The sequence below is a fragment of the Spermophilus citellus genome (assembly GCF_964194105.1).
Source record: "Spermophilus citellus genome assembly, chromosome: 6".
In the NCBI taxonomy this organism is placed as follows: Eukaryota; Metazoa; Chordata; class Mammalia; order Rodentia; family Sciuridae; genus Spermophilus; species Spermophilus citellus.
This window is the reverse complement of record NC_138187.1, coordinates 84,100,831-84,389,188: the sequence shown is the minus strand read 5'-3', so window position 1 is coordinate 84,389,188 and position 288,358 is coordinate 84,100,831. Positions and strand designations below refer to the sequence as shown.

The following is a 288,358-nucleotide window of genomic DNA, read 5'->3' as shown; positions in this document are numbered from 1 at the left end:
ATTTTTCCAAATTTCCTATTATTTTTAAGTACTGATAAATCTTTTTAAAAATCATTGGTCTGCTTTTGTTTCTATTGTTAAGCTTTGATATCCTTTCATGCATTAATCCCGTTCTAATAGAGAAAGTACGAATATTTAATTACTACCAAATAACATTAAAAATTTTAGGGTAGTACATAAGAAAGAAATTGGTCATCTAAACTTGTATACTTCCCATCCTGGTAGGAAATCAAGTTCAAAGGCCCCAGACACTTCCTTAAATTAGAATGACCAGCCTCAATGGTTTTCCCCATACTAAAGTTGCAGTTATAAAATCCTCCAGCAGAGGGAGGTAGTTATTTAGCGCTAGACAGAAATCCTAGCTGCTTCTGGTTACTCTGGGGAAATCACGCGTGCTTTTTAATCCCTAAACTAAAAGTAACTAATTCAGAAGGTTATACAGAAAGTTCGGTTAGATGTCAGTTTGGCTGAGGCAATAGAGAGGGATAAGCTCATTAGTGTAATTGTTTGCTTATCTTTATTTTAAATAATAGAACTGACTGACCTTGTAGTGTACTATAAATTTATCTCTGATTTTCACTTCTGGGATGAGTGGAAGGAAGGCTTCAGAGCGGGCTTCTCACCCTCGAGGCTATGGCCCTCCTTAGAATGCGGAACAGCAGTCCTGGCTCTACCCACTGATGCCAGCCACACTCTGCACCCCCAGTTGTGTCAAGAAAAAATGTCCCCAGACTTTGGAAAATGTCCCCTGGGAGAGGGAGGCAAAATCACCCACTCTTGAGAATCACTGCCCTCCGTAATCATCAGGCCGCTGAATTAATGGAACCTTCTATAGGTGGCGCGAGTGACCCCGAAGCGAAGCGTGCTTTACCCTGCCTTGGGCGGTCAATACTCCAAGGGGATGCTCACTGCGGCCAGGAGCTCCCCCGCCCACTGCAGGCCACGCCCACCTCAGGGCAGAACTCAGACCCTGGAAGCTGTGCACAGAGGAGGTCCTGCTCACAAAGCTTCAAAGCACCAGAGAGCAGAGACAAAACCTCACAATAAAGCTGTGCCCCAGGGCTATTCCGTGCATAAGGGTCCCCTAAAGGCCCCTGTGTTGAAGACTTGGATCCCAGTTGTCACTGCAGAGACGTGGTGGAACTTTTAGGAGGTTGGGCCCCTAGAAGGAAGTTAGGTCACTGCGGGGGGCAGGGGAGGGGGGGGATCCCTTGAAGGGGATATTGGAATCCTGCCCCTTCCCCTGCCTCTCTTTGCTTACTGGACACCATGAGGTTGAGCAGCTTCCCCCACCACGATGGTGCCTCCACAGACCCAAAAGCAATAGGCCAACAGACCGTGGACTGAAGCCTCCAAAATCATGAGCTAAAATAAACCCTTCCTCTTCGCGAGCAGATGACCTCAGGTATTTGTAACAACTAACACATTTGGATATCTCTGTTCCTGACTTCCACGTTCCTTTACCAGGCCTCCAGCCTCTGGAGGACAAAGATGGTCTCTTTTGTTTCAGTTCCAGCTCACCCTGCACCACTCATGAGACAGCTTATTGCTCCAGCACCCCTCAGCCTAAGGAGCTGATCAGAGCATCCCCCCAATCAAACACCTTTTTTGCTAATGAGGAAGATGTGTCTCCATTTTATCTGGCTACATTCATCTCTGGGTTTTGTTTGGTTTGGCTTTGTGGTACTAGGGATTGAACCCACGACCTCACACATGTTCAGCATGCACTGAGCTACAGCTACAGCCCTTTTTTATTTTGAGACAGGGTCTCACCAAGTTGCCCAGGCTGGCCTGGAACTTGTGATTCTCTTGCCTCAGCCTTCCCAAGTAGCTGGGATTACAGGTGTGCACTACTGCACCTGACCCATCTTGTCCTTATAGACAAGAACACTAAATGACTGTCCTCAAATCTCATAGCCAGTAAGTAATGGAAGTAGGACCCAGGCTCCAGAGAGTGACCCCTGTCAGAAGGACCTGTTCATTATGCTGAGGGCTGAAACAGTGTTAAGGGCTCATGATATTTTAACGGTCTCAAAATGTTTCAATGTCTATTTCTTTTAAAATCATAAGAAAACTGTCATTAAAAAATATAATTTTTGAGAGCTGGGTGTGGTGGCACACACCTGTAATCTCAGCTACTCGGGAGGCAGAGGCAGGAGGATCACAAGTTCAAAAACAGCCTCAGCACTTTAACAAGGACCTAAGCATTTAGCAAGATCCTGTCTCAAAATAAAAAAAGCTGGGGATGTAGCAGAGTGGCTAAGCACCCCTGGGTTCAATCCCCAGGGTTGGGGGATGGAGATACATACACACACACACACACACACACACACACACGTATAATTTTTAATTTAAATTTTTAGCTAACACATAAAAACAAATTTGCTACATGTTAATGGAGTACTGTGTGATGTTCCAATACATGTATACATTGTATGTTTAAATAAGTATATCTATCTTCTCAAACATATATTCTTTCTTCTATTTTTTTAGAACTTTTTTTAGTTGTATATTAACACAATATATTTATTTATTCATATGGTGTTGAGGATCAAACCCAGTGCCTCACACCTGCTAGGCAAGTGCTCTACCACTGAGCCCCAGCCCCACATATTCTTTCTTATGGGAAAAAAAAAATTCAAATTCTTCCAGCTCTTTGAAATGTGTATTTATTTATTTATTTATTTGGTACTGTGAATTGAACCCAGGGGTGCTTAACCACTGAGTCCACATCCCCAGCCCTTTTATATATATATATATATATATATATATATACACACACACACACACACACACACACACACACACACACACAGAGACTGGCTTTGAACTCACAATTCTCCTGTCTTAGCCTCTTGAGCTGCTGGGGTTACAGGCATGTGCCACCGCGCCCAGCTAAAATGTGTATTCTTATTCCCTGTGGTCATCCAACTGTACAACAGCACACCTATCTTCTTGCTCCTATCTAACTGCAACTTGGTCCCATTAATCAATCTTTCCCCCTCCCCCTCCCCTATACTGTCGACATCTATGAGATCAACTTTTTTAGACTCCACATATGAGTAAGATCACACAGTACTTGTCTTTCTGTACCTGGCTTATTTCACTTGACATTATGATTTCATGTTACATCCACATTGTCAAACAAGATTCCATTCTATTTTGCAGATGAATAGTACAAAAACTAATTTAAAAAAAAAATAAATGGAGGAAGGAGTTCCTTAAAGCAATGATCCCTAGGGTTCATTCACTAAAGTCACCCTTTGTCCCTGATAATTGTGTTATGATATCTTTTTTGGTAAGGGTATAACTGATACACACCCACTTGATATAGTCCCAGTCTTAGATAAATAAAAAGCTAACCTCAGTAACAAGAGGGAAAATCTTAAAGTACAGGTCTTGTCTATTAAGGGTCAATAGTATAATTTTCACATATTTACTCAATAAATATTTCAAATGGCCTGGTATAAATTAAAGCAACAAACATTAAGATAAATTGGCCAAACTTCTGGTTTAACAAGACTTTAATTCCAAATCATGAAAAATGTAGTTTCTTTTTTTCTTTAACCCTACCTACCCTTTGAGCCACCTTGATCCATTAGCTATCCATTGCCAACGTTTATGGGGGCAGTGAGGGGATCAAGCTTTCCTCATTTAACTTTGCACACTCTGTGCCACTTAGAGGTAAGGTGGTGTCCTAGTCAGTAGGACTGCCATAACAAAATACCCTTAGTCGTGTGACTTCAAGAGTGGGTGTCTAAGGTGCCTTCAAGGGTATGTTCAGCTGAGAGCTCACATCCTCATGGGCCATCTTGTGTCTGCATATGGTGGAGAGATCTGTGGGGTCTCTTCCTCTTATAAGAACAGCAGTTCTGTAGGATCAGGGCTCCACTCTTAGGACCCACTTAATCTTAATTACCGGCTAAAGGCCCCATTTCCAGAAGAGTCACATGGGGATTTAGGGCACATAGGAATCTAAGGAGCAAAATTCAGTCCATAGCAGGTGAGTCGGTCAAACAATTTATAGCTGTTATATTTTTGGTATTTAACTAAATCTTATCTAAACAATCAAGGGGGAAGGGTGGAGTTCTTTGAGAATTCTTTCCAAAACCTCACCTCTTCTCTAATCTTTTGCTCCAATTAATGCAGAATATAATGACCTCATGTCCTGATGGCAATCTCCTCTCTGACTGCTGGAACTGGTGAGTAATAGAGGTTATTTCTGTTTGAGGTGAGGTGGATATCTTGAATTTGGTTTTCTCTGTCTCCCCCTTTCCCTGCTTCTCCTCCTCTTCTTTGTCCTCTTCCTCCTTCTTCCTTTCCTACCCTGAGAATTGGAAGACATAGGATTCTTGCCTAGGAAGGGTGGAAAACTAATTGCACAGGGAAGAAATTCAATCAGGACTGACTATTCCATTAAGCTGCTTCACATGTCTCAGTTGTCTCTGTTTGCTGCTGATCTGTATTTCTTCACCATTGACTCTGACCTTGAATATCCATCTTATAGAGATATGCATAATAGAAATAAGTAGTTCTGAAAACATTTGATAGAAGCACAAAGTTATCATGCTAATTATACTTTGTTTGGTCTGATCTTAAATTTGTATTCCCTGAACATATTCACCCTTGCTTAAATGCTCCCTGCTTCTGATGTTGGCATTAATTTTTTTTTTTTAATTTCAGAGCTCAGATATTTCACCAGAGACAGTCCTTCCCTAGTCACCCAATCTAAAGTCATGTGGTCACTCCATGCCATCATCTTATCTGAATTCTCTTCGTAGAACCTACAACTCTAGTTTAATTTCCTTTCTCCTTTTCTTTTTCTTTTTCTTTTCTCCCTCCCTCTCTTCCTTTCGAATAGAAGCTGCATGAGAACAGAGACCTTGTCTGTCTCGTTCATCTCTGTATGTAAGGACATGGCCTGTGGAAGGAAGGAAGGAAAGATGGACGGAAGGGCTCTCTGTAAGTAGGAGCATTTTTAATCTTGGTTTAGCTACTTCAGTCTTTGCATGGAGAGCTCTTGAATCAAGACCAATGAGAAAGAGTTGTTAGTGGTATTGGAAAGAGAATGATGGAACAAATAAGTAAGGAGGAAGCGTGGGAATTCAAGATCCTTCCTTAGCAAAACTTTCTCCAGTAGCAGCTTTATATGGATGTGGCAAGATGTACCATATATATTTTTTAACCAAATTTGTGTCACATCATATACATCCTACCTATGATCACACATATATGTGATCCTGTATGATATATATGACATCTCATATCTATGTCATATGTACGGCATGAAAGGAGGGAAGAGAACATGTGTTGTTCAGAAAGCACTACACTTAGGAAAGATCAAGTTTCTTTCTCACCAAGGTGAGAGCCCAGAACTACTCTGTATCTGTGTGTGTGTGTGTGTGTGTGTGTGTGTGTGTGCGTGCGTGCACGCGCGTGCGTGCGCTACTGCACACCTGTCATCCCAGCAGCTCGGGAGGTTGAGGTGGGAGGATCATGAGTTCAAAGCTAGCCTCAGCAAAAGCAAGGTGCTAAGCAACTCAGTGAGACCCTATCTCTAAATAAAATACAAAATAGGGCTGGGGATGTGGCTCAGTGGTTAAGTACCCCTGAGGTTCAATACCCAGTAAACCAAAAAAAAAAAAAAAAAAAAAAAAAAAGGTCCACCCATCAATCCAGGCTATTGCCCTAATCAAGCCTCACACCCTGTCACAGAGCCTGCGCCAGAGAAAAGAACACCATGTGCCCAGGGACTCTGCTTGGAGGTGGTCAGGTCTGTGACACCCAGGTGTTCCTGTGCACAGGGGCCAGCAAAAGTCTTGGAGATGGAGGACCTACGATGAGAGGAAGCCAGGGGGGAGAAGGTGCAAAGCAAAGAGAGGTCCAGACTGGAGAGAACAGGAACTGTGAGGCAGGAGTGTGAGCTGGCCTCCTTTCCCAGGGGGGACCAGGGCTTATTACCAGGAAGTCAGTGATTTCCTGCAACTTTGAGTTTGGCCTACAGAGTGTGGTACCAGCAATGGCCCAGTCTGGGCTGGCCTGCTCTGAGGGATGGCAGAGCTGCCCTGATGGGTTGAAGTCTGAGCAGGTAGGGACCTGAAGGGAACATGCTGAAGAATGATGACAGGAGATTCCCCTAGAATAGTCAAAAATGAGCAAATGATTTTACTCATATTCGAGTATCACAGGGATGTGTGGATCTGAGACTCCTCAAGTAAGGAAACATTTCAGAAAGAAAAATCTGAACCAGATACGGTTGGGATTACCTGTAATCCCAGCTGCTCAGGAGGCTGAGGCAGGAGGCTCGAAAGTCCAAGGCCAACCTTGGTGACTTACTGAGATCCTGACTCAAAATAAAAATGGCTGGGGATATAATAATGCTCCTGAATTCAATCCCTACTTTGTTTTTATCGGAGAACTATTGTGTATTCACTTCATAAAATTTTATGAAGAGAAGTTGCAGAAAATAAAAGCAAGCTTGTGTACCCCCGTTTCCAAGGGTGGATTTAAATCCCTGGGCTGTCTTCTGTCCTTATTCGGTAGCTCAGGTGTTTGTTCTCAGTGCTTGCCAAAATTTCCCTTCAGGACTATTCACATTAGATCACTTCAAATGTTTCACACCAGACCTACTGCAGCAGACTCTCTGGATTTGGAGGAAGGTAGGAATTTATCCTCTTGACATGTTACTGGGTTAATTCTTACTATATGAGCACTAAGGGAATATATATATATATATATATATATATATATATATATATATATATATATATATATATATAATATGTGCTCTCAATTTGCTCTGTGTCCTTTCATGAAGTGACCAAGGTTTAAAAAAAAAAACCTTCTGCAGTACAAATTCGCTGAATAATCCTCCTCTGGTTTCGAGTTTGTTTTGTCTAGTCCTAAAGTTGCTTATAATAAGGGAGTCATAAGTCTCATCCATTATGCTTATTTGTTTGTTTTCCAGATGTCATTTTGATTTTACAGCCGGGCTCAGTTTATATTGCCCTTGGCATCCTCCCAGAGGATGTTAGTGCCAATCAGAAAAGTTGGGCTTTTGCTGCTCTCCTTACTTTACCCTTGGGCTCTTTGATCTTGCTGATGTCCCGGGGTGTCCTCAAGTGTAGACATCTACAATTCAGAGCTGCATAGAGATGCCTGAGTTCAGACTCTGCAGAGCTAGACTTCAAGGGCAACAACAAGAAGACATCAAAAGAAAGACTGTAAGAAAAGACGACTTTCCCAGGAGGCTGCAAAAGTCAATTTCAATAACAAGGAACAACTACTTGATCTTTCTAAGTGTTGTTCAAACTGTCTGGTTTTATGGCTATTGGTGGGAGAGGGAGGGACACTACCTCCTAGCTCAAGCTTCCAGAGAGAAAGGGATTTGCAATGAGAATCTTGGAAGATATAGAAATGGTTGATTTTGAGGTCTACTCTTATAATGAGTTGCATCAAGCACCCAAAATAAAATACATCTATAATGCCTCATTCGTAAAAATAGTAGCTTAAATTCTATTGAATTTCAATAAGACACAGTTGTGATGACCTATTAACCAATCAAACACACACAGCGCCCACCTGCCCCCAGAGGGAAAGTGGTAGCACTAGTCCAACTCCAGCCCTGCAGGTAGTGCCACCTCTGCCTGCTCTACTCTGAGGGTCGCGAACACCACCAAACCAGCTCTACTGCCTCTGCTTTCCTCTGGGCTTCCACATGTGGTCTCCATGGCCAACAATACCCAGCTGCTTTAAATTTTCTTTTAAATGTTCGAAAGCCATTATATACAATGCTCCCTAAAGCAAATTAACTTGAAGAAAGAGGACGTCCTGGGCTGGGTATTAGCTCCATTCATAGAGTGCTTGCCTGGCATGCACAAGGCCCTGGGTTCAATCCCCAGCACCACAAAAAAAAAAAAAAAAAAAAAAAAAAAAAAAAAAAAAAAAAAGAGTATGTCCTGCCCCAGAGTCAAATAATTCATCGATTGCAGATGTAGGACATGTTAGCTTCCTATCACTGTGATAAGTAATTATCACAAACTTAGTGGCTTAAATGAAGTTCATTATCTTATAGTTCTGGGGGCCAGAAATCCAAAATGGGTTTCAGTGGGTTAAAATCAAGGTGGAGGCTGGGGCTCAGAGGAAGAGCGCTTGCCTACCATGAGATATCCTCTTGGATATCTCAGAGTTCAAAGTCATATCGGAGGAGCAGATTCAGCACCACATAAAAATAAAATAAAGATATTGTGTAAAAAAAAAAAATCAAGGGGTAGGCAGGGCTGCATGCCTTCTGGAAGCTCTTAGGGAATGTCTTTCCTTACCTCTTCCTGCCTCCTTTGGCCTCCTTTGGCTCCCATCTCCAGCTAGCAATCACATTACTCCAGCTTTCCTTCCTCGCTTCCTACTCTGATTCTGACTTCCTCCTGCCTTTGGTGAAGAGCCTGTGGTTTCATTGAGCCCACCTGGATCGCTGTCTTTCACTTAATCAGGTGTGTAATGAACACGCCCTCGCTGGTTTGGCGAATTAGCACAGGAATTGTAGGGAGTTCTCTTGGGGAGTTATCATTCTGCCTACCACATAGGACCAGAACCCAAATTTTTCTACAGCTCTCAGGTCCTCACTGCCTCACCATCCTCTTGGACATCTCAGAGTTCAAAGTAATCTCGGAGGAGCAGATTCAGCAAAGGAGGATTTCCTCTTGAAATGCTCATTTACCCCATGATAGGGATACCCCAGTTACTTTCACAGTCCCTCCTGCCATATTCCAACTCCTCAGGAGGAAGGAGGTTGCCTCTTACGGTCAGGATGAATCTTGTGATTCACTGAACTGGCTTAGGGGGAAGACTTGTTATCCTTATCTTTTGGGAACCTGGGTGTGGTGAGATGAAGCATCCTCACATCTAAGAGGTCCTGGGTACAACCCATGGGCTGGTACGAATGCCTATCGCTCAGGTTGATCAGAAACCAGCAGACAGAGGAGCCAGGATGAGCAGATGGAAGAGGGAGACAAGCTGAGCTGATGGTGTCAGTGGGCGTGTCTGAGCCAGGACCAGGGAGGCAGCTCACCAAGAGGAAAGAGCAGGCGCACCTGGCACTGCCAGCAGCTGATCCGTCCCACCCCCCTTCACAGTCCACTAAAGCTGGAAGGACGGATGAGGGGAGAAACACAAGGGGACTCTGACCAAGGACACACTTTCCAGGAATTCCTAGCCAGCCATTCTGTTTCCCTGGGTCATTCTACCACTTTTCTGCTGCAGCCAGCTGGACCTAGGAAGTTGGTCAGCCTCAGCAAAGAGGAGCCAGGTAGGATAAGCCATGACAGAGGGGTATTTCCTACAAAGGCTGCACCAAACTCTACCTGCACATCCCCAGCTCTGGGCAAACTAACAAAAGTGACTGTGGAACCAAAGGTCAATTTTCCTGAGAGCTCAAGGAATCCTTTTGAGAAGGCCAGCTGAGAAAAGTCTCCATGATAAGGAGAGAGGAATGATGGGAGATCCTTCTAGCAAAGACAAAGGAGTTGCCTACGAAAGGTGTGATAATTAATCCAGGGAGGTGCTCTTCAGTCTTGTCCCCAGAGTGACACTGACAGGTTCAGAGGGCCAGCTTCACGGAGGTGACCTGCCCAATCAGAGGGCCTCACACTTGGTTTAATGCTCCTCTGTCACCATCCTGAACTTCAAAATCATTTATTAACAAGAGGCCCTGCATTTCCATTTTTCACTGGGCCCTGCAAATTATACAGCCGGTCCTACAAGTATATCATACAAGTGTTTGTGTAGGACTAAGGGTTAAGAAGATAATAAAATGCCCGGTCTCTCAACTTACAAGTACCTATCTACTGTGTTCATTAGTCAGATAAAACCCAGCAGGCAGATAATTCCCTCCCACTCCCTCACCCCCACATCCCCATTCACACACATAACATGCCCAGGATGATCATGCCAGACTGCAGCTTGATGATGACATGTAGGTGGGGCCAGGCTACGATTGAGAGGTGCTGGTGGGCCTTCAGTGGCACTGTAGGGAAATAATGTGGCACTCAGCTGATGGGCTCATGTGCATTTCTACCATCTCTCAGTGAACTCAAGAGAAGAGGGAGAACTTCAAAAGTAGTTTGAAATCTTGAGTTCTTTACCAGATTCAGCCACAGCCATCAGAACACCATTTCAAAACAAAGAGGAATGAAGACAACACTATAAACAAAGAGAAGAGCCCTTGCCTACCATGTGCAAGACCCTTGTTTGGATTCTTAGCACTGCAAAAAGAAAACAAAGATGATAAGAATAATTTCCCCATAGGGTGATGGTGAGATTTAAATGAGGTTTCATTAAAGGGGACTTGGTGGACAGTACCTCTATGTGGGGATGTAGAGAGCTGTGGCAGCTCTTCTGTGGTTCTGCCATTCCAAGGGTTTCCATGAGATTTATGGTCAGCCCCTTGCTGACCCCAACCAGGACACATCCTTGGGCCAGAGCAGTGTGGGTTTCCTACTGAGTTTCTTTCCTGGAGTTCTCTCTAGTTTACTGTCAACACTGTAGAGTTTCACTCTCTCCCCCAAATTGATTGGTGCCTTTTGACAGCAAAACTGATTTATTTTTCTGGCCAGTACCTTGAAAAACAAAAAACCCTGCTGCTCAAACGGAGAGACGGCAGAGACAGAAGCAGACCAGACAAGAAGGCCATAGAACCCTTGCCCTGGCCTGGTATTCTAGCTGTTTTTCTCAAATGTTTTTTCGAGTTGTTGTCTGCCTTTGGCCAATTTCAGAGCCCTGAAATGGTTGTTTTGGGCCGTTTCCCCCCAGTTTTCATAACAGACTTGGAGAGAGAGGATACGCTGATATTTTTATGTCACCATAGCTAGAAACTTGCTTCTTAATTTCTACTGCCTGTCTGGCCCCAGAAGGCTTTGGAGCTCATGAGCATGGTCCACAGGATGGCACTTAGACATTGTCCTAAAAGCATAATGGAATCCATAAGTAGAGCTAGCCCTTCCACAAACATCTGCCTCATTCAAAGGCCTTTGTGCCAGATCCTCTCAGATGGAACAGCCACGAGGACATGGTCCTTGTCTTCAAGGACTCCCTCACCCTAGGAGATGAGCAGGGACACAAGCACTAACTCAAGATGCACCATCTGGGGTGTGACTTAGGCACAGAAATGCTCTCTGTGGGCTGGGAAGGACCAAAAATGAGTTCTCAAGTTGCATATAAACACTTTAAATGGTTTGGTTTTTCAACTGCTAACTCTCAATTAGAAACTTTTACTTAGTTGAAATTACTTCAGTTGGAATAAGTTAATGCATCTGAAAAAGAGAATTGGGGATGCTGAGTGTGATGGAATGCCCTGTGTCACCTTGCTGTTGGTCAAAGGTAAAGAGTAAAAATATGGAACCCAGAACCAAGACCTGGGTTCCAGGCCTCGCTCTGCAACTGCCTAATCATGTGACTCTGGCAAGCCATCCACCAACAGGAGAATCAGTTTCTCCATGAGTAGAATGGGAAGAGACAGAGATAGGGCATCATTGTTAGTTTCAGTGCTCTGTGGTTCTCAGGGAGGAGGAGGTAACTGTTTGCCCTTATTTAAGTCTCCAGGAGGTAGTATGGTCTTGGATATGACCCCGTGTGGTGAGAGACCACACAAAGATCCCAAAGCAACTAACCCTCAAAATGATTCAGCAGGATTTCTTAATGTTTTAAATTTTACTTTAGTATAATGTTTTGAAAACCTGAAGAACGATAGGACATTTTATCTGGTGAAAGAAAAGCACATATTCCCATGCAAATAAAATGTTGCATAGAACCTCAGAGAATTGGATGCACCCTGGGGAACTAGGTTGAGAAAACAATGAAGAAGAAACCACAAAGAACTTCCAATGCTAGGCTGCAGCTCTGATTGTAGGCTTCTTTTCTTTTAGAGCAGCCAAAGAAATAAAGACAAAGGTTGACACTAAACACCAGACCTATAAAAAAAAATAAAAAAAAACAGTCCATTATAAAAAAAAAAAATGAACTTTGTTCATCACTGAGAAAGGCAAACTGGAGAACAAGAAAACCTCGCTCTTAACAGCAGCCCAGGCCCAAAGGAGAAGCAGCAAATTAAAGGCATTAATATTTATCACAACTGAGAAGGAAAACTGCAGGAGATGATTAGCAAGGCTGAAACAGCAATTATAACCGGACAGGAACCGGAACCAGGAGGTTTATCACATTAGTTAATAATTTGAATGCAAAAGCACAGGAGGACATTTCTCTGCATTTCTCAGAGAACCTAATCCCTCATTAGGAAGAGTCCTGGGAGACATCTGAGGAGGAGAGGCGCTCTCTCTGTACCCCTTCCTTTTGCCCTCCTCCTTTGGGAAAGTGGAGAAGAAATTCAGCTATGATGAGAGAGTGCTTTTATTTGTGCTCTTGGAACTTTGGTGTAAATCTTGCAATTAGATTCATTCTGCAGATGATAGAGAAGCACCCAAGGGCTGAGATGTAAATGTGTCACACACACACACCCAGGCAGAGAACAGCAAGGCAGAGTCCAGGGGCCAATGTGGCCGCTGGTGAAGTGCTCATTGCTGCTCAAGCTCCAGGGAGCCGAGGGTAGAGGGCAGGCTGACCCCACACCCCACCCGGGGTGCGGCTCTCATTCCATGGTCAGAGACTGTCATTATCTGCTCCCAGAACAACAGCTGGGCTCGTGGGTGCCCAAGCCACTTAGGAGGGGAATGGATCAGATGCAGAGAGCATAATCTACTTCTTTCAGACAAGCAGACAAAATGCAGCAGCCCTGTGTGTCCTTGTGCACTGTTGGCAAGGTCACAGAAGCCCGCAGGAGGGACTCTCAGCTTGAACAGCTTGTCTTAGCACACAGGGAGCCCTTCTCAGAGTGTCCATGGCACCCATTTTCTGTGCCCCGACAGCAGGCTTTCCTGATTAAATACAGGGATTTGGCCACTGTAGGTGGCTCCTTGTGGAATTCTAGAATCACTGCACCTTGGACATTGCAGGGAAGACCCTGGATGTTCCTAAAGTTTTCGTCCATTTTCTTCCCTGCTTTTTTCTTTTCCACCAGTCTCTGAAAGGACACTCACAGGCAAGACAGCTACTCCAGACACGGCCACATCCCCAGCATTCAGCAGCTATTCACCCAGCAGCCCACTGCCGCTCCACTGAGGTCTAGGCAGGCTTCACACACTCAGCACGTCCACCCTCTCCCTGAGACCTGCTCCTCCTCCTGAGCACGCAAGCAAAGAACCACCCTTGATTCCTCTTGGCACCTTCCACACCTGATCCATAACCCCTGACAAGTTCTGGGTTTGACCTTCAGGGCCTGCCCATCTCTCACTACATCACTGCCACACCCTGGTCCATCCTCTTCCTGGAATCACTCAAAAGCTTCCTACCTGGTTCCCCCTGACCACTCTTATTTTCCACATACAGTAATCCTAACAATCCCTGTTCAAAATCCTTGAACATTCCCCATCTCTGTGAATTTCATCCTCCGTCCTTACTATCTCATGTGAGACTTTGTTCCTGGTTGCCTCTCTGATACTCCCTCCCTTGCTCCCTGCCCTCCAGCCTCTATGCTGTTTCTCAACTACACCAACTTGATCCCACCTCAGGACCTTGGCACGCACTAATCCACCTACCTGGAGGATCTTCCAGACCCCTACCCCATATCTGCAAGACTCATTCCCACATGTCCTTCAATCCTCTGTTTAAACATCACTTCATCAGATAGGTCTTGCCTTGCTGTCTAAAATGACACAGATTTCCCTTTAATTCCATATAAAGAGGGTCTTTTAAGAGCCAAGCATAAAGGCACATGCCTGTAATCCCAGCAATTCAGGAGGCTGAAGCAGGAGGATCACAGGTTGAGGCCAGCCTGAGTGACTTGGTGAGACCCTGTCCCAAAGTAAAAAGGGCTGGGGATGTAGCCCAGTGGTAAAGCACCCCTAGGTTCAATCCTCAGTACTGAAGAAAGAAAAAAACAGTAAATTGAGATCATTAGATGGATTCTAATCCAATAGGACTGGTGTCCTCCCGAGGCACAAACACACGAGGAAGAACATGTGAAGAAACGGAGAAGGTGGCCATGAACGAGCCAGGGAGAAAGGAAAGGCCTCAGGAACAAACAAGCAGCCAACACCTTGATCTTGATTTCTAGCTTCCATAATTATAAACAATAAATTTCTGCTATTTAAGCCCCGTAGCCTATGGTGCTTCATCCAGCAGCCCAAGTAGAGCTACCCACCTCCCTCCAGCAGTAGAGGAGAGTTGGAATCTCCCTACATGCCAATCAAGTGACTCAGTTTCCCCTAATTGGAGGGTGGGAAAAGGTATCTCGTTGTTTCACAGTGCGTTTCCCTGGTTATAGATGAAATTGATCCCATTTTCCTCAGAGACTCATGTTTCTTCTGTGAAATGACTGCTTGTGTCTTTCATGTTTTTTTTTTTTTTTCTGATGGATCCTTTGGAACTTCTGTGCTATTTTTTAGGAGTTCTCCATGTACACACTAACCCCTGATGGTTATATGTATTGCAAATATCTTTCAAGTTCATGGCTAGGTTTTTCATCATATTTTGATGAACGGAAGTTCTTAAAGTCACATTGTGCTGGCCTTGGGGATATATCTCAGTTGGTAGAGTGCTTGCCTTGCATGCACAAGGCCCTGGGTTCAATCCCCAGCATCACCCCCCCACCCCAAAACACACAACAGTCAAGTTGTGCTTTTCTGTCTTGAGGAAATCCTCCTTTATTGGCAGGGCTGAGGAAGTCAAATCCAGACCCTTGCACATGAAGAAATCATTTCTTACCTGAAATTATAAAAATATTTTCCTGTTTTTTTTTAAGATTTGTCATGTTTTGCCTTTAAAACAAATAGTCATTGACGTATCTGGAATTGATTCTTTGTTTAAGTCATGTGAGGTTGGGATCCATTTCTTCATATGGATGGATAAGCCAGGTGCTCTGGGATAGTACAGTTTCCTTATATGTATATATCTGCCCCAGGACCTTTGATTCTGTTGTGTTGGTGTATTTGTGCCAATTGCACCCTGCAAGTCTTGTTTTCTGGAGCATATTCCTCTGCCTGATTCTTCTCCTTTAAGGCAAGAGAGATCTAGATTATTCTTTACATTTCTCCTTTCTATTTTAAAATTTAAATTCTTCTTGTCGGGCTGGGGATGTGGCTCAAGCGGTAGCGCGCTCGCCTGGCATGCGTGCGGCCCGGGTTCGATCCTCAGCACCACATACAAAAACAAAGATGTTGTGTCCGCCGCCGATAACTAAAATAAATAAATAAATAAATTTAAAAAAAAAAATAAATTCTTCTTGTCCAATCTCAGAAAAACATCCTGTTAAAACTTCAAAGGACATTACATTAAATCTATAGGTCAGTTTGATAACTGACCTTTTTATGATATTCCATTCTTGATTTTTTTTTTTTAAAAGAGAGATTAATATTTATTTATTATTATTATTTTTCAGTTCTCGGCGGACACAACATCTTTGTTGGTATGTGGTGCTGAGGATCGAACCCGGGCCGCACACATGCCAGGCGAGCGCGCTACCGCTTGAGCCACATCCCAGCCCCCCCATTCTTGATTTTTATAAGTACATCTATTTATTCAAGATTTCTTTAATGTCCTTAAATGAATTTTGTAATTTTTTCCATAAAAGTCCTTTAAAAAGACTTAAAAACAGCATTCTACAGGGACACAGCCTCATCAATGTTTATAGCAGCACAATTCACAATAGCCAAACTCTGGAGCCTACCTAGATGCCCTTCAGTAGATGAATGGATTAAAAAAATGTGGCATATGTACACAATGGAATATTACTCAGCAATAAAAGAATAAAAACATGGCATTTGCAGGTAAATGGATGGAGTTAGAGAAGATAATGCTAAGTGAAGTTAGCCAATCCCAAAAAACCTATGCCAAATGTTTTCTCTGATATAAGGAGGCTGATTCATAGTGGGGTTGGGAGGGGGAGCATGGGAGAAATAGATAAACTCTAGATAGGGTAGAGGGGTTGGAGGGGAAGGGAGAGGGGTATGTGGTTAGTAATGATGGAGGAATGTGATGGATATCATTACCCTAAGGACATATATGAGAACATGAATGGTGTGGCTCTACATTTTATACAACCAGAGACATGAAAAGCAGTGCTATATATGTATAATATGAATTGTAATGCATTCCGTTGTCATATATAACAAATTAGTATAAAATGTTTTTTAAATCCTCTACATATATATTCTTAGGTACCTTATTGCCTTTTAAATCTCACCTTTTTAAAAGAAATGCAATTGATGTTGTATATTGATCCCATATCCAGGAAACTTTTCTTGTTCTGAGTTATTTTTGTATTTTCCATGTAGACGATCATATCACCTATGAGATATTAACATTTTCTATGAGAATATTTAGTATGTACATTCAGATGGTTTATTTCATGTCTGCGATGTTATACTACTTGAAGATTTTCTTCTCTACAACCAACGCCTTCTAAGTATCCTGCAGAGAACACTTTACCATCTATAGGACTGATCATGATTCACTGGTATTCTCCACTGCTCAAAATAAAACAACCAAACACAAAATAAATAAATATACTATTTATAAACATTTCCACTCCCCATTATGTGAAAATATCTCATTATGTGAAAATGATTAAAAAAGAAAAAATAAAGCAGTGGGGGTGGGAGGTGGAGACCAAATGTGTAAGTGACGGGCGCGAGAATCCGTGGAGGGCCTTCCACACTATCAGCAGCAGAGATTGTGCGTGATCATCAGTTCGCCTTCTCTTTCCAGAAAGAAAAGAGAGGTAGGGGACTCCTCTTGATTCCGTGGTTAGGTGAGGTCACCAAACCACTGATGTCACCAAAAGACTATTTTTGTTCCTTTGTCCATTCTTCCTCCCTATAGATGGCTCTCTAACAGTGGCAAGAAGACTGCCAGTCCATCCGTGCCATCTCCCAGCCCAGAGAAAGAGCGTGTCTCTTTATCACAGCATTGTGAGCTAGAGATGCTGAGAGCGCTCTGATTGGACAGCTTGGGTCTGTTTCTCACCTCTGCACCAATCGCATGCCTAGGGGATTGAAGGTGCTGATTGGCTGAGACAGCTCAAGCCCTGCATCCTTGAAACCAAGGTAGAAACACAGCGGGAGTCAGGGACTGACAGGGAGTAGAGCCTTCTGGGGAGGCCTTCACGAATCTCTGCTGCCTTCGTTTGGTTTGCTATAACAGAATAACATACAGTGGGTGGCAGAGACCACAGACATGTATTTCTCACAGGAAATACATGTGGTGCTGGTAGATCCAAAGTGGTGAGAGCTCTCTTCCTGGCTTGCAGATGCCTGTCTTCTTGCTGTGTCCACACATGGTTGAGAGCCAGGAAAGGAAGAAAGTTCTCAGGCCTCTTCTTATAAGGGCACTAATCCATCCAGGAGGGCTCCACCCTCAGGACCTAAACACTTGCTCAAGTCCCCACTCCTAAGACCATCACATTGGAGGTTAGAACTTCAACACGTGAATTTTGGAGGGACACAAACATTTAGTCCCTAATATCCACTGTACCTTTTTTTATTATTTTTTTTTTAACCAAAGAGCTCCTAACTCCTATAATTAAGAACCCATCTTACCTAGTTGTAGACACATGCTAACAAGTTTGGTGTCTGGTCTCCCAGCCCACAGCAAGCTGGAGAGCCCTTGAAGCAGATTGATCTGCAAAAATTGGCAATGGCACAAAGTAAACACAGGTTCCAAAATACATGATCATTAAGCCACAAGGCCAAAAAGACCAACACAGAGGCTTCTTGATGATATCACGAATGACACCAGTACAAAGTAATGTTATGATCACCCTGAGAACAAAAACATTTAAGCTGTATTCTGTGGATGATGTTTAGGAAGAAATAAAAATATACTTAATGAACTTTGAAGGAAAAATATTTTATGTATGTATTTATTTATTTTTGGTGTTGGGGATTTAACCTAGGGTCACTTTACTACTGAGCTACAACCCCAGCCCATTTTATTGTTTTAGATAGGGGCTTGCTAAATTGCCCAGGCTTGCCTTGAACTTAAGATCCTCTTGCCTCAGCCTCCTGAGTCTCTGGGATTACAGGCATGCACCATTGTTCCAGCAAGACTTTGAAGAAAATTTTATCAAAACATGAAATATTAAACCATGACAATAGCTATCAAAATACTATCAAAAATATAAGTTTGGGCTGTCTCTAAAGATGCCAACTAAATGAGCGGCTGTTAGCTGTGATTATCATGATGAGAATTAAATGAGAAGCCATTCTTTCCAAGGTTTTAGGGAATTTCTACCCATTATAGACCTATTATTAGAGATATTATAGCAATTTAATGGGCAAAATGAGTGTCCTTTTCATTAAAAAAGCAAATAGTAATTTCCAAGTCAAAAGTTAAAACAGAACTGAAATCTCAGGTCACTATATTTCGCACTCGGGCTAGAGTTAGCAAACTAGCTGATATTGAGAACCCAAACATTTTTTTTAACTTGATTATTCCTGATAGCATTTTTAAAATTTTTTAATTTATATATGATAGCAGAATATATTACAATTCTTATTACGCATATAGAGCACAATTTTTCATATCTCTGGTTGTATACACAGTATATTCACACCAATTCATGACTTCACACATGTACTTAGGATAATGATGATCATCACATTCCACCATCATTTCTAACTCCATGCCGCCTCCCTTCCCCTCCAACCCCTCTGCCCTATCTAGAGTTGTCTATTCCTCCCATGCTCTTGCCCCCATCCCACTATGAATCAGCCTCCTTATAACTGATAGCATTTTTAAAAAAAATATTTTTAGTTGTAATTAGACATAATAGCTTATTCATCTATTTATTTTTTATGTGGTGCTGAGAATTGAACTCAGTGCCTCATTACTGGGCAAGAGCTCTACCACTAAGCCACAACCCCGGTCCCCCTAGCCATAACATTTTGAGCAAGGAAACAGTGGGTGGCATGAACCCCAATTCCATATGCGGAGAAATCAAGATACAAACTTGTGACATAACTCACTTATGGGAGGATTAAGTCCACTCAACACTAGGTCTTCCAACACGGGCCCGCCATTAAGTTGCATTGGGCTGTTGATTGTTTTAAAATTCCAAAAACAAAAAACGGAGAGAATCGAGATCAGAGACAAAGTCAGGCATAGGACTCCGGGTGGCATGAGCACATTTTGGAGGGTCTTGTTCAATTTCATGATGGCGCATGCCTATAATCTCAGCGCCTGGGGAGACAGAGACAGGAAGATGGGGAACTCAGTATCATGTAACTTTTTTTTTTTTCAGTTCTGTCAATCTTTCAACTCTTCAGTCAAGGCGGCTGAGCAGTAGAAATAGCAGGCAGTCCCCAAGAGATATAATCTGAAGGCCATTAGGAAACACCTCTAACCTAAATCCTCCCTCTGCCCCTTTCATGAGGTGCCATCAGTGGGGATCGCTGGAGGAGGAACAGGCACTTAGCCCTCTTTGGCCATGCTCCACCAAGTCACCTGTATTCCTGAAACACATAAGATGATCCTGACAGTCAAGTCCCTAACTGATGAGGAACAAATCGGGGAGCTATGAAAAAATGGAGATGGGAGTGCAGGGTAGAGGACGCATCAGGGAGAGAGAAGAGTTAGACTAGCTCAGTACTTTCATTCCTTTTTTTTTTTTTTTTTTGGCAGGGGATTGGTACCAGGGATTGTACCCAGGGATGCTCAACCACTGAGCTACAACCCCAGCCCTTTTTATTTTTTATTTTGAGACAGGTTCTCGCTAAGTTGCTTATGGGCTCACAAAGTTGCTGAGGCTGGCTTTGAACTCACCATCATCCTTCCTCAGCCTCCCAGCTCACTGGGATTACAGGCGTGCACCACAAGTACTCTTTCCTGAATCCAGCCTTCTTTACAATTATCTTTTTTATTTCTCTCCCCTTTGAAGTCTTTTTTCCCTAATTCAAAATTGTCCACTTACTCTTCTGCCTTGTCTAAGAATTCCTGCACCTCAGATCTTTGCTCCCTGTCTTGGGCTTCTCTAACAGGTGTGCCTCAACCTACCTGCATTAGTCTGCTCCGGTGCATAACAATGTACCACAGACTGGGAGATCTCAACAACACACGTTCATTTTCTTACCACTCTCAGGCTGGAGGTCCAAGATCAAGGTGTCAGCGGGCAGGCTCCTTCTGAGGCCTCTCTCCTTGCTTTGCAGATGGCTGCCTTCTGTCTCTGTCTTGGAATGTGCTTCTGCCTGGCATTTCTATACCCTCCTCTTCCTATAAAGACATCAGTCCTATAGGATTAGGAACCTCTTAATGACCTCATTTAAACTTAACTTTATCTTTAAAAAATCTCTCTCCAAAGACAGTCACACTGGGGTGCTTGGGATTAGGACACCCTCATAGGAGTTGGGGGGGACACAATCCAGCCCATCACGATACCTTACTTTGAAGGAGCCCCTCCTTAAGGGAGGCCCTTGATTCCTCTCTGGAAATGCTGCTTCTAAATCCATTTCTCATTTATCCTATTCAGAGACCAGTTTTGCTGAGGCAGGATTTTCTACTGGAAGTCCTCCTAGATAATGTTAGGCTGGACACCATGGATTTAAACTTGGAGGCTTGCACTCCTGGAATCCAGCAGCTTGAGAGGCTGAGGCAGGAGGATTGAAAGTTCAAAGCCAATCTCAGCAATTTAGTGAGGCTCTAAGCAACTGAGTGAGACCCTGTCTCTAAATAAACAATAAAAAGGGCTGAGGATGTGGCTCAGTGGTTACTCGCCCTGGTTCCATCCCTGGTACAAAAACAGAACAAAACACACTCGGAGGCTCTTCCCTCAGGCTACAGTGGGTTTATCTGTTTTCTCAGCATTATAACTGGGTTCCTTGTGGGGTACTTCAAATTGCCCACTGGACTGGATAACTCAGTCTGAATCGGGACTCTTGGGTGATGGGCACGCTGTGACTTTCTGAGGAGATCCAGATCCAGGTGAACCGCCTCGCATCAGCAGCTGCCCAACAGCGTGGCTGTCTATAAATTAAAACAGTTTCTTTTCTTTTTTTTTTTTATTAGTTACACATGACAGTACAATGATCTTGACAGAAAACAGTTTCTAATATAAGGGGGAAGCTGGGCATGGTGGCCCATGCCTGTAATCCCAGCACCTGGGGAGACTGAGGCAGGAGGATGGTGAATTCAAAGCCAGCCTCAGCAAGACCCAAAGCAACTCAGCAAGATGTGATTCAGCAATCTGTATACGGGGTAAAAATGGGAGTTCATAACCCACTTGAATCAAACTGTGAAATATGATATATCAAGAACTATGTAATGTTTTGAACGACCAACAATAAAAAAAAAAAAAGACTCTGTCTCTAAAAAAATATATTAAAAAAGGGCTGGGGATGTGGCTCAGTGGTTAAGTGCCTTGGAGTTCAATCCCCAGTACCCCACCACCCCAAAAAAATAATAATTCATGGGGAAAAATTGGTACCTCTACAGAAATCAAAAGTCCTTGTTTCTTCTGCTGGCTGAATGCTGGGGATCACAGAAACCCAACGCTGGCAGCCCAAGCTGGAGTCTGAGGCGATCCTTGATACTGCTCTGCAGGTGTCGTCACCTGGTTGCATACCTGTCCAAAAGAATGGCCATTTGTCAGGGTCTGTGCTGAGTTATCCTGGCTCCATCCTCCCACACAGTGCAGGCATTCATGTTATTGCCCACTCGGGGCCCCACTCTGAGCAACAGCACAAGGTCTTTCAGCCTGTCCTTTCCCACCTATGTGACCTACACCCTGGTCCTGGTACACAGAGTTCAGTAACCCATGCTACAAAGGGAGGCTTCTCATCCCCCTGCACCCCACCCACTCCTCACCTTCCACTCCACGCCAGGCTCCTCTCAGAGTCCAGAAAGCACAAGCAAATTCTCTGCTCAGCAGCTGCAGCAGCCTGAAATATGCCTTTACTGCAGAATCAGGGCTGGGCACCCTCCTTGAATCGGGGCCTTCCCCACCCAGTTTCTGGTGAGCTATAATATGTCCTAGAAATTATTATCATTATTATTATTAATTTGGGGGGGTACTGGGGATTGAACCCAGAGGCTCTTAATCATTGAGCTACATCCCCAGCTCTCTTTCTTTTTTTCCCCAGTCCTTTTTCATATTTTATTTTGAGACAGGGTCTTGCTGAGTTGCTTAGGGCCTCACTAAGTTGCTGAGGCTGGCTTTGAACCCGCCATCCACCTGCCTCAGACTCCCAGACCTCTGGGATTACAGGTGTGCACCATCGTGCCTGGCTCCTAGAAATGATCTTTACTGACCCAACATGGAAATACTCTGATGCTCTCTCCCTTTCCCCAGGACAGAGAGGAGAAAGGTTTCCTTTTCTGGAAATCCTTAACAATAGGCAAAAGACTCATCTATTTGGACTGGAGGATATCAGATGCCCCTGAGAAACACCTCCTTGGGCCTCTGACAATTGTTCCTCCATGGAGTGGTGTGAGAAGAACTGGTCATCTCAATAGGGATCCCTGAAAGGACCATGAACTGGTAATCATTATTATATTTTTTTTAAAGAGAGAGAGAAAGAGAGAGAGAGAGAGAGAGAGAGAGAGAGAGAGAGAGAATTTTTTATTTATTTATTTTTTTAGTTTTCGGTGGACACAACATCTTTGTTTGTATGTGGTGCTGAGGATCGAACCCCGGCCGCACGCATGCCAGGCGAGCGCGCTACCGCTTGAGCCACATCCCCAGCACTGGTAATCATTATTAATCACCCAGAATGCCTTGATCTTTTCCCTCTCCTCAGAACCAGCTAAAATTATCATTGAGCTGTTCCAGGAATAGGGACTGCCCAAGGTTCCAGGATCAGAAACTTAATACCCAAATTAATATGTTAGCCTTTGAGAGGTAACTAGGATTCCATAAGGTCATGGGAGGGGCCCATAGTGGCATTAGTGGCTTTATAAGAAGAGGAAGAGAGACCTGAGCTAGCCGGTTTGCTCTCTCACCATGCAATGCCCTCTACCATGTTAAGGTACAGTAAGAAGGCCCTCACTGGAGGCCCAACAAATGCCTCTACTGTTCTTTTGGATTTAGCTAAATAATCCTCTTTCTTTATAAATTACCCAGACTGTGGTATCCAGTTATAGCATTACAAAACAGAGAAAGGCATGGACCATGTTCTTTCTTTGCAGTCACCATTTGTTGTTGTCTTCTCTGAGATGCCAATGAACTGGGCCTTTTGGAGTGTTCCTTGAGTTCCTGTGGGCCCTCTTAAGGAACAGCACTGTTGTACATCAATGACTCAGAATCGATCATTTCTGTCTTCAAAATCTTCCCTTGAGTCCTTGCTGGAAGGTTCCTTCCCCAATCATGACTCTTTTTAAACGGTCACCTTCCTACTCATTTCCTGCTTTTCACCACCAACTTTCTGCCTCCCTTTCTCAACCCCAACAGGAGAGAAAAGATTTCTTTCCTCATTCATTGCAAGGTTTATGGCCAAGACCCCTATAACAGAAGACAGATTAGTAAGAGGAAAGTATAGAGCCAGGCACGATGGCGCGTGCCTGTAATCCCAGCGCTCAGGAGGCTGAGACAGGAGGTTCACGAGTTCAAAGCCAGCCTTAGCAATGGCGGGGCAGTAAGCAACTCAACTCAATAAAATACAAAACAGGGCTGGGGATGTGGCTCAGTGGTCAAGTGCCCTTGAGTTCAGTCCTCGGTCCAAAAAAAAAGAGGAAAATATATCCAAATTTCCTTAATATAAGTTCTGTGTGATGCAGGGGCCTTCAGGAATAGGGGCAAAAAACAGGGCTTCTGCATTTTTAGGGACAGTCATGCAGAAGTACAATGGAGGACCAAAGGGTCTGATCTCTGGGGCATTTAACAAGGCCTGTTTATTCAGATTCTTTTTGGTGTCCCTGTGTGACATTCCTTCCCTCTGAGTACACAGCAGGACACCTGTGACATGAAGGTCTTCTGAAGGAGAAAGGAGGGAGATTATGTGACCCACTGGAGTGGAGAAAGGAAAGGTGAGAGCAGCCTTCCTGCTTCAGTTGTTTTCTGAAATGCCACAGTGCCATTTTGGTGGGGGGTAGCATGTCTTGAACCCTTTCAGTTCTTCTGTACCCCCTTCAATTTGGTTTTCATCTATAGCCATTCAACTTCATTAGGGAAAGGAGTTCCTGGCTCCGGCTTCATCTCCATCACAGAGCTTCTGAACCCCTGGGGGTACAGACTAAGATGGATGTAGGAACAGCCACACTGCCGGCTAGAACACTGCAGGTGTGCATGTGTGTGGCTGTCCCGTGTGCAATGATGTGCAAGCTGAGCTTCAAAGACCAGCAAGACTTTTACCAGGGCAGGATGAGAACAGCCTGAGCAAAGGCTCGGAGCAGGCAAACACAGGAAGAGTTCAGGAAACAGTGGTCGCAAATGTCTGAGCATGAGGAGAAGCAAGGGATCAGAGTGAAGCAGAAATCTAGAGAGCAGACAGAGGAAGGCAGATGGACAGGGGCCAGGCCATGTTTGGTGAAACTTCAGGAGTTTCTGAGTAGAACTTAACTGTGAGAATTCATCAGACATCAGGAAACATCTTCAAAATGAAGGCTCACTTTCAACTTTTTCATTTATTAGTAACAAAGAAACTGAGTTGTTGTTATCATCATCATCATCATCATTAATTATTTTGCTACTGTGGAGTGAATCCAGGGACGCTTAACCACTGAGCCACATTCCCAGCCCTTATTTCTATATTTTATTTAAAGACAGGGTCTCTCATGCTCGCTTCGGCAGCACAAACACTAAAATTGGAACAATACAGAAAAGATTATCATCCCTGCGCAAGGATGACACACAAATTCATGAAGTATTCTGTATTTTTTGTGGAACCAACCTAGATGCCCTTCAATAGATGAATTGATAAAAAAGTGGCATATATACACAATGGAATATTACTCAGCAATAAGAGAAAATAAAATCATGGCATTTGCAAGTAAATGGATAGAGTTGGAGAAGACAATGCTAAGTGAAGTTAGCCAATGCCCAAAAAACAAATGCCAAATGTTTTCTCTGATATAAGGAAGCTGATTCATAGTGGGATAGGAAGTGGGAGCATGGGAGGAATAGACGAACTCTAGATAGAGCAGAGGGGTTATTAATAATAGTGGAATGTGGGCTGGGGATGTGGCTCAAGCGGTAGTGCGCTCGCCTGGCATGCGTGCAACCCGGGTTCGATCCTCAGCACCACATACCAACAAAGATGTTGTGTCCGCCGAGAACTAAAAAAAAAAATAAAAATAAATAAATAAAAAAGTTCTAACCTTAGCCCTGTTTATTTAAAAAAAAAAATAATAGTGGAATGTGATCATCATTATTATCCAAAGTACAGGTATGAAGACACGAATTGGTGTGAATATACTATGTATAAACCAGAGATACGAAAAATTGTGCTCTATATGTGTAATAAGAATTGTAATGCATTCTGCTGTCATATATAAATTTTAAAAAAGAAAAAGAAAAAAAGACAGGGTCTCACTGAGTTTCTTACATTACAGCCTCACTAAGTTGCTGAGGCTGGCTTTGAACTCCCGATCCTCCTGCTTCAGCCTCCTGAGCCGCTGGGATTACAGATGTGCACCACCACTCCCAGCCTGAATTATTACTACAAAGTGCAACATATCCCCCAATTCTTTGATAGCTTCGTAGTCCTTTTCCACTAGTGAATAAAAAGGGAGGGGGGATAGTTCACGGCCTCATAACTAGGAATTGACTTCAGTGTCTTCGTATGAACAGCATCAAAAGTTTCCATGCTGAGCCTCTCATGAACAAAGAAACAGCCTGATTTTCTTTATTTTTATTTTTAAAATTAATTAGTTATTTAGTGATGGTTCAGATTGAAACTGGCACCTCACACATGTGAAGTAAGCACTCTAACAACTAGTTAAAACTCCTAACCTTTTTAAAATTTTTTGACATAGTGTTGAGAGCCACAGCCAAAGGGGCCCCAGCAAACTTCCAGCTGCCAGCAAACTTCCAGCTGCCGGCTGATGATTGGCTCACAGCAGCCCCAGCAACATCTAGCTGATTGGCTCCTCCACGGAGATGCTCATTGGGGGACTTCTTTGGCTCCGCCCACACGACCCAGCCAATCGGCTTCAAGAACAGGAGGATTGTGGGAGGTGGTGAGGGTTGTGTGGGGGTGAGGGGCTTGTGGGAAGCCGGTGGTGGCAGTTGGGCTCTGAGGGTTTTTTCCTGAGGAGCTGTTTTGTTTGGCGTTTGTAGTTCTAAAAATAAAGTTAGTTTCTTTTGACAAGTGGCTCCTGAATTGTGCCCAGCCAGACTGCGGCATTTGGTGGCTTGCACGGGGAGCGACTGAGGGTAAGTAAACTGCTCGCCCCTGAGGGCAGGGCGAGAGGATGGGTAGCCATTCTAAGATTCCTCTTTTGTTTTGCTTCATTTTTGTTTTAAGTTGCCTGTCCCTGGAGATGAGTGAGATGGAAGAAAAACCGCTCACATCTGAGGAAAAACTATTTGCGTCTGAGGAACAGATAGGGAGAAAGGACGGATGGACATTTCAGGAGGATAGAAAGGCTGATATAATGATTTTGTGTTGTTCCATTTTTATTTCATTCTGTCTCGGTTTTGTTTGGCGTCATCTTGTTGGGTTGTATTATAGCAGAAATACGGGATCAGCAATTAGTAAAAAACAAACCGAAAGTTAAGTAAATTATTAGAGGAAGGAGGCATCTCAGTAAAATCAAGAGCAGTCAGGGCATACGTTGATACAATACAACAATGTAGCCCATGGCTTTTTAAGGAGGAGTTGTTAGATATATCACAATGGAACCATCATGGTGAAGATTTAAAAAGAATAGAAAAGAACAACCCAGGGACTCTGCCAGTTGGCACATTGCCATTGTGGACACTCGTATCTGGTTTGCTTAGTCCAAAGCCTTCAATTCAGACAAAGGTAAAGGAAGGAGAAGACATATTGATTCAAGTAAAAGAGAAGGTCTCTCAAGTTAGTCAGAAAGAGGAAAAGATTCAAATAAAAGAGAAGGTCTTTCAAGCTAGTGAGACAGAGGAAGGAAGTTTAGAGCAGAAAAAGCCATCAGGGGAAAAGTTACAACAGGAGACTGCTAATAACACCTTTCTATCAGAGAGCGTAAGTGTCCAACCAACAGCACCACCTCTACAGGAGACTGCTACTAACAGCATTCTATCACCAGAAGGCATAAGTGTCCAATCAACAGCACCACCTCCATATGCTAGGAGGCTCCCAACCCCCGCAGTTGATAGTTGGGATCCTGAGACAGGATCTCAAGTATGCCCTGTATTTGAGGTAGGAGGGCAGCGAATTTACCAGGGTTTAAATTTCAAAACAGTGAAGGAGCTAAAAGAGGCTGTAACAACCTATGGTCCCCAAGCACCCTTCACTGTAAGCTTGGTCGAATCCATTACCAACTTAAACATGACGCCAGCAGATTGGGCTAATATTTGTAAAGCTGTGCTAAATGGAGGACAATACCTGTTATGGAAGGTTGCCAATGAGGAATTTTGCAAGGAGACGGCTAGGCAAAATGCAGCAGCTGGTTATTCTCAGAGAAATCTAGATATGTTGTTAGGAAAGGGACCTTATGAGGATCGGCAGCAACAAATTGCATATGATCCTGGCGTATACTCACAAATTGCTGTAGATGCAGTTTAGGCATGGAAGACTTTACAAGGACATGGAGGTTTACAAGGTCAATTATCTAAGATAATACAAGGAGCTAATGAACCTTACGCTGAATTTGTAGATAGGCTTATTCAAACAGCTACCAGAGTTTTTGGGAATACAGAACAAGCAATGCCATTAATAAAACAACTGGCTTATGACCAAGCGAATCGTTGGTGCAGAGATATCATTAGACCATGGAAACAGGAAGATTTAAACACATATATTAAATTATGTAGAGACATTAATGAACAAGAGCAAGTCATGGCAGCTGCAGTAAAACAGCCTTTAGATGCCAGAGACATTAATGAACAAGGGCAAATTGTGGCAGCTGCAGTAAAACAGGCTTTATATACCAGGCCAAGAACATGCTACAATTGTCAACAAACAGGACATTTTAAAAGGAATTGCCCCATAGGAGGAGGGTTTAACAAAACTAGGTATCAAAGGAGTAGAATACCGGGTATTTGCCCAAGATGCCGTAGAGGGAGACATTGGGCTAATGAACGCCGTTCTCAAACCACCATAGAGGGTACTCCATTACATTGGGCTAATGAATGCTGTTCTCAAACCACCATAGAGGGTACTCCATTATCAAAAAACGAACAAGAACAAGGTGTTTATCCACAATATCGTGGACAAAGGCATCGGGCTCCGTTGCCAAAAAATGGACAGGGGGCCCCAATGCTCCGGGGCCCCAAACCACAAATATACGGAGCACTGGAGGAACCCAGCAACCCCATCAGGGTAGTGACCAGGACACATTGTCCATCAGATCCCTCTTCAGACAAACCAGAGGGAGCGCAGGGTTGGACATCTGCGCCTCCGCCAGATCAGTACTAACTCCAGAGATGGGAGTTCAAATCATTCCCACAGGGGTAAAAGGACCTCTTCCCAGAGGAACAGTAGGCTTATTATTGGGACGCAGCTCTTCCACTCTAAAAGGACTTTTGATAAGTCCTGGGGTAATTGATCCCGATTATGAAGGTGAAATAAAAATTATAGCCAGTTCTCCAAAGGGTATATCAGTAATTTCACCGAGAGATAGAATAGCACAGTTACTAATAATACCAAGCCTACATGATAAATTTTCCAGTCATGCTGTAGAAAGAGGTTCCAAGGGATTAGGCTCCACAGGTGTAGATTGGGCTATGCTTTCTTTAAATTTAGATTCTCGCCCCATGCTAAAACTAAATATTCAAGGACATGAATTTAATGGGCTACTGGATACAGGTGCAGACCTTAGCATCATCTCTCGTCAAGAATGGCCAAAACATTGGCCATTACAACAAGCCACTCAAACGCTTCGAGGCCTAGGAGTGGCGACTAATCCCGATAGAAGCGCAATGGTATTAGATTGGAAGGATCCTGAAGGATGTGAAGGAACTATACAGCCATATGTATTGGATCATCTTCCCGTAAATTTATGGGGACGAGATGTCTTAGATCAATTAGGTTTGACATTAACAAATAACATCAATCAAAATGCACCCACTATTATGGCTAGACAAGGTTTTAGGAAAGGAAAAAGATTAGAAAAACAAGAACAAGGTATAGCAGCACCAATACAAATAGATCAAGGAACAGACAGACATGGGTTGGATTTTCACAAAGGGCCACTGAGACAATAAAAATTACATGGAAATCAGAAAGACCAGTATGGGTTCCTCAGTGGCCCTTGACTAAAGAAAAGATACAAGTAGCCCATGATCTGGTCAAAGAACAATTAGCGGAAGGACATATACAACCTTCTGTATCTCCCCATAATACTCCCATTTTTGTCATCAAAAAGAAATCTGGTAAATGGAGATTATTGCAAGACTTAAGAGCCATTAGTAATGAAATGGTCATTATGGGACCTGCTCAATCGGGGATTCCTCAATTGTCTGCTTTGCCAAAAACTTGGTATGTTTTAGTTATAGATATTAAAGATTGTTTTTTTTCAATTCCAATTCATCCTGAGGATAGTCCACGTTTTGCATTTACTATCCCTGCACTAAATCATGAAGGTCCTGATCAGAGATATGAATGGAAAGTACTCCCTCAAGGAATGGCTAACAGCCCAACTATGTGTCAAATTTATGTTAACAAAGTAATCCAGCCACTTAGAAATCAAAATCCTGAACTACAAATATTTCACTATATGGATGATGTATTATTAGCACACAAAGCTAAAAACACATTGCTAGAATGTTATGCCACACTTACAAATTTATTAAAAAATTATAATCTAGAGATAGCAATAGATAAAGTACAATTAAATTTTCCAATTAATTATTTAGGAGTTCTATTATCCTCAACCATGGTCCGTCCACCAAAAATTCAAATACAAGTAGATCAACTCAAATCACTGCAGCAACATAGGATCTTGTAAAGTTGACCAGACTGGCCTTGAACTTGGGATCCTCCTGCTTCAGCCTCCTGCGTAGTTGGGATTACAGCTGCACCAGGTCCCCAGCTGCCTTCTTTCCTTTTTTAAGTGGAAACAGACTTTGGGGTGAGGGTCAGGTCATTTCCCCATTCCTCTCCCTGCCCTCTGGGATGCAGGAGCTCCCTCCCAGCACCCAAGGACCCCTGGGCTGCCCACCTTAGCTCTCATCCCCTGTTCTCTCAGTGTGACTTTTAAGAGAACGGGGTCATCATGTAGCAATCAGGAAGAGGCTGCCAAGAAGGCTCCTTCCAGGAGCTCAGTACTTGCTGATCCTGGAAGGCAAGCCCGGGTGAAATGGAAGGACTTTGAGATAGCAAACAATGCCATCAGGGGATAGTGATCCCCAGAAAAGGTGGTCAGCCACAGGAGAGTGCTGAAATGTCACACTGCCTTGGCACATTCCAGTCCTCCTGTTTCAGTTACAAGATACTTTTTCACTTATTTAAAGACATCCACAAGGCCACCCCATGCACATCTCTTCGAAGCCTATATATTTAAAATATATGTTTAAATGTCCTTTTTTCCCCAAAATCTATTGTGCATGACTTTTTTTTTCAATTATCTGAAAATTATCTAGCCAAAAATAATCCATTGCATATTATTCTCTTACTGCCTCATCCTAAAAATACACTGTCTTCCCAGCAACCCCACCTGCCAGGCAGTGTCCCCAGAATGGAAAGGGCTTGTACCAAACAAAGCCACACACTGGGGGCCAGGAAACGCCCCCCTTCTCCTAGTTCTCCTGGGTCCTCAGTTTCTCCTTCTGCAAGTGGGATATATAGTGTCATCTAGATAATGAGGTAGGTCTGAAAAATATTTTAGACCCAGGCATGAAAACGGTTCTAGGTCCAGAGTTAGGTGTATCTCATCTTAATAGAAAGAGGAGTCCTTTCAAAGCTGTGTGAAAGCTGAATGTTTTTTTCTCTTTTCTTCCTTTCCTTTCTTCTCCTTCTTTTTTATTTTCTAACTCCCCATCCCACCCCCAGTGCAGGGGATGGAATCCAGGACTCCTGACATCCTAGGCAAGAGCTCCATCACTGAGCTATACCCAGCCGCCCCTCAATTTTTTCAAAGCACCAAAGGATTTCACACTTTACCTTTCAGTGAATGCCCTTATGAATTTAAAATCTGTTTTGCCCTTGTAGACATGTTTCAAATATTTGGATTTTCTGAAAACAACTTTTAACACAATGTAAGCTAGCAATGTCCTATTCTTTATTCTGTCATCCCGCTCATTAAATTAGATGACTCCTTCTTGCTGGTCTATCAGATTGGGCTCTGGAGTCAGATGGTAATTGCTTAACCTCTTCGACTTATGAACCTAACCAGGCCTCTTTGGAGCTCATCAGCATTTCTTCCCAGGAGAGGAAGGAGAAGAGAAAGTCAATGAAAATTAAATGAGTTCATTTTGCTATTTTTAGTAAACATAAGAAGTGGACCGATGAGAGACGAAGCTCAAACCAATATGGAATTATGTTTGCTTGCAATTATCCCTGCTAGCCTCAGAGGGTGGCTTGGAAATGGCCACATGTAAATACCCCACTGAGAATAAAGATCCTCCTGCCATAAAACACAGTTTACAAGGGTGGCTCATTGGCTCCATCTCAGAGCCAGAGAGCAGAGCAGCCTGGGTTCAGGGCCCAGCTCTGCCCCTAACCAGCAAAGTGATGGATGACGTCCATATTGTAGGAATTCTGACTCCAGAGCCTACAGCCTTGGCCCTGTGCCTCGCTGCCTGTCCCTAGCAGGAATCTCAGAGCATGAGTTCTTTGCTGCCTGTGGTTCTGGTTGAATGAAAGGCTTTAGTCTGTCTTGGGAAGAGATGAGGCTTAGCCTATGTTAGTTTCACTCATGCAATTAATCCATTTTGATTTCTTTACTGTATGGAAGCTCAGTCTTGTCATAGCATGTAACAGTACTTTGTCTTTGGCAGTTAGTCTTCTTTGTCAAACACTTTTGAAAACTGTTTCAATGCTTTCTGTCAAAATCGGAATGGATTTTCATGTGATTCTCCACCTTTAGCTGGAAGCCGCAGCTCCTGTTTTTTGTAATCCCCTCAGCCCTCCCTCTTAGTATCTCCCCAGCTGCCTCAGACTGGGATGAATATTTAATAAGGTGAGATTTCCACATTTCTAATGAGATTTCCACATTTCTAATGGTTATTAGTATTCCTTCAATTCTCATAAAGGTTGTGCTTTCCCCCAGTACTCATTTAATAAACTTGAAAACAGTCAACAATGTGAGTACAAATCCCTTAATTGGCTTTATAGAGAAAAAAAAATGCATGAAAAACGTACTGCTATACCAGATCACGACAAAACCGTGAAGGGCAGCTCTAGCAGAAAGCAAGAGCAGCAGCCTTAGGATGACAGCCTGCCACTACCACATGAGTGAGTCTGAGCCTTAGTTTCCTCATCTGCAAAACAGGAATCATTAACACTTTCCAAGATTGTTCTGAGAATTAAACTTGTGAATGAGATTTGTAAACTATTAAATGATATAAAGATATTAGCTGAGATCTGAGAATGAGGGTCCCTAGGTTTTTTAAAGGAACCTAAGGAAGAAGGTCAGGAGGGTCTGAGACAGAAGACAGTGAGCCCAAGAGGAAGGTGGGATCAAGCACTTAAGGGTGGTAAACACAACCTGCCCCCATGAGATGTGAAGTCTAGCCACCTAATGCCACCTCTCCCATCCTGAGCATTCCAAAGAAAGAACCTTTGGCAACCAAATAGGGGTGATGGATGGATTAATGAATTTAATGTATGCAATACCCAGAGGACAGTTTAAAAAAAGCTTCCCCAGCAGAACCAGGGTAGGCACGCAGCTTGTTACATGACACAGATAATGTCCACCAGTGGAGATTTTTCAGGTCCTCAGAGAGGCAATATTTGAGACCAGGGTGATGAATTCTTTTGCCCAAGGAGAGGTTTCTGGACTCTGCTATGCAGGAGATTCAACTTTGGGGAAAACACTCCCATTTAACAGATGATCCAAACTGCCAGATGAATGAAAACTAGGATGAGAACTAAGAAAATAGAGCCTTAGAAGAGTTGTGGGAATAGAACCCAGACATCAAGTGTAGGAAATAAATGAGAGCTGAATTGGTAAAGGCAATAAATATATTGGCCTGTTTCACTCTCTTATGAACCATTTTCAAAGTTAGTAAAGCATTTTAAGAAAATGTCAAGGGAAAAAAATTCCCTTAGATGACTTTATTCTTGCAAACGGTTTATTCAGGACTCTCAACTTATTGGGGCTATAAACATCTAATGGTTTTATTGCTGTCAACGTCTGTCTGCAACTATTTTCTGGGCAATTCCCATTTCTCACCGGTAGCAAGACATCTGTGAGAAGACTGCCAGAGTGAACGAGTTTCCTAATGTTTTTGATTATTAGACCAGTCTCATTTTTTTTTTTTTTGTATTGAAGATTCAGTTCTTTGCAAAAAAGGAAAATAACAAAATGCCAGCAAGGACATGGAGAAGTTGGGATCTTCATATCTTGCTGGTGGGAATGTGGGATAGAACAACTAATGTAGGTGCTTCCTCAAAAAGTGAAATAGAAAATAACCATATGATTCAGCAATTCCCCTTCTGGGAAAAGACCCAAAGCCATCAAAAGCAGGGACTTGAACAGATATTTGATCACCCATGTTTATAATAGCATTATTCACAATAGCCAAAATGTGGAAACAACCCAAATGTCCATCAGCAGATGAATGGGTAAACAAAATATGATCTGCACAGTTCAGATGTGTTAAAATTGGTAAGCCCTGAGGCCACGTGGTTAGCCCCTGGGGACTTTTTTGGGGGGCCAGGGGGAGCAATGTAGGGATCAAAGCCAGCACTTGTGCAAATTCTCTACACTGAGCTACAATCCCAGCCGTTCTGGTGACTTCTTGAACTTGGAACGAAAGAGATGGTAACCACTGAGCATTGGCCCTTAGGTTTGGTACTCTGTAGCAACTTTAGGACAACAGGAAAATCCCACTTAACATTTTATTCCTCACAGTGAATGGGAGCATTTCGTGCGATTTCCCCTTTCTTTTCCTGTTGTGATTCTTTGTAGGAAGGGTTTCTTTGTTTTAATCCTATTGACCAATTTAGAAATTGAAATTAAGTATTAAAAAGAAGAAGTCCTCACCAGATGCCAGTACCTTGAGCTTGGACAATTCAGCCTCCAGATCTGTGAGGACATACATTTCTGTTTGTTATAAATTACCTGTTCTCAGGTATTTTGTTAAAGCAGCACAAATGAACAAAGACTACATGTAACGTGTTTAATGTTGCCTGTACATACTTTCCTCTTAATAAAATTATGAGTGTTAATGAATACAAGAAGGGTGGGAAATTTTTATTGATTAATGAAGCAAATTTGTCAAGATGTGCTGGGTTGACAGTGATAGGAGTATGACAGAAGACATCAAAATAGAAAGTGGGAATTCTGATAGGGTTGATTGATTACAGAGGTTAAACTCAGTGCAGAAAAAGTTAGGCAAAAAATGAATAAACAAAAACAAAGAAAAGAAAAAGAAATAGAATATTTTAAACTTCTCAAAGAATTGTTACGAATTGCCAAAGAATTCTCTTGATACTGCAACTTGGAAACAGCCACAAAAAATAATCACCATCATAATTTAGTTGACATAATCTTAAATGCTTGTGTAACCTAATCTAATTTTTCCATTTCTTCTGCCACTTGAGATCACATAAATATTTACCTAAATTTTCTCCTAGTGTGTTGTGGGGAGGAGGTGGGGTAGGAGGGGGAGGAGTACCAGGAGCACTCTACCTCTGAGCTAGGTCCCCAGCCCTCTTTTTGTTTCTATTTTTTTTTTTTTTTTTTTGAGGGAGAGAGAGAGAAAGAGAGAGAATTGTTTTCAATATTTATTTTTTAGTTTTCGGTGGACACAACATCTTTATTTTATTTTATGTGGTGCTAAGGATCGAACCCAGCGCCCCGCACATGCCAGACAAGCGCGCTACCGCTTGAGCCACATCCCCAGCCCTTTGTTTCATTATTTTATTTTGCAACAGGGTCCTGCTAAGTTGCCTGGGCTGACCTAAAACTTATGGTCCTCCTGCCTCAGCCTCCAGAGCAGCTGGGATCACAGGTATATACCTGGCACCCAGCTCTCCTAGTTTTAAAATATTCTAATGTAGTTGGAATTTCTTCCAGCACATGAGGAAAGGTAAGATGTTAATCTGATTATTCCTTTCAAATTGCTGGTTTTCTAAACCTCACTTATTGACAGTCCTTCCCCTTTTCATTTATTTTTAACAACTCCTCTATCATATCTTAAAGTATACAACCCATTTTCTGGGTTAAATATTGTTCTCTTAATTTTCATCAGGATAGCCTTATACTATGTTTTAATAATAAATAGGGCAATTTCCCATATTTTCCTTCATTTTCCTTATTTTCTTAACTCTTCTCAGCTATTATTTGTTCGGGCAAATTTTAAAGCAATTTCACTTTAACCTCACAGAGTGTTGATAGCCTTATTATACAGGTGAGGAACTGAGACTCAAAAAGGATAAATATCTTAAGGTAACATCTCTCCCACGTAGAAAAAGCAGAAATCAAAATTAAGTCTTTTACATCCCCTCTACTTTAGCTCTAAATGATATAAATTTTTAGTAAAATTTTTTTCATGAAATTTACTTACTAGCCACTTTCCCTGTCTTGTTTGCAACCCTATAATGGCCATCACAGAAACTGCAGTTTCTGAAGTCAATTTTATACAGTAATTATTACAGTCACCCACTGCTTAATGAGAAGTGCCATTTAACAACAGGGTACATCCTTAGAGATGAGTTATTAAGCGATTTTGTCACTGTGGGAACATCATTGAGCATACTTACACAAACTAGAGTGTCTATGTCTTCACTGGTCCATACAATCTTATGAGACCCCTGACGTCTATGTGTTCCATTATCGACGGATACATCAAAATGTGGCACGTGACTCTACTACCTTATAAAGTGAAAACATGTTTACCTGAAGTTTTTAGTTTACTTTAAAATTTTTAACTTATACAAAGTTCAAAAGAATAATTGTTTAATATTGGGGGCTCACATATTGTGTCAGTCAGCTTTCCATGACACCACCAAAATACCTGAGGTAATCCACTTAATAAGGGAAATGGTTGATTTTGGCTCACAGTTATGGAGGTTGCAGTCCAGGGTTGGTTGGTCCAATTGCTTTTGGGCTTGTAGTAAGGCAGTGCATCATGGTGGGAGCACATAATAGCTGGGAAGCAAAGAAAGCAGGTAAAAAGAGGTGGCATCCAATCCCCTTCAAGGACACACCCCCTATGACCTAACTTCTATAAGACTCCGCCTCTTAAAGATCCCTAATAGCATCATAGCCAGAGACCAAATCTTTAACCCATGTGCATTTGGGACACACTCCAGATCCAAACTAGTCTGTATCATCAGCATTTTCTTAGCAAAGACCAACTTCAGAAGACATTTATTTACAAGTCAAGAGGCTGGGTGTGTAGCTCAGGGGTAGAGCACACGCTAGCATGCTTGAGGCCTTGGGTTCTATCCCCAGCACCAGAAAAAAATGTCAATTTGGAGTGACAATTTGGATTATTGTGATTACATCATGAGTTTTAAGGCACTAATAATACCATATACAAGACCCTCCAGAGGTTTCTCTTTTCATTTTTTTCTTCCTGGATGTACTTTTATGAATAACTGTCTTTAAATTCCCCTCTAAACCTTTATTTTCTTCTTATGTCACTGTGTCCTTTCACACCTTGTTGTCCCTGGAGATGTGTGTTTAGTTGGCACACAGATGGCTTCCCAGGGGGTGCACAAGGACCAGAAGCCAGCCTATGCACAGCAGTTAAGCTGGGGCCCTGGCTCTGCCTGCACCAGCTGCGAGAAAAGGCCACCTGATTGTAATTCCCACAAAGATTTGATGTGGGCTACCAGGGGTGGCCTCATTTCCCCTAATGCCTTTTGGTTGAAACTTTATTTTCAGACTCATTTTCTTCCCTATTCATTTCTTGCCACTTTGTGTGTGTGTGTGTGTGTGTGTGTGTGTGTGTTTCCTTTTCCTTTTCTCCTTCATCCATCCTAATCTCATCATCCTTCAGTTTCTTCTGCACCTACAAAAAAAGATACACCATAAAAGCTTAATCAAATAAAAAGAACAATAGTAAAAATGCATGTATCAAAATGCCTCTTTTTTTCTCCATCTGAATTCCTTGAATACAAATGTTACCCATATTACCTCTCATCCCTAGATGTTGTATATTATTTACACTTTAATAAGTCACTTCATCAGAAATGCTTCCAGACTTAACACAACAGGGTCAAAAATTTAAGAGGTGGGGGGGGGGAAACATAAACAGAAAGCTTAGGTCTAGTATTCAGCAAGGATTAGGGACTGTTGGAATTGATTCTCTCCTGGATTTGGTTCAGAAAGAGGGGGATAATAACACTCACCTAATTAACTAGCATGTAGGGTAAAGTGCTTTGTAAACATTAATTAAAGATGCAGGGAGTTAGGTGTGGCCAATATGTTATTAGAGAATAAGTTTTCTTCCCTTTAATCAGGTATCTCTTCCTGGAGAGGGCAAAGAAATGATCTAAGGACTAAGGAATTGGGGCTCAGCCCTGAGTGCTACCAGTGACTCAGTCTTCTGGGTAGCTAGTCACTTCCTTTCTTGCTTTCTGTGAAAAGGGGATAAACACAAACATTTTTGGAATCAAGGTTGTTACAATGTTTACCACGAGTATACAGCAAAGCCTACAATTGATAAAATCCCTTAACTCTTGCTCTCTTTGTCCCCAGCAAGTTGTTCCATCTATGGAAACACTGGTAACATTAACTTCCAATCCAAAGCCTTCCACAACCAGCTATTAACCTCAGTAGATGTTTCCAATGATGGAGGAAGAAGAAAACAGCAAGCAGCGGTGGGGTTGAAAACTCTTGGAGGAACTCTACTGTTATGTGTATCTAAAGAGAGAGGGGGGAAAAGAAATCTCTTGGGGGAGTTTCTTCAGCCCTCTGAACCTCAATAAAAATACAACAATTACAAAAGAGCTATAAGAAAGAATATTGAATGTTTGCAACATAAAGAAATGACAAACATTTTAAAGAGATATATATGCTTAGCCTGATCTGAACACTACACAATGTACATGTGTCACAACATCACAAGGACACCCCACATATGTGTACAATTTAATGTGTCAATTAAAAAAAAAGAAATGATCTCTTAAAACCCACAGTTTAAGACTTAAGTAAAATCATGTATGAATGTTATATTTGCCTTTTCCTAGGGTATAAGTATTCAATAAATTGTAGTTATTGTTATTAAATAAAAATAAGTTCTCAAGGCTGCTGATGGGCGGGTGGTTGGGGAGGAAGAAGTTCCTTCTCATTCAGAGTTTCAAACACAAATCCGCGTGGATAACTCCAAGATGGGAGTTGGTGATTTTCCCCAATTCAAACCTCACTGCCAGAAGGAAGACCCCTGAGAGGCGGCCACAGGGTCGGCTACGCACCGGGCCTGTCTCTTTAAATGCCGCGGGCGCGCTCAGCCTGTGTCGGGGGAACGGCGTCCCGGCGCGGGAGCGCGCGGCGCGGCGGGGCGGGGACGGGAGCGCGCGCGGCGCGGCGCTGCGACTGGACGGTCAGCGAGGTGCGCGGGCGTGTTGGCTGGCGGGCTGCGCGGGGCTCAGGGTCGCGGTCCGCGTGGGCACCTGCCGTCCCCACGGAGGGGACTCCCGCCAGGTGAGTGCCACACCTCGGACCCGGGACAGGTTCTGCGCGGCTGGAGGCGCCTGGCCGCGGTGTCCCTTCCCGGGCTCCCGGGACGGCGGCAGCGAGTGCGGTCGGGGCCGTGCGGGTCTCCTGGGCGGGTCGCTCTCCCCTTGAAGCTGGGCGCGCCTGCGGGGCTCCGGCGTCGGGGCGCCTGGGGGGAGTCGTGAGGTGCCCCGGCCCGGGGCCGCCAGCGGGGCGCGGTGGTCGGTGGCACCTCGTCGCCTTTGCGCGGAGCGTCCCTGGCTGTCCCCAGCCCGCGCCGTCCTCCCCGAGCCTGCGAACGAGGGGGGCCGGCTCCCACCTCCCGGGACCGGGGTCCGCGCGCTGCGGGGCGGCAGTGCGGTGCGACCCGGCGGGCGGCGGCCGGAGCCACCTGTTCAGCCGAGTTCCTGCGCCGAACGGTCAGTAGGTTTCCGTCCCCCCCGCCCCCCAGCAGGTAACCGAATCACGCGGGAATGTGTAGGATCTGCCCCGGGAACCAGGGCGGGAGGGATTAAGAAAAGAAAATGTGGCTGTTGAACAAAAGGCAATAAAATGAACTCCGGCGTTGCCCCAAGGCTGTGAAAGTTTCCCAGTATTGTTTTACCGAGTCTAAATTTAAGCATCCAGCTCCCCCCTCCCCTTAACCGCAGGAACTAACCTCAGAAAACTTTTAACTCTTTGCCCACACCTAGTTGGTGCAAAGCACAAAACCTGAAGCGAGTAAAGGCAAGTGATTTTGTGTGTCTCCCTCAAGAATAGAACGCTGAAGTATTTTGCTGGAGACCTTCAGGAGAAGATTCCTCCGGGCTCTAATTTTAATGGAGAACAAATTTTTTCAAACTTTATTTCTGAAAGGTAGAAAAACACCAAACCAAGCCTGTGTCATCTTGAGGAAAATGTTCACAGGAGAAACCTTTTTGAAAAATACTTTTTGACTATTTTTTTAAGCACTTATACCTAATGCTCTCATCTGCACTAAAACTTTGCCCTCAAAGTTCCATGTCTGACTGTTACAGATTGTTTTTCTAGGTGGAGGAGGTATTTTCGATCATGCAGCCAATGTGGAAATATAAACAAATGCTCTATTTACTTGGGATTGGGTGGGAAGGATGGAAGTTGTCTAAAATCTTTCTTGCCAAACTTGACAGTGTGTGTATGGAATGTTGTATATTTTCTTGCACAGACGTAATAACCATTTTTAAGTGACTGGATATATTTTTTGTTCACTTCAAATAAGCTTCTCTTTGAAGTTTTGGACACTGGTGATTTAAAAAGAACACCTTTTCTTCATTATTAGACATCAGAAATTTAAAGAGTGACAAATGAGAGGAAGCTAGAAAGAGGAGTAATGTTTTTAAGAAATTCTGAGTGTGTGTGACTTGGCAGCTCCTTTGTTGCAGAAGGTGTTTATTTGCCTGTTTAAGTGGGGGTTTGCATTTTCATTAATCTATTCCCACCCTGCTGAGCCCTGTCATTGGACATAAAAACATTTCTAGATAACAGATCAAGAAGAGACACCTGCCCTGGTTCCAAAGTTCTCAGACACCTAAGGAGCCTATAGCTGGCACCCTGTGTTCATTCTGAAGATCAGCTCAGATAACTACAAGAGGTGGAGTGGGGCCTTGAAGCCTGAGGGGGTAGAAGTGAAAGGCTTGGGTGGAGTAGAGCTAAGCACAGCGAATCCTCTGGGAAAAAGAAAAAGTCCAAGTGCCTCTTATCTGTGTTGTTGTGGGACAGCCGCCAGTGACATAGAGGCCCGTTCTGTAGGTGCCAGGGGGAATCCTAGGAGCATCCGGAACTTGAGCTCTTTGCTTTGATGGTGAAGGGCAGTGTTTTGTTGCAGTTTCCATTGCCCTTTCTGGTGGCTTCCTCTCTGCCTGTGTGCCTTAGGAGGACAGGCTTGGCTCTGTCCCTGATAGCCACATTCCTCTCTGAACTTCAGGAAAGCCTGGTTCACACTGAATCTGGCCTGTGGTGTCAATATAGTGGCATTGCTGATAATAGCCTGTCTGTGAAGCTGTATCTGTCACTAATGCCTGCATCCCCCTTCTAAAGATACAGCATTAATCTTGAAATTTAAGAGTATTTTAAGAAGTTCTGTGCGGTCAGAATGAGTGGCAGAGAAATGTGCAGGGCATAACATCCTGCCTTATTTGAAAGGGATCTGCTAGCTGTGCACAAATGCAGATCTTCATACTAGATATTCCCAAGGCCTCTTGCCACTGTGAAGACTTGATTCTCATTTTTATTGTAATAGAAGATATAACATTGGATTTGCCATTTTAAAGTGCACAGAGCAGTGTCAGTAAGTACATTTGCAGTGTTATGCAATCATCACACCTGTCTAGTTCCAGCACTTTTTCATCACCTGGGAAGGAAATGCGTATGCATTAAAGCAGTCACTCCCCATTCCCTCACTGCCCCAGCCCCTGGAAACCACTAATTTGCTTTCTGCTTCTGTGAATTTGCCAATTCTGGACACATATATAAATGGAATCTTAAAATCTGTGTCCTTTCTTCTCTGGTTTCTTCATTTGGGGTGCTGTTGGCAGGATTCATCCCTAATGTAGCACATATCAGTTCTTGGTTCCCTTTTGCGGTTGCATCTTTTTACACTGTGTGTATCTGTAGCATTTTGTTTATTCATCAGTTGACCAACATTGGGTTGTTTCCACCCTTGGCTACTGTGAGCAGTACTGCTGCCAACAGTCCTGTGCACGTTTTCATTGTAACACCTCTTTTTGGTCTTTCGGGTCTATTCCTGAGTCAAAGTCCTGGATCAGACAGTCATCATGCCTAACTTGTTGAGGAACTCTCAGGGCAGCTTTTAACAGTTTTATCTTTCTACCAGCAGTGAAGGAGGTTCCAGTTTCTCCACATCCGTCACTTTCTGTTTGTTGCTGTTTTAATTCTGGCCATCCTAGTGGACGTGCAGAGGACTCTTGTTGTGCTTTGGATTTGCCTTTCCCTGATAACTAATAACCCTCCGCATCATTTCACAAGCCTGTTGGCCTTTCGCAGTTGTCCCCCTTCCTCACCTGCAGGTTGTTTTCCTCAGTGTCATATACCTGCGGTCATCCATGGTCTGAAAATGTTACTATGATGCCACAAGGAACAGATATTTTGAAAGAGAAGCACATTCACATAGCTTTTGTTATAGTATAGTGTTATAATTGTTCTGTTTTATTAGTTATTGCTAATCTCTTACTATGCCTGATTTATAAATCTAACATAATATAATTAGTATTACATATGTATGGGGGAAAATACTGTATGTGAGATTTGGTGCAACCCACGGTTTAATATATCTGCTGGGTCTTGGGAAGAATCCCTGCAAATAAGGGGAGAGACTACTGTATGCCTCTTCTTTAGGAAAATGTCTTAAGGACTTGATTCTCTTTTGCATTTGATTTCACATCACCAAAATCTCGCATGTGAGTAAATGTAGGGTCTGGTCAGTAGATTATGTTCCTTCTCAGCCCTTTGTTATTTTGTGGGGTTTTCTGCTTTCTCCTTCAGGCTGCTACTTCCACTAGTTGTCTGGCTAGTGCTTTGAAATATTTTAATATTCTGCTTGTTTTAGTTGTCTAGAGGCCTGGGTATTCATCATTTTATTCAGCAATATTCATAAACTATTTGACTACCTACCATGTGTTGAGTCCTGAGGTGATGGTTGGGTGTACAAATAGATATGTACAGATTACTTTTTTATTTTTAAAAATTGACAGGTTGTCAATAAAAAAAAAATTTTAACTGACAGATTAATGGAGCATAGGAAAAAAGAACTAGGTTCCACTGGAAATGAGGAGATCCACTTCAGGTTTTATCATCAGATAACTGTGTGACCTTAAAGTTCATCACTTGGTCCTTCTAGAACTTGGTTTCCTGGTCTGTAAAATTTGGAGTAGAACTGAAAGACTCTCAGGCTTTTATCAGACCTTGAAACTGGAGATGCTTTTTTTTTTTTTTTTTTTTTTTTGGTACTGGGAATTGAACTCAAGGGCACTGGACCACTGAGTCACATCCTATTTTGTATTTTATTTAGAGACAGTCTCACTGAGTTGCTTAGTGCCTCACTTTTGCCTAGTCTGGCTTTGAACTTGAGATCTTCCTGCCTCAGCCTCCCAAGCCACTGGAAACTGGAGATTCTAAATTAGTGATTCAGTCAGTTGCAGTGGCTCACACCTATAATCTCAGCAGCTCAGGAGGCTGAGGCAGGAGGATCAGTAGTTTGAGGCCAGCCTGGACAACTTAGGGAAAGATTCAGAGGGCTTGAAGAGTAAGGTAATGGTTTATGTTCCTGTCATTCTAGGCACAACTGGAGATAGAGAGGGGAGTAAGACATGGGCTCGTCTGCCCTCAGGAAGCTTGTGATCTGTTAGAGGAGTTAAGGTATGAATTGGTAACAAAAAGGTCCAGGCTTTTTGGAACAGAGAGGAGAGATGTGGAAACAACTCCTGAAGACAGTGACATTAGAGCTGGGCCAACAGAGAGGATAGGATAGTGGGAAACAGGACTAACAGGTAAGGCTGTGACTTTGATTGTCCTGCTGAGAGTTTAGCCTCTGCTTTGGGGCACCAGCCACTGACGGCTCAGGAGTAGGGCTGAGATAGCCACATTGTCTTCTGGCTTCCCTGTGGAGCAGACTTTTGCACACTGAGAAAATAACTTTAAGTTGTACAGAATGTTCAGGAGTGAGGAAGAGAGGATGGAAATATGAAGACATAAAGACGAGATGCTACCAACAAAGGAAGACACCTGAGGACCTCAGATGACAAATAGAATTCTTGGAGCAGAAAAAGCTTTCCTAAAGGCTTCATCCCTATTCCTTCATGTGATGAAGATAACTGACCTCCATCTCTTCTAGATAACAGTGAAGCTGTTGGTGAGCTCCTGCTAGTGCAGGCAACTCCTCTGCATAATCAGATGTCTTTAAAATATATGTAAAGTGAATATGCTTGGGTTAATTTATTTTTTTCCATTTGACTCTTATTTTGATTTTTCCCCCCCTTGGTACTAAGGATCTAACCCAGGGGTGCTTCATCATTGAGCTAAATCCCCAGCCCTTTTTATTTTTTTTATTTTGAGACAGGGTCTCAGTTGCCAAAAGTCTAACTAAGTGGCTGAGACTGGCCTCAAAATTGGTGATCCTCCTGTCTCAGCCTCCCAAGCCACTGGGATAAGAGGTGTGCACCACTGTACTCGGCTCCTAACTTGATTTTGGAGATGCTTTCTGTGCAAAAACTTGTTAGTATCAACATATAATAAAGCACACCAAAATTTCAAGGAACACTTGGGTTTTTTACCATGTTAATTATCAATTCAATTCCAAAAATATTAACCATAGAAAACTGCATATATTGAGCCACACTTAACCTACTCAAAAGACAATTATTTCTCAACCCTTGTAAGAATTTAATCAGTAAATTTGAAAATCATAGAAAAACAGGGTATGTTTAAACACTGTGTTTCTTCACTAAGGCTCATCTCATTGCAATTTTGTTTTATTTTCCAAGGTGGTCAGGATACAAGCCTAACTGATCAGCAGCCCACTGACCTTCATTATTTGAGTAATAGCAAACTCTCTCTTTTTTTCAAATTAACTCAAGTTATTTTACTAGAAGCAATACCTCTGCAAAACACTTAACAGGCAACATTTATAAAGTATACAAGGAAAATACAAAATGAAATTAACAGAGCAAAAAAAAATTCAATTTATGTAATAGCTATGAACCAAGAAAATTATTTTTATACTTTTAAACCTTTACCTAGTTATATATTATATCTGTTGTTTATTTGAACACAGTACCTTTATTTTATTTGTTTATTTTTATGTGGTGCCTGGGAAAAACCCAGTGCCTCATGCATGCTAGGCAAGCGCTCTACCACTGAGCCACCACCCCAGCCCCTCCCCTATTTATTTGGAATCACAGTAATCTTTACAACAAAAAGCCATCTTTTGAACACAACTTAAAATGAGCTGGAGTCTAGCCTGTTTTGGAGCCATTCTAACATGGAGTTAGGTAAGAGGCAGAGCCTTAGCTCAGGTAAGGTGGGGCTTTGACAAATAGCACAATACAACATTACACCTGAAACATGTATCAAGCAAAGGCTTTTAACTTTCTTTTTGTGGAAAAAGTGGCAAAATGCTTCCATGTTTTGCAGTATCACCTTTAAACAGATCAGATTCTCTCAAACTCTGCTCTTGAATTACGGAAAGGTGCTCTGTTTTCCCCCAAAGAGCTTGAGAGGCAATTCTTAAACTCTGAAGATACTAATATCTTGTCTGTTAATTGCAATCATCTAGTTTTTTTCAAACAAACATTTGCTTAGCCTCATCAAAAATGCTGAGAACTCTTTGTCACATCCCCTTCTATGAAAAACAGGGTCTGTTCCTGGGCCCCAAGGCCTGGATTTGAAGTGATTTGAGGAATTTGTTACTGGGTTCCCAGGTATAGAAAAGGCTCAGGAGGAGGAGAAGCCCCTTTTGTACATCCCCAGGTAAAACCTCATTCCTTTCCCTTTGCTCACCTTTGGGTGAGCAGAGGTTTTGAAAGTCCGATGCCAGTGAACTGACGCAGCAGGAGGTCCTGGTAAGCTTAGCTTTCCTGGGTTTGGATTTAGGTTTGTTCAGTTGGAGATAAGATATGTAAATTAGATCACCCTTGCAGCCTAACCAGGTGTTACAAAATTCCAGAAATGAACATGAACTAAAGTCAGCTTTATTTTCACTGGGAGGATGAGTGAAAATTTCAGAAAAGATTTTTAAGCTCCTCAGGAAAGAAAGACATTGTAAAACAATAAGGTATAATTACTACTTCCACATAAGTAGTACTACCTTTTTTCTCACCAGTGGGTGCTCAGTATTTGCTAAATGAATAAAGAGAAAACTAGATGGGTTGATCCCCATCTGTAATCCCAAGAGGCTGAGGCAGGAAGAAGGGAAGTTTAAGGCCACCCTCAGCAACTTGGCAAGGTCCTAAGCAACTTAGTGAGACCCTGTCTCAAAATAAAAAGGGCTGGGCATGTGGCTCGGAAGCACCCTTGGGTTCAATCTCTGGTACCAGTGGGGAGCTGGAGAGGGGGGAAAGAGGGAAAGCATACAAAGTCATTCCCAAAAGAAGAATAACTTAAAATGGAGTTTTTTTTCTATTTTTTTTTTAATTTGCTGGAGAATCTACAAGTATTCTAGGCATATTACATGTCAGTTTTCTTAAAAAAAAAAAAAAAAAAAAAAAGAGCCAAAAGTAAAAATTTGCAGTGTCTGTCTTTGCAGAGTTTTCATTGGATAGAAGTTTTGCTTTTGCTGATACTTTCCCAGGTGGATTTTGCTTTTGCTGATACTTTCCTAGTCATTTCCTTCTATCCGTTACTTTTTGTTACTGGGAAGCAATCAGACTTCCAGTCAAGGTTGCGTTCAGGTCAGGTTTTCCTTTAGGAAAATCTGAAGGATATTCTGCTCTTATTCAGTGATGGTAAACTGGCAATAGGAAACTCTTTTCCTCAGGGACTGTTAATCCCGCCTACCTAGGTGAGGCTACCTGGGGAACTTGTTTGCTTAAATGTAAGCAAATCAATTACTTTCATGTGGCCTATGGGCTTAAGTAAATTATTTCCTATTAATACTTGAAACAATTCACAATACAAATAGTTTGAAGTCATCCTTATCTTTCTGCATTGCTTAGAAAGAGCTTTTCAAAAAAAATTAAAGCATGGTCATGCTTCTGAGAGGTAAAATTACTAACCTTTTAACAATTTTAATCATACCTAATACCCTTGAATAGCAGTTAGACTTTAAGGTACTAAGTTCTTTTATCAGACATTTCATGGGCTGGGGTTGTAGTTCAGCGGTAAAGTGAGTGCATGTAAGGACCTGGGTTCAGTCCCTGTGACAGAGAACCTGGAATAAAAAAAATCCCATGGAAAGGCTGCTAAATCACTGCCCACATCACCATGTACAACTCCAAGAGCAGCAGGTACAGGGGCATGTCCCCGTAAGCCCAGCACCCAGGAAGCTGAAGCAGGAGGATTGTAGATTCTAGGCCAGCCTGGGGAGCTTTAGCAAGACCCTCTCTCAAAACACAAAGTAGACAGGCTGGAGGTGTCACCCAGTGGTAGAGTGCCCTGGGTTCAATCCCCAGTACCAACAAAATTAAATAAGGAACACAACTAGTTTCTCCCTTGGAGCCCCCCAACAACTAGCTTCTACTTGAGTGGGTGTCCTTTGGTATTCAGTGCTGGGATGCAGTCCTCCTTTGCTTGGTGAGGATCTTGGGAAACACTTTTTTCTTTCCAATTTTTTTTTTGTTTTTGTTTTTAATTGAGAAATAGCCCAAACTAAAGAGGAATTACTACACAGAGCCAATTCTCCAAAATATAAAAAATATAAAATTTTTTATATTTTATTTAGAGACAGGGTCTTGCTGAGTTGCTTAGGGCCTCGCTGAGTTGCTGAGGCTGGCTTTGAATTTGTGATCCTCCTGCCTCAGCCTCCTAAGCTGCTGGTATTATAGGCCTGTGCCACCACACCCAGGCTGGAGGCCCATTTTTGAGGTTCATTTTGGTCATGGATTCCACCTACAGATACACATTCATTTTGATATTTATTGCATGTTAATATTGTGAGATGCTACTTGTTTAGTGTGTTTGGTGTACTTACTGATGCCACTGTTTTAATACATCATCATGAATCTAAGAGTCTCCTCTCTTGCTAGATTTTGCTGTGTTTTCTTTCTTTTTTTTAACATTTATTTTTTAGTTGTAGTTGGACACAATACCTTTATTTCACTTATTTATTTTTACATGGTGCTGGGGATTGAACCCAGGGTCTCACATGTACGAGGCAAGCGCTTTACCTTCAACCCTAGCCCTCTTGCTGTGTTTTCAGAGTCGTTTTCCTGGTGCTTCCTGTTTGCCCTTGACTGAAATCTATGAGATTAATTTCTCCTAAGTTTGAAGGATTTGGTCTGTAAATATGATAGAGGGACAGAAAGGATGGTTTCACAGCAATGTTAACATGTTTAAAACTACTTCTAAGTACAGTAGTTTTGATTTTAGGTCAAAGATATGTTTTTAGCATGCTCTAATTTTTTTTGTTTTCTCCCCTGGTCCTGGGGATTGAACTCAGGCCTTAAACATTGCTAGGCAAGTGCTCTGCCACTGAGCTATACCCATAGCCCCTTTTATTTTTCTATTTATTTATTTATTTATTTTGCTGTACTGGGGATGGATTGAACCCAGGGGCAATCTGCCACTGAGGTACATCCCCAGCCCTTTGTATTTGAGACACAGTCTCACTAAATTGCCCAAGCTGGCCTCTCATTTTTTAAAAACAAGATCATCTTCGAGTTTTAGAATGTGGATTTGGGATAGATAATGGATATTAAGTCTATTTTTTGTGATAAATGTTATCCATAATGTTTTGGACATTTATCTAGATATCTATAGATATATATGTAATGTGTATATATGAACTCTACCTATAAGAGGTCTATAATCTAACTGAAGAAAATGAGAATTTCATGCAGAAACTTAATGTGACTATTGGTATCAGAGTGACAAGATGGCATCACACAGTCAACACGGGGTGGGATGTGAATAGCAAGTGCCAGAGGAGTTAGGCGGAGAGATGAGCAGCTTCAGGAAGGGAGGTTGGACAGGTTTGGTTGTTGTTTTCTTTCTTAGCAAGGCTGGGGAGGCTGGCAGAGAGCAGCAGGGGAGGCAGTGGCAGGGTCTGCCGTTGGAGAGGCACATCCAGGGCCCTGGCTGGATGGAAGCCTTCATATAGCAGAAGGCGGGATGGAGGGGCAAGGTTAGGCCAGAGTGTGAGTCACACTGGAGAGGCTTATGTTCTCAGACTCCTTTGACAGAATAGATGAGGAAAATAACAACTACCAACTTGAGTATCATCAAGAATTTCAGAAAGCCTGCTTTAGTACTTGGAAATTTGTTGGTGAATGTTGTATTGTTTTATTTTATTTTGGGGGGATGCTGGGGATTGAACTCAGGGGCACTCACCTCCAAGCCACATCCCCAGCCCTATTTTGTACTTTATTTAGAGAAAGGGTCTCACTGAGTTGCTTAGTGCCTTGCTTTTGGTGAGGCTGGCTTTGAACTCAAGATCCTCCTGCTTCAGCCTCCGAAGCTGCTGGCACCTGGCTATTTTTAACACTTTTTTTTGTGTGTGTGTGGTGCTGGAGATTGAACCCAGGACCTTGTGCATGCAAGGCAAGCACTCTACCAACTGAGCTGTTAACATAGCCTTAACACAGTTTTGAGAGTAGAAATACTTAGAATAAAGTGAAGTGCATACCAGCACCAGCACCAGCACCAGCACCAGCACCAGCACCTGCTTCCACCTCACCGTCAGGGCTGCATGGCACATTCCTCTCTGTGCAGCTTTGGTGCGACAAGGGACAGGTGATACAGATGCAGGACTGTGTAAAATTGGAGATGGAGCTGAAAATTACATTCGGAGCTATCAGGTGTATTGTGATAACTAAAGTAGAATCCTGCTCTTACTGAAATGTTATTTTTTAGGGAAAAATAGTTAATTTAGTCTTAAGAATTTTTTAAGGGCTGGGGGTGTGGCTCAAGCGGTAACGCACTTGCCTGGCACGCGCGGGGTGCTGGGTTCGATCGTCAGCACCACATAAAATAAAATAAAGATGTTGTGTCCACCAAAAACTAAAAAATAAATATTAAAAAAAAATCTCTCTTTCTCTCTCTCGCTCTTTAAAAAAAAAAAAGAAATTTTTAAGCCGCAATTAAGTTGAATAGTAGAAAAAACAGTTCTCAGTTTCCTTTTAACTTACAAATTGATTAGATTCATAGCTTTGTTTTCTAGTAAGCTTCTTATTATAAAATTACTTTTTGCTAACACATTGTTTACGTACAAATAGAAATTTGCACAAACCGTGTGGAAACTATAAAAGTAGGACTTCCATCTTTGAGTAAGATCAGAGCAGAGCGCCTGCCATGGCCGAGAAGGCCCAGCCACATGTTCACGTGAGCAGATGTGGTCAGGAGCCCGAGCAGCCCACAGTGGCCGTTTGTGTTCGCTGGCTTTCTTTTCACCCACTGCTGGACCGGAGCAGAAGCCCACTCATGGTAATGAGCTCCGTGACTTACAGCGGTTCCCTCTGTGAGGCTATTTCATTTTTAATGCTCTTGAAGGTCAAGAAAAACATATCTTTAAAAAAAAATAAAAGTAGTTTGGCTACAAAACCATCATCTTGAGATTTTTCACAGTGTAGCTTTAAGATCATTTCTTTGCTTCAATTGTTTTTCTAGATTTTGGAACAAATCTCAACATTTCTGTGAATGGAGGTGGTAGAGAATGAGATTATCAAAGGGTAGCTCCTAGGTGTTCAATCTCTGCCCCGGCCTGGACATGTTCAGGGTGACCCAACCCAGGTCTGTAGATGTTCTTCTACTTGTTTAATTTCAGGGTCTTTGTTTTCTTGTCTTTTCTATTCCCCACGCCCAACACACACAACTTATGTTAGATGTTTGATTCTTTAAGTTTCAGCCTCCTTTTCTAAGTTTTGATATGTAGCATTTCGATTATTATTTAGTTCTAAATAGTTACTAATTTCTAATATCATTTCTGAGAGTTATTTAGGAGCATAAGTTCCTAATGGCTGCACCCATGGATTCTTCTGGTTGTCTTTAGTAATTGGTAATTTAATTGCATTGTACTAAGAGAATATTTTTAATATCAATCTTCTGAAATTTTCTGAGACTTGCTTTGTGGCCCAATAATACCATCAGTTTTCGTAAGTATTCTTTGTGAACTAGAAGGAATGTATGTTATTGTGAAGCTGTTGCATGTGCTGTATTATAAATGTTGATTAGGTCAAACTTAACAGTTATTGGAGTCTTGTCTATTCTTTGCTTGATCTGTCAATTGACAGATGTGCTAAAATCTCGCTACAGTGGTGGGTTTGTTCATTGATGTTGTCTGGCTGGTCATGAGGTATATGTAAGTTAAATTGAAACTTTACTTTTAACCATTTTCAGGTTAACCTCTTTATTTCTAGTAATTTACCTTTTACTTAATCTCTTTTGTCTGATATTGCTGTAATGATTCCATCTTTCCTTTTTATTAGCATTTGCTGAAAAATCCTGTTGTATCCTCTTGACTTCTCTCATTCTGTAAAGAACATCCAGCAGCATTTTGCATTTTAAGAATAATCCATTGTAACATTTTTAATGGATCATTTTTCACTAAATTATTTTATTATGCAAATATTTAGGTTTGTTTTTAACCATAATTCATGCTTTTCATTTGTTGTGTTTTGTTCTTTTCCCCTAGCTGACTCTTGGAATAATTTTTTTTTTCAAAAAAGAATTTTTTACTTGTAGATGGACATAATATGCTCTGTTTTATTTATTTATTTTTATGTGGTGTTGAGGATCGAACCCAGTGCCTCACAGGTGCTAGGCAAGTGCTCTACCCCTGAGCCACAACCCCAGCCCTGTAATGATTTGGGGGGGGGGGGGGTGTTGTTTGGTTGGTTTGGTTTGGTTTTGGTTTTTGTGCTGGGGATTGAACCCAGGGCCTTGTGCATGCGAGGCAACCACTCTACCAAATGAGCTACATCCCCAACCCTGGAATGATTTTTTAAAGTCCATTTTTTTCCCCTTTCATTTTTTTTTTTTATTGGTTTGTTTTCTGTTATGTTTTATTGTTACATTATAATTATGTATAATAGTGGGATTTGTTGTTACATATCCCCTCGGTTTTGGATGTTGAAAAGTATTTCAGTTTTTTTAGTGGTTTCCTTAGAAATTTCAACATAAATGGTGGTAAGAATAAAAAGTTGTTATTTTCATCTTCCTCCCAAACTTTGATGCCTGCTTCCCAGCTTACATGCAGCCATGGCCAGGCAGCTGGGTTTACCGTTCTCTTCAGAACATAGAACTCCGTTCAGCAAGGACTGGGTTTGCTGGGGACTCACATTCTGCTTCTGTCACTTGCACATTCTTGCTTTTTCCATCGAGAATCCTTCCTTCCTGAAATGTAATTTTTGAAGTGGAGTCTGTTGGTGGTAGACTTGACTCTTTCAGCTTTTCTTTATATGGAAATGAAAATGTGTGATATTTTTTTCCTTGTTCTTTGTTTTCCTCTGAAAAGCCAGGATCCTGGTTTTCAGCAGTTAGAACCCTTTTCAGTTTGTGTGTGTGTGTGTGTGTGTGTGTGTGTGCGCGCGCGCGCGCGCGCGCGCGCACGCGTTTGTATTTCATTCTGTCTTGGTTTTGGATAAAGTAGACCTTCTGGAAATTTTCCACACTTTGCTTTTGTTCCTGAAAAAATATGGCTATAGTATAGACAGGTCTAGGTTAACGGTTCTTTTCTCAGCACATTTAGAATATTCAGCTGTTTGGCTTTCGTTACTGATGTTATAGGAAATAAGTCTAATTATTACTCGTTTGAAAATGACATTTTATTTTAGTATCTTCATAACATCCTAGTTCAATTTTTAAGTTGGTAATGCAATCCTATGGTTAAAAAAGAAGATATTTATTTTTCTGAAAACTGTTTGAACTCTTATCTTTCATTTACCTCTTCCTTTCCCACCTAACAATTGTTTTTGACTTGCATGTCCTTTCAGAGTTTCTTTATGTACATAACAAATAAAAATATACATTCTTTTTTAAAAATTATTTTTAGATGTTGGTGGACCTTTATTTTGTTCATTTATTTATATGTGGTGCTAAGAATTGAACCCAGTGCCTCACACTTGCTAGGCAAGTGCTTTCCCCCAGCCCCCAAAATATACATTCTTATTGTAAAATTCCTCATTTTGTATAAAGCATAGTGTTTTATATGTGGTCCTAGATTTCCATCCTGGTCTCCTGTCACTATTCTGCCCTCCTTAGGGACAGCCACTTACAGTTTTCCCTGTCATGTCCTTCCAGAGAGATTCTCTGCATGTAAAAGCATGTACATTTTTTTCTTGTTTATTTCTATGTAAAAGTGCAAGTACATTAAACTTTGCTCTCCCTTGTATTTTTCTCAAAAGTAATGTCATGGTGATCGTTGAGCTGCCTCATTCTTTTTTTTTTTTTAAACAGTAAGTGGGACTCAGTTATCCTAATTGCTTTTAAATTCTTCCCCTGATTCTACCTACTTTTCAAACTATTGCCAAAGTTATCTTTCTAAACCAGAACCTGGTCCTGTCACTCCAGTGGGTGTAAGCCTTCCGTGGCTGGCTGTCATCTGTGGGTCAAGTTCACACTTCAGAGGTTCTGTGCTCTGGTCCAGTTCTCCACATCCCTCCATTTACATATCTCTGTCCCTTTTCCAGCTTGTTTTGCACCTCCTGTTTCACCTAGGTTGTGATCCAGCTACTCACCATTATTCAGAAGGCATGTATCTTTGTATGCTCTCGCTGGTTCTCTTTCTCTATATGGAATTCCCATCCGAATTTAACTAGCAGTCTCCTGAGATCACACCCAGCTTTCAGGGTTTGGCTTTCAGTGTCCCTTTTGCTCTGTGTCCCTTCCAGGAAGAGTTGGTGCTCCTTTGTCTCACCCCGTGTCCCCTGTCATGGCACTGAACTTGGCTACACATCTGTCTTCGATTAGAGTTGATGTGATACAACAGAGTCACTTGTGAAACTTTTTTAAAAAAAACTACATGCCCAAGCCTTGCCACCAGAAATGCTTTCCGTAGGTCTGGGTCCGAGTCCTACAGCATTTCTGACTCATTGCCTGATTTAGAAGCCAGGTATAGATGGAGTCCTCCTGTGGGGGGACGGCTCTTACTCATCTCTCTCTAGTGCCTAGAATCTTCTCGGTGTGGGGAAAAAAAAGGGTCAATTCAAGAAAATGCCTAGGTTAGAAAGGAAGATAAGGCTCATATTGAAGCAAGTATTGATCAACCAAAGGATGAAACTTCGATTCTGAAACCGATTAGCAGTAGGTTAAATTTGGTTGCTTAGGAGAGTGGTGGTACAAGATGGTGTCACAGTGGTGGTGGTGGTGGTGGTGGTGTTTGGTTTGGTACTGAGTGTTTAACCCAGGGATGCTTTACCACGGAGCTACATCCCCAGCCCTTTTTATTTTTATTTTTTTATTTTGAGAAAAAGTCTTGCTAAGTTGCCGTGGCTGGCCTAGAACTTGCTATCCTGCTATCTCAACCTAGAGGGTCCCTGGGATTACGGGCGTGCACTATTACGCCCAGCCACATTGATGTTACGTTTAAACCATCAGAAAAATACAGCCAAAGTGTAAAGAAGAATAAGAAGGCAAGGAGAGCAGTTGGATGGCTTTGGCAACAGTGTAGGCGTGTCCAGCGGCCCTGCTCTAGGGAGTGGGACCAGAAAGGAAGTGATAACACTGTCCTGCTAAAGGGAGTATCTTGGGTGCTGGCAGCTGGTTGTGAGAGGCAGGAAGGAGGAGGGGTCAGCCCCTGTGCCTGTGGATAGGGCTTTGACTGGCACAGATCAGCTTTCGGACTCGGCAGAACCAGAGCTTTCGGGTGAGTGAGGGAATAACTTGGGCTGCTCTGTGTCCTGGCTGTGGCTCTGGAATTGAGATGGAGTGGGGTGGTGGTGAGGGGAGGCCTTCGTGTGTACCAGCTAGGTCGTTCCTGGTCTTTCTGGACTGTCTGGGAAGATGAAGAACAGGAGTGGCCTTTCTGTCCTGAGCTCCTGCTCAAGGCTTCCCTCATCCGCCAGATTTCCCAGGAGCTCCTTAGCTGACTGCTGTCCTCCCGACCACCCATGCCCAGGAGACACAGATCCCCAGGACTGCGACCTGCTGTGACTTCATCCTTATTCTGTTTGCTCAAATGATAAACTAGACTATAGAAAAAGGATGCTTCCAGAAGCCAGACGCAGTGGCAAGCTCCTGTAACGCCAGCACCTTGGGAGCGTGAGGCCGGGGACTGTGAGTTCAAGGACAGCCTGGGCAATTTAGTAAATAATGAGAAATAAACACAGGAAACAGAATAAAAGGAATGAGCACGCAGGGTGTGTATTTCTCTCTCACAGTATTAGGCTTGTCATGATTTCTTAGCCCACTTCCCTTTTCATGGAATCAGTTTCTTCATCCATGGGGCTGTCAATCAGACCCCAGGGTCACTTTTTATAGTGTGCATTGTTTTGCACACCCAAAGACTGAACCCATGATTGGAAGGAGAGTGGGCATTTTAAAGTGGTCAGGACCCACATGGACCCTTCAGCTGTGGTCCTTTACTGCCACCCCTTACGCCTTCTCCTCCTCACATGTCCCAGTCTCCGTGTGCTCGTGTCCAGGGCGAGGTAGAGCAGGCTGCTTACTCTCAACTCTGCCCTCAACAGTGGGCCTCCCATGGAGTTCTGGATTTTCAGAACCAGAATCAGGGAACCACTAGTTCTTGATTTCCTCAGGAGATCACAGAAGACTGGCCTCTCCAGGCTAGGAAGGAAATGAGAGCAAGGTTTCACAGCCCGCCTTCTGGAAGATCCTGGCTGGCGTCCTCATTTTTTTTGTGCAGCCTAAATATTAGAGTTTTATAGCTTTCAAAGTCACAGCAGTAGGGGCTGGGGTTGTAGCTCAGTGGTAGAGCACTTGCCTAGCATGTGTAAGACACTGGGTTCGATCCTCTGCACCACATAAAAATAAATAAAGGCATTGTGTCCATATGCAACTAAAAAAATTTTTTTTTTTTAAAACCACAGCAGTACATGAAAGAGATGTGTTCCCAAGAGGTGTGCTCTGGAGGGTGTGAGAGGCAGAACCCTCTGGCCCTGCTGGGGTGGCTTCCAGGTGCTGCTCTCACCGCCCCGACCTGAGCCAGGCACAAGTCCAGAACCTTCCCACATCCTGGGCACCCCACACACACACAAACACACACCCCATGCTGTGAATCAGCATTTCCCTTCCCACCACCTCTCTGGGATGTATGGGAAGGCTTTGTGCCCCACGGCCCTATCCTTGGAAGAGTGATTCACTCCACTCAGGACTGAGTTCAAGCTGAGTCAGTGGGTGGGAATCTGCAGATCAGGAAGGACCTAAGAATTGGCCTGACTTCTCTACATAGCCTGTCCCACCTTTGCCCGCTTCTCCCGGGCCCAGGGATGGGGCTGCATCTGCCTCGGCCCGAGCAGTTGTGGCCAGCTCTCTGGTGTGGTATGTGTGTGTGTGTGTGTGTACCAGATTCATGTCAAGCATTTGTAAGACACCAGAGACCTTCACATGGACATCTGAATTTACGGGTTGTATATTACTATTTATACATTTATATAAACTTTGTGTATTGTTTAAATTTTTCATTTTATGGAACAAACTTTTAAAGTTTTAACATTTTAAGTCTTTTTGTTGTTGTTGACTATCTGAAACAATGATAACTTACAAAAAATACAAGTGCTCAGAATCTTCTGATTTCCTAGCCTTCCTCTTAAAATTGCCCTTTGACCTGTACTGATTCATCTGAAAAGAAAAGACAAGTGGGCTGAGGATTTTTTTTTTATCTGTTTTTAAGAGATGTCTGCAGGATTTCTCTAAAAAGGTTTTCACTGTAATTTTTGACATCTCAAATGATAAGGTCTCCATAAAGATGTTCAATACTGATTGGATTTCCTCCACAAATGATCATATGTCTGTTAAATATTAATCATCAGGGGACTTATTCCAGTTAGTCTTCTTTTGTCTTCTAGAATGTTTTGTTGAACTCAAATGTTTGGGGACTGAGTTGAATTTCCTGTTTAAAGGGTGATAGTATGAAACCAAGGAGCTTCAGGGGATCCTTGGAGGTCTCTGTTCCTGGAAGTAATGTAGACATGGACTTCCTGGTAATAATAACTTAGGATACTTAACTTTTTATGTAAGGTTGCATTAGCCCAGGCTTCCCAGGAGCCTTTGATCTTGCAGTTGCAGGCAACCATCAGCTGGTAACTATTTTTTTTTTTTTTTTTTGCAGGGGGGAGGGTACCTGGGATTGAACTCAGAGCCACATCCCCAGCCCTATTTTGTATTTTATTTAGAGACAGGGTCTCACTGAGTTGCTTAGCTGCATTGCTGAGGCTGGCTTTGAACTCGAGATCCTCCTGCCTCAGCCTCCTGAGCTGCTGGGATTACAGGTGCACCACCATGCCTGGTGAGTTGGTAACATCTTAGCTTGCTTCAGCTCAGCTTAACCCTGAATTCCAATGAGTTGGAGAAGGAGCCCATTTTGTGGTGCCTAAGGCAACAAAAGCAGAGCAGTGCTGAATGCTGAATGTGAAGAGTATGAGCACCATAGTCATTTTTAGTACATCCATCTTTGAGGTTTTTTTTAATATGGTTCTAGGGATTGAACCCAGGGACTCTTTGCCACTGAGCTCCATTCCCAGCCCTTTCTGTTCTTTATTTTGAGACAGGGTCTCACAGAGTTGCTGAGGATAGCTTTGAACTTACAATCCTGTCTCAGCCTCCCAAGTCACCGGGGTTAATTACAGACATATGCCACCATACCTAGTGTCTTAAAAATCATTCTCACATCTTCAGAATGGGCCATGATTAAAAAGGAGAAATAGAAACCAGCATCCCCACACCAATAGGCTTGGGGCTTCCTGATTTCCTTTACCCTCATGGTTGAGTGTGTGAATGCAGGTGAATCTGACACATGCCAACCTTTCATTTTTGAGGGATAAGGCATTTTACTCTCTACTCTCACTAACCGTGTCGCTCTGATTTCTCTAGAAGTAACCCTCTGCCTCAGAATGGGATACTGGCTCCTGCCCCACTTCCTGTGATCAAGCCGGGAACTGGGCTTCTGTGGGGATGCCTGTAAACCATCAGAAATCAGACTTCTCGGAGATGGACTCCGACATGTCACCCAGCTGCAGGCTCAGTGACTTGAGCAGAGGTGGGAGTCTGGAGAGTCGAAGCAGCAGTTCGCGGTCCAGAAGTTTCACTTTGGTGAGTGGGCTTTTCTTCAGTGTTTTTATGTGCTTTGGTTGGTTAATTCTGCCTCAACCCTTTTCCCCTTTAGAATATCTTAGAAAATCCTTGGGGTTAACATGCTTGATGTTTTGGAATAGTTCTTTGTGAAATGGCCTTTTATTTTTAATCATCTTAAGTTTTGCACAAATATAGAACATTACCCAAGAAAGTAGAGCAAATTTCCATCCATAGCCGATAACTTAGAACAACTGGGCACTAGAAAGAAATGTAAAGGCAATAGGAAACCAGGCTGGAACACCCCTGCCTTTGACATCAGATGGCGGAAAGAAGAGAAGCAACTCACAGGATAAAAACAGTTCACTTAGCAGGGTGTAGAGGCACAAGCCTGTAATCCCAGCTGCTTGGGAGGCTGAGGCAGGAGGATCGCAAGTGAAGGTCAGCCTGGGAATCTTAGCAAGACCCTGTTTCAATATTAAAAAGGGGCTGGGGGTATAGCTCAGTGGTAGTACACCCCTGGGTTCCATCTCCAGCACCAACAAAACAGAAAACAATCAACAACAAAAAAGATCTGAATAACACTGGGTTTTAACCTTTTCAGTATTTCTTAATATAGGGGCAAGACAGACGTGTCAGGCTAGCATAGATAGAAAGACACAGCTTATGTAGCATCTTAGAGCACCTGTAATGCCACACACGTGAGGTATTTCCATCTTAATCAAGATTCCTTCATAAGAGACACAGATCAAGAGGCAGATGAGAAGCCAGGCACAGTGGCACACACCTGTAATCCCAGCAGCTTGGGAAGCTGAGGCAGGAGGATCACGAGTAAAGTCAGGCTCAGCAAAAGCGAGACCCTAAGCAACTCATAAAACCCTGTTTCTAAATAAGTACTCAAAAGGGCTGGGAATGTGGCCCAGTGGTTAAGTGCCCCTGGGTTCAGTCCCCAGTACCAAAGGAAAAAAAAAAAAACAGATGAGGAATGGAGATTTGTGTTTGCGTTACCAGTTTAAAGATGTTAAAGGGAGCTTAAATGTAGTCCTTTGAACCCTTCTACTGTAGTTTTGTAATCAACACCGTACCCATCTCATTCCTTGCTGGTTTGTTATGTCTCTTTCCTATCAGAAGTATAGGTTCAAGTTAACCATAGTGAAAAGTTACAATAGTGTCTAGTTTCAAATAACCATAATTAAGCCCTCATTCTGAAACTCCGAGGAAAGCCATGTGCACTTACGGTCTTTCTTTTGAGGTTGCCACAGTAAGCAGAAGCATTTAAAGCTCATAAGAGGCTTGGTTGTATTTCTTTCTCCTTGTCTTTATTCCATTACAGTTTTGGGGGTTCTCTTGTCAACTACATTATTAACTCAGTACAGTATTGCTCAAATGTCAGAGAGAATTCTTGTATCTATGAGGAGAATGTTTGAAGCCAGGTGCAATGGCGCATACCTATAATCCCAGCAGCTCAGGAGGCTGAGGCAGGAGGATTGCAAATTCAAAGCCAGTCTCAGCAAAAGCAAGGTGCTAAGCAACTCAGTGAGACCTTGTCTCTAAATAAAATACAGAATAGGGCTGGGGATGTGGCTCAGTGGTTGAGCATCCCTGAGTTCAATCCCCAGTACCAAAAATAAATAAGAGAGAGAGGAAGAGAGATAAATTATTTCTTCAAAACCACAATGTACATATTAAGGAACAATATGTTTCCCACATTCTTGAAGCAGTGTTTCCCTCGCAGACCTATGGCCGTCACCTCAGGTCATGGTGGGAAAGAATAGGTGAGGTGTAGTTTTCTCGATAGTTCTTTTAACATCTGGAGATTTTCAGCCTTAAAGGGCTTTCTTTTACTCCTCAGCCCAAATTGGTATGTTACAAATACCATTTGTAGAAAGATTTTTAAAATTTCTGCTGTCAGCCACTACCTTCCAAATTAATAGTGACAAACATGTTTTTTTCCAGCTCACTCAAGAACACTGCCATTTTTGTTTTTCCTTATCCCCTACCTGCTTAGTTCTTTGGGAACTAATTTAGCAGGTACCACTTCCAAAAGCACTGCACCCCCATGGGAAGCCACCGTGGGTTCCAGCTTTCTGTCCTCCATGTGGGGCCACTGGTCCACTCCTTGTTTTGTTTTGTTTTTCTTATTTGAGTATAGTTCATATGCCAAAAAGTTCCCCACTTAAAGTCTACCTTCAGCGGTTTCTAGCAAGTTTCCAGAATTGTGTAACCATCACCAGTCAATTTTAGAACATTCCCATCCATCCCAATGTCCATACTATCCAAAGAAATCTACAGATTCGCTATAGTCCTTATCAAAGTCCCAAATGACATTCTTCACAGAACTAGAAAAACTAACCCCAAAATTCATATGGAACTATTAAAAAACCTGAATAGACAAAGCTATCTTGAAAATAGAAAAAAGAACAAAGTAGGAGGCATTACACTGCCTGACTTAAACTACAGAGCTGCAGTAATCAAAACAGCATGGTGTTGGCATTAAAGACAACACAGGGACCAGTGGAACAGAATAGAAAGCCCAGAGGTGAACACACACTTAGAGTCAACTGCTTTTCAACAAATGTGCTAAAAATACACATTGAAAAAAGGACAGACTTCAATAAATGGTACTCCAAAAAATTGCATTTCTACATGCCGAGGAATGAAACTGGACCCCTATTTCTTGCCAGTTACAAAAATCAAAGACTTAAATGTAACATCTGAAATTATAAAAACTACTGAATCAAAGCAGGGGGAAGTCCTTTAGGACACTAGAATGGACAGGAGTTTTTTTTAGACAACATCCTCCAAAGTAAAGGAAGCAAAAGCAAAACTAGACAAATGAGATTACATCAAACTAAAGATCTTCTGCACAGCAAACGATCAATCAACAGAGTGAAAATATAATTTACAGAATGGTAGAAAATATTTGCAAATTATATACCTGACAAGCGGTTGAAATCTAGAATACATAAAGAACTCCAAAAACTCAAAAGCAAAAAAATTAAATAACTTGACTAAACGGGGGGGTAATAGACTTAAATAGACATTTCTCGAAGAAAAATAGTGGCCAAGAGTTGTATGAAAAAATGCTCAACATCACTAACCATCATGCAGATCAAAACCACAATGAAGTATCACCTTATCCAGGTGAGAATGGCTTTTACCAAAAAGACCCAAGATGACAGTGCTGGTGAGGGTGTGGAGGAAAGGGGACCCTTGCACACTATGGATGGGAACGTCAGTTAGTACAGCCATTATGGAAAACTGCATGGGGTTTCCTCAAAAAGTTAAAAATAGAACTAGCATGTGATCCAGTGATCCTCCCCTAGGTGTGTATCCAAAGGAAATGAAATTAGTCTGTGAGGGCGACTTCTGCACTCCGTACTTATTGAAGCACTATTCACCAGAGCTAAGAAATGGAAACAACCTGAGTGTCCTTCAGCCTCTGAATGTATGAAGGAATCGACAGTACATACACACGATGGATGCCATTCAGCCACAAAGAAGAATGGGCTCCGTCATTTCTGTGACCCACAGGGGTGGAACTGCTGGAGATAATTAAGTGAAATAAGCCAGACATGGAAAGACAAAGACCACATCATCTCACTCATCCGAAGACTCTAAAAAAGTCCATCTTATAGAGGCTGACAGTAGGAGGAGGTGCCAGAGGCTGGGGACAGTGGAGGAATGGGAGAGGAACGGGGGAAGGGTGATGAGTGGGCGCTTAGTTACAGTCAGAGAGGAGCAAGTTCTGGGTGCTGTCGCACAGTAGGGTGGCTGTAGGCAATGACAATGTATTATACATTTCAGAAAGCTAGAAGAAAGGGTTTGGAAAGCTTTCCCCATAAAGAAAGAAACATTTGAAGAAACAGGTATGTTTGACCTGATTTGTGCATTACAGTAGGTTACATGTATGGAAACATCACATGGCATGCAGAATTTTGTGATTTTGTGTATCAATCAAAATTAAAAATAAAGTTGACTACTTCAGTGGCTTTTGCATATTTGCAGAGTTATTTAGTCATCACTATAGTGGATTTTAAAACATTTTTATCTCCCCAAAAGAAATCTCATATCCTTGAGCAGCCTCCCCCACCCATGGCCACCACTAACCTGCTCTCTGGCTCAAGGATTTATCTCATGATGCTCATCCTCTTCCCTGGGACCATGCATGTCTTTCTCTGTAGCGTCCTTGTCCGAGGCAGTGTCCAGCATCTCCATGTAGCAGGAGGAGCAAAGGGAACTCTTCTGGACTTGGGCCAGTGTGCCCTTTCTATGGCTCTGAAGCATCCCGCTCCCTTACCCTTGGCTGCGGTTTTTCTCTGTTTCTGCCTTTTCCCTGTCCCAGGTGCAAGCAGAGTTCATTGGAAGGGTGGTTTCATGTCTGGGGTATTGAGCAACAGACGGGCCCCACAGCATGTTTGGCCTTGCTCAAGGCCACAAAGAAGCCTCTGGCCCCTCTCCATAAAGACCTCAGATGGAGGATACCAGAATCCTGGTGGCCTAGGGCTGGAGATGCACTCACTGGGCCGGGCTGAGGTGTGAGGAGTCTCATGTCATGCAGGAAAGTGGAGAGCACAGTTGAGACTGAACTGCAGAACTCTAGGAGCAAGGGACAAGCCGTGAATAGTGTCAGAGCCCTTTATTGACACTTACCAGGGCTGGCAGAGCAAAAGGCAAGTAGAGAGTGAGCCCACTTCTGGTCTTTGCCCCTCCACCAGTGGTCATGTGACCCTCGAAGCCACATAAGCCTCTGACTGGGTATGGGAGCTGGCCTGGCCCGGTGGCACACAGGACGTAAACAGGTGCACGGAGGGCACCCTCCCCAGCTTCTCCTCCAAATGGAACCTCACGTGGGGACTGCTGGCTTTGAGGTTGGATTAGATGTGGGTTTAGAGTCCACACTCATTTTGTCCCACCCTTATGGGGGAAATTGGTGTGTCTCCTAAACGGAGGGTCCACTGTGGGCCAGTACCCTTTTATTTATTGTTTTATTTTTGCAGTGCCAGGGCATGAACATTTTATCCCTCAAAAAGAAATATCATGTCCATGAGCAGCCTCCCCCAAGCCCCCCGTTCCTTCCCCCACGCCTGGCCACCACTGACCTGCTCTGTGGCCCTGCACAAGCCAGGCAGGTGCTCTACCACCAAGCTACAACCCAGCCCTGGCCAGCACTCTTTTCATTCTCTATAGCCAGAGGAAAATGAGGGTACTTAACCAAAGCACATACCCGCCGCAGCATGGTCATCACGTTCCGATTGATCGCCTTTGTGGAGAAACTGGTTTTTCACTCTGAAGAAGAGTGAAAAAGTTTTCAGTTTCTTTTCTTGGATTTCAGCATACTAAAATTTCTCAGTGGTGTGTGTTGGAGTGAATCTCCTTTATTTTTGTTCTTTGGGTCAGCCCCTTTGATTTGGAAATTTATGTGCTTCTGCTTAGGGGTGTTTTGATGATTCCTTCTCTGCTTCTCTTTTGGGAGCCCTCAGTATTCAGAGATTGGCCCTCCCAGGCTTGTCCTCTAATTTTTTCTTTTTCTTTCTGTCCTTCTTTCCTTTTTTTAATCTCTCTCCTCTTTCTTTAATTTTTATGATTTTCTAGTTTTTCTAATCATCTTTTAAACTTTTATTTAGTTCATTATTTTGCTAACATTTTAAATTTGTAAGCACCTTTGTCCTTCAGTTTTTAAATTTTTATTTATTTATTACATGGTACCAGAGATTGAACTCAGGAGCACTCTACCACCCAGTCCTTTGTATTTTTTATTTTGAGACAGGGTCTTGCTAAATTGCTGAGGCTGTCCTTGAACTTGAGATCCTCCTGCCTCAGCCTCCTGAGTCCCTGGGTTTACAGGCAGGTGCCACCACACCCAGGTCAGCTTTTTTAAAAATAGCATGGTGGTGTTTATGGATTCAGCGTCATGTTGTTTATGGGCTATTGATGGTGATGACCTTTTTGTAATTTTCATCACTGCATAGTTGCTTTTAGTTTTATCTTTGAAGAAAATGAATGATTTTCTTCAGATATATTCAAGAGTAGGACTTCAGAAACTGATGAATAATTCTAGGCTGGGACTTGTCCATGGTTGTTTTCACCTTTAACTGCTACCTTGGGGAACCCTTGGGGTCAACTTTTTGAGCTCTTGGACCCTTCAGATTCTCCAGAAAACACTCTTACAGTCTTCTGTCTACACTGAATTAGTTTAGCTCCATTTACCCCCACCCCATCTCCAGTAAGCCATCAGCCCTGCTTGATGGCCCCAATTCAAAGGGGCTTTTTTGTTTGTTTTTTTGCCTTTTCTAATAACTGCACCCTGTTTTCTGCTGGGCCATTCTCATTGCTGAGAGGGGATTTCCAGCCAGCTTGGTGCTTTCCAGACCCCTTTGCCACACTTCCAAAAGGTTGGGGCTTCAGTGCCAAGCTCAGGACCACAGAGCTTAGCAGGTTGGCGACTGGCTTTCCTGGTAGCCACTCTGATAGTCTGTCGTCTTGGTTCATCTTAATTCATTTCCCCCATTCATTCATTTCCTTCTGCTCTCTAGCCTCCTTTATTTTGTTTTATTCTCTTTTCCTTTGACTTTTGTCTTTGTGATTTACACCTATTTTAAAAAAGAAATCCTTGTATTGTTTTAGTGGGCTTCTGAAGGGAGAGGAGATATTTTTATGTATATATGAGTCCAGTCTACTCTATTTAATTGTGAGTCCCCTTGCCCCCCACCCTGCGCCCACAGTAATCTGGCGGTACAAGAAAGTGAACAGTGGTCAGTTGAAAACAGCTTTCCCGAGCCGGTGCTGAAGGAGGGTTGCTTTATTGCATCGACCTGGAACCATGAGGCTAGAGCCCACAGGCTAAGACCCTCTATTTTCTTTTCTCTCTTTTTTTAAATTTTTATTTGTCCTTCTTAGATATACATGACAGTAGAGTGTATTTTGACATATTATACATATATGGAGTGTAACTTATTCTAATTAGGATCTCATTCTTGTGGTTGTACAGATGTAGGATTTCATTGGCTGTGTATTCATACATGAACATAGGAAAGTCATGTCCAGTTCATTCCACTGTCCTTCCTAGTCCTAGTCCGCCTCCTTCCCTTTATCCCTCTTTGCCTAATCCACTGAACTTCTATTCTCTCCCCCTGCCTTGTTGAATGTTAGCATCTGCGTATCAGAGAGAACATTTGACCTTTGGTTTGGGGGGATTGGTTTATTTCACTTAGCATGAAAATCTTCAGCTCCATCCACTTACCAGCAAAAGTCATAAAGTCATTCTTCTTTATGGCTGAGTAATATTCCAGTGTGTATATATGCCACATTTTCTTCATCCATTCATCTGTTGAAGAGCACCTAGATTGGTTTCATGGTTTAGCTGTTGTGAATTGAGCTACTCTAAACTTAAAATGTGGCTGCGTCACTCTAATATGCTGATTTTAAGTCTTTTGGTTGTATACCGAGGAAGGCATAGCTGGGTCAAATGGTGGTTCCATTCCAAGTTTTCTAAGGAATCTCCATACTGCTTTCCAGAGTGGTTGCACCAATTTGCAATCCCACCAGCAATGTATGAGTGTGCTTTTTCCCCACATCCTCGCCAACATTTATTGTTGTCAGTATTCTTGATAACTGCCATTCTGACTGAAGTGAGATGAAATCTTAGAGTAGTTTTGATTTGCATTTCTCTAATTACTAAATATATTGAACATATATTTGTTGATCAAATATATCTTCATCTGAGAAGTGCCTGTTAAGTTTCTTACCCCATTTATTGATTGGGTTATTTGTTTATTGTTTTTGTTTTTTGGTGTTAAGTTTTTTTAATTCTTTATATATCCTGGAGATTAGTGCGCTATCTGACGTGTGTGGCAAAAATTTGCTCCCAAAATATAGGCTCTCTCTTCACCTCATTGATTGTGTCTTTTGCTGAGAAGAAGCTTTTTAGTCCATCCCATTTATTAATTCTTGATTTTATTTCTTGCATTTTAGGAGTCTTGTTAAGGAAGTCGGGCCTAATCCAACGTGATGAAGATTTTGGCCTACTTTTTGCTCTATTAGTTACGGGGTCTCTGGTCTACTTCCTAGGTCTCCTTTGAGCTGAGTTTTGTGCATGGTGAGAGGGGTTTATTTTCAGTTTGCTGCATATCGATTTCCAGTTCTCCCAGCACCATTTGTTGAAGAACCTCTGTTTTCTACATCTTTTTTACCATATTTTTTTTTCCGTGCAGGTTAAGATGGTGAGGGGTGTCCAGGTGCAGTTGGTCAGTGGGTAACACAAGTGGTAATTTCTAACGTGCAGTGAATTCCACCCTGGACTATTGACCTCACTTTGTTGCTTTGTCTTTAGTGACACCATTGTTTCTCTCTTCTATGCCCAACATCTGTCACAGGATGACGAGAGCCTGAAGCACCTCACACATGAGGAGAAGGATGTCATCCTGTTTTTTGAAGAGACTCTCGATTCCCTGGAAGACGACTTTGAGGAGCCAGCCCTGTGTGACAGTGGTATTCATTGCTATTCTCCGCAGTCTCTGGAGAGCCCTTCCAGTCACTCTGAGCCTGAAGATGTCATCGATTTAGTGCAGCCAAGACCTGCAGCTGGGGACATGGAGTGCCTTCCAGCGGTGCGCCAGGGAGCAGGTAAGGGGTGAAGTACAGGTCCCTGGACCTTTGGTTCAGATTGCTGGTGTTTAGGTTCCCAGATCCCAGCGGTGTTTGCCAACGCAGCGGCTCCTGCAGCTCATCTGCTTCCATAGGGAGAAACCGCCTCTTGGTAGTCAGGTGTCTGACCTGGGAAATTCCAAAAGGACTGGAATGAAAAATGAAACCGGTTGAGCATGATTTTATTTATTTATTTGTGTGTGTGTGTGTGTGTGTGTGTGTGTGTGTGTGTGTGTACACACATAAATGCACACACACATATGGAAAGAAAGAAAATTGAAGTAGCTTCCAGGTAACAATTCTGTCTTACAAAGAAAATATACACAGTACTGATCTTTTAGTGCAAGATTTTATTCCATTCTGTCACACACTTTCCAAGGTGGGAATATTTGAACTGAAAAATTCACCTGACTCAGAAAGACAGAAAAAGATCAGAGTAGACTCCGGGTCAGCGTCTAATTTGTACATTTTCCTTGACTCTGAGTGGCACCAGAGGAGAGGTGTGCTTTTGTCCATTGAGGCTTCTGATGGCACTGGAGGGAAAGGGATGTAGAGAAAGAGAAAGGCCTTCCTTTTTCTTTTCTTTTTTTTTTTTTCCCCTGGATTGAAAAGGATATTGAAAATAAATGTGGGCAGGGAGGAACTAAGAGGGGAGTACTTCTGCCCCAGTAACTAGGAAATACTGCTACTCGTCACAAGCCTCTAGAAATGGGTGCTTTTTTTTTTTTAAGCAAGGGTGTGTGTTACTCAGAGTTTCACCTGCCACAGTTACAGATTCCCCATAAAAGTAGAGCTTGGTTTGCAGCCATCTCTTCAGGGAAGAGACAATATGAATCTCACATTTTATTACACTGCTGCTTTGCAGGATAGTTCCTAAAAGTAATATGAACCTGCTGATCCCTTGAAAATACCAGCTCACATAATTGTGCCAAAGAAAACACTTTTAGAAAATATGCTCCACACGCCCACCAGTTCTCTCACATGATATTTCATGGCAATTTTAGGTGCCTCTTCTGTGGCGGGTCTTGTGTGAGATTTTGAAGATAAAGATAAAAAGAGAAGCTCGCAGTTTTGTAGCCGCAGGCCATGCAGAGAAGTGCTGTGGTCTGTGGGGCAGGCTAGCCAGGTGTCACCTGGAGTCACCAGGAGGCATTTCTGTGCCTCAGAAGAAAGGGGCGCTTCCTCTAGAAAGACCTGTTGGGGGGTTGGTGTGCCACACAACTGTCCAACCTCCATGTCCCGTTTGTGAAGTCCCCTGAGAAGGCAGCCATTTGCCTCCTGTCCCTTGCCTCAAGGTGGTGGCCTCAGAGGCTTTTCAGGCTGCTTTCCGGGCTGGCTGGTTCTTCCACTGTCGTAGCCTGTACATTCTCAGCGTGTGGTCACCAGTCCAGGGCCAAGGACGGGAGTTCCACCACAGGAGGCTCTGAGGAAGTTGGTGAGTCCCTTCGAGACTCAGATTTGGGCAACAGGAATGCCTGTGTTTATGTTCACATTAGGTGGAAGCTTATGAGGTTTCTCCCTCACTTTTCAGGGACTGGACCTGAGAAGGAGCACATTGCTGTCCTCGAAGGCAGGAAACAAGACACTGAGAATTCCCAAGCACCAGAGCCCACAGGTCCCAAAGCCCTTCCTCTGCCACCTTCCCTGCCTGGCACCCCAGCCCCAGCCTACCCTAGGAGGGAGCTGCCCTCCCCTTCTCCTCCAGCAGAGCACCCAAAGCTACCCCGCTCAGTCCCTACTCCGCTTGTGATTGCTCAGAAAATCTCCGAGAAGTTGGCAGGAAATGAAGCCCTCTCCCCCACATCCCCTTCGAAGGAGAGCAGGCCTGGAGAGTGGCGGACACTGACTTCTTTAGCCTCTCGAAACGGAGACCAGTTCCCCTGGCACCGACACTCGGCACAGCCTGCACCCAAGATTCACCGCTTCCCCAGCAACATCAGCGTGACCAACAGCTCTGGGAAGGACTTCAACAAGATCATCTCCAAAGCAGCCGTCAACGTGCAGGAGCGCAAAGCCCAGGTCCTGGCCAACATCAACGGCGTCTCTTTCCTCACCTCTGGCGACACAGAAGACCGGTCACCGAAGAGTGATCTCACGGAGAAGAGGAGTGTCCCTGCAGATCAGGGGATGCCCTCCTGGAGCAAGCCAGGACTGGCCAAGGAAGCTGAAGAGCCGCGAGCAGGCGGGCAGGCCAGTGGTGGTCAGCAGTCCAGAGGTGTGCAGACAGAGCAGCCCCCAGTGCTGGCCAACGGCTTCCAGAGCATCCATGAGGTGCTGCGGAGCAAGTCCAGTCCCTTCGTGTCTACTGGAAAGACTGTCACCTTCCGTCCAGACCCCACTCTTGCCAACAAGCTCGCGCGCCAGAATGCCAGCAGGAGCTTCTGTGAGCCCCGGCCGCCAGACTGTGGCCAGGACGCCAGGAAGCGGGCAGGCTCTCTCCCCAGAGCAGTGGGGTTCAGGCCCCAGGGCATCACTGTGCAGTTCTCTGGCCGGGGCTCCACAGAGGAAGCTCGGCGGGAGGCCCTGCGCAAGCTCGGGCTACTGAAGGAGAACTTGTGATGGAGACTAGCCCAGGAGCACCAAAGGCCCCCTGCTCATCCGTCAGCAGGATGGCTAAGACACCTGTTTATTCCCCTCCCTGAAAAGGGGATGAAATGAAACAGTGACAGGGGCCCTATGGTCCTGCAAATTCAAGACCTGGTTGGCCTGAAATGCACATGTGAAGAGCAGGACCTGGGGGCCCAGCAGCTGTGGCCCTATGAGGAGGGGAGCCAGAGACGCTGGGCCTGGGAAGTCCCGCAGGGGAGCAGGGAATTCTGCAAGAGCCTGGACCCATATCTTTTCACCTTCCTTTTCCTAAGATCTCAGAGAATAAACTTTTAAGTCTTGTTGGCTTCCATGATTTGTAAATGCCATATGTTTTTAAAATTGGGAGGAGGGGAATTGGCCTGCGTATCACAGCTAGCCTAAGAGGACATGAAAGCCAGTTTAGATCTCATCCTCAGGATTTTCACCTCCTCTTCTAAGAAAATTAAGAAGAAATGCTTGTTAAATTTTTCATAGTTTCATAATATACTTTTTTTGTCCCTTTGTTTAGTTTTAAAGGATGAAAGATGAAACATCACCTGGGTATATTTTTGTTTCTGGGTCCACTTGGTTTTCCCAGTATGATTCACTATCATTTTGAGGTGTGAGAGTCAAATAGGTAGATTTTGGAAAGGATGGTGATTTTGTGTTCCTGGGACATACGGTATGAGTCTGTGTTGTGTGTATATGTGTACATACTATATGTTGACATATAATAGGCATTGTGTGTATATACATGCACATTTGTTAGTCTGTAAATATAAACTTCTGAAAACCCTGCTACGTAGCGACCAGCACTTCTCCTGATGGACACAGCCCCCTCAGCATTACCATGGATGACACAAGAAATCCTTACTTCCTAATATGGAAGTCTTCTAAGGACACGTGTCCATGATATTTTGGTGAACTAAAAGTACTTTTTCCTCAACGGTGTGTTATTCTGTTCCCAATTAAGGTAATGTTTCCTGCTTCCAAAGAAGCAAGATGGTTCCTATTTTAGTAAAGAACATTTTTAAAATATTAATCTTATTTATCAACCAATTCTAGTTTTGAGTGCTCCACAGTAAATAGGAAACAGAAGATTCTGAAAGCTTCCCGATTGAACATGTTCCATGAGCAACATCTCAGGATGCATTTAAAAGGGAAAAAAACGGGAACTAGGTTAGGCAGCGTGAAAAGAACTGTTTTTCTCCCAGGCCACGCCAGGTTGTAGCCACAAGCATTATCATCCAGACTATTTAAGGCCAGAGTCTGAAACCTCTAAAAATAGGCCTGCACAGTCACACCCTGGTGTGTCCCAACCAGCTCCCTCACAGAGCCCATTTCTTTCCTGCTGAATATTACTGAGATCCAGGCTTGACACGTGCCCAGAGGGTGTGTTCCTGGTATTCTGCTGGTCTTGGAAGTTACATTAAACAAATGATGATGGTTTTTTCCTTAGAACCTCAGTATTTAGCATCTTGTTCAGCTCTTATCCTGATGAAATAATCTCATAAATTCTTGATCTTGATTTAAATAGATGTGTTAATCATAGAGCTTTTAAAAGTGCTAATTTTAATTTTACTCCTGTTCATGTTGTCTTTGTTTAGAGGATTCGTGAGAGTTTCCTTTTTACAAAGTGAGATGCCATAGGATGTTCAGTAACCGAGAGTCTTGACACAGCTAATGTTTTTAAAATCCTTTAAATATGAGGATTTTTTTCTTTTTATCTTGTCCTATGATTTTGTTGTGAACAGGGTAAACTTGACTGTATATTAGTATATTTGTTTGCATAATGACATTTTTGAAAAATAAATTTAATTTTATCTTACATATAAGCAACTTTTTAAAATATTACACACTATATTCCCAATGATTTTCTTTTAAATTATTGTTTTCCTTCTATTCATGTTTTTATTTTTTCATAATTTGACTGTTACTGTACCTACTTCTCGTGCCCAGAACCCTAGTGACTAATGCTCTAAGTTTTGTAAGAGGTTCAAAGGACAGCTGCTAATGGCCTCCCTGTATTATATATATCATATTAACAAAAAGTCTCGTTTGCTGAGGGGCGTTAGTTTCCTTGCCATAGCTACATGATGTGACATTCTTAAAGCCATCCTGTTCAAGGTAATTTGAAGGACCATATTTCAAAGCCAGATTGTAATGAAAAGGAAAGATGAATCCAAAGTGCCCAGTTTCTTTTCAAGTAATGCTTGCAAATGAGTCTCCACTTTATGAAATTCTTTCTTGATACTTAAAAATCGAGCAAAAAAATAGCATTTGCTTTTAGGAGCAAGTATACAGATGCCCAAACTAGAGTCTCTTCTGTAAACAGTACTTCCTTGCAGTTACCAGAATAAGGGGATTTGCTCCAGTTCTTACGTCCTCCTTCTCTGGTATTTGGTTCCTAAAGTTCATACTTCACAAAACTGGCAGGAAGTTTGATCTTTGCTTTTTTCTCTCCTTCCCTGAGCTCATGTTCTCCTGTGAAGCTGGTTGAGGAAGAAAGGCCCAGGGGAGAGGTGGTTTCTGGGATGCTAACACTCAGGAATTTTGAGGCACTGTAGTCTGGTGTTTAACAGTAGAGCCCTCTGCTTCAGGCATCTTGACCTGATGCAGATTCACCTGGTGGGAGGCTCATGTCCAGGACTCAGAGCCTAAGCTGCCTTCTTCCTCCGTCCCCTTTTCAGGCTGCACAACTGCTGGGGAGTCTCCACTCAACTCCTGGTGGGTAGCTCCCACTGTAGGACCCTGATGGAGTTGATAAATAGGCCTATAGAATCCTTAGCATTGACATTTTTAAGAAAATGAGAAATCCCTTTTTAAAATCCCATGGCTCTGGTGGTGAGGATCCAACCTTTCAGAGGACTCAGTGGTGATGTAAGAAGTCAGTTCTTTAATGTTTATTAAAGAGGAAGAGAGAGAAATCAGATAAATCTGACAACAGTTTACTCTTATCAAAAAATGTGTGACTGCTTTGTTAATGTTTTCTTGGTGGCACCTGACAACAAAGGCACTGTTTGGGTATTTTATCACTGTGACATGGCAAGAGGAATAAACATTTTTTTGCCTCTGACCTGCTCCTCTGGGTTCTTAAACTTCTGTCAGCCAGTAATGGTGTCCTCTGGATGAATCTCAGCAGCCTTGTTTCTCTTGTCCTCACCATGGTCCCCAGCCAGGGCTGCTGGATGGCAGGAGGAAGGGGCGGAGTCGAGGGGAATGTTCACCTGTGAGCAGTTCAGGTTCTCACTGAAATGACAAGTTGCCAAACAGGTTTTGTCTTCTCTTCACAACAAGGCTTTTTTCCCTGCTTTAAAGTATGGGGAACAAATCCCCATATCCTTCTAATCTACTAGTTGGACAAGCCCTGCTTTCAGATATCTGAGAAAGGAAGACAGCAAAACTGCCACAACCTGGAAAAATCGGAACTCTTTGTAACTGAATTTGAAAAGAGGCAGCCGGGAGCCCTGCGCAGCACCTGCCCCTCCACCTTCCCAAAAGTCCCCTCTAAAATCACCTGTTCTCTAAGCAGAAGAGTCCTGTTGGGTGGGACTCCCTCATCTGCAGAAGAGGCCTGAGGCCACCCCCACACTTTGCAGTCTAGAAACAGTCCTTGTGTGTGACAGTTGAAGTTCTTCTAAAAGGTCCCTGTATTTAGAAAAATGACAAAACCGCCCTACACATTCCCAGTTCATAAGAAGTGCCAATCACTCTGGTCACAGCAGGCTTCACTCTCCCTCATGGTGTGTGTCCTGGCAGGGCTGGAAAGGGTTTCCTTTAGCCAGCTTCTTACCTCCTGTTTAACACCAGCTGAAAGCAGGGACACGGTGACTTCCAATAAGGACCAAGAAACCTATGTGGCCCACGTGGTGTCCCCAGCCTACAGCAGGAAGCAGTGTCCCCTTAGTGCTGTCCTGCCCCCTCATATATCTGCCCTGGGATCTACCAGGCTTTTGTACTTTAGGGATCTACAACCAGGTGGGTCAGAGGCCTCCTTGCTGCTTTGTGGGGTGAGGTTAATTAGATTTTCCTGACTCCTGAGACAGCCTTAAAAGCCTGAAGCCAGCCCCTCCCACTGAACCTCACTGCTGAGGTCCATGAAGCACTTGGAAAGTGAAGCCCACTCAGGTTGTAAAGGGCCTCGGGGCTTCTTTTCTGGGTGCGGGGGCTCTGGGTCGTGGGCCAGCCAGTTTGTAGATTCAGGGTCTACAACCCCCCCCCCAGTCCCGTGCTGGCTGTCAAGGCAGTGGCTGTGACTGTCCCGCCCTAGCTGCCAATCAGGATTCACATTTGGAAGCTGAGGCTCATGGAACTTAGTCACTGGCACGTAGGTCACACTTCATAAACTTTAACCTCAGAGCATTTGTATGTGAAGCAAAGCTGCCAAGTGTAGTGACCTAAATTCTGGAAATACCTTTCAGAGGTGGGGCTGGATAGACAAGGAATCCATGTGCTAGGCCGGCTCGAGTGCCTGAGTGTGATCAACCTCTTCAGAATGGCCTGTCTAACCACAGTCCTTGTGCCTCTGATTCTGTGTTGTCGTCACCTTGCTTCCTGCATTTAGGGTGTCGCGACATGTGGCCAGGTCTGCCCTTGTCACTGAGACTGACTTCAGGTCTCTGGGACCTTTGTTCCATGACAAAGTCCTGCCAGAACTGACAGCCCTTGCAGCTGGCTGTGGCGCCAAGTGACAAGGGTCTCTTCAGCGTCCCATTAGTTCTCTTGTCCGACAGATGCCTGCTCCATGAAATCAGACTACCTTCCATTTTCTTGGCCATTTACTTAGTGTCAGAGCATCTGAATTTGGGGAAGAGGACCTCTGCCGTGTGAGGACAATTTTCAGAGTGAAAAGGTGGAAGGAAGAGCCCCCCCACACACACACACAGGCAGACGCCCTATCAGCCCAGGCACCCTGGCCTGGTCTTGCCTTCTAAACTCAGAGCTGAGGAGATACTTGACCATGGACTCCACATGTTGGTTAAAGTTTTTTGTAAGGATTTTTACTTTTCAGTCCAATCTTAAAGGTTAAAAAAAAATGTTTATCCTATAAAACATCTGGTGGAAGTGGAATGGTGAAAGGAAAAATATTGTTTTGAGCCAGGCACAGTGGCTCATGCTGATAATCCCAGCAGCTCAGGAGGCTGAGACAGGAGGATCATGAGTTCAAAGCCAGCCTCAGCAATGGTGCTTAGCAACTCAGTGAGACCCTGTCTCTAAAATAAAGTACAGAATAGGGCTGGGGATGTGGCTCAGTGGTTGAGTGCCCCTGAGTTCCATCCCCAGTATCCCTCCAAAAAAAAATTGCTTTGAAACTTTTTTTTAAGATAGGATTTCAACTACACTGCTGAAGTTGACCTTGAATTTGTGATCCTCCTGCCTCAACCTCCTGAGTCACTGGGATTACAGGTCTGTCTACCACATCTGGTTTGACACTTGTTTTCTTCATTTTTGAAGTTTGGAGGTGAGCCAAGTGATACAGAGTATGACAACATCCTCTTGTTCATCCACATGTGGTGGATGCTGAGAGCAGCAACTGGCCATCATCTCCATTCCTGTGACCACCTGCCAGTGGGACTACATGGTGCTCACACTCACACGTTGCTTGTCTTCAAAAGGGCCTCCAGGGACCATTGCTTCCATCACACTGGTTGACTAGGCTGCAGACTCCCTGACTCCAGCCCCTTTGCTGATGCTGTCTAAGCTGAGCAGGGCCATTGCCTCCCAGCCTTCTCTCCTACTGAGTGTGGAGGGGGCTGAGTCTCCTTGGTGTCATCAAGAAGAGGAAGGGTGCTTGCCACCTTGTTTCTCTTCTACAGAGCTCTTCTTGCCTCCTACCGTGTTACTTCCTTTTTTCCCCCAGGGGTCCATCCCTGATGTGTAGTTGTTTCCACTATTAGGGATGAGGGACTGCTCTATAGGGATAAGAAAAGACAGATGGAGAATGTGACATTTTGAAGCCAGGAAAGAGCACTGCTGTGGGTGGAGTGGCATCTTTGAAGAGGAAAGGAGGCGGGTGTGTGCCAGGCCTGGGCAGGCCTGTGGCAGGGCCAGAGCTCCCTGAGCCCAGAGCCTGCAACCTCTTGCCGTGGGGGATCCAGTTCAAGGCAGGTCCTTTGGCTCCATCTTCCTCCCTCCCTGCCCTCAGGACTTGGTTCTGGAACCTGGAATTGCCAGTTTCCAACACCCCCGCATGCAGGGCTCCTACATACAACACAGCTACCCTGGGCTGGCCAGGGAGTGCCCAATCTGCTCCTTGGCAGTCCTTTGAAGTTGTGGCTGTTACTGGAAAGACAACCAGGCCTCTGTGGAAAGTCCACAGACCTGGCTCCAACCAAGTAGCCTGCCTCAGCCTGGGTCTCCACCCAGGGGCAGCCTGGCTCTGGGAGGGAGCGAGATGAGGAGGTGTGTCATTTTAAGTTCCTAACAGCAGGTCCATTATGACACAACTGCAGTGTACACTGGCAGTGGCTCTCCTATCCTGTCATAAATAATTATAATTCTGCCAGTATTTGGAAGCCACACCGCTGACATTTTTACTCGATTCTGCTAGAATGGGTCTACTCTCGATGGAGCATCTACCTTGCCTTGGGAGGTCCAACTCATGGTCCACAAATGTTATTAATGCTTAAATTAATTTCTGTAGATTCCTTCTAAGAATTATTAGCATCAGAGTTGATTTAGGTCATAATGGACAAAAAAAAACCCACAATTTTTCCTTTTATATCAAAATGTTTTCTCAGCTCAATCATCTGTCTCATACTATCTTGACTTTGCTTTTTCTTTCTTTTATTTTTTTTAGAGAGAGAGAGAGAGAGAGAGAATTTTAATTTTTTTTTTTATTTTTCGGCTGACACAACATATTTGTTTGTATGTGGTGCTGAGGATCCAACCCGAGCCGCGCACATGCCAGGTGAGCGCGCTACCGCTTGAGCCATATCCCCAGCCCCGACTTTGCTTTTTCTAAACATCAGATATCCCTGATTTATTTTGCACCTTAGAAAGCAACTCTACTGGATCTCAGATTCCACGTGGAAACCTGGAACACTTTCTGGGGAGTAGAGAAGAGATGGCTGAAAAGATTCTGAACCTGGAAATGAATGCAGAGTATTGGCAAGGCTTAAAGGGCTGTTGTGCTCGATAATTCTGTGAGGTTACAAGGAGAGGGGTTTGAGTTCAATACAGAGAATTACCTGGCATTTCGACTGCATGGACGGAGCTATGTGCGTGAGCCTGAACTCCCACCATGGGAAGGCAGAGACCTGCTGTGCTCTGGGAGATCAATTGTGCTCAGTGACCAGTCTGTGTGTGACCCTCCCAGTACTGCCATCTGCTGAGGTTTGCATAGAGCAGGCTCTGTCACATCCGTGCCTGTGATTGCCTTCTCTGAGGGTCTTGCCTTCTCTGAGCCTCTCTTCCTTCACCTGAAAATGTGGGGTGAGCTGTGCTTACCTTTCAGGGTCCTGGTGAGGCCTAGATGGGGTTGCATATGTTGAGCACCTAGCAGGAGCCTGGCTCATACCTCCATCACCACTTGGGATTTCCTGCAGTAGGAGGAGTAGCAGCCCACTCTTGCATCCCCTGGAGGTCCCGTTCCTGCATGAAGCCAGTGGGTCCCGGCCTTCTGCTTAGAGACACAGAAAGCCGGATTTAGATTTCAGTTCCACCGCATGCTAAGCAACAGGGTTTGCCCACTTTCTAAAAATATGTGTCCAGGTTTATTTTCCTTCTCCAGGGTTCTGGCTTCCTGCTCAGAAACACAGCATCACAGGAAGCTGTCCATCTGAGCTCACACTTCCCCTTGCCTGTGGAGGACACAGCTCTTCCCAGAGCTGGTCTCTCCCTGCACCTCCCTCCCGGGCCTCCTCCTGAGGAGTTAGCACCACTCAGCCAGGCCCAACATAACACTGGGGGATTGTCCTGCCAAAGCCCCTGAGCCGCCTGAGGCTGACAGGAAGGAAGTGCTTGTCTGAGTTGCTGGGCAGAGTGCTGCCCCTGACGTGCTACCATACACGGCACATTCTGTGCAAAGGGAGGCAAGTCTGGGGCTAAACGGAGGCTACTCTGACATCTTAGAGGTGTGCCCTCTTCAGCCAGAGTCTCTAAGATAGAAGGGATGACCCAGGCCCCACCATGGGGCAGAAGGCCCTTCAGAGCTGCAGTACCCTTCCTTCCTAGTGCCATCTGACCCTTCTTTGCCCCCAAATCACTCTTTCCCAGACCATCCTGTCCCAAGCCAGGGCTCTTTCCAGAAGGGAAAAGCAGACTCCACCTTCCTAACTCCCAGAATGTCACCCTGGATTCTCCACAGCCTCTTCTAGTTAGACCCTCGCAGGCTTTCCTAGAACTCTATGCCACCTGGTGCTAAGAGAGGGCAGAGTCTCGTAGGAAGACCTGAACTCAGTTCCACCTCAGCTCTTCCTGGTCGTGTGTCTTACCCAGGTGAGTGATGTCAAAAGACTGAATGAGCACAGACATGTAAAACTTGTGACAACCGTAACACTCATGTAGTCTAGACAATGGTTCTCGATCTGTAGTCCCTGCTGGCAGAGTAAACATCATGGGGGAATTTGTTAGAGAAGCAAATGATCAGACTCACTCAGATCCAATGGGTTGAAGCCTCTGAAGGTGGGACTCAGGGATCTGGGTTTCCATAAGCCCTCCGTGGGATTTGGTCGCATGGGGCCAGCACACAGAAAGCAGAGCCCTCTTCTAAGGTGCACAGAAGGAGAACCACCCTCAGGTGCAGATCCTTGAGGTAGAAACCCTGCTACACTATCTTTGCACCCCCAGTACCTAATGGGGCATCTGGCTCATAGTAGGTGGCCAAAATAGTGAAGAAGAATAGCTCAGAAGTCTTACAATAAGTATATGTTCCTCTCATAAATTTAGAAAAAAGATAGTCTGGTTTGAGGGGGACAAAAGTCATATAAGAGGAAAGAGTAGACAGGGCCACTTTCTTTGTCCTGAGCATGTCAGGGAGATGATCAGTGGGGACCCTGGGCCAGCCCGCACTTCCTACATCCTCGTTGGTGCATGACTTCTGGGTCTTCCTTGAGGGATCCACAGTGGTCAGCCTTTCATGGATTCATCCTACAGGTACTTGAGCACTTAATTTGTGCCGTCCTGGGGGCTGAGGACACAGCGGTGAGCAGGACATTCAGGTCCCACCCTTCCCAAGCCTGCATCAAGGCAAGAAGCCAGGTGGACCCACTGATTTTGAGAAGGTATGCTGCTGTGTGAAAGGGATAATACAGGGGCTGCAGGACAGAGGTCAGAGAAGAGGGCTTAGTTGAGACTTGAAGACAAGCAGGAACCAAAGGAACGAAAAGGTGAGAGGGTGTGTTTGAGGCAAAAGGTACAGCGTGCGCAGACCCAGGGCAGGTCAGGAGGAAATGCTGGTTGGGAGAAAAGGGTGGGTGAGGGCTGTCCATCTCCACAGGCACCAGCTAAAACAGTGAGTCAGGCAGGAGTCCCAGAGGGAGAAGCACAGGCCCTGACCACAGAGATCCCATACTCCAACAGTCATTCAGCAAACACTTGGGCACCATTCTATACACCGGGGACACAGTGAAATCCGAGCAAAACAAAGCCAGAGCCTGCTCTGAAGCTCTTCCTGGTGGTGCACCTAGACAACAAAGGCAAGAGTAACACTGCAGGGAGAGGGTAAGCACAGGTCATGGGTGGAACTCCTGACTGGGAGAGGACAGGTGGGGCTGAGGAAGTGGAGGCCAGGGTCACCACCAGGGAATCAGGAGTCAGGAATGCACCGACTCATTCCTCAAGTCACCCCACCACTCGGGGATCTGTGACTTCAGCCTTATGGGTTTCAACGTCCTGGTTTGTAATCAAAGCCAGGGAGAATGGCCAGGCTTTCAGGGCAGGAGGCAACAAGAAGAAAATACTACGCCTATCCCACTGTACTACGCAGCGTCCGCCCCAGGCCTACTGCGCTGCCCGGAACAGCCTCGTGTCCACCTTACCACACACAGCAAAGGTTAGTGGAGCCGGGTTGAAGCTTCTGCAGCTGAGAGCAGGGAGCCCGGTTTGTGTGGCTTGGCATTTGAGACCTAAGTCCTGTGCCCTAAAAACGTCACTTCCCAAGCTGGTTCTCTGTCTGTCCAAGTCCCAGATCTGGTCTAGATTAAGTACAGGGGGAAGCAGTAATGACAGGGCCAGAGAGGTGCTTGTGGGCCAGGCTAATAACACTTAATGGGAGGCTGAATCCCAGCCACCAGCCACCCTGACTGATCCTCTAATGACACACGTTGGTGGGTGGCCGCCCACCGGAGGAGGCTGCCTTTGGAGGAATGGCCAGGAATGGGCCCTGTGAGATATCCTCTCAAATGGGGCCTTAAACAAAACCCACCTTGGATTCAGACTTTATTCCTTTATTCAGACTTTATTCCGTATACTTTCTGAAAGTGTGTAGGAGGGAGGACTGGGAATCAAGATGGGCTGGATCATGGCCCAGGTTGCTTCCCATCTCTGGCTCCTCCTTGGACTAGCAGGATAGACCAGACCACTCTGTGGCTTGTGATCTCAGTGGCTTAAATAAATAAAAGTTTATTTTACTCAGGGCAGGCATCTCTTCTCCATCAGATGGCTTCACTAGCAAGAGCCCATGGCTAGAATGTCCCCCTAAATTCAAGTGTTGGAAACATTATCCCTGGTTCAATAGGGTTGGGAGGCAGGGCCTAATGGCAGGTGATGAGGTCACAGGGCTCCACCCTCACAAATGGATTAATGTCATATCATGACTGGTTTTGTTATAAAGACTTCAACCCCTTTTGCCTGATCTTACACATTCTTTTGCCATGTGACATTTCCACCATATTATGACACAGCAGGAAATGTAGCCCCTTGATCTTGGACTTCTCAGCATCTAAAACTGCAAGCTAAACAAACTCCTGTTGATTGTAAATTAACCAGGCTATGGTGTTCTGTTACAGTAGCACATTACAGACTAAGACATGGGGTCCCCAGTGTCCCTGAAGCAGGGAAGGAAGAATGGAGAGGGTCTTGTGAGCAATATTTGAAGGCCAGACCTGAATGTGGCTGATATCTTTCCTACCACATATCACTGGACTGGACTCATCATATGGCCACATCCAACTGCAAGAGGACCAGGAAATCAGTCCCCTCTCCAGGAAGAGGCTGTGTTATGGAGAATGGGTAGCATGCTTCCATTCATTTCTTCAGTTTGTGGAGAGGCATCTAATAAGTACCAGGCATCATGTTAAGTATTGGAGACATAGACTTCCCTGTCCTCAAGAAGTTCAGTAAGTGACACCCCAAAAGATATATCATCACAGTTCTCTAGAGGCTACCGTGGAGCAGCAAATAAAGGCCCCTAACCCAGCCTTGGACAGTGATAATGCTGGTAAGTATTTCCCAACTCTCTCTCTAGAAAAGCATTTATGTGTGTGTGTGTATGTGTGTGTTTGTGTGTGTGTGTGTGTTTCTTACAAATTTTACTGATAGAAAGGATGTGGAGACACCATTTATAATACTCTACATTATAAATTCCGTGTAGCTAAAACTGATTCTCATGGATTTGGTTCATTGCTTTTGGTCAAATTCTTATAGTCAGACATGATTTGACAAATGGACTTGCATAATTGGCTAACATTTTTCCTTTTAAATTCATTGTCTGTAAATCTGATGTGTGATCTGCTGGTAAACCATTTCTCCTCTTCACACAAATTGTGTTTATTAAATGGAAACCTCATTTGGCTTGAGCATTATGTATCAGAACTTTACTCATTTATCAATGACATGAACAACTTCTTTGGTAAATCAGGTCATACTTTTCAAATGCTAGAAAAATATTTCCTCAATTTTTAAAAATTTTTTAATTATAGATGGACACAATGCCTTTATTTTGTTTATTTATTTATAATGTGGTGCTGAAGATTGAACCCAGTACCTCACACGTACTAGGCAAGTACTCTACCACTGCGCCACAACCCCAGCCCTCCTTGATTTGTTATTCACAAGATAATGGCTCAGGCATGGTATGCTTTTAAAGTTTAATCTGCATTACTAACATTTTCTTTCAAACATCACTTTCTGAAGTATAGGCCCATCAACAAAACAGTAAGTCAGACCTGATATACAGCATTTGCTAATTACAATAGTGTAACTGTTCCCACCAGGGCAAATCTTCCAACCTGAAAGCTTTGAACTCAGAGTTGGGAAGAGACTGCAGTAGTAAACCATATATGGTTTTCAGCTATACAGACAACATATTCATCATGTCAAGAGCACAGGAAATGATATAGTTGGGAAGTGATTACATAAATGTAGAGTATTTATTACCTTTGTCTTTAAATTATTTAATTGTAAGCTCAGATGATTTCATTTGGAAATGATAACTATATTTAACAACTGGCTTGTAAAGTTCCTAAAAATGTACCAGACTGCCCAGCCAGGACAAGTTAGCAATAGCCCATCACCGGTGGACAGGTGAGAGAAGATGAGGGTTGGGGGTCTTCCTGATCCAAGTAAAAGGATTACACTGGAGTGAGTTATTCTGGAAAGAACATGAAACACAGTGCAGAACCAAGGGGTAGCACGGGCTGAGAAAATGGGGAGTATGACATTAGCTGGTGATTATGTTTTCCTAATTTGGCCACATAGCCTTGCTTGGCCAGGACAGTCCTAGTTTATGCTATTGTTCTAGAAACACCACACTTGGGGTATAAGTTATATGGATTCTTTATAACATTTGAAGAGTCATGGCTCTCCAGGTCCCCAGGACCTTGGCTGAAGAGAGAATGGAGCTGGGAAGGCTGGCTGGTCAGTAATGAGGCCATCGGAAGGGAGAGGACAAGGGTAGAGGAGGAAAGAAAGATGGTAGCATGCCTGGGAAGTTGGAATAAGGAGAGGCTGGCACAGGGGAAATGCTGTCCAGGGAGGAGCTGAGCTAGGCAGGTTAGCCTTCTCTTGGGGGACAAGGGAACCCACCTTCTCTGACAAGCTGATGGTGTCTGTTATTCATTTTTGGTCTCACAGAGCTGGATGGAAAGAAGAAAAAAAATACACCTTAAATGCAAGTGATTTGGTCCCCAGCTTTCGTTTTTCTTTTTTGGTACCAGGGATTGAACCCAGAGGCACTCAACCACTGAGCCACATCCCCAGCCCTTTTTATGTTTTATTTTGAGACAGGGTCTCGCTAAGTTTCTTAGGGCCTTGCTAAATTGCTGAGGCTGGCTTTAAACTTGCATTCCTCCTGCCTCAGCTTCCTGAGTCACTAGGATTAAAAGTGTGTACCACTGTGTATGACTTGGCCCCCAGCTTTCTGACACAGGGAAGAGAAAGGAAGGACTGGTGGCAGTAGGGGTCAAAATCCCTGAGCTTGCCATCTCCTATAGGAGGCCTGGAGTTCCTAAGCCTCCAGTGCAGAGCCTCCCAGGTGAGTCTCCCCAGAGACTGGAGTCTGTGGCCAGTTCATGTCACCCTCCATCCCAGCCAGCAACTCTAAAGCTGATTCTGTACCAACCCTCCCAGCCTCGTTTCCTGTCCATGGGGACAGGGCCAGTAGGCAGTTCAGAGCCAGGTCTCAGGCTTTTCACATCCTGCTGCCCACTTACAAACACTTGCATGCAGTGGTCAAGGCCGGCCACTCCCTGGCAACTCAGCCCAGCAACCTGACCCTGAAACCCAATGTTCTGAAACCTTCAACCTTGACTAGAAAAGCCAGAGAAGCCAGGAACATTCCTTGGTGTTACAGAACTGAGGAGACCAAGACTCTCCAGGGTGCTTGTCCTTTACGGCAGCACTTCATAAAGAGAAAGGGAAAGAGAAGACCTCTAAGTGCTATTTCAAGGACTTACTCTATGCATATCCATGTATCTGTCTGTGGGCCTATTTAAACCTCCCTTCAACCCTGTGAAGTAGGTTCCACTGGAGGGCAGGTAAGCACCTCTGGAATCTGAGTGTCACCTCTGAGATCTGAACCCAGGCAGCCTCACTCTTAACCATGGCACTGTTTACCCCTGCCTCCCTCCAGGGGACCTTGTCCTTCCTTTCTCACCACTATGGGATACTCTGAGCCCAGGAATCCTGTCATATATGGGCAGGGCAGGCTCATGTGAAAAGCTCAAGCAATTTCGGGGGCCCTTCTTTAAGATAAAGACTACGAAACTGTGACTACCAAATGCCCTGATGTTGGATGTGGCCCATGCAAGTGAGGGGCCCTAAAATTTCGAGCTCTTTTAGTCTCTTGGTAAATGGACCTCGACCCCAGGTGACCTCTGGGACTATATTATACAGATACTCCATGATTATCAGTGCCAGGGCTTCCTGAGATGTTTCTTAGAATCTGTCTCCTGTGGAAAAAATAAACAATATTCCTGAAAGCTAAACTATCAGGGGGTCTAAGAGGAAGTCCAAAAATAGCACAGCCTCACAATCTGCTGCCTGCTGGGGTCCATGCTGGGTCTTGGTGCTCTGGATATCCTGAGGTGCAGGAATGATTCAGGCCGGAAGGCACTGGCAGCGCCTGCTTTTAGTAAACATGAATAACCAGGGGGAAGATATGGGAAATTTCCTGGCCAGTCCTGAAGCTGGGGGTAACATTCAAATTTAACCCATCATGGGTCCAGCATGGAGGCACAGGAGACACCATGGGCCCATTTCTTTCTTGGGTCCCCTCAGTGGTTTTGTTTTTCTAAGAAGCACAGACAAGGTAACAGATGACCCCAACCAGAAAGCCCTGGTCCTGAGGGGATAGTCTAAGTGAGCTATTGCCACAGGCTGAATCTTGGGTTTCTAAGTTTCACAAACAACCAGCACCACTGTCTAGAATATTTAGTGCCTTTGGAAGCCTTCGTAGGCTCCTCCCTTCCCTGCCAGAGTAGGCCACAGGCCACAGGGAGGGCTGGGCAAGGCAAGGCATCTGTCCAAAGAATGATGGAGACATGGCAAAAGAACACAGAAGCCAATTTGAGGGGCTGCCACTGACCAAACCTGGTATAATGTGAGCATAAAATAAATAACATAATGATAATAAATAGATTATAACCCATTACAGCCCATTAAATAAAATAGGAAATGGTGTGAGGCTAAACATATATTAATTATATTTGTTAGTTGTAGCCATATTAATTAATAATTACATGTATAATTAATTATTCAGTGTAATTACTTATTTGATGAATAAGGGGATATTTACACAGTTTCAAAGTACCTCCCCACAAAATACTTAACAATAAAACAGGGAAAATGACTTCATGGGGAGAAGCCTGGCAAGACTCTACCTTAATCGAGTATTGGAAATGACATCACAGGTGGAGCAGATGGACATCACGAGCACCTGGTAGGAAGCCCTAAAGCATCACTTCTATGCTGGTCCTTCCAGAGAGCAGAAACCTGCATCCAAGCATGAGGAAACATCAGAAAACTCAGATGGAGGGGCATTCTGTAAACAACTGAGTCTGCAGTGCTCAAGTGTTAAAATTATGCAAGTCAATAAAAGATGAGGGAACTCTCCTAGATTGAAGGAGACTAAAGAGATGTGACAACTAAATGCAATAGTTACTGTTCTGGGGGGTGCTGGGATTGTGGCTCAGTGGTAGAGTGCTCACCTAGCACTCTACCACTCTAGGTTCTGGGTTTGATTCTCAGCCCCACATAAAAATAAATAAATAAATAAAAGTATCAGACTGGGGTGTGGCTCAATGGTTGAGCGCTTACCTCACATGTATTAGATACTGGTTCAATCCTCAGCACCACATAAAAAAATAAAGACATTGTGTCCATCTACATCTAAAATAAAATATTTAAAATAAAATAATGGTATTATGTCCAGCTACAACTAAAAAGAAATATTTTAAAAAATACTGGGGGGGCTGGGGATGTGGCTCAAGCGGTAGCGCGCTCGCCTGGCATGCGTGTGGCCCGGGTTCGATCCTCAGCACCACATACCAACAAAGATGTTGTGTCCGCCGAAAACTAAAAAAAATAAATATTAAAATTCAAAAAAAAAAATACTGGGGTTGGGGTTGTAGCTCAGTGGTAGAGTGCTTGCCTAGCATGCGTGAGGCACTGGGTTCAATCCCTGGCACCACATAAAAATATACAAATAAATGATTTGTGTTTCCACGTATAACTAAAAAATATTTTAAAAAAAATACTTACTGGGCTTGGGTTGGGGCTCAGTGGTAAAGTGCTTGCCTCACAGGCGTGAGGCCCTGGGTTCAATCCTCAGCACCACATAAAATAAATAAATATAAATAAAGATATTATGTCCATCTATAACTAAAAAAAAAATACTGTTCTGGATCCTTCTGTTAATATGAAAGAAATTTCAAAGTTGCCAAATTGAAAATGGAGTTGATTATGTCAACCCTAACAACAACAAAGTAAATAAAGTCAGGCAGTTATAAAGGAAGGGTTCTTATGCACAATTACCTGATAGCAAGTGTCACAAAAGACCCTGACAGAGTTACAAGATTAAACCTTATACAAAAAGCACTTCTGCAAGGACATCTACCCAGCAATTGTCTGTTCAACCTCAGGCTGATGCCACTCTTGTTATTAATCACTGTGGCTGAAGGTGTTGTTTCCAAACACCTGATGTAATCCTTCTTATTTTTGTCTTTAAAATTTTATCTCAGTCTCAGCTTCTTTGAATTTCACTTTACTATGGTATGCATAGAATCATTGCATTGCTCTACTAATTCCAAATAAACAACATTTTTTGGAGACTCAGATTTTCATTTAAAAATACATTATGGGGAAGTTCAAAGAACACAATGAGCTATGAGGATAGGATGGTAGTGACAGATCAATATCAACTTCCAGATTTTGATACCTGTATCACAGTTATGGAGGAGGATATTCTTGTTTGTTGAAAATACACACCAAAATATTGGAAGGTGATGGGGCACTGAGTCAGCAATGTTTTCCCCAAATGATTCTGGAAAAAAAAAAAAAATTTATACTGTACTCGCAACTTTCCTGAAAATGTTTGAAGTTGTTTCTAAATCAATAAATCAATCTTTCATAGAATTCCTATTCTCAAGCCAAGTGTGGTGGTACCCGCCTATGATGCCAGCTACTCGGGAGGCTGAACCAGGAGGACTGCAAATTCAAGGCCAACATTAGCAACTTTTAGGCCAGACTATGTCTCAAAATAAAATTAAAAGGGCTGGGATGTAGCTCAGTCGCAGAGCATTTGCCTAGCATGTGTAAGGCCCTGGGTTTAATCCCCAGTACTAAAATAAAAAAGAACTCTAATTCTCAAAGACATTAGAGAACTCAAGACCAGTCTCTTGTTTTCAAGCATGAAAGGGTTTTGTAATCCCCATTTTTAAGAAGAGATAGTTGAGATGAAGCAGGTATATGAGGGGCCTTAGGTTATACTTTTAATAAATGGGCCAAAGGTGGAGATAGCAGACAAAGCCACCCAGGAGTTCCAGTCAGCCTTCCTCCATAAGCCTGTACTTGGTCATTGGGGGCCTTTCCTGATTAGATAATTTCCGCATTCAAAGATCAATGTCATCCCAAGCAGGAAAGAGAAAAAAAAAGCATAGAATTCTAGGTGTGGACTTGCTGGTCAGAGCCACACCCGGAATGGCTGGGCTCTAACACCTCTTTCAAAGTCCTCCTTAGCTCAGAAGTCTCCCCAGTGGTCCACTCAAGAAGCTGGCAGCCTGTGGAGGAAAGGGGAGGTCAGGTGGGAAGAAATTCCTCAGGAAAAGCTTCCTCTAGGGACACACAGAGATCACTTAGGAACGACAAGGGACAAAGACTCTTTTTAGGGGAGAAGACTTTTGCTCAAAGATGCTAAGATGAAGAAATAGAAGGTAAGGGCATCAGTTTTGTGGAAAACAGTAGAAACACAGGTGAGTGGCCAAGAGAGGTCAGTCTGCTCTGCCCTTGAAGACCATCAGACATGTCATTGGTGCCAGGAAGGTCGGGCCCCAAGAGACCAGCTTGTCTTCACTAAGCACAACCCAGAGGAAGCTGGACACCAGGATGCCAAGATCTTCATTGAAAATGAGAAATGATGAAAGTTGCCAAGGTCCCGTGGCTGGTCTGTGACACAGAGAATGGGCTGGCTAGTTCTAGGGCTGCACCTACCTGTCACTACAGAGCTAGAAGTGGCACCAGCCTGGAAGTTCCTTGGTCAAGACCAGCAGGGGGTTTCTCTCTAAGGCAAACTACAGGAGACCCCAAATCAAAAGGGTGATCATTTTTAGAAAAAACAATCTGCCATGGACTTAAATAAAAGAGGTTCCCCAGTCTCCTGAGGTGACAGATCACAAGACAGAGCCTCTAGAGCATTGTGGTTTCTGTTTTTACATATGGAGAAACTGGTTCAGAACCACTACTCAATTTTGTACCCCAGAGTCTCAACCATAATACAGTCAGGGATTTTCCTCTCCTATCAGGTGTTTTTTTTTTTTTTTTAATAAACAAATCTATATATATACATACATGCATATACAGATATATATTTTTTATTTTTAAGTTGTTGATGGACCTTTATTTAATTTATTTACTTATATGTGGTGATGAGGATAGAACCCAGTGCCTCACATGTGCCAGGCAAGTGCTCTACCACTGAGCTACAGCCCCAGCCCCTCTAGGGTACTAGGAACTAGGTGTTTTAACCAACAGAACATCAATTTGAATGAAATAATCAGAGCTTGCCCCATTTTTCTAGGAAATTGACCAGAAAATCCTGACTGCAAGTGGTCACCAGCTTGCAGGGAAACATGCTGTCCAGAATGGCCTTCTCTTCTGTTTTCCAACCAATTCACCTCAAAATATCCTCCCTGTGATCCCGGGCAGGTGAGTTCTGAGATATACGGAGCTCCTACAGTACTGTGTTTTACACACACACTGAAATCCGAAACCATCATACCCAAAGGGAGGGTATTTGGGGAGTCTATAGCTTTGGGATATAGTACTAGGTTATCAGCTTGCTTACAGTGACAGAGACAAAAATCACATTGGCTTTAAAAAGAGAGAAATCTGTATCCCTGTCATATAAAAGTTCAAATGGGTGAGCAGAGGCTTCTTTCTTGTGGCCCCACAAGGTTGCTCTGATTCCTGACATATTTCTATTCCAACCAAGGGGAAGGGGGCATAGAAAAAGGCAAGGACATACTACTTCCTTTCAAAGACACACATACCTGGTTTTCATTCACATCCCATTAATCAGAATTAGTCATGTGTCCACAGCTGGCTGAGGTGAGACTAAGAACTTTGCAATTCTAGTACAATGGAAAAGAGAGGGAGTGCAAACTGGAGCATCAAAGCATCAAATAGCAAATTTTGCCACAGGGGTAGTACATTTTAACTGCTTAGAATTAATAAGAAGTTCTCTCTCTTTTTTTTTCATGCCTAGCACATTTAGGTCTGAGCTGGAGCCAGTTTTTTTTTTTTTTTTTTTTTTGGCTAAAAAGTGCATACTGGACCTGAGCCAGACTAGACTAGTGTTGGTCTTCTCCATCTCTCAGGGGTCTCTTCTAACATTCCACACTTGCTTGTGCGTTGCCTGGTACGCATCCTCTCTGTTCGACACCCTTTGCTCTGCTGTTAGTGAGTAAAACTCCTGGGCACTTCCCTCTGCACACTGAGAGTTCACCCCGTCAGTACTTTCTAGAAAGGGTTGAGAGAGTCAGGAGGAAGACAGGGGCGAGGGCGGGGGGGGGGGGGGTCCACAGGAAAACCAAGCGTCCCTTGGCCTATAGTGACTTTTTTTTAATATTTATTTTTTAGTTATAGGTGGGCACAATATCTTTATTTTATTTTTATGTGGTGTTGAGGATCGAACCCAGTGCCTCATGCATGCCAGGTGAGTGCTCTACCACTGGGCCCCAGCCCCCTATAGTGACTTTTCAAGGCGGCATTCTCCATTGATGTGGAGGCAGGGGCAGCCCAGGATGCAGGCAGGATGCCAAGCTCATCTCACTTCTGAGAGTCTGGCCCCAGGCCAGCCCTGATCCTCTGACATCACTGAGCCAACACTGCTGGCACATAAGAAAGGCAAAATCCCCTTGCCCACTGGCAGACCCTGGGTCAGTGTCCCAGAAGCAACAGGGACATTCTCCTCAGAGGCCAGGCTGGGGATCCAGACTGCCTGTGTGACTGGAAGCTGCATCCTGGGGTCTTTTTGGTTAATAGCACCAGTTGAGAACATGTCCATGAACAGAAGGAGGGGCTGCTGAGCTTGGACACTGGGCATGCGGCAGTCCCAGCAGACCTGAGGGTGGAGACGCAGGGCCAATAGTTCTGGGGCCTGGGAGGGCCTGCAGACCTAGGTGTTAAATACTTGGGATCTGGAGTCAGAATTTCTAGATTCCAGTCCTGTTGCTAATACTTATTATCTTGGGACAACTAGGAAGTTACCTGGTGTCCTTGTGTCTTGGTTTCCCATCTATAAAATAGAGATAATTGAATGTACATAATGGGATTAGTGACAAACAAATGGTATATAGCAAGCCCTGAATAGACATTAGCCATAATCTCTCAGAGCCTCACATATATGAACCAGGAGACTGTTTATATCACATAGGTTGGACATGAAGGGTGGCAAGGCTTGGCATGTGGAAGATGCCCACTCTAAATACAGTATCCTTCTTCTTTTTTTTCCCCCTTGTTTTGCTTTTGCTTTATTGTTTGCTTATGTGTTTCCTCTGCTCTCCTGGATCTTAGCTTTACTATCTCCAGCAGGGAGTTGAATGTTGGCCCCTCTGCCCAGCAGAGAGTTGCACTGGCCTTTCACCCAGAGGAGGGTGTGTGGATGGCCTTGTTTTAGGTTTCTTGTTCAAGATGCTACTTACTGGCAGGTTGGTACCCACCATGACAGAGCACAATAGGGCCCAAGGACCCAGGATAGGACCGTGGTACATGACAAAATCAAAGGTAGCCAGTGGCCCAGGAAACTCTCTGGCATCACAAGGACATCATCTCCTCAGTCGCCCTGAAGAGAGCTGACCCTCAGGTGTCCAAGGGCCACTGGATAGAACATGCTGTGTGGCATACTGGTACACCAGAGATGGAAAGAGGAAGAAGAGGAATTCCAAAGGATAATGCACGAGCCACCCATATGGACCTGATGAGGTCCTTGTCCAACTTCCAGAAATGGGGCCCCATGATGAATGCAATGGACGGGTGTCCTGCACAAAATACAAATGCATTTTACTATGTATTCACATATCTCACCAGAAATGCAGTTCATCTCATTCTTCCGATGTATACTAACTTTAATATTTGAAATCTTGGAAGTGATATAATTATTTGAGAGCAAATATGAGTTCTAGAGAATAGAATACACTCTGTCAAAGTCTGTCACCAAGACTTTGACTTTGAGAGGGACCTTTGACAGAATGGACCTTTCCCTTCTTCCATACAAGACACATGTTTGTAGCAGGGGAAAGTATAGAATGAGGACCAGAGCCAGGGCCCACACAGGGCTAGGTCACAACTACAACTTACCCTGCTTGAACTGAGCTCCTCTGCTTGACCTGTCTGCTGAGGCTGTCTCCGGGTTTTGGGGCATTCTTTTTCTTGCATAGCCTCTCTCTGTGGTCCCTGGGAGGTTTATTTCCCCTTGTAGTCTGCACTCTCCCCTAATGTTACCTTAACATTTTTTCCTCTGGGATTTTACAGGTTTTTCACATGGGGTTCAATCCAGTTTGCAGTTGTTTAAAACTCTGATACTTTTAAGCAAATCAATGCTCAGAAATGCAGAATATACCCGTGCATGCCCTTGGCAACATGGGTTAACACTGACAGAAATTCTAACCTTAGTTTCAAAATATTATGCAATATTCAGAAAAGCATAAGCTTTAAATACCAGTAATCACTACCAACCTGTCAAGATTATAAATTACCAGTCAAGTCAAGATTATAAATTACGTAGAGAACTGGGCATGTAGCTCAGTGGTAGAGTGCTTGCATGGCTTGTGAGAGGCCCAGAGTTCCATCCCCTGTGTGGACAAGAAAATAAATAATTAAAATAAAAGAAATAACAATAAAATGACCTCAGTGGTGGTTATGATCCGAGGATACTTCTACAGTCATTGACTAGAGTGATCGTGTGGGAAACTATGCTCCCACAGCCTTGAGCAAAGAGATTTAACTGCCATATATAGGAAGAAGACTGTTTTGTTATTAAGATTCATGCAATTTCTCTTTCTTCTTTAAGACAGGTTACACTTGTTTTAATAGATAATGGGTTTTATCATTATCTTTAAAAATTTGTGTTCCTGAGAGGTACACTATATTACCCTATAGTTTTGCTCACCCCCAGCCCATCACCAGGTAACCTCATGGATTTGTGATCCCAGCTTCAGAAGCCCAAGATTAAGGCCAGATCAAGATTTTTAAAAAGATAGAGAGGAAGCGGGATGGCAGAGCACTGAAGCACTGCTACCATTTACACTACAGTCTAAACACACCCTCTTCCTAAGGCAAAGACGGGAGAAGAGAAAGAGAGAACCAGATGAGCAGGGGGAATGAAGGTGGGGGGGAAGCTGGGGTTGGCACTCAACCTTCACCTCTGAGAGTCTGGCCCCAAGCTAACCCTGATCCTCTGACATCACTAAGCAAGCATTTGTAGCAATTGTTAAAAAACCCACTGGCCCCAGAACATTCCATTCTGAGGCCAGGAAAGGGCTGCATTCTTTGGTGAAGCCTCAGGGAAATGGGAGACCCGCTGGCTGGGACCGGCTGGGAGTTCAAGCCACTGTAATTACCAGCCTCAGAGGCTTCCTCTGGAAGTCTTTCATCTCCCACCTGCAGGTCTCTAGGTATCACTGCTCTTACATTAAGCCTCCTCACTTAGGGCTGCCTGGATTCCGCACTTGAGGAGACCCCGGGATGAGATGGCCAGACCCACCCAAGGTGATTTACAGGTCAGGCCAAGAATGGGATCTTGGCTCTTGCCCTTGTGAATTTGAAGCCCCCTCCCACCCACACTTTATTCCTAGAGCACAAAGAAGGGGATGCTCAAGGGCTCTTCTGTTTCTATACTGGCTTTCCATGGCCTGCACTGGTACCTCTGGCTGCAGTCTGTATGCTCAGTTTGGGTGTCTCAGGAAAGGGGATCCAGTGTGTTCTGGATCACAGCAGTCTGAGAGCAACCTGTTCAGTTAGTTGCCAATGCCCCAGGAACTATCAGCTTAGAATTTTCTGTCTGGGGCCCACTGGGAACTGGCAGGGTCTCATTAATGCCCTGTGGCCTCTGCTTATTAAAGGAGTAGTCAGGTGTCTGCTTAGTCAGGCCTTGTTTATCATTCAGGGCAAATGAAGCTCCCCTTGCAAAGCTAAGTCCCCATGACTCAGTTAGACAGGGACCCTAGATGTCAGGGACCCTGACATCTAGAGGGAGCTCAGTTGAGGGAGCTTAAGACTGGCAGCCAAGGAACAAACAGGTGTCAAGTGTTTATACTGGTTATGTTAGGTAGCAGTAGCAATAAGCAGTAAAATGCATAGCAAGGTCACAAATGTTCTTTAAATTACTTTAAGGTCCTCTTTAAACTACTTCCAAAGTAGACAAGAAAACAAAGTTAATTCATAAAAAACAAACGGAAGCAAAGGTCCTAATGGGAAAATACATCAAAAGATAAGGATTAATGGGACTAACTCTTGACAGGATCCATTGATGTTGATGTTAAAGCTAAGAATTATGGCCAGATTTGTCTCCAATTGTCTGGGAAGGAAGATTCCCTAGTAGCACAGGCCCACTAAGGTAACTTATGACCAGTTATTGACCCCAGGACCCACATTAACACGGGATTGATTGACTTGTAGATGAAGTCACCTAAATAGGATAGCCACCATGACAGTTCCAGAGAGGACCAACTAGGGTCAAAAACTCCACCGCCCGACATGAAGGAGGAGTTGAACACCTGATTGGTAAAGAGTACAGAAGGTGGTCCCCAGTTGTCCTGGTAATAAACCCGGAGACAGCGTAATCTCCTTTGTCATTCTCTGCTCAGAGAATGACACTGTCTCTCTTAAGAGTGCTACTTGCTTAATCCTCACTTGCTTTTACTTGACTTTCACTTATAATCAAGTTCTCTCACATGACTTTTGGTATCTGACTCTAACTTTTCTTTTGTCAAAACATAAGAACTGAGGTTTGGAGTTTCAACTCCCGGCTTTTCTGTGAGTTACGTTAATTCATTTTCAAGAAAAATTTGTGAAGTAGGTCCATTATTATCTCCACTGAAAGATATGTTAGTTGAAGGGGAGTAGGTGTAGTCCTTTGTTCAAGGTCACAGAGACAGGTCACAAGCCATCCATCTGACTCTGCTGTACCCACCTCCCATCTAGACTCAGCATTTTGCCAGGTTGAACAAGATGCCCTGGGCCAAACAGTGTTATTTACTCTGCATGGACACAACCAAGTTCAAATGGCTAGGTCAATGGCATCTTCCAATCTCCTGTCCCACCTGGGTAGGGTGTTGGTAAAGGGCATATAAGAGCTAATAGAAAGAGTTACACTCTCCACTGTTGGAATCAGAGATCCAAGTCAAGCAGCTAAGGAGGGAGGTAAAGTCCCAGGTGCTCTCAGAGACTTACACAGTCCTCAGGTATCCACTCAGACAAAGAACAGAAAGAGACTGTGCCCTATCAGGAGGAAGAAAGGCTGCCTTCTACAAAGACTTTCAGTTCTTAAATGTTCTCATTTTTGAGCAAACCAACACCCTGGAATGAGGGCCTATTCACCCACTGACCACATTTTTCAAATCAACAGTCTCCACCCAGGAGTTATGCCTTGGAACAGTGGGACTGAATGTTTGAAATCAAGACTACAGCCAGGCGGGGTGGCATATGCCTGTAATGCCAGTGGCTCCAGAGGCTGAGGCAGGAGAATTGCAAGTTCAAAGCCAGCCTCAGCAACTTACTGAGGTCCTAAGCAAACCAGTGAGGCTGTGTCAAAAAAAAAAAAAGGTAGTGGGGAGGGCTGGGGATGTGGCCCTTGTTAAGTGCCTTGGGTTCAATTCCTGGTTACCACTCCCCCCACCAAAAAAAAAGACGGCACAAAGCTAGATCCTGTGGTCACTGAACATGACATGTTCCCTTTTGGACTCTTCGCTAGATCCTGTGGTCACTGAACATGACATGTTCCCTTTTGGACTCTTCGCACGTCACTCACCCTTGAAAGATGGGCAGGGAGACCCTGGGAGCAGCACTCCTACCAGTCTTGGCTCTTCTGTGCTGTGCCTCCACAGGGCCTCCATGGGGTTCGGGGGGAGCTTCCTTGCAGGTGTGATTTGGATGGAGTATAGACTCCCAATCTAAAAAACATGTTTCCAGAGAGCTGGCTTGTGTTTTGTAAAAAGTTCTTTGGCTCTATTTCTTCCAGCTGTGACAGGATAGGCTTGGGGTAGGCAGCTGCCCCTTGACTCCCCTTTCTTTCCTATTTTCTGAAGGGGGCAATGGTTTTATCAGGAAATATTGAACAAAGCTCACAATAGGGCTATATACTGAGAACAAACGAATTCATCATTATACCTTGTTGATGTGACTTCTCTAAAGACCAAGTTCTGATACCATTTCAGAATGACCATGCTCAAGAGGACAAGGCATGTCTCCATTTTTATTTTCCCTAAAGTGGTATTTGTGGCTATAAAAGTGATTGCCCCAATTTTTTTTTCTTTTTAAATTATTTTCTGGACAGGGTCTTGCTAAGTTGCCCAGGCTGATCTTAAAATTATGATCCTTCTGCATCAACCTCCCATGTAGCTGGAATTATAGGCATATTTCACAGAACCTGGTCAAAAGTCGTGGCTGTTTGTTTTTTAATATTTACTTTTTGGTTGTAGGTGGACACAATATCTTTATTTTATTTTTATGTGGTTCTGAGGACCGAACCTAGTGCCTCATGCATACTAGGCGAGCGAGCTACCTCTGAGCCACAACCCCAGCCCCCAAAACTCATTGTTTTTCGGGGGGAGGGAGGTGGGGGGACCGGGGAGGTTGGTACTAAAGATTGAACTCAGGGGCACTCAACCACTGAGCCACATCCCCAGCCCTATTTTGTATTTTATTTAGAGACAGGGTCTCACTGAGTTGCTTAGTACCCCACTTTTGCTGAGGCTGGCTTTGAACTTGCGATCCTCCTGTCTCAGCCTCCCAAGCTGCTGGGAATACAGGCATGTTCCACCACACCTGCCCTCGTTTTTTTTTTTTTTAATAACAATTTTTTTCTAGGCATTTGTTTTGATAAAAATATTTTTAAAAAACATAATTTTCAGCTGAGCAGAGTGGTGCATGCCTGTAATCCCAGTGGCTCAGGAGGCTGAGATAGGAGAATTGTGAATTCAAAACCAGCCTCAGCAATGGAGAGACACTTAGCAACTCAGTGAGACCCTGTCTCTAAATAAAATACAAAATAGGACTGGGGATGTGGCTCAGTGGTTGAGTGCCCCTGAATTCAGTCCCCAGTACCCAAAATAAATAAATAAATAAATAAATAAATAACATCATTTTCAAAAAATAAAACATTAATTTTATTAAAAAAAAAAAAGAAAAGAATGAATTAAAAAAAAAGTATTTTTGGCCTCAATCAGTACAGAACCAGAGGTATGTTGAAGTGAGTCCAAGTGAGCAGGAGGCAGAGGACAAGGCCCCCTGCAGTGGGGACAGGCCCTTAACTGGACTCAGGTTCCACTCCCATACACAGCCCTTGGGATCTGCCTCCCAGTGGTGGACCTTGACCAGGGTAGCCAGCTTCTCTAACTGATCCAGCCTACTCTGGGACTGACCTTGCCCACCAAAACTTTGTCCCCAGTTACCCCATTTGCAAATGCAAACAGAAAGAGCCACTTATCTGCATTACCCAATCAGAGTAAACAGCCTTTGCCTGCTCCCTGCCCTCACCCCTAAGGTCAAGTTCCTGAGCCAAAGATATGCACAGAGAAATTCTCTCTGTGCCTATTTCCTCCTGGCAAGACTCCTGCATTTAGGAGGCTGCAGTTCAGTAGTTTCCTAATCACTACTGCAGAAACTTTAGAAGAATCTTTAAGCAGTTATGAGTTATGAGGTCCATTCCCAAGCTTGGCCGAACTGTCTGCCCAAACTTTGCCAAGCTCTCTGACATTTTTAGAGGAAGAAACCCCATGATTGCCATCATCCATACATTCCAGTGACACAACTTTTTCAAATGGGAAGTCTCCCAAGGTCTCAGCTAAATCCTTCAGGTTTCCGGGTGGGCCTGCTCCCCTCCACTCTTGCCTTTTGTGTAAACAGGGACTTGCTCTTGAAGGACACACCTACTACTCACACCACAAAAGTTAGAAGTCATTGTTTTTCTAATTGTGGGCCTCTTACCAGTTGTGTGACCTTGAAAAAAAATCTCTTGGGAGACTGGGGATGTGGCTCAAGCAGTAACGCTTGCCTGGCATGCGCAGGGCGCTGGGTTCGATCCTCAGCACCACATAAAATAAAAGATGTGTGTCCACCGAAAACTGAAAAATAAATATTAAATCTCTCTCTCTCTCTCTAAAAAAAAAAAAAAAAAAATCTTGGTTTCCCCATTGGTAAAATAAGGGGATAAGGGGGCTGAACTAGAGGGTCTCTTGGGCCTTGTTATAGAATAAATTGTGTCCTCCCCAAATTCAGGTGGAAGCCTTAATCTCCAATGTGATTATACTGGAGATGGGACTTTAAAGAAGGTAATTAAGGTTAAATGAGGTCATAGGCCAGGGACTCAACTGAATAAAATTCATGTCCTTATAAGAAAGGGGAGACACCAGAAGGTTCCTTCTAACTCTACTTGATTAAGCCCTGAAGAAAGACCATGTGCAGGTACACCAAGAGGCCAGTCATCTGCAAACCAAAGAGGGAGGCCTTACAGAGCCCAGCCCTGTTGGCACCTTAGTCTTGAATTCACAGGCTTCATAAGTGTGAGAAAGTGCCTATGGTTTAAACCCTCAGCCTCTGGACCTTGGTTAGAGCCATCATGTAGACTAATTCAGCTGCTCCTCAAGGCCAGCTATCTTGTGCTGCAGAGCCTGGTTGGAGGGAAGGCTGTGTCAGGTGCCTGCTGGCCCACTACCACCTTTGAGTCACAAAAATGGATTGTGGCCATATGGGGAAAACCCCAGCCTCTCCAGAGAGTCTTAGTGGGGACTTGGCTTCAAGTATCATCTCCAGGAACCAGTTTGTACTTCTGTGGGGTGTTTGCCAATGCTGACTGACTCCACACTCTACCCTAGCCTCTTGCTTCACAGAGAAGTCATTTGGGTGGAGTGGGTGGTCTTACACTGCTGAGCTCAAGAGATCTTCCTGCCTCAACCTCCTGAGTAGCTGGAACATAGGGACATGCCAGCATACCCAGCTTTATTTTCCTATTATTACAGAATACTGATTCTGGAGGTCTGGAAGACTATGAGTGTGATGCGGGCAGGAGCCTTGTGCTGCTTCAACTCATGGAGGAAAGCAGAAGGAAAACAGAGTATGTGGCAGCCTTGCTTTATGAAAACCTGTCTCAAGCTAACTAACCCAGTCATGCAAAGGAAGAACTCACTCATGTGAGAAAGGCATTAACCCCTTCATGAGGGCTTGGCCATGAGGATCCCAAACATATCCCAAAATGCTCCTGTGAAGGAATTGAGGTTCTAACACATGTGGGGGACACATTCCAACCACAGCAGATGGAGAGAGACAGAGTACTTGTGTATGTGGAGTGTTTCTATTGGGTGGGCAGTTGGGCCCAATGTCTAACAAACTGTACCTACCTTCAGGCCTTTCTGTCCCTGAATCCCTTGCTCTTCTCCCTACACCTCTTTTCCTGTCCATCTATGCCAAGTACTGCTGCCCTGTCTCTGCTTTGGGGCCTCTTCCAAACCTTACTGGTTCCATTTTTTTTTTTTAATATATATAGTACTGGGGATTGAGCCCAGGGACATTTTATCACTGAGCCACATCTCCAGCCTTTTTTAGTTTTTACTTTGAGATAGGGTCTCACTAAGTTGCCTAGTGCTTCACTAATTACTGAGGCTGGCCTTAAACTTGTGATCCTCCTGCCTTAGCCTCCCAAGTTGCTGGGATTACAGGCGTGTGCCACTGTCCTGGGCTTGCTGTTGCATCTTTTGGCCAACGTACTGCCCTGCAAGGCATTTAACTAAGTTTCAGCCCACCTCTCCCCAGTCACAGAATGAAGGAATGATTGATTCCTGAGTCTAGTCCTTTACACGCAGCTGCCCTCCACTCCAACCCTCTAGCACAGGCACCTTCACCTTTCTCTCATTTGTTTCCTAGGAACCTGGGCACATCTCCAGGGCAGGTTAAATGTCCTCTGCTCCTGGCTTCCCTGCTTTTCCTCCACCTGGCTCCTTCATTTGCCTGAAGCTGCACATTCCCTCCCACCCCATCATCCTTGTCATAGGGTGGCTATCACATCTACATCAGAGCCCCTGGGGATGACACTGCTACTGTGTCTTCCCCAGACCCTTGACTCTTGTGAGTCTGGACCTGCCTAAACTCACTCTGAGTAGTCTTGAGCACTGTCCCCTTGCAGTTTACTCTCCTGGGTTTTCAAGTCCAATGAACTCAGCTCTAGAGGCCTCAGTGCTTTGGCAGCTGGGTGACCTTGGGCAACTTTCCAACTTTTTAAAGTTTACTTTTTTCATCCCTGTATTTAGGAAGAAGCCCATGTGATGATCTGTGTGAAGCATTTCCCATGGGGATTGGGGGTGTAAACATCCTGGATTCCAAATACTATCATTGCCTCTGATGGTGGACATTGGTCGTCTTGGCTGACTATACCCTTCCCTTTTGGTGATAATCCTCAGAGAGATGGGGACATGCCAGGACCTTGGGCTCCTGCTTGAATTGTTTCTCCAAACTTCAGGTCAATTCTATGAGCTACCAATACACTGACATAACCATAACCAGTTCTGTTGGTTGCAAGCAGGCACCCTGACTAGTATGCCTTTCCGGCCTACTCTATTAGCCCCAAGCTCTGGACAGCTATACCTGTACACACTGTGCCACTTTTCATGTCCAGCCTTTGCTCAAGTAGTTTCATCTAACCCAACTCTTCTTAGCCAAACAACTTCCATTGCTCTTCAAAAGTTTCCAAAATTCTCCTCCTTCAGGAAGCTTCTTGTCCTCCTCAAGTGTGCCAGGTGTCCTTCCTAGGTGTCTTTGTTCCTGTACCACTCTGCTATTGATCCCAGTAGGCTCTGGGATCCCTGGGGAGAAAGATTGGGTTCTCTCTCTCTCTCTCTCTCTTTCTCTCTCTCTCTCTCTCTCTTTAAACATTTTTTTTTAGTTGCAGTTGGACACGATTCCTTTATTTTATTTATTTATTTTTATGTGGTGCTGAGGATCAAACCCAGGGCCTTGAACATGCTAGACAAGTGCTCTGCCACTGAGCCACAACCCCAGCCCCGGGTTCTCTTATCCTTCTCCAGGAATATGCATTAATAAACACTAGTAGATGGTGAAAGGATAGGGTGGGTGGATAAATGGATGAGTAGAAATGTGGAGGAAAAGGTGGGTGGGTAGATGACAAATCACTGTGTTTCTGGTTGACCTTGCTCCAATCTCTTCTTGAATGATTTCCAGGCTAATCTTCCTTTGTCAGGCTTGGATCACTTCATGACCCAAATACCTTCAGAGGTTGTGTGTTGCCTGCCAAATACAGTTCAAACTCCTCAGCCTGGAATCTGGCCTCTACCTACTTTTCCAGCTCTTTTCTCCTACTATTCTCCAGCCAAATCATATCAGATGTGTTCTGTGGCCTGGCTACAAATAGTGTGACCCTCAGACCTGCAGTACCAGCCTCACTTGGGAGCCTGCCAGAAACGCAGAATCTCAAACCCTACCCCAGCCTATCTCGGCCTCTTTTGTCCCAGAGCTCATGTTGTTCCCTGAAGTGTATTTGAGAGTCATCCCTCTGCTATAAGTGACAAACGCCTGGGTGAATAAAGTCCCTGTTAATTTATCTCTTGCTATGCTGTACCTTGCCAGATGCCTCACACATGCCCATGCTGTCCAAATGCATGGGTTAATGGACAAAGGAACAAAGGCTTAATTTTTAACACAAGAAGAAGGTTTTCAGGATCTCCTGTGGTAGCAGCTGCATCAGGCACCCTGGGGCAAGAGTTTCACTGACTTGGTCCTGGCTTTCTTCCTATGAAGGGTGGAGAGCATCCCAGTTTGCCTGCCTGCTTGTCCCCAATCAGAGTGATAGGGAATGAGATGCAACCTGTGATGGGCACAGGAGCCTGTATGGACATCCTTCTTATAGTTACAGTGGGAGAATAGATCTATTCCACATTAGAGGATGCACAAAGCTGCACTAGAATCAGTATTCCTGAGTCCACCCTCTTTGGAAGTCAGTTCCAGTATTATAAGGACAAACTCGTCAACTTCCTGCCCTTGCTGGGCCTGTCCTCCTCTCACCTCTTCTTAAGGAAGACTTCCTAAATTGCCTTCAGCAACCTCCCCTTTCTCAGGATCCCAGTCATTGGTGGGCATATGGTTTTGCATATTTTTATTTTTAAATTTTCTTTTCATGAGACTGTGGATTGGACCCAGGACCTCATGCATGCTAGGTAAGCACTCTATCACTGAGCCACATTTCCAGCCTTAATTTGCTTATATTGCAGGGTAAAAATAGAATGCTTTTCTCCCAAGATCAGGAACAAGAAAAGATAGCTGCACATACCACTTCTATTAATTATTGTACTAGAGATTCTAGCCAGTGCAGTTGAGTAAGAAAAAGAAATAGAAGGCAACCAAATTAGAAAGAAGTAAAACTGTCTGTATTTGTAGTTAACTCAATCCTGTATGAAGAAAATCCTAAGAAATCCATAAAAAACTACTAGAAATAATTAAAGAGTCCAACAATGTGACAAGATACAATATCAATGTAAAAATGTACTTCTATATATATTACCAATGAACAATCTGGAAATGAGATTAGGAAAATAATTCCATTCATGGTAGCCATACAAAATATAAAAAATATTAAATGCTGGAGGATATGGAGAAAAAGGAACACTTCTAAATTGTTTGTGGGATTGTAAATTAGTACAATCACTATAGAAATCAGTATGAGAATTTCTCAAAAGACTAGGAATGGAATTATTATATGACCCACTTATACCACACCTTTGCATTTATCCTAAAGAGTTAAAGTCATCATACTATAGCAATACACACACACCCATGTTTATAGCAGCACAATTCATAATACCAAACTATAAAACCAGCCCTAGGTGTCCATCAATAGATGAATGGATAAAAAAGTGTGATATATGTAAATGATATACATACATATATACAATGGAGTTTCAGTCAGCCATAAAAAATGAAATTATGTCATTTTCAGGAAAATGGATGGAACTTCAGAACTTATGTTAAACGAAATAAGCCAAACTCAGAAAGTCAAGAGTCCTGTTTTCTTTCATATGTGAAAGCTAGAGAGGAAAAAGGAAAAGAAGAGAGAGAGAGAGAGAGAGAGAGAGAGAGAGAGAGAGAGAGAGTGTGTGTGTGTGTGTGTGTGTGTGTGTGTGTGTGTATGGTGGGGAATCTCATGAACATCAAAGACTAGTAGAATAGGGATTGGGCGAGGGAGAAAGGGAGAGAAAGGGGAAATACTGGGGAGTGATATTGACAAAATTATATTGTTACACATGGCTTGAACAAATATGTAACAACAAATCCCACCAGTATGTATAATTATACCAATAAAAATATGTATAATAACAAAAAATTCAAAAGGGGGGAAAAAGAAAATAATTCCAATTATAACAGCATCAAAAATAATAATACAGGGCTGGAGGTTTGTAGTAGAAAACTTGCTTAACATGTGAAAGTTCCCCAGTACCTCAAAATAATAATAATGATCATCATAATAATGCAATTCCTATTACAATTCCAGCAAGATATCTTACAGACATGGACAGCTTAAAATTTACATGGAAAACCTAATGAACGAGATTAGCTAACACAATCTTGACATAGAGGTCAATGGAAGAGACATGGATACCACAGAAGTATGTTCAACGAACTTTTTTAAAAAAATATTTTTAGATATTGATGAACCCTTATTTTATTCATTTATTTATAAGCAGTGATGAGAATGGAACCCATGCCTCACACATGCTAGGCAATTGCTGTACCACTGAGCCACCACCCCAGCCCCCTCAACTGACTTTTGACAAAGGTATGAAAGCAGTTCAAGAGAGGAAGGTGAGCTCTCAACAAATGGGCTGCACAATTGGATATTCACAGGTACCAAACAATCCTATAACTAAACCACACACCTGATATGAAAATTAACTTAAAATAGCTCATGGATTTTCACGTAGAATATCAAACTCTAAAATTTTAGGAGAAAATAGCAAAAAATCTTTGGGACCTAGGGCTTGGCAAAGAGTTTCTTAGACATGATACCAATAGCATAATTCATGAAAAAGATTTTGCTTCCCTGCGCCTTCAGGCAGCCAGATAGTTGCTGAGTGAGGTTCAGATGTCTGGGGGACGGCAGTGGGCTGTGGTTGGAGTCCTGCCTGATCCAGGTGTGCAACATGCACAGTCACTGTCAGCCTTGGCCTCCTGGGTTGTGTATCCTAAGGCTCCTGCAGGAACAATGCAAAGCACGAACCAGCAAACAAACAGAAGTCAAATTGAAAAGAAAGGAAAACCCAGGTCAGGCAGAATAGAGAAGTATCAGCTTACAGTCAACCCCTTTCTCATGCAGTTTCTGTCCCTGTAGGAGACATTCTCTTCATTCCTCAAGCCCCAGGATCAAGGGTCCCAAAAAGTTGGGCAAGGCCTGGGCCACTAAAGTGGCATGGTTTTATAGTACTTTGTCATGTCTCCCTTGACCCCCCAACCACAACACACACCTCCTTTTCCTTTCTCAGGGCATGTAATCTCTTCAATTCCCTGGCAAGATCTTTGTGTGCACACATGCAGACTCAGAAGTCTCTAGAAATCAGGTCTATTTGACAATGGTCATTTTCACTGGCAGCCTGTAAAAACATTAGGCATGATGCCAAGTTATGCAAACTACAGGAATAGAAGTGAGACGCTTCAGCAAGCACTTCTTCTCAATGAATGATACCACTGGGAACTTTCCACACATGCTATCACATGGCCAGAAACCCTTCCCTTCACCTTCCTACATCTATCTATCTTCAAGGTCTATTACATCTATTTGGAGATTATATCTTGAATTTGTCTTCTGTCCACTGTCACTTGCCATGGTCCCTTGTCCAAACTCTTACTATAGGCTCCTCACTGGTCTCTCCAATTTCATTCTTACCTTACAGCCTCTTCTCCACTGGCAAGCCAAAGAAATCCCTTATAATCAGGTCAGATCTAAAATCAGCATGCTATAATGATATAGCAGTGCAATTCACAATAGCCAAGTTATGGAACCAGCCCAGATGCCTGTCAACAAATGAACGGATAAAGAAAATGTGGCATATAAACACAATAGAACTGAGTTTTACTTAGCCATAATGAAGAATGAAATTATGGCATCTGCTGGTAAATGGATGGAACTGGAGAACATCATGCTAAGTGAAATAAAACAGACTCAGAAAGTCACAAGTTGAATGTTTTCTCTCATATCTAGAAGCTAGAGCAAAATAAGGGAAAAATAAGGGGATGGGTGGGTGGAGGGGGTAGCATCAGTGGAGCAGAAGAAAGTGATTGAAGCAGAGGGAAGAGGGACAGGAAAAGAGAAGAATGGTGGAAGGAAGTGGACCAAACTATCCTATGTACATATATGAAAACACCACAGTGAATTTCACCTTTATATCTATATCTAATTTAAAAAAAAACTGTAAATAAATAGAAGGAAGACCAGTAGAAGAAAGGGAATAGCGGGAAGGAAAAGGGGAGGGAAAGGGGAAGTACTGGGGACTGAATTGGAACAAATATTACTCCATGTTTGTATGATTATGTCAGTGTGAACTCCAATATTATGTATAACTTTAATGGAATAATTTTTAAAAATCAGGTCAAATAAATCCCACCATTTTACAAAGAAAATCCAAATTTCTTTCTCTGGCTTACAAAGCCCTATCCGACATAGGCCTTGTCTCTTCTCCCACTCTTCCATCCCTCTGCATGGCTTTTCAGATGGCTTGTTCATTTCTCTCTGATCTTTTTACCTGGAGTGTGCATCCTCATCCAAGGGCTGACTCCTTGCTGTTCAGGTCTGGGCTTTGCTCTTTCTTCAAGTGGAGGCTTCTATACAGACCCAATTAGACAGTCACTGAGCTGTCATTGTGGGCCCAATGACAGACCCTAGGAGCTCTGTGGTTAAAACAGCCCTTCAGAAGCAATCTGACTTAGGCCAAAGACAGCTAGGCCACTTGTCTGCATTGATTACTGTTTGCATGAAACCTTTCCAGACAATCTCTGGCTGAGTTGGCAACTGAGACCACCCCCCGGGGCTGGCAGCCAAAGTCCATGGGCCAAACACATTTCTAGCAGCTCCAGGAACAAGTCCTCAGCAAAAGTGGGCTGGGCAGTACAGGAGAGGATCCAGCAACTATCACTTACCTCTGCTTGAGAGTCTTCTTCCTCACTGCTCATATGTTGCTCCCTTATAGATCGTAAAACTCATAGAAGCTGGTCTTTTTGTCTTGCATCTCACTGTAACTTTAGCTTAGTGTGTAGTTAAGTGTTAAGTGAATGCTTTTTTTTTTTTTTTTTTTGTACTGGAAATTGAACTCAGGGGCACTCGATCACTGAGTCACATCCCCAGCCCCAGCCCTATTTTGTATTATATTTAGAGATAGGGTCTGAGTTGCTTAGCACCTTGCTTTTTGCTGAGGCTGGCTTTGAACTCGTGATCTTCCTGCCTCAGGCTTCAGAGTTGCTGGGATTACAGTCATGCAGCACCTCACCCAGCTGGAATGAATACTTTGTATCCAATTCTCACAAACTCCTGTAACATTAGGAATTTATTCTCATGGTACAAATAAGTTAAAAGTCTTAGATTAAAAACCTTACCCAAGAAGTGGTGGAACCAGAATTTAAATGCAGCTTTACCTAACTTCAGACCCAGCATCCCTTGGAAAGAGGGTAGTTAGGTGGTTGGTCCTGTGTTGAAGGATGAGGGTGTACATTCCAGAAGTGGCTTTGAACCAGATTACAAGTTACTAAGGATGTGAACCATTCTTCACAATTCCTCTAGGTCTTGATTTTTAATACACATGTCCTGGTAACATAGAAATTGGAGTTAACATGGGTTATTGATTTAAGAATTTCTGCATACTCTTAGGCTAGGTGTACAAGTTGGTAGTCAAAACTGATTAAGGAATAATTCTGCTTATTTCAAAACTGCTTTCTGTTTTGCTCTCTTTTCATTCTTTGCCAATTCCTTCTCAAGGAAGCTTTGAAAAAATACTTCTTTGAGTCTCAATATAACTCTAAAGATCCACTCTGTTTGCTGAAAGAAAAACCTGTTAGCCTCTGGGGTTTCAAGGACCTCCATCTCTTCCAAAGGGCATCTTGGATTTTTGTTGGTTCTGACCCCCACTCATAGTGTATCTCAGAAGAATCCCTGAGATGATTTGACCCAACAACCTGTTCTTGGCAGGGTAGCCTGGAGTATTCAGAAGCTACCATGATATAAACTGGGAACACCACATTTTTTTCTTCTTATTCAAATAAGCCACCAGCCCTGTGTTACTGGGAGAGAAGAGGCACACAGGAAAAGAAAATTTAATGAATAAAAATAAGTTTTATGCCTGAATTTAAGTGTGCAGCAATCTCTGGGGGAGATGAGGACATTATTTCTCTACTTGGCAAGAAACCAGAACTCGGCTCAGCAGTTTCACCTGAAGGGTAGCATTCCCACTGCTGTTCAGACGCGTTTTTCTATGGGTAACATAGTTGTTGTAATTTGTGTATGATTTTTGGCTGCCAGGTCTTAACTTGATATTGACTCTGCACACTTGAAGGGTTTATGACAGCTTTCTGGGCTCATTTGCACGAAACACTTAATGAGGCACATAGACATGGAGGTAGTAATACTGTGCACAGTTAATCTTTCTGAAGCACTTACTATATAACAGTCATTGTGCTAAGATTCTCATGTCAATTATCCCATTAATTCCTTGCTCAATCCTACTAAGTTATCCCCATTTTACAGATGAGGAAACTGAGGAGTGGCCCATAACTACTTAAGGTCATGAAGGTAGGAGGTGCTAGAGCTGGTGTGGGCCTGTGGCCAGCCTGGACCCTCCACCATTCCTCTAAATGTAAAAGTTATTTTATGTATTTCTTGCCTCTGGTCTTCTATGTATGTAAACAATGTTGCAGACCTGAGTGATCCCTAATGGCAAATGTCAAGGAGAGCCTGTTCATCTCATAGATTATAAAACCAATAGTTTACAGTACTAAAATTCTGCTTTGTCCATAGGTCCAGACAAGGCGATTTACTGAGGACAGTGACCAGAGTAGGTTCTAAGTTGCCATAGTGCCACCAAGAGTCAATGTGAACTGGGGAAGACAAACCAATGTATCTGTTTCTACTTTCCAAATCCCTGAGCTCAGCAGGCAAGCCAGACTAGACAAGGGAGAGCTCATCAGCAAATTGAGTCAGGCAACTTTTGGGTCAAATGCAGTAATTCTGTTCCAAAAAAGGAAGGGGCAAGTGATTTAGAATGTGGCCAACCCTACTCCTTGGGATATAGCAGATTCTCTAAAAATCTCTAGTTCAGAAAGGAAAGCATTTGTTAAGCACTGAACAGGGAGGCCCCTATTCCTAACCTTATATACCTATATGTGGATTGTGCTCATCTCTTGCAGAACAACAGCTGAGTTAAATTCATGTCTACCCCCAGGGAGGGCCAGTAGGCAGAGGGACACCTTTGAGGAAACTCAAGAGGGGCCTTCAATAAAACCAGGAGGAGGGCAGGATGGCTAGTTTTCTTAGAAGAGGTGCTGATTGAACTAAAACTTGAAAGGCAGGTAGCATGAGCCAAGGTAGCAAAGGATAGTTATTTTTCCCAGGAAACACCACACATAAAAAGGAATACTAGTAACAGCATCAACCACTAAAATAGTCCTTTCTACACGCCAACCATCGGAATGAGCACTTTACAGATAATATTACTTCACTTCATAAAGTCACTGATTTGATTCCCAGCTAGAATGTTAGTTGCATGAGGGCAGAAACTTTTGTGACTTCACTATTCCCAATACTTACAATAGTGCCAGTATAGAGTACAGAGTCAATGTACTTGTCTTCCCACATTCTCCAAGTATTCATCTGAATGTTTAAGTCCAAGAATCTGACATCAAACTGACTAAACAACATAAAAAAGCTTTTCAGTGTCATATAGAAAGCCAAAGAGTAAAAGTACTTGCATAAGGAGGATCACAAGGTATGCAGCCTCAGCAATGACAAGGTGCTAACCCACTCAGTGAGACCCTGTCTCTAAATAAACACAAAATAGGGCTGGGGATATGGCTCAATGGTCGAGCACCCGAGTTCAAACCTGGTACAAAAAAAAAGTACTTGCATACATGCAATGGAATTTGATGCCTTTTCACAGAAACTATATTAGGACAACTTCCAAGGAAACAAACATTTGAATAATTACTCAACAATTTTCAGTTACTCCTCTCAGAAAGAAGCACGTCTACTGAGATAGCAAATAACTGAATTTTTTTGAACTTCCAAAGATTAAAAAAAAATTGTTTTATATTAAGAATGCCATAACTGATTTCCTTTTTAGCATGCTTTTAAATTTTTATTTTTACAATGATTTCATATCTATTTTACTTCTATTCAAACTAAATCTAAACACTGGTTTGAGCATTAATCTAAATGCTGGGACCAGGAATACAAGGCAAAATGATGTTAAGAGGTTGTATATATAAAGTATTTCAAGTTTTTTAAAAATCAAATTTTAGAAATTAAACTTTTATATACGAAACTTCACATCTAAAATTTTGAAATAACTTACTATAGGAATTATCCCTCCTTTTCAATAGTTGGGATGACTCCTGCATCAGATCACTGAGGCAAACTGGGCTAGCAGATCCTTGGATATTTAGACTTGGTTGCAAAACCTAAGTCAGTCCCTGCACCTGATATAAATCCCAGAAGATGATGATGACCAGTTTATAGTATGTTATGGAGCAAATTGTGTCACCTGTCACCCTGACTCTTACATTCATGTTGAAGTTCTAACACCAAGTAACTAAGTAAAATTGGTGTCCTTGTAAGAAGTGGAATAACTGGGCATGGTGGTACATGCCTATAATCCTAGCAGCTTGGGAGGCTGAGGCAGGAGGATCTCAAGTTCAAAGCTAGCCTGAACAATGGTGAGGTGCTAAGCAACTCAGTAAGACCCTGTCTATAAATAAAATACAAAATAGGGCTGGGGAATGTGGCTCAGTGGTCAGGTACCCCTGAGTTCAATCCCTGGTACCAAAAAAAGAAGTAAAAGTTACCAGGGATGCTGTGCAGAACAAAAGGCTATAGCAGAACAGTGAGAAGACCACTCTCTGCAAGCGAAGGAGGCCAGCCTCAGGAGAAACCAACCCAGTTGACACCTCAATCTTGTACATCCAGCCTTTGAACCCAGAAAAACAAATTTCTGTTGTTTAAACCACCCAGTCTGTGGTGGTATTTTGTTATAGTAGCTAAAGCTGACTAGTACAGGAGAAAGAAAAAGTGGAGGAGCAGAGGAAAAAAAGTTTTTTTCTGACTTCATTTAGTTCTAAAGCCCAGTGATAATTCCTGTGCTTAGTTTCATACTTTAGGATTCTTATAACAGCCTTTGCATTTAAAAATTCAAATTCAGTCTCTTTCATTTGTAAATAAATAACACACTGAAACTCTGCATGGCTCAAAGTTTACCCCTGAATATATAAAAAAACTTTAAAACCATTTTATCTGGGTGTGATAGTGCATGCCTATAATCTAGCCACTTGGGAGGCTGAGGCAGGAGGATCACAAGTTTGAGGTCAGCCTGGGAAATTTTAATGAGTCCTTGTCTCGGAATTAAAAGAGCATGGGATGTATTCAGTGATGGAGTACTTGTTTAGCATGTTCAAACCCCAGTACTGGGAAAAAAAAAAAAAACAATTTAGAAGGGGACCAAAAATAGATTCAATTTCTGCTTTTGTAATATCTGTAGTTTTTCCATTATACTATGAAGATTAAATATGTAGTCAGTTAGGAAACCTGGGGACTACCTCTCTGCACTATTTCCTTCCTACAGTAGAATTATTTCTGCTAATCATAAAAATCCTGAAACCTTAATCCCTAATCATTTTATACTGAAGGGTGTTAAATCATTGTAACTCTCGGGATGATTCCTCATCTAGAAAATGAACCTTTCTCCCAGTACTAATCTTCTATTTATTCTAGGACTAATACTCAATTGGTCTATTGGGCTACTTGGGTTTTGGCTCCAAGAAGCCTATGTCCTCTTTCATGTATTTGTGCCTTGCTTTGTACCCCTTCCACCCCACTCTCCATCCCCAGTTCTCTCAACCTTATTTGGTTGTCTTGCCACACTGTATACCTCCTACAACCTTCCTTCTGGTTGGCTGCTTGGTTTTAAATAGGTCAAGTTTGTAGAGGCTCTAAGTGAAGTCAGAGAACAAATGTGCCCACCCAAAAGGCTCTCCTATGAAAGCAGAGACTTACCTTGAGCTAGAACCTTAGGCTGCCCTGAGGCCTTCTTCAGCCTAATCCTCAAGGAGGGATTACAGAATTGAAGGAGGAAGTGTGGCAAATCTGTGAACACCTGCTTACCTTTGGTGGATCATAGGGGAAGTTATGATAAATTTATGAAAGTCACAGCATTTTCCAAAGTCAGAAGGCTCCTCCTTTTATTTTTTAAAACATCTATAAACTTCTTGGTGGCTGGCATAGACTAGACTCTATCTTAATATATGGATAATCTTTTAACATCAGTAACCTATCTTTGTTATAGTGATCTAATGAATATTATTGCAACATTGCTAAGAATCTTATTTGGTATACATTCTTCATGGTTCCCAAAACATCACAGATAAAGTGAATGTTATTTTCTTTAGATAAAAGGTGAATGAAGATGAATTACTACCACATAGCTGATTATCATTATGATTTCTACCTTGATCATCATTATATATTATAAAGGGTGAATTTGGAGTGATCTCTGGCTCTCTGAAAAAAAATTTAAATCTAGAAATAATACAAAGTTGATAAAAAATTTATAAATCATTTTTCACAACAAAAGAATAGTAAGTAGCACTATAGAGATCAGTGATGAATGTGATAAGACGATAAGCTTCCCTCCTTAAAGGAAGTTCAGAAGTTTTTAAAAAAATTAAAAGCCTATTATAATTCCTTTCAAATTATCGGTTAGATTTTATAAATGTTAGCAATAGCAATCATAGTAATTTGGTATGGACTATATAAGTCAGCCTTAGAATTAACACTGGGAAACAGAAAGCAGAGATTCTTGCAGTTCCTTCTGACTGGCCTGCCTTGTGGTGCTCTCCCCATCTCTGTTGCCCATGCTTGGGTAAACCATCAATGCCGCCTGCCTCAGGCTAAACATGCAGTGCTAGCATTTTCCATGTTAATCACTGGTAACCCTACTTTAAAAACATTAATTCTACTAGATTGCACAGGTGACTTTTTTGGTGGTGCCGGGGATTGAACCCAGGGCCTTGTGCCAAGCACTCTATCAACTGAGCTATATCCCCAACCCCCATGGGTGACTTTAAGTAACATACTCAAAGGTAAACTAACTGAGGCACCTGAGAAGGTCAGGACATAGGGAATCCTGAGGGAGAAAGAAATACTAGCAGTGAAATGCTCAAGAAAGTATTTTTGAGAATCTTTTATAAAGCATACAGATGACCCCAGAGAGCATGACTGTCCATTTGATAGGTTTCCAAAATCCAAACCAAATAAAATAAACCACACCAAATCGAAATTACAACACTTTATTGCAGCATCGGCAAAGGTCAGATTTCTGAAGCTGGTGAAGATTGGGCAGCATTTCCATGTGAAATGTTACAACTTTACAAGTTTTGTTTCTTAAATCTACATGCAGAAACTGAAACGTGGTAAAAGAAAAATGCAAAATAGCTAGGAAAAAAAAGATGTAATCAAGTTGTAGCATACAGATGTGCTCTTTAACTAAATTTACTATGCCTATTGGAAAGCAAACGAAAGACAACTATCCTAATAAATTAACAGACTGTCAGAAACAGACTAAGAACCCTTTTTTCTATTTAGTGGGGGGAAAACAAAACAACAAAACAAAACGAAAACAAAAGCAAAATAAAAGCTCTACTTGTTTCCATATTTTGTTTAGAGACAGAGGCTGTAAACCCATGAAGGTCAACAAAATATTCTGATCTATTTCTTGTTGTCCTTCGTTCATTTTCTGTGACATGCTGACTGGCACGTTTTATTTTCAATGATACTTACAATGGGCTCAACTATATCCCTGTTCTTAGGCTGGTATCAGACTTGTCTAAGCCATCTGAATGAATGCTCTTTGTACTAATGTCTTCACATTTTTCTTTCACTCTAATAGGCAATTTTATATCACTGGCTCTGATGGATAAAACAGATTTTTCTCCCTCATCCCTTGTTCCTTTTGAAACAATTTCCTAAACAAAGGCCTTTCTGGTGGATTATCTGGTATTTGGATATCTTTCATCATTTTGTTGTCCTGCATGTAAGTTTTTACTAGAAGATTTTACTGCTTGCTCTATACTTCTCTACTGTAGTCCTGGAGCCCCCAAATGTATCTTCTTCCAACATGGGATGTTCAACTCAGACACTGTAACTCAAATCAAGTTCAAAACTCAAGTTCATTTCCCCCATACCATTATCATCGCAACCATTTCTTCTCCGGCTCAGTCATCTCATTGCTGCTCTTCCTGGTGTAACTGCTCAGTAGTCAAGTGAACCATCTCATTTCTTGACTGCCATTCTCAAGAGAAGATTAACCCTCACGTGATTTCCATTACAAAAGGCCTTTTCCGCCTTGTCTGGAAGCGTGGGCTTGTTCCGGTGTTGGCAGAGGCTGCTGTTTCTGCCTCATGGCCCCAGCCTGTCCCAGGTTTAGATTCGCAACTCTCTAGACCGACATGCTGAGATGTGTCCACTGCTCTCATTCAATTGCTGGAGGACTCCACTATCCACAACATCAGATACAGGACCTAATGAAATGACACGTGCTGCTGGATCAACGTCTCCTAAAGGTACAAACAGGGTGATGTTAGAGACCTTATTGCTTTAGGGCAAAATTGGGGCAAGAAAGTGTTTCTCAAATACTACCAACTATCACCTGGTGATTTCTCTAAGTCTTTTTGTTTTGTTTTTTTATTTTTTTTTAATTTTTAGTGGATGATGGACCTTTATTTATTTATAAAAGTGGTGCTGAAAATCAAACCCAGCACCTCACACGTTAGGCAAGCACTTTACAACTGTGCCACAACCCCAACCCCATCTAAGTTAACTCTTTTTTAAGAGCAAAACAGGGACAATTTTGACAATAATTGCAAGAGGTGGCTCCTGTATCTTCTCTGTGACTAACTGCTAAAGTGTCAGGAATTCAGTTTGTGTTATGGTTGAATTGTGTATCCTCAAAATTCATTTGCTGAACTTGACTCCCCCTCCCCCCCAGTACCTCAAATGTGACTTTATTTGGAAACAGCTGTTGGAGATGTAATTAGTTAAGATGAGGCAATAGTGGAGTAGGGTGAGTCCCTGGTCCAAAACAATGATTATATCCTTATGCACAGGCTGGGGATGTACCTCAGCTGCAAGAGCACTTGCCTAGTATGTGAAAGGCCCTGTATTCAATTACCAGTACTGAAAAAAAAAAAGAAAAGAAAAAAATTAGGCACAAACACAGGAAGAATGTCATGTGAAGATGAAGGCAGGGATTCAGAAATTAGAGCGATGCACCTATAAGCCAATGGATACCAAAGATTGCTAGCAAACCTCAAGAGCCACACAGGAGGCCTGGAACAGCCTTCCTTACAGCCTCAGACTCCTTTGTCTCATATTTCCTGCCACCAAAACTTTAAGACAACAAACTTCTGTAGTTTAAGTCATTCAGTCAATGGCACTTTCCTAGAGACTCATAAAGTTTGTTTTACACAGAACAAGTTATATGAGCAAGACAAATTCAGAGAATAAAATGCAAATATAGGAAAGCATATCCTCAGTTGTCTGTACTCTTCCAGAAATGAAATAAATATGAAAAAGTATCAATGATATAATCATGTCCCCAATGAAAGAACAAAAAGATGAAAGAGTTTCTCCTGAAGTCAAGACAAAGCAGCTGTCTAAAACAAAATATTTAAAATAAACAGTGAATGAAAGGAAAAAAATGTTGAAAATCTTTGCTAAGTTGATATGCTTCTATCACTAGTTATAGTGAAGGGTATCTGTCACCTGACTGGTTTTGTAGGCAAATAATCACTCTGAATGATTAAAATACTAAGAGCTTAAAAAGCACTTACAATATATACTTTGGATTATATGTTATTCTAGGAGGTATTCTATATCCAAACTATCACTTATTTAACATACAATAAGGGCATACATATCTTTTTAAAAATAGCAAGCTAGATGCAGTAGCATGTGCTTACAGTGTCAGGAACTTATAAACTGGAGGTAGGAACATCTCAAGCTTAAGAGACCAACCTGAGCAATATACCAAGACCCCATTTCAAAATGAAAATAAAACATAACAAAAATAACACACACACACACACACACACACACAAAACCCCACCAAAACTGACAAAATAAATCCTTTCTATTCTAATTGTGGTCTGCACACCAGCAGCTCTGATATCACCTAGCAGCTGAACAGAAATGAACCAGAACCTGCCTTTTTAGTCTAGATGATTTATATGTATTTTAAAAGTTTGAGAAGCAACAGAATAATCCATATGAACTTGTAGCATGTAAACCATATGCTTAAGCAGTAATACTTGCCAAAGATGCAAAGTTTCAGATTGTCAACACTACTGGAAAAGAAAAGAATCTTGTTCTGCACTACAGAAAAACTGAAGAACAATTTCACTTACAGCACAAACCTCCATCTTATTCACTAAAAATAAATACCTGTATTTTGTTAAAAGGCTGAAGTTTTAATTTACATTGCTCTGATAAGATCTTCTGGTTAGAAAACATAAAAATCATTATATAATAGTAGGAGCCTATCAAAATCCACAGGTAAAAAAATTTCAACTACTTGAATAACTAGTTTTCAAATTAATTTTCCTTTCACTAACACATAAAATTACCAACATTAATTGATTTTTTTTAAAAAAAATCACCAGCCACATTAAATATCAACTTGAAACCAGTTCCTCAGATTTACTCATAGACTCAAGGTCCCCCTGCCCCACTTCACATAGGTACTCCCCTCCAGCATGCTCTCCTTAAGCTACTGATGATGTCAGTGCTCCATATACACTTCGACTAAAGCTAAGTCTGGCCCAAAGTAAGCAGAAGAAAATAAAGACCCAACCACCATTCCATCCCATCAGTTTGTTCTTAAAATGACTATATTTCTTCACTTAAGTTTAAAATGGCAAAGAACATGTGGTACTCTAAAACGCTCAAAAACTCATGTTTATGCATTTGGCCATTCTACAATGTTAACCATACCTATGTTTTAGAAACACTGCCTATGAAAATAACACTCATTATCCTTTACAGAGTGCCATTCAAAAAGGATGATGGACAGGTTAGGATTTTTTTTTTAAGTTACAATTTTAAGTCAAAATTTAAAACAGGTTGAGAGGTTAGCTCAAGGGTTGGAACTCACAAAAAATGGAAAACAAGAACTTGGGAGCAGAACTGAAAGAAGAAAGTTTATTAAAACGACTAAATGTAGATTGTAAATAGTTCTTTTGTCTATTCAACAAATATTTACTGAGCATCTACTAGGTGCCAGGCACTAAGAGCTATGAAGGATATAACGGAAAGCAAGATTAAGATGCAGTCCATGCGAATGGGGGGAGAGAAACGGAGAGAGAAGGGAAAGCATATGGAAATGGTAGGAGACCTTCAAGGATACATAAAATTATAAGAGGCTATGAGGGGCAAGGGGGAGGGAAAAAAAAGGGAGAGAATTGAATAACAGCAGGGGAGGTAGAGAGGGAAGATGGGAGGGGAGGGGAGGGGAGGGGGGATAGTAGGGGATAGGAAAGGTAGCAGAATACAACAGACACTAATATGGCATTATGTAAAAATGTGAATATGTAACAGATGTGATTCTGCAATCTATATTTGGGGTGAAAATGGGAGTTCAAAACACAATTTGAGTCTAATGTATGAAAGATGATATATCATGAGCTATGTAATGCTTTAAATAATCAATAAAAAAATTAAAAAAAAAAAAAAAAAAAGATGCAGTCCATGCCCCCCACCTCCAGTCTTTAGTCTCATGGAGAATGGAGACAAACTAGCAGGTAAATAAATAGGACACAGTCTGTGGAAATATAGTGAGTTAAGACAACCTATCCTCACTGATCTATGTCAGTATTGAGAATACCAAGGTGGGTCTTAAGAAGGAGTAGGAGTTATCCAGGAAGAAAAGCAGGAGACTGCTCCAGAGAAAGGCAAAAATAGAACAGTAAGAGCAATAGGTAGTTAAAAGACCAGCTGGTTAGGAGTAGGGAAAGGAACTTCGAGAGATGAAGCCAATAAAGTAAGTATATGCATGCAATTCATACCTTGCTAACCAAGCTGAAGAGTTTGAAGTTTATACTACGAGCCATAAGGAGCCATTGACGAATTTTAAGCAGAAGGGCTCATATAGTCAGATGGCAGATTTGCATCTTAGAAAGAACACTGAGAATGAATTGGATGTGGGTGACACGGACTAAGAAGTAGATGTAGATAAGGTAGCTGCAGTTATCTACATTTGATCTTAGCTCAAAGGCCAAGAAGGGATTGCAGCAGTAATCCAAATGTGAGGCGATAGTGGTTTGATCTAGAGTCTTGGCAGTGGGGCAGAATAAAATAGGCAACTTTGATAACCTTTTAATATTAGAATGCAGAGGGTTATTACCCAGATCAGGGAATTGAGGGGGAAGGAGAATTATAAAATGAAACCCCCTTTCCTAGTATGGACAATAGTAGTGCTTTTGTTCATTAAGCTAGAACAGGGAGGGAACAAGGGAGGTTTCTGTTTCAGAGTGCCCACCTAGACAGGCAGAAACTCAAGTGTAAAGTCTGGGCTGGAGATCTGGACAGTAATGAAGTCATGGAAAGAATGACCCCTTACAGACAGTAGAAGGATAGAAAAAGAAACCAAGGAATCTGGACATCTATAGGTAGGGCGTGTGCAAAAATGAGCTGAAAGTCAGGTAGGAATCAGAGGGGTCAGAGAAAAGGGGGAAAATCAGAAGCTAAAAGTCATAGAAGCAAAATGAAAGAGTATGTGGAGGAAAACAGAATTTGCCCACAATGCAAAGTGCTACAAAGATATTGCTCAAGAAGTGGTTAGGGACCCCAGAGAAGGCCACCTATTAACCCAGAGTTAAGACACTAAAAAGGTAGGGTAAGTCACACAATGATTGGGAGGCAAGGGAAAGAGCAAGTGTGGCTGGTTCTTCCAAAGGGAAATTAGAGGAAGAGGAAAGGAAAATAGAAAGTTAAAGAATTTTGAGAAATGACTAAATAATGTTGGTAGCAAACTAAGTAGGGCATACCACATATACTTCTATTATAGTAATTACTTTTACACATCTGTTTCTATATATTCATCTTTGTTCCCTACTGCCTGAGAAATGCTTTGAATAAATAGCACAAATGACATATTTGAATAAATAGAAATAAGCAGAATAAATGAGTAGGACAGAATTAGCCTTCAAGTGCAGGTAGTACTCTGTTTTCTCATTGGACATTATAAACTTGAGGATTTTCTTCTCCTTTTAAATTTTTTTGTAATGACGGGCTGGACCTGGTACTAGATGAATATATGCTACTGCAGATACCCATTATGTCATCAAACTTCATATTTACAAATTCTATAAGATTATGATATTCCCACATTTAAAAATTAGAAAAAGATACTAATTTCTGAATAGAAAAGGAATTAGTTATAAATAAAGACAATATGCTATTCAGAGATATTACACTGCAATATGGAAAAGTGAAGCTGATAAAAATATCAAGATATTCTTTTTTAAAAAAAAAAAAACCATTTGCTTTTTTTTGAGAGAGAGAGAGAATTTTTTAATATTTATTTCTTAGTTTTCGGCGGACACAACATCTTTGTTTGTATGTGGTGCTGAGGATGGAACCCGGGCCGCACGCATGCCAGGCGAGCATGCTACCGCTTGAGCCACATCCCCAGCCCAAGATAAGATATTCTAATATTTTTAGTTTCTGATGATAAGAGGGAACATATATTATCAAAACTGCATCTATATTATGCATATATTAAAAGCTACTTTTTTTTTTTTTTTTGGTGGTGCTGGGATTAAACCCAGGGCCTCACACTTGCTAGGTAAATGCTTTTACCACTAAGCTATATACCCAAAGCCTAAAGCTATTTTTAAGATGTAGTGTTTTTGTGTGTGGGTGTGTGTGTGTTTTTATTTTATTTTTTTTAATGCCAGGGTCTGAACCCAGGGGCACTTAACTACTGAGCCACATCCCTAGCCCTTTTTTGTATTTTGTTTAGAGACAGGGTCTTGCTGAGTTGCTTAGGATCTTGCTAAATTGCTGAGGCTGGCTTTGAATTCCCAATCCTCCTGTCTTAGCCTCCAGAGCCACTGGGATTATAGGCGCCACCATACCTAGCTAAAGCTACTTTCAAATAACTGCAAAAGCAAGAAACTATCATTTGTCATTGTCCATTAAGCTAATAGTTTGTATATTTAGCAGCAACAAAACTTTCAACAAAGAACTTTTCTATTTTGCTAATAGGGTTTTGAATGTAAGTATAATCCAGAATTCTATACTTTATTCATATGGATATTATAAAAAAGAAAGAGAGAGAGAGAAAGAAAGAGAGAGAGAGAGAGAGAGAGAGAGAGAGAGAGAGAGAGAGAGAGAGAGAAAGCAAGCAAGCTAAGGGAGAAGCTATTTTTACCTCCCACCAGTCTTAAAGATTAGATCTGCATTAGGTGCTCCTTTTGGATGCTGGTAACGAGGCCGCCGCTCACGATTGGTGTTTGCTGGAGCTGGGCGCTGAGCAAGAGACTGCAACATTTCTATGATTAGAATAAAAGAAAAAATGCTGTTAACTCTTTTAAATGTACATCATCTATGAAACAAAATGTTAGGGAGATCAAGTTTATCAGTCCTATTATCAGGTAAATGACTACAGAAAAGTGACCATTATACAGACTATCATGATTGTAAGATACTAAAAGAACCATCAAGAGATGAGATTCTTTCAGTATCCAATGTTTCCTTATTGTAAATTTGGTCATTACATTAAGTGCCTTAAGAGACAATTAAAAAGCCTAAGAGGCAGTGTACAATGACAGCTAATAATATAGTGTTTGGAGAGAGTCTACATTTGTTAAAAAATTACCCTCTCACTTGCAAACACAAATAACAGTGGGTAATCTATCTGAATTATGGAGTTAGAAAAATAAGATGAAAATTATATTATTATTTTACAAATAAGTCAGAGGGAAATGGACACAGAATGAGTTAAAACTATATTTCAAACACTCAAGAAGCATAAAAATTTCCTATTTTATAAATGATTTCATACCTTGATAATCTTCTTGTTCTTGCCGCTCATTGATATCTAGTGTGAGCTTTTTCATTCTCATCCTTTCTTCTTGTTCTGCCTGTTGCTGGTTCCAATGATTTGCAGCAAGTTGGGATGACATGGGCACATTAAGTATTTTAAACTGAGAGAGAAAAAACAAAAACAAAAACCAAAGGTCACAAATACCCTGAGGATCCTCAGCACCACATACAAAGATGTTGTGTCCGCCGAAAACTAAAAAATAAATATTAAAATTCTCTCTCTCTCTCCTATTAAAAAAAAAAAAAAATGGGCCTGGGGATGTATGTGGCTCAAGTGGTAGCGCGCTCGCCTAGCATGCGTGCAGCCCGGGTTGAATTCTCAGCACCACATACAAACAAAGATGTTGTGTCCGCCAATAACTAAAAAAATAAATATTAAAAAAAATTCTCTCTCTTTCTCCTCTCTCTCCCTCTCTCTTAAAAAAAAAAAAATACCCTGAGGAAACCAGAAAGAAAAAAAAATAGACTTCAAATAAAATAGCAAGTAGAAAATAAGTTTAGGAAAATAGTGTTTTTCTTTCACTGTACATCAACAGATTTATAAGAACATCTAAAAAGAAATAGTAGTATTATTCTAGTAGACAAAATCCATCAGATTTGGATGAGAAGTAAAAGTCTACCAGTTCAATCTCCATGAAAAGCAGAAGTTCTTTAGTGTACCCTATTTGGAAGCATATCTCTAACAAGGGATGATTTTTCATTCTGTAGACCCCATCATGTAGGGCTGTCAGAAAGACTTCTACAGGAAACTGGAACCCACCTCCTGTCATTTCTACCCACCTCATGAACTACATGAACAAATCTAGTCTATCTTCAACATTACTAGGACTTCGTATTTCTGAAGACAGCTGTGATGTTTGAAAGGAGAGAGAGTTAAGTGAAAACTGTTAAGTTAAACAGTTCTGTCATAGGGAGAGAGTGAGCCCTTGTCTAGGAATGCCTTTGTTTTTTAGTAGGATGTTCCTGGCTTAGGACTGCATATGGCAAACAAACCTAGATTTAAAAAAAAAATCTATGAATTTATGGGTCTTGGCTCCCTGGAAAATGTTAAGTACGCTATGTTAATATCTAAGCACAAAATGGAGGTGTTTCATAACCTAAATTCTCTGTTGTGCATGTCTTAATGAAGAGAACTCATCTGGACCATATCTGTGCAAAGTCAGGGTTCAGGAAGCTGTGTGCAGGATCCCAGACATCTCTGCTTGATCTGTGCCTTCTGAATGCTGGCATCTTTAAAATCGTGTAAAGTTTAACATTGTGTAAGTTCTGACTCATTTGAATTTGACTTGCAAGTTTGATTTTTTTATATTAATTCATATGTTCTCTCTTGGCATTCTGTTTTACAATGCCCTTCAGTTAGTCAATGTTCCCCTCCCCTTAGAATGTAATACCCAGAATACAAATATACTAAGCCAGATACATCCACTAAGGTAAAAACAAAAAATATTTATCTACAAACCCAACTAACTGCATTTTATATTTATATCAGCAGACAAAAATCTCACCTATCAAAATAAAAATATTAAGGTGCCCACTAAACCTCACTGGTTCTCCCCAATGTGCTTAGCTTTAGAGAATTTTCTCTAAGGAGTCTAGTACTGACTCCTTCCAATAATCACTTTCTTTTTAAAGAGCTCAAAGCCATTAAAAAGGAAAAAGCCAACAAACAAAAAAACATTTAGAGGTGGGTTTCAGTAGTAGAGCACATGTCTGGTATGTGTGAGGCTGTGGGGCAGATCCCCAGCATGGCAAAAACTCAAAACCAAATCCAAAATACCTTTTGTGAAGTATGTCTGATGTAATTTGATGAATTTCTCTGTAGGTATATGCTGAAGAAAATCTCTCCTCACTTGAGACAATGAGCATATCAATCACCTCTAACTTTTGTAACCCATCTCTTTCTCTACCCCACCAGGTAGCAGCTGCTGACCTGCTTTCTTTTACTACTGATTCCTCCAACACACACTCTTTAGCACTACATTATACAAAATGAACTAATATTGATTCACCTGTTGGTAACATCTGGGTTGTTTTTAGTTTTGGGTTAACATGCTAGGAATGGAATAGCTGGAAATACCTGGTGTGTTTTAGTTTTTAAGGAACTGTCCAACTGAGTTCGGTTCCTTCACATCCCTGCTGAAACGTGGCACAATCAGTCTTCCTAACTTTAGCTATGCTAGTAAGCACATACTGATATATCATTTGGCATTTTTAAATTTCCTAGTGACTAAAACCATCTGTTTAAAAACCCATCCTAGAATTATACACCAAGTTTGTTGGGCTACATTTCAGAAAGTAGTTTTCGCTTGTTTTTGAAAAAGGCAGAAAATCTTAATGACAACTGCTCTATAATTACATATATAAGTTCTTTCAGTCCTCAAAGATATAATTAGTTTCTATCTGAAGACTGGGACTCCTTAAAGTAGATTATTCCTTATGACATTATTTAATTTTATCCAATCTTACTATGCCCTTTCTTTCTTTCTTTTTTTTTTTTAAAGAGAGAGTTGAGAGAGGAGAGAGAGTGAGAGAGAGAATTTTTAATATTTATTTTTTAGTTCTCGGCGGACACAACATCTTTGTTGGTATGTGGTGCTGAGGATCGAACCCGGGCCGCATGCATGCCAGGCGAGCGCACTACCGCTTAAGCCACATCCCCAGCCCTCACTATGCCCTTTCAAAGAGAAATGTTCCTTCTTGATATGAGGGGGAAAATACCACTCCACAGCACAGGCTTTTTACTCTTTGTTTTTTTTTTTTAAAGCATTTCCTAATCCCCTTGAGCCACATGTTTTTAAAAATTGCCAACTGTGGCTATTCCTAAATTCTAGTGTATATGGCCTGATGATAGCCAATTTTTCCTTCTTACATAATTACTAATTCTATGATAACTTTCTTCTGCCTCTTCCCCAGTTTTCTTTTTTTTTTAAATATTTATTTTTTAGTTGTAGTTGTAGACAGTACCTTTATTTTTACGTGGTGCTGAGGATCGAACCCAGGGCCTCACACATGCTAGGTGAGAGCTCTACCACTGAGCCACAACCCCAGCCCCTTCCCCAGTTTTCTTTGATTTCCACATTACAATCACTTCTTTCATGAAATACATACTTGTCAGGTATATTGCTGCAAGGAAATAAAGAACACAAATTTTTGAAGTCATACAAATTGGCCTCATAGTCCTATCATATATTAGTATGACCTAGCAATCACCCAAGAATTCTCTGAGAGGGGGCTGGGGTTGTGGCTCAGTGGTAGAACGTTCGCCTAGGACGTGCAAGGTGCTGAGTTCAATCATCAGCACCACATAAAAAATAAATAAAGCTATTGTATCCAACTAGAACTAAAATATACAGCGCACGCGCACACCCCACATATAAAGAATTATCTGAGAACTATACTAAAGAAAGGCACCATAAACATACATTGGAGGAAAGATAGCCTCTTCAACAAATGGTGCTAGGAAAACTGGAAATCAATATGCAGCAGAATGAAATTTAACCCCTATCTATCACCCTACACAAAACTCAACTCAAAGTAGATCAAAGACTTAGGCACTAGAATAGAGACCTTGCATCTAATAGAAGAAGGAGGTCCAACTCTCCATTGTGTCAGCTTAGGAACCAACTTCCTCAACAAGACTCCTAAAGTGCAAGAAGTAAAATCAAGAGTCAATAAATGGGATGGCAACAAATTAAAAAGGTTCTTCACAGCAATAATTAAAAATGTGAAGAGAGAGCTTACAGACTGGGGGAAAACCTTTGCCACCTGCACCTCAGATAGAGCATTAATATTCAGGATATATTAAAAAACTAAAAAAAAAAAAAAAAACTTGACACCAAAAAAAATAAAAACAAATAACCCAATCAATAAATGGGCATAGGAACTGAACAGACACTTCACAGAAGAAATAAAAATGGTCAACAAATACATGAAAAAAATGTTCAACATCTCAAGTAATTAGAGAAATGCATATTAAAACTACACTGAGATTCCATTTCACTCCAGTCAGTCAGAATGGCAATTATCAAGAATATAAGTAAACAATAAATGTTGGTGAGGATGTGGGGGGAAAGGTACACTCATACGCTGCTGATGGGAATGAAAATTGGTACAACCACGCTGAAAAGCAGTATAGAGATTCTTGAGAAAACTTGGAATGGAACCACCATTTGACCCAGTTATCCCCTCCTCGGTATACACCCAAAGGACTTAAAATCAGCATACTAGAGTGACGCAGCCACATTTTAAGTTTAGAGCAGCTCAATTCACAATAGCTAAACTATGGAACTAATCTAGGTGCTCTTCAAAAGATGAATGGATAAAGAAAATGTGGCATATATGCACACTGGAATATTACTCAGCCATAAAAAGAATGCAACTATGGAATATGATCGTAAATAGATGGAGCTAGAGACTATCATGCTAAGTGAAATAAGCCAATCCCCAAAAACCAAAGGTCAAATGTTCTCTATGATATGAGGATGCTAAAACACAACCAGGTTGGGGCAGGGAAGAATAGAAATTTAGTGGATTAGACAAAGGGAAATGAAGGGAAGGGACCGGAGATAGATACAGGGAAGACAACAGAATGAACTTTCCTATGTTCATATCTGAATACATGACATGAAACTCCATATCATGTACAACCATAAGAATGGGATCCTAATTAGAGAAGTTATACTACAAATATGTATAATATGTGAAAATATACTCTATTAATATATATCTAAAAAGAACAATTAAAATAAAAGAATTCTCTGAGACACTTTTCTCACCTATAAAAAAAAGACACCAATACTACCTACCTTTTAAGGTTGTTCAGAGAATTAAATGAGATAACATTTGTAAAGTGCACAATATAACAATATCACAAAAATATCACACAGTAATAAGGAACTTAAATAACTTTAAAAAGTTCAGAATAAGTCTCACTGCTTCCTTTACTTTCTGGGGGGAAAAAAAGACTCTTTGCAAAATAAGTCACCAACTTAAAACTTCAGGAATATATTTACATAATACACAACTTGTTCTGTTTATGTCCATAAAACAAAAACAACTAAAACATAATTAAAATAGTTACCATTCTCTAAAATATACTTTTAATTTATTTTTCAAAATCTAGGAAGATATACAAAAAATAAATAGATGGAAAAAGTTCAGCTTGAAATCAATTTCCTGTCAAACTCTTTACATATGTCTCTAACATGTGAAGCAAAAACTTCATTTATTCTTCCTAAACAATAATATTACTACTGTGAGACAATCACAGTAATTTGTGAAATTTTTTATTTTTAGTACTACTCATTTTGAAAGCTTTCTGTTGCACCTGTATTTTCAAACCCAGGTGCTATGAACTATTAGGAAGGAAAAGTTCCATTAAACAGACATTGTAAACAGAACTGAGCCAAATTATCATGATACCAGGGAGAGAGTTTCAAATTCTAGGCAGAAAGATTACAACTTTCCCTCTAAAAAATGAGAACAACATCCAGAATGAGGACTTGAAGCAACGCAATTTTCTTCCCTTAATGGACCTTTGTGAAAAGTAGTCAGCAGTAAAAAAGAGATTATCTGTCAGTCTAAAAGCAGTCATGCAGAGAAATACACTAATTTTAAAGATATGATTATATATAAAAGTACAATGTCTGGAATTCATTAAATTTTAACTTACTGGTTTTTTTTTCATCTTTTTTTTTTTTAATAGGCTAGAATTCTGGGCAATGTTAGTTTCTCAGTCAAATATGAAATATCTAGTAGGCATTGAAAATGACAGTGCAGGGGCTGGGGACGTGGCTCAAGCGGTAGCGCGCTCGCCTGGCATGCGTGCGGCCCAGGTTCGATCCTCAGCACCACATACCAACAAAGATGTTGTGTCCGCCGAGAACTAAAAAATAAATATTAAAAATTCTCTCTCTCTCTCCTCTCTCACTCTCTCTTCAAAAAAAAAAAAAGAAAAGAAAAGAAAATGACAGTGCAATTTTAGGTCATTTTCCATTCCAACTATCACATAAGATGCATTACTTCAGATCAAGGGAAAGAAAGAGGTGAAAGTCTCAGTGTAATTTACATACTCCAACATTCCAATCCTTGGTTAATCAGCTATTGATTTTCCTCTCAGTAGCTGTTAGTGACTCAAACACTTATAAATTTATGCAAATACAGAGTCATATATTATTCTTTCACAAAACATTCAAGCAAATCTGACCAATAAGAACTATAGGTAGATAATTCCTTGATCATCAAAAAATTGAGGCTATTCTAGATACTTTTATTTGTCATCAGATCAAAATATTCTGAAATAAAAGAGACTGATCATTTTTTCCCCTTTATTAGGTAACTATGATAAAATTTGAGATTTCCCCCCATAATTCAGTTATGATAAGCTTAATGATGATGGTATTAATTATACTAAAGAAACTGTATAAAATATTATGAAGAATACTTCTTAGTGAATTTCATTAAAAAACATGAAAAATATGTTGTTTTTGTTGTTTTTTTGTTTTGTTTTTGGTACTGGGGATTGAACCCAGGGGCACTTAACCACTGAGCCATATCCCCAACCATATATATATATATATATATATATATATATATTTTTTTTTTTTTGTATCAGGGATTGACCTCAGGGGCACTCAACTACTGAGCCACATCCCCAGCTCTATTTTGTATTTTATTTAGAGATGGGGTCTCACTGTGTTGCTTAGTGCTTTGCTTTTGCTAAGGCTAGCTTTGAACTCTCGGTCCTCCTGCCCCATCCTCCCAAGCCGCTAGGGTTACAGGGGTGAGCCACCACACACAGCTAAAATAGAGGCTTTCTATTTGCTTATAAGACTGACAGTTTCTTCACTTAGATATTCTAAAGGGAAACCATTATAAGTAAAAGATGAACAAAAACACATTTTTGTGACCTCTGAGACAAGCTTTACAAAAGGAAAAGTTCTCAAGTAGTATGTATTTCAAAAGAACAGAAAATAAATGGTGGTAAACAGTGATAAAAAGATAAATTTCCTGATGTCTCCCCCCTTTGCCAAAGCCTTTACAATAAAGCTGCTAAGCTACTATTAGAAGAGAGATTCTATTTTATATTAAATTAGATGACAAAAAGATTGAAGTAATTCAAACTAAATTTCCTGGAATATATTAGCAGCAAAGGTAATTTAGGTTGTAATTTAAAGCAACTTTGTAAGTGTAACTTAAAAATTTTATAACTATGTAAGGGCTGGAGAGGAAGCTCAGTGGTAGAGAGCACTTGTCTGTCAAGCATGTGACACTTCCAGAACCACAAAAACAAAACACAACACAACCAACATATTTACATATAATCTCAAGTTACAGTGATAGATAAGTATCTATTACTCCATCAAAACATGAAACAAATCATGACTCTTTAATATTAATTGCAAAACAGTGATTTATCTGCGAATATTAAACTGTAATAATTACACTTGGATTTGATTAAAATAGTCTCAACATTACATAACAGTACTATTTAAACTTTTACTTTCTCAATCAAAATATTTCATTTTAATTCATTATTCTAATTCATATTTAAATTGAGAAAGAAATCAATTACAAATGGCATTAGCTTTTTCTTTCTCCTCTCCTACTCTGAAATTCGGTGTAATTTTTTCCCCTAATGACTAGAACAGAAAGTTATTTCTAAGCACAAATTCGGTGTACAAAGAGATCTTTCACTCAACTTAAGAAATAAAGATTCCTATAAGGCAACACATTTCTCACTTGTAGAAAAACCGTTGCACCTCACAGGCCAACACCCAAAAGTCAAATAAAGAAATAAAAATCAGAACAAAATACACTTTCTTTTTCAGACCACAAAATACCAGTGATGTTTCTTCAAATAATGTTCCTAATATTGAACATTTTCCAAAATTCCAAATAAACTTTTTATACGAGTTGAAAATTTAAACTAAGAACCCTAAGCTCTTATTTCATGTTTGTTAATATTTTCAAAGTTCAAAAAATATATTTTTAAATTTCACATTTTAAGAAGTAGGGCTTCAAATTACTTATTTTGCATAAAGTTAAATGAGACAGTTTTTTTTTTTTTGAAAAAATAATCTACCTACTTTAAGCCAAAAATAGTCCATATAATTTAGAATTCAGACTTCTGAAGTGAATTTATTTTCAAAGGCCCCCAATTTTTTAAGATACACTCTTGATTTATTTTTAATGCCTACATTTCTATAAGGATGGTATAAACAATAATGAATATTCACATGTACCCCACCAAAGGAAGGAAGAAAACAGAATTCTTACTATTGTGTAATTCGATCTATAGAACAAAGATATTCCAAAGTCACTTTTTAGTTAACAAAACAGGATCCAAGTGTACCAATGTAATTTTAGTAGCTATGCATAAATGGTAACCAAAGAGTATCTAATAGAAATTGCTATGCATTCATTATTTAAAAAAAAAAAAAAAGCAAGCCTCACCCTCTGCTGGCAACATAAGGAGGGTGGGACAACTGCACAGTGGGCAGTTTCTTACCTGCTGTTTATTGCCTTTTCTTGTTAACATGACAAATGGCATAGTATCTGCAGACTCTGCCTCTCCTTCCCCGCCACCAAGTGGAGGTCCTTTTCTCAGCTGGCTTTTGAGATGCAAAGGAATAGCAACATCAAGTTGATGTACTTTAACAGATTCGCCACTTCTTTGCTTAAAGACAAAAATTAAAAAGTATATAAATATTCCAAGATATACATAAATATATGTAAATATAAACTGCAAAGAATTCATTTGGTGCTGTATTTTTTAAAACACAACAATCATAAGAGCTAAAGTCTCTAAAATACAGATGAACTAGGGATATTTCTCTTCCACCACCTAAAACCTTTATAATTTGTCTTAGAAGAAACTACGTTATGTGGTTTGACTCCTACTTATAGTTCCATGTGCTTCCAAGCACTCAGTGTTGCACATCCTACCAATTATCCCTGGCTCCTCTAATAATTGCCCCCTTCCCCCCCCCCCCCCCGCGCTTTTTTGTGGTGCTGGGGATGGAACCCAGGGCCTTGTGCATGTGAGGCAAACACTCTACCAACTGAGCTATATCCCCAGCCCCAAATAATGCCCTTTTAGTCATCCTTGTGGCACAACATCTGCTTCATTCTTATAGTCTCATAATAACCTATTTATCAGTCTGACTCATTCACCAGACTAGGCAGACTCAACACTCTATTCCCGTTCCCCAGCATTTCCTAGTAGTGCTCTATAAATGTTCAAGAATGAATGGAATCTATAGCCATTCACATTAATTTATTGGTTAGCAATATCAATTATTCTTAACATTTACACTGAACTTTTCAACCAATTAAATAAAACTTCACTGATGATTTACTGTTAGACTTAAAAATGGAAAGATTAAAGACTTATCTCTCAAAAAAGCTCATAAACTTACGTTAGAGAGATATATAAGTAAACCAATTACAATACAGTGGAGGTGCAAATCACTTGTGTAGAGGATGGAGTGATTATCTTCACCTGGCTGGGAAGCAGGTGGGTACAGAGACCTGATGAAAGGTTTAGCACAAATGGGACAACTGAGAATGTTAAAGACTTCATATGATGTCTTCTGAGCATACGGAAAGAGCAACGGGGGGATATGGAAGGAACTTAGGCAGGGGAAGAACAGGTGCAAAAGTAAGGATGTGAAACAGTACAAGGTGTTTACACAACTGCAAATAATTGTCTATGCCCTAAGGAAGGGAGAATAATTCCTCAAAGCTTGGGAAGTAATGCTGAGAGGCTTTACAGGTCTTAAAACTGCTCTTCTTAAATAGTGCTTGATATGGGCCTCATATTCAAAAGACTTGCAAATTAAGTGAAATGGTATAAGGTTTAATTTTTTTTAAATAATTTTAATATTTATTTATTTAGTTAGTTTTTGGCGGATACAACATCTTTTCTTTGTATGTGGTGCTGAGGATCGAACCTGGGCCGAACGCATGCCAGGCGAGCGCACTACCGCTTGAGCCACATCCCCAGCCCATTATTTTTTTTAATATTTATTTTTTAGTTATAGATGGACACATATTTTTATGTGGTACCAGGGATTGAACCCAGGGCCTCCTGCGTGCTAGGCGAGGGCTCTACCTCTGAGCCACAATCTCAGTCCCTAATTATGTTTGTTTTTAAAGCTCCAATTTATTACAATCTACTTAAAGTAGTTAGTTAGTCCCAGGTTCATAAGATTTATGAAGATGTACTACTTAAAACTGCAAAGGGTTATATTAGACAAATCTTTATTTGTAAAGGATTTTTCTCTTTATTACAAAATTAACACATTGTTTGAAAAATATTTAAATACAAAAATGTATTAGTAAGTACCTGTATTAATTCTTCCAGCTTACCTCTTTCTGCTCCACACCAAGATGCAACAGTTGTTAACAATGAATTATATTCTTTCAGATTTTTTCTTCCATTTATTAATATACATTATAAACATAAGCAACCACAATTAGCCTTATTATTCTATACTAAATATATACATTTTTCTCCTTTTAACTCTTGAGCATCTTTTAATATATACAGAGCTAATTATATGCATACTCTATTTACTATATAGTTATCACCACTAAATTAACATATATTTATAAGTATTGCATGTAACCGAATCTTGCACCAAAGACAGTTTAGTAATAAATGATCTTTAAGTCATACCGGCACAATTTTTTTTTAAACTTCACAAAATGGTCATACCCTACTTTTTTGCAAGAAAATTTGTCATAAAATCTGTAATAATTATGTGGCAAATATGGTATGTCCTATTATTTAATTCAATCCCTACTGACAAATAATTAAAACTTTTTTTACTATTATAAATAATGTGACATCTTTGTATATTTAACTTTTAAAGAAAACTGCTAAGTAGGGTAAATTTTTTGACCATATATATATGCCCATTTGATAGGTTTACTAGATCCCCTCCCTCCCAATAGATGATAACCATGCTGAACTGATGCACATTTAGCAAACTTTAAAACTGCACTGAGCTAGGCATGGTGGCACACGACTGTAATTCCAGCACTCCAGAGTCTGAGGCAAAGTTCAAAGCCAACTCCCAGCAACTTACCAAGGTCCTAAGCAACTCAATGAGACCTTGTCTTTAAATAAAATATAAAAAAGGCTGGGGATGTGGCTCAGTGTTTAAATGCCTCTGGGTTCAAACCCCAGTACCAAAAAACAAAACAAAACAAAAAAAAAAACAACCTACCACACTGAATACTATCACTTTATAAATCTTTATATCTGATGGTCTGACAAGTGAATAAATTAATCTTAATTTGCATATCTTTTGATTATTAGTGACTTCTAGCAAGATTTTGCCTAATATCTTTCATGTAATTAAAAATGGGTCATTCATCTTGCTATTATATAATTATTATCACACTGCTGCACAGGAGTTATTTTTCCTTCTTGTCATTTGTTTGAATTTTCATGGCATTCTGTGCTTTAAAGTAATAGAACAGAATGATTCAAAAGATTCCAGGGGCTCGGGGTGTAGCTCAGTGGTAGAGTGCTTGCCAAGCATGTGCAAGGCCCTGGGTTTGATTCCCCAGCATCACAATAAGGAACAAACCAACCAACCAACACAAAACCCAAAATGGATTCCATGACTCACTAGCCATGTGACCTTAAACAAGTTTCTGACCTTTTCAAGTCAATGTTGTTTTAACTAAAAAAAAAAAAAAAGTAATACTAGTAGTATTTGACAGCACTGTATGAAGAATAGATGTAGAAATCCTTGAAACAGAGTGTATATTTGTAAGTAGTAAAATGTCTGACAATTATTAATTCTGGTTGTGAAAGTAAAAGTAAAATCCACATTTATTTGTGTTTACTGACCATGTGCTAAATCCAGCATTATCTGTTTACTGAGCCTTTCCCTTGGATTTGAAATGATGTGTTTATCATATTGCCAAATTACCATGATTCGGATCTAGCTTGCAGTCTCCTTTATTTCACTGTGCCAAACTATTATTGTAAGTTTAAAACATTTCAATATTTTATAAAGTATTTTGCCCCTTATTTTTCAGGATTTTCTTAGCTATTTTGCTTTTCTTATAGATTATTTTAAAGAATAATTTTAAGTTCATTCTAAATTCATCTTGGCTCTTCCCTTCCCCCTGCAAAAACAATCCTCCTGCTGAGATATAATTAGGACTGCACTAAATTTAAGAACCTGACTTACGGAGAATCAAAGTATCTTTAGATACTGCATCTTCCTATGACAACTTCATCAAAACAGACAGTACAGTTGTCCACATCCAGTATTTGAAAATGTTTGAAAAATAAGGCTAATGCAGGATTAAGTTTTACTCTAGCACACTAAGCCTATCTCCTACAAAAGTATAAATTCAAACTTCCCTCCTCCAATCACATCTTTCCATCCCTTTCAGCTTGCTTCTTAAGAACTGCAATAAGAAACAATTACTGGATTATATCAAAGGTTCTATTCTTTTGACTTCAGCAATTTTTCTACCTTATTTCCAAACACTGGAGTATCTTGGGGCTCAATCTGAACTTGCTTTTATACTGGGTGATTAATTTATTTCCATGGCTTTAAATGTGTTCTACCTAACCCATTTGTGTTTTCATTTCATTCATCTCTTCTGATCTCTACACATTTCAACCTAGACAACTTAAAGAACTCTCAAAAAACTTAACATAATGAAAGTGGAATTACTGCTTACTCTTCTTGATTTCTTGGAGAAGGGCCAATGAGAAAACCGAATTCATCTTTGACTTCTTATTTCCTACACACCCATATCCAATCAAGTACCAAATAAATCCAGTCCATTCTACCTCCTCAAGGGCTTTCAAATCCACTTGTTTGTATCCTCCACTACACTAGACAGAGTACTATTTCTTCTCACCTGGCTTACCACAACAGCCTTCTACTCAGGCCCCTGCTCTTCAGTCTTGCCCCTCGTCTGAACGACAAAGGACTGTGAGCTCCCAAGGGGTCCCATCACAATTCCCCATTCTCATGTCATACCATCATCCTATAATTATTTTCTTTTCATACTAGTCTTCAGTTTTCAAATACCAGACCTTTTGTGCCTCAGGACCTTTACCATATTGTTTCCACACTCTCACCTGGATAGCTCCATTTAACCCGTCCTATTCAAAATTTATGACCTCAGAGATGCTTTCCCCACCATCCCTACATGAAAAAAGGCCCTTCACTTTCTATCAACCTACTCTTACCAATTATCAAAATTTGAACCTATATTTGTTTGGTTGTTAAATATCTACTTTCTCTCAGAACAGGAACAATATTTTGTATTTACCACTTTAAACTTAGCCTATCTTACACTACTAGGCACTAAGTAGATGCTCAAAAGATACATGCTGAACAAAAGAACAGCTGAGAGTAAATGGTAACTGAATTGTGTCAGGTAGGAAATTTCTTTCTTTTTCCCCAGTACTAGGGATTCCACCCAGGGTCTCAAGCATGCCAGACAGAGGATCTCTCGCTAAGCTACATCTCCAGGCTTATATTTTATGAGACAGAATTTCTTTAAGTTGCCCAAGGCTGGTCTCAAACTTGTGATTCTCCTGCCTCAGCCTTCTGAATCTTTGGGATTATATACCATGTACAGTAGCATATGGAAAGTTCCTACAGGTGAACCATTTCATTTTCTCTTCAAGGGGGTTACAATGATTATGTTTTATTTGATGACCATGGCTTCTAAATGATATAAATATATGATTTATTTCACAAATTAAGAATTTTCTGGATAAAAGAAATATTTTAATATATGAAGAAGAATCAGATTGGCCTAATGTACCTATAATGCTAATTTGCGTTTTAACATAACTTTGGCTTTAATAACATCAAGTAAAATCCAATATTTTCTCTAAAAGATTGATCCGTCAGCATTTAAGATTCAATAAGATCTTCTGCCTTTAAAAAAGTCACTTTCTGATCTGCCCTAGCTACTTCTTGTAGAAAAATGCTAATTACTACAAATTACTATGACCTTTTTTTTTTAAAAAAAACCATTAGATGGAAGGCTTGGGATATAATATAAAGCTAAGAGCATTTGCCTAGCATGTGTGAGGCCCTGGGTTTGATTCTAGCATCAGGAAAAAACAAAAAACTCCCAGCTAGATGAAGCTTTTTATAAAATCCAGTTTATTAATGTTATCAATACACTAAAAAACCCTAATCTTTCTTTTAAATATTAACTCATACTTTTCCATTTACATAAAAAGCTATTCAAATCATCAACATAAAAACTTCTTTTTAAAAAATATTTATTAAAGTTTTAGGTGAACACAATATCTTTATTTTACATTTACATGGTGCTGAGGATCAAACCCAGTGCCTCATGCATGCTAGGGGAGCACTCTACCACTGAGCCACAACCCCAACTCCAACACACGAATTTCTTAAACTAAATATCTCCAATTGTTTATTTTCTGCAAAGTTTGGTTCCTAAACAAACAAGGAACTTAGAAGTGATGAGATATAACTTGAGATTGGCATAATAAAATTACTGTTCCAATACTGAATACTTAATACTGAAATTAAGTATTAACTACGCATTCTCCCCTTATACTTTAAAGAATTTTAAATATAAGATGTATCTGACAGCTGCAAGCTGTATACTTCAGGAAAAGTTGCTGTCGAAGCAGATGTTCAGATAACAAACCCTCACATTTAGTAGAATGTAATGTACAATGAGTCACGCTAAGAAGATTCTTCAAAATAGAATGATATTTAATACCTGGAGATTTTCTAGCATCATTTTATCCAGAGCTTGAATGAAGTCCTCATCTTCTACACAAGGTACATGCTTAAGTCCACCTCCTTTAATCATTACCTCCTTATTAAAACAAAACAAAAACAAAATCAGAGCAGAAATTTTAACTGTAAGGTTTTATATGGCAGAGCCTTTTTGTATTGATAACATGTTCAATATAACTCAAGAAATAAATAACTAAAATATAAAACCTTATTGTTAAAAGAACTTTTTATTAAGAAAATGGCTATGAATGTAAATTGAAAATAAATTTCTAGAGCTATTTTTCAATATAAAAAGAAAACTTCAGTGGCTAAAATTCAAATACTAATAAAATGTTACAAAAATTTCAAAACTCAAATCTTTTAGCCATACGTACAGTATTCTCTTCATCAGTTTCATTTTCCTTATTGGAATCTGTAAGGTAATCTGTATTTTCCTCCTCCTCCTCTTCTCCCTCATCATCATCATCAGAACCTTCCTGAAATTGTTAACATTAATAGAAGATTAAAACACTTTGAAAAGAATCCCTACACTTTACATGCCTTGAAAGATTTTTTAAATGCCTGTATAATTGTTTATTATTCTCCAGTTTCAGCCTTTTATGTAGTCTGCTTACAATGGAGAACAAAGTCAGATGACAACATTGTCTACATACCAATAGCTGAAAGCCCACCTTACCAGCTTCCAGTGATCTAACAATATAAAGATCAGTTGTGGAAACTCTTCCTTGAATTCCACAAGGTACAAGTTTCCTGAACTGTTTTTTTTTTTTTTTCTCCTCTGAAACTAATCCTTGCAATGCTGAACTTCTCACCATAGTTCATTAATACCTATCTAAATCTGCAAAGTTCAAATTTTAACATTGTTGTAAGCATTTTATAAAGCACTTCAGTTTGGATGGTATTCTTACATACTTGGTTTTGTTTACTCTTTCCAACTCCAAAGATGGAAGAGTGAGTTTAACTGTTCCCATTTTATACATGAAAAAAACCAAGACCTGGATAAGTTAGGTGTCTTGCCAGAGGATATACTGCCATCAAGTGGAAGAGCTAGATCTTCTGCTTCCCTAACCAGTGGTTTTCCCCTCATACCCCAGTCAGTCCTCAATTCCCTATCAGCGGAAATGCCTTCTCAAACAGAATCTAGGGCAAAATCCTTATGGATTGTCAAAGGGTGAAGCACACAGTGGAGCTCCATCTGTTAATTCCTCCATCCCAACAATATAATTCAACCCCACATGGTTCCATAAAACTCAAAAAAAAAAAAAAAAAAAAAAAAAAACATTATCTAATTTCTCCCTTCTTCCCCCTCTCCACTTTCTCTAGCAACCACTTACTTGTTTCTTCTCTGAGACCAACTGGTTTAGTTTGCATAAATCAATAAAACACACAGTATTTGTCTTTCAAATACCAACCACAGTTCCAGCCATTGTAGTGTAAATGACATTTTCGTTCTTTTATATGTCAGAATAATATTGCATTGTGTAGACATACCACATTTTCTTCCAAACCCATAGAAATGATTAATATTTGAGGAGATGATAATGCTAATAATGCTCATTTTATCATTACACATTGTATTCAGGTACTGAATTACCATACTGTACCCCGTAAGTATGTCCAAATGTGTGTCAATAAAAACAAAACCTACCATACTAAACTCAGAAATTAAGATTATGCCAAGATAACTAAGAAATAATTCCTAAAACAACTGTAATACTTTGTAATACTTTTAATGTATGTGACATTTGACTTATATATTATTAAACAGTATATTATTACTTACTATAGACATTCAGAAATTCTTAAAAGTTCTTAAAATAAAAACACTTCAAAAACATACACAAACACAGTACCCTTTCACCCAAAAAACTTTTTTTGAAGGTAATTCTATTCTATTGTCCTCTCAAAGTAAGCCACACTTTTCTCTCCTTCCAAACGTAGGCATGTGGATCCTCCAACTGAACCTTTTGCTTTCATTTCTCCTTAGCAAACACACATATACTCTTGTATAATATTTACTCTTCAACTGGAAATTTAATAGTTTAAATGACAAAACTGTCAAAATAATAAAAGTCCAAGTTTGGAAATGAGAAGATGTATTTAGAGGGAAAATATAATCCCTCACAACTTTTTAAATAAGAAATCTGTATGAAAATTAGTCCTCTTTAATGTCACATTTACTGAAGATGTTGGATTTATTTATTAGATCCATTTATATAATTAGTAGAGCAGCAAAACCCAAAGACAATCATGAGTTTGATTAATCTGGAAATATAAAAGGAAAATACTTTCTTATTTTCCTTTGTCATTATAAAATACTTAATCTAATTTAAATTGTATTACTGAATTTTTTTAATATCTTTATTTCATTTTTATGTGGTGCTGAGGATCAAACCTAGTGCCTCACATGAGTGGCACTCTACCACTGAGCCACAACCCCACCCCATACTGAATGTTTTTATGACAATCTCATTTTGAAGAAAAATCAATACCCATCTATTAACCTGAAACCAATTATAGAAACATATTCCAGTTCTACATTTTTATTAATTTGTTTTTATCTACTTTAAAGGTGTTCTAAGGTTGGAAAAAGAAAATGGCAACAAATAATATAAGTACAAAAGTGCATTTCCACTGCCTGCAAATAGTTGCCAGTTACTTTAAAAAAAAATTATTGTTCATACTGATTTTTCACAATCTTCTTTCCCCCTCCCCATTCCCAATACTGAAAACTGAAACCAGGGATGCTCTACCATGGAGCTATATCCCTAACCTTTTTTATTTTTTATTTTGAAACCAGGGCTTGCTAAATCACCCAGACTGGCCTTGAACTTGCAACCTTCTAGTCCCAGGGATTACAGGCATGTGCCACCAAGCCCAGTTATAATCATTCATTTTTAACTAACAGCAAAGCGGTTTGTTATGCAGCAGAATCAGATTATATGTTCACAACTGTTATAAAAACTTTAAGAGGGGCTGGGGATGTGGCTCAAGCGGTAGCACGCTCGCCTGGCATGCGTGCGGCCTGGGTTCGATCCTCAGTACCACATACCAACAAAGATGTTGTGTCCGCCGAGAACTAAAAAAATAAATAAATATTAAAAATTCTCTCTCTCTCTCTCTCTCTCTCTCTCTCTCTCCTCTCTCACTCTCTTTAAAAAAAAAATAAATAAATAAAAATAAAAACTTTAAGAGCCAAAGAAAAAGAGCCTTATGAATTTTTACTTCTTACTGTGTAAAAATTTTAATTATCTTAAACTACTGGGTCTTTTTCTTTAATTCTAAATGGAATTTTAAAAAATCCACTTTATGACTGTATGAATGCTATAAATAATATTCTTTTAAAAATTAAATGCACATTCTCTAAATATTTTCATTTTTTATTCAAACAAAACTTGACAACTTTAATTTGATTTCCCAAAACACTTAAATACTGACTATAAATTGTGTTTTAATATTTAACAAAAATCATTCTTATGAATTATCACACTATCCCTAAATACTTTAAAGCACCCAAGGAACACCAAAAAAAAAATCATACACACTAAATCATAATGATTTATATAAACTTACATTTATATGAAAACCAGTAAACAAATGCTAATTTTCTGGTTTAAATTTTACTTTCATTAGTATTCTATTCCTATCCTTATTTATCTTACTTTGTTTAAACTTTTTACTTTTTAATTTTATAATTTAAACATATAAAGGTAGAGAAAATAGTACAATAAATCCCTACTTACCTATTATGCACTGAACAATTATTAGCTCATGGTCATTTTTTTTTCTTCATATACTCCTAATCATTCCCTAATCCACCTCTAGATTATGAAACAAATCCCAAATATCCTTTTATTATGGATGTAACTTTTCAATTTAAGCAAGTTTGGAAGAAAAATGTAATAAACTATCAGGTTGAACCATATGAAAATGTCAAAAATAGAAGGAAGAGCAATTTGACCTAACAGAGTTATAAAAACAAAAAGGGCATGTAAATTATTACAGTACACAATGAATTTCCCACTGGAGCTGGGAAAAATAAAGCAATGTTTATTAACATCTAGCCAGTAATTTGTTTCTAAGACTATAAAACAATGAAATTAAAAATACACAGAACATGGGGCTGGGGATGTGGCTCAAGCGGTAGCACGCTCGCCTGGCATGCGTGCGACCCGGGTTCGATCCTCAGCACCACATACCAACAAAGATGTTGTGTCCACCGAGAACTAAAAAATAAATATTAAAAAAAAAATTCTCTCTCTCTCTCTCTCTCTCCTCTCTCACTCTCTTAAAAAAAATAAAATAAAAATAAATAAAATAAAATAAAATAAAAATACACAGAGCAAACATTTTTCTTTGAATTGCTAATTGAATAAAAATGTAATGAATGGGACTGGGGTTGTGGCTCAGCAGTAAAATGCTCGCCTAGTACATGTAAGGCCCTGAGTTCAATACTCAGCACCACATAAAAATAAATAAATAAAATAAAGGTGTTGTGTTCAACTATAACAAAAAATATATATATATAAAAATGCAATGAATGGTCTTTTATTCGTTTCTTCAAAAACTCTTATAAAACCAAAGGGTTTTATAACAGAAATTCTATTTATATTTACTCTAATGAAACTGGGGGAGGGGATCTTATTTTATGTATTAAATAAAATCTTGGCTCATATAATCAAAATACTCTTATACAAATATACCTATTTGCTATAAATAAAAGTCATCACCTCTTCTTCTGGTTCATTTACTTCACTTTCATTTCCAGATTGTTCTTCTGTTTCAGCTCCTCCTTCTTCTTCTTCCTCATCTTCTTCAAGATTTTCCCCTTCCGTAATAGAATCTTTCGATTCTTTGTCATTTACAAGGCCTTGAAATAACGAGAAAATGGAAAAACATAATTTAAAAAGGCATTTTCTCAGAACAATGGTAAAAGATCAGAACTGAAAACTATTCCAAGAAACATTAAGAAAACTAAATGTTTAGACTTACGTTTCAACAAAGGACCACTGATAACATTTCTTAACCATTAGCAGAAAGGAAAATAACATGTATGTGTGTATGCTCTTTTTTTCCTTTTCTAAGTGTCAATACTTGTAGATCGCCCTGTCTAATCTCATCTCAGACAAAGACAAAAAGCAGTCCATTTAAGGTTCAGTCTCAGACTTAAATGATATACCCACACTCTACCAAATGACATCTCAAGAGTCTCTAAAACCTCAAAGACATAATAAAATCATGTTACTTGAATGGAGAAATTACATTTGATTCTCTGAATGTTGGCAAATTAAGACAGGGAACAAGGCAAAAAGACATAGCAGTTTGTCACCACATAGCTTAATATTTTTCTTCAGTAACATTTTCTCCCTCAGGGAACTTCCTGGCCTGAATGCACTTCCACCTCCTCATGTCCACACCACATCTCACTGCATGTTCATTTCTTGCCAGAATTTCAACCTATCCTACTTTCAAGATGCATATACTATGCCCTCGTCCAATTATTTCCCACTACTCCTTCCTTAGCCTTCTCCTATATTCGGCTCTTCCTGTCTGTACTGCCTTAAGATCTTGCTATCCAACAGCCTTCTCAGTAGAGAAAACCATTATTATGTGCTTTCAAATCCCATCCATTCTTCAGGTTCAGTGTTAAGTTTTCCCTCCTGTATAAACTATCACTGAGTACTTCAACATATTACTTTTTCTCATACTTGCTCCTAAAAGCACCTATTGTAAACACATTACATTTGATAACATAAAATGTTTTTCTTAAGGATTTCACAAATGTCATATCAGATAAGACCTTTGAGGACAAATAACTTGTTTTATATATTCAAAACTTAACTGAGGCCATATACTGATAAGTACACAGTAGGAATTTAGTGAATACTTGCTTATTCACAATCTTAAAGGACTAGAGCAGGAGGAAATTTTAATGATAATGTGATTTAACCCCTCTCTTTTATAAAGACTGATGCCATAGTTTGAATAACCAAGCTAATCAATAAAAGTAAAAACTTAATTCCAGTTTCTTAGAAATTATCTAAGAAACTGACAAAAATATGGAAGTACAAAGTAACCAAAGTATTTATGTTCAGTTTAGAAAGAAAAAAAATTAAAAGATAGATGGAGCTCAGAGGTCTATTTCAATAGGGCAATAATACTGAGAAAAAAAGTATCTCCAATTGAGATTCCATTCATTTAAACACTTTATCTCATCACTTATTAGTTTTCATAGACACAAATAATAGATTTCATTAGTGATGTGTTTATTTGGACTTTATAAAGCAAAATATTGAACTGTCAGTTATCAAAGGCAAATGATGCAAGTAAACATAAGCATTCTCAGTAAAAACATCAAAGCGGTAATAAATTCACACAATGTGAAACATTATTACACCTTTGTTATGTTTAACTTATAACGCATCATAAGGAAAACTGGAATATATATGTGGTTTTGTTTTGACAGACTTCCAATTTGTAAGGAAAATATATGCTATTTCTCATAAATATTCATTTGCACAGCAATTTAGTTTCAAAACAATCTATTAGTATTACAGTTTGCATTTGCTAAGCTGTATAATAGTCATTTTAGTTTTGTTCTTAAGTTAATGTCTCAGTGTATTTATCTATCCTGAGGAAATCAGAGGCACACTCAAAACCAACATTAATTTGTTAACTTATAGTGATACAAAACTGGCAACAACCTAAGAAACAACAGGGTTAAATAATTATGGCACATTTAAAGAAAGGAATACAGCATATGAGAAAACAAAGACTTAAAAGAATATTTAATGCTGGAAAAAATGTCATAATATATTAAGTAGAAACAATCCAGTTATAAAACTGCAAATACACATAAAAAATTTTTTAAAAATACATGAAAATATTGACACATGATCAGCTTTCTATATGAAATATTGGTTATTTTTGCTGTCTTGGTATTTTTCAAAATTACTGTCATGAACATTTATTATTTGTAATAATATTTAAAATGATTTTTTTTTTAAATGTAAAGGAAGATTCTGCCAGGCATGGTGGCACATGCCTGTAATCCCAGTGGCTCGGGAGGCTGGGGCAGGAGGATCACAGGTTCAAGGCCAGCTTCAGCAACTTAGACTGTAAGCAACCTAGTGAGATCCTGTTTCAAAATAAAAAATAAAAAGGGCTGGGGATGTGGTTTAGTGGTTAAGCACCCTGGGTTCAACTCTGGTATCAAAAAAAAAAAAATTTTTTTTTAAGTAAAATAAAAGCCGGGCATGGTGGTGCATGCCTATAATCTCAGTGGCTTAGGAGGCTGAGGCAGGAGGATCACAAGTTCAAAGCCAGCACCAGCAACTTGGCAAGACCTTGTCTCTATATAAATATAAAAAAGGCTAAGGATGTGCTCAGTGGTTAAGTGCCTCTGAGTTCAACCCCCCATACCAAATAAATAAATAAATAAAGGAATGCTTTTAGTGTTTTCCTATTAACTGTACTGTTAGCATTGGATACCATAAAATGAGACAATAAATTTGCAAGTGCTACCAATGAGAAACACTATATTATCTTATAGTTTTTCAATAGAAAATTAATTTATAAATTTCTACACACATCTTCCTGATATTTAGACTCTTAAAATCAGGAGGAAATGGAGATGACTTGGAAGCACACTAACTGTAGCTGCCACTATCTTTAGTTTCACTCATAAATGATAACTTATCTTTCCCTCTCCAGACTCCTCCTAAGCAGCCCAAATCTACAAAGGCAAGCATACTGTTCTCCTTACCACCACCAAACTGAATATCACACTAATATTTACTCATGCCCCTATACACAGAGTTATCATGAAAAGGTTTTGGGCAACAAGGTTATAAGTGAACAATTTTAAAGCACACAAAAGTACATGAATTAACTAGGTTTATCAACTTATCAGTAAATACTTTGCTTGAAATGATCATTTACTCAATTAGAAATATGAAAAGAAAAATCAGGTAACTTGGGACAAGGTTAAAAAACCAAGAAGAATTACCTAAGCCTTTGTGGCTTGAGTAGTAGGAAAAATCAATACTTGTATGATAAGTAGCAGTGCCTTGAAAAATACAGAAATCAAAGCTGGGCATGGTAGTATACACCATGGAATGTGAGGCAGAAGGATTGCCAGCTGTCACTCATAACTTACAGAGACCATGTCTCAAAATAAAAATTTTTTAAAAGGGCTGAGGATGCTGCTCAATGGTAGAGTGCCCCTGGGTTTAATCCTCAGTTCTGCAAAAAACAACAATCATATTCTCCAAAAGAGGACTTACCTTTGATGAAAGCAATCCTATTAATAAACTCAATATAATATTAAAAAAATAGTTTGAAAGGGGAAAAAAATTACAAATGCCTTCACCATGAAAATCAGTTCTTTAGTCATACAACATACTCAATTTATACAGTTAATGTAACTGGTTAAGGTAAAGATCCCTAATGATAAGACGCAAATGTACCAAGTGCTAATGGGGAGTAAAGTAACAGCATAATAGTCTGAAAATGTGTCTCTTTGAAAGGACCACAATAAAGTAGGCTAAGAGCTATTAGCAAGCAAACCAGAATGGTACAACTAGACCTTGTACCTGTTATCTCTGTTGACAAGTTAGTTGGTTCCTACAGTCCCTAGACAGAGATGTTCCAGAAGGATACTGAGAAGTATACAGATAACCCTTGGCACATTTTCTCTGGTCCTTAGAAACAGAGGCAAATCTACAAATGAGTAAGGTCTGAAATTCTGTAGAGTTGTTCCAAAATTTTAACAGGTATTCCCTTCTGTAATCTCTAGCCTGCATATTCTTAGAAATAATACCTGCTGAAAATATACATTGTATATGTAAGAGATACTTTCATAAAAAGTAGATTTTATTAGCAATCAAGATTCTAAAATTAAGAGAGGCTGACAAAACTGTATTTTTCCATTACCATTACTTGCTTAAAGTACTACTCGACTGTTTTACTCCAGCTTGAGATTACTTAATGAAACCAAGGTTGCCACACAGGTTTTACCTAATGCTAACACTCATGATGGAAAACAGAAAGTATACCAATGTAAAACTATGGTAACATTACAAGGCAAATTCTAGAAACAATTTTCCAAAATTACCTTCTTTTTTCCTCTGTAATTAGTTGCTTACCTAGTTTTATTAAGAATTCTCGTTCCAAGTCGTGCACCTGCCTTATAGATTCTTCCAGAGAATTACAGAGTTTGATCTTTGGTCTTAGCAGTTCTAATGTATCACTGATCATGTAATCTATATCAATAGGAAATGGATGGTCTTTTGTCCAAACCTCCAAACTTTTCTTCCACCAAACATAACGCTGATAACAAATGAAAAAAAAATTAGCTATAAGAAATAACAAAAAATATTTTAAAATAATAAATTTATATTGTGATGTTACCTAATTAGAATAACTAAGCTGAAAGATTGTATAAAAAGCCTACTATTTTTAGTAATGGCCGATAGCATGGTCCAATTATTTCTACTTGTATAGATTTTGAGCCACTTAGTGACTTTATTTAAATTTTATCTTTTTATTATAACTGCCATAGGAAAATTATAAATAAAATGCCAAGTAGAAATTTCAGATACTCTGAAATCAAGGTGTAAACTCTACGCTGATACCCCAGCTTACATATTTAATATTATAAAAACAATGAGATTCAAAGCCACAGTTCTGATAAATTCTCATTATTTTCTCTATACTATTACTTTGATTTTTAAAAAGGTTAATTAAAAGTAGGGTTGGGGATATAGCTCAGTTGGTACACTGCTTGCCTTGCATGCACAAGGCCCTGGGTTCAATACTCAGCTCCATAAAAATAAATAAAAAATAAAATAGCTGTGGATATTATTTTTTAATTATATAAAAATCAGTAATCATCAACTACACAGTGCCATATACACATCTCCTATATATATGGCACTGTGTAGTTATTTTCCCTATTTCCTTCTAGATTGATTCTCTTGTTCTATATTGTTTTTGTTTTAATTCCTAAACTTTCAGATTAACTGAAAGCCCAATCTAAGAATTTATTAGTGTATTAACAGGTATTCCTCCAGGTACTTCATTTTTTCTCTCCAATTTGTTCTAGGGCCACTCAAAGTGTGAACCTAACTGGGAGCTTGTTAGAAATGGAGAATCTTAGACCCCAACCCTCAACAGATTAAATAAACATCTGCATCATAGCAATCTCCCTAGGTGATGTGCATGCACACTGAAGTTGAGAAGCACAAGATGATCCTTCTAGCTGGTCATCTGAACTTTATTCTCTTGTATTCTAGGCAGAATACAATGACGTTATCTCCCCAGCCTCACCCACTCCTGACTCCCATTTCCTTGGTATATCTCTATATAGAGATATACTGTGTGATAATCACTTTGGAAAAGAATTTTTCCCCTTTTTGTTCCTTGGTATTTCTGGATACCTCTTTTCTCTCAGCCCAGGGTGGTAGAATCCAAATGAAGACTGTTATGAAAAAGATTCTACTTTGGATGCTGATAGTTATAGCTGCTATTTTGTAGCAATACTCTAGTTTCTAATGAATAGTCTCCAGCTAAGACAGTCCTTACATACAGCAGGGAATCTGATCCCCAACTCATTTATCTTTCCCCATTTTTAACTCATCAATTCAGAAAATAAAGGAGTAGTAACAAACTGTACTATACTGGAAAGACATAATGGTAAGAGAAAAGTAACAAACTGCAATTTCCTGAGTGTTTATCCTCAACTTAATACCAGTCTCTATGTGGATATGTTTTTGATACCTCAAGTTCTAATATTAAATCTATTTTCTTTATCAGTGGGTAAAATGAAATTACTAACAATTAATGATTATATAAAATTGTTTGATATTACTGGTATTTCATTCAGTAATATCTTAAGAACTTGATAATGAGCTGTGCAACCTAGTCAGTATCTTATGGTAAACAGTGAATAGGCTCCAACCAATCAACCCACAAGTTAACTTGTGAGATATAAACTTTATAGGACTGTCTCTGTACTTGTACTGAATTTAATTTATACTGCTTATATATAATAAACTAAAATTAAGATATGGGAACTACAACCCAAGAATTTACTAATATATAAACAAAAATTTCTTTCTGTGTTAAGACTAATATTTTCCCCCAAAGTAATAAGGTTTTCTTTCTCCAAAAGAAAACAGAATCTTTTAGAAACAATAATTTTGGGGCTGGATTGTGGCTCAGTGTAGAGTGCTTGCCTAATATGAATGAGGCACTGGGTTCGATCCCCAGCGCCACATAAAAAAACTAAATAAACAAAATAAAGGTATTGTGTCCATCTACAACTAAAAATATTTTAAAAAGAGAGAGAATAATTTTGGACATAAATCAGAACATAAGAACATTATAAACTGCATATAAATCACAAGTAACTTAACTAATAAATTACTGTTATTAGATACCATAATCCATAAATTACTATACCAAGTTCATAAACTACATCAAAACAATTCTCCAAATTAATCAAACATAAAAGCTATAAGCAATTACAATGTTAATAGAATAACAAATTTAAGCCTCTAAAAACATTCTTATATGAATAATAAAAATAACCTAAATATGAACACATTTTATACAAATACTATAGTATTTCTTCAATAATGTTTTGGAACTCAGGCAATGTGCCAAAATGCATATTCTGCCTTTGTACCTGAAAATACACAAGGAAGCAATCAAGTTTTCGTTTACTGGAACCTCTGTCAAAGTACTGGCCACAGGTATCCAAAATAGTGCATACTAGTCTAATTCTGAAAAGATGCTCAGGGGGGTCCAGTGAACTTGGAGAACCATCAGGGTTAACACCAAATGAAGTAAAAGAATAAAGTGTTCTGAAAATAACTGCTGATTCCACCATTCGGTAATTATAAAGTTCCCCTAAGAACTTGGCGCTGCTGATACGTCTCTGGTTAAACTTAGGTTGATTAACCTAAAAAACAAAACAAAAAAAACCACAATTTTTTTCCATGTAATAAAATATTTGAATGGGCAAATTCTCTAATTTAACAATATCTATCAACTGTTGAAAAAACACTGAACAGTGAGACAACAATGGTTTCTTTACTCCTTTCTAATAACATGGTCACTGTTAGGGTCCTTTTACTGTTCCTAGGAAATGGCATGTTTTTAATAAAAAGAATATTAGATATTAAATTATTAAGCTATCATTAAATGAATTGTTTTTAAAGTTAAAATGCAATTCTCCCTATTAACCCCCATCACCTATTTTCTTTGTAATCTATGAAGTAAACAATATGCCTAAGGTTTCCTTTAAGTAAGAGGAAAGTATTTACAGAAAATTCTTATAAAATGATTATCAACTTTTTCTAATTAGTAAGTTCACAGAATCCTATAAGTTAAGTCTCAAAAGTGACCCAGAAATAATAAACACCTAATACAGCCTGCCAAAATAATTTTAACAAGAGCTTTAGAAAAATAGTTAAACCACTTCAGTGCTAGCCTGATATAACAGCAGAAAATCTGATTCACCAGGGCTTATTAACAATAAATCATGGGCTGGGGTTATGACTCACTGGTAGAAAGCTTGCCTAGCATGTGTGAGGCACTGCATTCAATTCTCAGCACCACATATAAATAAATAAAAATAAAAAGGTTCATCAACAGGGACCGGGGATGTGGCTCAATGGTTGAGTGCTTGCCTAGCACACATGAGGCGTTAGGTTTAAACCCTGGCACCACATAAAAAAATAAACAAATAAAATAAAGGCATCGTGTCCATCTACAACTAAAAAACAAAGAGTTAAAAAGAAAAATCTCATAGAGGTACTGTGGATTAGACAGAAGAGAGTAAAGGGAGGGGAGAGGGTAGGTGGTAGGAATGATAGTGGAATAAATGAGACATTATTACCCTATGTGCATATATGATTACATGACCTTTATAATTCTACATCATGTGCAACCAAAAGAATAGTTCATTTATGTATGATGCGTCAAAATGCATTCTACCATCATGTATAATTTAGTATACAAAAATTAATGTAAAAAAAGAAAATATATTTATATATATGATACATGTGAGAATACAAATGTACCTGCCAAAATATCTATGCTTTTCACATAAATGCCCATGATTTATACATGCAAGGGCTTTTGTACTTTGTGATAGTTTTAGGGGTAGGAGTACATGATGGGTAGGTCTAGGATTAGGATTAGGGAATGAACATGTGTATCAATACAGATGAATAAAAAAGAAAATAAAAATAAATAGATAAATTTTAAAAAAAACACAATAAATCATTGACTCCAAAGAGGTAGAAGTAAATGACTATTATTTTTCAATAATATGATTCAAAGATTGTTTAGATTCTCCACAAACTCCAATTTGGTGACTTTAAAGAAGTCCTTGTTACCTCCATTCCCAATCGAATATCTTCTAAAACTCCATCCACAACGTGGATCCCAACATCTTCTTGGTAGAGCACTAGTCCTGCTAAGAGGTTGGCTACACAGTGAATACTATTATATTTCACATTCCAGATGTTTATCATACAACAAATAACATAGTCTTTCACTTCTTGGTCCTGCCAGGGCAACTTTCGCATCTGTCTCAAAACCTAAAGGAAGAGAATTTTTTCAAATTATTAAATAAGAGTATAATAGTCTGAACAAATAATACAGGTACTTTATTATTACTGTACAGAGAAACAGAACTTTTGAGATGGGAAATATTTTATATAGTGCTTTTACCAGTTTTTTCACTTTAGAGATAGGAAAAATGAGATTTTCTAATTATGAGAAAATTTATTCTCATTTTCTCTAAATCTTTCTACAATTCCTCCAAATTTCCTATACTTTCCAGTCTTTCTTTCTTTTTCTTCTTTGTGTGTGTGTGTGTGTGTGTGTGTGTGTGTGTGTGGAAGTGGGGATTTAACCCAAAGGTACTCTTCCACAGAGCTACACCTCCAGGTCTTTACTCAATCTAACAGTATAGAGTCATATACTCAGGACATTGAAAGAAATACCCAAGGTTTACCAAAAATAATATGTTCTGTTCTGTGAATTACCTGATATAAATAATCTCATTTCTTTAAAAAAAATCATCAATTTCTGACAAATAAGTATATGCAAGGTCAACTAGTTAGAAGGTCCCTTAAGATGGAGACTACTGTAACAAGACTGATGTTAGATGTTATGGTTTGGATATAAGGTTCCCCCCAGAAGCTCTTGTATTAATGCATAAATATTGTGAGGGGAAATGATCAGATTATGAGAACTGGGCCTGCAATCAGTCCACTGAATGTTTGAATGGATTAACTGGGTGATAATTGTAGGCAGGTGGAGTGTGACTGGAGGAGTGAGTCACTAGAGGCATGCTATGAACTTGGCTGTCAATGGACTAAGATCTCTGAATAAACTTTTCCTCTTGTAAGTTATATTTGTTAGGTATTTTGGTCAAACTGACACAAAGCAGACTAACACACCGCACAACAACCTTAGTTTTCTCTTCTGTAAAATGAGAAATGATAAAGTACTTACACTTCAATTTATAGTAAGGATTAAACAACCTAAAACATGTGAAGTACACAGTAAAAGTATTTTGCACATTATAAAGGCCCCATTATACATGCTAATTTTACTTTTTCAAAACTTCTATTATTAATGAAGATAATTATGAACTGTACTTCTATTCATATTCTTTCTTTTTGATACTATTAGCAGATTGCAAAATATTCCTTTCATGTCTATATAATCTCTACAATCACCAAACATGTTTCTCATATCACCTTCACTGGAAATGTCAAAGTCCTCACGTAAGTACTCAATACTTTTCAAACTTTTAGCCAATTCTTGCTTTACCACGGAGCCATATCCCCCCATCTTTTTTATTCTGAAACAGAGTCTTGCTAAGTTGCTTAGGGCCTTACTAAATTGCTGAGGCTGACTTTGAATTTGTGATCCTCCATCTCAGCCTCCCCAGATGCTGGGATTACAAGTATGCACCACCACACAAGACTTAGCCAATTCTAAAATTGTCATAAACTACTGCATATGATTCTGGAAAATGGCTTCTATTTTCAAAGCTGCACTATTACTCCTTATCACCTTCTATCCAAAAAGGAAACATGGTTCTGAACTGTATTATATCACAGAGTTAACCAAGAAATGTTCAGCTCAACATCTTAAAAGTGAAGTTTCCACAAGGTAACAATAACTAAATAGCTAAAGCCAGTAGTTCTTAACCTTTTATGGAAATTATTCCTTACAGAGAATCTAAAGAAAGCTTATACACCCTTTCTCCAGAAAAATACAGATATTCAGACAATCAAAATTATGAAATTTCATAGTGATCATAGGCTTCTTAAAGATCATTGAAGGTTGAGAGCCCATGAACTAACGCACAATGTTAAAAGCAAATTTATTATAAAATACCAGAGTTAAAGGCTAAGGACATGGCTCAGAGGTAGAGCACTTGCCTAGCACATGTAAGGCCCTAGATTTGATCCCTAGTACTGCAAAATCAATAAACAATCAAACAAAATAAACAGCTTCAAATGTATTTATGGCATCGAAACTAAATTTAGAAGTTACTGTTTTAATTAGAATAAAAATTTACATAGGAAGGGCAGCAGAATAAAATAGACATTATTATTGCTGTATGTATATAGGTGACTGTATGACCAATATGATTCTGCAACCTGTACAATCAGAAAAATGAGAAATTATACCCCATTTGATTCAAATGTAAAAAAATAAATAAAAAATAAATAAAAATTTACTGTATAAAAAGTGTAAAGCAAGAATTGGCTATAAGTTTGAAAACAAAAAGTGTCACAAGTATTATGTATCACCATATGAAACAAATCTTCTTATGATGGCTTGTACAAAATCAATCATAATGGAACCTGGGATCTATCCCTACCACTCCTGGAATTTACATAAGTTTAGCACAATCACAAATCACAAGTTAACTATTAATAGGTAGCTAATTCGATTATGATTTACCTTCTCTAGAAGTCAGAGATGTAGCTCAGTGGTAGAGTACTCTCCTAGCATCTATGAGGCCCTGGTTTAGAATCCCAGCACTGGAGGGAAAAAAATTACCTTCTCAGTGGTAACCTTAGAGAGATCCTTGTACAAAAGTTTCCGGACATATTCCTGGAGAGGAGGTCGTTTCTTTTTCACAGTCTTTTCAGCTGGAGGTGGGTTACAATAGTAATATGCATTCTCCACCATTGTGACATATCTTGCATCAAGATGCATTGCTTGTTTCTTTCTCATCATTTGCTCCTAAAATAAAATTTTCAAATTAATCAAAACACTTTCATTCTGAGATTTCTTTATTTGTTCTATTCTCAGTGACATTTCAGGATAAAGAGTTAGAAAAGGGGGGAAAAAAACCCCAACAACAAAAATCACCAGGATTTCTATGAATGTCTAAACACACTGTTACACTACTAATAATTTTTAAATAAATTAGTCTATGACCAGTTGGCATTAGGCCTTATCTAAGAAAACATTCAGAGAATGTTGCTACAAATATAATTTTGTAACTCTGCCAGACTGTTATAAACTCTAAGGAAACCAAGGCTAGAATGTAAGTGAATAAAATTAAGTGCTAGGGCTGGGGTTGTTGCTCAGTGGTGGAGCACTTGCCTAGCAAGTTTGAGGCACTGGGTTGGATCCTCAGCACCACATAAAAATAAATAAATAAAATAAAGATATTGTGTCCATCTACAACTAAAAAATAACAAGTGTTAAAAATATAGATAAAGTCCAGCGGTGACGACCTCCCCACGAGAACAGGCCTCTTGAAAAGGATCTCCTTCATCCCTCTCCGGAAGAGGAGAAGCGGAAACACAAGAAGAAGCGCCTGGTGCAGAGCCCCAACTCCTATTTCATGGATGTGAAATGCCCAGGATGCTACAAAATCACCACAGTTTTTAGCCATGCACAAACAGTAGTTTTGTGTGTTGGCTGCTCCACTGTCCTCTGCCAGCCTACGGGAAGAAAAGCAAGGCTTACAGAAGGATGTTCCTTCAGGAGGAAGCAGCACTAAAAGCAGCCTGAATCAAGATGAGTGGGAAAACATCCCAATAAACACATTTCGGATATAAAAATATAGATAGATAGATAGATAGATAGATAGATAGATAGATAGATAGATAGATAAAGGGGCAACTCTGCTCTGACAGTTCCATGCAAAACTAAAAATAAATCCCTCTCAGAGCTTGTGCCATCCAATGTTATAACAGATAAACCTGACATATCTCTACAGACAAGAAAACAAAAAGTCCCCAGGGTTTTATAATTTGTGTAGAGTTGCTCAGGATCAGCTCAGAGGAATGAATTAAAAACACACATCTATTCAATCACTATCCTCTTCAGAGTTGCCAACTTCCACACTTATTTTAGATAATTTTTTGGTTTGAGGATCTAATCTGAGCATTATGGGTTGTTTTACATCCACTCGGACCTCTACTCAATAGACAATCCAGAAAACATTTTATTTGACACTTACTATGCTTTGTGCTAGAAACTCAATAATGAACAAGACAGACATGATTCCTACCTTCAAGAACTTTAACGGTCTAGTGGAAGAAGACAGAATAAACAAGTCAACACATAAATTGACTATTCAACTTCACAATAATAATTGTAATCAGTGTTATGAAGGAAAATAGCAAGGTATAAAGATGGAGAATAAAAGGAAACCTACTTTAGCTAGGGGTGGGCTAGAGAAAGGCTCTTGGAGAATGTAACACTTAGGCTAGAATTTGAAGGATGTCAAAAGGCTCATAAGTGGGGATATAGCTAGGGATATAGCTCAGTTGGTAGATAAATGCCTCGTATGAACAATGCCCTGTGTTCAATCCCCAGCACCACAAAGGGGGGGCGGGGGGAGAAAGCCTCATAAACCACAGGAAGAGTATATACAGCAGAGAATAGCAAGAAGAAAGTCTTCAAGAAGAAAAAGAGCAAGACAGGGCATAGGAATTCATACAAGGCCAGTGTGGTTCCAATGTGTAGCGGCATGACTGAAGAAGCAGGGAGGGGCTGGGCAATACAGAATGCTTTTCTGGTTTCTGGGTTTGAAGCAGAAGAGAAACCACTGACAGGCTGCAAGTAGCTGTTGTGGACTGGGATGCTTGCAAGTTTTAAGTTTTGAAAAGACAGCTGTGTATGTAAGCTCAAGGAAGGTAAGGGCTCTGTCATTTTTATTGTTGTATACCTTGCATGTAAAATAGTGCCTGGTAGGCATGCAATTAATATTTAACAATACATGAATAAATGAATGAACTATCAAAAACACAACCTCTCCATATCCTACTTATCCAATGTGAAGCCATCACTGAAACAAATTTTTGCTATTTATTAAATTCAACCATGGGTATACCAAGTTTCGTAACTGTTTCTCTTGCTCCCTAGTATATGTTAATTATAGCTAAGCTCCAATACTAGTATCTCTATATCATAATTTGTGGGTTGAAACTTTCAAACTGTCTTGTTTGGAAACAGAAAACAATTCTGTGTTTAATAGGGCTGTAGATAATTAACCATGCCCTGTATATTCTTTGGACAAAATATAATGTGCCATTTAACTTATCATTTATACATGTGATATAATGTTAAATCTAGATTAGTTTCAATCTGTAAAATTGATTTAAAACCATTTTCTCCAATGTACATATACACACCAGACCAATTTTACCATTAGGCAAAAGGTTATAAGTATGTGTTCTCAAATAAATATGAATACATTTTAGATTATCCTATAAGACTTCAAACCAAACACTTCCATCTGTTCCCTCTCCTATGTTCTTTTATCTCAATGACTGGTACCATCACTCACTCAAATGCCTATGGCAGAATCATGGATCTTATCATGGGGCACTTTCTTTTTCCTCACCCCAAGTTTTATCAGTTCTACTTCCAAAAGCTTTTCATTAGCTAATTATCATTCCCTATCCCTACAATGTTCCTCTGTATGCTGTTTTCTCCATAGGTTTTTTTTTTTTTAAGATATTTATTTTTTAGTTGTAGTTGGACACAATACCTTTGTTTTATTTATTTATTTTTATGTGGTGCTGAGGATTGAACCCAGGGCCTCACAGGCTCTAGGTGAGCGCTCTACCACTGAGCCACAACCCCAGCCCCTCTCCATAGGTTTTTACAACAGTCTTTTGACTGTTCTCCCTACCTCAGGACTTGGTATATAACTCAGTCATCTCCTCCACGCCAATCTTACTAAAAATCTAAATCTGACCATATACATCCATTTACTTAAAATCCTTCAATAGCTATTTGATGAAATTAAGAAAAATATTCAGGAGCTGGGTTGTTGCCCAATGGTAGAACATTCACCTAGCACATGTGAGGCCCTGGTTTGATTCTCAGCACCACATAAAAATAAATAAAATAAAGGTATTGTGTCCAACTACAACTAAAAAAATAAATATTTAAAGGAAAAAAAATTCAAGCTTCTTAGCATAGCACTCAGGGCTCCTTATAATCTAGTTTTACCTACCTCATCAACCTTAAAATGTAACTACCTATTCAAAAGATTCCTCTGTCAAAATACAAATCAAAACTACTCTAAGATTTCATCTCACTTCAGTCAGATTGGCAATTATCAAGAATACAAGTAACAATAAATGTTGCCTAAGATGTAGGGGAAAAGGTACACTTGTACACTGCTGGTAGGACTGCAAATTGGTGCAACCATTATAGAAAGCACTGGGAATGGAACCACCATTTCATCCAGTTATCCCACTCCTCAGTTTATACCCAAAGGACTTAAAATCAGTATACTAAAGTGATGCAGCCACATCAATGTTTATAGTAGTCAATTCACAATAGCTACATTATGGAACCAGCCTAGATGCCCTTCAACAGGTGAATGGATAAAGAAAATTACTGCATTTGCAGGTAAATGGATAGAGCTGGAGAATATCATGCTAAGTGAAATAAGCCAATCCCAAAAAACCAAAGGTAGAATGTTTTTTCTGATACATGGATGCTAATTTACAATAAGGTGGGAGGGAGGGATTAGGGAAGAATAGAGGTACTTTGGATTTGGCAGATGGAAATGAAGGGAGGGGAGGGCATGTGGGTGTAGGAAGGATAGTAGAATGGGTCAGACATTATTACCCTATATACATATATGATTACATGACCAGTGTGATTCTACACCATGTATAAATAGAAGAATGAGAAGTTATACTCCATGTATAAGTATGATGTATTAAAATGCATTATATTATCATGTACAACTAATTAGAACAAATTTTTTAAAAAGGTTTCTCTCTCTGTAAGACGTAGGTCTCTAAAATAGTACTTCATTCAAGAAAACTTTCTTGATATTGCAAGACTAGATTAAATGTCTTTGTTAAACTATACACACAATATCCTAAATTTATTCATATTATTACATTATACTTATAGTGATGCATTTTAATCATCTATTTTCTTTTCTGTCTGCTTTACTAGCCTGTAAATCACCCAGAGGCAGACTATCTCTTTCAACCAAGGATCTGGCATAGAGCTGTGGGTTTTTTTAAAAACGTTTACTTTTTAGTTGTAGGTGGACACAATACCTTTATTTTATTTTTATGTGGTGCTGAGGATTGAACCCAGTGCCTCATGCATGCTAGGTGAGTGCTCTATCTGAGCTACAACTCCATCCCCTGGCATAGTTTTAACTCAAAAAAATGAAGCTTATAGAGAAGATCTTTCCTGCTGGCCTAAGTATCCCTCCAATATCTACTGTAGACTTCTAATATAAGCACTTATGATGCCACATTGGAAATATGTGTTTAATTCTTACTCACTAGATGTGGAACATTTTGAGGATGATGATTATATTTCATGTCTTTATATGACCCCTCCTACCCAACTATAAAATCCCTGGAGAACTGATTAGTTCTCAAAACTGTTAAACGAGGGCTAGCATTGTAGCTCAGTGGTAGAGCACTTGCCTAGCACGTGTGAGGCACTGGGTTTGATTCTCAGCATTACATAAAAAAATAAAATAAAGGTATTGTGTCCATCTATAACTAAAAATATTTTTTAAAAAAACTGTTAAATGATAAAAAAAAAACTAGGTCTGTATCCAGAAATCAAGAGAATCAATACCAAAAGCTAGCTGCTTTTGCTAGAAAGGTAGGAAAAAGTGCACTGGTCAGGTAAGAAAGAATTCAGATTTTGGAAATATTATGTTCATCTATACCATAATAATTCATAAATATTTTCCTTAGGAAAAATAAATATCAAGGATTCAGTTATAAATAAAATATAGGCATTAAAAGTAAGTTAAGGGGCTATGGTTGTAGCTCAGTGGTAGAACATTTGCCTAGAACATAGGAGGCACTGGGTTCAATCCTCAGCACCACATAAAAATAAATAAGTAAAATAAAGGTATAAGGGCTGGGGTTGTGGCTCAGTGGTAGTGCTCACCAGCATGCATGAGGCACTGGGTTCGATCGATCCTCAGCACCACATAAAAATAAAGATATTGTGTCCACCTTAAAAAAAAAAAACACTAAAAAAATGTAATAACATTAAAAACATTAAAAAAAAAAAAAGTAAGTTAACCTGACCGGTATAATTACCAAAGAGGAAAGAGAGGGTGTTTGTTTGTTTTTTTTTCATAAGGAATTACAATAAAATTTGAATTTATGATTGATGTGATGTAAGCCTTGAGAGAATTTGGAAATCAATTCCATTTGATGGCAATCACATTAATATTTATGAAAACATTTTACAGAAATAAATTCATGTTTCATTTTAAATACTATCAGCATAGAGTATTCATGGTCATAAATAGAGTCTAAAAAATCTGACATGTACAAAATGATAAAATCAAGACTACTGCAATGCAATATACCAATAGAATAACAGTCTATGCCCAGGGATTCCTACCAGAACTCTCTTTAGTACCACTATCCCTCTTACCATATCTCTTATCTCTTTTCAAAGGCTGAAAGCAAATGCTTAGACATTATCAATAAACATAATAACATGAATGCTCAATAAACTTGAAATGGCCATTTTTTTTTTTAGAGACAGAGAGAGAAGAGAGAGGGAGAGAAAGAATTTTTTAAATATTTATTTTTCAGTTTTCGATGGACACCTTTATTTTATTTTATGTGGTGCTGAGGATCGAACCCAGCACCCCACGCATGCCACGCGAGAGCATTACTGCTTGAGCCACATCCCAGCCCTGAAATGGCCATTTCAACATCTAATTAGCTTCAGAAGCAACTTCTCTCCCTAAATTTTCAAGTTTATATTTTGATTTTTTAATGTTAAAATTTAATTTTACATTTTTTAGCTTATACTTTTATCTGTTAAATGACACATTAATAACAGCTTGTAGCAAAAACAAAGATGAGTCTAACCTAAAAGTATGAGAGTATGTATTCGTTTGTATAATTTGTTTGGTTTTATGGATTCAACTTAATTCCCTTTATAATACTGTGAATTCACTAGTAACCAAATGAGAAAGATTCCTACAGCTCTCCAGGATGGCAGTTTATTGTTTGAAATGTTCTAGTTTTGGTAGAAATGTTTGTATTCTCATGGCAGGGGAAGATGAACAGTAATGAGCAATATTTTTAGTCACTGAAGTAAATCAAGAACCTCAAGTTCTTACCAGGATTCCCAAGCCCTTACCAAAAGTACACTGGTCCTCAGGTGCGACTCTGGAGATCTGAAAAGAAACCGTCCACATGTTTCCAGCAGGGTACATGCCATTTCAATATGGTGATGAGAAAAGTCTGATAGAAGCATCTGGAATTATAAAAATGATGAAAAACTACAAAGAAAACATTTGAGTCTTAGCAGAGAAAGAAAAGAGTATACACATCTAATATGTGTATCATCTTATAAAATGTCAAGGTAAAAAACAAAATCAAATGTTCTTTAGTACGTTTCATTGCTGGGCATCTTTGTGTTCTCTCATAAAATTTTACTGAGAAACTTCAATATATTTAATGTATTTCCTTTCATAGATATATGGGAACTATGTCAAAGTCCTATCTATATTCTATATTTATTATTAATGCATTTATGTACATGCCACATACAAAGATAACGTTTTCTCAATGACTTTTTTGATCTATATAACATTTATTTTGAAAAATTCTTACCCCAGAATACTTGTATTATATAAAATTTATAACCACATTCCCATATCCTTTTAATTTTTATCCTCTCAATATTTTTCTGTGCATAATTTTTAAAACAAAAAACACTTTAGACATGTTGTCTCATTTAATAACTTGGTTTTTTATTGGCTCAATGTAAGTATTTTTTCATGTCCTTTTTTATCCTGCAATGGCACAATTTATAAGGCATACAGAATGACATAATATGAATAGGTTAAAAATTTATTTGATGGGCTGGGATTGTGGCTCAGCAGTAGAGTGCTCGCCTAGCACGTGCAAGGCCCTGGGTTCGATCCTCAGCACCACATAAAAATAAAGATATTGTGTCCAACTACAACTAAAAAATAAATATTAAAAAAAATTTATTTGACATCCAAATTTTCTCCATTTTTTGTTATTACAAAAATTGTATGATAAACAACCTGCACGTAAATCTGTGCTCATATTGTTGATTATTTCCTTAAAATTAATTCTTAGAGATGGAATTTTTGTTTCAAGAAATATATATATCTTTCCTACATATTTTAAGAATACAAAGAAATATACTAATACATTTAAAACGTTTATATAGCATGACTCCTTTCAATTACAGTGTTAAGAAAATTCCTACAATTCTTATAATGCTGTCTTGAGTTTCTCTGAATTTACTTTGCTATGTACCAATGTCTTGAGATGCTCCATGAAAGTTTAGGAAACTTAATTCCTTGAACATTTATAATGACTTTTGGAGGGGTTTTTTTTGTCTTCTTTCACTTTTGGTAACAGGGCTGAACTCAGAGGCACTCAACTGCTGAGTCACATCCCAAATCCTTTTTTGTATTTTATTTAGAGACAGGGTCTCCATGAGTTGCTTAGGGCCTCACTAAATTGCTGAGGCTGGGTTTGAACTTAAGATCCTCCTGCCTCAGCCTCCAGAGCTGCTGGAATTACACGCATGCGCCACCATGCTCAACAACTGGTATTTTAAACATTCTAAGATACCATGCAGTAAAGACACTTGTTTAATTTTGCTTAACTCAGGGTATTTTAAATGTATTTGAATTTATAAGATACATTTTGTATGATATACCTATTAAAAACCCAAGGAAATCAAGTTGTCAGAAGATATGTTATAGAGAAAACCAATGTTAGTAAAAGTGACCAATTTCAGGTACAGAAGAACTATTTCATTTTTCTTCATCAGCTTTAGTACATACAGTTAGTTACTGTTAGTTGACTTTGATTTAATTTCATTGTGGACAAAACCCTTAATCTCAAAAATTTCAATCCTCTCAAATCTTTTCATACTTTATGGTTGATTTTGGTAAATGATCCATGTATATCTGAGATTATAAATTCTGTTGTTGAGTATGGTGTCAATTAGATGAAGGTTGGTAAATATATTACCAAATTCTGTGTAGTACAAACTTAGGGATTTTTTTCTGCCTGTTCTATAAGCTGAGAGGTGTTTTCAAACCTCTCATTTTAATTGTGGGTTTGTTTATTTCTCTATTACTTGCCAATTTTTGCTTTACATATTTTGAAGCTATGTTACTGGGTGCAAATTGACTGATTCAAGTAACATTTTCCCATTAAGATGACTTCCTTATCTTTGTGAACTACCCTTTGTTTCTAAAATGTTTTTCAATTTAAAAATCTACTTTGAAAAATAGTTATTATTAGTGTAATATATTTCCCCATTTTTTATTGGAACCTTTCTTGTGTTTATACTTAACAGTATCTGTCTCATACATAGCACATAGTAGTTTTAATCAAGTCTTATGTTCTTATGGCTTTTTATAGATGTTATTTTATCCCTCTGTTTCATGCAGTTACTAACAGAGCTACATTTATATCTACTATGTTACTATTTGTTTTCTGTTTTGCTCATCTGTTTAACATTCCTTTTTAATTATTTTTTCTTCTACTTCTTTTGTTACTTTTATTTTTTTGATGGTACTGGGGATCGAACCCAGGGCCTTGAGCATGCTAGGCAAGCACTCTACTATTGAGAAGCATTTTTCCAGTCCTTTTCTTGTTTTCTTTTGTATTAGTCAAATATTTAATTATTTCAATTTATTCACTAGTTACAACTAAAACTTTAAATTTTTCTATTAAAAACAAACAATTCAGCACTTACCTTTAAACAATGCAGTGTATCATTTTTTGTGAACATCTTAAATTTTGTTAGTTCTCCAATAAATCGAACAGTTTTGTTCTTTGTTTCAATATTAATCTGGTCCTTTTTTCGTACCTACAAATTAAGAGAAAAAAGTACTTAATCTACATTTTCAATCTCTGATAATTGTTATTTTAATGTTTGAATTTATTTCCAATATTTAAAATAAATAAAGCATAATTTCTTGCTATATTCAAATTATTATAACTTTATTTTGGAAAACTTTGCTCTGTGTAATGCAAAGAAATCCCAGGAAGTGTGCTGCAAAACATTTCATGGTCAAATAATATGGGGAAAATGCATTTTTTCAGGCTTAAAAAGGCCCTTAAAGAAACCTGTTTAACTTAATTTCAATCAATGTTACTCAAATATATTTGACAAAACAAACTCTCCTTTTTAAATGTTAACCACTATTAGTTAATACTCAATTAAATTAATGTCATAAGGAACACACTTTATGAAAATGCTGCTTTAAAAATATAAATGCCAAAGGCTCACTTAAGGAAATACACTATTAGGGCTTACTGGAAATATACTGTATTTTAAATTATTAATTCACTACAGTAAAACGTGATGTAATCTCAGTTGTTTTTTAATTACCAGTCATCATTGTATGTCCAAGTTCAAATCCTTTGTAAATTTCAGTTCTCTATTTATGGCACGTTTCAAGAAATATATAATGTAATAAACCCCCATTAAATCAGTAGAATAGGAATGGACACATTAAGATAAATGCAATTAGATTTAACCTCAGACTTATATTTTTATCAGAAAAATCAAACCTACACTCATTATTGGAATACATTATTGGAATGACAATAACCATAATGTGGTAGCATATTAATCTTTAATTAGTTTAATAATCTTTCCAGAACATTCAATTTTCCCCATGTAAGAACATTCTGAGAAAGGAATAACAATTATCATTCTGAGTAGTTAAAACTAAAAAACTACAAAGCTGTCAAATGACCAAAAATGGACACTGAGATCCAAATATTCCAATTGTCAGTCAACTGAGAATTCTACTGCACTACCCCATCTGAAAGAACATCTAATCTCACCAGCAGCAGTGCACTTAATGATAGTCATTTAGGTAAAAACTAAACTTAATACCTAGATAGCTAGTGCATTGATAGAATTTGACATCTTCACTTTTAAGGACCTACTTTCAGTACAAAATCATGTTTACTAAAAACTCAGAGCAAACTAGAAGCTTATCCTAACTGAATTTAAAACTATAAATTAAGCAAAATCAAATAAAATCACAAAAATTCAACTTTAATCCAAAACTGTATTTTAGTCACATCATTTATACAAACAAAATAGCTTGAGACTAGAGACAAATAGAAAATACAACTGACAAGATCCTCAATTTTAACATTAAACACAGTAATACTGAATAAACAATCGTTTTCAGCCTTGTAATTTATGAGAATACAGGCTTCATAAAGATCCTTTCATAAATAAATGTTTAACAAGCACGACACATGAAAAACTTGTATTAATTTACCTTAGTGAACTCTTGGGGGTAGACTGAATATGAACACTAGACCAGTTTTATTTGGTTTATATTCCAGCTATATAATTTATGAGCTGGTACCTAAAATCTGTGCCTTACTTTCCTATTTTGTAAAATGGTGCTAATAAGGGTTGTTGTTAGTTTTAAGCAAAAGTTAATACATGTAAAGCACAGGAAACAGTACTTGGAACAAGAAAGATATCAATAAATGTTATTAATTTTATCTGTGTTTGTATATTCATATATCTAATACAAGGGCATTAAATGTTTGTGGATTAAACAAATAGATAAAAATACTTAACCTCTATATATGTATTGTAGCAAAGTGAAAGAGCAAAAGATCTTTAGTCACAATATAAGCACTCTTGTGGTCATCTGGGGGAATATTATGATCTTGGGCAAGTCACATAAATTACCTGAACTTTCCTGTCCAGTTGGCAAAATAAGAATAAATATTAGGACATGATAATAATGATAGTGACTACAGTCCATCTGATATGAAGCAATTATTATAGAGAGCAAAAGAAAGTTATACCTTTAAAATGATTTTTTTTTTCTTTTGCAGTACTGGGGACTGAACCCTGGGGGTGTTCCACCACTAAGCTACATTCCCAGCACTTTTCATTTTTTAGGACAGGGTCTCATTAAGTTGCCAAACTGGCCTCAAATTTGTCTCTTCCTACCTCAGCCTCCCAAGTAGCTAGGATTACAGGCATGTGCCACTGTACCAGGCTAAAATTATGTTTAAGGAGTGTTTTAAATGACAAAGCAAAGTGCTTCTAAGTGAGAAATAAGAACAGAAAATTGTACATACAGTATAATTCATCCATGAAAAACTATAGAGAAAAAAAAAGGCAAAGAAAACACCAAAATGTTAACAGGGTTTGCTGATCAATGGTAAAGTGTTTTCCCCCCATCTTGTTTTCTACTTTACATATTTTCAAAATTACATGGAGTGTGCATCTCTTTTATAATCAAGAGAACACAGGGGAAAGCATAAGAAAGCATTTTAAAAACTATTCTGAAGCTCTATCTTTAGGGTAAGAACTGATTTTTTTTTTTTCAAATCTCCTTGGAAGATTCTGATGTGCAGCCTCTTTTAACAACTGCAATGAAATATCAGACAATTTTATTGAGCATTATAGTTTTTGAAATTTGTATCATACTGTATTATCAAACGTATTTATATTAACTCTTCTTAAATATTACAAAATATTATAAAAGGACAAGCTACCTAAAAAAATGGCAAAAATCATAGAATTTTAAAAACACATTTAAAATTTTTAATGAACATAATGGTAATTCTACATATTTATGGATATCATGTGATACTTCAATACATGTATATAATGTGTAATGTCTACTAGGATTCTTTTTTGGAGGGTGGGGACTGAACCCATTATATATGAAGTACACTAAGCTACACTCCCATTCCCTATTAGCTGTTTTGGAATCTAATTAATTGATTTAGTATATATTGACTAGGTAACCTACTGTGCTACAGAATATTGAAAGTTATTCTTCCTCACCAATTGCTCCCTTGTACCTAACTAAACATCCTCTCTCCATCTATACCCCATACCCAACAACCCTTCCCAGGCTCTGGTAACCACTATTCTACTCTCTAATTCTACGATGTTAATATTTGAGCTTCTACAAAATTATAGAAGTTTTAAATGAAGTATTATAAACTAATTATCTCATTTTCTCTCTCTCTCTTTTTTCTTTGCATTTATTACACCCAGCAATACACACATGCTAGGCAAAGGCTATATCTCACACCTCCAGCTCCACTCTTTCATTTTCAAATGAGAAGATTGAAAGCCTTTCAAATGGCTGTAACTTATAAAACAAAACTAACTTAGTCTAATTCCTCATTCAGTATTGGTCACTCTCATTTTTTGAAGTCTTATAATCAAATATATCAAAATGCTTCTGCAAAACTAAATGAGAGCCGGGCATGGTGGCACACGCCTTTAATCCCAGCAGCTCGGGAGGCTGAGACAGGAGGATCACAAGTTCAAAGCCAGTCTCAGCAAAAGAGAGGCGCTAAACAACTCAGTGAGACCTTGTCTCTAAAATCATAGAATTTTAAAATAAGGCTGGGAATGTGGCTCAGCGGTTGAGTGCCCTTGAATTCAATTCCTGATACCCCTCCTCACCCCGTCTCCAAAAAACACTAAATGTGAATTAACAATGTAAATTTTTCTATACTGTTACCTCAATAATAGCTCTTGTAAGATTTTACTTAACTAGTCAATCATGCATAGCAAAGTGCTGTTTGCAACTCATTTGTTAAAAATAGATGAAATATAAAGAACTGAATAAATCTATAGGCACTAATAAAAACTTTCAATATGTTAACTCATAAACAATAAGACTTTCCTATGTCTACCATTTATTATTTCCCTACAGGAAGAACCCAGTGGCCTCTCAAAGTGCCAGATAGATACTCAACCAAAGAGATACTTCCTTTCCTCCATAATTTGATCGTTGTTTTACGTTAAATGTATTCAATCATTCAATAAACTTTTCTGAAAACTTACTGTTAAAAAATATGTAATGAGGGGCAGGGGTTGTGGCTCAGAGGTAGAGCACTTGCCTAGCATGTGTCAGCCACTGGGTTCAATCCTCAGCACCATATAAAATAAAAAATAAAGACATTTAAAGTATATATATAATGAGTACTGAGTCTCTAAGTAAATTTACCTAGCTTTAAAATTAGTTTTCTTTTTTTATTCTGTGGACTAGTGATCTGAAAAGTAGAATGCACAATATTCTTGATCTACAAGGAATATGTATGTGTATGAAGGGGGTTGGAACTTCTATTTATGTACTTTTAACTTTGTATCTTTCTATTTATTTTTTATAAATATTCTTTTAGTTGTCAATGTACCTTCATTTTTTTATATGTATGTGGTGCTGAGAATCGAACCCAGTGTTTCACACATTCTAGGCAAGCACTCTACCACTAAGCCACAATCCCAACCCTCTATTTACTTTTACATATTCTACGATGTACATAAAGTATTTGGTACAATTGCAAATGTGTGGTATAATTTTAAAATAAATATCATTTTGCGGATATGTGGCCAATTTACTTTAACTAATAAAAAGGTTTCATTGAAAAAGTTGAGACCGCTAATTTAAAAACATGATTGAGGGTGATTTGATTATACATAAAAGTTGTCTGAAAGTTGTCTGGAAGCATCATTAAAGAAGTAGACTATACTGAAAATTCGAAGAACAGGAAAAACTAGAAGTCAAAAATATTCCTCATAGTTCCATTATCCAAAGATAGTCACTGTTAACATATCACATGTAATTCATTTCTATTCTCTACTAAGTATTTTAACACACCTATAAATTCATTATAAGATTTTTTATCTTGCTTTAAAAAAAGAATTTTACTTATAATATGAAAACATTTGTGTAAAAATAAACTGGCTTTATATCTTAACAGCACTGTGTTTATCTGACCACATTTTTAATTACTGTTGGGCTTTTAGATGATCAGTTTTTCCCCATTACAATTTTTTATACAAATAAAGCTTATTTGGTATACAGAATTATTTATTTAGGACAGCTTTGAGATATCAAATGTATGAATGCCTCCAAGGATCTTGAAAAATACTGCCAAAATACCACTTCAAATTCTATCTAAATGAAATATACAAGAATGTTGGCTTCTTATTTCTATTACCTTGACTAATCTGCCAAATTAGCAAACTCATGTTTTAACCAGAATTTCTTTAGCTACCAAAGATATTTCATATAGTTTTGTTAACCACCTTCACTTATCAGCTGAGGTTTTTATACAGAGGGAAGCATGAGACTAAGGCAGTATTTTGGACCAAGGTAAAAGAGACAGGGAAACCTGGTTAAAAGGCTATTAGTCGGGCTGGGGATGTGGCTCAAGCGGTAGTGCGCTCGCCTGGCATGTGTGCGGCCCGGGTTCGATCCTCAGCACCACATACCAACAAAGATGTTGTGTCCGCCGAGAACTAAAAAATAATAAATATTAAAAAATTCTCTCTCTTTCTCTCTCTCTCTCTCTCTCTCTCTCTCTCTCTCTCTCTCTCCCCTCTTTAAAAAAAAAAGGCTATTAGTGTAACTCAAGCTATGGATAATGAAACACATCAGCAGCAGATATGAAAAGAATATGCCAAGTTTGAGATGTTTTATTATGAAGAAGCAGGTAAGGGAATTTGATGAATACTGACTCCTAAAAGTCAGAGGGCTCTTAGCAGTTGGATAAAATAGATTGTATGTTTATAGGGAGAATATAGAAGTGCATTCAAGGAAGTAAAAGATAAAGACATCTTTAAGATGGACATATTTAGCTAGAAGTACCAAGAGAGAGGTTTTGCTAAAAGATACACATTTGGGGATTTGGGTTTGTTGGAAAACAGATGTTAATTGAAGCCCAAGTAAAATGTGTTCCATCAAAACTGAGAGTTAAGGAAGAAAGGCAAGAAAATCTCAATTTATAAACTCAGCTAGAAAAACCATGAAGGAGACTGAGATAGTAATAAGTAATAATAATAGTAATAGTAATAAGAAAGAACCAAGAAAGAGGAGTAGTAGAAAAGGGACAATTATTATGATAATGATATTTGTGTTCATATAAAGAATTCTGTATATGTATTACCTCATTCAACTTTAAGAACAATCGTTTAAAAGCATATATTGGGCTGGGGATGTGGCTCAAGCGGTAGCGCGCTCGCCTGGCATGCGTGCGGCCCGGGTTCGATCCTCAGCACCACATACCAACAAAGATGTTGTGTCCGCCGAGAACTAAAAAATAAATATTAAAAATTCTCTCTCTCTCTCTCCCCTCTCTCACTCTCTCTTTAAAAAAAAAAAATAAAATAAAAGCATATATTTATTATCCCCATTTAATAGACAAGGTAACAGGTTTAGAACTTGAGTAAACCGACCAAAGTTATAATGCTAGCATGAGGTGGAGCCAGAATGATGGTTTCCTTAAAAAGCAGGTGAGTCCACCATTTTAGAATCTGTAGGGACATCAACTAACAGTCTTAGGAAAATGTTGGTGGTCTCTGTCAGAGTGCTGTTATGATGGTGAATCAAAGGGCAACTTCACGAGAAATAGAGAAAAGTGTATCCTAAAACATCCAAGTAAGAAGGAAAAGAAAGAGGATGGCTGCAGTATACATGTGTAGAAGTTTGAGAGAAGTTTTTTTTCTTGGTAGTACTGGGAATCGAACTCAAGGGTACCCATTGAGCTATATCCCCAACCCTTTTTATTTTATTGTTTTTTAATTTTGATATAGTTTAAGTTGCCAAGACTGGCCTCCAATTTGTGATCCTCCTGCCTCAATATCCCTAGTAACTAGGATATGGGTATATGCCACTGTACCTCCTGAGAGATTTCTTTGGCAGTTGTTATTTTGCTTTCATTTGAGAATGGAGAGTGTTGAACATATTTATGGCCTATTTTTTTCATTTGTCCTTTTTAGATATACATGATAACAGAGTGTATTGACATATTATGCATATATTTATGGCCTATTAGAAACCAACAGATTCTAATGGAGAAAGAGGTGATCAATTACCTTAAAAGTGCCTTTTCTTCTCTCCTCTGAGAGCAATGATTTCTAAAGTGTGTTCCTAAAACTCTCATATTGTTACTATTGTAATGAAGCATTGCAAGAGTAGCAATAAAAATGCCAATTCCCCCAACTCCCACTCCAATTTTCAGTGTGCAAAGGGAGTATATGTGGACAGAATTTTCTTAATTGATTTACCAAATGCAGTAATTATGCTTAGTCCAGCAACTGTCCTTTGTTTAATTTGAGGTTTGACTTAAAGGTATATTCATACAACTCACATAACATACTCATACTGCCAACTAGTAAAACATTTCCCTGTCTGTACAATGGGACTAACAAGAATAATAAGACTTCTGATGAATCTGTTCCTGAACTAGCAGCATTTATCAAAGTGTGTTCTTTACAGGAGTACATACTCACATCCCTCTGGGAGAGTCGCAGAGCATATTGTCTTATTAAAGTTTTGAGAATTCTTACAATAGTATAACACAAAACCATTTAACTTATTGTGTTCAGTTTTTCCAAACTTCTCTAAACACATAAACCTTACCTTGCTTAATACTAGTTATGAAAATCTGAAATGTTTTGGCAAAAACTGATCCAGAAAAATCTTAACCACAAAACTCATATTAACAAATTAACTTTTGCAGCAAGAAGGATTTACAGATCACTCTGCCCCTCATGAGACTTTCTCCTTCCTCTGAACTCAAAGCACTTACTCTCCCATAATTTGTTTGCTAATTAAGCATACAATCCTTATATCTATTATATTTAAGAATGACATTTTTATTTCCCTCTTGCTTCTGTGAATATTTATGCCTTGTTTCCCCAACTGTTTCATGAGGTTCCTGATCTCAGGAATTATCTACTCTTCCCTGAGTATCAGCAACACTACTGATTTGTGCATAACGAGTCTAATAAAGTGAGTACTGAGCACAGCAAATAAAACTTTCTGTTTTTATTTGCAACTTAACTATAAAGCTAAATTTTGTAAACACAATTTTTCCATCAGCTAATGCAAACACTTTTTTTAAATTTCATATCTTTCCAAAATCTATCAATGCCAACTTTCAGTCACCTCTAGCAGTACCCCATCAAGTCTATATTTTAAATTCTATCACTTCTACAAGATGGCTGGGTAATGAGGGCTTGGAAGAACCACTAAAATGTAGTCTCTTCAGACTCCTAGGAAGGAAAGGAAGGGAAGTCATCTGCTTTCTGGTAATAGGCCCCTGACATCTGTCAGGAGGCTCTTTAAAGAACTCACCACTAGCCACACTAAAGATTCTTAAGGCAAGAATCAATAAAACACGAGTGACAGCAGCATTTAAGATCACAGAATTTGTGGTACATTTTATACTTCACATTCCAACACCTTAAGAGACACCCTAGGGAGCACCATGCCCCAACTCTTCAGTCAATCCCATTTCTTCTGGGACTACCTATGAGGCCTCTGTTTTGACTTTAGACAATAGTTTTAATTTATAAAAGCAAAAGGTGCAGTACCTACAATGGAGAACAAGGTAATAATGCCCCTTCCCAGTTGAAATATCACTTATCAATTTTGAGCACTACTGGTTATCCAAATTCAAAAATTCAGAATCCTACAAATTCTGAACCACTATTGAATTTCAAAAATATGATTACCAATAGAATAATTATGTCTTAAACTAAAAAATCCTCACTCAACTTACAAGGATATATATAGATATATATTACAAAATAAATACTTAAATACATACATGAAATCTGAAATCCCCCCTCAGCATGGAACAAAGATCCTCTGCTACATCAGACATGCAGGGATGCAATGTAGCAACCAATCTTGCATAAAATGGTAGCAAATCCAACCTGTAAAAGTTATATGTAATATGTGTAAAAGGAAAGACATACTGGAAAAATTCATTTTAAAATTTCAACTTTCTCAGATATATTCACATATTAAATGTTTAATAAAAACTAATAATCATTCATACATGCCTATTTATTGCCATGATGAAGTATCTGGAAAGTCAACAAGCCTTTTGAAAGTCTATTAATAATCTGACAATTTCCATTTAGTGCATTTGTCACACATTTGAAAACTGATTACATATATAATTTTGATAAAATATGAGACACTAAGAAACAATTAAAATTTTGACATAGCTTAATCACATAAATTCTGAGAAACAAACAAACCCAATGGTAACTAAAATTGGCAGATCCCTTTCAAACCATCATTTCCTTCATTTATCTTGGGGTAAGTTATTTGAAAGTCTCAATGTTTAAAGTAAGAGAATAACCAAGAACCAAAAATGTATCTAAGATGTTAAAATAATTATCCCCAAGTCCATACACTGACATATATTTCACTTATCACAGAACCCATGTGGATTCTCATACAGGATCTTACTTCAGACAATCAATGGCAAAATGTGGCACACACGTTGCCACCTCTTCTGTTGTCAGAGCACTCTCACATCAAACATGGATGCAGCTCCAGAATACTGCTTAACTCAATACTCTAGGCAGCCCATACTAATCAGAATCAACATACAAGCTAAACCTTAATTTTCCCTTCTTGCCAGATATTATTTTATAAAATTTGATTATTCAATAATTTAACACTTAACAGATCAGAGGCTGAATACGAGACACAGTGACAAACTAACAAAAGTGGCAACACTGACAGCAGCAAGATAGCTAACAGAGAGAAAGGAAGCTAAAAATTGTAAATTGTAGACACACAAGCTAAAACTATGACAGCCTGAAGCCAATTAGAACAGAAACACATAATCCTGCAAGTCTTAATTATCCCCAATATGTCCCTATACAATACTGCATGAAAAAAGTTTAACAAAGCAGAAGATTACATATCATAAAAGGCTTAGAATTATATCTGCAAAGCTTCCAGCATAAACATACTGACCTTGAGACAGAAGGGACACAGTAAAGGAATAATGGAGACATGTTTGAAAGGTGGGGTTAAGGGAAGGGAACTGATTAAACTCATGCCTAAAATCCTCAAAAACTTTGTATTCCTCTTCGACTATTTTAATTTCTTTAAAAATTATCAATTTTTTCTTTTAGTTCTTACAAATATGCTAGGCCCAGTCCCAGGCATCTTATAAGTGCTATTCAACTTGTTAATCTATTAAGTACCCTGAGGTGAATATTATAATAATTTCAAAAATTAGGGAATAGATCTCAGATAAGTCAATATGGTAGCTATATAGTGGTACCTTAATTTTTTTTTAATGAATCTTATTCCTCTTCAAAGAAACAGTAAAAACTATAGCCATTATATAAAGATTCAAAATCTTTCAAATCAGAATATATACTGTTAAACTTTACACGTTTATTTAAAATATTTAAGTTTTATCCATTAAAGGTTAAGCTTATTTTGCAGGAAAAATGTACATAGCATGGGTCATTATTACTACTCAATGATATTGCAAAAATAAAGTATTACTGTAAGATATTTGGATAAATATGTAATGATTTCCCTGATGTTGCTAATGTTAAAAAGAAAAAAAAAAAATAAGACTGTTATGCAATTTTCTTGCATAACAAATGAATTTATACTAATTTCAAATTTGTAAATCTTCATTAAAATACTAGGTTATTTGTTTTCCATACCTATTGTAAAAACAAATAAAGTATTCTTTTTTAATTCATAATCAACTGACAAATTCAAATATGGGGCTTTAAACCTACACCTCAGTTCTACCACTTCCTGTTGCTACAACCACAGGTAAAGACACAAGAGATGAAGTCCTCGGACACTAACGAGTGCTAAGGAATTAGAAGGGCCAGGTTCCAATTCCACCACATTTACCACATTTTCTTTAAATAGTACTTTTGTGATCTGATGGGCTGATATGATACCTCTTTTTTTCCTCTCCCTTTTCACTGTACACAAGCCCCTCACTAATCCTCTCACTCAGAGCCTCAGCCTGGTCTTTCCCTTTGGATGAAATATGCTTTCCCCAAATATCTATACTGTATCCTTCCAGCACAAGTCACCTCAATGAGAACCATTCTGAACACTCTGCAAATGAATCTGAAAATCTACTCTCGCTTTTATATTCCCAATCCCTTTCCTCTATACTACTGTTTTTTTTAAAAAAGAGAATTTGCCACCTTATAATATAGTGTTTACTTTACTTACTTGTTAATATTATGTTTCTCTTGTCACCCCTCCCCACTAGAATGTAAGTTTCATGGTGACAGTTTATCAGTACTCAAAATAGTGCCTGGATCAAAGTAGGGGCACCAAACATACATTTGTTGTACAATGGAATGTCTCTGATATCTCACTATTCAGTATATTATTAGTAGTATTTAATCTAGGATATTTTCCCCATATTAAAGTACAATCTCATTTTTATAAAAAATAATAATAAATGACACAGCTATACGACACCTTGGAATTTATCCTAAAAAATTTGTCATAATACTATGCATACCCATGTTTACAGCAGCAAAATTCATAGTAGCCAAACTATGGAACCAGCCTGGGTATCCACTGATGGATAAATGGATAAAGAAAATGTGGTAAATATACATAATGGAGTTTTACTCAGTTATAAAGAAAAATGAAAAAAATAATAAAATAAGAATTTTGAAAAAAAAAAGAGAGAGAAATGAAATTATGTCCTTTGCAGAAAAATGTATGGAACTAGAGTGCATCATGTTAAGTGAAATAAGCCAAACTGAGAAGGTCAAGGGACACATGTTTTATATGTAGAAGCTAGAGAAGAAAAAGGAAAAGAAGATAAAGTAGGGATCTCATGAAAAAAAGAAGATAAGCAGAAGAAAGGAATCAGAGATGGGAGACAGGGAAGGAGAGAGAGAAGTGGTGCTGGGAGTGATGTTGGCCAAATATATATATATATATATATATATATATATATATACACACACACACATACATACACACACACATACACACATACACATATATATATTGTTATATTGTTTGCATACACAAATATAACAAAAAATACCATCATTATGTATTACTATTATGCACCAATAAAATATATGAAGAGAGGGGCTGGGGTTGTGGCTCAGTGGTAGAGCACTTGCCTAGCATGTGGAGGTCCTGGGTTTGAGTCTCGGCACCACGTATAAATAAAGGTCCATTTACAATTAAAATAAATATATATAAAAAATATGAAGAGAAAAAAAGAACAAATGTTATATAATTTTGTATTTTATCAAACAAAAGCTAATTTACCAAATGTTCCTTTTAAACAATTGACTGGATATTCATATAGCTTCTTATTTTCCCAACTGGTGTAACATATATTGTTTCCCATGTTAAAGTATTTGTCCATTCCTAAAATAAATCTTTGATCACACCAGATTTTTATTTTAAAATATACTATTAATTTGAGTTGCTAGTGTTTTATAATTTTTCTATCAACAGTCAAAAATGAGATTGGTCAATACTTTTAATTCTTTGCTCCTTTTTGTTAAGATTTTGTCTATTTCTTCACACATTATATGTCAAGTGTTCTTTTCTATGCTCTGGAACTAACAATGTAACAAAGAAAATTCTTGCTCCATGGGACTTAAAGAACTCAATAAACCTAAAGCTATGGAGTCTAAAATGAAATTAACTGACAACTTTTTATATTTTCTTTGACAATCATTTATCTATGGGGGTATTCTTGTCTTGAGTCAATTCTAGAAGTTCATTATCTTTCTCAAAAAATTATGTTTCACTGAGATTTTAAAGTGCTTTTAAATATGGTTAGTATATATCATCTGCTCATTTCTTAAAAAGTTTAGTTGGGGGGGTGCTGGGGTTGTGGCTCAGTGGTAGAGTGCTCGCCTCGCACGTGTGAGACCCTGGGTTCGATCCTCAGCACTACATAAAAATAAACAAAATAAAGATATTGTGCCCACGTATAACTAAAAAAATTTTTTTTAATTTAGTGTTCTTTTTCTTCATAATATATTTTCTAAATGCTTCTGTATTTGGATTTTTCTAAGAATCAGCTCTTAAATTTCCAAAACAAAAATTTCAATTTGGTTGTCTTTTTTCACTGTATTATTTTTAATTTTTAACTAAGTTTGAGATCATAACACTTGGCATCAAAAATCCTTACAATTCTGGGCATGGTGGCGCATGCCTGTAATCCCAGTGGCCCAAGAGGCTGAGGCAGGAGGACTGCAAATTTAAAGCCAGCCTCAGCAATTTAGCAAGGCCCAAAGCAACTTAGAGAGACCCTGTCTCAAAAAATAAAAAAAGATGGGATGTGGTTCAGAGGTTAAGTGCTCCTGGGTTCAATCCTAGTACCACACTCACATCCACATACACACCCACACACAAAAAAAAATTAAACTATGTAATTTCCTTATTCTATTCCTTGATCTGTTACTTATACTTTGCTTCATTTTAAAAAACTTCCCCTTCTAATTAGCCCAGTATATACTGCAAGCCTTTTCCTAGCCCCAAAGAAAGGCAGTTATAACTATCCATTTTCAAGGAAAACACTTTGTGCTATCTGTTCAAGCACAGTTAGCAAATTATAATGACACAGGTAAGAGCTTTAAGCTTTAATAGGAATTTTTAAAATGTTTAAGAAAATAACCCTACTGTTATGTATAATGCACTAATAAAAACAATAAAAATATATATATATATATATTATTTTTGAGAGAGAGAGAGAGAGAACTTTTTAATATTTATTTTTTAGTTTTCGGCGGACACAACATCTTTGTTTTTGTATGTGGTGCTGAGGATCGAACCTGGGCTGCACGCATGCCAGGCAAGTGCACTACCGCTTGAGCCACATCCCCAGCCCCCAAAAATATATTAAGGATTCTGAAGAATAGCTTACGTCTTTAAAGTCTTGCATACAGCTAGTTATCCTAGTTTTTCTTTCAGAATTAGTCATGTGGAAGCAAAGTTAGATACTTCATTTTCTCAGAATACTCTATAAAATGGATAGTTGATACTAAATTTCACCCTGCCCTATTCAAATCTTCGAGTTCTGTGACTACTCACTCATTACTTCACAAAATAAACTCCCTTGTGTTATAAAAAAAAATACATGTTATGCTTACTCGATGCTAGTAACAAGCTAAATAGATTTCACTTGAGTTTTCTGAAAAGCAAATAGAAAATAAAGTTGGATCTTTCTTTTGAAAACTAGATTCTATAAAAGAGTGGTGAGTATTTTTACCAAGAGTTAACAGTGAATCACTAAGAATTTTTTCCCTTAAACAACAATAAAATCTTCTTTATATCTTCAAGGTCTCTGAATAACACCTTTATGTAGCCTACCAGCAGTTAATTATTACCAAGTTAGTAAACACTCATTCACTAACCACAAATAACAAAAATAATATGAACATGCACGTGCGCGTACACACTTTTGTTACTGAGGGGAGGGTGTTTACAGGTTTGTATCTGCTAATCGATTGGCTTTCTAAAAGAAATATCTAGCCTTATTCATCTTTAAAAATTAAAGGATTTGACTGTTGAAAGCAATTAATTGTATTTCTATGCTCAAAAATGCCCAAGGAAAAAATGAACATAAAAAAAAAAACATTGTTAAAACTGAATTTAAAAATACGAAGAATTTTCTTCACAGGAAATACCAAAATAGATGATTCTAAATAGACAAGATAAAATAAAAGATGGAGTTAATTGACTCTGAAATCAACAACCAAATACCATTGTTGATTTTTCACAATACTGCTGATCCCAATGTAACAGTGCCATCAAGTGGTAGGTATAACATATTAATAGACTTAAAAAAAAACAAACATTTTTTCAGTTTCAGATTTCAGGATGGAGGAGATCCAACTGCAACACTCACAAAACTGCTAGCAAACTCTCCTAAAGGGTGGATCAGAAAAAGCTGTTCAAGAATCTAGTGTGGCATTTCACATCTGAAGGGTATTCTATTAACATTCATCTATGGAGATTCTGGACATCACCACCAACACTTGGCTAAATCCACCGATTTCCAAGTCACTAAAAACAATGGAGTGTATCTCTACTTAAAATAAGGAAAAAAGAGATTCCTATGTAACTTTCTCTGATTCTGGTTGACTTTAAAAATCAAAATCTGGGGCTGGGGATACAGCTCACTAGGTAAAGTGCTTGTCTCGCATGGACAAGGCCCTGAGTTTAATCCCCAGAACCACCAAAAAAATAAAAATAAATAAAATAAAATCAAAATCTGGCCAGGCATGATGGTGCATGCCTATAATCTCAGCGGCTTGGGAGGCTGAGTCAGGAGGATCATGAGTTCAAAGTCAGCCTCAGCAAAAGCAAGGCACTAAGCAACTCAGTGAGACTCTATCTCTAATAAAAATACAAAATAGGACTGGGATGTGGCTCAGTGGTCAAGTGCCCCTGAGTTCAAAACCCAGTACCAAAAAAAAAAAAAAAACAGAACAAAACAAAAAAACTGGCTTGGGTAAGAAGGCTTTGGGGTGCTAGGAATGTTCTGTATCTTGATCTGGGTAGCTGATATGTGTACTCAAGAAGTAAACATTTTATGTAAAATTTCAATTATATTTGCATATTTGACTATTACAAATTCCTTATAAAATGATATGCAAATATCTAATTAAGGAGGTTTCTAGATTTTATTTCTATGAACTCCTTTAAATTAATAGCCTAAGAAATATGTAACAGCCTTTTGATATTTTTTTCACCATTATTTATTTAATGAAGGAGAAGAATACACTGAAAGTTAAAACACTGCTTCAGATCATAAATTTAAGAATTGCAAAGATGAACTACATCAAATTTTTTAAAAATTGGGGCTGTAACTTATACCTCCAAGAAAGTAAAAAGACAAAGATGAGAGAAAATATTTCCAAATTATATATCCGATAAAGGATGTGTGCTCAGAATATACAGAAATTAATAAGTCATTAGTAAAAAGATAAATACAATTAAAGGAGGAAGAGAAATGAGGAGGAAAGACTAGAACTGACATTTTCCCAAAGATAAGCATATGAAAAAAGTACAACATCACTAGCCTTTAGGGAAATACAACATCAAAAGCACAACTTTGAACACACCAGGTAGGATGGCTATAATCAAAAATGGACACTAACAAGTGTGGACAAGGATGTAGAGAAATTAGAAACACATTGCTATTGCTGGTGGGAACATAAAATAATACCACCACTGTGAAAACCAGTTTGGCAGTTACTCAAAATACTAAACACAGAATTACTATATGATGCAGCACTTCCACCCCTAGGTATATTCCCCAAAGAACCCAAAACAGAAATCTACAAAAACTTGCTTGTGAATAGTTACAAGATCATTACTCCTAACAGGCAGAAAGTAAAAACAATCAAATATTTATCAACTGATAAATGAATACATAAAAAGTGGTATATCCACACAACGAAATACTAGTCATAAGTGAAAAAAGTTAGGCACGAAAAGACTCATATTTTATGATTCCCATTTATATGAAATGTTCAGAATAGGCGAAACTATAGACATAAAGCTGATTCATGGCTAGTCAGAGATGGGGATGGAGGTGGGGGACAGACAAGAAACAGAATGGAATTACCTGCTAGGATATGATGTTTCTCTCAGGGGTACAAAAATGTTTCTATTTAGATAATGGTGATGGTTATGCACATTTAGAACACTGAACTGCATACTTTAAATGGGTGAATTACATCTCAATAGAGATGTTTTTTAAAGAAGAAAGGAACAGTAAAGAACCTCAAAAGAGTTATCTAGTTTCATATTTCCTAAACTAAACTATACAAACTAAGTAAAATAGCTAGATCTCAAACCACAATCTGTATACAACCTATAGAGTCTCATAACTATTAAATAATCCATTCTGGTTTTGATACTGTATTTTCTGGTCATCTGTGGATAGACAGAAAAAGGAGGGAATCCTAGCCAAAGAAAAGAATAAAAACACTTAACAGGATTCATGTCCTTTAGGGAGTATGGGAGAACAAAATGTCACAGAAAGAGGTAGGTTCATGTGTCTAGATGGGTAAGGGTGGCTAATCAGCCTAAGGGAGAGAAGCTAAAAGAAGGTGATAGAAAGTACATCTTTGCCCCTTTCCCTCCCTCTTTTTTTTTTTTTTTTTTTTTTTTTTTTTGGTGGTGGTGCTGAGGATTGAACCCAGGGCCATGTGCATGCACTTTACCAACTGAGCTACATTCCCAGTGTGCTCCCTTTCCCTCCTAGAGGTCAAATTTGATTCTACCTCCAGAAGGCTAAGAGTAACTTGCTATCTCTAATAACTCTTAACCCAGTACAACATTCTAGTCTACTGGCTCTAGGTGCAGCCCTCTTTGCTCCTCTTATTACTCCTCTATCAGCCATCTCTTTTATTCAACGGATAGAGAAAGGTTTAAGAATTTAGGAGCAGGGAAAAGGAGAAACAGACAAGAGGTTTAGTGGCACTTGATTACTATCTATTTCAGTATCTCTAGGGACCAGGCCATCTTCCTCAGGAACTAATCTTTCAGAAAGGGTAGAAAAATGTCTAGCGGTTAGGGACAAAAGAAGACCTTCAAAATGAAAGGCTATTCTGATTAATAAAAACATACAGGTCAACTAGGAACCACAATTTGGTTTAACGCTCTCTCAATTACCCCATCTTGTGGATCTGTAAACAAAGGCAAAACACAAACTAAAGGAACTTTAAAGAGATTGAGACAGTTTTATTCAAACAATGAAAAGACTGGTAACACAGGGAATGCATAAAAATTGGAAATCTAGGGGCTTGGGGTTATGGCTCAGCATAAGAGCGCTCGCCTAGCATACGCAAGGTTCTGGGCTCGATCCTAAGAAGCACATAAAAATAAATAAAATTAAGGTACTGTGTCCGACTACAACTAAAAAATAAATATTTTTAAAAATTGGAAATCTACTCATACAAATCAGATTTTGATACAACTGACTGAATTCATATAAATATAAAAATGTCAGTAAAGAATAACAAAGCTACAAATAAATTACATCTTTCAACAGACTGTTGTTCCCTACCAGCGAAACCATAAAGAACATTTTTGTTATTTTCACAAGGTTAACAACTACAGAAATAAAACTGTAATGACTGAAAAGAAATTCCTATGAGCATTTCTCCTACAAAGGCCATAGTGCTAACCATTGTTCCTTCCATGTTTCCCAATATTTATGCTATCCTGATCAATGAGCTAAGAGTACCATTTATTGTCTAATCTGAGTTCACACACACTCTTCCCATTTGACTCTGTAAACCTTGGCAGTGAGATGACAGCAGTCTGGACTCTTGAGTCACTCCTTAGAAGTGTTAGTATTTCATAGGTTTGTTACCTCAGCAAAGTTTAGCCTATTCCTAATTCTTCTATTTCCTCAGGAAAATTGATGTTTCTCACTGAAAAAGCTGAAAAAAGTTTTGTTTTGGTGCAAGAAAACTAGAGTGATATTAGTATAAAAAAAAGATGAACTTTGAAAAAATGTATGTAAACAATTTTTGGTTTTGTTGCAGTAATGGGGATTGAACCCCCGTGTGCTGAGATACATCCCCAGATCTTTTTACTTTGAGATGGGGTCTCCCTAAGTTGCCCATATGGCCTCAAGCTTGTGATCCAACTGTCTCAGTCTCCCAAGTCACTGGGATTATAAGTGTAATTTATCACTGCATTTCTAAGATAATTTTATCACTGCATTTCTAAGATAATCACCTAAAGGGGATGGGCAAGATAATGATGATAAAAGCCCGGAGAAAAAGTGATCTAATCACCCAAGTACATGAATACTGGAAAACAGACACACAGAGAAACATTTTGAAATGTTAATTTCCAGCTTTAAAACTGCATTTGAAGGTCCAGTATAGACATGACAGTTTGAGACAATTACTTCCCCCATCCCATCTAGACATCATACAAAAGCAAAATGGTGAGGGTGAAGAATTCTGCCAACTTCATTTTCAGCCTCAGATGCATATAATCTATAAACCCAAATGCTGCCTAAGTTTAACAGAAGTTGTCAAATCAGTCCAGATTTGGAGCAAGGTAAATTAATGGCAGAAGTCAAAAGTTGAAAGTGTATGGAAATCCAGCCCCAACACAGTAGATCTTGAACAATGCCACTATACAGCTTAAATGATAAACGGATATCCCTTACACACAACTAAATTTGGGTTTAAGGAAGGACAAGACAAAAATCAAACAAAAGCCAAATGAAGAGCTGCAGTAAGAATGAAAAATAAGGAAGAATTCAAGATGACAGGCTAAAGGAAGGCTACATTCCTAATTGCTCTGTGACTCAGGATTCAAGCAGCAGGAGTACTATTTCTCTGTGAGGTGGGTAAAAAAAAAAAAAAGGATTTCACTAAAACTCAATATTGAACAGTGAAAGTTTCAGAGACTCAAAAATTTGAGTCCAAATTTAAACAAAGAAGAAAGACTACAATGCAGCCAAGCCAGTTGTGGCAACAGCAGTAGTGGCACTGATTTAAGCACAGAGGAAATACAGCAGAGAGAGACAGATTTAATATGGAAAATCCTGAGATCAAAAGAGCAACCTGCCCTTAGCTGATCCAGAAGCTGCACTGTACACTGGTGCTTAAAAAGTGTCCCATGTCTCCCAACTGGTTGTGGAGAGCTGGAGCAAGAGCCATCTTGAGGCAACCATGCTATAAGTGTCTACATAAGAAAATCAAAAGAGCTCAAATAGGGGTTGCAGTTGTAGCTCAGTGGTAGAGCAAATGATTAGCATTTGTGGTTTGTGAGGCATTGAGTTCAATCTCAGCACCACATATAAATAAATAAAATATAGGTATAAAAAATTGGGAGAAAAGAACTCCAAATAAAAGATAGTAAAAAAAAAAAAAAAGAAAAGAGCCCAAGTAAACAATCTAATAATGTATCTCAAGGCTCTTTGAAAATATAAACAAGACTGATAAGCCCTCAAACTAACTAAAAGAAAAAGGAGGAAAAAACAATAAAATTAGAGACAAAAAAGACCTAGACATTTCAGAAATCCAGCACATCATTAGAAATTACTTTGAAAGCTTATACTCCAATAAATTGAAAAACCTAGAAGAAATGGATACATTTCTAGACAAGTATGATCTGCAAAAACTGAATCAAGAAGACACAGAAAACATAAATGGACCAAAACTTGTAATGAGATACAAGTAGTAACAAAAATCCTTCCAACAACAACAACAAAAAGACAGATTCTTAGCTGAATTATACCAAACTTTTAAAGAAGAACTATTGCCAATACTCCTCAAATTATTCAATGAAATTGAAAAGGATGAAACACTTCCAAATTCATTCTATGAAGCCAGCATCACAATCACACCAAAACCAGATAAGGATATATCCAGGAAATCAAACTAGAGATCAATATTCCAGATTAATTTAGTTTCAAGTTTTTTTAATTAAATTTTTATTTATATATGACAGGAAATGCATTACAATTCTTATTACACATATAGTGCACAATTTTTCATATCTCTGGTTGTATACAAATTATATTCACAATTCGTGTCTTCATACATGTACTTTGGATAATAATGTCCATCACATTCCACCATCATTTCTAACCCCATGCCCCCTCCCTTCCCCTCCCACCCCCTCTGCTCTATCTAGTTTGTCTATTCCTCCCTGCTCCCCCATTCCTGTTTTAAAAATATTTAATAAAATATTAACAAATCATGTTCAGCAACATATTAAGATAGTAAACAACAACCAAGTTGTTTCTATTCCACAGATGTAAGGATGGTTTAATATATGCAAATCAGTTAATGTAATTCATCACATTAACAGAATAAAGAACAAAAATCACTCAGTAATCTCAATAGATGCAGAAAATGACTTCAACAAAATTTAGCACCCATTCATGACACAAACACCAAAGAAACTAAGGAACTTGCCTCAACATCATGAAGGCTATATATGAAAAGCCCAAAGCCAGCTTCATAGTAAATGGGGAAATACTGAAAGCATTTCCTTTAAAATCTGGGGCAAGTGTTATGATTTGGATGTGAGGTATCCCCCCAAAATGCATGTGACACAATGTAAGAAGGTTCTGAGAAGAAATGATTGGATTGTGAGGGTCTTAACCCAATCAGTGATTTAATCCCCTGACAGGGATTAACTGAGTGGTGACTGAAGTGGTAGGGTATGGCTGAAAGAGGTGGGAATTAGGGCCTGGCTTTGGTGTATATATTTGTATCTGAAGAGTGGAATGTCTCTCCCTGCTTCCTGGTCACTGTGATATGAGCTGCTTCCACCACCACCCTCTCCAGCCATGATGTTCAGCCTCACCTTGAGCCCCCTGGAATAAAGCCAGCTTTCTATGGACTAAGACCTCTGAAAACAAGAGCTCTCAAATAAACTATTCCTCCACTATAGTTGTTCTGGTCAGATCTTTTAGTCACAGCAGTGAAAAAGTTGACTAAAGAACAAGGATGTTCACTCTCACCACTCCTATTTAATACACTGCTAGAAATTCTATCCAAAGCAATTAGGAAAGGGAAGGAAATAAAAGACATAAAAATAGGAAAAGAAGTCAAACTATCACAGTTGGCAGATGACATAATGCTATACCTAAGAGTAAAAAAAAAACTCCACCAAAAGACTTACAATAAACAAATTTGGAAAAGTAGCAGGTTACAAAATCAACATATAAAAATCAATTGCTTTCCTATATACCAACAATGAATCTGAAAAAGAAATCAATCAAACAATTTCATTCACGATTGCCTCAAAAGAAAAAAAAAAAAAAAACCCTAGGACTAAATCTAACCAAGGAGGTGACAAATCTCTACAATAGAACACAGAAGAAAGAAATTGAAGACAACCTCAGAAGATGGAAAGAACTCCCATGTTCACAGATAGGCAGAATTAATATTATTAAAATGACAATAGTACCAAAAGCAGTATATAGCTTCAGTGTAATCCCATCAAAATACCAATGACATGGGCTGGGGATGTGGCTCAAGCGGTAGCGCGCTGGCCTGGCATGCGTGCGGCCCGGGTTCGATCCTCAGCACCACATACCAACAAAGATGTTGTGTCCGCCGAGAACTAAAAAATAAATATTAAAAAAAAGAAATTCTCTCTCTCTCTCCCCCCCCCCACTCTCTCTTTAAAAAAAAAAAAACAAAACAAAACAAAAAAAAAAACCAATGACATTCTTCACAGAAGTAGAAAAAATAGTCCTAAAATTCATTTGAAAATAAACGACCCAGAACAGCCAAAGAAATTTTAAGCCAAAGAAACAATGCTGGAAGCTCACAATACCTGACTTCAAATTATACCACAAAGGTACAGTAACAAAAATTGCATGGTACTGGCACAAAAAGAAACACACATACCAGTGGTACAGAATAGAAGACAGAGACAAACCCACACAGAGAGGGTCATGTGATCCTTGACCAAAGGTGTCAAAAACATACACTGGAGAAAAGACAACCTTTTAAACAAATCGTGCTGGGCAAACTGGTTATCCATAAGTAGAAAAATGAAACTAGACCCTTATTATCTTACACCGCACAAAAAAACAACTCAAAACAGATGGTAGATCTAGGAATTAGACCAGAAACTATGTAATTCTTAGAAGAAAATGTAGGGTCAACACTCCAGCTTTTAGACACAGGCAATGATTTTCTCAATAGGACCCCTAAAGCTCAGGAAATATTACTAAGAGTTAATAAATGGGATAGCATCAAATTAAAAAGCTTCCATATAGCAAAGGAAACAGAAATGTGAAGAAAGAATCCACAGAATGGGAGAAAATCTTTGCTAGCTACTGTTCTAGACTACATAAAGATCTCAAAACACCAAAAAATTAAATAACCCAGTTAATAAATGGGTTATTTAATTTTCTTCTCAAAGCAGAAATACAAACGACCAACAAATACATGAAAAAATGTTCAACATTATTATCAGTTAGGGAAATGCCAATCAAATTACACCAAAGGGCTGGGGTTGTGGCTCAGTGGTAGAGTGCTCGCCTAGCAGGCATGAGGCACTGGGTTCAATCCTCCGGACCACATAAAAACAAACTAATGTATCTACCTTAAAAAAAACAACAAGGGGCTGGGGATGTGGCTCAAGCGGTAGCGCGCTCGCCTGGCATGCGTGCGGCCCGGGTTCGATCCTCAGCACCACATACCAACAAAGATGTTGTGTCCGCCGAGAACTAAAAAATAAATATTAAAAATTCTCTCTCTCTCTCTCTCTCCTCTCTCACTCTCTCTTTAAAAAAAAATAAAAATAAAAATAAAAAAAACAACAAAAAACAACAACAAAAAAAAAAAACTAAAAGATACATAAATAAATAAATATTAAAAAAAAAAAAAAGCCAGCCTCAGCATCAGTGAGGCACTAAACAACTCTGTAAGACCCTGTCTCTAAACAAAATACAAAATGGAGCTGGGGATGTGGCTTGGCGGTCAAGTGCCCCTGAGTTCAATCCTCAGTACCAAAAAAAAACCTACACTGAGATTTCATCTCTCACTAGTCAGAATGACACTCATCAAGAATACAAATAACAAAAAATGCTGAAGAGAATGCAGAGAAAAAAGGAACACTTTTTACACTGTTGTGGGACTCTAAATTAGTACAACTGCTATGGAAATTAGTATGGAGGCTCCTCAAAAGACTAGGCCTAGAACCACCATACCTAGAAGCTACACCACACTTCTCAGTATTTACCCTAAAGAATTAAAGTCATCTTACTTCAGTGATACATGCAAACCCATGTATATAGCTGCACAATTCACAATAACCAAACTATGGAACCAGCCTTGTTATCTACACATGGATGAATGGATACAGAAAATATGGTGTATATATACACAGTAGAGTTATATTCTAACATAAAATAACAAAATTATGGCATTTGCAGGAAAATGGATAGAACCAAAGACCATCATGTTAAGCAAAACTAGTTAAACTCAGAAGGTTAAGGGTCATTTGTTTTCTCTCATATGTGGAAGCTATAGAGGAAAAAGGAAAAACAATGCTGATGATAGATCTCTGAAAAATCAAAGAGAGATCAGTAGAGGAAAGGGACTACGGGAGGCCCAGGGGCAGAGGAGAAATGCTGGGGAGTGATAATGGCCAAATTATATTGTTATATTGTGTACATGTACAAATTGTAACAACAAATCCCATCAATATGCACAACTATAATGTACCAAGAAAAAATGAAAAAATAAAAAAGGATAAAAAAGATAGTTGTGAAGGGGAAGGAAAATGAATAGAGAAATAACCTCCAAAGCGACAAATACCAGAAGCAATGGTCAAAATTTACCCTTAGAAACTTGCTAATAATATAAGCCAGGAAAATCTAACTAATTAGATGTGATTAAAAAAAAAAAAGGAGGAGGAAACCAAAACTAGATAACAGAAGTATTTAAAGACATTTAAGAGTAAAAATCATCAAAAAGTCCCTAAAATTTTCAATATGAAAACTGAAAGGGCACAGAGAATGACCTAAAATCATCAATGCCAAGACAAATGTACTCTAGGAAAGTTACTGGATTTAGTAAAGAAAAAATTATTTGGGCAATCATATAAATGAAGAATGATCAAGTCAATTTTATAGAGGAAAGAAACTAAAAACCAAAAAATAGTTTGCTTCAGACGTCCTCACAGTAATACCAAATGACAAATTAATATCAGATAATTCCTACAGAGTATTTAATATAAAAATGATCTGAGCTACAGATCCTATAATCAGCCAAGATGTTACTTAAGTAAAAAAGCCATGGAAATATCATTTAAAAAACAAGAAGTCAAGCGATATTTTTTTCCCAAGAACACTTCTTGAAAAAACTATTAGAAGATAAACTTCAGCAAAACCAATAAATACCTGGGGAAACCATAACAAGAGGACTGGCAGGGAGTGTTGAGTATTTTAAGCTGTAAAACTAAGTTAAAGACAGGGACAGTGGGGATAGCTCAGTGGTAGAGTATGTGCTAAGGTTGCTTCAGGCCCTGAGTCAATCCACAGCACCAAGCAAAACAAAAACAAAGAATGAGATAAAAATAAATACAAGGGGTAGGGGGTGGGGTTGTGGCTCAGTGGTAGAACATTCGCCTATCACCCTATCACGTGTGGGACCCTGGGTTCAATCCTCAGCACCACATAAAAATAAACAAACAAAATAAAGATATTGTGGCCATGTATAATTTTAAAAAATAATAATAAAAATAAATTAAAAATAAATAAATAAATACAAGGGTTGTTAGCATGACTAATCTGAATATAAATATTTTATTTCATATCAGGATATGTTATCAACATAGAAATAAAATAATGAGGAAGAATGAAAAGTAAGAAAGTCATAGTTTGCTGTTTGCCTACTTGTAATGCTTAAAAGTAAATCACTCAAAAGTTGATGAATCAAATAATACAAAAATAAGCATATTTAAGAGTAAAAAAGAAGAATATTAAGGAAGATAACATTAATATCAGATGGGTGAGGAAAAGGAGTGAGAAGAACAGAACACAAGCTAATTTTTATCACTGCTCATGGTAACTGCCTAAAAAATGATCACTAAGTAAAGTTACAATCACAAAAGTAAGTACTAAGATAAAATGCAAACCTTCTTAAAATCAGAACACACACACACTAAATTGAAAAACACAGGGGCTAGGATGTGCCTCAGTGGTAGAATGCTTATCTACCATACACAAGGCCTTGGGTTTGAATCCCAGCACTGCAAAAAATAGCCTAGCTTAATTATTAAAAGAAACATTTTGAAAATGAATCTTAAAGTAAAATTCAATAACACACATAAGAGACTCAACAAAATTGAATTGATTGTGAATGACTAAATATAAAAGAGCAAGCATAGGTATACCAGACAAAAATAGGAAAAAAAAAAAAAAGGCAGAAGTCACAATCACAAGACTAGATAAGGTTAAAAAGCATTAAAAAGACCAAAAAGACACTATAATGATAAAGGTGCAATTCACAATGCAGAGTTTCATCTACATATTAAATACCATGATCATTCTGAAAGCTGAAATCATAGTAGTTACTAGTAGAAATGAAACATACCAGCAGTGGTATTCATTAATTCTCTCAGCCCAGAAACTATGAGCAAGTAGACAAAAAACACTTTTAAAAAAATAAAAGATCTTAATAGCTTGCCTAGTACAAGTGAGGCTCTGTGTTCAATTCTAAGCACTGCAAAAGCAAAAAATGTTATTTAATAATGTAAGCCTGATAAACATCTTTAACTCTGCATTAAAAAAACAAAAACATGCATTTTTCAAATGTCTGTGGAGCCAGGCATGATGGCATAAACCTGTAATCCCAGCAGCCAGAGAGGCTGAGGCAGAAGGATTGTGAATTCATACCCAGCCTCAGGGAGGCACTAAGCAATTCAGTGAATCCCTATCTCTAAATAAATAAAATACAAAATAGGGCTGGGGATGTGGCTCAGAGGTCAAGTGCCCCTGAGTTCAATCCCAGGTACCCCCACAAAAAAAAAAAAAAAAAAAAAAAATTACCCATGGTACTGGGCGCAGTGGTGCACACCTGTAATCCCAGCAACTTGGAAGGCTGAAGCAGAAGGATCAGAAGTTTGAGGTGAGCCTGGCCAACTTAGTGAGACCCTGTCTCAAAATAAAAAATGAGGGCTGGGGATGTAGCTTAGTGGTAACGCATCCCTGGGTTCAATCTTTACAACCAAACAGAAAAAAAGCCCCTTCATGAAAATTGGCTACAGAAAAGACCACAAAGGAAATTGCAAAAATTCTAAAAACTTAAAATCTTGATATCCCATCTGATATTAATGTTATCTTCCTTAATGTTCTTTTTTACCTTAAATGTGCTTATCTTTGTATTATTTGATTCGTCAACTTTGAGTGATTTGATTTTCAGCATTACAAGCAGGCAAACAGCAAACTATTGACTTTCTTATTTTTCATTCCTCCTCATTATTTTTAAGTTCTTAAATTTCTTAAAATGAAATTATGAATTATTAACATCACAAAAGAAAACAGTCCCATTATCTTAAAAGTTTCAAACTTCTAATAACTCCAAAAGTCACTTAGAAAATAAAAACAGACTGCAGAATTTCTAGAAAATATAAGAAATCATCACACATAAGAACTACAAGACACAACTAAAACCACTCTCAATGAACAAGTCATACATGAAATTCCAGGAAAGGAATAAAATAAATGAAAAGATACAAAAAGATATAATTAATAAGGTCAAAGCTAGAAATAATGAGGAAAAAAACAATAAAAGAATAAACAATAAAATTAAAAGCTGGGGGTTTGGGTAAGAAAAAAAATAGAGAAATCACTAGCTAATATAATCAAAAGGATAAAGAGGGTCTACCTTCCTGCCTGCTCCACTCACCAGCCTCCTGCCCTCCCTGTGGTACTAGCATCATGCTCCACAAGGTCTGATCCTCCCTGTCTTGTGTGCCCTAGCTGTGGCTTTCTCCACACTGCTCCCGGGACCAATCACAGACCTACTAGAACTGATGAGTTAACCACAGATGTAGAAGTGGCCAGGGACCAAGATTCAACCACTGACCTAGAGAAGACCACAGACCTAAAGTCAACCACAGATATGAACCTAAAGAACACAGAGACTTTGGAATTTTCAGCTGACATCAAGACAGCCACTTCCAGCTTTATGAAGAAAGAGTGAGGCCCCAGATGATTACAACACATTTGAGAGAGCTTTGTGAATAAGATTTTGACTAGATCATGGGAAGCAGAGTCCACCTCAATGCCTCTTTTAAAGATGAAACAAAGCCTCCATTATCTGTGACAACATATCATTCTTGTCATTCACCACTTTTTGAGAAGGCTTGTACTTTTGAACTAGTCAACTACTACACTTATTGGATACTGACTAATTGTAGAAAACTAGTGAAACTGCACATACTCAGCAAGAAAAATAGCAAGACACCACTGATCTTAAGTGGGTGTTATAAATTGTACACAGATGGGAGGGAGGCATTTCTTAGCACTGTCCCATTTCATAAGAGTAAATTTTCACTGGAATTGGGGAAAAAAGGAAGTTTAAATATGGCACTGTTTATAATGGCAAAAGACTGCAAAATCTGAAATGTTTTTCATAGTACATTCAGAAAAAGGAAACACTGCAGCTTTAAAAGGAACAAGGGAAACTTTTATGTATTAAAATGAAAAGATGTAAATAACAAGTTGCCCTTTGTGTAACAAATAGGAAATAAGAATCTATAATTGTATTTTCTTGTTTACAAAAAATAAACTTTTGGAGGATATGTCAGAATCAAGACCCTGGTTTCCTATTATAAGAAGAAATTGGATGGATGAGAAATGAGAATCAAAAGAATTTTTTTCATCAAATATGTTGTATACTTTTAGGTTTTGAACTATTTGAAAGTATTATTTATTTTTTTAAATATATGTTAATATATTTCTTAGTTGTCTATTTCTTTTTTTAAATTAATTTATTTATTAGAGAGAGAGAGAGAGAGAGAAAATGAATTTTTTTAATATTTATTTTTTAGTTTTCAGCGGACACAACATCTTTGCTTGTATGTGGTGCTGAGGATAGAACCCGCAGGCGAGCGCACTACCGCTTGAGCCACATCCCCAGCCCCAGTTGTCTATTTCTTAGTTGGACTTTTATTTTATTTATTTATATGTGGTGCTAAGAATTGAACCCAGTGCCTCATACATGCTAGGCAAATGCTCTACCACTGAGCTACAACCTCAGCCCCATTATTTTTTGAAACTCCATATAACCAACATTAATTTGCCAAATATTTTAAAGCATTTACCATACTTAAAAGTACATCTTGGTGTTGAAGATGTACAAAATTAAAAGTCATAGACTTCTCTCCTAAAAAGCTAACAGTTTTTATAGTCTGAAATTTAAGAAAAAAAAAAAAAAAGCATTGTTATGGCTTGGATGTGAGGCATTCCCTAAAAGCTCCTATGTTAATGCAGGAATGTTCAGAGATACAATTATCGGACTATAGAGCTGCAACCTGATTAGTCAATCCTAGTTTGAATGGGTGGTAAATCCCCTTGTGGGGATTTTTTTGCAACAGTTTGATGCCATGATCTTTCCTGTCTCTGTCTCTCTCACATACTGCCATCTATCAGAAATATTCCTTTTGTGTTTCTTTTCCTCACCCATCTTTTCCTCGCCCATTCTGAATCTCAGGATTCAGACTAAAGGTTCCTTGTTCCCAAGTTAGTCTGACTTTCAGACTAATGACTAAGTTCTACTCACTCCATATTTCAAAGACTGTTGTACTTCTTCTTGATAAATGCACTTAGAATTATGCATCTGCCCTCTCCAAACTTTAAGTTATATGAATATAAGAGCTGAACTGATCTTGTTCATTACTATACTGCATCTCCAGCACCAATCACAGTATACAATAGATCCATAATGAATTATTTAATGAATGAACAGACTTCAGAACATAATTTCATCTTTCCAGATCAGGCTGATGATAAAAACTAAAATCATTATATTTATTTCCTTTAGGTATACAAGACTACAGGGGTCTATTTTGTAAGGCTTTAGAATGCTATATATTTTAAATACTTGTGATGTTTTATACTTTCTTCTCTCCTCTCAAACCATAAATTGTCACTTCCTACTATTTTCTAGTTTGTCCCTAGCAAATTCGAACTACTAATAATTTGTAATCTTTCTACCCCTAAAAAAAGCAGATAAATTCAGTTATGAAAGAAAATACTGGAATAAGGCCAAATAATTTTACCCAACAGTTTGAGGACTTTTTTAGAGGTGTGGGTGGAATGGATTTACAAGGAAAGATGATAATCTTTTAAAGGTAAATTACTAAAATATTACTGTATCATTTCTTTCTTTTTTTTGTGGTGCTGTGGATTGAACTCAAGACTTTGTGCATGTGAGGCAAGCAGTCTACCAACTGAGCTACATACCCAGCCCTTGTTTCTTTTAATTAATCAAGGCTTTTATTTTTTTTTAATTTGATATTCTATTGTAATACATAGTTATACTTTGTAAACCTAGATAGTTGTTGCAACATTATATCTTCATTTAAATAAAAACTAGCTGAAAAGAAAAAATATGAAAGTAAACATTCCATCCTGTATAGTAAAAACAAAATCAAAAAAAGTTTTTTGTTTTTTTTTGAAAAACTGGTTTAAGGGCTGGGGATGTGGCTCAAGCGGTAGCGCGCTCGTCTGGCATGCGTGCGGCCCGGGTTCGATCCTCAGCACCACATACCAACAAAGATGTTGTGTCCGCCGAGAACTAAAAAATAAATATTAAAAAATTCTCTCTCTCTCTCCCCCTGTATCACTCTCTCTTTAAAAAAAAAAAAAGAAAGAAAAACTGGTTTAAGATTCTGAAGGGAAAATGTGACTTTTCATCAATTTGAGATGTACATTTCCTCCCCACTTTTCACATACATCAAAGTGGAACTTACTTCACAAAGTCTTAAAATTAATTGACGATATTTTTTCTCTTTTAATCATACATAAGATAAAGATGTACTTCAAAATTGATGGTTTCTTAGATTCGATAAAGCATATAATTATACATCATGTGACAATAAATCACATAAAGTCATCAATATGATCATCTTAATTACATAATTCCTAATTATCTGCTCACTATATTAACATGCCTTCTCCCTTGACCCATTAAAATGAAAAACCAAAAGCTCATATTAATGTTGCTGACAGGCGATAAAAACACAAGTGGATATTTGGTTTCACTCAGAAATGTTATCATTACTAAGAAATCACTGGCCTCCACTAATGACTAGACCAAATTAAATGTTTGCTGAAGCAACTTCAAAATCCTCATCTTTTGGGAAAATGATCTATTTTAGTTATATGTTATCATTCCGTTATAAAAAAAAAATTCTTCATTCATTGGTAAAATAAACTGAATGAATCTTCTCCAGATTCCTAAGGCAAATAATCTGTGAATGGTCCAGAAACCATCAGGTGAAGTGGAGATTTTAGTGTAAAACAGAGCAGTAGAATCCTTTAAAAGCATATGCAACCAAATTTGTCTTGAACTACTAGCCATAATCACTAATGTAACTTCCAATTAAATCCAATTGGACAATCCAACTTGTCCAATCTCTGGACAAGTTATCCGAATTGGTGTCAACATACTTTATATACAACCAGAGATATGAAAAACTGTGCTGTATATGTGTAATAAAAATTGTAATGCATTCCACTGTCATTTATTTTTTTAAAAAAATCATTAAAAAAAAAAAAAACTATCGGGGCTGGGGATATGGCTCAAGCGGTAGCACACTCGCCTGGCATGTGTGCGGCCCGGGTTCGATCCTCAGCACCACATACAAACAAAGATGTTGTGTCCGCCGAAAACTAAAAAATAAATATTAAAAAAAAATTCTCTCTAAAAAAAAAAAAAAAACTATCATAATAGCCCAAACAACTTCAAAATTTTCACATAAATCTAATTATAAGAACTAGATACACTGAATTACTATAATATTTATACAAAATATAAACCCTCCAAAAATTTAAATCTTATTATTTTTTCTCCTCAGAAGCAAAAGTGTAAATCAATTGCTTCTAGCAATTACTGTATATAAAGTTATTTTTGTTCTTAAGCATTTCCTCTTAAAATAACAGGTAAATATTAGAAGAAATATCACCATTACAACAAAAACAAACTAATGAGAAAAAATTCTAGAACATATGACAAAAACTGAGGCCTACTGAAAAAATAAAATCAAAAGACAAGTGATAGTTTTAAGAGACAAATAGGAACTTTTGATCTAACAGTCACCACTGCATAGTAAAACACTAATAAATAACTTTTATTAGCACCTACCTTTGTCTAGGAACTATGAAGAGTGCCCGTACCAACTTCTTTCTGTTTGCTTTTGTATTCATATTCATGCAAAAATCCATTGCTGCCTATAGGAAAAAGAGCAAACTTTTCTTCTTAAAACAAACAAACACTGCTGCCTATAGGAAAAAGAGCAAACTTTTCTTCTTAAAACAAACAAACAACAAAAAATAAATAAAATTAAATTAAAAATAAATAAATAAAAACACCAAACCTACCTTAAATGTAGCTACTGAAAATAGAAATTCTGGCTACTATATTTTCACTTGTTTCTAAATATTTTAAAGTGGTTTTAAGACTTTACCATTATAAAAATATCCCAAATGAAAAGATTACTAAGCTTATGAGCTTAGTAATAAATAAATCTTACATACTAAAAAATATGCTTCCTACTTTTTTTAAAAGCAAATTAGTATTGAGAAAAAACTTCAAGGGAGTAGCTCAAAGAGAGGTGTTTGGCAAATAATGATATGAAAAGTACAATCAATCTTTTTAAAAACAAGAAAATCAATATTAGTATCAGGGGTTAGTGGTGTAACTCAATAGCAGAGTGCTTGCCCAGTTATGTGTGAGGCCCTAGGTTCCGATGGATGGATGGATGGATGGATGGATGGAAGGAAGGAAGGAAGGAAGGAAGGAAGGAAGGAAGGGAGGGAAGGGAAAGAAAGAAGAGAAGGAAGGAAGAGAAGGAAGAGAAGGGAAGGAAGGAAGAAAAGATAAAGAATTTTCTGGTAGAACCAGAAAGTATCAAGAATATTTACCAAAAACCAAGAAAACTATATTTTTTATCTGATAAATTTTTATTGTTAACTACCTGATTGAAGCTTATTTGTAGATACATAATTATTTAAGTTGAAGAATTCTACTATCTAGTTTCCAAGTACTTTTCCCTCTTAATGCCATTTGGGCCTCTGCCAACATATATGCAAGAAATTCCTAATGAGGAAGTTACTGGGGTCCAAAAGAAAGATGGTGGCCTAGGGCTGGAGTTACAGCTCAGTGGTAGAATGCTTGTCAAGCATGTGAGAGGCACTGGGTTCTATCCTCAGCACCACATAAAAATAAAATAAAGGTATTGTGCCCACCTACAACTAAAAATGAATATTATAAAAGAAAGAAAGATGGTGGCCTCCTATTTTTCATCTGTTTTTCAAGAACTAACTCAGAATTTAATATGTGGTCAACGCTGGCAATAACTTTCAAGACCAAAGTGGGCACTAGAAGATACATTAGTATGACCTGAGACTCTTAATAATAATGTTACTAATATACACTAATAATAAGATCCTTCTTCACTTGCAATTTTTCTACTAGTGCTCAAATATGTGGTGGAAGTCAGCAGGAGCACCACGGTATCTCTCTCATCCTCTTTTATAGCAAATGAATATACCAATTTAGCAGGGAACAGATTCAGTCGTTTCTAAAACTCAGAAACATAACTCATTGCTTAAAAGTGGTTTCTAGTCAGCTGGGGTTTGTGGCTCAGTGGCAGAGTGCTTGCCTAGCATGTGTGATGCACTGGGTTCAAATTCTCAGCATCACATACAAATAAATAAAGGCCCATCAACAACTAATAAAAAAAAAAAAAAAAAGAAAGTGGTTTCTAGTCAGGTACAGTGATAAACACCTGAAATTCCAGGAATTTAGGGCTGAGGCAAGAGTTTGAGGTCAGTCTCAGCAATTTAGCAAGAACTTCAGCAACTTATTTGTCTCTAAAAAAGAAAAAGGACTGGGGATATAGCTCAGTGGTAATGGCCCCAGGTTCAACTCCCTAGTACATCACCCTCCAAAAAAGTGGTTTCTGCTATACTTTGTGGAAGAAACAAGAAGGGGACAATCTCTTAAGACAGCCAAAATAAATGCTATAATTACTAAATTTTTGAAAACTACATTGACCCAATTATTTCATAAGTAAGCCAATGAGGAATGAGTTTAAAGTTCATTTGATTAAATAATTACTAAAATATATCTAAATTATTTGAAGAAAGGCTATAAGTAGAAAATTAACTTTTGCAGTTCTCTACAAGGACAAAAAGGATACAAGATTACATTACATTTTGAGGGAAAATTCATCTAAAGTTTCACACTTGAGGGTCTCAAGAGTCATTTTATACCCTTAAAATTCTCAAGGAATGGAAAAAACTTATGTGGGTAACATCTATAAGCATTTACCATATTAGAAATTAAAACTGGGAAATCTGAAAAACATTAATTTACTTAAAAACAGGGGAAAGTCTCTTAATGTTTAAAGAAAAAAATCAAAATAAAAATTAATGGGCTAGGGTTGTAGCTAAGTGGTTGAGCACTTGCCTGGCACGCATGAGGCATTGGGTTTGATCCTCAGCACCACATAAATAAATAAATAAATAGATAAATAAATAAATAAATAAATAAATAAAGTTATTATGTCCAACTACAACTAAAAAAAAGTATTTAAAAAATTAGTGAGAGAAGAATCGCAGGCACTCTAATAAATAGCGGGATTCTTTTATCTATTTATGCATTCAACCTATTATAATGTGTTGTTTGGATAAAAATATATGAAGAAAATATAACTTCACCAATATGTAGGTAAAAAATGGAGGTGTATTTTAAAATCCTTTTAGTAACTAATTATTTTATTTTGATATTATCCCCAAACTTGACAACTGGTATTTTCTCATGCGTTAGTCGCAAAGTAGAATTCGAGACAGGATTAATAAACATGACATGTTCTATTAAGTTGAAATCCTTCGGGATACCTTATACCTTGAGTGGATCTTCAACACCTAAGCATGATTTTTAACACTATAAACTGGCCACTTAGAGAACTAGTTCACTGAGCCAACACATATCATCTAAATATATACATATTTTAAAATTACATTATTTAGTATCACAGTAATTTCATCAGAAAAGTCTTGTAAATAAAGTCTCTTTAGAAAAGAATTGGAAAGCTGTCAAACTTTTGGTGGTAGACAAGTTTTCCAAGATTCAAATTCATGTTAAAATGTCTTTTTTTTTTTTTTTTTTTTGGTACCAGGGGCATTGAACTAATAAACCACATCCCCAGCCCTTTATGTATTTTTTATTATTTTTTTTTATTATTTTTTATTTGTTCTACTTAGTTGTACATGACAACAGAATGAATTTTAATTCATTGTACGTAAATAGATTGCAACATTTCAATTCTCTGGTTGTACACAGTGTAGAGACGCATCATTTGTGCAATCATACATATACCTAGGTTAATGATGTCCATCCCATTCCACCATCTTTCCTACCTTCATAACCCCTCCCCACTCTCCCCTTTGCCCAATTCAAAGTTCTTCCATTCTTCCCATACCCTCCCCACCCCCGCAATCATAGATCAGCTTCCACTAATCAGACAAAATATTCAGCCTTTAGTTTTTTTGGTATTGGATTACTTTGCTTAGCATGATATTCTCCAACTCCATCCATTTACCTGGAGATGCCATAATTTTATCCTCTTTTAATGTTCAGTAATATTCCATTGTGTATATATACCACAGCTTCTTCATCCATTCATCTATTGATGAGCATCTAGGATGATTCCACAGTTTAGCCACTGTGAATTCACCTGCTATAAATTTTGAGACATGGTCTCCCTTAAATCCATGAGGCTGAGTTTGAATTTGTAATCCTCTTGCCTCATACTCCAAAGCTGCTGGAATTACAAGCATGTGCCACCATGCCCCACTAAAAAGTCAAAATTAATCATTGGTAATAAATACTATTCATTATTTTCCTTGAAGTGATGGACTCAGAGTTCATTTTAGAAAAATTTCTGCTAATTCCTAAGTTAGAATAACCGTGGTTTTATCCATTAGTTCTACCAAGTAAAAATAGCATTCTATGATCAAAGCAACTAGTTAGCTTACAACTCCATCACATAAATAATTTTCCTTGAGACAACCTTAAGGAAAGAAGTGCTTTACATGTCCTTGACACTTGGTCAGATTCAAAGGATATATATTCAAAGGATGAAGTGTGCCAAGTGTGGTGGTACATGCCTGTATTCCAAGCTACTTGAGTGCCTGAAAAGGGCCAAAGTTGAAGGCCAACCTAAGCAATTTAGTGGCGTGCTATCTCAAAAAAAAAAAGAAAAAGGTGGAGGATAGAGGGTACATCAGGTTTGGGTATAGCTCAGTGGCAGAGCATCCTGGACTCAATCACCAGCACCACTCCAGAAAAAACACTAAACTATTATAAAATCACTCATTTTTATGACTTTATCACAGAGATAAAGGAAAAGTGGCACTAATTACAAATGCATGGCAGTAAAGAACACAATGGTAATAATGCCTTGATTCATGCTAAAAATGCTAAAAACTTTACCACCATCATTTTTGCAAACATCAAAAAAGAGTTTAAGGAAAAAAGAGTCTGAGTATTTTTGTGTGCGTGTGTGTTTGGTGCTGGGGATTGAACCCAGGGCCTTGTGCATGCAAGGCAAGCACTCTACCAACTGAGCTGTATTCTCCAGCCCAGGTTTGAGTATTTTATCAGAAGTTATGACCTCATAGAGCCCCTGAAAGTGGCTTGTATGCCATCAGGAATTCAAAGACCACACTTTAAGAGCCTCTCAAGACACTATTTTCCAAACTGAAGGATCTCTATTTGAAGGCAAAAGGTATCAAGCCAACAGGATTCTGGAGCCAGTTCCACTCCCAAACAAAACATCTACAGATTAGCTCCAACTTTATGTGTTTATGTTGAATTCCCATAAAAGACTCCATCGGAAGAAATGGTTCATTTTATTGTTTGAATAGTCTAAAAGCCAAATATTACAAATTAGAAGATTCCTGCAAGTTCTATGTGCTTGAGCAAAATTACACAAGAATCAGAATACCTTGTCTATCAGATCTCGGTTGACGCAGTTGGGTAATTGCTGGAGGAAAGCATCTACAATGAGCTTGAGATGAGATCCAGTGCTGGCTTCCTCATCCTCTTGTTCTAATATAAAAGTAGTTTTAAAATAGGTTTAAAAATTACACAGAAAACAGATTAAAATAAAAGCACCCAATTATCCGTTATTTGGGAAATAGATCATCTTAGACTTCTTTTCATAACCATGAAAACATTAAGCAATTTTAAAAGTATTTCTAGAAACCCTGGGAATCTCTAGAATCATAACCCTAAATCACTACCAGTGTTCAGATATCATCCATAAAAAGGTAAACTTTTTGCATTAAGAAACATAAACTTACTCATAAAATATATGTAACTTTATACTAAATCTAATATTTTTATCTGTCCAGATTCTATCCTCTATGGTCTTCAACACAGCACTCCCAAATCTTGCCTTTGAAGAGCTAAGCATCCCATTCCATGAGATTCTGATGGGGGTAGCTGCTGCCAATCAAAGCACAGCATACTATGATTTTTCTGGGCTGCACAGAATGACATAGGACTAGCCAAAGTCCTTCTGTGATATTAATATACAGTTAGTAGGAGAGAAATTCTCTTTTCCTCAATGTCATTAGTTGATGTGATTTAAGCATAGGGCATCCTCCAGCAATAACTACCCTCCTTTCACTAGTAAAGAAAATCTGCAGTAGGAAACAATGAAATCAACAGACAAAAGGTATATTTCTAATAAAGAATCCTAAGTAATAAAACTCAATAGGAAGTATTTAGAGAATAATGAATATTTTTATTATTAAATATAAAACATACTCTATCATAAAGATAAAATTAACACAAACTGATATGCTAGTTGGAGTTCTATTTTTTAATCATTTTAGACAACTTTCAAATACATTCATTTTAAGTTTTTAAAGCAAATCACAGAATTAAAATACCAGGACAATGCTAGCACGTTGTCAGAAATATCTTAAGATATGTATAATTTAAATGATAAAGCTTATAGTCACATAATATTGGGTAGTATTTTTGTCCTAAAACTAATTCTAAAAGTGATAGCCTGAACACAACAAAAAAATAGGGAATTAAAAAACAGAATTAGGTCGGTAGGGAATGGGAGTGCATGACAAACATTCATGATACCGTGAGTTCAATCACCAGTACTGCCAAAAAATAAAAAGAAAAAAAGAGAATTAAAGAGAAAAGATCCATATTTTTAGGCAATAGTTTTGTGTACAAAATAATCAAAAATGAAAATTCATGAAATAGTCCTTTACCTTGTTCATCAAGAAGTTTCTTTGTAAGATCTTCAGCTTCATCTCCACCCTCTAATTCCAAGGTGTCATCATTAATTTCTAGATTCTCTAACTCAAGTTCCAAGTCTTCAGGACTTGATACCTCTTTATTATCCTTAGGTTCTTTTAACTCTAAAAACAAAGAACAAGGGGCTTCTCAGTTGGTAGAGAATTTGTGTGAGTTTTGATTCCTGCCACTACAGGAAATAAAAATTAAAAGGAAAAAAAAAAAAAGAACAAGTATATCTGAACTAAATGTCACACAGAATCTTGCAAAAAAGAGTGCTTGCACATAGAGTGCTTGCAAAAAAGATAAGGATCAACAAAATCTGCACCACTTGTTTTAGAAACTACACATATATTTGGTGCATTCATTATGTGTATATGTATTATGTATATATGTGTTGATTTTATAAAATACAAATGTGTAGTGCAAAGAATGTAGCTCTGTGGTAGAATGTGCACCTACCAAGAATAAGGCCCTGAATTCAATCCCCAGCACCACAAAAACAAAGGTGTAAAATACATTATGCTTATTGAGAACAATGACCGTAACTTTAATGAATAAATAGCATACAGAATAAAAGTAAAGAGATGGACTGATGGATGGGCAACTACAGCATGAGGATCTGTGCTAAAGATGAGGGGAAATCAAGCTGATTAAAAAAAGGTCTCAAATGCCAAATTAAGAAGTTCAAACTTTCTCCTTTACACAATATGCCTTTGCAGGGTAATGACCAAGATATAATATTTAAATGTGATTTGATACAAAAACTGACTTGGGAGGGCTGGGGTTGTGGCTCAGCTGCAGAGCACTCGCCTAGCACATGCGAGCCCCTGGGTTCAATACTCAGCACCACATAATAAAATAAAATAAAGGTATTGTGTCCAACTACAATTTAAAAATAAATATGTTTTTTTAAAAAACTGACTTGGGGGCTGGGGATGTGGCTGAAGCAGTAGCGCGCTCGCCTGGCATGCGTGCGGTCTGGGTTCGATCCTCAGCACCACATACAAACAAAGATGTTGTGTCCGCCAAAAACTAAAAAATAAATATTAAAATTCTCTCTCTCCCCTCTCTCTTTAAAAAAAAAAAAAAAAAACCTGGCTTGGCAGCAATACAAAATAAATTAGAAAAACAAAAGACAGTAGATACAGAAAAATTAATTAGAAAAATATCCTTTTTGGACTGGGGCTGTGGCTCAGGAAGTAGAGCGCTCACCTACATGTATGAAGCACTGGGTTCGATCCTCAGCACCACACAAAATAAAATAAAAACAGTATGCCACCTATAACTAAAAAATAAATATTTTTTAAAAGAAGAAAAAGATCCTTTTAACTTAGAGGTCAGGAGTTAGAGGAAATCCAAACATGGGATATATCAAAGTAAAATAGCTAAAATCTTAGTGCAACAAGATTTGCAAAATGTTCATAAATGTTGAATTTGGATGATGGGTAAATTCAAATTCACTCTACTACCTTCTTTTGTGTTTAAATTTTTTTATTAAGTAAAAATTCCCCCCCCCCAAAAAAAAATCTGAATTCAAAGAATTTATGCTTAGGGGCCAGGGGTAGAGTGCTTGCCTAGTATGTGTAAGGAACTGGGTTCAATCCCCCATACCACATAAAAATAAATAAATTAATTAATTAATTAAAGGTATTGTCACAATGGAATATTATTCAGCATTAAAAGAGAATAAAATTGGAGATGGGGATGTAGCTCAGTTGGTAAAGTGCTTGCCTTGCATGTACAAAGTCCTGGGTTCAATTCCCAGCACCACAAAAAAAAAAAAAAAAAAGAGAGAGAGAAAATAAAATCATGGCTTTTGCAGGTAAATGGATGGAGTTGGAGAATATAATGCTAAGTGAAGTTAGCAAATCCCCAAAAAAACAAATGCCAAATGTTTTCTCTGATATAAGGATGTTGATTCATAATAGGTTGGGGGGCATGGGAAAATTAGATGAATTCTAGATAGGGCAAATGGGTGAGAGAAAAGGGAGGGGGCATGGAGGTAGGAAAGACAGTGGAAAGAAAAGGACATCAATATCCAAAGTACATGTATGAAGACACGAATGGTGTGAATATACTTTGTATACAATCAAAGATATGAAAAATTGTGCTCTGTATGTGTAATATGAATTGCAATGCATTCTGCTATCATATATAACAAATTGGAATAAAAAATAAATTAAGGTATTATGTCCATCTACAACTAAAAATATCTTTTAAAAAAGAACTTACGCTAAAACATATTTCTCAGCTTTCTCTATTATGTCCACTAATCACCTAATTTCTGCATTAAAAGCAGAAATGTCTTATTGATACCTGATGCCATAACATATTTAGGAGAATGAGAGCTCTAACTTAGTATGGATTATGCTGTTTCTTTTTTTAATTTTTAAATTTGTTCTAATATATGACAGTTGAATGCATTTTTTTTAATTTTAATATTTATTTTTTAGTTATCGGCAGACACAACATCTTTGTTTGTATGTGGTGCTGAGGATCGAACCCAGGCCACACGCATGCCAGGCGAGCACGCTACCGCTTGAGCCACATCCCCAGCCCCAGCTGAATGCATTTTGACACATTCAACTGGAGCACAACTTCTCATGGTGCAGAATCACACCAGTAGTGTAATCATATGTATACATAGGGTAATAGTGTCTCATTCTACTGTCCTTCCCATCCCCACAGTTCTTTCCCTCTGCACAATCCAAAGTTCCTTCATTTTTCCCTACTCACCCCCCACTATGGATCAGCATCCACTTATCGGAGAAAACATTCGGCCTTTGGTTTTTGGGGATTGGCTTATTTCACTTAGCATAATATTTTCTAGTTCTATCCATTTACCTGCAAATGCCATTGGATCATGCTATCTCTAAATGAAAATAGACTGCTATTTTCTCTTTCATTCATCTTTTAAAATATATTTACTCCCCAATGTTTCTTGATGTCTTACAATCAAAAAGGCATTTACTGATTTTTGACTATATATTTGAAATCACACTAAGCTACTAAACATTCAAAAAAAAGCTTAAAATGTGATCCTTGCTCTCAAGATATTTATTATTTATCCAAGGAAAATAAGTTGGCATACATAAGGAAGTAAAGTATAGCATGGTGGGGAGGAATGGTAGAATCCAGACAAATGATGCAGCACCCTGAGACAAAGTTAATAATTTTAAATTAATGCTCTTTAGTGCTTACACTTTCCCCAACAATCTGAGTGGGAAAGTTGGAGTCTTACCAAGATCTCATAAGAAATCACTCTTAAGATATTAAAAACAAACACTTTCAAATTAATACATGCTAATTTAAATGTATTGACTCTGGGGAAAGTGTATTAATTATCATCTTTTAATGCTCTACTCCACATTATTCTGTCATTCATTTAATATAATGTTCATATTACAAGGTTGGAGATATAGCTCAGTTGGTAGCATGCTTGCCTCACATGCACAATGCCCTGGGTTCAACCCCTAGCACCACCACAAAAAAAAAAAAAAAAAAAAAAAACACCTAATATAATGTTCATATTACAACTTTTATTTTTTTTAAAGCTGATTTTTTGCAGCACTTAGTTTTTGTCCTCTAGAATTTACCTTTGGAATCATCTTTGCTAGATTCTTTGTTCTGACAACTTTTTTCATTGTCTTTAAACAAGATGGCTGGAACAAAAGCTTTCAAATCAATGAGATTCTCATAAAAATTCCGAGCATCTTCATCTTCCCATATGCCACCTTCCAAGTCATATTCTCCAGGTTTACCAGGTGTAAATATATCAATTCCAGGCCCATGTTCTATAGTAAAATAAACCACAGATAATTAATATCATTGCAGGATAGCATGGTAAACATGACATTATATTCTTTTTCTTTTTTTTTTAATTTTAATATTTATTTATTTATTTTAGTTTTCAGCGGACACAACATCTTTGTTTGTATGTGGTGCTGAGGATCGAACCCGGGCTGCATGCATGCCAGGCGAGCGCGCTACCGCTTGAGCCACATCCCCAGCCCGACATTATATTCTTAATTTTCAATTTTATAGCTATTTAATCTTGATTGACAGGAGCTTCTGCAGTCAACAAGCACTTGGGATTGTATATGTGGCCATTTTTAACATCAAGTCATGAATTTTTTTTAGTAAGGTCCTAAATCAGAATGGAAAAGATAATAGCATAAGATAAAGATGCTTTTCTCTCAGATTTGTTTTAAACAATCAATAGGAGATTAAGTAGCCATCTGATATGTTGGGACTACTTTCATGAAACTTAAAACCAAAATAAGAAAATACATAAGCTTGGTCATTCCTAAAACATTCAGCTTAAGGGCCCACACCTTCTATAAAGCGTTTTTGAGTAATCACCAACCTTCTGTACCATTTATGTCACACTTACATACTCTTTACATCTTCACAAATAGGCCATACACCCTTAAAATAATACTAATATAAAATGTTAATATTCATAAGATATATAGGATAATAAAACATACATGGTCTTTGTCCCTGGTTCCCTGCACAGAACTCCTTAAAACTTGGTGTATCCAAAGTAATATGAGTCTTCTGTTATTCATAAGAAGCCTCATGAATCTTACTGGTGATTATGCTAATGAGGTAACTGAGGGGAAGGCCCTAAACCTCAGGATGGGGCCAGTCAACAGAAAGATTAAGGGTTGGGGCTGGGGATGTGGCTCAAGCGGTAGCGTGCTCGCCTGGCATGCGTGAGGCCCGGGTTCGATTCTCAGCACCACATACAAACAAAGATGTTGTGTCCGCCGATAACTAAAAAATAAATATTAAAATTCTCTCTCTCTCTTTCTCTCTCTCCCTTTCTCTTTAAAAAAAAAAAAAGAAAAAGAAAAAAAAGAAAGATTAAGGGTTAGCACTTGAATACAGGGTTAACACTTTCTCCTTACCCTCAGGGAAGGTTGGGAAGTAAGGATTAAGCTCTATAAAATCTTTTGAACAAGGAGACTTTATGAACTTTCATGTTAGTGAATGATCACAAACTCGTGCAGGGAGGGATGCCACCCTTACTCAACAGAGACAGAGGGTTCTGCTTCTGAACTTACCCTACATACCTCCTCCTCGTTTGGCTGTCATCTGCACCCTACACAACATCTTTAATAATAAAAAGGTAAATTTAAAATGTTCTCCCAAGTTCTGTAAGTCATTCTAGCAAATTATCAAAGCAGAGGAGGTATTCATTAGAACCTGGGATTTATAGTGCATCCGTCAAATTATAGGAGGTCAGACTTGCAAGTGGCCTCTTAAATGGGGGGTAGTTTTCTAGAAGTAAGCCCGTCACTTGTGAGAGGTAATGCTAATTCTAGATAAATAGTGGTCAGAATTTAATTAAATTCTAGGATCAAACAGGTACGGTCAGTGTGGGGGTAAAAACACACTTGGCAGAAGTATTCAGTGTGAAAGTACAGAAAAATGTGGGTTTTTTCCCCAGAAAAAACTTTATATGCAAATACAAAAATTCCAATGCAAAAATGGATAAAGCCTCCAAACAGGTAAGAGCATATGAAAAGATCCTTCACTTCAGTACTAAGTATGATAAAACTAAATAAAACAATTCACTTTAACTCTGGATTATAAAAAATTTAAAAGACAGACTCCATCAAATGTTGACAAGTCAGTGGAGAAGGAAGAACTCATCCTGCCAGGTATGTCACATGCCTCTAATTCCAGCTACTGGAAACATTGAGGCAGGAGAGTCAGAAGATCAAGGCTGGCCTAGAGTATTTAGGGACATGTTGTCTCAAAAAATAAAAGAGAACTGAGGATGGAGATCAGTGGTAAATCATCCCTGGTTCAATCTTCAGAAGAAAGAAAGAAAGAAGGAGAGGGAGGGGGGGAGGGAGGGAGGGGAGAGAGAGAGAAAGCACTCACATCTTTAGTAAGATATGAGTATGGACTGATAAGGGAATGATTATTCAGTGTCTTATCAATAATTAAAATAAGCATAATCTTGATCCTACAAGACCTTGTTACTTTTTAAATGTCTTAGAAATAACAACAAATATGAACCATGATTTATAAATGTCTATTACAACACTGTTTCTAACAGCAAAAACAGAAAAAAAACATCTAAATATCTATTAATAAGATAAAGGCTAATAATCCACATATAAACACTACTGCTATGGTGCAAATATTTTAATATCCCCATGCTGAAACCTTAAACAGTATTAAAAGCTGGGCTTTGAGAGATGAGGTCTTTGGTCAAGAGAACTCAATCCTCATGAATAGGATGAATGCCCTTATAAAAGAGGCAGCAGGGAGCTTGTTCATCACTTTCACCAAGTAAGACAGCAAGATGGTACTACTATAAAGCAGACAGCAAGCCTTTCAGATATTAAATGTGCTGAGTCCCCGATCTTGAAATTCCTGACCTGTGAGCAATAAACTTCTGTTGTTTATAAGTTACCCAGTCTATAGTGTTTTGTTATATAGCAGCTGGACAACTGTTACTTAGTGTTAGACAATTAAGTAATACCAATTAGGTGTTAAGAGGAACAAGTTATTTCTACATGAACTAACTCAGGTAGCTCTCTATTAAAAAAAAAAAAGGAAAACATGCAAAATAATATTGATCTAAATTAACAAAAAACCTGTATTTATAGATGCCAGATTACATACATTTTGTGTTTAAAAAAAAAAGTCTGGACACATTCCTATAAAGTTTACTAATATTGGTTACCTTGGAAAATAGAGTGGACCTGATAGAAAACTTTCACTTTTATTCTAAAATATGCATGAATATTTTGCATAACTAAAAAATAATGTATTAGCACTAAATCATGAAAAAAAATTTAACTTCTCCAAAGCAAAAAAAAAAAAAATTATCCACCCCCCCCAGAAAATTGTGGGGGAAAATATTTGTACTGCATATGAAAAAGAATAATATCCTTAATACACAAAGTGCTTTTACAAATCAATAAAAGACATACTTGGGAGAAACAGTGGGAGGGAGTGTAAAGAATGACAACAAAAATTCCACAGAAAGAATATATTGATAAAAGAGCCAATAATCATAAAGATGCAGGTTAAACCTCGCTTAGAATTTTAAAACCAAGAACTGCAACATCGCAAGTATAAAGGGAAATAATCATTCTTATAAACACAGGCATGTAAATTTCTTTGGAAGAAAACATGGGCATTATATACTGAAACCTAAAATGCATATATTCTATTAACTCAAGAATTCTTCTTCTAAGAATTTATCCTGGAAATATCAGTGTGCATAAAGGAAAGTTCAGAGATTTTGTTTCAGCACTCACTGACTAAAATACCTGAAACTTTAAAGAACTTAAATGTCAATCAATAGAGGGCAAGTAAATTATAACAAAATTATACAACAGGGTAGTATTATGCATCACTTAACAGAATTAGATGGCTTTATATATATTCATATGAAAATATATCTAAAATACGTGATTTAACTAAAAAAACAGCTACAGAATAGTATAAAAAATCTACCATTGAACTAACCTCCAGGCCCAAAACAATGGACATTTCAAACACTGGACATTAGGCAGAACAGAAAACTAATTCCGGAGAGAGGGCAAACAAACAATAACCACCCCCCCAAAAAAAAAAAAAAAAAAACCAATCTTACAATTGCCCTAGCTTACTACCTAGATTTTTTAGGCCATAGCCAAGTAAGGTGGAGCGAGGCAGAGCCCAGCAATCTGTCTCCCTGAGATGAGGACAACAAAGCTGAAAATTCAGCAGGACTCTAGCCAAGGCAGCTATAGTTCCCAGAACAGAGTACTAAAAATGAAAAATCAGCCCAAAGGCAGGAAGGCCTCAAAGATGTGCAGTGGGATACTCCTTAAATGTTCATTTGAGTACTGATGTGTATCTCATGTGAGAATGGGAAAATAACTACTCAAAAGTATAAGTATTTACTTAGGAATTCACATGAGGCCACAAACAGCCTGTAAGCCCATTAGGCAGACTGCAAAAATCTTCTAATTGTTAAGAAATCAGATAGTCAAGAAGGGTACTGCTTTGGTATTAGGGAAAATTAGTCCTAGACTCAGGGATTGTCTTTTCCTTTCGAATATGAAACTGTTTATAAGTAACTCAACTGTGTCCAGAAGAAAGCTCAAGGATATTTATAAGAATTCAAAAATATCCAGCACTTCCAATAAATTATGACCAGGGATGAAAGAAGTAGAAAAATTACCATAGAGGGGCTGGGGCTCAGCAGTAGCACACTTGCCTGGCATGTGTGAGGCACTGGGTTTAATTCTCAGCATATAAATAAATGAAAATAAAGGTCTATCAACAACTAAAATAAAAATATTTAAAAAAGAAAAAGAAAAATCACCATACAAAAGAGATTAGTCAATTACTGTTAATTAAAACCAATTCAGGGGGCTGGGGATGTGGCTCAAGTGGTAGAGCACTCGCCTGGCATGCGTGCGGCCCTGGTTCGATTAGCACCACAAACAAACAAAGATGTTGTGTCTGCCGAAAACTAAAAAATAAATGGTAAAAAAAATTCTCTCTCTCTCTCTAAAAAAATAAAAATAAAAAAATAAAACCAATTCAGAAATGAACACCAACGGTAAAATTAGTAAACAAAGACATTAAAAATTATTGTATCTGTATTTCATATAATTAGAAGACAGAATGAACACATTAGGGACAAGAAAAATATATGTGGCTTCTAGAGTTTGTCAAAGAACATAAGATACTATGAAAGAAGATTAGTGAACTTGAAGACATCGCAATAGTAAACTATCCAATAAACACAGAGACAAAAAACTACTGAATAGATGGTGGGGTTGTGGCTCAGCGGTAGAGTGCTTGCCTAGCACATGTGAGGCCCTGGGTTTGTTCCTCAACACCACATAAAAATAAATGTATTGTGTTCAACTACAACTAAAAATATATATATATTTTTTAAAAAACTATTGAATAGGTTGGGGATGTGGCTCAAGAGGTAGCACGCTTGCCTGGCATGCCTGCGGTCCGGGTTCAATCCTCAGCACCACATACAAACAAAGATGTTGTGTCTGCCGAAAACTAAAAAATAAATAAAACACTATTGAATAAAAACACTAAAGAATAGCACACCACTGAGCTATGGGGGCCACTTCCCATGATCTAATATAGTTGTAATAGAGTATCCATAGGAGAAGAGACAAAGGGAAAAACAGAATACATTTGAAGAAATGAAGTTCAAGACCTTCCATATTGGACAGATGAAACTACACATGCTCAGATCTGAGAAGTTTAATGAGACCCAAGCACAAGAAACAAAGAAAACTACCCAATAGGCTGGGGTTGTGGCTCAGTGGTAGAGCACTTGCCTTGTATGTGTGAGGCACTGGGTTCGATCCTCAGCACCTCATAAAAAAAAAAAAATCAATAAACAAAATAAAGTTATAAAAAGAAAAAGAAAAAGAAAACTACCCAAGCTACTCATACTTAAGTTTTTTAAAATCAATGATAGTTAAAAACATGTTAAAGCAACTAGACAGAATGTCGAGTTATATAAATAAGAACAAAGATAAAAATGATAGCAGCTTTCTCACTGGAAACAATGCAAGCTAGAAGACAAGCAACATCTTTAATTTATATTGCAAGGAAGAAAAAACTTACCCTAAAATTCTATACCATATGAAAATACCTTCTAAAAATGCCAGAATTTTACCAAGATCTATTATCTCTGGAAAAGGCCTAAAGATACCTTTTAAATTCATTTAAAATTTAAAATTAGCCTAGAATTCAATACAATTTCTTTGGGGAAAAACAGTAAAGAAACCAACTAAACAAATACCAAAGGATGCTAATTATTACGAAAAGATTTCGGTTCTAAAATATCATTAAAAATATACTGAGAAAAGTATAAAAAATCAGTCAGACTCAACAAAAACACAAATTCTACAATGAAACTTCTTTAAAAAATTAAAAAGTTTGGGTTGGGGATGTAGCACAGTGGTAGACAGCTTGCCTAGTATGCTTAAGGGTGTAGGTTCAATCCCCAGCAATGCTGAGATGAATGAGAGTGGGGCCCCAGTTTGAGACTCACTCTTTTTCTTGTTTGTTTTCAGTGACACTGGGGATTGATCACAGGGTCTTGCACATAATAGGCTAGTAAATCTACCACAAAGCTATATCCCTACTTCTTTTTCAATTTTATTTTGAGACAGACTTGCTAAGTTGCTGAGGCCTCAAATTTGCATCCTCCTACTTCAACCTCTTGAATGAGACCAGTTCATTTTTGAAATAAAAAATTACTAAAAATCATGCACATGATTATATGTAAATTTAATAAAATAAATGCAGAGTATACAATAGCTATTCCTTTTTGCAGATGTGAACACAAAATGCATCTCTTATTATAAAATCATGCTTCACAAATATTTCATTCAAGATTTTTAAGTATATGGGATTACTGGATTATCATTACTATTATTTTGTGGTATTAGGGACTGAACTGAGGATCTCACACATGTTAAGCAAGTGCCTACCACTGAGCTACATCCCAAGGACTGAATTTCTTTTTTTTTCTTTTTTCTTTTTTTAATAACTTTATTTTGTGCATGTCGTGCTGAGGATCAAACTCAGTGCCTCACATGTGCTAGGCAAGCGCTCTACCACAACTCCAGCCTGAATTACTTTCTTACTTTTTTTTTTTTTGAGAATTTTTTAATATTTATTCTTTAGTTTTTCGGTGGACACTACATCGTTATTTGTATGTGGTGCTGAGGATCGAACCCAGCGCTGCGCGCATGCCAGACAAGCACACTACCGCTTGAGCCACATCCCCAGCCCCTGAATTACTTTCTTAGTAGTTGTTTTTTTATTCCAATAGTTTGAGAAATGGACTAGAAACTCAGCCTTACAATTGGTTCTTTCTCCTTTCTTTGCCTCTGTAAATAAGCATCTTATCCATAAAATCCAAATGTGTGCTGTGGCCTCACTACTTGCTAATTAGTGTAAACCAGCTAGCTACCTGCCTTTCAGACCTGCCAATGGCACTTGTGGTGGAGGATCCCTTTCCACACTCTAATGCAGGAAGCTCATCCGCATCTAGATCTGGGGACAGGATGTTTTAAAGATTAATGATTTGTTAATACTTATCTACCTAATGTAGCCATAATTATTTTATCAAATATTTGTTTTAATGAGGTAAAAGTATTAAGAACCCTATCAGCTGAAAAAGAATAAGGAAGTTTAAAACACCTTTGAAATAATACGAAAAATAACTCCTTTTACTAATAATTCATCTCATAAAACAACAAAGTAAACTTCAGTTCTATCAACACTTTAAGATATCATTCAAAACAAATAAATCAAAAATAAGGATAAAGAAACATTAGAATCCCAATATCCAGTTCACCTTCTTATTACCTTATCAAGTAAATCTTTCTGTAATCCCAAGTACAGTGTAAGACAGGTCCCTGTTTGGATATAATCTGAGGATATCTATTAAAAAGAAGCTGAAGGAACTTACTATAATGACTTAATAATTATTCTCTAGGTATAAAGTCTTTACTATTTGAGGATGCAGTTCAAATAATTTTTCAAGGTTATTTATTAGACCTTGATACCATTTCTTCATTTAAAATATTTTGAAGCCATTTTAAACTTAAATTTTCAATAATATACATTTGACAAGGCTAAAGGTAAATGTTAGTGCTTATAAAGACACCTTACCTTCTGGTGTTGGTTTGTCCTGAGGAAGATCTGGCATATTTTCATCCAAAAGATCTGCTAAGGATTGAGAATTTGCCAGCAGTTTCTGATAAGACATAGCAAATTCTTCATACTGTTTATGTCTATCTTCACTTAGCTCCCCTTTAGAATGTAGAATACGCCTATAAGCAAATGATGAAATAATCTGATAAACTCATCAAAGCACACATGTGTTGTTACATGGGAAATGTACCATAAAAATCCGATCTTCTCGAAACACAAATTTAGTACAACCTTCCTTGATAACTTAAATTTTTATTACATTTTCTAGATATATCTGAAAATTAAAATATATATAATCAAATGATTTAAACAATTAAAATTCCCTCAAAAAATATGATGCATTCAAAATGCCTTTAATATTTAACCATATACAACTAAATAATGAAAGATTATTTTGTTACAGCAATACTCTCCTGTGATACAATTAATCAAAAAATATTTAATGCAATTAACAAATTAGTTTTCCAAAGCAACAAGTTATAGAATCAGTTATCCTTAAACCTCCACAATGATTTTATCATAAGTGTCATGTTTAACAATGTACTATAAATTAAATTATTTAATATTGTTACGCCATACTCATACATGTAACCAAAAGTCAGATTACAAAAGCAACAGTTTTGAATAGGTTCAAAAACAGAATCAGTTAAACTTCCATAATGGTATGAATCAAGACTGTATCTTGAGAAGCCCACATCACCCATAGATCCAATTCTTAAATTACACTACAAATACTGGTTATTTATCCATTTTACAAATATTAATTGAGCAACCCACTTACCCAAGTCCAGGTTATCTTGAGGAGACTAGAAGATACAATTATTCTTTCACTTTATAACACTATACCAATAGGTCACCTATGATTACAAATGCAAAACTACTGGAAAATACCAAAATTTAGTCAAAATTCCCACCATATCAGGATAAATAGTTGAAACTTATACAAAAGGTCCAATTTTTCTGTATTAAATATTTATGTGGTGGTATAACATCTGAAATTTATAAACCATAATGCAATACAACACAGGTTTTTAAGTCAATCATAAATTATAAATTAAGTCATTTTCGAAAGTAAAACTTAGAAGTTTTCTCATTACTTGTCATTTCAGTTTTCTTATAAACACAAAAGAAAATGAGTTTTTAGTTTTATTTTTTAAGATACATCATCTTAATAGTAGAAGAAAATAAAGTAGAATAATTATGCCTAGACTTATTCTTCTCTCTTATTTGGAACAATTTCCAAACTTTCCTTTGTTAATCTATTCTCACAAAAACTTCTGTTGAAATTCTGAAACAATCCAAATAACATTTTCTATGTTAAGAAAATCAGTTCCTATTTACAAGCATGTCATTAATTTCAATAATTTTCCCTTTTTCAAATCTGGCCTCTCAGGGTCTAAAATTAGAATTTTTAAAGCTAATTTTCTTATAATTTAAATATATATTAGACAATATCATTCTACCAACATTAGAAAAATGTAAAAATAGTCTAATGATGATAATTCAGTGTTTCTCTAAAAACTCTAAAAAATATTATTAAAAAACAATTTTATCCGCTCTTCAAACATTTATTCCAAACTGATATTATAGGCAAAAACAAAGCTTCATCTAATAAGTTTATGAATGAATTTTAAAACCTAAAAATCCATGAAAGAAACTTTGCTTTGTGATCCTCCTGCCTCAGCCTCCTGAGCTGCTGGGATTACAGGCATAGGCCACCACACCCAACATGGGGGAACTTTTAATCAGAAATTCTAAAACAAGTGATTTTGGAAGCTTTTTGTTTTTTTTAAGCCATTAAATAAATGATTTTCAAAAGTAGCCTACTTTAAAATGTTTGCAATGAATTATTAGAAATACGTTAACTGGTAAAAATTGAAGAGTTCTTTTTGAAGCAAATTACAGATTACAGAATGAATGAGTAAAGGTCTAATTCTGGCTCCAGAATCCACGCTCTTAAATACTGGACTAGGCTGACCCTCAAGTTAAAATTATCTTCTATACACTGAAATTATGTCTCTCAAATGAATGTATCAAAGCAACCCTACCCAGTACAAGGTGCTTTATGGTCTCTTTCAGGTTCGTCATTTACGTATAACTTGGTAAGTACAGAGTGGCTAACACTAGAGACATTTTAAAAAGAAGAAAAAGTACTAAATGCAGATAATAATGGGCATTATATAATTGTGAAAAGTACAGCACTGAAGCAAAGAACCTGATCTTTGTAATATTGGGCAACTCCTTAAATCCCTAAATCTATTACCTTCAAAATAAAGGTGTTTCTTTTAGGAGTAATGTGAAGATCAATTAAGATCATACAGGTCATACATTATATTAAAGTAAAATGGTGTTTTCCGAAGGGGGGGAAAAAAACCCTGCCAAAGCACACTGTAGGGAAGGTAAGACTTTCAATGCCAAGTATTATTTTGATCTTCCATTAGCCAAATTAATAAAGAAAAAAAATCTCAGCAAGAATACAGAAACATCTTTTTTAACTTTGCCCTTGTGCCGTCATATAAAATAACATGGCCAAAACCTTGAAAAAATTATCATGAAGGAGACTAAAGAAAAACCACTGGGTTTTACTTTTTATGTCCTCCTGTATTCTGTCAAACTGTCATAAAAATTTGCTCTAGAATTATCAAATTTCCTTCTGGCCTCATTTTCGAATTAATTTGATTATGGATGTATTATCTTTTGAAAAGATGAATATATAGTAAAGCCTAATTGTACCCATTTGAGTGTTTATTAAACAACTACTATATATTAAAGTCATTTAATCAAAATTAGTAGAATATCAAACAGGAGATAACAATTTTAGAGCTCTTAAATATTTAGAACTTCCTTAAGTCTAAACTACAGTGAGGTTATACTTAACAACGCTTAAACACTACCACTGATCAAACAACCTACTACAAGGATAGGTACAATTCACTTGAAAGAAAAGTTAAGAGCACTGAACATAACAGAAGGCAAAACTTCTAAAAAGCTATTAACTCCAAATTGGCAAATATTACTAGATGATAAATTAAAATTTATGAATATTAATTATAACTCCCCAAATCACTTAACCAAATGCGTATAAAACATTTATAGATTCAAATTTATTAGAATTAACCTAACCCAGGACTAGGGTTGTAGCTCAGGGGTAGAGCACTTGCCTTGCAACCGTGAGGCCCTGGGTTCAATCCTCAGCGCCACATTAAATAAATAAATAAATATAAATAAAGATATTATGTCCATCTACAACTAAAAAGAATGGAAGGGTTGTATGTAAAAAAAAGAAAGAAAAAAGAATTTACCCAAGGTCAACCATATTGTTTGCTTAAAACTGCAAATTTTCTTAGGTACTAAGAAACTACCTGCTACTTAAGTACTTATGAAAACTACCTGCTACCATTAACTATGAAACAGGTCCAAATATAAGTTAGAAGGCTCAATATGACTCATTTAATCACTTCTTTTTTTTATTTTCTTATTTTATGTCTTCTTTCTACCTACATCTTTTTTTTTAAAGACAGAGAGAGAGAGAGAGAGAGAGAGAGAGAGAGAGAGAGAGAATTTTAATATTTATTTTTTAGTTTTTGGCGGACACAACATCTTTTTTTTTTCTTTTTTAAAGAGAGTGAGAGAGGAGAGAGAGAAAGAGAGAATTTTTAATATTTATTTTTTAGTTCTCGGCGGACACAACATCTTTGTTGGTATGTGGTGCTGATGATCGAACCCGGGCCACACGCATGCCAGGTGAGTGCGCTACCGCTTGAGCCACATCCCCAGCCCCAACATCTTTGTTTGTATGTGGTGCTGAGGATCGAACCCGGGCCAAACGCATGCCAGGCAAGCACGCTACCACTTGAGCCACATCCCCAGCCCTAATCACTTCTTTTGCTCATTCACTCTGATGTCTTTAAGAAAGGACCAGAAATTTTACTTGTCTGTTTAAAAAATGGTTGAAGCTGGATACGGTGGCCCATGCCTGTAATCCCAGTGGCTCAAAAGGCTAAGGCAGGAGGATCATAAGTTGAAAGCCAGTCTTAGCAACTTAGAAAGGCCCTAAGCAACTCAGTACAACCCCCGTCTATAAATAAAATATAAAAAAAGGTCTGGGGGTGTGGTTCAGTGGTTAAGTACCCCTGGGTTCAATTCCCAGTACAAAAAAAAAAAAAATTGGTTGAATAAATTCTTAAGTACAAACTTTACTGCATCATGACTTCACAACTTCTAATAAACACTGCTATCTCCCAAGTTACATTAAAATGATTGAGAGTACTTATGAGTCCTAGACTGAAAATAATTCCGTGTTTGACTGTTTTTAAAGATAATGAATAAAGGCTTAAAAAATTTAACTACATGAGTCTTAAGTATGAGCTAGCTTGGTACTTGGTTTTCTAGCATTATGAGACAAAAAAGAAACCCTACTGGGAGAAACTACTGACAGTGACTTATTCCCATGAAAACACCTACTAGATAATAATTGGGAAGAAGAAACTATTTTTTTCCCTAGTAGGGGGAAAGGAACCCAGGTACCCTCTATCACTGAGTTACATGCCCAGCTCTTTTTATTTTTTTCAGACAGGGTATCACTAAGTTGTCCATCCTGGCCTTGAACTTGCACTCCTCCTGTCTTTTAGCCTCCCTAGTAGCTAAGGTTTTCAGAGGTGTGCTACCACACCTGGCTGGAAAGGACAATCTTTTAGAAACTGATTATTTTATCAGTATACTTTAATGTACCCTTAAAAGGGAAAAAACTAACATTGGCTCAAGCAGGGATTGGGCATTAATCCATTCCTCAGCACTAATTTGTTCAGTCAGGTATCTGTATCTACACTACAGATGACGCTTGGAGTGAAGCTATCCTATGGCATGAGTGATTTATGAAGCCATATGCCAACTGTTTTCAATGATTAAGATTCTCACATCCCCCAAATTATTATGTCTGTAAGTGAACAAAGTCTCCCATGGCAAATGGCTTCCACAAGGATAATATCAATCTACACTAGGTAAGTAACCTTCTCTGATAAATATAGATTAATAGTTCTGTATCCAAATGAATAAAAATTTCTAAAGAAAGCCACAAAGTTGTTTATCAACAATTTGAATAATAAATAAACAGAAGATATGCTTGTCAAAGCTTAAGGTCAGCAGATACGTTCTCATATATTTATCTACATACTTAACACACATAAAATCAATATTCGAAATTATCTTTAAGTTAAAGTAGTATGCCAAAAGCATCTTTAAAGGTTTAAATTACATAAGTACATACTTCAGGTTAAAAAAGTATTAGTTCAAGATGAAGAAATAGCTTGATAGCAGTTCATTTGAGAGATCTGGCTTTAGTGAAAAAAAGCCTAGTGAAAAGGATATTATAAAAGCCAAAGCAATTTTAGGTCACAGAAAAGCATGCATCAAAAACAAATGTCCTAAGGATAGTGGAGTACCTGGAAGTCCTGGAACAAACTGAAGAACTGGGGGTATTTAATACGGAAAACATGCTGGCAGTCTACAAATATCTAAGTTAATGTAATGGGAATAAAAGAAGATACATGTCCCACACGAGTGCTTATCAAACATCTGTGGTAAAGGACTGATTTTCCCCCAATCATTACAGATATTTTCATAAAATACAGAAAGAATATCATGGCAATAGAAAATTACTTTAATACTTCTAAATATTGACTCAGTATCTTATACTTAATTCATTGTGAACAAGTAAAAAAGTTCATGACTCTCACTTTAAGTAGCTTTATTCTATTTGTACCAGGAAGAAAAAAAAAGAAACCTAAATTAAAATGAACCATTTTATGGGGAGTTCAATTTCAGCTTGATATAACAAAGAATTCAAAGCAAATGCATGTGTTCAACACTGGAATGGTTCAGAGAACACTGAGCTCCTTTGGGAGGTATTAAGAGGAATAACAATGTTAGGTAAGATCCATTATGAATCTGTAAAGTATATTTCTGAATTGGAGAGGTGACTAGATTAAATCACTGTAAACTTTCTCTAAGATTCTGTGAGACCAAAAATAAATATACAAATACCCTTAAAGTAGCCAATAAAACTAATCACTTATTAGCATACTGACAAAGTAAAGAGTTGTGAATATATTAAATAGAGAGTAGGGGAAAGAAGGCTGGGGATATGACTCAGAGGTAGAGCGCTCGCCGAGCATGTGTGAGGCACTGGGTTCAATCCTCAGCACCACATGTAGTAAACAAAAAACATTGTGTCCACCTAAAACTAAAAAATATTTTTTTAAAAAGTATGGGAAAAGGGCTGGGATTGTGGCTCAGCGGTAGAGCATTCGCCTAGCATGGGCGGGGCCCGGGTTCAATCCTCAGCACCACATAAAAATAAAGGTATTGTGTTGTGTCCATCTACACCTAAAAAATAAATATTAAAAATAAATAAATAAATAAATAAATTTTTAAAAAGTATGGGAAAAGACTATGAAGATGACAAATTATGGAATTCACAATTAAGAAACCTTAAATATGTGAGAACTATCAAAATTCCAAAATACAAGTCAAGGATAGAAATTCTTTTTTTGGTGGGGATACTAGGGATTGAATTTAGGGGCACTCAGCCACTGAGCGACAATTCCCAGCCCTATTTCGTATTTTATTTAGAGACATGGTCTCACTTAGTTGCTTATTGTCTTGCTTTTTGCTGAGGCTGGCTTTGAACTCATGATTCTTCTGCTTCAGTCTCCCAAGCCACTGGGATGACAGGCATGTGCCACCATGCCCGAAGAAGGTCTTGCTATGTTGTCCAGGCAGTCCACAAACTGATGGGTTCAAATGAACCTCTCAGCCCCCTGAGTAGCTGGGACTACAAGCATCTATTACCACACATATGGCCTTTTTTTTTTTTTTTTAAGAATCATTAATAACAACATTGTTTTCTTAAATTCTCATTGACATTTGGCCACCAGCTTTAACCACATAATTTCTGCATTTACATGACTCTGTTCTAACTATACCTCTACTGGCATATAGTTAGTATTGTTCTCTTCTAGCCAAGTCAATCATCTTCTAGTGGTAATTACTGACAGTCCCATTCTCCACTGCATGCTTTTGGGAACAGAAAAAGGTACTCCTCTCCCCCCTTACTAATTTCTGATAAATAGTAATTCCAGGTTCTCAACCATGCAATTTAACTAGTTATATTCACCAAAAATATACTGCTGTTACCTCCTTTCTGTAACCCCTCACCCCTCCTTCATAAAAGTTGATTCAATGTCCACAAACTATATCAACCTCTAGCTTGGTGACTCCTCCTTGCATTTTCAACTGAGTCTACAATATCTTGTCTAAATCAAAGTTAGCCCCTGTCAGGTCTCTTCATCATTTACCACAGCCACAGCACACTATTCCTTTAGAATTTCAAATGGATGCCCCCCAAGAAGAAGCCTCCTATAAAAGCATTTTATAGTTGCAAAGAAAATTTTTCACAGGTAATTTTATGCACTATTTCTCAAAATTCTGGTCTGAAATACCACTGCTAATGAATGACTCATTTCTTAAAAAGAGCAAGTAGCAGCAGTGACATTATCAATTTTAAGTATAAAACAATGAAAGCAAACCAGTTAGAGAGAGAACATCAAAACATACAAAAAATAGTAACAGGGAAGTTAAAGTGACAGAAAAAGAAAATTTACTCAATATTAAGGAAACTTTAAAATTGCAGGAATAAAACATCCACAAAGCAAAAATTACCATCTACGTGCCAGATTTCTTTTAAAATCAGAAACAAAATCTATTGTCGATTTAAACATGAGTATTTAGCTGTTATACTTGGAAATTTTCCTGGAATGTTAAAAAATCACCTGTAAGGAGCCCTTTTCCATAAGTTCTTTCAGTAGCATGAAGACTTTAAACATTTTTAAGTATGAGCTCCAAAATAAATTCTCAATTCTGAGAAACATTTGAAAATCACCTGTTTTGTCTCTCAGTATTCTGGAGCTCCCTGTGGTCCCTTTTCAGGTGTTTGGTCAAAGACGTAAAGTACTCTTTTAAAAGATTCTGGAAAGGCTGTTGTTTCTCTGGACTAATTATCTCACTAGGAGGAAAACTCAAACTAAACTTCTCTGCAGCACTCTTTACTCTCCTTGGTACAAGTCCAGCAATATCATCTCCACAATGGCGACAGAAACTAATCACCACAGAAACATGAGTGTGGGATTCTCGATCAGCATTAATAATATTCTTTAGCTGTTCATAGATTAAGGAAAGACCTTCCTTGTCAGTGAAAATCCCAACTATCGTCAGTTCTGCTATGAAACGCAAATCAGTTCTCAGCTTGGTAATGTTGGGTGTTTTCTCCTCTTTCCTTGCTTCGAAGTGTTTTTTCCAGACCTGAAGAAGTGAGGGGGCAAAGTCGGCATAACGCTGGTGAAACAGAGAACACAGGTGCACAGCACAGTTCACATCAGAGATTTTTAGTTTGGCTTCTACAATGGAAGCTACAGCTTCAGCAATGTATTTGCTTAAATTTAGGCCATTAAAATCATGGGACAAGGAGTCTCTCTGTTGTTCCGTAATAGTTTTTAGTTTCTTGACAAAAGCAGTATTTTTCTTCAAACTCGAGTCTAGGCGGCTAAAGAAATTTTCCTCTGGTCGGTTGTCTGGAGCATTTTGATTTTTGCTACGGAGTTCCTTTCTTAATTGATGCCGTTCCCAAGCCTCCTGATGAAGCTGAAGGGATTCTTCTTTTTCTCTATATAAAAAACAAAAACATAAGTAAACATATATTTCAAAGCATCATTGATAAAGCCCATAAGAATAAACACCAATGAAAAAGTAATCATGTAAGTGTAATATCAGAATCCAAGAGGAACAAAACACAAATTGACTTTTAATTACTTTTTAAGACATTTTATTAATGACTTAACACAATGAGAGCTCAATATGCTGATTAATACTTCATGTGAGTACAGCAAAGGATTGAAAACAACTAGATCAAAATTTAAAAATGTGGGTTGTGGTGGGACTCAGTGGTGGAGTGCTTACTAATGTGCGTAAGATCCTGGGTTAAATCCCCAGCACTACAAAAAACAACAAAAACAAAATTAAAAATCAGTCTGCCCATATGAAAAATAAAATATGCTCATGAAGGATGTAAAATGTAAAGCAAGCAAAAACATGGGATAAATACAGAAAAAAACTGTCCACAAAAAATATTTCAACAAATAATCATTATAGGGCTAGGCTTAGTGACAAGAGTGCTTGCCTGGAATGCATGAGGCCCTATGTTTGATCTCCAATATGGGGGGGGAAAATTAAGCATTTTAAGAAAATTTATTTAAAATGTTTTGCGAGAAAAAAAAAATTCTTTTTTCTTTTTTGAGGTACTAACGATTGAATCCGGAGACTCTCAAAAGCTAGGGCAAGTGCTCTAACCCAGCATAAAAAACTGTTTTGAAATACTAGATACTTTTTTCCATACTGAGCATTAATGAAACTTTCAAGAAAGCACTTGCTAAAAATTCAAGCATAATTTTAAAAATTTGGAAAGCAATGAAAACTATCAGTTAAAAGCCCTTTAATAGAAAGTGAATAAACTCAACTTATCCTAAAAACAATGGCTAAACATAGATACATCCACTTTTCCACTGAAGAGATGAAACTAGTTTAGATTGCAGATGTAATAAAATAATTTCAGCAGGGTTGAGAGAAGAATAATCTGACTTTAAGAGTCTGTGAGGGGGCTGGGATTGTGGCTGAGTGGTAGAGCGCTTGCCTAGCACAGGTGGGATCCGGGTTTGATCCTCGGCACCACATAAAAATAAAGTCATTGTGTTGTGTCCACCTACACCTAAAAAATAATAAATAAATAAAAACATTAAAAAAAAAAAAAAAAAGAGCCTGTGAGGGCTGGGGTTGTGGCTCAGTGGTAGAGTGCTTGCCTAGCATGCACAAGACACAGGGTACGATCCTCAGCCCCACATAAATGTAAAAAAAAGATATTGTATCCAACTAAAACTTAAGAATAAATATTTTTAAAATAAGAGTCTGTGATACTAGAATATATAACTTTGAAATATAAATCTATAGGCCTGGGGCTGTAGTTCAGTGGTAGAGCACTTGTCTAGTATGTGTGAGGCACTGGGTTCAATCCTCAGCACCACATAAAAACAAATAAATAAAAATTAAGAATGTTTGGAGCATAATATTCCCTTTAAAAACATATATATAGGGCTGGGGATGTGGCTCAAGCCGGTAGCGTGCTCGCCTGGATGCGTGCTGCCCAGGTTCGATCCTCAGCACCACATACAAACAAAGATGTTGTGCCCGTCAAAAACTGAAAAATATTAAAAAATTCTCTCTCTCTTTAAAAAAAAAATGCTAAAAAACAAAAAACATATATAAATCTACAAAAAAAAATTTATATCATCTTTTTTAGATAATCATTCCCGACTTACTCTATAATTCTATGATTTTTCCACCAAAAAACTCTAATGTTAACAGAAAGGATGTGTCCACCACTGGGAACATGAACATTTAAGTATTTTTTGGAAAGTTTCTAGCCAAATACAAGCTTAGTAATGAAAGTACATCTTAATAATGTATAATCATTATGTATTTGAATTAGATAATTCTTTTTTTATGTGTATTGAAAACACTTAAAATTTTATAAAGAATTCTTTACAAGTAAAATAATATGATACTTAAAATTATTCCATGAGGAAAATTAGGCAATTGCTGATGCTGAGTAGATAGAGGGGCTGGTTCATTATGCCATTCTGTTTCCAAATATTTGAAGTTTTCCCAATAAAAAGTAGTGTTTTTGTTTTTAAAGTATTTTAATGAGAAAGGGAGAAAATGTTATTGTAAAACTAAATATGAGGGTTAGGAATTTGGCTCAGTGGTATATGCCCCTGAGTTCAATCCCTGGTACCCACCCCCCCAAAAAAATAAAGAACATGAATTTATTATTTTTTTATTATTATTTTTTTTTTCATTTTTAGTTTTCAGCAGACACAACATCTTTGTTTGTATGTGGTGCTGAGGATCGAACCCGGACCTCACGCATGGCAGGCAAGCGCGCTAACGCTTGAGCCACATCCCCAGCCCTGAATTTATTATTTTTAAAAAGAAAATTAAAATAATAAGCATGAAACTATCAGGGTTGCAAATACTGCAAAATGTGGTCACTACTACTGCCTACCACACCTAAACTTCATGAAAAAGAGATACTAAAAAAAACTGGCGAAAAGGGTAGCTGATTAATAGAGTATTATCATACAATGAAAAGAAAATTTTCAAAAAAAATTAAATAATCCAGATTACCATAGACCTCGTAAACTATTAAACATGACTACTATTACTTAAACTAAATAATTAAAGGACTTTAACCAAGGGTGGAACTAAGAGAACAAGTTAATATACTCATAAACCTCAAAGGGGTGTACCTAGTCAGTTTTATTTCATATAATCATTTTTCTCCAAAATAATCCAATCTTCCTATTCCATCACATTAATGATTAGATTTTCTTACTTCAATTGAGCAGCTTCTTCTTCTTGCTGACGTTTTGCCTGCTCTTCTTGCTTTTTTCTTTCTTCCTCTTCATGTTTCTTTTTTTCTTCTTCCTCTTTTTTCTTCAATTCTTCCTCTGCCTTCACCTTTTCCTCCTCTTTTTTCTTGCGTTCCTTGTCTTCCTTTTTTCTCTTATCTTCTTCCAGTTTCTTCTTTTTGTCTTCAGGGACCTTACTGACCTCCTTCTTGGCAGTGATCTTGAGATCGTCTTTTGGTTTCTCCTTGCTGCACACTGGCCGTCTTTCACTGCAGTCTTTTTCCTTGTTGTTTAATAAAGATTCTTTTTCTTCCATACTTGCTGATTTTTTACGCTCAGCTGGCATTATGTGACCCAGGACAATCTGTAAGAGTAGAAGAAAGTGAGTACTACAAATACAATTAATTTTATTTAGTGATGTGATGCTATTTTTTAAACAAAACATATTAATGAAGGTTGGTAATTGTGAGATTAAATAAAAGCATGCAAAATGACTAGTATTTCTGTGATAATAAACACACTGATCTCATTTCACAGTCTATCATTATTAGTTATGCCTATTTCCAATTATTTTTTAAACTTTTTAATTAGAGAAAAATTCAAACATAAAAGTGACAGCACAGTATAAAGAACTTCCCTGTACCAATTACCCAGATTCAACCATTATCAACTCCAAAACAGTGTCTCAATTAATTGTGAATACAGGTATTAAGTGTCCCTGAGGGCAAAATCACCACTAGCTGAAAATCACTAAACTGGCCACATGTGGGTACTTAGTTAAAATTAAATAAAACTTGAACTTCAGTCACCAGCCATATTTCAAATGCTCAATTTCACACAACTGGTGACTACAACATAGGACAGTGCAGACATAGAATATTTCTAGCATGATGAAAATTTCTATTGGACAGCACTAGTCTACAAATGTAGGCCAACACTGGAAAGAACAAACACTGGAACAAAAAAAAACTATTTCCTGAGGCTAGGGACATAGCTCAATAGGTAGAGTGTTTGCCTTGCATGCACAAGGCCCTGGGTTCAATCCCTAGCAACACCAAAAAAACAAAAAACAAAAAAACAGTATTTCCCAGCAAAATTCAGGATTTGTCATTTCTAAAAATATTTACCTACTCAGATCTAGTTTTCTAATATGATTTGTTTTATAGACAGTATTCATGTTTTAATTCTTAAATTACCTGAAGGTTTTATACAAGAAAATAATATTTCTGCCAAAGTATATACATAGCATTCTTAAATAATTTCAAATGCAGGCTTTAAACTATACCAATAAGATTTGCAGTAATAAACATTTTATAAAGAGGATTTACTTCTGCCAGTAACAACAACAAAAAAGTATTAAAAAGAAAACAACATGGGCCAGCAGAAGTAACTTTTGTAAGACACAGTAGTTTAGTGGCCACAGTCTGCACCTTCTCTGTCTTCTCTTTTTCCTCCTTTACTTTCTTATTCTCCTGCATTTCCATGTTCTATGATTATTTTGACATGACCCAAAACCTCGTATTAAGCCCACTGGTAGAACTCAGAACAAATAACAGCTGTTATTCCTGTTTAAACAATCACTACTAAAATAAAACATGTAACTATTATTTATGGTCAAGACAACACTAGCATTTACTAATGGAAGGGTAATTATCAGTTCTCACACATCTTCAATTAAATACCCATCTTTAATGTGAAAATATCATACCCTAAAAATAAGCACTTTCAAACAATTTAATACTAACAGCTACTCATTGGTACCATATTAAACATTTTATGTATATTTCCTCAATCAATACTAAAATCTTTATGAGATGGCTATTGTTTTCCCTATCTTATAAATTAGTAAACTGAGACTTGACCAAGTAACTTGACCAAGGCCTTCACAGCTGGTGACAGAGCTGGAATCTGAACCCATACTCTTAACCAAAGTTAAGAACACTGAGAATACCAAATTGTGAGATGGAAGACTTGATCATAGATGCTGACTATGACAAATCATAGAATTATGAATCTTAAACATAGGAAGAGTCCCTGATAGTGATTAGGCAGTTATTTACATGTTTTCAACTTCCTGGCCGACTCCAGACAAGTATGAAGTATATAACACAACTTTATTTAGGGATAACAGTGATTATGTCAAAAAACAAAACAGAAAAATGTTTACATAGAATTTGGTTGTGTTTTATTGTTATTGTTTTGTTTTTACAATACTGGTGATTGAACCTAGGGGTCCTCTACTACATCCGCACCCCACCCCTTTTTTGAGACTGGGTCTAAATTACCAAGGCCTCAAACTTAGGATCCTCCTGCTTCAGCCTCCAGAGTCTCAGGGATTACAAGTGTGTAACACCATGCCTGGCTAGAATTTGTATTTTCTGATGTGAAACATCAACAAATGACATTCTAGGGCTATAAGAAACCACAATTCTCAATTTTAAAAAATGGCATTAGAATTTATACTTATGCTTAATTTAAAAAGATAAAATTAAATCAGAAATTCTTCTAAAACATTAAGAAATTCACTTGATACCTGGCAAGTTCTTAAAGAATCATCTTAAAGAATCATGGAGTCCCAAATTTTTGTGACTCTACAATATTCATTTATTTAATAAGTTCTAAATACCTACAAGTTCTAGAAGTCATTCACAAATTAAGATATATCCTGCTCTAGAATATGATAGAACAGATTCCCTGTTAAGACTCTTTAAGTCTTGGTACAGGCATCTCCTTTGAATTACGCCATTCTTATATTAAAAACATACTTCTAAAGTACACTTGGAACTAAATTTCAGTGAACAAAATATGACAAAAATATAAAGATTTGGGCTGGGGTTGTGGCTCAGTGCTAGAGCACTTGCCTAGCACATGTGAGGCACTGGGCTCGATTCTCAGTACCACATATAAATAAATAAAAATCCATTGACAACTAAACAACTTTAAAAAAAAAAAAAAAAACCTAAAGGTTTATGTACAGGCAGCAATGCAACTTCTGAAAATAGCATGCATCCACTTTAAAGTCAAGACTTTAAATTTGAATCTCAACTCTGAAACCTGCTAACTATAGAAACTGGGCAACTTTTCCAATAATTCTAGTCATTCATCAATAAAATGGAGATAATGCTATTTACCTTAAAACGTTTTTAAATTTCTAGTACAGCAGCTAGCACGAAGAGGCCATTTTCAATTCTCTTTCACAGAGGTCATAGAAAAGTCCATCAAAAGATGAGAAACTTTTCAACTTATGACTAACTGAATTTTATCTACTCCAATTCTTAATTTTTATATTGAGGCAGCAGCAACTGATTTAGTGGCTGCCCAGTGCTCTTTACCATTATATTGGCTGCCCGTAAGATTTTTTTTTAAATGATTCAGATCAGTACACATTTATATTCTGTTAACTTAAAAAAAAATTAAACTGGGCATTAGTTTATATTTTTAAAAATTCTAAAACTTATTTTAATAAATTCAAGCTCTACTTAGCAGCTAAATATTTCTTCAAGCGTTTCCAAAAGTTTTTCTCATTAAAAACTAGAACTTTAGATATTCTATCTCAAAATCAAGATAAAAGTTAGTGATCTTTTAATCGAAATGATTAATGATCTGCTCTCACAAATGATTTTACTGAATACAACTATATTCAGACAGCCCTTAAAAGGAAACCAAACTTCAAAAACCACCTTCCTAGCTCCCAAAATAGTGCCCTGGCACCGGCTGTATATTTTATTTGGTTTTCTAAATATACCCTGAACTTCCAAAAGAAAGTAAAACTACTTTACTAATAAAACAGATACCAATTGAGTGTACTGGGAGAGAGAGGGCAGAGAAAAGTGATGTTTCCCTTTTAAAGATATTCCTTTGTAAAGTACCATATGGACTATGTATGAAATCACAATCAGACTGCTCTGAAAATACCTGAGTGAGAAAATACTGTTTTACCTTTTAATTCTGTGTTATTCAAAGTGTTCTAAGGGCAGAAGAGCACAGAGGTGGTATCTCCCAATCTCTGATTTTATTCTTTAAAAAAACAAAAGTCCTAATACATCAAGTGACATTAAAAATCTTTAGAATTTCACCAGAGTTCAAAAACGGTTTTCCTGATGATTCGTCCAATTTTTATGAACACCTAAAAACTATAATGAGAAGAGTAACACTTTTACTTGGTTGGATGCATCACTTGTACAGGTTATTTAAGAATAATAGTTCAAGGTCCGGTCACTCCAAACCTCCAAAGGTCCCGTGTACCCCTAAACCTGGCAGGGGACTCTGCCAACCTGGAGACCCAAAACTCTGCGATCATTTCCTTAGTCCCACAATACTAGCCAGAGAGAACTGGAGCCATGGAGTAAAGGTGAGTCGAGGAATCAACCAGCCTGCGATTAAAAGGAAGTCAACGAAGCAGCTCATGGCCACCAGCCCCAAGTATACCCCAAGTCCCTTCCCCTCCACACGCCTCTCCCACGGATCCCCGCTCTGGCTCACTACACCTAACGCGCTTCCCCGCCACAACTCCCCTTCCTACCGAGATCCAGTCACCTTCGCGTGCCATCCTCGCCCCGACCCAAGCTTCGCGCCCCACACTTCCTCACTACCGCAGACTCCCTGGCAGCTCTCGCTTCTCCACAGCCTCCCACACGCACCCTCCCCACGTCCTCGCCCTCGCTTCCCTCGCGACTCCCGGAGAGCTCTCTCCAACCTCCCCCTCGCTCTACTCCACGCCCCCAAACACCTTCGCCCCGCCACAGCAAGCTCCCCGCCTCCAGCCCCGAGGCCCGGCCCAGGCGTGAGGGACAGGCACCTCCTCCATCGCCCCTCACGCCTGCCCGGGCCGCGGGGCTCCCGCGTTGAAGAAAACCTCGGGGAAAGAGGTCTGAGGAAGGCGACGCCGGACCCGCGGTGCCTCTACAGCTCGCCGCCCCCGGAGAGCTGGGGTGCCGAGTCGCCTCTTGGGTCCCTCAGGAAGTAGGAGTCCAGGCCGGTATCCCTCAGCCCCGCTCCCTCCCGATCGTTGGAGCGGAGAGGAAGGAGGTTCCCTGGGACTCACCTCGAGCCTGTTGTCAACATTAGCCCCGGGTTTCCCAGCACCAACTCCAGCACTCGGGCTCTCCCCTCCCCTCCCCCCACCTATCTCGCAGCCGAGGGCCCGCCTTCCCTCCGCTCCCCCTCCTCCCTCCGCCCGCCGGCCCTCCCGCCCGCCACTCACCAGCGCGGCCGGGCTGCGAGTGGGGGCGGGGCGCAGGGAAGTGGAAAGGAAGAAGCTATCTGCGTTATTGCCAGATAGAAAACAGCCCAGATCACTCATTCTCCGACTTGTCGAGGTCCTCAACTTAGCTCTGGTGTGGAATATATGGAGCAAGGTCTCAAAAAGGCACTATTCCCTTAAGAGTTAGTTCAGATCGCCTACTCGAAGCGAATTTTTCAATCAGGCAATACATAGGACAGCCGATACCTGCACCTCCAGCCAGAGCCCCAGCAGAAGGGAGGAGTGTTCCAGGGACCGGAGGCAGGAAGTGGATTGGTCGCCAGGAAAGGGAAAGCGCCTGAATTGGAGATGCGCAAGCGCAGGCACCTCGCAGGTGGCGGGGAGTAGCGAGAATGAGGCGGGGCTAGGCTAACAGGAGGCCAGGATGAGCGATGGAATAGCAGAATTACGGAGCGCTGATCAGGACAAGTTTGGTCACGTGATTCTCATAGGAGTATCCCGATGCGAACCGTAAGGTGGAGGTTCAAGAAGGGAAAGTTTGATTGGACTAATTCAAGGGGAGAGGCTTGAAGATTTAGGAAATTGGGGCAGGTGGGGAAGGTAGAAATTGCTAAAATATGAGTCTAGATTGATGAGTGCCCTAAATGTCTCCGAAAGTCCCGTAGGTGAATTTCCAGAAGCAGCTTCGGGTGTTCTACCTAAAAATAAAATGAAGAAAAAATTGAAGTACCTTGTGTTCTAGCAAGCGAATTTTAAAAATCACAACGAACTCACTCGTTAAAAAAATTAGGTTAGTTTTGTTTCTCGAATGCGAACCAAAGTCAACTTTTTAAGACGGATATCAGCTGCTCCACGCTACACACTTCCTGTTCGGTTGCTGAAATTGTGCATCTGAAACACTGTTAAGATTTGTCAGCATAATTTGATTGGATGATGTTACCGGTTGGCTTTGGTTGGTCCAAAGCCAAAAGAACAAAGGTACAAAACTAGTCTTGATTCTTGCTTGACGTGGGGCGCCACACCGGATAACCAAGCCCAGAAAATGAGCTGCTACACAACCTCAAATACTTGAGGTAGGTCTAGATTCCCTTTTATTCAGCCTTTGTTTCTGCCTCTATTTACTGTTTTATGTCCCATGTGTTCTTAGCATGCAAATGACCCCCTCAAACTGAGTGTTGGCGCTTGGGCTGGGGGTTATCATTAGGTCAGGCACTTTAAGGGTCGCAAAAGAGAGAAAGATGAACACTAATATATATCATGGATAAATAATTAAGATAACTGTTCAAAAACACCAAACCTGTGACAGCCACCCAAAATTCTCTTCAAAGTTTCCTTATGTTGTGTAACTACGTTAAGTGGGTTTACTTCACTGTTAGTAAATTCTTATCCTAAATCAAGTCAACCTTTGCCTTTCATTAGATGTTAAAAACAAATTATGTGAATGGAGGAATCAAAAGAGAGGAAGAGGGGGGCTGAAGATGTAAGTCACTACTAGAATGCTAATTTGCAAGGCCTGGGTTAGGTCCCCTCTGCTGCAAAAACACATATTCACAAGAAGGTCTTAGTTACTCAACTAGAGATATCAAATGGACAGCTGGAGTATGGAGGAGCTTTGTCCTACAGATGAAAATTAGAACATCATCCACATATGTAATGCAGATGATCCTTGACATATGATGGAGGTACAGCCTTATAAACATATTGTAAATTGAATATAAGTCAAAAATGTATTTAATATATTTAACCTACCAAACATCCTAACACAGCAACAAAGTACACTACTAATGTTCCCCCTTCTTACCAAGTGACTAATGGAGCTGCCGCAGCCCAGCAATACTAATACATTGGGTTTTGCTGCCCAGAGAAAAGATCAAAATTAGAAACATGTTTCTATTGACAATTCTATTCATGGCATTGTAAAGTCAAAAAATCACATATTAAAGCATAGGAAGTTGGGGCCTATTTGCATCTACAGCATTAAGAATAGGTAAGATCACCAAAGAAAATATATCAGGAAAAAGGCCAAGAACTAAACCCTGAGAACCTTTTTATTTAGAGAAGTCAGGTGTCTCTAAACAGGAGAATTAATGAGGAAAAGGAAAACCAGGAGAGTGTGATAGTTCAGAAGCCAAGGAAAATTAACACCATAGGGACCAATAGTGACCTTACAAAATGCAAGTCATTGAAGTAGGGCCAGGTTGGAGTAGCTGAGGACTTGAGTTGGAGATGGAAAAAGATATTTCAGAAATTGTATCAAGAAGAGCAGCAGAAAAATACAACTGTAGAAGAATGTGAAGTGAGGGTGTACTTTTATTTTATTTTTTTTTCTTTTAGGATTTTGATTTTTATCTTTTAAATGAGATGTATGTAGAAAATGTTTTCTAATGGTAATGATTCAATGGAGAGAGAAATATTGATGATGTAGGAGACAGCAAAAAGACCACTATAGTAGCAAAGTCTTTGTGGTGGCAAGAAAGTATGGAATTTTAAGTACAAGCGGAAAGAATGCCTTTGGTAGAGGCACGGACCTCTACATTGTATTAAGACAGTGATGATGGGCATGTATACAATCTGGTTTGTAAATTAGGAGGGGGTCTAGGAAGGATATTTTTCATGATAACTCCTATTTTTTGGTGAAATTCGAGGCACAGTCATTAGCTAAAAGGTGAGGGAGAGAATGGAGAAGGTTTGAAAAGAGAGGAGAAAATATGAGACACTTTGAAGAGTAGTGAGATCTCTGCTGAGAAGCTATTTGAGCTTTGTGATCATGAATTTGAAGTAAAACATCCAGTTTGCATGAATCTGTTTCTCCAAAAGGGTTTGATGGTTTTTCCATGAGAGAGGAGTAATATGACACAAGTCTGTAATCCCAGCAGCTCTGAAGGCCAAGACAGGAGGATGGTAAATTTGAGGCTAGCCTCTACAACTCAGCAAGACCCTGCCTCAAAATAAGAAATAAGTAGTAATAATAAAGAACTGGGCTAGAGTGCCTGTGGGTTCAATCCCCAGTACTTAAGGAAAAGGGGAGGGGGGAGAAGGCAGTAAGGGAATTGAGGGTGTTTGCCAGAGAGTGATTAGAATGAAGAACCATGGAATCTAAACTGGGTGTGAAAGGAAGAAAAGGGAAATGAGGAATGTGTGAGAGTGTGGATTGGAGTAGTGGATGACAGTAGTGAAAGTTGCAAAGAAGATAGGAAGTAACCCTAAACCTTAGTCAATTAACACAAACACCCTAGGAGAGGAGAATGTGCTTGATCCTGAGGAGCTGCAATAGTTGTGATTTTTTTTTTTTTTTTTTTTTGGTACCAAGAATTGAACCCAGGGGCCCCCTTTTTTTTTTTTTTTTTTTTTGTACTTCATTAGAGACATGGTCTTGCTTAGTTGTGTAGGGCAACTAGGAGACATTTTAATCCATATATTAGGAATCTGTGCCAAGACAATGAACTTCAAAATGAAGACTGAAAAGAAAGTGAGGAGGTTTCTCATTTATTGTAATGAATATTGACAGAGGTTTGCAAATAAAATCATGTGTTCTCATTTCTGGTTTCACTTTTTGCCCAACAGAATAGCTAGTCTCAGTATTCTTTGGGGGAAGTTAATGGGTAAGTAGTGAAAAGCTAACTCTGCCATCTAATTGGTCTTTATTATTGAATTTCCACCTATGTTTCTGAGTCCCTGCTCTGGTATGTCTGTAATGAAAATTATAAAATTCAATATATACTTCAAACCTAAAATGTCCAAAATTGAACTTAACACTCATCCCCCACCCTACCTTTTTATATTTTTTTAGTTTTTTCATTCTAATTTGTTATATGTGACAATAGAATGCGTTACAATTCATATTACACATATAGAGCACAATTTTTCATATCTCTGGTTGTATACAAAGTATATTCACACCATTCGTGCCTTCATACATGTACTTTGGATAATGATGTCCATCTCATTCCACCATCATTTCTAACCCCATACCCACTCCATTCCCTTCCCGCCCTTTTGCCCTATCTAGAGTTTGTCTATTCCTCCCATGCTCCCCCTCCCTACCCCACTATGAATCAGCCTCCTTTTATCAGAGAAAACATTTGGCATTTGTTTTTTGGGGATTGTCTAACTTCAGTTAGCATTATATTCTTAAACTCCATCCATTTACCTGCAAATGCCATGATTTTATTCTCTTTTATTGATGAGTAATATTCCATTGTGTGTATGTACCACATTTTTAATCCATTCATCTACTGGAGGGCCCTTATTATATTCTTTTAGTTATTGAAGCCAGAGTTCCCACTCCTCATCCCTTGTCCAAATGCTGTCAATATGTCTTAAAAGGACCTTGACTGGGTCCTCTTTTTTGTCTACTGCTGCAACCTTAATTCAGCCCATGTCAACTCACTCCTGCTATTGCCAACCATCTCTTGATTTCTCTCCCTGCTGCATCTAATCTTGCCTCCTACTCACCATAGAGAGTATTGTTTGGAACACAAATCAGATTGTTTCTCTTCCTTGCTAACAACTCTTCTATGGCAGTGATCTCCAGACTTCTTTGCTCTCATATCCCTGTAGGGGGATGGGAGGAAGGCATGCACTTCCAACCAATATGGTATGTTCAGATAGAAATGATGTGTGTATATATAGTACTACACAAATGTATTCCTTATAATATCCCAAAATAGAAAAGATAACATAAATAAAACAGAAGTTCTAATACTTTTGCCTAACTGGATCATCTTGAGTTTCCCTTTTTTCCTTTTTTTTTTTTTTTTTTTTTTTGTAGTTGTAGATGGACAGCATGCCTTTATTTGTTTGTTTCACTTTTACGTGGTGCTAAGGATCCAACTGCCACTGAGCTACAGCTCCAGCCCTTGAGTTTCCCTTTCTGCCAAGCCCTTTTGGAAGCCACTGACTTACAGGGTACTACTCAGTTCTTAGCACAAAAGTTTTTATCCATGGGCTCTTTTATATACACATAGTCTCATTCCCTACTACTTCCCTGCATGTCTAAATTCCAACCATAACAGATAGCCTGCATGTACTGGACTGCATGTGTGCATATCATGACTGCCAAGAATTTGCTTTCTCCCATGACCATTTCCAGACCAGTTAGGTTAAGGATTATTTACTAGAGGAAGTCATTTTTTATCACCACCATTTCACATATCAAATGATGTCCCCATAACAGCCTCTCTTCAGCCATATTATAACTTTTGTTATGCTTCATTAGAACAATTTGTGTATTTTGCCCATAAAACTGTAAGCTTCTTAATTAATATAATGAGTAGAATTCTTAAAACTCAGCCATGCTTGCATTCCTGAAATAAATCTCACAAACTGTATTATAAATGAGGTTGTTTTTTTATAACTATAAACTCCTCCAGGCTATGATTTGTATTTCATTGATCTTTGTGTCCTAGGGCCAAAGGGCACTTAATAAAATATTGATGGATTAATAAGTGAATGAATGCTTTCTTGGTAAAGATACTTAAGCAGACATGTGTAAGAGGAAATTGTACCCTGGAGTTTCATATATATTTACGAAGCAATATATTAACTCTTAACAAACCAAATATAGGATTTCAGACCTGTTTTAAAGCTAACTCATCTTTTTAATGAGTATTGAATGGAAATATCTTAGTGTATGTCAGGCATTAATCCACCTAATAATTATATTGTTGGTGCTATTTCTGTTTTTACAGAGGGACAAAACTAAGACAGCATAGTTAAATAATGTGTTCAAGATCAAACAGCTACTGAATAGAATCTCAGTTCAGGTCTCTGTGATGCCAAAGTTTATGCTCTTATGTAATACTTCCTGCCTTCTCTGTTCTAGGATTTTCCCCACCTGATACGAACAAGTACCACACAAATTATAATATATATATCCCTGTGGATACAATGAGGACTAAGAAGAGACCTGATTATATAATCTACTTCTACCAAGATCAATGCATATGATAAAACGAGAATATTTGCTTGGGGCTGGGGGCATAGCTTCAAGGTAGAGTGCTTACCTAGTGTGCTGAAGGTCCTGCGCTTCAATCCCCAACATTGCAAAAGGAAAAAAATGTTTAAAAGAATGATTGCCTGGGTGAGACCAGTGTATTGCCAAATCCACACCCATGATAATGCAAAGAAAAGAAGGTGAAGCTGGGGAGCAAAGACCTACTGTAGAGTCTTAGAGCCACAGCACAGGCAACATGGAAGAACGGGGCAAGTCATTGGAAACCCTCTGTGAGCAGATGCCTCATTTTAAAAATGAGTAGAGGTTACATTTCAGAATTTCAAACTTTCTGATTTCCAGACATTTACCATTGTTTCCAAATGTTTCAGAATCCATGTACAAAATTGGTTGCCTTCATAATTCAGAAATATAATGTCACATTGATAAATAGAGGTGAAAGAAAAAAGTTATAATACAAAGCCTTTTGCAGTGGCTTTACTCTTCTCAGTTGCCAAAGGTAAGTGAAAGAAGTAGATGTCATTTCTAACATGTTTCTTCTGAAAGGTACTACACCACAGACAGAATAACATATTAAACTTGCCTCACTTTTCCCTGGAGGCTGTAGGAAGGAACATTGCATTGGTTCCTATTTTATGACAGACTCATCCAAACAAATGTCACTTTTTTTTTTTTTCAGAAGTCATCAAACTGAGTTTATTCACATTGTCTATTATATGAGAAAAAGACATATAATGTAAACGAAAATAGGCAACAAGATCAAGCAAACAGGTTTCTAACTAAAACTCAAGGTAGTTACTTATGGACCTTAGACTAATGTGAATCTTTTGGTATGTCAATCTTCAAATAAAGTTTATGAAGTATTGCCTTAATTATGAAAGAGATTAGAATTCTAATTATATTTTCTAGTTTTTATCCAATCACCACAGATGTTACTTTGTAACATTCAACAATCATTATCAGTTTAATAATAATAGTAAGCTGGGGCTGGGATTGTGGCTCAGTGGTAGAGTGCTCGCCTAGCACAGGCAGGCCCCAGGTTCGATTCTCAGCACCACATAAAAATAAAGGCATTGTGTTGTGTCCATCTACGCCTAAAAAATAAATATTAAAAAAAAAGTTTAAAAAATAACAATAATAGTAAGCTAATAACAATAGCTATTATCTTTTGGGTACTCTGTGGCAAGTTCTATACATTCCTTCTCTCTTCATTTTAAAATATCCCCATAATAATAGTTAGCATTGTTTATTTACTATGTGTAAGACAATACTATACTTTTAATGTGCATTATTATTTAATCTTTACATTAAACCTTTTTTGAAGATAATGATTATTAAGCCCATTTTACTGATGAGAAAAATGAGTAGAGAAGTTGGGAAATCTGTTCAAAGTCCCAGCTAATGAGAGTGGCAAAACCAAAATTAAGAAATCAGGTCATTTAGATTAGAAGTTACCTACCCACAATCCTATACTAGCTTTCTCTAAGTTAGGCATGATTATTTCCATCTTACAGCTGAAAACTAAGAGGTGATCCAAGGTCACATATCCCATAACTGGCAAAACTAGAATTTGAACCTGGATATTTTTTCTGCAAAAGCTCCATTTCTTCAAAAATTCTATAGCTACTTCTTATTCTCCTTTATTGGAACTCCTTATCCCAGCTTCTAAGCTTTTGAATTGTTCAGCATTTTAAGCTGTAGGATATCAATACCTCTAATAGCACAAATGAAAGAAGAGTCTCATTCACATTGAAAAGTATCAAAATTTTCTTCTCTAATCCCTGCCATTCCTCTGAACTCCAGAGAGGTGTGTTCAACCACCCAATTGATAGATCTGCTACATCACATGTAGCTCAATATCCAAAATGAATTTTGCTTTCCAAGTTCATTCCTCATGACAGTTCCCATTGCATTCAATGGCTTCTATTCAGGCTCTCCAGAAACAAAGCAAGGAAGGAGGCAAGAGGATGGGTCACTTGTCTGAAGGACATTTTCCAACGGAACATCCACAATAATGTTTAAAGACAATATATTGGCATGATAGTTATTATAACTATGATAAAGTTAGAGAAGACAAAATGAAAACTGACAGAAGATGCTTTTAAAAAAAGTGGTAGTTTTATACTTCCTCTTTCACTAATCAATGGGAGAACATGAGGAACTAATTAGAACTTGATTTTGCCTGTGAGGTATCCATCCTTATGTCTTTTTGCTTCTCTAATTCCTACTTCCTTCATTTTTAAGTTTCAGTTTATATAATCTCCCAGACTAGGTAATCTATTCCCCTGTTTATCTGGTTTCATCCTGCACTGTTTATTCACAAGAGCACTTGCCTAGCTTCATGGCACTGTTAGAATTATAATTCATTATTGTGCAATTATTTAACTTCTGTGTACTCACAGAGACTGAATGCTCCTGAAGGTAGGAACATTGTGTGGCTTCTTCGCAGCTGCATCCTGAAGCACTTAACATAGTGCTTTTATGTAGTAGGTACTTAATAATTATTAATCAAATAATGCCTAGTACTTCCTATCAGATGAAGTTATGATTGATTGACTCTAAATAAAGAAAAACAGTTGTGTTTCTACTGTGTGATCACTACCACCCTGTTCAGTAGGGGATGTAAGTCACTTGAGTTCCAGAATGCTAGAATCAGAAGTACTCTTGTAGAGCACCCAAGATAACTGCACATAGTTAAAAACATCCTTACTCGTGAAGATTTTATTTTTTGGGAGACAGAGGTAAGAGGGGGAAAAAAAAGTTAAATAGAATGGCATTGCCTTGTATGTGCTGTAGGAATTTAGAAAGAGGAAGGTATGAGTGAATTAATTAGTGATTTCAGAGAGCTCAAGTGAGAGGGCTAAATTTGAGGAATCTTAGTCATGACATATATCTTCTGAGAGAATGAGCACAGATGGCAAACCAGAATTTAGAAGAAGAAAACAACAGATGAGGGAGTCAGTAGAAGTAGAAGGAAAGGAAGAAAAAGGACAGGGCAGAGCAGAGTGTGGGGGCAACTGGCAGAAGAGTGAATGTGACTAAGTACATGAAAGCAAGTCAACAGGATAAGCCCATTGCACCCTTACAAAGGCGCAGCCACCCAGTCCCTGTCTCCTGGTGTTCATGCCCTCCTGTCCTCTCATATTGAATGAAGGCTGGATTTTGTACTAACTTCTCTATGATGCCACAGAGGTGATGGGATATTAGTACCAATGATCAGATTATGGCTTAATCTTGGAGGAAAGCAAGCTGCCATGCTGAGTGCCCTTTGGTGTGGCCCACATTGTCAAGGAAATGAAGGATGCTTCCGGTCAACAGCCAACCAGGAACCCAGACCTGCCAGTAATATTGAGAGAATGCCAACCAGGAACCCAGATCTGCCAGTAACTATTGAGAGAATGTGGAGACCAATTATCTCCCAGTTGAATCTTTTTTTTTTAAGAGAGAGAGAATTTTTTAATATTTATTTTTTAGTTTTCGGCGGACACAACATCTTTGTATGTGGTGTGAGGATTGAACCCGGGCCGCACGCATGCCAGGTGAGCGCGCTACCGCTTGAGCCACATCCCCAGCCCTCTCCCAGTTGAATCTTAAGATGAATTGAAATCTCAGTAGTGATTCCATCCTCCTGGGAGACTGAGCCAGAAACCCTGAGCTAACCTGTGTAGTTTACCGATGGACGTAAACTGAGAAATAATGCATGTTGTTTCTTTTTTTTTTTTTTTTAAAGAGAGAGTGAGAGAGGAGAGAGAGAGAATTTTGTTGGTATGTGGTGCTGAGGATCGAACCCGGGCCGCACGCATGCCAGGCGAGCGCGCTACCGCTTGAGCCACATCCCCAGCCCCCATATTAGTTGTTTCAAGGCACTAAATTAGGGGGTATTTTGCTACTCAGCAACAGATAAATAATACAATGGTAATTATTATACTATATATTATAATAGTATGTGTAATATTACATAACTTATTATTTAAGTGCTGGAGATTGAGCCATCATGTTCATACTAGGAAAGTGTTGAGCTACACCCCAGCCCCGTTATGATATATTTTTGTAGTGAGTGCTTATAATTCATGTTGTCTTGGCATCCTAAGTTTAACTTTTTGCACACCAGAGACAATGCTTGGTCACTCTTAACACCATTTCCAAAAACACCCCACCAGGATAGCTTCAGCTCCTGTCCAGAGAGAAATTTAAAGGCATCTTACCCTCCAGCAGTCTAGGATCCCTCTTTTCCCGCCACTTCCTTAAAAGGAACCCTTCAGAGGTTGCCTGAGAACTTAAAGTGACCACTTCTGGAACATGACCTGCTTACTTTCAAAACACCAATTAAAGCTCACCACTGGAAACCAATTTGGATAACACCCTGGACCCAATAAAGGCATTGACCCATGAGTCCCCTTCTCTGTCCCTGACCTCTGTGTTGTGTACCTTTACCTATCCTCTGCTGGTTTGTAAGTACTAAGAACTATTAAACTTTCACATTGTAGTTGTGTCATCGAAGCTGTGCTAGCAATCCAGTCAAAGGTGTGGCCACTCTAGGAGACCCATGCATGTAGATCCTTGTTCCCTGGGATGGTAGATACCCGCTAAATTAATAGAACCTCAGAGTTTCATACAAAGCAGTTTCACAATAGAGGGGAGAAAATCATAAGAACAAAAAGAAGACCCTTGGTATTAGCCACATGAAAGAAAAGTAAGTAGCCCCTTTTAAAGGAATTAAGGAGGAATCCAATCTAAGGATTCATTTGAACAAAATTTATCTTCACCCTCCTATGATTAAACAGTTTGTCATTACACTATACCCTATACTTCTTAACATTTCTAATAAAAGTAGGAAAGGGTAAGGAAAGAAAATAAAATTAGCTTTGGTGATAGGTAAATTTTGGGCTATATATACAATCAATAATGCATATCTATACCCTATTATGGTAATTTGAGAATTTTTTTAGATAGTTGCTAGTTGGAGAAATGTTTCAAAAGTATAAATTCTAGTATGTTCAACACTAAAAAATAAAGCAAAGAACCTCAGCAAAAAAAAAAAAAATTCCTATAAAAACAAAATAAATCTTGGTAGAGCACTTACCTAGCATACATGAGGTCCTGGGTTTGATCCCAAGTACTACAAAATGTAGAATTAAATAGGTCTATGTGTAGCCTGATAAGGTTAGTACACATTTGAACACTGTATTAGTGAGACAAACCAATATCTGTAATGTTCCTAGTCTTCTATTTAGCCATTTGCTAGTTGCCAACCCTATGACCTGAATTGGTCATCAGGCCTCATGCATGTTCAAGATCATTATATCTCAGGAATGATGCTGAGAGCCACTACTGGAAATGAGACCTTGAAATAATGATGATAATTATTATAATAGTTTATATGCATTGAGTACTTAACTGTACCAGGCACTGTTATTTTACATGTAATCTCAGTAACCAATTAGGTAGGTAATATTATAATCCTACTTTACAGCTAGATAAACTGTGTTATGCTCGAATTTGGGATCCCCCAAAGACCAACCAAGATCGATGAAAGCAGCAAAGAGGTGTTTATTTCGAGCTAGCTCGGTCCTCCACGCGTACGCTGAGAGGCCTGGAGCCCAGGGTTTGCAGCAGTTTTATACACTCTTTTGGGGAAGGCAGGGACTTCACATACATCATAGCATCTCTTAGCAAATCATTACACCCCGCGGGAAAATCGTAAAACAACTCTAAAACATGATTAGCACATTCACTGGTGGGAACAAGTTGGGTAGGGGTGATTGGTCAGTACAAGAGGGGGATTCGTTTGAACTAATTGGTTTAAACCAGGAGGGGTGTACATGCTGAACTACATGGTTTCCCAACACGTTATCAACCACCATAAACTACTGGGAGGGTCATCTGGCATCCCAGGTATTTTCCCTGTCTCATGCTGATTGGTGGCTGCTAGGGGGTTGCTGTGGATCTCCACCAAGCCTGACTGAGTCAGGGACACCTGGTGCAGCAGATTTCTCCTGTTATTTGTAGATAAACAACTCAGCAGGGTAGGTATGTGCCTAGGTGTACTCTGTGAGTCTTTCTGAGGACAAGGGTCACACCCCCTTCCTTGGACAAGTTTTGTTCTGAGGTAGAGGCTGATTTTTCACTGAGGCTCAGTTTAAGTGGGATCTTGCCAAGATCCCACAGCTGGGAAGTGACAGTATCAAGATAGGTAATCAGGCTCTAACACATATCTTCATTGGACAAATGTTTATGGTACCCCTGTTTGTGCCAGGCACTATCCTAGGTTCTTGATACATCAATGAACAAAACCTACAAAGGTCTTTGATCTCATGGAGCTTTCATGTAGGTCAGAGGAAATAGACCAAAAAAAAAAAAAAAAAAAGGAAGGCATATTAGAAAATGATACATGTGATAAAGGGAGCAGAAATGTACAGGGTGATGAGGTTTGTCAAAATTTTAAGAAGGATATTAGGATAAACCTCACTGAGATGATAGCATTCTTTTTCTAATTTTCAGTTATAATTTTAAAAATTTCTGTTTTAATTTTTCAATAATGAAAACTGAAAAGCAAAGAAAATAATAAATGTCCATGTTTCCATTACCCACAACTTAATAAGTAATAACATTTTTCCATGTTTGTTTCAGAATATTATAAAAAACTAAAAGCATTGCAGAAATCATGAATCTTCTACCTTGTCATCTCATCTTCTCTCTACCTATAATAACCAAATTTACTGAAATCGGTATGTGTTCTACCTATCCACATATTTATACTTTTACTATAGATATACATCTTTATAAATCAATTAGTTTGGTGAATTTTTTTTAACTTGTATGAATATCATTTTTCCTCTTGACCTTATAGTCTCAGGATCTATTTATATTGAAATGCATAGCTTTGGTTCATTCATTTTAAATTTTATGTAGCGTTCCAATCACATGAACCCACTACCTCATGAATGCTAAGTACCACTCTGCTACTGAACTAGACCCTCAGGCCCCAGTGAAGCCTACATTCCTAACTTCTCATCTAGTGATCCAGTACACATCCCTTACTTAAAGTTTTTAGAATCAGAGTTGGGATTGTGGCTCAGTGGCAGAACGCTTGTCTAACATGTGTGAGGCACTGGGTTCAATTCTCAGCACTACATATAAATAAATAAAATTAAAAGTCCATTGACAACTAAATTTTTTTTAAAAAATGTTTTTAGAATCATTAAAAGCATTCCTTGGGCTGGGGATGTGGCTCAAGTGGTAGTGCGCTCGCCTGGCATGCGTGCGGCCCAGGTTCGATCCTCAGCACCACATACAGACAAAGATGCTGTGTCCGCCAAATACTGAAAAATAAATATTAAAGTTCTCTCTCTCTCTCTCCCTCTTTCTCACTCTCTCTCACTCTTTCTTTAAAAAAAAAAAAAAAAAAAAGCATTCCTTGAAGTTTTAAATGCTAAGAAGAAACGTTTAAGAAGACATAGATCACTAGGAAAACAGAAATGTGCTCTTCCAAGGAAATATGACCAATCAGCGGGAAAGATGACTTTAGGACCTAATAGACTGATACCCAAGGAAGGGATTGTTCAACTACACAGCACTGAAATTTAGTTCTATGTATCAATATTGAACTGTCTATATATAATCACACTAATACAAGATCCTGACTTCAAACCTGACGAATGAAAGGAAAAAACTATTTTGTTGGATTTTGAAATCTTCACATTGAAAGACCCCCGGACCCTCAAATCCCCCGTCCAAAAGAACTAGCGTCACACTGGCTGCAAAAGCAAGAGGCAAGTTTATTAATACACAGGCGCCTGCGGGTGCACAGCAAAACCTCAGCCGAAGCTTTGGTGAACTGGCACACCGGGCTTTGGGGTACAGATCTTTTATAGGGAAAAAGGAGTTGTTTTCCACCTAGCACAATAACAGGTGTTTTTGAATCCAGCATACACGTCACTTAAAGGGTAAACTTATTTTTCACTATGATAAACTTGTTTTTCACTATAGGTTCCCGAAAAACTCATCAATCTTACAGGTTTACATTGTGTTTCCTCCCTGTTCCCGCTTATGATCCCAGTCTGCTCAAGCATGTCCTGTGATGTGGTCAGGGTGCCCTTTCTAACAGGTCATGTGGTGAGCTCACCTGTTTACTACATACTTTCTACTTTTCATAATCAGGCCTTAGGTTATGGGGCTGGGGTCTTTCAACATTATTTTCTGTAGCCTAAGCCCCAAATCCATCTTTGTTGAATGGAGCAAGCAAATGAAATGGAATGTGAAATGAAACTGCCAGTCTCAGACTTATGTGTTGTTGTGATACCACTGGTATCAGCTTCTTTACATGTTGAAGTATAATATTAGAGAAGCACGCTGAGCCAAGCATATCTCTCTGAGAGAGAGAAGGGGGCCATAGCTGATATCCTAGTACCTCAAGAATGGAGGCATTCTGCCTTTTTTATATGTATTAGGTTTCCATTGTTCTCCTGATCTCTTCCCTTTGTCTCTCTCCTTCCAGCTTAAGTGACTAGGCCCAGGAGGTGCTCAGTGGGATGGCCAAAAAGTAAAAAGCAGATGGAGGGGGGGAAGGACTGGATGGATCAGCCCAAGACACATTAATTAACAACTTTGTAACTCCCTGTAGGAAGGGGCAATTCCTGGGACCGGTTACCTTAACAACAGGTTGGAGCAGGGACAGGTTCTTGATAAGGGTGGAGGAAGGGCTCTGAAGGAATTAACATTTCACTCTCTGGAGGCAGTCTCCAACTTCCCAGAGTCACACAAATTGGCCTCCTTGATCTGACCTGACTCGATTTACCCAAGTATACCGACTGCCTGTCTAATCCTGGCTTCATTTGGATGCCCTTCTCTTTGCACATTTACCGAGCTCCTTGTCCCTCATCCTGTCTAGTGTCCCTTCCACCGCTTATGCTGGACGTCATTCTTCTGTGTCTGCCCATTATAACATTTATCACAGTGTGCATTGAGTTCATTTTGCAATTAGACTGGGAACACAACACTGTACCTTATTGATTTTTATAATCTAGCAGAGCACTTCATAGGAATATTGTTATGAATAAGTGAGGAAGGGTTTGTAGGGATAGTGTTCTTAGGAGTGTGAAGTGTAGTTACATGACTGACTGGTTACTGAGCGGGGAAGAATGCTTCCCCACCCCAGTTAACTTTGCTTTAACTGGCAAAGTTAAAGGTGAGTCAGATAAAATCTTGATAAACTCAGAGACAGACCAAATATAAATCTTAAATACCTCAAATATTTTTACACTACTCTGGTCGGTCAATTTTTTTTTTTTTGTAATTATTATTTACTCCTGTTCTTTTCCTTACAGTCTCCCTCTTCCCTATTTTTTCTTCTTCCATGTTTCTGGGGGGGGGGGCGGGATGGGTTTATTTCTTCTTCCTGTTCCTCAAGTCCTTTACATTTTGCATTCTTGTTTAATCCTTTTCTGTAAGAGAATCCATACAGTCTGTTCTGAGGCTTCCAGCAGAGGGGTGATGGGTGAATGCTTACGGAGGAAGACTGCAGGTTGTTTAGATTCCTCAAGTTTTGTACCGCGAGTCAGTAAAGCTCTGCAGGATACTTCCCCCGCCCTGATCCTAAACCCGGGCGGCCTTCACCAGGGGATCACCCCAAGTTCCGTCCCAATTCGGGGCGTGGCTGCGCAGTTAATGCCGCTGCCCCGGATTGGCTCAGAAGGGCCAGCCCCCTGACCAATGAGGCGTGGGGGCGGTGTCCTGGGGGCGGGGCTCAAATCTTTCGCGTGGCTTGCTCTGGGACTACCCTAGCCCCGGAGCGACCCACTGTCTCTTCTGGACTGCTATTGCCCGGTGTCCTCCCAACGCCGTTTCTGAGCCCGGAGGACTCATGGCTTCGATCACCGTGGCAACAGCAAGAAGGATCCTCAGCCGGACTCGCCCAGTCTTCATCCGGCGCTGCTACCAGACGGAGAGGGGTGTCTATGGCTATTGGCCCAGGAAAATCGTGAGCCAGGCGCCCAGTGACAACCAGGCACGCCCCCCAGGTCGAGGATGGGGCCCGGACTGGGGACACAAGGGGCCTCCCAGCCTGATTTGCGGCGGGGTGCATTTGAAGGGGTTTCGAGGACCAGGGGACCGGCTCTCGGCCTATGTACAGCCCAGGAGGAAGCGGGCATGGGTGTTGTCATTGGGTTCAGTCCATGCCGCACCCCGTTTAGCCTCTGTAGCTGGGGGTCCTTAAAGTCAGTGTCTCAGTGTTGGTTCCACGCTCCCCATCTTCCAAGGTCGGACCTGGTTTGGGGAGGGCTTATCCTCTCCATCCCTGGCTCATTGTGTAGGCGGGTCTGTGGGAAAAGAAACTTTGTAATATGCCCCAACTCTGGAGTTGACCCAAGGATTCTTTTCCAGGGCTTTCTCCAAGGATAAGGTACATTTGAGGATGTACCGGGTACATGTCTATGTTACTTGGGAGAAGGCAATTCATTAGTGGTTTTAGATGACTGCAGCACTTATTATTTGTCGCCAATCTAACTGGACTTTCACTTTAATTTCAGAGCTCAAAACTTTGCTGAACTTAGAACCATGTCGTTGATTTTGTTATTGTTGTTTTTCTTTCTTTTTTGGGGGGTGGGGTGGGATGGGAAGAGGGTGGTGGTGCTGGGGATAGAACCAGGACTTCTGGCATGTGAGGCAAGCACTCTACCGCTGAGTCACATTCCTAACCCTCATTAGTGGTTTTAATGGATTAGTAGATGTGAATATCAGTTTTTGGAATCTGTGTTCCATGCTTACATGCAAGAGACTAATTTTGAGCATTTGGTTTATGCTTTAAAGTTATTCTATCTGTATTCAGCCTCAGAGTAGATGAATGCAAATGGATTATTTGAGGAAACATTTGGCATTTTTTTATCCAATGTAAGATTGATGTTTAAGATCTCTTTTTATCTTCTAAGTACCTGACCTTTGGATCTTACATCACACACTGAAACTTAAGTATTTTGCTCTTCACCTTATTTTTACCTTAGGGGGCACTTAAAATAAACTTCAATTCTTAAGTGCAATCTTGTTGACCAATTTGTGGGGTTTCTTTAGGGAAGGCATTTTGGTCAACAAGATTGTTAATCTTTTTTGTATGTGTGTGGTGTGGGGGGGGGTACTTGAGATTGAATCCAGGAGCACTTTACCACTGAGCTACACATTCCCAGCCCTTTTTATTTAAAGACAGTGTCTTGCTAAATTTTGGAGACTTTGGACTTGGGGTCCTCCTGCCTCAGCCTCTTCAGTAGCTGTGATTGCAGGGACTGTGTCTGGCTAGATTTTTTTTTTTTTTAATATCAATTGAGCTTTCTAGCTTTGTTTTACTTATTTATTTTTTTATGTGGTGCTGAGAATTGAACCCAGTGCCTCCAGCATGCAAGGCAAGCCCTAGATTGTTAATCTCTTCATTTAGATAAGATGTTAGGTATTTTATTTCACTTTGCAAATTGAGTGTCTAGAATTTTTGCTCTTTTTCTTTTTTTGGCAATGTTAGGTATTGAACCCAGGACCCTCTTTATCACTGAGCTGCACCTTTAACCCCCTATAATTTTATGTTAATTGTTCTCAAACTTAAATGTGCATTCAAAATGACTTAAATATTTAAAATGCCAGTTTTCAGCCTTCACTTCTTCCTTCTCCCACAGTTTCTAGTTCAGTGATCTAAAGTAAAGTTCCAAGAATATGATTTTTTTGTTGTTCTTACTTTTTGTGGTGCTGGGTGTTGAACTGAGAGCCTCAGACTTGCTAGGCAAGTATTCTACCACTGAACTACACCCTGAACCCAGGAATTTATATTTTTATCATGCACATTACATGATTCTCTAGCAGGAGATCTATGACCATGCTTAGCCAACATAGTTGTAGTCATGGGGATGTATATGCAGGACAAGTTTGACAATACCTTTTTCATTTGAAGTCATGTTAGTGTGGGCCACGCATAGCTATTGTGATCTCCTTTCAGGATTTTTCTTCATGACAGCAATTTCTATTTCATTCCTATAAAGAGCTTGGCAGCTGAGAATTAAGCTTTCCTTGTAGAAACCTAAGCCAGTTTTTCTCAGTTGGAAGACTATCAGAATCATCTAGGGAGCTTTGGGCTGCTGGTGTGGTTTGAAAAATATTGATTTTATGTATAGCCCCCTCCCTCGCCATTATCACCAAATTGCTTCCCACTCCCTCACTAGTAGAGAACTGGCCCTCTTGTGACATGCTTGGTGAAATCTGAAAGTCCAGTACTGAGTTAGAACTGCAGGTCAGGGGTATCATGATGTGTGGTACTGGGAGGGAAGACTAAAATCAATCCTGGAAACAATTATTTGTGGCACCGTTACAAGATTTGGCTTAAAGACTGTTTTGCTAAGGGTAATAACTTTATTTTCATTTTATTTTTTAAAAATACTTAAAATAAAATTTAAAAAAATGGAATAACTTTTCAAAATTAACCATTGCATGTAGGTCTATGACAGTCTTTATTCTTTCTGTTTTAGAAAGTTACTTTGTCAGCATTCTTTTTGTAGATTATCATTCTCTACTAGGACGTGAGGGAGAACGGGGAAAAGATAGTTGCATATATGACTTCAATAACACCCCATTGACCAGAACTTAGTTGCTATCTACACATGTCTGCAAAAAAACATTGTGAAGCAGGATCTTTATTCAGGGCAGCCATATACCAGCCAAGAATTACCCTGAATGAAGAAGAAAATAGATTGAAAAACTTCTAGGAATGGCCACCACAACACACTCCTTTGGCCACTGAAATATTCTAAGCATTTCTTTCTGTATATGCATATATTCATCTCCTTTTCCTCTTTTTTTAATATTTATTTTTTAGTTATAGGTGGACATAATATCTTTATTTTTTTTTTTTTATGTGTTGCTGAGGATCAAACCCAGTGCCTCACACGTGCTAGGCAAGAGCTCTAATATTGAGCCACAACCCCAGCCCTCTTTTCTCCTCTTAATCATGCTCAAGGTTATTAGGTCTGGAATTTTATGAACTACCACCCACTCCATAGATACACATTTATTATCTCCCCCTTACCCCTCCCCCCCAAAAAAAACAACAACACCCTCTTAGACATATTAAAAGAGAATGAGGAACCTACCACAGTCTCTGGTTCAAACCAGTTACCAATTCCTGTTGATCGGGCAATGAATGATAAGAGCTGCTTCATGTGGTTATGTATTAAGTTCACTAGTCTATTTGGTTTTGTCCATTCCGTGGCTTTGCCTCATGGGCTTTTCCTTATTATCTTCTGTGCTTAAAACTGAAGTAGGCTCTGGAGACTATGCACTCCTTTAGAGCTGCCACAGCCGACTTTGTTTTTGATAAAATTGGGAGCCTGAGAGTTACCTTAGAGGGTCATCGAATGCAGGTGTGTGTGTGTGTGTGTGTGTGTGTGTGTGTGTGTGTTTGGGTCAGAGTTGGGATTTCTTTGGCAGTACAAAATTTTTTTTTTATAAACTTCCAAAATCTGCAGTCTTTCTTTCTGGTCATTCCAGAACCCAGGTGCCACAGTTGAAGATCTCATCTAGACAATTATTAAGCCTAAAGAGTTTAGTCATTTGTTTTCTACTTCTATGCCCTAAATTCAGTGGTGCACTCTAAATTTTACCTTGTAACCATCTGAATAATAGGCTGTAGGGTGTTAAGTCAGCACCCTTTATTTTTCTATAAGGAAAAGTTTGCTCCCATTGTCTACAAAAGAATGCTATTAGAAGGTACTACAGCTGAAGAAGGGTTGAGTCTACTAAGAAAGCCTCTCCAGAATCACATCTTCTGTTTTTACTTGTAATGTTTTCCCGTGTTGGAGATTGAACTTGGAGATTGAACTCGTGACCTTGTACATGCCAGGCAAGTGCTGCACTCCCAGCCTGAAAAAGATCTCTCCCTAAGTCCCATGTTTTTCAATATTGTCACGCTATGCACTGTAATTCCTGAGACTTCAGAGTCCCTTCCCTTCTGTTATTGGAACTGAATTTCCCTCAATCTCTGCTTGCTGATTAAGTAGTTCCATCTTGACTTCATATTTCTTACTAAGAAATAGAAATGGGAGCGGGGGCTGGGCCTGTGGCTCAGCAGTAGCGCACTTGCCTAGCAAGTGTGAGGCACTGGATTCGATTTTCAGCACCACCTATAAATTAAATAAATAAATAAATAAGGTTTATCAGCAACTCAAAAAAGAAAGAAAGAAAAATGGGCTTCTATATATGCAATTCATTTGTGAGTTTAGTATATTTGAATTTTCTATGTATAACCATAACAGGAGAAGAAGTTCTTTATATACTGGGTGATACATTATTATTATGCTCTTTGCTGATGGATTTTTCTCTTAAGTCTGTATAACTATGTGCTTATGCTTAATTCTTTTAATTGGGATAGGAGACTGATCACTGGGGTGGAGAATGGGTAGGGGGGTGGCATATGCCTATAATCCCAGGGACTCAGAGGCTGAGGCAGGAGGATAGCAAGTTTGAGGCCAGCCTTATCAACACAGGGAGATTCTGTCTCTAAATAAAAAATAGAAAGGGCTATGGATGTAGCTCAGTGATAAAGCACTTCTGGATTCAGCCTCCAGTCCATAAAAAGAGGCAGTGGAGGCTGATGGGTCCAAGGACACAGTTTGAGTGGCTGTAGTGTTTTTTATAATGCCCACTAATTGTCAGGAAAGGTACCATCTTGGTTGAAAGGAGTGGTCAGAGTTAGTGTGATGGGTCTTGTATATAGTTTTTTGGTATTGGCAAAGGAAATTAAAGGGCAAACTCTATTGGACATGGACACATCAAAACTGACACAGTGAAGTAGGAGGAGGATAGCCAAGCTTAGGGAGTTTCCCTAGTTTTCTTTGCACTTCATCGGTCTTCTTTCTTCATGTGTATCTTGGCTAACATCAGTGCCTATCTAGGATGACCACATTATTCACCAAGATTTGCCTTTTCCTTTTAAAAATACTGAGTTTGCTTTTAGTTAACTTTTGGATGGCAGTAGTTTCAGTAGTTAAAGTTTGAACCATGACGAGTGTTTTTGTAGCTTGCTGTTTGTAACAGCTTGTACTTCAGCCTTTAAAAACCTCAAGTTTCCAGGTAAACCTGAACTATTTATTTTTCTTTAAAATTTTTGTTGTGGGATTGAACCCAGGGTCTTGTGCATTAAACTTGAATTTATTTATCAGAAATTCAACTTAAACTAGAGGTGTGTTTGGGGTGGTGATTCATTTGATACAGATTTCATCAAAGTGAATTTGGCACCTCCATTATTTTTTAAAATGGCAGAATTTATAGACCATCAGGAGATGGAAGCCATCAGATTCCAAACTACTTAGTGATTATAGCTTTGAGCATTGATAGTTGAAGTGAGGTTGTAGGGATGTTCCACGTTGGAAATAGCAGGAACCTTTATTGGAGTCATAGGAGAAAGTCTGAAGAAAATCTAAATTTTTAAAAATAAGGAAAATTCAAGAACATAAATACAGACTGAGAAAATCTAAAGATGTTAGCCCTTATATTTTAAAAAAGTCTCAATAATATCTATTTCTCTCATTCCTTTAACTATAGCAACAGGACTTTCCTTTTTTTTTTTTTTTTTTTTTTGAGAGAGTGAGAGAGGAGAGAGAGAGAATTTTTTAATATTTATTTCTTAGTTCTCGGCAGACACAACATCTTCGTTGGTATGTGGTGCTGAGGATTGAACCCGGGCCGCACACATGCCAGGCGAGCGCGCTACCGCTTGAGCCACATCCCCAGCCCCCAGGACTTTCCTTTTAAGCTTTTATTGTATTTTAATGGATGAAACTGGACTGAAGTCAAACACATTAGAGTTCAAATTCCAGCTTCTTTATTACCTGTGTCACCTTTTGCAAGTCACTTAGCCTCTTTGGACCTCTGTTTACCCTTATGAGGATAAGGTCACCTATTTCAGAGTCATTACAAGGATTAGGTAAAATAATGTGTATTAAAAAAAATAATCCAGCCAAGTGAATAGCAAGTTAGTATTCAGCTAGGTGTGGCTGCTGTCCATCTACAATCTCAGCAACCTGGGAGGCTGAGACAGGAGGATCACAAGTTCAAGGCCAGCCTGGGCATTAAGAAGGCTCTGTCTCAAAATTTAAAAAATTAAAAAATGGGCTGGGAATGTCACTAAGTGTTAGAGTCCCCCCTGGATTTAATTCCCAGTACCACACACATGCACACCACACACACACACACACACACACACACACTCACAAAATATGTACTTAATAAATGGTTACTATAATTTATTAAAAATTTATGACCCTTACTTATCTATCTTACAGAATATTTAAGAAAGAATTTTTTAAAAAAGCTGAAAGAACCAGAGCAAACTTTTTACTTCAAGTTTCTTTGTTTTGTAAGAAAAATATCTGGTGAAATAAATTTACTTTATAAGGCTATTGTTTTTGAGGTGGGACTGGAAGGTGTTATATAAACTGGTCTGGGTTTACTGTTCAGAATATAGTGTTCTGATACAAAGTTGTTTGGCTTTTAATGTGATTCCTGAGGTGAAGTTGGAGGCAGCCATAATAGAGTTCTAAGAGGCTCCATTTATCAAATTATCATTCTTGGAAGTCTTTAAAGTATTTATGGATATTCAACTTCCACCTGCTTTAAGCACATTCTGCCTTAAGTGAAATGGAACTGTGGATATGGTCTAGATTGTTTTGGGGCAGCTGTTTATGAGCAGATGTTGAAAAAGATGTATATTGACTTATTTATTTATTTATTTATTGGTACTGGGGATTGAACCCAGGGCCTCATGCTTGGTAGACAAGCCCTCTGCCACTGAGATCTATCCCCAGTTCTTTCTTTAAATTTTTAGTGTGAGGGCTGGGGATGTGGCTCAAGCGGTAGCGCGCTGGCCTGGCATTCGTGCGGTCCGGGTTCGATCCTCAGCACCACATACAAACAAAGATGTTGTGTCCGCCGAGAACTAAAAAATAAATATTAAAAAAAATTCTCTCTCTCTCTCTCTCTCTCTCTCTCTCTCTCTCTCTCTTTGAAAAAAAAATTTTTTTAGTTTGAGAGAGGGTCTCACTAAGTTATCCAGGGTGGCCTGGAACTTTGATCCTCCTACCTGGCATCCTGAGTAGCTGGGATTACAGGCAGCCACCATGCCTGGCTACCTTGAGTTTGAACTGCTTCATGCTGGCTAATATGAGTATTTTGCTTCCTTGAAACAGAACAGTATTCGGTGTCTCCTAACACCATGTTTGCTTTGAGCAGAGAAAAAAAAAACTGATATAGATAGATGATATTACCATAATTAAAAAAAATAATCAGCTAAATTCACTTTGGTCACAAACTACACAAACCAACTCTGGCTATTTTAAACAAAGATGGACTTATTTGAAAAATATAAGGATATCTCCTCCAACTGAAGGACATGTTGAACAACTAAGATTCAGGAAGGGAGTCATTCAGAGTTAACTCTGGGAATGTTGACATACATAGATCCACATAACTGCATATAGGTGTGAGCATCTCCTACAAATATTCAATACTTCCCTGTTCTTTCCTCACTACACCTGTGATGAGAGAAGAGGTACATTTTGACAGTAATAGAAACCAAATCCAAGGGCATATATGGTTCTAATCATTCCATGTCAGTACTTATTTATAAAATAGACATTTGAAATTTTGAAAGATGGTAGCAATTTGGGGGGGGGGCGGTTCTGAAAATAAAATAAAATAGTAAAAAAAAAAAAAAAAAAAGTATGCCTTCCATTGATCTGTTGATCTTTAGGGGTTTGTGTTCTGTATAGGTAAGAATACTTCAACTGAAGATTGAATGTGGACATGAAGGACTTACATGTAGAAAAAGAAAGAAAAATGGTTTTTGTCCTCAATTTAAAATAGTCTCAGAGTTGAATTCATTGAAAGATGACCCCCATTTAGGAAAAGGCTAATCACTAATCTACTGCTTTATGAAAGGATTTTTTTTTTCCCATTATGTGAGTGACAAGATAATTTAGGCCTTTTCCTAATCTACAGTTTTATAAAATAACCATGTACCTGGGATCTTAACGAAATAAGAAAATGTAGCCAGGCATGGGGGTGAAATCTTGTAATTCCAGCTACTCAGGAAGTGGGGGGGAGGATCAAAATTGAGGCCAACCTGAGCAACTTAGTGAAATCCTGTCTGGAAAAAAAAGGAAAAAGGAAAAGTGAAAAGAAATAAGGAACTATTTTATAGTTTGACCTATCTATGTTTTTTAATGTAAAAAATAAGGTCTAGGGCTGGGGATGTGGTTCAAGTGGTAGCATGCTCGCCTAGCATGCCTGAGGCACTGGGTTCGATTATCAGCACCACATAAAAATAAAATAAAGATATTGTGTCCACTTAAAACTAAAAAATAAATATTAAAAAAAATAAGGTCTAAAAATATCTCGAACAACTAGGAGAGAAAGAGGACTCCCTGTAATCTCAGCATTTTATTTTATTTTATTTATTTATTTTTTTTAGTTCTCGGCAGACACAACATCTTTGTTGGTATGTGGTGAGGATCGAACCCGGGCTGCACGCATGCCAGGCAAGCGCGCTACCACTTGAGCCACATCCTCAGCCCCGATCTCAGCATTTTAATATTTGTTTTTAATTTGGTGTGTTCCTTTCTAATAATTATGCATATATGTATAGTTGTTTTCAGAGTTCTATTACCACCACCACCACCACTCCACCCCACCCCCTGCAGTCTATCCTGAGATAAACAAGGAAATAAGCATGTTTGCCTGGATTCTGATAATCTTTAATCTTGAAAGATGATGTTAGATGTGGGTAGGAGCAGTGTCAAAAATGTCTAAGAAAGCCTTTTTTTTTGGGGGGGGGGGCATCTCTCTCACTGGTTTGTTTTGTTCTCCCCTGATTTAGTTGATCATGGCCTTGCCAGGTTAGTGGCGGTATATTGTGAGCACGGTCATAAAGCTGCCAAAATCAATCCCCTCTTTACTGGACAAGCCCTGCTGGACACCGTGCCTGAAATCCAAGCCCTGGTGCAGACCCTGCATGGGCCCTTCAATACTGCAGGTAAGATGATCCCTGTGGAGGGAAAGGAGAGCTACCCCAAAGAAGTGCAGCTCCTTGCTATTTTCTTAAAGAACCTGTGCATCCCGCTGAGGCTTCTGGCCCAGTGAGGAAAGAAGGAAGCATCTTCAGTTCCCTCTCGGGGAATTTAAGTAATTTGTAGCTATCAAGTAGCAGAAGATGATATGTATATGTATTAAAGTGAGTGTGGCCTGAAGGAATTTTTCAAAATTTAGAAGGACTTGCATTTAGAAAAGGAAAGAAAACCCAGGTCTGCTTCTATTCTAAAGTCTGTAGCCTTTCACCCTGTTTTCTTTCCCAACCAGGGAACTTAAAAAGGTTGGGGAGGGGTCTGGAGTACAATCATGATCTTGGGGTTTTCTCTCATGTTATTTTCTTTCTTTCTTTTTTCTTTAATTTTTTTTTTTTTTGACCGTAGGTGGACACAACATCTTTATTTTATTTATTTATTTTTATGTGGTGCTGAGGATCGAACCCAGTCCCTCATGCATGTGAGGCAAACACTCGACCATTGAGCCACAACCCCAGCCATCTCTCTCATGTTATTTCCTAAAATCTTTTTGTGGTGCTGGGGATGGAACCCTGGACCTCAGGCATACTTTTCAGGCAAACTCTGAACCACTGAACCACATCCCCAGCCCACATTTTATTTATTTATTTATTTATAATATTTTATTTTAGTTGTAGTTGGACACAATACCTTTATTTTATTTTTATGTGGTGCTGAGGATTGAACCCAGAGCCTTGCATGTGCTAGACGAGCACTTTACCGCTGAGCCACAACTCCAGCCCCCCACATTTTATTTTTCAAAGTTAATAATGTATAGCCATCAATCTATTTCCAGAACATTTACATCATCCAAAAGGAAACTATGTACCCGTTAAAGAGTTACCTTCCATTCTGCCACCTCCCCAATCCCTGGCAACCATTAATCTACTTTCTGTGTCTTAGATCTACATTTTTTTTTATAGCTTTACTTTATTTATTTATTTTTATGTGGTGCTGAGGATCGAACCCAGGGCCTCCTACATGCTAGGCGAATGCTCTACCGCTGAGCCATAACCCCAGCCCCTCAGATATAAATGAAATCGTAAACTGTGTGGCTTCTTTTGCTTTGCATATGTTTTCAAAGTTAATCATGTTGTAATCAATACTTTCATTCTTTGATTGGCTGACTAACATTCCATTGTGCAGCTGTAACACATTTTGTGTATTCCTTCATCCTTTCATGGACTTTGGGGTTTTTACCTCATTTCATCATCACAACTACCCCCTGAAGTACATTGATTATCCCCATTTTATGAACCAAAAAGTGAAGCAAAGAGAAGTTATGCATCATCAAAGCAATTTTTTTTTTTGGCACCGGGGATTGAACTCTGTGGCACTTTACCACGGAGCTGCATCCCCAGCCCTGTTTTGTATTTTTTTTAAAGACAGTGTCTCGGGCTGGGGACGTGGCTCAAGCGGTAGCTCGCTGGCCTGGCATGCGTGCCACCCCGGGTTTGATCCTCAGCACCACATACAAACAAAGATGTTGTGTCTGCCGAAAACTAAAAAATAAAATATTAAAATTCTCAAAAAAAAAAAAAAAAAAAAAGACAGTGTCTCACTGAGTTGCTTAGCGCCTTGCTTTTGCTGAGGCTGGCTTTGAACTCTCTATTCTCCTGCCTCAACCTCATCAAAGCAATTTTTATAGATTAAATAATCAATATCAAACATTTAAAGTTTATTCTAAGAAACCATTAACAACGTAAAATAAATACTGGTTTATTAAACCATTGTTGCAAGATTAAGCAAGTGACTGATAACTGATATGGTGATGAGCTAATGCCACGTGCAAATTTCCCCTTTCTTTGACTGACATTCAGGGACACCACATCAGCATCCTTTTTTTAAAAAAAAAAATTAAGTAGTTGGAAACCATACCTTTATTTTATTTTATTTATTTTTATGTGGTGCTGAGGATTGAACCCAGGGCCTGGCATATGCTAGACAAGCACTCTACCACAATTGAGCCACAATTCCAGCCCCCACATCAGTTTCCTTTTACCTTAAAACATTGCTTTTCTGTTTATATTAATTGGTGCTTAACTTCACATCAAGACCAATTACTCAGTAATAGATATAGCTTTATAGACATTAATAAGATGAACATTTTATTAGCTATTTCAGAAAAAGACAGGATATATGATTTGTAGCTATAAAGCAGATGAAAAGTAGGTTTCAAATTTATTTTTATTATTATTATTAGTAGTAGTAGTAGTAGCAGCAGCAGTAGTAGTAGTAGTCTGGGGATTGACCCCAGGGCCTTATACATCCTAGGCAAGAGCTTTATCACTGAGCTACATCCAGGCCCAAAGATTTTAAATTTTAATTTGAAATTGCTATTGAATCAAAATTTGGGGACTGGGAATGTGGCTCAAGTGGTAATGCGCTCGCATGGCATGCACGGGGCGCTGGGTTCAATCCTCAGCACCACATAAAAATAAAATAAAGATGTGTCCACTGAAAACTAAAAAATAAATATTAAAAACTCTCTCTCTCTCTCTCTTAAAAAAATTGGCAAAAAGTAGCATGGTTTTATTCTTATGAAGAAAGGTTGTTGTTGTTTTCTCCCTTAATTTTGCCTTTAGAAAAATTTAGGTAGAAGTAGGGATGCAGCTTGGTGGTAGAGCACTTACCCAGCATGTATGAGGCCCTGGAATCAATAATGCAGCGCCACAAAGGAAAAAAAAGGACAAAAAAGAAGGAAGGAGGGAAGGAAGGAAGGAGGGAAGGAGGGAAGGAAGGAGGGAAGGAGGGAAGGAGGGAAGGAAGGAAGGAAGGAAGGAAGGAAGGAAGGAAGGAAGGAGAAAAAAAGAAGCATTGATAATGACTCAAGTTACTAGTATGAAGAGCTCTGAATTGAAACAAGTATGTTCCAGAACTAATTTACTGCATGGTTGACTTTTCTTTGAAATGATCCTTTTGATTCTATTTCCTAGGACTGTTGAACATGGGGAAGGAAAAGGCCTCTCTTGAGGAAGTATTAGCCTATCTCAACGAAATCTACTGTGGGCCAATTTCTATTGAAACCGCCCAACTTCAGAGCCAGGAGGAGAAAGACTGGTTTGCCAGGCGGTTCGAGGAGCTGAAGAAGGAGACATTTACCACAGAAGAGCGAAAACATCTGTCAAAATTAATGCTAGAGTCTCAGGTATAAAAGAAGCAGATAATATCAATGGAAAAGGTCAGCTCATTTCCTAACAAGATAGATAGCTACTGAAGAGAGGAATTTAAAGCATTAACTCTCTGAACACATCCATAGTTGCCCCCCATTGGTTCAACATAAGAGACCATATAACACATATCACTTTTATTCTAAGTAGAAAAAGAAATAGACCACCAGACATTTGAGCTGTTGCTTTTCTTCAAAGTACTTTTATCTATTTGTCTACTTACACCATAAAAGATGACAAAAGACTTAAGTTTTACTTTTCTTTTTGTTTCCTGAAGTGATCAAAAGACTATTATGGAAGAGGTTCTTGATATAAATTTATGGGACCAAATTTCTGCTGTGACCATGATAGAGCTAAGGCATGTTAAGATGACAAGCAGCCTCTTGCCAGTAGTTTGGATAGTTGAGTAGTGTATGACCTCAATTAAATAGTGTCATAGAGCCCTCTGCAGAAGATAATGTTCTGGGAGAGGCAATGAAGATCTAAGGCCTGGCCCCTAGTCTGGAAGGACACACATACTTAAGGGGGTTCTTCTTGGAGTATGTTAATTCCACCAGTCCCTACTGGGTCTAGGGTCCTTGGCAGAGCTGTCCTGGATTGCTGTCTCCCTGAGATATGTATTAAAGGGGTGCTGCTGCAGCCACTGGGAGAATGTGGGGTAGTTTTGCAACACATGTAAACTTCCCTGCCTTTCATCTGAGCAGATGTCATTTCTCAGAAGCTAATATGTCTGGTGTGATGTTCTATAGGAATTTGACCACTTTTTGGCCACCAAGTTTGCCACCGTGAAGCGATATGGAGGGGAAGGGGCTGAAAGCATGATGGGCTTTTTCCATGAGTTGCTGAAAATGTCAGCCTTCAGCGGGATAACTGATGTCATTATTGGGATGCCCCATAGAGGGAGGCTGAATTTATTGACAGGTCTTCTGCAATTACCTCCAGAGGTAAGTTCTTTCTTTGTTTCTCACCAACACTGTAGAATGGACTGTAACAGAATAAAAATAGTGTCAAGAATTACCTGTAGAAAGCCAGCTATGAACATGAGCAGTTGGACCAGGAACTAGCTTAGTGAATGGGTGGAAGTTAATGTTGACAGGCAGAGGCCAGGCACAGTGGCACACACCTGTAATACCAGTACCTTGGGAGGCTGAGGCAGGAGGATCAAGTGTTCAAAGCCAGCTTCATCAACTTAGCAAGACCCTAAGTAAATCAGTAAGACCCTATCTCTAAATAAGATACAAAAAAGTGCTGGGGATGTGTCTCAGTGGTTAAGCATCCCTGAGTTCAATCCCAGGTACCGAAGGGGAGAAAAAAAAACGTTGATAGGCAGAAATAGTATTTGAGTTGATTTTCTCTGTATGGATTCTTTCTTCTCTCTGCAAAGTTTGTTTCCTCAAGGATGATGTAAATAGAGCTTAATTCTGTTCTTTCAGTATGCTTTTCTCATTTTTTGCCAATTATTCAAATAAACAGAGATCTATGCAATTTTATACAATTTTTGCTTATCAGAAGTCATGGATCCATTTATTGGCAGAGTTTATAGATAATAGGTTGTATTAATACTAACAACACATTGTTATTTCAAGAGACCACACAAGGGCTGGGGGTGTAGCTCAGTGGTATCCACCAGGCGACCAGCACACTGGTTTCATTAAAGAGGTTCGTGGCATAGAAGTTAACTAGTGAGATCAAAATAAAACACACAGACTAAATTACCTTTTTCTATGACCAGGTCCCAGTCGGCTCTCACCTCTCTGGCTCTCACCTCAAACCACCTGGTGGGGCAGCAAGGCTTACTCAGGGCTAGCAGGAAAGAGAGAGAGAGCACGCCAGGGAGTGGCCTTTTATTAGGAAACAAGAAATTCAGGGGAAAATTCCATCCAATGAAGGTCGAGGGGGGCAGCATTCCAAGGTCAGGGTCAGTGATTGGCCTCAGGGTCAGTAGTCAGTCACATCTCCACATGGACAGGTTCTCACACCTGGAGAGGGTGGGGATAGCTCCGACCCGGTTTGGCCAGAACGCCTCACACCCAATCCGGGAGGTGCCCAATCACGTGCGAGAATGGCTTCCCACAGCGGTAGAGCACTTGTGTAGTGTGCACCAGGCTCTGAGTTTAATCCCCAGCCCCGTGCAACAAAAAGAGAAAGAGAGACCACCTGTGTGTGTGTTTGTTTTGCTGTGATTTTGTCCCCTCTTAAAATGTTGGCACTTCTGGGCTGAGGTTATGGCTCAGTGGTAGAGCACTTGCCTAGCATGGGCAAGGCCATGGGTTCGATCCTCAGCACCACATAAAAATAAATAAAATAAAGATATTGTGTCCAACTACAAAAAAATAAAATAAAATAAAATGTTGGCACTTCATTTGATTCAGAAGCTCTCCAAATGGTTCTGTGCCTGCCTTTAAATGATTCATATTTATAATAACTAGAAAAGCATTTACATGACATTTTTATTGGATTATTTAAGCTAACCACCTTTTCCGTAGTCTCCACTGTATTAAAAGACACTTTCTTGTATGTTTATTCATAATAGCTTATGTTCCGTAAAATGCAAGGCTTGAGTGAATTTCCAGAAAATTTCTCAGCCACTGGAGATGTCCTGTCTCACCTGACCTCCTCTGTGGACCTGGACTTTGGTGCCCATCATCCCCTCCATGTGACAATGCTACCTAACCCCTCACACCTTGAAGCCGTTAACCCGGTGGCTGTTGGGAAAACCCGTGGCAGGCAGCAGTCTCGACAGGATGGAGACTACTCTCTGGATGGTTCTGCTCAGCCTGGGGACAAAGTCATTTGCTTACAGGTAAATGTAGCTTCAGGAAGTGAGGCCAAAAGTTGGGAAAAACAGACAAAAGGAATGTCTGGGTTGATAGGTCTTACAGGAGGTTATAGACATTCAAATGAAATTAAGATAACATTTGGGAAAAGAAAATTCTGGAGTTTTAAAAATGTAGTAGCAGATAAGAAGTCTAGTCTCAGAGCTTCTGACTTTAACCTGGTGCTTACACTTGTCCTGATATGATTGAGGGACAATCCATAGGCAGAGCTACTCCTTCTAAAAGGACGTATGTCACCACTTCTCTGAAAGTGTGGCCCTCTCAGAAATTACGTATAACTACATATGGGGGCTGAGGATGTGGCTCAAGCGGTAGCGCGCTCGCCTGGCATGCGTGCGGCCCGGGTTCGATCCTCAGCACCACATACAAAGATGTTGTGTCTGCCGAAAACTAAAAATAAATATTAAAATTAAAAAAAAAAACACATATGAACATACCTATAAGAATGTGGATTTGGGGCTGGTTTGTGGCTCAGTAGTAGAGTGCTAGCCTACCATGCATGAGGCACTGGGTTCAATCCTCAGCACCACAAAAATATAAAATAAAGATATTGTATCCACTGTGTGTATTTATATATATATATATATTTTTTTTTTTTTTTTAAGTATGTGAATTTACTTTGTTTGCTGGTTTGTTTAAAAAACTTTAGGATTGGGGTGTATCTCAAAGATAGATAGAGCATTTGCCTTACATGTGTGAGGCCCTGATTTTGATCCCTACCACCTAGAAAAATAAAAGAATGCCTTTGGCTTTAAGGAAAACAAAAATTATTATTGTATCTCTTTCTTCATATATCCGCCCCCCCAATTTTTGGTAACCCAACAAATATCATTCAGAGATTTAGTCTATGGGTCAAATTTTCTTCTATGAGCATTTATTACATATGAACCTTTAACTTCTGGGAGAAAATTAATTCTCAATATCAGTAATGGAGTCTTCAAACCCCACAGAAGTAGATACATATGTAATGCCATAGAATATTCTGCTCTGTACAGAAACAGCCACATTATCCTATTCATGTTAATTTTTCATGGGCCTGAAACTTGTTGCGAATAATAATAAAACTTGTTGGGGATAGACAGAATTGGATTTGATTATGGTATAGTATTTCTAAGTAGAAATTGTCTAATCATTAGCCATATATTCTCTTTACCTTTCACTTGACTTAATTCATTATCTCTAAACTATTTTAGTCATTCACATTTACCTAGTGCATTGAGTATATCTTTAGATTGAATTTTGAAGCAAGGGGTGAAATGACCATTTCTTTAAAATGATGTGACTTTGCCAGGCTCAATGGAGCACACTTATGATCCCAGCAATCCAAGAGGCTGAGGCAGGAGAATAGCCAAGTTCCAGGCCAGCCTCAGCAACTTAGCAAGACCATGACTCAAAATTTAAAAAATAGATAAATATAAGGGCTGAGAGTGTAGCTCAGTGGTTCAGTGGTACAGGGCCTCTGGGTTCAATCCCTATTGAAGGAAGGAAGGAAGGAAGGGAGGGAGGAAGGAAGGGAGGAAGGAAGGAAAAAGATGTAATACTAACTGCCTTCCTTTGTCTGTTTTGTCTTCCCCAAGTCTTTTGCCCTGCTATGTCCTTATGTCTTTCCTTGTGAAATACATGATTCTGAATTATATGGGGCTTCTAAATTTGAACCCTGTAAAACAATGGTGGGTGAGATTTCTAGTGCTAATTTTTTCTATTTGTCTTCTGTTTGTTGTTGTTTTTGTTTTTTGGCAGGGTCCTGGGGATTGAACTCAGGGGCACTCAACCACTGAGCCACATCCCCTGCCCTATTTTGTATTTTATTTAGAGACAGAGTCTTGCTGAGTTGCTTAGCACCTTGCCATTGCTGAGGCTGACTTTGAACTCGAGATCCTTCTGTCTCAGCTTCTGGGCCTCTGGGATTACAGGAATGCGCCACTGCACCCCCGGCTGTCTTCTGTTTTATCTTTGAGTTGGAACTGATGGAAATGAATTCTCAGTTGTGATTTTCTGCATGTTTCAAGATGACTCCCCTTCCATTGCCCATCCTCACCCTTGCATTTAACTGGCAAGCTTCCAACTTACCCAGCTTTTATGTTTGAGGACAATTATTCCTCCAAAACTTTATCAACAGAGCACAGTGGTCTCTTTAGGTTTAAGAAGGAAAATAAAATCAGCAAATGCTATATACATGCTTTAGCATCAAGAATCTGAAGATTGCCAGGCACCATGATGCACATCTATAATCCCAGTGACCAGAGAGGCTGAGGCAGGAAGATCAAAAGTTCAGGGCCAGTGTGGACATCTTAGTGAGACCCTGTCTCAAGATAAAAAGGGCTGAGGATGTGTATCAGTGATTGCCTACCATGTGCGAGACTGTGGGTTTAATCCCCAATACCACTAAAAGAAAAACATAAATCCTAGGATTAAGAGAAAATGATGCAATTTGTTAATAGATGTTATCTTTTATTAGATTACCTGAGTAATGCTGAACATTTCTGAAAAGGCACGGAAGAGGCAAACATCTCTCTTTCTTGTTGTACTGATCTTTTTTACAACATTGTCCCACAAGATGTCATAGCCAAGGAGGCCTAAAGGTGAGGAGGAGTACTCAGATAGAACCCTTGACCCTGTATTGGAGCTGTGGCTCAGTGGTAGAGCGTGTGAAAGGCCCTGGATTCGATCCTCAGCACCACATAAAAATAAATAAACAAAATAAAGGTATTGTGTACAATCAAGAAATAAATATTAAAAAAAAGAAACTTTGACCCTGTGTATACTGAGTATTGGACTTTATTTGTATTAAAAAATATTTTTGCAGTACTGGGGATTGAACCCAGGGATGTTCTACCACTGAGATACATCCCCAAACCTTTTCCTTTTATTTTTGAGACAGACTCTAAGTTGATGGGGCTGGCCTCAAATTTGGTGATCCTCCTGCCTCAGCCTCCTGAGTACCTGGGATTATAGGTGTGCACTACCACACCCTGCTTAAGTATTGGACTTTATAATGTACCATAGTGAAGAAAAGACAAAAACTCTGGAATTAAGAATTCCTAAATTCAAATCCTATCTTTGCACCTTCTGGCTTTACATATTTGGTTTGGTTACTTAGGTTCAATGGTTACATTATGTTAGGGCATAGAGAATCATTTTATTTAGCTCAGGAATTTGGCTATTTATGATAATCATCATTTAGTGAGAAGTCCTTAGAGCCAGGCTACTCAGGAGTGACTTGGGAGGCTGAGGCAAGAGCATCACAAGTTTGAGGCTAGCCTCAGCAATTTAGCAAGGATATAAGCAACTTATCAAGATTCTCTCTCAAACTAGAGATTAAAAGGGCTGGGGTTGTAGCTCAGTGGTAAAGCACACCTGGACTCAATCCTAAGCACACACACACACACACACAAAAAAAAAAAAAAAAAAAAAAAAGATAAGAAAAAAAAAGAAAGAAAAGAAAAAAAGAAAAGAAAGAAAAAGAAAAAGGAAGTCAGAGCTCATATTCTAAAATCTACTATTCCTTTATTATTTGCTTTAAATGTAAAAATAACCTCTCCCCCTACCCCCTACCCCCCAAAACCCCCAAACCTCCTTTTTCTATCACCTTGTTTACTAAGTTTTGGAATAATAGTCCAATCAAGCAGGCTTTGAATATTCTGGAAGAATAACATTTTAGACATTCTCCTATAATAATATAATGCTTTGTCCTCAAACCCTCTTTCCATTTATGTGTGGTGTGCTTTTCTCCTGTACCTCCTTGTCTTTGTTGTCACTTCACTCTCATATTCGTTGTGGCACCCAGGATTAGTGATGGGAACTTGATGCAGTCTCTCTTTGGTGGACAAGGTGATTGGGGGTAGGAGGGGTTCAAAGCTTGCACTATTCCTTACGTTTGCAGGCTCTTTTCATGCAAGAGTTCCTAAAGCTGATTTTTCTCTTTGCATCTGCAACAGCCCTTCCTCCTGTGGTGCTGCTGAATGTTCTAGAAGGTTTGCTGAAGTGATGAGTATAGGTGGTGATACAAGGTAGAGGAAAAAGATGCATCGAGTTATCTTTGAAAGTTGTTTTTGAGGTCAGCCTAACCATTCTAGAAAATCCTTTAACCTGCATATTAGGAAGGCAAAGGAGTGGTGAGAGGGTGGTCATTTGTTATTCCTGTTAGTATTTTTAATAGTTTATTCTGATCTGAAAACTTCAATTTCTTAATCTCTTATATTCTTTTTCTCCCCATACCCTGCCCCATGTTTTAGGTTCACGGCGATGCTTCTTTCTGTGGTCAAGGGATTGTTCTTGAAACATTTACGCTCTCTAATCTCCCACATTTCAGAATTGGTGGGAGTATCCATTTGATTGTCAATAACCAACTGGGTTACACCACTCCAGCCGAAAGAGGAAGGTCTTCTTTATACTCTAGTGACATTGGTATGTAACACAGGAGAATTGCTGTTGCTGGGTCAGACAAGGAATTCCTAGAGAAACTTATAGTTATTCAGTTTTTAATTTTGGATCAGATATGAACAGTAGTCACCAACAGTTGCCAAGTTAACATTTCCTCTAAAGTCTGAATGTAGTCTTTATTTAATTTATTCTTTTGTTTTGGGTGTTGAGGTTGGAACTGAGGGCCTTGTGCATGCTAGGCAAGCACTCTGCCACTGAGCTGTATTATGAGCCCTGAGTATGATCTTTAAATTTAAGGAAATAAGAAAAAGACTTGTGTTAACTTCTAAAAATAAGCTGTCTTAAGAGAGGAGCAGGAATTTCATTATCCCCTCCTATTTCACTGAGTTACAATAATTGTTAGATGGTAGGACCTGCTCTCTTTTGTGAGTGCTTTGTGATTAATCTGATAGGAATAGTGAGGATCCATTCTGAAACTTCTCTTTGGAGAAAAGCAATCTTTTTCTAGGATGCATCCTTTACTGATCATTTTTTCTCAGGCAGAAAGATGACAGAATAACAATAACAAATGTTAATTATTGCATACCAGGTACTGGAAAGCATTTAACACTTGACATACATTAACAGGTATAACGTTAACTATTGGAAGCCCTGTATGAATTATGAGTTTGTTTGAACCATTAACAACCAGACCTAGCTACCTTTGAGGACTTGGAATGTCTTCCCAAGTAGGCAGTCACTCAGGGGACCAGGGTGGCAGGGTGCTAATGTCATCCCAAGTTAACTGACTGACTGCATCTCGGCCACCCCTTCTTCAGGGAAGCTCGTGGGCTGTGCCATCATCCACGTCAACGGAGACAGGCCAGAGGAAGTAGTCCGGGCCACACGACTGGCTTTTGAATATCAGCGCCAATTCCGCAAGGATGTGATTGTTGATTTGTTGTGCTACCGGCAATGGGGCCACAATGAGCTGGATGAGCCTTTCTTCACCAACCCGGCCATGTACAAAATCATCAGGTACAACTATAAGCCTTTGTTTAATATATCCCCTGACCTTACAGTGCTTATGTCATTGTGGTGGTTATAGTTTTTGTCAGTATTTTGCAGGGCTGGGGATCAAACCCAGGGCCTTGCACATGTTAGAAAATGCTTCACCACTGAGTTATACCCCTGACCCTGTAATATTTAATAGATGCTCTTAGATAGGGTGACCAACTTCCTTGGTTTGTTTATAACATGAGAGTTTCAGTGCCGAACTGCGATGGTCCTGGGCAAACTGGGATGGTCGCCTTGTGGGTCTCAGGAGAGCTTCCCATATTTTTCAAACTCCACATATTTATTTATTGAATAGAGAAGAGGCAGCTTAACAACTCACTTAGCAGATGGGAAGACTGAGGTCAGAGCACTTAGGCAAAGCCTTGCCTGAGCCTCTTAATGCCTGAGCTGAGGGTGGCATTGTAAGGATTAGGAAAAGGACTGCCACATAGCTAGGAAGTAACAAAAGCATTTATTGTTTTTGTGATACTGGAGATTGAACCCAGGACCTCCCACATGCAAGGCAAAGTGCTCTACCACTGAGCTCCATCCCCAGCCAACTTTATTTTTAATTTTGAGACTAAGTTGCCCAAGATGGACTCAAACTTGCAATCCTTCTGCCTAAACTTCTTGTTTAGCTGGGATTATAGGCATATGCCACCACACCCAGCCCACAAAGGGTTTTAATGAAGGCTTAGATTTGTGCTGTCCAAGTACAGAAGCCACTAGCCATTAAATGATTATTGAGCACTTGAAGTGTGGCCAGGCCTGAGGCAGATGCGCTGTGAGTATAGCAAACACACCAGATTTCAAAGACTTAGCATGTGAAATAGAAAGGCAAAGTATCTCCAAGTTTTCTATATTGATTGGGTATTGAAATGGCAGTATTTTTTATATGTTGGTTTAAAGAAAAAATATTATTATTATTTTTTAAAAAAAATTTTAGTTGTAGGTGGACACAATACCTTTTTATTTTATTTATGTGGTGCTGAGGATCGAACCCAGAGCCTCACACATGTAAGACGAGTGCTCTACCTCTGAGCCACAGCCTCAGCCCCCAAAATACATTATTAAAATTAATCCCAACTGTTTCTTTGGCATTTTCTTTTTCTAGATACTAGAAATTAATTAGATACCCCTCCTTCATTCTGTTTGCTCGTAGGCATACATTACAGCCAAGGAGCAAACTCAGTGACATTTGACAGGCCTTTCTGGACATAGCAGAAGAGTTCTGTTCCTAGAGGAACAAAGCTGGGTTCTGGGTTAGCTCAGGGCTGAGCAGTTGCCGGACTCCATGTGCCTCAGGCCCCATGTAAAACACCAATCCTGCCTACTTCTCATTCTTGTCAGGATTAAATGTGATAATACATGTAAACAGACTTAAAGGATTATACAACTTAAAGGATTATACAAACAGAATAGCATTGTTTTTGTTGTGATATTATTGTTATGAATCAACCAGGTGCCAATTGTTATAGTTAAAGGATCATTAATGTAATCTGAAACTGATGTTGGTAACTTTGGGTTCAGTACTTTTTGAAATAAAGGCTGTGCTGAATGGATAATTAGGTGGGTCAGTCTTGTAAATAACTGTCCAGAATTTACCAACTTGTAGGAAAAACACCGCTAATGGTTTCTGCCTGAATGTAGACAGAGGCTTATAAAGGTAAATCTTTTTTTTCTTCTTTGCTCAGAAGAGGAATTAATTAATTAATAAATTAAAATTTTATGTAATGATTTTGTAATTAATTTGGTAACTTCTTATTGGGGTAAACATCATAATACGAAATTTCCCCCAGTATTTTAAAGTGAACAATTCAGTGGCATTTAGTACATTCACAATGTTGCGTAGCCACCACTTTATCTAGTTTTAAAACATTTCCTAAGTGCCTTTTGATGGTGATAATATCCTACATTACCTTTGAGAGTGATTGCTTCTGTCTTAGATTTTTGCAGATCAGATTGACTTTCTCCCCCTTCTCTCTCTCGGACAGAGCCCGAAAGAGCATCCCAGACACGTATGCAGAGCACCTCATTGCCAATGGACTCATGACCCAGGAGGAGCTCTCTGAAATAAAAGCCTCCTACTATGCCAAGTTAAATGAGCATTTAGCCAACATGGCCCACTACAGCCCCCCTGCCACTAACCTGCAGGCCCAATGGCAGGGCCTGGTTCAGCCAGAAGCTCGCATTACCACCTGGAACACAGGCGTGCCCCTTGATCTCCTGCAGTTTATTGGCATAAAGTCTGTGGAGGTGCCGAAGGAACTGCAGATGCACAGTCACCTTCTAAAGATGTATGTTCAGGTGAGGAACTTTGAAATAGCTCATTATTGCTTTCTATTTTTGTTTGGCAAAGGAATTGATGTTGCACTGGTCTTTTCAGTTGGATATTCATTTGACAAATATTTATTGTGTGTTATTAAGTTCTAGGAACTGATTCTAGAGTTGTTTTGATGCTGAGAGCCAATAATTCAGATTTTCTTTTTATTCCCCTCCATTTATTTATTTATTCATGTGTGCATGTTTAATACATTATATGTACATGGAATACATGTTCATTTAAAATGTGCATAAATATCTATTTTAGTTTTTCCAGCCAGTGAACAGAAGGTATTTTAATTCTTTTAGGTAGCTTAAATAAAAGAAACAAAATTTGATACATATATCATAATGATAACCATTTAGATATTTTAAAATGCTAATGTTTTATATACCATCTTATGCTAACTATAGTATGACAAACCATCCTGGTATGTCTGGGACTTAAAAATTTTCTGGAACATAGGACTTTCATTGTTAAAACCAGGAAAGCAAAGAATTAAAGGTCTTCATCTTTAAACTCACATGAAGGAACTCTACCCTCAATTATCTCGAAACACTAACTTTGCTCTTGGAGTTTTTATTATAGGTATAGACCTATTCCAGCATACTATGTGTCGCCATCCCCCTTAAGAAATAAGGTATCACACTGGGTGCGGTGGTACATGCCTATAATCCCAGCGACTTGGGAGGCTGAGGCAGGAGGATTGCAAGCTCAAAGCCAGCTTCAGCAACTTAGTGAGGCCCTAAGAGCTTAGTGAGATCCTGTCTCAGAATAAAAAATAAAAAGGACTGGGGATGTGGTTCAATGATTAAGCACTCCTAGGTTCAATCTCTGATACTAAAAATGGAAAAGAAACAGTATAGTACAAATAAAGTTTCCCATGTACCCCTCCCTGATTTCATCTCCTTGTGCCCCCACAGAGGTAACCACTAATCCCAAGTGTATGTTTGTTTTGCCTGTTTAAAACTGTATGTAGCTAGGGGGCATAGCTCAGTGGCAGGATACTTGCCTAGCATATGCAAAGTTCTGGGTTCAGTCACCAGCACTACAAAAAAATGAAAATAAAAATTAAAAAGCTAAAACTAACCATTATAATTGTTATTAAAAATAGGTCCTTCTGTACTCTGTTGTGTGTATTGGTGTATGTGTGTGTGTGGGGGGGGGGAGAGAGTATTGGGGACAGAACCCAAGGGTGCTGTACCACTGAGTTACATCCCCTTTTTATTATTATTTTTTTTTATTTTGAGAGTCTCACTAAATTACTGAGACTGGCCTTGAACTTGTGATCTTCCTGCCTCAGCCTACCAAGCCACTGGGATTACAGTCATGTGCAACCACACCTGGCTCAACATATTTTTTATACTTATCTTTTTAGCATCAATTTTTTTGAAATTCTTTGTGAAAAAGAATATGGTATCTTAAAAGTTTCTTTTGTTCCCACCTCAATTTTACAGTCCAGAATGGAGAAAGTGATGAGCGGAACAAATTTAGACTGGGCCACAGCAGAAACCCTTGCCTTGGGCTCCTTACTTGCTCAAGGTAAGACATTTCTGTTTAGTTTCATAGGTGATGGAGACTACTTTAAATGACATTTGTTACATGTGGCCTATGTGATTTTCTGAATTACAACTATCTACTATCATTTTTATCTACTAGAAAAGTTCTAAAACATTCTACTGGACAATATTAGTTGATCGTGGTATAAGTCATATTGAAAGCCTTCATCAGAACATAGACAATACAACAGTATACTGAGAAATACAGGATCAGTGCCAGAAGTATTGGAAAGATAGTTTTCTCTAAAAAATATAGAGCAACACTTCTTTTTTAAATTTAATTTTTATTTTTTAGTTATATAGGTTGACACAATATCTTTATTTAATTTTTATATGGTGCTGATGATCGAACCAGTGCCTCACACATGGTAGGCAAGTGCTCTACCTCTGAGCCACAACCTCAGCCTCTATAGAGCCACACTTCTTAAAAGAAGTGTGAATAGCCATAAATTATATGAAGAAATGTCCAACATCTCTAGCCATCAGGGAAATGCAAGGCAAAACTATATTGAGAGTCCATCTCACCCTAGTCAGAATGATCATCATCCAGAATACAAAAACAAAACAAAACAAAAAAACATTAAATTCTGCTGAAGGTGCAGGAGAAAAGGAACCCTCATACACTATTGGTGGGGTGTAAATTAGTACAGCCACCATGGAAATCAGTACGGAGGTTCCTCAGAAAACTAAAATCAAAACTACCATATGACCCAGCTATACTATACGCTCCTGTGTATATACCCAATGGAATTAAAGTCAGAGTATTATATAGGTACCTGCAAACCCATGTTTATCATGGCAAATTGACAATAGCCAAGTAATAGAATCAGCCTATGTGTCCATCAACAGATGAAAGGGTAAAGAAAATGTGGTGTATATATATATATATATATATATATATATATATATACACACACACACACACACACACAATAGGGTATTGTTAAGACATAAAAAAGAAATAAAATCCTGTTATTGCAGGAAAATGGATGGAACTGGAGATCATCACATTAAGCAAAATAAGTCAAATTTAGAAAGACAAGTATCATGTTTTACTTCATGTGGAATCTGGAGGGGAGTGAGTATGAAAGTAATGAGGAGACTGAGAAGGAAGATGAGGGAAGAAGTGTGTAAAGGAAGACAATCTGGGGTGAACAGGATCAAAGTATGTTATTTGCAAGTACAAATATGCCACAATGAGACCCATGAGACCCATTTTCCTGTACAATTAAAATACACTAGTAAAAAACTTCTAGGGCAACTAACAATTCTCCATTCTTATACAATTTTAACTATAGAACAGGAATGTTTTAATAAGGAGAATCTATTATCCTTAGGAAAAATTTCAAGATGAGCCAGTGTATAAGAATTCAGACAGCCAGGTATGTGGTGTGTGCCTGTAATCCTGGCTACTCAGGAGACTGAGACAGGAGAATTAAGTGAGCCCAGGAGTTCAAGGTCAGCCTGGGCAACATGTTAAGACCCTGTCTCAAAAAAAAAAAAGAGAGAGAAAAAGAATTCAGGACCACCATGACTTATTACTACTACTTAAGTTTTTCGTGGAGATCTGGATTTTTAAAAAATATATATATATTTTTTCTTGATTCTTTAAGGTTTCAATGTCCGTCTGAGTGGCCAAGATGTTGGTCGTGGAACTTTCAGTCAAAGGCATGCCATGGTGGTTTGCCAGAAGACCGATGACACCTACATTCCTCTGAACCATATGGACCCTAATCAGAAGGGGTTTCTGGAGGTAGGACATCCTGGTATCTATTGTAAAATTCAGGTGCCAATTATTATAGTTATAGGATTTTTAAAAAAATATTGTTTAGTTGTCAGTGGACCTTTGTTTTATTTATTTATATGTGGTGCTGAGAATTGAACCCAGAGCCTCACACATGCTAGGCAAGTGCTCTACTGAACCATAGCTCCAACCCCTAATAGTTATAGGATTCTTAAAGCAACCAAAATAAATGTCAGCAAGTTTGGGTTCAAGACTTTTTAAAATAAAGGGATACTAAGTGGGCAGACAAATAGTGTGTACATTTGAAATGAAAGGCTAGAGTAAAGCTATTTCCTTCTGGCTACTTATCTACAATCACATAAATGTCAAACGGATATGTGTTTTGTCAATTCAAAATTGGCAATATATATAGGGCTGAGACTGGGGCTCAGTGGTAGAGCGCTTGCCTCGCACGTGTGGGACCCTGGGTTCGATCCTCAGCACCACATAAAAATAAGTAAGTGAAATAAAGGTATTGTGTCCAACTACAACTAAAAAAATAAATATTTAAAAAAAATTGGCAATGTAAGGGCTGAGGCTGTAGTTCAGTGGCAGAGCATTTGCCTGTGTGAGGCATTGGGTTCGATCCTTAGCACCACATAAAAATGAAACAAATAAAATAAAGGCATGCTGTCCATCTACAACTATAAAAAAATTGCAATATAATCTGCATGTTGTAAGTTACTTAAGTTAGTTGTAAGTTAGTCATTGAAGCTAGTCAAAGTTGTGGGTAGTAAGCCATTACCTGTTTTAAAAAATTAAAGAAATCAAAGCAAAACAAAATACACCATTTCCTCCAGGTTACTGGTTTTTGTTTTTTTTTTTTTTTGTAATCTGTGAATGGGGAACCTGTGTGTTCTCTAAAATTTAGCAGGCATTTCTGGGTGCCACTCTCCGTGCTGTTTTCTTCAACATCTTAATGGCAGGAACTCAGTTGCTTCATTTTTGTTCTCCAACAATTACCATAATGTTTATGAAAATAAAGTATTTTTAAGGCCAATTCAGTGGCATCCCATCTCCTTTTTTTATTCTAGCTTTTGGTTTGAGAATATAATGTTATTTAGTGATTCTCTATTTAAAAATGTGCTTGGTAAGAGCAATATTCCAGGAAGATTAGTTAAAGGTCATTTTCTTTAAGTTAATTTAAAATTCACCTTTGGATCAAGTCAGATTGGTGAACTAGATAGTGAAATGTTTTATATCTGTTCTACCTCAAATGAGGCTTTCATTGAATTGCTATTTGACATTTAGTATCATTTTCAAATATTGCTACTTAAAAAGCCCCTATTATATGTCTTGTATCTGTTATGAAGATACTATTAAAGATAGTTATCATTTATTATCTAATACCAGGTCCTCTGTATCAAGATCCTAGGGAAAAACCCCTTAGTTAATCTTGGAATTGAGAATAAGTGGAGTTTATTAAGCAGTGCTTTAACTTCATTCTATGTATTGAATTCTGTTACCAGCCAGTGTTTCCTTATCAATGGTGGCTTCTAGGAAGGACTAGAAATCAGGGCAGCCTCTGTCATGAGTGACCAGGTCATCAGGATATACCCCTAACTGTCTTCTGTGACTTAATCATTATCTATATAAACTTTCTTGGACACTTTTTGGAATAAGTAAAAGCCTTAATAGATTCAAGAAAATAGGTATCTGAGGGCTAGTGGTGCATGGGGGTTTAGCTCCCTGGAAGAGCACTTGTCTAGCATGCACAAAGCCCTGGGTTTGATTCCTAGCACTGAAAAAAAAAAAAGTATCCAAGTGTATACAAAGTACAATAAATTCATAGGAAAAGAGGCAGCTATACCTAAGTGCGGAAGACAAGAAATGCTTGGGAGAAGAAGCTTCATTTGAGTTAAGACTTGAAGGACATTAGGTGCTGTCTAATAAGTGCAAGGAGAACATTCTAGGTGAACACAAGAATACATATAAAAGTTGTGAGATAAGAGAGCCTGGCTTGCTCCAGGAACCACAAATAGCTTCATGTGACTAGTGTTTAAACTGCAGTGAAGATACAGGAGTAGAGAGTGGCCTTTTAGTGTACCCATGCTGTGAAAGGCTTTGAAAGTCACGTAAAACTGGAGTCATAGAGGAATTGTGACCCGGTGAGCAGATTTTCATATTAAGAAGAATGCTCGTGACAGTACTCAGGAAGTCAAAGGTAAAGAAGAATAAGAACTTAGGACAGTTGGGAAGGACACTCCCCAGTCTTCTAGGAGGCAATCTTAGGAACCAGAATCTACAGTGCAGGAGTAGTGTAGGTGGAAGTTGGAGCCAGATTGAAGGACTATTCAGAAAATGAAAGTGATCGGGACTGAGTGGTAGAGGTAGGGTGAGTAAAGAAGGAAGACTGACGTAGGTTACATCCTAGCTTGACTTGGACAACTGAAGAGTGACAATGACACCCATTCAAATAAGAGCAGAAGGACTGCTTTGGTAAGGAAAGATGTCGATTTAATTTTGAAATATAGCTTTTACATGGCAGAATGATATAGAGACCTTTTTGGTTGTAGTGTTTTTTGTTGTTGTTGCCATTGTTGTTGTTTATTTGTTGTACCAGGAAATGAAGCCAGAGGCGCTTAATCATTGAGCCACATCCCCAGCCTCCCTTTGTTTTTTATTTTGAAATGGGGTATCACTGAGTGGCTGAGGTCAGTTTTTAAAAATTTTTTTTTTAGTTGTTGATGGACATTTATTTATTTATTTAGTTTTAGTACCAGGGATTGAACCCAGGGTGCTCAATCGCTAAGCCACATCTCCAGGCCCCCCCCCCAAACCTTTTTAATATATTTCTTTCTTTCTTTTTTCTTTTTTTTTAGTTATGGATGGACATAGTATCTTTCTTTCTTTATTTTTATATGGTGCTGAGGATCAAACCCAGCACTTCACACATGTGAGGCAGGTGCTCCACCACTGAGCTACAGCCCCAGCCCCTCCCCAGCCCTTTTTTATATTTTATTTAGAGATAGGGTCTCACTGAGTTGCTAAGTGCCTCGCTAATCTGCTGAGACTGGCTTTGAACTCAGGATCCTCCTGTCTCAGCCTCCAGAGTTGCTGGGATTACAGGAGTGCACCACCATGCTGGCTGTTTATTTATTTATGTGTGGTTCCAAGAATTGAACCCAGTGCCTCACACATGCTAGGTGAGCGCTCTACCACTGAGCCACAACCCCAGCCCCTGAGGCTGGTTTTGAACTAATGATCTTCCTGCCTCAGCAGTCCAAATTGCTGGAATTACAAGTGTGTGCCACCACTCCCAGATGACATAGAGGGTTTTTTTTTTAATTTTTTAAAATTATTTTTTTAATATTTATTTTTTAGGTGTAGATGGACACAACACAATGTATGTGGTGCTAAGGATCGAACCCAGGTCCCACCCATGCTAGGCTAGCCCTCTACCGCTGAGCCACAATCCCAGCCCTGACATAGAGGTTTTTATGGTAATTAGATATGCATACCTGGTGCTAATAATGGTTGCGGGTTCTGAGATGGATTTAGAAGTAATCAGGGTGTAGGAGTTTTGAAACCACAGGGGTGGGAGAATCTGCCAGAGAGAGCGGAATAAGAGGAGGTCCCAGGGCAGGATCCTGGGGGAAATAACATTTAAAGGGCAAACAGGGGAAACGGTTTCATATGAGTATCCAGAAAGGCAGGAGAACCTTGAGTCACTGTGTCTTTGTGCTCAAGGAGGGAGGGATGGTGGTGGCGGTAGCGGCGGTGGTAGAAGCAGCGTGGCTGGTGAGCGGCAGGCTGCGGTGTTGGTCTTTCTGGGCTGAGGAGGGTGAGAGGGGCAGGGACGAGGGGAGCAGGGTGGGCAGGTGGCCCACGTCTTCGGAGGCAGCCCAGCGCCCCACGGCTGCAGCGGCACCACCTGATTCACAATATCCCGGGACCTGCGCCCAGCGGGGCGGCCAGGGCTGCGGGCCAGTCCCCCTGGCCAGTCAGATCTCGCACTCGGGAGCCACCCGAGGTCCCGCCTCAGTTTCCCAGGGTGGAGGGTTTGTGCTGCTGGCCATGGCAGCTCCACTTTGCTGTGTGCCAGGCACTTAACTTGTGAGCTTCCAAGCTCTGGACTGCACAGAGAGGTGCAGCGCCCTGCCCAAAATCACACTGCTGCATGTTGGATGGGCTTCCAACACCTGCGCAGGCCTGCACCCCTTCCTTTCCTCCATTCCTTCTCCCAGCAGTGCTCCAGCTGGTTCCCTTGGGTCCTGCTGGGACTGCGGAGAGTGTGTCTGGGATCCACTCTGAAATTGGATGCATCATGGTTTGTGAGTTCATTGGGACAGGCTTTTTCTATGCCTTTTTTTCTGATTCCTGGAAGGTTTTCCACCCCTAAACTATCTATTGGCCCTGTGTGAGAGGGCAGAGGTGGGCTTAGAGTGACCTTTGTATGCCAGGGGTGGGGTCACTAGCCCAACAAAATTGGAATACTGGAGCCGAAGCCTTGCCTCAGGCAAAGGAAAGTTTGATTCCCCTTGAAGCACCAATTCTAGTCTGGAACAGTTGGTTGTCAACCCCAGAACCAAGGCTCCTCTCCTTGGTGTTGAACGTTTATCAAGCCCACTTCGCTACTGAGCAGTGAGGTTCCTAAACAACAGAACCTGCCTACACACATAAGTGAAAGTGGGTTTGATACTTTCACTTACATGTAGAAGAGAAATAAAGGGAGACAATATATGAAAAAAAAAAAAGGAGGAAGGGTCAGATAAGAGGAAGAATGACAGGCCAATTACACTTAGCAACTGGGAAATAGAGGATGAGGTCATGCAGAGCTGTTTCTCAGAGAGACAGGCAGAAACTAGGTTATACAGATGGTCCCTGGCTTATGCTAGTTTGACTTAGTTTTGCTTCTTTATGATTGTGTGGAAGTAATACATGTTCAATAAAAACCATACCTTGAATTTTGCACTTTTGCTGAGCTAGTTACAGGTGGTACAGCCCTCTCTCGCCGTGTTGGGCAGCTGCTGTGGGCCATAGTTGCCAATCAGCCACAAGATCATGAAGGGATCAATGGACACTCTGTAGAATGCCACATTGCTGAGATAGAATGTTTGATAGATGAAATGTAGTGCACACACTTGACTTTCAGTATTTTTGTTGTATGATGGTTTTATTGGGGCATGACCCAATCTCAAGTTGTGAAGCATCTGTGCTTAGTTTACTGTGAAAGCAAGCAATGGCTAGGGGAGCCCAAGTCATAGGAATATTTCTTGTTTTATTTTAAAGCTTTCAAGTGTCTATGTGCTGAGGGGAGGAAGCTAAAAAGGAGGGTCTGGGTGATGGAGCAGGTCCCAGAAGAAGCAGAAAGAAGGGATGCATACATAAGGAGTAGATATGTCATTTGGGAAGGAAAAGTGATGAGGAAGGAGGTGAGGACAGGTGAAGATGCAAATAAAGTGACTATCCAAACCCTATTTATGATATTCACACAACTGAGAAATGTGACAGGCTTTTTTTTTGTGTGTGTGTGGTAATAGGGATTGAACTCATAGGCACTCTACCTCTGATCTGTATCTCATATCACCAGCTCTTTTCAAAAATTTTTGTTTGTCTTGAGATAGGATCTCTCTAAGTTGCCTGGGCTGACCTCAAACTTGCTGTCCTCCTGCCTCAGCCTCCCGAATCACTGGGATTACAGATGTACACCATTATGCCTGTAGTTCCAGTGACTCAGGAGGCTGAGGCAGGAGGATTGCGTGAGCCCAGGATTTTGAAGCTGTCCTAGATAACATAGCAAGATCCTCTCTTACAAAAAATCGAACAAATAAAACACCCCCCAAAAAAACCAGAAAAAATTTTTTAATGTTGAAATAAACACAAAATTACAAAAAAAGTTGGTTATATGATACAAGGGAACTTTTTTCTCATCCTAAACCAACCATTTGCTAGCATGTTATCAACCTGATATCCTACAGATTGTATTTCCTACAATGACAGTCTCCTCCATCACCCAATATAACCATCAAAACCCAGAAATTAACATTGATACATTACTACCAATATATTTATCAAATCTAATCCAGAATTAGTTGCATTTAACTATCGTGTCTCTTTAACCTCCTCAGAGATTAATTTTGTATTCTGCTTTTTAAAATCTTAATATAACATGATTGTTTTTTGCTTTATCATGAAAATAGGATGCTATAATAATGGATTCTGACCAAAATAGGCCTTTATTTTGTAACTTTTCCATCTTTATTTGAATGACTCATAAAAAAAAAAGTTTTGATGACCCATTTTTACTCACAGCTCCAAAGGTAGGCCATCTGAGAAATGTATTGCTTATCTTTGGAGAAAATCTTTAATACCCATATTCCAACCTCTTTTTCTTCTCCTCTCTTTGTCCTGACTTTTCCCAAATGCATCACTGATACTGAGCAGTAAGGACTGTGTTGATGAATGAAAGCAAAGCTTCCCTCTTGCCTCTGAGAGGTTTGTATAAATGTGATGCTTTCTCTTTGTGGGCCCCTGCCAGATGTCCCCTTGCATGCCAGTGTTTGGTTCTCTTTCTTGGGATTAGGTCAGCAACAGTCCCCTGTCAGAAGAAGCTGTCCTCGGATTTGAATATGGGATGAGCATCGAAAGCCCAAAGTTGCTGCCCATCTGGGAGGCTCAGTTTGGTGATTTCTTCAATGGAGCCCAGATCATCTTCGACACATTCATCTCTGGAGGTCGGTGTCAGTGTGTGGCTGGGTGATGGATGCATGGCCTGGGCCTCATAGAGACAAATGAATGAAAGGGTGACATTGCTACTCTTGAGACTCCTGCATTCACAGCATCTCTGGATAGTCGAGAACTTATCCTGTCCTCCATTGGCATGTGGCAGCTGTCAGCTTGACAAGCTGCTGGGAAGAACATCGCAGTGCTCTGTCAGCAGCGGGCCCTGTACCACTCAGCAGCTGGGCAGGGGGCACCTTCTGTCTCCTGGGGACTGTGCCTGGCTGTAGGAAGTTGTGATGTACCTGCCAGCTTCTAGCTGTCTGACTTCCACAGCTGTTCGGGGGTATATTGAGTGACTAACTATAGCACAAGAAATCAGCAGGCAACAGTGAGGTTTTGGGGGCTGGGGAAGTAGCTCAAGCGGTAGCGCGCTCGCCTGGCGTGCGTGCGGCCCAGGTTCGATCCTCAGCACCACATACAAACAAAGATGTTGTGTCCACCAAAAAAATAAATAAATATTAAAATTCTCTAAAAAAAATAAAACAACAACAAAAAAAAAAAAACAGTGAGGTTTTGTGGTGAAAGTCAGTGGTAGACTTGGAAGTCTGCTCCCCACAATCCAGGTCTGACATTTGAAAGTTTCAAAAGCAGTAACTCTTTATTGTAAAATTTCAGTGTGTATGAAGAAAAATCTAAGTCTCTCCAGATTTCAGTTTCATTTTCTGGGGGGTGCCTGCTCTTAGATTTTGATTATATGTCCCAGATCTTTCCTATAGTTGTGTTTCTCTCTGACTTTTTATTGTGAGGAAAGAAGTGCCCGAGGAGCCTGGACTTTTGACATGTCCAGAGACTGTTCTGAAGTGTCCTCCACCTTCCATTTGAGGACAGTGGCCTATGTTGTCAGCCGTGCTGTGAGGAGGGGAGGAGATGCCCGTTCTTGTTAAGGGTTGTGTCTGCAGTGAAGTCAAGAGTGGCACATACTTTCCGTGAGGCCAGGACCTTTCATCTTTCAGTTTGTCTTCTACTCACTAAAGCCCAGGACCCATGTAATTATAGGCTTTTCATCAAGCAAAATGGATATTTTCCCCTAAGTATGATGTGACAGTGCTAGGTGACAGTGCTGGCAGATGCATGTAATGGAAAGATTTGGGGAAGTTAGATCTCAAACTAACATCTGTTTCACTCTCCAAGTCATGACATGGCAGACCATTTTGTACCTGCTTCATTGAGTTCTTATTGCCTGCATCCTGCTTTTCCAGGAGAGGCCAAGTGGCTCCTGCAGAGTGGCATTGTTATTCTCCTTCCACACGGCTATGATGGGGCTGGGCCAGACCACTCTTCCTGTCGCATAGAGCGGTTCTTGCAGGTATTGGTGAATGCTACTGGATTCCTGGAGATGTTACACTGTTTTCTAGGTTCTTTGAACTACCTGCTGCAGGGAATGGGAGTGTAGCTTAGTGCTGGAGCACTTGCTTAGTATGTGTGAGGGCCTGGGTTTGTTCTCTAGTGAAAAAAAGAAAGAAAGGAAGAAAGCAAGCAAGAAAGCAAGAAAGAAAGAAAGAGGAAAAAGTACCTCCTGTAGCTAGCTTTATACATACCTTAAACTATAAGTTTTGTTTTGTTTTGTACTAGGGATTGAACCCAGGGGCGTTCAACAACTGAGCCACATCCCCAATCTATTTATTATTATTATTATTATTATTATTATTTTTTTTTTTTTAATTTTTTTTTATTTTGAGACAGGATCTTTCTGTGTTGCTCAGGGCCTTGCTAAGTTGCTGAGACTGGACTCGGGCTTGTGATCCTCCTGCCTCAGCTTCCTGAGTCATTGGAATTACAGTTGTGCACCACCATACCTGGCAAAATCTGTTTTTTTAAAGATTCTTCTCAGATGATTTTTGCAGTTAGGTCTGCCTGGTAACCGCTGTGTTAACATGGCAAAGCACTTAGAACTCTCCTTTGGTCAATATTTCACAGGTCATAAATTTACCTTGCAATATTTTTCTTTAATGGAGAGAAGTGTGTTTTCTCTAATTGAAAACACGTTTCCCTTTGGCCTTCATATTGTTGCTATGACTGAAGTAGATAACCTGAACTTCTTTCTCCTTTCTTGCCATTTCTCATCTAGATGTGTGACAGCAGAGAGGAGGGGGTGGATGGAGACACTGTGAATATGTTTGTGGTACACCCAACTACTCCTGCGCAGTATTTCCACTTGCTTAGGCGACAAATGGTCCGGAACTTCAGAAAACCCCTCATTGTGGCTTCTCCCAAGATGTTGCTCAGGTTCCCTGTAAGTAGAAAACGCTGGTTAATAAGCTTTTCTCCCCCTGTCATTTTTTGTATTCCATTTTTCTCTCTTTTCTATGTCTAATAATATTTCTAAATTACAGAAATATCTTTTTAGTTCAAATTAACTTTGCTGCTTTCATTATTTTTAGCCATTTAAGAATAACTGGAAAAAAAATAATTGGAAATATAGTTTGCTTTCCATTTGTGTTGTAAGGAGGGATGTCTATAGCAGATACTGTTAGTTAGTTCCAGGTCTGGGAATCAATGCTGAAGAAATGTACTTCAAGTTGTTTCCATCATTGTCTGCTGTTTGTTTGTAGAGGTCTACTTATTCTCTTTCACCCAATGTTCTCAGCAGCCTAGAAGCATCACAGTACATTCAAGAAAAGTTAATGCACCGGACATGGTGGCGCATGCCTGTACTCTCAGCAGTTTGGGACGCTGAGGCAGGAGGATTGCCAGTTCAAACCTAGCCTCAGCAACTTAGTGGGTCCCTGAGCAACTCAGCAAGACCCTGTCTCTAAGTAAAATATTTTTCAAAAGGGCTGGGGATGTGCCTTAGTGTTTAAGGATTCAGTTCTCAGTACCAAAAAAAAAAAAAAAAAAAAAAAAAAAAAAAGAGAAAGAGAGAGAGAGAGAGAGAGAGAAAAGTGAAAATTAATGCAATCCCTCTGTCACAATTCTTCTGGAAGAGCTCTTTTGACATAGATAGTGTGAAACAATCATTTTTGTTTTGTATTGTGGTACTGGGGATTAAACCCAGTGGTGCTCTACTACTGAGTTATATCCTCAACCCTTTTTATTTTTTGAGACAGGGTCTTGTTAAATTGCTGAGGTTCTTGCTAAATTGCTGAGCCTGGCCTTAAACTTGTGATCCTCCTGTCTCAGCCTCCTAAATCACTGGAATTACAGGCATGTACCACCATACTTGGCTTTTGAAACAATCTTAAAGGAATCAAATCAAAATGTAAGATTACTACAATTTATTTCTAAGAAACATGTATCTGGGATTTTTAAAAAATATCTTTATTTATTTATTTACTTAATGTGGTGCTAAGAATTGAACCCAGTGCCTTACACATTCTAGGCAAGCATTCTACCACTGAGCCACAAACCCAGCCCACGTATCTGGGATTTTTCACCCAACTTTCATTGTATCTCCAAGGTTGTCACCTGCTCTTCAAATCATAATATCATGATGATATTAAATATAACATATATATTATTAAGGGAATTATTAGAAATTTTATTTTCATTTTTTGTAGTGCTAGAGATTGGGCCCATAGGAACTTTACCACTGAACTATACCCCCAGCCCTTTCTTTATTTTTCATTTTGAGACAGAGTATCATTAAATTGCAGCAGCTGGCCTTGAACTTTCTGTCCTCCTGCTTCAGCCTTCTGAGTCTCTGGAATTACAGGCATGTACGTCTATGCCCAGCCTGAAATTTTAATTCTTAAAATTATTGTTATTATTATTTTTGTATTTCTTACACTATTGGGGTTTGAACCCATGAGCTCTTTACCACTGATCTACAACCTCTAGCCTTTTTATTTCTTTGAGACAAGTTCTTGCAGAATTGTCCAGACTATCCTTGAATTTGAGATTCTCCTGCTTCAACCTCCCAAGTAGCTGGGATTACAGATGTATGCTACCTTGGCCAATGAATTCTTTATATATATATATAACAGTAGAATGCATTACAATTACAATGCACATCTTTTCATATCTTTGGTTGTATATATAGTATATTCACACCAATTCGTGTCTTCATACCTGTACTTTGGATAATAATGATCATCACATTCCACCATGATTAATAACCCCATACCCCCTCCCTTCCCCTGGCCAGTGAATTCTTAAAATTCTGTTGTGGCCCAGTGTAGTGGCACATTCATGTAATCCCAGATACTTGAGATGCTGAGACAGGAGGATTACAAATTCAAGGTCATTCCAAACAATTTAGCAAAATCCTGTCTCAAAATAAAACAAAAAGTGTTGGGATGTAGCTCAGTGGTGAAGTACTTGCCTAGCATATGCAAGGCCCTGGGTTCAATCTCAGTGCTACCAAAAAACCCCCCAAAACAAAACTTATCATGACACTTGTAGTGTGGCATAGACAAAAGTCAATTTTACTTAACTTTAGTCTGATATTTTGGGGAAATTACTGTTTTTGTTAGTTTGTATGCTTACTCTCAGTTCTAGGATATTTGTAGGAAAGATCTCTTGTAAGTTAAAGCTGCATCTCTTTTCCACTAGTTGATACATGTATGGCTTTTTCTCTCCCTTAGGCAGCTGTGTCAACTCTTCAAGAAATGGCACCAGGAACAACATTCAAACCAGTCATTGGTGATTCATCTGTGGATCCAAAAAAGTAATTTAATGTGTTTCTCTGTTTCCATATTCTGGGGTAGATGTTTAGTTAGTAGGAAAGTTTAGGTCATGTTGGAGAATCCCAAGTAACCAAAATCTCCTCTACCCTGATATAATTTTATATTATTCTATTTTTTTGTGGTGATGGGGACTGAACCCAGGGCCTCACCATGGTACCATGCTGGGCAAGTGTTCTCCCTCTGAATTCCATCCCCAGCCCCTATCCTGACATAAGTTTTTTTTTAAGGCAGTGGAAAAGGAGTCAGAGTGTGCATGAAAGAGTGAACGTCAGAGGCATTTGTGGCTCAAGAGGATTGCCAGGGCACAGCGGATAACTGACCCCAGTTACCATGCCCCCACAGCTTCATCAGAGAGCCACTGAAGAAATCTAGTCTCCCTTTCCTCAGACACAATTCTTGGAAGCATTTCTCCCCCATTCTGTTGCTCTTGTTCTCCCCAACAGAGTGAAGACCCTCGTATTCTGCTGTGGTAAGCATTTCTATGCCCTGCTGAAACAAAGAGAATCTTTGGGGGCCAAGAAACATGACTTTGCCCTGATTCGAATAGAGGAACTCTGCCCTTTCCCATTGGATTCTCTACAGCAAGAGATGAGCAAATATACACACGTGAAAGGTAAAGGGTTGTTCTTGTTAGTGTTCTTTGCTTTTTAGATTTATGAAATCTATTCAAACTATTTTGGATTTAAAAAGGTGGTGAGGGAAGTGCGAGTTATTAGAAAATCAAATCTCGCCAGGCGCAGTGGTGCATGTCTGTAATCCTGGCAATTTGGGAGCCAGAGGCAGGAGGATAGCAAATTGGAGATCAGCCTCAGCAACTTAGAGAGTTCCTACACAACATAGTGAAATCCTGTCCCAAAAAAATAAAATAAAAAATAAAAAAATAAAGAGCTGGGATGTAGCTCAGTGATAAAGCACTCCTGGGCTCAATCTCCAGTTCCAAAAAAAGAAAGAAAGAAAAGAAAATCAAATTTCATGGACTCTAAGAATATGAAAAAAAGTATTCCTTGAGTTAGTGTCTCTCTTGGTGTCCCTCTTAGTTCTGCCCTTCTGTCATCTAAAACTGCAAATTTCTTGAGAGTTTAGGGATTATCAATGCTGTGCTATCATTTGTGAGAAATATATGATAATTAAAAAATACAAGTCAAGGCTGGAATATTTGATGTCTGAATGCACCTTATATAAAAATTAATTCCAAATTGATCATGGCCCTAAATGTAAAACTATAGAATTAACAGAATAAAGTCATTGTGACCTTGGGTTAGATGAAAATATCTTAGTTATGACACCTAAACCACATTCCATAAAAGAAAAATTCAGCTTTATCAAAACAAAAACATGTATTGTAAAAAGCACTGTGAAGAAAATTCAAGTCAAGCCACATGCTGAGAGAAAATATTTGCAAATACATATCTGACAAGACTATCTAGAGTATCTAAAGACCTCTTAGAACTCAGTGCTAAGAAACAAACAATTTTTTCTAACTGTACAAAAACCTTGAAAAGGCACTTTTCCAAAGCACTGGATGACAAACAAGCACTTGAAATGAGGCTCAATGTCATTAGTGGCAAGGGAAATGAAAATTAAGCCAATATAAGATATGTATATACACCTGCCAAAATGGCTAAAATTAAATCAAAATAAAACAACAGACTGATGATATCAAGTGCTGATGAGGATGCAAAGAAGTGGAGCCCCCACTCCCTTGTGATAGGAAAGCAAACTGTTGCAGCCACCCTGAAAAATAGTTACTTATAAAGTTAAATGTCAAGGTACCACATGACCCAGCAATCCCACTCCTAGGTATTTACCCAGGAGAAATGAAAACACATTCACAGAAAAATCTGTAGGCATTTTTTATTATTATTATTATTATTATTATTATTATTATTATTAGTGGTGCTGTTGTAGGGACAAATGAGGCAAGGCACCAAAGATAGCAGGGAACAGTTTTATTTGGCTGCAGCCAGGTTCAGAGGGCACAGCTTCTGTTGTAATCAATCAATCCCCTGAACCCCAAGTTCAGGTAGTTTCAGAGTTTTATACCCAGGATGTAAGGGGAGGGGCTCAGAAATTCACAGTCTGTAGAAGTTCACATAAAAGCAGCTTTTTCTTTCACTTTTGGGCATGTTAACCCTTCAAGGACAACACCAGAGAAGGGGAGAGCTTCTTCTCCCCTTTCTTTCCTCCCCCTGCCAGCTGTTACCATGGAGCCCAATTGTAACTTATCTTAAAAATGTAGACATCTCTGTGAAGCCCTAGCTCAAGGCCAAAGGCCTTGTTTGCACATTTCTACAAAGTACTCTACTGGATACGTTTGTGAAAAACTAGTAAGGGATGTTCAGCACTTGGAGTGCTGGTATCTTCCCGGCCAGTGGCCAAGTAAAACAGGGCAATACGAAAATAGGAAGTTTATCTACATTGAACTCTTGCAGAGACTCTTTTGCTGACAGTCCTAAAATCAGCCATGGTGAAGAGGGCTTTTCTGTGGGGAAAAGGGGTGCCACTTTAGTGCTGGGGATTAAACCCAGGGCCTTGTGCATGTGAGGCAAGCACTCTACCAACTGAGCTATATCCCCAGCCCCCGTATACTTATGTTTATAGCAGCTTTGTTGGTAATTCTCCCAAATAAGAAATAACCAAAATATCATTCATTCAGTGAATGAATAAACATAATTTACCCGCAGCAATAAACATCTGTACAATATCATACTACCCAATACAAAGAGTGAATATTGCTTTACACAAAAACATGTGTAAGTCACAAATGTATAAGCCAGAATGAAAAATCTACATCCAATATGATTCCATTTATATGACATCTTTTAAATAGATGATTTTGTAGCCTTTAATATCATGTTTCCAAGAGAATTTAGCAATATAAAATGCTTGCTTTTTGCATGATTCAAAAATGTATACAAAACCATATATACCAGAATTCTAATTCTATATTCATTAAGGTGAATTTTTATAATTATGTGTATATACAAATATAAATATACCTACAGAAGGAAAAAGACTAGAAGGAACTACACCCAAATCATTTCTTATACATTTTATTATTGTTTTTTTTTGTTGTTGTTTTGTTTTGTATTGTTTTGCAGTGCTAGGGATTGAACCCAGGTCCTTGAGCATACTAGTCAAGTACTCCACCATTGACCTATACCCCAATCCCATTTATATGACATTTTGGAAAATGTAAAACTCTAGGGATAGAGAAAAGATCCGTGGTTGCCAATGTTTGGGAGTGGAAGGGAGAACTGACTACAAGAGGATAGGATAAGGAAATTTGGGGCACTGGTAGAACCATTTGTATCACGATTGTGGTTGTGAATGTGTGACTATGTATTTGTCAGAAAAAAGATAAACAATACAATGCCATATTGGAAAAGCACATATTTAATTGACGTTGCATATCTATCTCTTCATCCATCTCTCCCCACCTTGCTTTTGGTATATTATGTTTACTTGAGGTGCTAAAATAAATTATTTGGGTTTTTTTTGGTAGATATTATATGGAGTCAGGAAGAGCCTCAGAACATGGGTCCATGGTTTTTTGTTGCTCCAAGGTTTGAAAAGCAACTGGCCTGCAAGGTAATAGCTTTCTTGTGGTGTTTTGAGGTGTGTGTGAATGTATGTATGTTTTTCCTGGAGAGCTGATAGATGGGCTTATCCCTAGTCCAATTCTTTAAAGATAACCTAAAATAGAAATTCTAATTTTAGACTATTCTCTTGGAAGAAAACACTAACTTGGTGCTCAAAAAGTTTTGGATTTTGGAGCATTTCAGGTTTTGTATTAAGGATGCACAAGCTATTATCATGTAAATGAAAGTATGGTTATTAACTTCCCAAAGTAAAGTCCTTACTTGTTTTCTTTTTAATATTTTTTTTATTTGTAGTTGAACACAATATCTTTGTTTTGTTTATTTTTATGTGGTGCAAGGTGAGTGCTCACCTCTGAGCTACAACCCCAGCCCAAGCATGTATAATTTTTTAAGTCTTGTGTCACTCTTCTGCTTGCTGTCCCAGCGGATTCCTATCACAACGCCCTAAATGAACTGGCCTCTGCCCACCTCCACAACCTCATTTTTTTTTTAAAGACACATTTATTCAGTATCATGATCAGACTAACATTTAGCAATCAACAGCATGGGTGGGGGAAAAAGTCTACATTAAAATATTTGATGGAATACTTTATACTTTCCACAGAACAGAAACTAAGATGACCTGTTATACAATTTATCACAAATACAGTCCTCAAGTTTTTTTGACTACATATGAGTACTGTCTAAATCATTTCTTCTTTGTTGCAGCTAGGCCCTGATACCACTGTGCTTAGATAAGTTCACAAATCTGTATCTGTAGCTGTCACTTCTCTGGCTCTCCTGTCCTGCTAAGCTGTTTCCTGGCAGTAGTAAAACCTTCTACCACTGTCATAGCTCCTGCTATTGCTGGAACCACCATAGCCACCTTGGTTTTGTGATTTAGCAAACTATTGGCCTCTAACACCAAGGAGTCCAGAGATTCTGCCTCCAAAGTTTCCACCCTTGATGGGTCCAAAATTTGGTAACTCATTGTTGTAATTGTCAAAATAAATAAACGAGCTTCCACCACCTCCAAAATTGGTTCCATCATTACCAAATCCATTGTAGCCATCCCCACTGCCACCAAAACCAACACAACCACTCAAGTTTTCTCCAAGACCAAACTGTCATTTCTACACCTCTACAACCACCAAAGTTTCCAAGACTTGGACTTCTTTGGCTAAATTAAACACTAGCCATCTCTTGCTTTGACAGGGCTTTCATCACTTCAGTTGTGGCCATTCACAGTATGGTATTTCTGAATGACAATCTTATCCACAGTCATGGTCATCCAAAGTTACAAAAGCAAAGGCTTTTCACTGCCTCAGTCAGTCGTGATTTCAATAACTTCAATTTTCTCAAACTGTTCATAATAATCTCATGTGATGTTCTTCAGGGACTTCTTTAATGCCACCAATAAAGGTCTTTTTCACAGTTAAGTATGCCCATGATCTTTGAAAATCTTCTCTTGGGACAGCTCTTTGGTTCCACATCTCTTTCATGTACCTTGTGTGGTCTTGCATTCATGGCTATGTCCACTTCCTCCACAGTGGCATAAGTGACAAACCCAAAGCTCCTGGAGCACTTGATGTTTGGGTCTCTCATTACCACACAGTCCGTGAGTGTTCCCGATTACTCAAAATAGCATCTCAGACTCTCATCAGTTGTTTCAAAGCTCAGCCCTTTGATGAATAGCTTCTGCAGATGTTCAGGTGCTCTGGGGACTCTGAGATGATGGTAGTAGGAAGACTCTAACAATGCTTTCTTGGTGGCATCCAGTGGCAAAAATGCAACCTCACCTTTTTCTACTCACTGTTAATGAAGTATAAGTCACATGTGCTTCATTTTGAAGTGGGAACAAAGCAAGTTCACACTTTGCCCCATAGCTTTTACACTGGCTCTTTCCCCTATTCCAGTAATGCTCCTTCTAATCTCTTAGTCTTCGACTCAAGTAACTATTCCACCTTGACTAATTTTCTATACAGAACTTATTTCAGAAGGGTAGGCATGCATATGACCCTGTATATGTGAAGAAGCAACTTGTTTTTACACATTCTCAGCTATTCCTTTATGTCTATTCATTTCTGATTTTACCTACTAGTTTTGAATTTTTTTATATCTTTATACTGAGAGCAAGTAGACTAGTTTAATCTGTACCAAATAATGCTAGAGAGTTTACCAACAGTTCACAACATATAATTATGGTTTCCAAGGAACTTCTTTCATCAGAATTTTACAGGACTTTAGAAACTTCCATTTCTAACAAGCATGTAATTAAAAGTGTGATTTGGGGAAGCAATTTTAATTTTTCATTTTGTGTCTGATCACATAATACAATAAAATTAAATTAAGTCATTTAATTAAACAAGAGTCTTTACACAAATTACTGATACCTAAACACAATTTGACTTGGAAATGAAATAAAATGGAATCATATGTATACAGTTGTATTCATAAGATAAGTGTGCTAAATAAAAAGCTGTATAATAACGAGAGAGAAACATTCAAGGGTCAAATCCAGGTACAAAGGAAGACACTCCTCTGAATTCTCATGTTTCATTGAGCATCAAAAACCACCAATCTTAAAAACTAAAGTTCTTTTCTTGTACATTATTCTGTATCCACATTCTCTGCATCTGATTGGATCCCTGGATTTTATTTCATTTTCTGTGTGACATTCTCCACAGATATAGATCATTGGCTGCTGCTTTGGGGGTTGAACGTCCTTCTGAGTGTCCATTCCTACCACGCAGACTTTTCCCCGCGTTTCCAAACAGAACACCAAACGTCGCTAAAGTCCTTACTTGTTTACTCCCTTTCTCATTAGTCCCCTCAGCCTTTTTAGTCAAAGCCTTGGAGAAGCAGGATAATAGTAGACTTGTTTTATAGGACTAGCTGGGTCTCCTTTTGTGCACGTGTAATCCCAGCTCCTCTAGAGGTTGAGGTGGGAGGATCACTTGAGCCCAGGAGTTGGAGGCCAGCCTGGGCAATATAGTGAGTCCAAACAAAACCCAAGACACATACACCCAATTAACACTTGTTCAAGACCCAGTTACAAAGCTGGTATTCATCAAGGCTGATATACTCCTTGATTTTCCTTAGGAAGGGGAAAACAGTGAGACAAGCTATGTACTTGTTTGTCTTTTTATTCTGTTTTGATTGAAACACAGTTCACTCATTCAATGCTAGCTTGCTAGATTCAAATCACATTCACATGTAAATAGTTCTAATTAAGGAAACTATAGCCAACACTAACTGATAGTTACTTAAGAATAGGACAAGGGGCAGTGCTTGCCTTGAATGCACATAAGCCCTGGGTTCAATCCCCACCACCACCAAAAAAAAAGGGACAAATTAAAAAAACTTGTTTCATCTTTCATGCCTAGAATTTGGTTGGTTGTTAGTGTTGACATATTTCTTTCTAATCATTCTCTGACTCATTATTTCTCCAGAAAGGTGACTTATGGATAAATAATCTAAGAGAAATACATGCACTTTCTTGGAGGAAGTAGGCAGAACTCCAATCAAAATAATTTTATCTCTTCTCTCATTCAATGACAGCTCCGTCTCGTGAGTCGACCCCCTTTGGCAGCACCTGCAGTAGGAATTGGCAAGGTGCACCTGCAGCAGCATGAAGACGTCCTCACCAAGACCTTTTCTTGCTGATGTCCTTTGAGGAAATATTACTTCCTTTAAAGCAAACTGTTGTAGAAAGGACGGCCTATTTCCTCTCCTCTCCCCTTTCTTTTAGGTAACATGAAAAATTTGTATTCCTCTGAGATGATGGAATTGATGCAGACAATTTAATTTGGAATAGGTGGAATAAACAGGGGCATCTATTATAAACACGTGAATCAAACTAGTAAATTTTACCCTTAAAAGTGTACTTGTGTTATGCTTTGATTAGATGTGAGTTGAGTTAGAGAACTAGGTCATTAGCTACATAATTCCAGACTCTACTGTCATTAAACATGTAAGACAGGGAAATGTTCTTTAGCTACAATTTAAAGCCATGTACAGGGCTGGGGATGTGGCTCAAGCGGTAGCGCACTTGCCTGGCATGCGTGCGGCCCAGGTTCAATCCTCAGCACCACATACAAAGACGTTGTGTCCGCCGATAACTAAAAAATAAATATTAAAATTCTCTCTCTCTCCCTCTCTAAGAAAAAAAAAAAAAAGCCATGTACAGACGACCTCAAAACTGGGTCTTAGCCACTTTTTACTTTTTTCTTTTTTCAAAGCCCTGTTACTACCATTATTTTCATTCTGTTATCCGCCAGCCAAAACTAAATTATTCCCAATTTGTGTTCTTCAAGGTTTTACCCATCATCCTTAAGCCTGGGTCCTATTAAATACAAACCTCTGGCTATACGATCTTCTAACAGTGTATTTTTAAATTAAATAGTTTTAGCTATAATGATTTGTGGGTTTTTTTTTTTTTGCCATGATCCCTGACCCCTTAATTATTCTTATGAAATCAGACTTTGCTTTCTGAGATGGGGATTTCAGATCCTGGTTAATCAGTTTTGGTTGTGAAAGTCCCAGATGCAATATATTTATTTGTGGCATTTAAAGAACACTTTAACAGAGGGACCTTCCCAATGTCCTTGGGCATGCTTGGGGATTTCTTAGAGGAGACAACTGACTCCCCCCATCTGAAATTACACCTAGTATTAGAAGCATAACCAAACTGCAAACTATGTAGATTCACTTGGCTTGGTGTTGTGGAGCCTTTACTATCTGCTGTTCTTGGGTCATATACTGTTTTTCTGAGAATTTATGGGGGATCCTGGGGGTAGAATGGACCCACTCCCTCTCCAGTTTTACATGCAATTAAAAATATCTTTCAGAATTGATGTTCTGGGCACAGTAGATTCATAATTCACATCTTAAATATGTGTATTAGTATATTGATTTAACATTTCTGTAGTAGTTACCTCTCCTTTCTTTCTGCATACCTTGCTACTTTTTTTTCTTGTATCAAGCCTCGTCATGTAACTTAATACCACTCATATAAATCAGTAAAATTACAAAGTTATATTTAATTAAAATTGTAATTGTCTATTTAAATAGAAAAATAATTTCTCCCCCCCCCCATATCTCTTAGTTTCTTGAATGGTACTGTTTGGAAATACTTAGAAATACTTAGAAGTAAAAGATAGATAGGTTGCCCTGGGTCATTAGTAAACTAATAGTCTATTTAAAAAAAAAAAAACTATTTTATGTTTAGGGAGAGAAATTTTCTTGTTGTATATGCTAAAGGAATTTGAGAGGTCAAAGTAGAGTGATATTCCTGATGTAGACCAGCTGGCATATTGTAGTTAAGGAAAAGTCTTGGGTAACATGTAGTAGTAGAAAGACTGAAGAGTGACAGAAGTGTAATTCATAAATTAGCCAGGGTGACAAAGCTTACTTCTGTTATGCCAGATACGTGGGATCCCAACAGACCTCCAGGAGCTGAATCTGATGCAATCACACAAGAGTCTTTATTGCAAGCTTGAGCCTAGACTCACAACCGTTCCTGATGCAGCCGTCCCAGGGAGTGAGTCCTGGTCCTTTGTTCAGTGAGATTTTATAGGTTTTGGGGGTACTCTATGCATCACAACATCACACAGCAAATCATTCCACACCGTGGGAAAGTCAAACAACAACTCTTAACATTCAATGATGGGAACAATTTGGGTAGGGGTGATTGGTTAATACAAGAGAGGGATTCCTTTGAACTGATTGGTTTAGGCCACGAGGGGTGTCCATGCTAAACTACATGGTTTCCCAACATGTTATCAACCACCATAAACTACTTGGGGGTCATCTGGCATTCCAGGTATTTTCCCTGTCTCATGCTGATTGGAGGTTGCTAGTGGGGTTGCTATGGGTCTTCACCTAGCCT

General features: G+C 38.9%; 4 protein-coding genes and 1 pseudogene across 10 annotated transcripts; 3 read left to right on the top strand and 2 right to left on the bottom strand.

Annotated features, from left to right (window-relative positions):
• Positions 1-38,793: 38,793 nt before the first annotated feature.
• PROSER2 (proline and serine rich 2) lies at positions 38,794-70,191 on the top strand. Of its 2 annotated transcripts, XM_081300495.1 has the most exons (5): positions 38,802-38,931; positions 56,919-57,031; positions 57,616-57,834; positions 66,189-66,438; positions 67,991-70,191. In XM_081300495.1, exons 3-5 carry the CDS (start codon positions 57,697-57,699, stop codon positions 69,016-69,018), a joined length of 1,416 nt encoding a protein of 471 aa, XP_081156621.1. In that variant the 5' UTR covers positions 38,802-38,931; positions 56,919-57,031; positions 57,616-57,696; the 3' UTR covers positions 69,019-70,191. The 2 variants fall into 2 exon arrangements, with proteins under 2 accessions (XP_081156620.1, XP_081156621.1); XM_081300494.1 differs by lacking the exon at positions 56,919-57,031 and having other exon boundaries at positions 38,794-38,931.
• A 40,730-nt stretch (positions 70,192-110,921) lies between these two features.
• Positions 110,922-225,366, bottom strand: UPF2 (UPF2 regulator of nonsense mediated mRNA decay; the record flags this gene model as incomplete). Of its 4 annotated transcripts, none has more annotated exons than XM_081300465.1 (22): positions 225,211-225,366; positions 220,151-220,530; positions 216,590-217,369; positions 208,609-208,769; positions 200,523-200,720; positions 196,899-197,048; positions 195,608-195,711; positions 190,738-190,823; positions 167,685-167,793; positions 158,809-158,922; positions 156,196-156,312; positions 149,626-149,811; positions 146,934-147,137; positions 145,217-145,492; positions 142,674-142,857; positions 138,258-138,397; positions 133,902-134,003; positions 133,508-133,606; positions 127,260-127,427; positions 118,710-118,851; positions 118,077-118,197; positions 110,922-112,203 (listed from the first exon to the last, which is right to left on the bottom strand). In XM_081300465.1, exons 2-22 carry the CDS (start codon positions 220,510-220,512, stop codon positions 112,194-112,196), a joined length of 3,813 nt encoding a protein of 1,270 aa, XP_081156591.1. In that variant the 5' UTR covers positions 220,513-220,530; positions 225,211-225,366. The 4 variants fall into 4 exon arrangements, with proteins under 4 accessions (XP_081156591.1, XP_081156594.1, XP_081156593.1 ...); XM_081300468.1 differs by lacking the exon at positions 225,211-225,366 and adding an exon at positions 225,022-225,138; XM_081300467.1 differs by lacking the exon at positions 225,211-225,366 and adding an exon at positions 224,689-224,787.
• Positions 150,280-150,641, top strand: LOC308652433 (small ribosomal subunit protein eS27-like). Its single transcript, XM_081300279.1, has one exon. It carries the CDS (start codon positions 150,422-150,424, stop codon positions 150,578-150,580), a length of 159 nt encoding a protein of 52 aa, XP_081156405.1. The 5' UTR covers positions 150,280-150,421; the 3' UTR covers positions 150,581-150,641.
• A 15,701-nt stretch (positions 225,367-241,067) lies between the features above and the next one.
• On the top strand, positions 241,068-286,476 carry DHTKD1 (dehydrogenase E1 and transketolase domain containing 1). 2 transcript variants are annotated; one of them, XM_081299003.1, is made up of 17 exons: positions 241,068-241,341; positions 250,224-250,379; positions 253,383-253,594; positions 254,366-254,560; positions 256,150-256,419; positions 260,689-260,860; positions 261,655-261,853; positions 263,866-264,178; positions 265,652-265,736; positions 267,367-267,506; positions 274,063-274,213; positions 275,462-275,568; positions 276,331-276,495; positions 278,786-278,868; positions 279,331-279,500; positions 282,393-282,478; positions 286,030-286,476. In XM_081299003.1, the coding sequence occupies exons 1-17, from the start codon at positions 241,185-241,187 to the stop codon at positions 286,132-286,134; spliced, it is 2,766 nt and encodes a 921-aa protein (XP_081155129.1). In that variant the 5' UTR covers positions 241,068-241,184; the 3' UTR covers positions 286,135-286,476. The 2 variants fall into 2 exon arrangements, with proteins under 2 accessions (XP_081155129.1, XP_081155130.1); XM_081299004.1 differs by lacking the exon at positions 282,393-282,478.
• LOC308652277 (DNA-directed RNA polymerases I, II, and III subunit RPABC4-like) lies at positions 285,025-285,254 on the bottom strand (annotated as a pseudogene). The gene has a single exon. The product of its transcript is annotated as a DNA-directed RNA polymerases I, II, and III subunit RPABC4-like (transcript).
• Positions 286,477-288,358: the final 1,882 nt, after the last annotated feature.

Excerpts from the sequence above, each read along its gene's own strand:
- PROSER2 (XM_081300494.1), top strand. The coding sequence starts at position 57,697 with ATGCCTGTAAACCATCAGAAATCAGACTTCTCGGAGATGGACTCCGAC. Across the intron at positions 57,835-66,188 it reads GGTCCAGAAGTTTCACTTTG|GATGACGAGAGCCTGAAGCA; the intron begins GTGAGTGGGCTT and ends CATCTGTCACAG. Across the intron at positions 66,439-67,990 it reads AGCGGTGCGCCAGGGAGCAG|GGACTGGACCTGAGAAGGAG; the intron begins GTAAGGGGTGAA and ends CTCACTTTTCAG.
- DHTKD1 (XM_081299003.1), top strand. The coding sequence starts at position 241,185 with ATGGCTTCGATCACCGTGGCAACAGCAAGAAGGATCCTCAGCCGGACT. Across the intron at positions 264,179-265,651 it reads TTCTAAAGATGTATGTTCAG|TCCAGAATGGAGAAAGTGAT; the intron begins GTGAGGAACTTT and ends TCAATTTTACAG. Across the intron at positions 267,507-274,062 it reads ATCAGAAGGGGTTTCTGGAG|GTCAGCAACAGTCCCCTGTC; the intron begins GTAGGACATCCT and ends TCTTGGGATTAG.
- LOC308652433 (XM_081300279.1), top strand. The coding sequence starts at position 150,422 with ATGGATGTGAAATGCCCAGGATGCTACAAAATCACCACAGTTTTTAGC.